At 38.7% G+C, this 232246-nt stretch overlaps 4 protein-coding genes, 1 long non-coding RNA gene and 2 pseudogenes across 15 annotated transcripts; 4 read left to right on the plus strand and 3 right to left on the minus strand.

Moving 5' to 3' along the window:
• The first annotated feature begins 50940 nt into the window (after positions 1-50940).
• Positions 50941-51058, plus strand: LOC114466291 (uncharacterized; annotated as a pseudogene).
• A 16234-nt stretch (positions 51059-67292) lies between these two features.
• On the minus strand, positions 67293-79113 carry pfkfb3 (6-phosphofructo-2-kinase/fructose-2,6-biphosphatase 3). The gene is made up of 15 exons (XM_028451337.1): positions 78862-79113; positions 76675-76800; positions 76487-76580; positions 75033-75099; positions 74867-74941; positions 74498-74554; positions 73573-73697; positions 73268-73475; positions 72345-72491; positions 72169-72273; positions 70863-70992; positions 70652-70779; positions 70388-70570; positions 69528-69550; positions 67293-67825 (listed from the first exon to the last, which is right to left on the minus strand). The coding sequence occupies exons 1-15, from the start codon at positions 78929-78931 to the stop codon at positions 67819-67821; spliced, it is 1545 nt and encodes a 514-aa protein (XP_028307138.1). The 5' UTR covers positions 78932-79113; the 3' UTR covers positions 67293-67818.
• An 8628-nt stretch (positions 79114-87741) lies between these two features.
• rbm17 (RNA binding motif protein 17) lies at positions 87742-108123 on the minus strand. The gene is made up of 13 exons (XM_028451347.1): positions 108058-108123; positions 104935-105069; positions 104229-104345; positions 103989-104155; positions 102636-102748; positions 102333-102384; positions 98480-98620; positions 98239-98390; positions 98018-98068; positions 96355-96428; positions 95003-95101; positions 94855-94927; positions 87742-88012 (listed from the first exon to the last, which is right to left on the minus strand). The coding sequence occupies exons 2-13, from the start codon at positions 105055-105057 to the stop codon at positions 87909-87911; spliced, it is 1266 nt and encodes a 421-aa protein (XP_028307148.1). The 5' UTR covers positions 105058-105069; positions 108058-108123; the 3' UTR covers positions 87742-87908.
• Positions 108124-112002: 3879 nt separating this feature from the next.
• Positions 112003-125289, plus strand: il15ra (interleukin 15 receptor subunit alpha). Of its 6 annotated transcripts, none has more exons than XM_028451351.1 (8): positions 112003-112193; positions 114768-114974; positions 120878-120928; positions 121113-121160; positions 122571-122660; positions 123843-123938; positions 124885-124969; positions 125058-125289. In XM_028451351.1, the coding sequence occupies exons 1-8, from the start codon at positions 112085-112087 to the stop codon at positions 125128-125130; spliced, it is 759 nt and encodes a 252-aa protein (XP_028307152.1). In that variant the 5' UTR covers positions 112003-112084; the 3' UTR covers positions 125131-125289. The 6 variants fall into 6 exon arrangements, with proteins under 6 accessions (XP_028307152.1, XP_028307155.1, XP_028307157.1 ...); XM_028451354.1 differs by having other exon boundaries at positions 125061-125289; XM_028451356.1 differs by having other exon boundaries at positions 124885-124965.
• A 931-nt stretch (positions 125290-126220) lies between these two features.
• On the minus strand, positions 126221-175366 carry LOC114465942 (anoctamin-4). 6 transcript variants are annotated; one of them, XM_028451327.1, is made up of 27 exons: positions 174470-174859; positions 169628-169828; positions 169377-169522; positions 168473-168622; positions 165239-165339; positions 164830-164874; positions 157793-157924; positions 157446-157552; positions 155034-155089; positions 154780-154901; positions 154561-154695; positions 153135-153231; positions 152854-152914; positions 145723-145805; positions 144564-144704; positions 144308-144472; positions 141498-141534; positions 141309-141420; positions 140270-140327; positions 137996-138093; positions 135729-135871; positions 130412-130564; positions 130106-130253; positions 129883-130002; positions 129324-129429; positions 127440-127647; positions 126221-126608 (listed from the first exon to the last, which is right to left on the minus strand). In XM_028451327.1, the coding sequence occupies exons 2-26, from the start codon at positions 169686-169688 to the stop codon at positions 127456-127458; spliced, it is 2769 nt and encodes a 922-aa protein (XP_028307128.1). In that variant the 5' UTR covers positions 169689-169828; positions 174470-174859; the 3' UTR covers positions 126221-126608; positions 127440-127455. The 6 variants fall into 6 exon arrangements, with proteins under 6 accessions (XP_028307128.1, XP_028307125.1, XP_028307131.1 ...); XM_028451324.1 differs by having other exon boundaries at positions 126221-126611; XM_028451326.1 differs by lacking the exons at positions 126221-126608; positions 174470-174859 and adding an exon at positions 175313-175366 and having other exon boundaries at positions 127456-127647.
• On the plus strand, positions 147405-151532 carry LOC114465959 (uncharacterized). The gene is made up of 4 exons (XR_003674367.1): positions 147405-147724; positions 149026-149119; positions 150029-150172; positions 150272-151532. It is a non-coding gene; the product is annotated as an uncharacterized LOC114465959 (long non-coding RNA).
• A 10448-nt stretch (positions 175367-185814) lies between the features above and the next one.
• On the plus strand, positions 185815-218690 carry LOC114465945 (NXPE family member 3-like; annotated as a pseudogene).
• The last annotated feature ends 13556 nt before the right edge of the window (positions 218691-232246 follow it).

Here is a 232246-nt window from a genome sequence, read left to right on the forward strand (position 1 = left end):
GGCCACAGGCCATTTGTCCCTCAATTTAGCCAAGAATGCCCCCAAAAAAACCATGTTCACATAAAAGTTGAAGTTTAACTAAATTCCACTCATTGTTTTGAATTTGAAGATTAAGCCTTCGGGAACCAACATTTGAGACACATTTAGGGGTTTAAGAAAGCCTGCTGTTCTACAAATCAAGCAATAAGCATATGAAATTATTGAGAGGGTGCTAATGATATGAAGAGGGGGTACAAATTATTTAACAAAAATGCAAAGGGGGGTACACGAGACAAAAAAGATTGGGAACCACTGTTCTAGAGTCTCATGTTTTCAGTGATCACAGAAAACGAAATTCAGGTTTAAAAGCAACCTGATACTTTACACTCTCTCTCTCGCTTTTTATTTAAAACCGGCCCCAGCATGTCACAGAAATGTCTCTCATGTATGTTTTGGGACAATATCACTCATTTACATGCGTAAATTACAGGAAAATGGGCAATTGAATGTCTAGAAAATTGAAAAATATGAACAATTTTGCCTATAATTCCATCAAAAATCTTGCACTATGTATTATGGTTTGAATAGTGCCCATGCAATCCTGTGACCGAAAATGAATGCAGAGCTTCATCTGAAGGGTGTTTTTAATGTGTTGTGATGAACAAGAGGTTGAGATTATTATGACTGCATTCAAATCTGGTACAAAGACAGGTTTAGCTGTTGGTGTATTAGCTGAACTGGTGATCATTTTACCTGGTGACATGTCACGGCTGAAGCATTACGACTCCAAACACACGCATGCATGGGGTTTAGTGCAAAACGTGAGGGTGATTGGCCAGTTGGCTGTAATTAAAGGTTTCACACCTAATGATTTTGGATTATGTCAAGCATTTCCATGGTATTTTTCCAGAAAAACGCGTGGCTGATGATCTAGAAGTGTGGCTAACAGACATCTTAGGTTTGGTACAATTTTTTTGAAGTTTTATAGCTAGTGAAGTCATTTTAAAGAGGGATGGATGATGAAATGGAAACAAAAGAGAAAAGTGTATTGTGACGAGAAAATGGGTAAATTGATTTGGGAAATTTTGAAACGGAAAATCGGAGCCTCTAATCGTCTTTTGTGACATTGTGTGAATACTGATCCCAGACAGTTCTTAAACCTTCCAGGTATGGATTAATTCATATTTGAGGAAGCTCCACCTTCATATTTGTTAGCTTGACAAATATTTGTTCATGATATTCAACTTGTTTAAATCAGTGATCTGAAGAAACCTGATCACAAACAAGGCACATCATGTCCTTTTCTCTTTTCACTGAGGTAGATAATCAGCAAACAGAGACTAATTGCTTGCGCGGAACATACTATGTTCATTGGAAAATTAAACAATCATGTACAAGAGATGAATGAGATCACCTGAAGGCTTATTTAAACTCCTATTCAAGACAAACACCAAATTATGACTCACACAAAGCAAGCACAACATGAGAACAAAAGCAGGAGCGAGTACAGCACACAGGTGGAGGTTTATTAAGAGAAGGAGGAGAGTAGATAGAGCAAATAGTATGTATACCAGTTCAACCCTTTTCCTATTCAAAGTGCAGAAGTACGCACGTTACTGAAATTGAGTTGTTTTTATGGGTAATTGTACTTTTTTGAGTATATTTCTAAATCAGTAGTTTTACTCATACTTAAAAAGAAGTAAGGTAATTTGTTTCATTTCAACACCCAACCGTTACAGAGTAATTTGTAATTTTTTTTGTTTTAAAATGATGATCGGACATTGTGAAACTAAAAAAAAAATGAAATCACCAGACAACAATCAAATGCTTCACATCATAGCCAACCAATCAGATTAAACTTAATGCACCGTGACAAAACAGCATTGAATGCTGGGTATTTTCTCATTTTTAGTTTGTAAATTTAGCTATACTTAGAGCCTGATCATTTTATAATTTTCAATTGAATTCAATGGTGTCATTTTATTTTTCAAAAGAATTGTACATTTTTAAGTTCATACATGAGATGTTTACTGTATGCAAGGGAACCGTGGCAAGATATATTAACAAAAAATAAACATGGAGGGTGTAACTTGTAACCTTTACTTTGAGTACTATTTCATTGAGCTACTTTTTACTTGTACTTGAGTATTTTATGTATGACTTACTCGTACTTGTACTTGAGTACAATTTCAATCAAATAACAGGACTTCTACTTGAGTAGGGATATATTAGTACTCTTTACTTCTCTGCCGAAGTGGTCAAACACAAAATAAGAAAAGAAGGATTGCAAACACACACACCTTAAGCTTAAATGTGCTTCAAAGTGAGGGTGGAAAATGCACAACATGTAGGTAAAACACACAGCACTCATTCATGTGTTTGCAATGGACACAACCATTTGTGAACCAAAGGAGTTTATGTGCAATGTGTAAGAGATAGTATGTGTGCCTTTACTTCTGTTGTAAAGAAGTGCACGGTGTCAAAGGAAAACGTATATTTTCTTATTTCAGTTTGTCTAACAAGGTATAGAAAAATGATAAAGCAAAAAAAACAACTTTTTAAGTCATCCAGAGAATCCAAAGGTCCGACTCTGTATAGCCTGAAGCATTTCTTTGCAGGGCGTGCTTGTTAAGGCCTCTGACAGTGCAAACATGTCTCTAACAAATATCCCACCTAAGGTTCTAAAGATGGATATTGAATAATTCACTTTGTAAAGTAGAGTTATGCTTCAGAAATATGTGTGGCCAAGTGAAAACACAGACCTGTAAAAAAAAAGTGGACCAATGAGGAAAGTTGATTATCATGGTCATGAGAGCAGAACACTGCATAATTCATGCTGGTCTCGGAGGGAAAAGGAGGAAGCACGAGCCGTGATAACATAAGAGAAGGTGAAAAAAGTAGGTGTATGGAGGGAAAAAAGGATGGATGAGCAGAGAACATGAGAAAAGTGAGGTGGATGATGGCATGTGGGGGGGAGGGGGGAGCCTGATGAAGGTCACTTAAGGACAGAAACAGAAGGATAGAGCTATAGATAGTGGACGGATGGGGAAAATACATTATTATAGAAGTCAGCATTGGTCATTTTTAAGGTATTAATGACATTTTTTTTTTCTTACAGATCACATCACTCCGCTGTAAAGCTGATCTAAATACCATTAATTATCGTTACATCTTGGGTTACACTCCACAATACACTGTCACTACATTCACACTGCAGGTCTTAATGCACAATTCAGATGTTTTTTAAAACTCAGATTTTTTTTACGCACAGATAGGTTCTAAGGTGACCAATGGTGTTTACGGAAGTAAATACGGAGGCGTCCAGTGTAGGACTGTGTGTCGTGCTGTGAAATGTTCTTTTCAACAGAAGTCAGCACTACATAACTTTAAGGAGAGTGAAAAAGAAGAGAGCCAGGTTTATCACTCTAGCCGTTTGCATGTGATGGCTGCTCCATCTGTTTGGGGGCGGAGTCAGTGTCAACAGTGGTGGGATAGGGCTGTCAGCGGCTTCAATGATGCAGAGTTCATTAAAATTGGAATTGTGTTATTCAGACTGTCTTAAACAGATCAGATTCAGGTCGCATATGGGCAAAAAGATCGGATTTGGGTCACATTTGCCTGCAGTGTGAACGTAACGTGTGTGCTCTCCACTTGTGGAACTATCTTTGTTGGCGGAGCCAAACGATTAAATAATTAAACAAATCATAATCTCTTGTCACTTATTACTGTTAACTAATAAAATACGCTTGTAGAACTATTGTATAAAAGCAATATCACACTCAAGGCCGTGCTGTTGTGTGAAATATCAGCACTTGTGTGATTATCTACGACTGAATCACACTTTCTAAATTTTAACACCTGCTTTACACCATTGATAGTGAAGACCTTTGATGGCACTTAAGATAATTAATGAACTTTTAATTTGATTTGATTTTACATATAATGCGTAAAGCAGGCAGTGGAAATGTCTGACACCTACTGTCTAAAAACACACATGAAACACAAAGGAGACCAGAACGGGTTGCTGCTGTGTGTATCTTGCACAAACTGGGAAGTTACACATTTGGATTATTAATAAATTGGTCATCACTTCATGTTCGGCTGTCAAAGGAGTGGTTGCAATGCCCAATCCAAGGATTTTAGAGAAGACTATAAAAAAACATTATATTTCAGTTATAGGTCACTGAAGGACACATTAGAACAGAATCAAAGATAATGTGTTTGGTAGTATTTATTAGGCGTGACACAGGCTTGCTAATCCGTAGGTGGAGAATATAAATATAGGTCGTTTGACACATTAAACAACTGTCAAACAGGTTTGGAGGAACACATAATTGCCTTTACTACCATGTGCAACAAGCCTCACTCCTGGCATTACAGTGAGATCAGGTGCCAAAAATTATATTGAGCGGAAAGAACAGTGAGACATTGAGTTTGTGTAGTTTTTCTTCTGTCGTCAACACAAACAGTGTTGATATGACACACTTAGCTTAAGTCGGCAAAGAGCGCAGGTTATATATGGAGCGACATTTGTCCTTAAAAACCTGGCAGAGGGTTAATATTTACAACTATGTGTACACTGGAGGGCAGCCAACTATTCCCACTGTTACACTATGTAAATACTCAATTGAAAAAAGAAAAGAAAACGGATTGGACAAAGGTACGTTCATCACACAGGTCCTTTTCAAAGTGTTTCCTTTCACCTGCTTTCCTCTGGGCGAGGCTCTACTCAGCACAAGTTCAGGTTGGAAAACAGTTCAAATGCATTGTAAATTAGCTTTAGTTTGTCAGATAATGTTGAAATGTATTCAACAGGAAACCCATGTTTACAAAAGAAGTCAATTTTACAAGATAAGTCCATTAACAAGCTTGGATGATTTCAGTAGCTACAGTATCTCCCATAGAAAAGCACTCATGGGCTGTTTTAGACGTCCATCATATCTGCCACAGAAAGCAGGGAAGAGCTGTAGGTTTTGCAAATTATGTAATTGGGGGGAACCAGTCACCATTATTCCTGAAAAAGCGATCTGTAGCTGCGTTTCCATTACCCTTGGAAATGTGCAAAATCTAAATATCGCAATAAAAACTGGCAATGGAAACACCTGAATTAAAAAAAAAAACACACTATTAGATATTGAAATGTGTCGCAAAAGCATTATGGAAACAGTTTTTCCGCAAATACATATCAGAGCGTGACGTACTTGGTCACATGACCACTTCTCTCCGAGAAAACATGGCGCAGTACGTGTAAACAAAAGAGGAGACCAGGACATTTCTTAGCATTATACTTAAACAGTATTACTGCCACATTAGTCGTGAAACAACAAAAGAATACGGATTGTTAAAAGGAGGTTCTGAGCATCCATCTTTCTACAGCGAAGTCACGTGCAATGAGATTTCACGAGGCTCCTGCCCAAAACACGTTCAAAGCGAAATTATACTATTACGTTGTTTTATTTTGCAAAAATCTGTAATGGCAACCCATAGACTCGTCTTCCCATTATTCAGGCTACACCTATAGCCTAGTGGGGTCGGTGAGCAAAAGGGTATAACAAACCCCGAAAACATTGACTGCTTTTATCTTTGAAGTCTCTGTTCTCATTCACTGATCTGACTTTTCTATAGGTTATAAATTTCCATGCATGCTTGGTCACTTCCTGATCTTTAGCTTTAAGCTGGAAGGTGCTGTGGTAAGCATGTGCACCAAGTGTGCTGTGAATCTGAGGATCCATATGTAACAGATCTGTTCTGAATCAGAAACCAGGACAAGTTCAGCTGGAAGAGATCACGTGAATCGGGTCACAATATTCTATTCTTTCCTTTGCACTCTGAGGGCAAAGGTTTTTCAAATGTTATGGGCCAGACTTTTTCATCACCACATTTCCTACACCTGTCCAAGTTATTTGGTAATAGTATTATTGAGACAAATATTTACTTAAATACCAATTGGGCTTCCTGTTGGGGTTAGGCATGCCTTGCTATTTATGTATGCATACATGTTTTTGTTAATCCAAACCTCAACAGTCATTGGTCCTCTGTCAGCCTAATTGTGTTCTTTGAGCATGTGTTTTCCCTCGCCTGCCATGGAAAACATCTCCTGCTTTCAGAGATAGGGTCTGAGTTGCGTGTCCATTGGCATCTGCAGCCGATTAGCAGCAAGAACACGGAGATCTCACATCTCAGCTGTAGAACTTCAAGGTGGTTGGTGGACATCAAATACAGTAAAAAGGAAACAACACAGATGTGTTAGCTTTGAGAGGAAACTGAGTGGCACCGCAGGAGTGAACATGACTTTTCAACTCTTGATAGTAGAAAATATTGTGGTCATCTTAATGTTTTGGATCTAATTGTATTTTCTCGTGTCATGACTACATGTTTTCACAAGTGATGGGTATATCAAGATGCGTTAATATATATTGAAGGCCAACATATTTCTTTTGAGACAGGCACATCTGGCACAACCACATCATCACACCAGATGTACTGACATGTGAAAATAGGAAACAGCTTCAAAACCAGCCTGTCTCATACAGAGGTACCAATTCCTCTGAATATTTTCAGATAATGGCTTTCATTTTGTAAAACTATGATAAACATATGATAATCAAACAAGTGGGAGTGGTGGCCTAGTGGTTACAGAAGCAGACTTGTAACCAGAGGGTCACTGATTCAAAATTTCCTTAGACCTGGGTGCTTCCTAATCTCAATGACTTTCCCGTGTCAATAAAGGTTGAAAACAAAAGAGATATTTTTTGGTGCAGTTCAGTTCCTAAGAGCCAATCCTTGTTTACACAGGGTTTGTATAAGGTGCCTTCAGAATGCGACTGTAGTCTGTGTGTGTGTGAGTGTGTCTGGCTACGGTTTCAGTTTGGACCGCGGAGCTGAAGGGAGATAGGAGCTAATCACCAGAAAAAAGCCCAATAAAACTCCGGAAAACAATCACCAGAATAAATATTTCGGCTGGAGTCTGTGCCGCTGCCATCTTGGATTATGTCGTTCAGTTTTACAGTTACAGTTGGAGACCTTTGTAATTGAATATCCTAGTTACAGTACAGCAACCAAATTAAACGGTATCAACTAAGTGAATTAATGAAAATAGCCCGTGTACAGGCTTTTTCAAATGAAAAAAATCTCCTGTGAAATCTGATCTGTTTACCTGCACAACTCAAGAATCAGAATCGAGAATCGTTTAGAACAGGAATCGAAATCGGAATCAGAATAATTAAAATCCAAACAATGTCCAACCCTAGTGACGTGTTTTTCCCATAAAGTCTAACCGCTCTCCGTCCACAGGTGTTGTGAGTTGCTTGTCAGTTGTCAGTCTCCTTTGGACAACAGGACAAAATAGTAGTCAGTCAGAGTCCATATTCCAACATATGGGAGCCTCTGCTTATCTCCAAACAATCATTCTACAACTGGTTCATTCTGTTGACAAATTATCCACCAATTACATTTTTTTGCAATACTTCTAAAACTACATTTAACATTACCTTACAGTAATGTTCTTATTTCTAATCTGAAGCTTTTCTGCTTTTTACAGTGATCACTGCCTCTTTGCAAATGACCTTCGTTTCTAAAACCAAAAGATTTTCAAATTCCACTGGCTATGTTTTCTTTCCTTTTTTACCCTAACTGTGTCTTATAGAAAGCTAAATCCAAGCAATGTTGTTTTTGTTTTTTTTATTATTATTTAACCATTCATTAAATCTGTCTTCCACCATGGCAACCAGTGACCTTCTTCTTTCACCCAGCTTTGTCTTCTAAAGAGCACAGTGCAGCAAAATATTCTGTGTTAAACTGAACTTGCCCCTCATGTCTGAAAATGAGCTAACAGATCAATAACATTAAACTCTGATTGATGAAAATTCCATTACCTGAAATGCCGGTTCTTTACAGCGCTCAAGGACCTCCTCAGATGGACCAGCAGTCTCCTAAACCCCTCCCTCTCCTCCGTCTCCGGACATCACCCAGACCTTGACCTTTCTTGACCCAGCGATGTTTCAGGTCTCCTTTCCTTGAGTAGAATTGATTTGTATTAAAAACACATTTCAATCCATCCATTATTTTAGTGTTAGGTGAAAACACTTTGTTTATATAATTATGTATTTTCCTTTTCTTATTAATGAATTCAACTTCCTTTTTTCCTTCTGAAGTGATTTCCAACATGCGGAGAGGGTAGCGTTTAGGAATGGAAGCGGGGCCTCTATGAGTTGAGAAAACTCAGAAACAGAAAAAACAAATAAAATGTTAGTTATTGGCTCAAAATATTTCCTCAAGTGTATTTATTCTTGCTTGCCGTATTCTTTCTATTTCCCTTATAGGGGACATATTATGCAATTTTTCACCATTCTCCATTTGTTCTAAAAACCCTAAAAACACAGTATTTGAGGTTTATTTTCCCAAACTCGCCTCTGAAAAGTCACTTTCTGAGCAGTTCTGCGTATTCATGAGTGGGCGTGTCTTGAGACACGGACTCACTTCATGTCTCGCTCTTTAACAGGGAGATCAGTGATCACCAAAGCAAGTTTATTTTTGCTATCCACACACTGTTGTTATTGTTTTCAGCATAAAACTGCACATTACTGTAAAACACTGTAAGTGAGTCTGTCTCAGCGATTAGGGTCTCAGGGAGATACCTGCGGAGAGGAGGGTATTTTCTTTCTCGATTTCATTTGTGACATCATAACTGTGTAAAATTTGAAACGGAGCAATTTTCACTGAGTTGTAGGACCACAGACCACAAACAAATGACTGGATGGATTTTTTTCATATTTCGTGTGCCGTGTGGACACTAAAGTTACCATTTGTGTTCAAAAAGACTGCAAAAGTGGACTTTTCATAATATGTCCCCTTTAATTTACCTTAAAAGCATGGCCTCCGAAGAAAGAGATGGTCTGAAATTACAACTCACACAGTATGTTAGTTTCAAAAGCTCATCTGCTGTATTTTAAATAAAAAATCTGAAAATGTCAGGTCTGATTTTTCATATACTTATCTTTACCCTCCTAAAATGATATGATCTAACTGTATAGTTTTATTCAATGGTAGCACTTTTAACCTTTGATCTTTTAGCATCTGGACCAATGATCCAAAAAAAAAACGTTTTTTTTTTATCACGGATTACTAGAGAAACACTTTTCACCTCTGTGAGAGCGTTTGGTTTTGATCCTGATAACAACCCCATAACACCAGGCCTTCAGACCTACAGCTGCTTGAGTCCTTGCACGCTCGTGTGCGTTCGTGCATGTGTTTAAACAGCAAAAATGGGTCTTTGTCTTTCTAATTAATAAAGCAATAGTAAAGGTTGTTAGTCAGATCCCAACCGTTAACTTCAGATGAATAATCTTACTTTTAATGATGTTCTGTGTTCAGATGGTCATCTTCTCCCATATAGTATTTCAATTATAGTATTTTCTCATCAAAAAAACTGGAATGCCCATTGTTTCAATTAAATGTCACAACAATTTAAAGGTTCGGTATTATGCTTTTTTTCTCCATTTGTTCTAAGAACAACAACAACATAGTGTTTGAGGTTTATTTTCCCAAACTTGGCTGTTTTCTGGAGTTTTCAAAAGCCACTTTCAGAGCAATTGTAAAAACAGGCTGATATATGGCCTACTTATGCATTCATGAGTTGGCGTGTAGACGCTGACTCTGCACACATACAGCTCATCACTATCTTTTGCTATGCACACACTCTGGTTATTGTTTTCAGCCAAATAACGGCACATTACAGTAAAACACATGGCTATTTAAGCGGCTCTTGTGATTTTGAGTTAGACAAACAGTTTTATGATGTTAAGGTGGACCTTCATCCTCTCAATGGCTGAACATCCTCTTCCTCCTCTTCCTCCACAGCATTCCAGTCAAGTATCCCTTTTTGGCCGGGAAACTCCCGTATTTTACCCCTCTTTCCCGCCATCTTCCCGTATTAGTATTTTCCCGTAAATATCCCGTATTTTACTGTGGTAATATTTAAAAGATGCCTTATTAAACTGAAATCTATCACTAGCCTCGCGAGAACTGCAACCTGAAATAGCCTGGGTGACAGTTTTCGCGAGATTAGTGCCGACAGCGGCAACAAACCCGGAAATATCTCAGAAGAGAGATGAATGAATGAAGACTTTCCGGCGAAAAAAACAAAGAACTCGTTTAAATACGTTGTAAAATGTGACAGAGAGTTTACCTTCATAAAAACCATCAGGATGTGACACAGTTACACGTTCTGTTAGATTAATAACTGAGATTTTAACGTCTACCACAGCGGAATCACAAGCTCCACAAATATACACTGCTTTAAAAAGTGTTAAATGTCTGTAATAAATGTGTCTAATAAGTCATTAGTGAATACCAGAGAACCACATGAGTGAGCATGAGAAATTACAAGAAAATATATAATGAAAATGAAATGTTAATGTCTAACTTAAAGACAAACAATGTGAAATAAACAGTAAATATGCAACGTGTTGATTTGTATATAAACTGTAAGTATATTAAATAAACACATGTGCTTCATATACACATTTATGTTTTACTGTATAATTTAGGAATTAGAGCTGGGCGATATATCGAGATTCAAGATGTATCGAGTTTTCTATTTTGGCGAAAACTATAATATTTCATATATCATATGAAACAAAATACTAGTTTTAGGAGTTGCTGCTTTTATTTCACAGAACAACATGTAAAGCTCAGTTAGATGATTAATGAGTGCACATAATGATCAGCTGTTTGTTAATAAATGTTCCCCAGTGTTTGCTTCTGCACTTACCTCATTATCTGATCTATTTAGATCTTGAGACGAGAAACTGTTGTGGCAGTTTTGAATGAATTGAGATGAAGTGAAGTTGAAGGGTTTCAGGTCAGATGCAGACACAGGGTTTATTTGGTCAAAGGGTTTTTGGGGGAGACCGGTCTGGGATTCAAAGGTTTCAGTGTGTGTGTGTGTCCAATGAATCTGTAGTTTCTCTGTGCTCTCAGGGTTTTGTATGCTGCAGATAGCACTAAGCATAACAATGACAGAGTCTCTGAGAAGAGACCTTGGTAAATGTTATCAGTATGATAGTATTTGGCCTGCTTAGGGCAGTTTGACCAGAACTGACCGGGAGATATTCTGTAATCACATATCAGTTATTATTATTTATTGTTAATTTACATTTTAACTTATTGCCACACCTTTGGAGTGAGACTGGGTTGCTGGATAACACTGGAACTGTAAGCATATTCTGTACAAATACATGCAGTAGTAGGTAAAGCAAAACTTCTACATACTTTGGAGCATTTTGGGCATAAGACAATAAAATCACATGACACCAGGCAGATCTGTAAAAGTTAAATACTGGTAAAGGCTGCAAGGAAACCCAATAATACAAGCTGAATATTAGAGAAGGCCACAGTTGTCTTTCACGTTGGTTCCAGGATTTTTTTCCTTTTACAAACAAGCAAAACAAGCCACACAATCATGTTTATCTCTAATTAAATGTACATCCTCTTTCTAGAAAAAAAAAAAAAAAAAAACAAACAGCTTTCAGACTAATGTTGGTCTCCTGTTACTGCATTCCTGTGTGTGTGACAGTGATCCCTGGCCTGGAGCTGAGTCAGACACTGGGAACGCAGAAGGAGGTGATGTGCTGGAGGAAAACAGAACAAGCTGGAAGTAAAGAAAAGTGGCTTAAAAAAGGAAAAAGAAAAAAAAAAAGTGAAACTGAGTGAAAACAAATGCCTTACAAGAAAACAATAAAAGACATCCAGATGGAAAAAACTGGTAAGGTGAGGGCAGAGAGAGCAGGGGGTAGAAGATGAACAGCTTTTACTGCTGTCTGGATCAGATTTCTGACCAACCTCATCGCTAAGCTTTTCATCCCACTCTCACACACGTACATGGTCCTGAAATGCACAAATGTTGGGGTTCACTTGTCTGATACAAATGAGAAACAGGTGAAACAGGTAACTCTTATTTAATAGACACACAGAGCCAGTGAGAACAGCGTTCCAGACTTATAAGCAATGTAGGCACAAAAAACATCTAAAAAAAAATAAAAGAAGCCTACACATGAAAGCTGCTGGAGACAATGTTTTTTATTAGATCAAGACTGAAAGATCAATAAGTCAAAGATCTGTTAAAAAAATTTAAAAAAAAAAGATGAAAAAGGGATCCTTGGGTCCTTTCTGTGTGGAGTTTGCATGTTCTTCCCATGATACATTGGGTTTTCACTGGGTACTCTGCTTCTTCCCACAATCCAAAAACATGACTATTAGGTTGATTGAAGTTTCTAAATTGCCCAAGTGAGTGTAAGTGGTTGTCTGTGTGTTGCCCTGTGATAGACTGGCGCCCTGTCCAGGGTGTACCCCAGCCTAGCACCCAATGAGAGCTGGAGATAGGCACCAAAAAAGGAGCAAGTGAGTCAGAAAATGGATTGATGGATGTTTCATTTTGGTAATAAAACATCCATAGCTGTCACAAAACAATTGCACTATACATGTAGTGTTGACCTTCAAAAATAAATGAACAAATCTTTCACATATTGTTTTTTAAAGCCAATGATCTATGAGGCCTACACTATTCTGGGTCTGTTGGTAAACTGATTGTTTGACTTCCTGGTTGGAGATTGTGTTCTTATGTTATGTTTCTAAATAATAAAACCATGTTGCCATGTAAATATAATTTACTCAATAAACGTAATTTTGAAGTGTTGTGAAATGTACTGTGTTCATGTGCTCAAATTTCCTTCCTTATGTATACAAAAATGTCTTATGAAATTATGATTGGTGATAACTCAATAAAATGATTGTGGTCATCACAAATTAATTCATTGCCCTCGAAAAACCCTATATTTGATATGTTACACAACAAAACTGGTTTAGAATGAACCAAATTAGGGCCAATTATATATTTGGGTGTTTCCGGCGGCCATCTTGGACACCATCTTTAATTTCTCAAAACCCTCAATGATGCCAACTTTGTGGAACTTCCTCTAACGGAATCAGTCAAAACCTGCTTGGGGTTATTTTTGCAAGGTTCATACTGTGGCTGCTGGACTATATGTCTTTATCTGATTAAAAAAAATGTCTCCAGCAGCTTAAAAGTAAAGAAACGCACAGTGTTGAATTTAAAATTTGAAATCCAAGTTAACATCAGTTAGCAGGAAAAAAAAGACATCACTGGCATACAATGTGGACGTTTTTTAAAAGTAGGTTGTAGACTGTTGCTCTCTCCCACACACACCTGGGTCGGCTACATTGAAATAAAAGAAAACATCATGAACATCTTTTCACAGGTTGAAAGCGTTCACAATATGCATTTTGCAGGTTTTACTAAGTACTAAGTATTACACAGTCACGGGAGGGTATTATCAATGGCTGTTGCCCATTCCAGACAAATGGTATGTACACCCTAGCCATATGAACATGTTGGGACTCAACCAGCGAGACTGAAACCCAAAAACCTCTATACTAAGGGCGAGTCATGCTAACATTCACATCAGTCTGCCATTGAGTGAGGGAGGATAGGAAAGGTGGAGAAGGAAGACGGGGAGTAATTCAAAGCTGCAGGTTTAGTTTACCTGTCGTGGCAGCCAGACAGCACAAAGCTGCTGCATTAGATCACACCAGTAGATAAAAAGAGGAGAGAAAGGGGTTTTTACCGTACCCCTCTATGTGTGTGTGTGTGTGTGTGTGTGTGTGCACGAGTGCACAGGAGAGTTGTTGGGTTAGATTGCCCAGGCTGATTGCTCAGTAGTTCCTTGTGGGAGTAAAAAGGTAACAAGTAACACTAGAATAAGTGGTCCTCCAGGAATTATAGAGTCTCTCCTCAATGAAAAGGGAAGGAAGACTGAAAAAAACCAATGGAAACATTTACAGAGATGAGGGGACCTGGGAAGTGAGCGTCTAGTTTCAAGGGCCCAAGCACAGTAAAGAAGAAAAGTGAAAGGGGTCAGGGCAAAGCTGGATTTGGGGGAAATTTACTAAATGCTGGATAAGGCTCCAGGGACTGATGTGAACTCCAGCTCAATCCAGAAAGACTCAGCTTGGTAATATTCTTGTATAATATCATATTCATCAAGGGTGGCAATACCATACCCACTGTTAGATGATCCAGGGTTTGATCATTCTTGATGAAAACACAGTTGATATACTCCGTTCAATTATTGATTACAGCTATTTCACTTCACATACAGCTCATTACTGTATCTCTATTCTTAGTGCTGTCCTTATTGATTTTTGGAATATTTCAAATGAATTTTACCATTTTCATATTCAATACCTCTGCCAAGAGGTAATATTTTAAAAAGCATTTATTTGTTTGTTTGTTTGTCTGTAGGCCATGGAAGATACCATTACATTTTGGAGGGGATCTGGAGTAATATACTAATTCTGGATCAGTTTGAATAATCAAAAATCTCATCACTGGTGAAATTTCAAAAATGCATATCTCGATTCATAATGGACCAATCTTTATTAAATTAGACTCAGTTATATCAGGTTGGTTTCTCAATTACCCCTCCCAGTTTCATCCAGAGTGAATTCATATTGTCCATCACATTAGAACTTTCCATACATTACAACCTGCTGTATTGTTATTGATGGGATGGAAATGTCTTACAAGTGTGAATGATCACGGTACCATGCTAAGGACCACTGATCCAGATACCTGCCAATATCTGGCAAAGAGAATATTTGGTGCTTGGCGGAGATTTGCAATCTCTGAGTGCTCTTGTATTCTTGTATATTGTCATATACATCAAGTTTGGCAATGCTATACGTAAATGATCCAGGGTTTGATCTGATTTCAAACATTGGTCAAAGGTATTTAATGACTTTAAATCCATCATTGTTGTCGTCTTCCTTATTGATTTTAGGCACTTTCAAATTTAACTTTTCCCTGTTTCATACTCGGCATTTTTGAGAAAGGTTTTTTGATTTAACATAATCTATCTATAAAAGCAAAAAAGGTCTGTGTGAGTGTGGTGTGAATATCTCCCCAACGTGGTGCCTGTTTGACCTGAAACTTCATCAACGGCTTCCAAATACCCCGAGTGTGTGCATCTGTTATTTTGGAGTAATTTGGTCTTTTCCAAATGTTTATTTTCATTTTATTTCATTTCTGGACGGCACAGAAGTGAAACCTATTCAGCTTTTGACCTCAGAGTGTGAGGGGGCGCGAGCGCACCATCTATATCTATTTCACTACACAGCTCACTTTCGGTGTGTGCCAGAGCTCCTGTGGACTTCTCTTTTGAGGAAACATACTCTTTTACTGTTCCTTATTTGGTGACGACGTTTAAAAACGTTTATTTTCATCTTAGTTTGACCGTTCGCTATTTAGACCGGACTGACCTCACCCGGAAGTTATTGACAGCAATGGCTGTTGTGTTGAAAGCTGCACATTTCTTCGCGGTGCGTGTGTGTGAGAACCAACGGAGGAGATTTGTGTCCCAGGTAGAGAGTCTCTCGCACACACGTTGATCAGGTTCGCTTCACTATCGATCACCGTCTACGTGACATGCGTGCAGATATGTGAGTGTTGAGTGTATAATGGACCACCATTTAGTCTGATTACAGTCTGTGTCACGACACCCGTCCATTGGGTGGTAGTGACTGTAGTGTTACGCTCTGAGTCAGATCTAAGTGTTTACATGTTACGTAGATGGTGCTACATAGTGAAGGTCACCTGATTACTGCAGCTTCACTCACGTCACACCTGCCACTACATCTAACTACTGAAAATAGATACGTTTAGTGAAAGTTAGGCAGGCAAGGACACGTGGATGGACTGGTGCACATACATTTAGAATGGATTCACCCCATCTCACCCCCCCCCCCCCCGCCCCACCCCCACCCCCAAACACACGCACACCAAACGACAACAACAATATGAAAATGATTCAAAATACACAAAACTAAATATTTATACAAAAATACACAAAAGACCACAGAAATGCGAAAAACTACACTTAAAAAAAGATACAAAATGACTCTAGAATCACTACAAATGTAACAAAAAACAATAATTATACAAGAAATGCACAAATGACGTAAAACATAAAATCAAACAATATTTATACAGGAAGTACATAAAACGACAACAGAAATGCACAAAAATATACAAAAAAGCTCCAAAAACACACAAAATGACTCAAAAAAACACATATTACAGAAAAATACACCAAACAACAAAAATATGAAAATGACTCAATATACACTAAACTAAATATTTATACAAAAAATACACTAAAATGACAACAGAAATGCATAAAACTACACAAAAAAATACACAAAATGACTCCAGAATCAATCAATCAATGGCAACAAAAACAATAATTATACAAAAAATGCACAAAAAGACAACAGAAAGATACAAAAATACACATAATGACTACAAAAAACATACATTACAGAAAAATACACCAAAGGAAAAAAATATAAAAATTGGTAAAAAAAACCAACACATTCATCATGTCTCATAGAATTAAACCAGGGAAATTGCACATGCTATTTTACTTTGCACCTGCAAATATACCCCTTTGTCATATTCCAGAGTATGTTGTTATTATTATGCCCATCATTTACAACTCTACTTAAGCTCCCACTATATGAATGCATATTTCCGACAGGCACTGTACTAGTCTTTTAAAAGACATACATATGGATTTGTAAAGAAGCTGTGTAATAATACTTTATTTAAAGAAAAACAAAGTATAAATATAACTTGTGCTTGACCACTGTGGTCCAGCCTAAGATAGTAGTTTGCCAAGTGAGTTTAAATTGTAATATCTTAACAGCTGAGAGGAAAAAAACGAGTATAAATCTTCATAGCAAGATTGATGTTTTCCAGATGGATGCTGCTTTGAGGTTTGGAGTGAAATTTCTTCTTGACTATTTAAGAAATTTCTCGGAAAGTAATCTCAAGGGTTAATTTTATGGACACACTTCTATCACTGACAGATAATTACAGACGCACAAATACTCCTTCAGCAAAATGAGCAAAATAAACTTTTAGGAATTTTGAACTAAGTGCGATAAAGCTCTGGAAACATGTTAACGGAAAGCTGTGATCAGGAATCAAAGCTCAGTCTTTTAGCTTAGCCCCTTGTATTGTTTTATAGTTCTTTATTCATCAATCATTAAACCATGTTTTCTCCTTACTTTGTTTCTTTATTCATCATTATCACATTGGCCAGGGTTACATGATGTCTTTTGTATTGAAATAAATTATTAATCTGCATCATATTTACATGGAAATAGTAATTCCGAATTGAGGTTTACATGGAAAGCAGGTTTATTTGGCTTCATTCAATTCCGCTTTAGGTCTGGGGGATGGGAAGGGTCTATCAAGAAAAAACACACAACAAACCTTTTCTTTTTGGCTACAACATAGAAGACCACGTAATAAGAACTGTTTTCACTTTTATTCGCTTTGGTCCGCGGAGCAGGAGAAGGGAGATGGAGAAGCGAGAAGGAAGTTAGAAGACCGTACTTTGGTCAATCAAAGCCAGTGGTTAATGCAACAGCTGCTCTACCTTCATTATACAGGACGTTGAGTGAAAAAGTAACTTTATGATAATCTGCGTGTTATTAGTAAAGCTGTGTGAGTCTGTTGCTTCATGTCCCAATGAAGCCTTTTCCGTTTGCCGATGTCCGTGTGGGTGTAATAAGTCCGTGTGTCCGTATGAATGTGAATGTCGTCGCGAGACGTCGAGCATGAGCAGAATGACTGGAATTAACTTAAAGCGGAATTAAGTGTTTACAAGATTATTTAATTCCGAATTGAAAGCCACCTAATTCGGATTTAAGTTTAATTCTGAATTACATTTGCATTAGGAATTAAGTGTTTACAAGGTCAGATTAAAGAGAATTTCACTTTTATTCTGAATTAAAAAGGAAAAAAAGCTCCTATGTAAACGTGGCCATTGTCACTTATTTAAATACTACACCCTTTAAAATTCAAATATTTCAAGTAAAGTACACTAACAATGTCACACTAACCCCTTGACGTGAATACACAACTTTGTCCAATATTTTACATCAGACATTAATTTCCTTCGGTGTGCGTTCTTACAAAGACATGGGGTTGGGTTTTGCAGTGGGTCAAATAGTGATGGCTGTGATTTGGGAAAACAAGCACCATAGGGAGGAAATGGGTGGGCGATCAATGGAGGTGAATGCAGACAGGAAGGGTGTGGAAAACTGTGAAGACAAGCTTTGTAGTGTAGCTCCAGTCCTTAAGGAGAGACAAGGAGGGGGTTTTTAAGTTTCCCCCACCAACACCAACAATGCGGGCGGTTGGTTTTCAAACTAAATCAGACAAAAATAATAAGAATCTAAAACGGACTCACGATTTATGATCCAAGCTAAGCAATAGGTCCATACTTTATAAGGAGGCGATTGTAAGTGAAAAAGTAAAGCAGCACCTAAACACACACCTGTCCCATAGCGATGTGTCACCCCAGGGTGACGGATGCTGGCCATTAGCGCTCTGTTTCAGGGTGTGGCTGGGTGGGTCGTCACCCTGGGGGCAGCCTGACAACTTGATGTGTGACTTCCAAAGGATCTTTGCATCTATTTAGTTTCGTATAAAATAACTGATATTATGAATTGTATAGTTTAGGGTTTAATCTTGACGTCTGAGCAATTCTTTTTACAAACTACAGGTTTGTATTGACATTGGTCAGGCTGTGCCAAGTTAAAATGTAGTTTTAATAACTGAAGGTAGAACACAGCTCTGCATATTCCCAATGAAAACAAGGTAAAGTGATACAGCAGACCAACTGGGGGGGGGTTACCTACGACCTCGAGGTAAAAGGGAAGAGACGTGAACAGTCGCTCATTGTCACTGGACTCTGCATCAGTTTCTCTGGGCAGTTTACACCTGCTGCAGGGTCAACATGCCTTCTCTCAGTGAGCAGGGGGTCACACAGGTTGGGGGAGACCCAAGAGGTCAATTTTTCCTTTTAGTGGATTTATTAGATGTAACGGCTCATTTAGACCAAACATGCTTCAAGCAGCTCATTCTTAATTAGGAGCCAGGCAGCATAAACCTATTGTTATCCTGTGTGTTCGTCTTCTTCTTTCTTCTTCTTCTGAGGAAATCATACCTACCATGTGTGAAAAATTTGTCATTCATGGCACACTCTAAACATGTAGCAGCTAGCACTGTCCGAGTGTCCGCGCTAGCTGTCCGTGCTAGCTGTCTGTGTTAGCCGCTACATGTTTAGCATTGAGGTGGTAGCGGGGGCTACAAAAGCTCCGGTGATAAAGCAAACTCTTTCTTGCACAATTTGCACACAAGGCTTTAGGCTTTAGTTTTCCATCGGGTGTTTTTAAAAATTAACACAAACGAAGCTAAGAAGCTCGACATTCTCCCGTCTTACATTGTAGCCTGTGCATCAGTATTATGGGTATACTGGGAACTCTTGAAAAAAGAAAGGTTCATGCGTTCTTTTTTTTTTTAGTCTTTTCTTGGTACTTTTTTCAGACATTAATTTTAAGAGTAGATGTTGCTTTTTACCTTTATTGCAGTTTCAGAAGCTTCTCACTGACAGCGTGTGACGCGTCAGCCAGCAGATATTAACATTCGGCGCGTGCCACGCCCACACCAATCGACATGTCGCGGCAGGACCAATGAATTCGACCGCCCCGCCGCGCACGACGCGACCCTCGCCGTCTATTTTTTCTGTAATAGGGTGTCCCAGGCGTGTGAGAGGATATAGCCCCCCTCGTCTCTGTTCATGGCCTTCTTCGCACGCTTCCTGATTTCTATGGCCTCCTTGATCCAACTTTGGCTTTTGTTTTGTTCTGCCCCAATGATTCTCGCCCCGTTCCAATCCAAAACGTGTATGTTTTTTTTGCAGTGGTCTGATATTGCAGATTTGGGGTTTTCCTGTAAGGTAAAGAGCAACATCTACTTTTACATTTAATGTCTCGAAAAAGAACCAAAAAACGTCTATAGTAATAAGAAGACATGATGAACGTTTTTGAGCTGTTTTTTTTTTTTTTAGCGCATTATTTTTTCCTGTAATTAATGAATCGCAATTAACGCGTTAAAGTGACAGCCCTACATAATAGCACTATGAAATCAAGTCCTTTAGCTCAAAAGTGCCAAAAATTGCCAGGCCGTGACCATTGTTGTGCATCAGCTATAAATCTTTACTATATATCTGTAGAAAAAGCATTTTAATTAGCATTTTTTCTAAGCATAAATAAACATTATTTGTATATTTATTTGTTAAGATGTATAATAGTTTTTATTACTCATAATAGACCAGACATGGGCAACTGGTGGTCCAGGAGCCATATGCAGACCTCAGTATAATTTGTGTGGCCCTTAAGATAAGCGCTAAAAATTACAAAAAACAACAAAAATACATTAAAATGGCTACTACAACACACAAACAATTAAAAATTAGCAATATTACACAAAATGTCACAAAAGAACCATGACTCAAAAACGACTCCAACAGCACATAAAACAACAACACAAATGACTCAACAACAGAAAACAAATAAAATGGGGAAACAAATAGACAAGATGACAACAAAAACACACAAAATGACAAAACTATACAATGATTACATGAAAATACACAAAAACGACAACAAAAACACACTAAAACCCTTTTTCTCTCCCAGGTTAATACTCAGATCGGTCACCATTCTAAAAGCTAACATGATTGTTGATAATGTGGCCCTCAGATCAAACAAACACATTTTTTTGTGGCCCCTGCTGTGTTGAAAGTTGCTCATCTCTGTAACAGGCCGTATGGTGGTTCACAAAGCAGCTTTGATAGTGTAAGTGTTGAGCGGCTGATTACATTCACGTTAACTGTTTTGCTGTGAATCAATGACCTGTGAAAAAAAAACCAGCGTCTTCAATCATCTGCAGGCCTCGTAAAAGCCAAGCCTTAGAATGGGAGCATGTGAGCGAGGGAGAGGAATTCTCTTCACACATAATGCACCAGATGACTAAGTCAACAAGCATTTCTCTTCATGTTTTTAGAAAGGCTGCTTGTTATCTTTATGCCTCATTATCCTGCACCTTGTGTTATCTTTGGTGCTTGAGCTGCAGATAATGTTGTGTGAATGTATTCTGTGAGTTCTTTGTGATGCTCTGCTCGGTTTATTCCATGATTGGCATAGAGACGGCTTTTTCCACTGCCAAGGAGAGCAGCTGTTTGATTCTCTGCTGTTGTCTTTACCTGCACTGAGAGGATTATTGTGTCATGTTTTGTGGTCACTTTTTAAGTAGTATTAATTCTGTGGTTAAACACTATCACCTCCCACATGCTTTAAATGTTCAGTTCTACCTGGGTGTGAACAGAATGAAAAACATTCAGTGTTGATGTCTGTCCTGTTCTGTGGGAATTTGACTACATCAAAGGAGTAAAGCATAATCGTTATCCAAAGAAAAAAATCTAAACCTATTTTTTTATTTTATTTTTTTTAAATGTGAGAAATAGAAAAAATAATAAAACTAAATACCAATATTAAGTTGAAGCTGAGAGCAGCAGCGGTTTAATAGTCAGGACTTTAAACCGACGTTGGGTCGGACACATCTGGGATCAACCAGTGTGAAGTTTGCATGTTCTCGCTATGTGTGCGAGTATAGTGTGAGATTCCCTTAATATTTCACTTGATCAAACAATAGATTTTTTTTTAAATACTGTAGTTGGACAACAGTTTGAATGAATGAGCTGCTGGATCTGAAATCACATACTAACGTACTATACATTACACTCTCAAAGAATAGATACTGTCTACTATATACTATTAGTACAATTAGTATGGTGAAGCCTGTTCGGTTTACCGAGGTCCGTGTGTGTTTAATAAGTCCGTGTGTGTTTAATAAGTTTGTGTGTGTTCATGTGAAAGTCTGCATGTTTATGCCTCTGTCCATCCACTCTTTTCATTATATCCATGTCTTTTAAGGTTTTTATTACATAATGTCGGCTGTAGTCCGGGCCGCCGCCATCTTGGATTATGTCGTCACCAGCGCGTCATCACCACAAGTTGCACATGCCAGAATGACTCAAATAACTGTAAAGAGGTCTTATATTAGTCTATTTTCTTTTTAAAGTGGTGTTTTTTTAGTGGCTTTAGACTCCAATTATGTATATAATATGTTCCCCACAATATAAACAGGTTCACAACATAATAATTTTTTATAGTTTCTGTTTCCACTGTATCCAGAATAATAATAATAATTCTCAACAAGAACTATTGATTGATTTGTCACATGACTGTTCCAGGGTTTGAGTTTGTTTTATTTAGTTTCACATCTACCTGTAGCTCTATGTTTTTTTACACTGATGACAACTTGTTTGTAGTTTTATTTCAGAAAGTTTCACTTTTACAGTTACAGTTGGAAACCTTTGTTAATTGAATATCCTAGTTACATTACAGCAACCAGATTAAACTATATCAACTAAGTGAATTAATAAAAATAACCTGTGTAAAGGCTTTTTCAAACTAAAAAAATATCTTGTGAACTCTGTGACCTGTTGACCTGCACAACTCAGAGAATCAGAATCAAGAATCATTATTTCTTGGCAGAAATGCTTTTAAACACTTGCTGTACATTCAGCTGACATAAAAATCTAGTTTTCAAATATGTAGAATTATTGTGAATTTATCAGTAGTTTTAATATTTTAGTTATTTTTTTGCAGGCACCTTTTTTGTCCGTCAAATGTATTTATAAGAAACTAAAATTAAAGAGAGAATGTTATTTAACTGTCGAACCTTGTCATATTTTTATTTTTTTAAATTGAAAAAAAAAAAATGTATATGGTCTCGGTCTCAGCTTATCTCGGTATTGGTCTTGACTCGGTCTCGGCTCCCAAAAGTCTTGGTCTTGTCTTGGTCTCGGTGCATTCTGGTCTTGGGCAAGTCTTGGTCTTGGATAGTGTGGTCTTGAACACAACACTACTTCCAAGTTTCCCAAAATGCATTTCAAATCTACAACGACAAAAACCTAAAGCACAATGAGGCTAAATAACTCCATTAATTCTCCACTTTTGAAAGATATGAAAACATTTCAAGCGAGAAAGTGACCAAGTAGAATATCAACATGTGGTCATTTGAGCCATAAAACTTCCGGAAACACATTTCATGTCTACATTTTGGAGATTTTCGGAGACCCGCCATTGTTCTACTGACTAAACTTCCAGTTAACTTCAAAACAAGAGCCCTATTTACAGAAGGATTAAAAAAAGGGGATTTTTAGCTTGAAGCTGGTCCCAAAACGATTTTACATTCTGCTCGCAATGCATCATGGGGCAGTTGAGTATGAGTTGTGTGCCCTGCCTACGTGCTTACTAAGGAAATGTCCCGATATACTGTATATATATATCCGGGTATTTCTTGCGTACTCAATCTTTGCATACTATCTAATGTGAATGTACTATATAGTAATTTTGATGTCAGACTTATGAGTAATACTTTAGTATGACATTTCAAACACAGTCCAGGTCTTCCCACTGACGCGGCACTAACAACCTTCCCAGGAACAGGAATCCCCATAAATTATGATGAAAGCTATATAATGAAATATAATATATTCAGTTTTCTTCCATCTTAAACTGATACATTTGTAAAAGGTAAACAAATGAACATGTTAGAAATGTGGGTGGTCAATCCTTTAGCGTACTGCCCTCTCCATAGGTTCTCATTAATGTTTCCCGGTGTCTACAAATGAAGCGATTACATAACTGATTGATAATCATCATTAAACCATTTGTGTTCATTTCAGATCAATGAATGGTGCAGTGCAAAGAGAGGGTAAATGTTACAGGTTTAAAATATTTCCATGAAGGGGATCCTCCACAGTTTTTACAAATGTGGCCTAAAATCTTTTAAATGTCCTTATTAGAAGATTTATGCTTAACAAAACACATTGATTGATTGAAGACGTCACATGGCCCCATTTGCCTTTAAGCATCCCATTGTTTCCTATTGGAGTGAAGCATTCAGACTGCTTTTTAGATCATTTAGCAGATTATTCGCTCAAAATGACAACTTATGCTGCTTTTGGTTGCTCTAAATGATCAGTAAAAGTTAAAGACGCAGATGTAACTCTCTTTTGTTTAACGAAAGAGGATAAAAACAGACCCAAAAAATAAACTATTACCATAGGGGGCGACAGTTCCAACTCTGTGATTTTGTAGTTGACAATGAAGCAGAAAAGAAGAGCTCTCCTAAAGGACATTTACTCACCCTTAAACAGTGCACAGCTGATGCTCTGGTGGCTGAATTTAGTTCATAAATCACTGACTGTTGAAGATGCACAAACCCTGAGGATAGAAGTCCTTTTGGGTGGGAGAATGAATTTAAAAAAAACATGTTACAGTAGCAGGTTTAATAGATTCTTTCTGGGAGTCTCTTTTGCAATATGATTAGTCTGTGTGGCGTAAAATTGCAACTGTGGCCAAACCTCAAGTACAATATAATGTTTCACCTTCCAGGGGCTCTTAAGTCAGAATACGCGTAAGGGCGCTTAGGGCCACATTTGAGTTGGAACTCCCACATTTCAGGGCCGCTCCACCCAGAGTGCGTAACTAGGATGAAGAGTCGCAGTGACAGACTTAAGTGGAGTGCAAGAATAGCATGCAGCATGGGAGAATCAGGCCTCGTGTGAATATCTTGCTCCTCTCATGTGTCTCTTTCTGCTGTTTGGACGCAGATGGAGCGATACACATGAAAACTGAAACTAAAACAACTCACTTAAGTCGTTCACTTCTATCAATCCCAAATATTAGGTGTGTAACATTTGATCTAATGGGTATTGACTTGGTCATGCATGTGCACTTTATTTCTACTTAAGTACACAAACCCTGTTTGCATCACTTTATGCTCTCATAATAAAGGCAAAAGAGTGTGTGATCTTTTATATGAATAATTTAACTTGTATGTACAGTAAACCATGTCTTAGTATAAACAGCTGCAGATGTTTTATTTATTTTACATTGTAAACAAAGATCTTTCAGATGAGGGGTTCTTTACTGTCTCACTCTGGGACTCACATTTGCCACGGTCATGAACTCGCGACCCAAACACACATATAATCTTTTTTCTAAAAATTGATGTAAATAAAAAAATTGATGTAAATTTTCTGTGTTCAAAACAGGGGACGGGACTTGGATGAGCAAACTGCTTCTCTCATCTCCTTTTTCAGCATGGACAAAACAAAAACAAAAAAAAAAGGAATAACAAAACTTCTGTGAATGCAACCATGTCGGAAATAAACTGAATAAATAAATAAAAAAACATAAATCTTTATATTTTCCTGTGCAACATGCATTTAACAGCATGCCTGTGAAAAAGAAAAAGCCTCTTTCAAAATAAAATACAAGTCCAACACGAAAGACATTCATTATTTATTTATTCTTGACCAGCTGTACGTGACCCACTTTTGGGTCCCAATCCACCAGTTAAGAGTCACTGTTTTAGAGTTTGTTGTAGGTAAATAAAGCATGTACCGTATTTTTCAGACTATAAGGCGCAGCGGATTATAAGGCGCACTATCAATGAATGGGTCTGACCGGCTATATTTTCATACATAAGGCGTACTGGACTATAAGGCGCACAGGTTTGTTACTCTTCTTCTTATTATTATTATTAAGACTCATTAAGCGAAACAAAATAGTCTGATTAGTCAAACTTTATTCAACTCATTAACAATAACTCTCAACATTGTTCAGGTTTAACACAAAATACAGAACAATACACTCACTTTTTCAGTTCAGTATACGGTACACAGACACAGATCTCTGCAGACATGTGGATTTAATACCCATTTATTCCAAGCTCACTAATCACATGCTGCTTGATACGATCACTTTCACTTTCCATCTATAAAACAGGATAACATTGCTGCGCATGATTCACGGCGCCACAATTTACCCGCTTTCTCGATGATGCAGAAATGTCTTTAACCACTAAATAAAAACAGCCCACCTTCTGCAAAGAAACAGGTTTTTCTTACACATTCATGGACTAGACGGTCGCCACCTTAGACGTGATATCATAAATGCATCCTATATATTTTTTTAGCTACTTCATCACATTCATTTAGATCTGGTTGTAAATCTCAGGATGACTTATGATTATAGGTGTTTCGTTCCTTTAGGCAGAACATTAATCTATAGTATAAAAAAGATTGATGGTAAAAATCATGCATACAGTACGTTTATGTAAAAAGGTAAGAATAATTTTCTTGACTGGCTTCAACGGTGGTGAAATCTATTCCAATAGAATAGTGTAAATGATTTAAATTCTATTAAATCCCAATAAATATGACATAAATCATACCCTGTGGTGAAACCATACATTAAAAAGCAAGGGATAAGGGTCTGTTGTAAATTATTTTTAATGAGCAACCACTACTGGGCTTTAAAAGACCTGCACATGTTGAGCTGTACTTGGCAGTGAACATTAGCACAATCAGCAGAAAATGGCAGCACAGTGTGTGCGTTCAGACAGGTTACTCTGGGATGCTCTATTTTCCTCTTGTGTTGTTTTCTACCATTCAACAGTGAATTTTAAACTATTTGAGGGACGTGTTAATTTAATCATCAAATATGCTTGACAATTAAGAACGAAATAAAAGAATGGCAGAATGAATAAGGGAAGATGATCTTTTTATTGGAATGTGAAGACTTATTATAAGTTCCAATTTAATTAAAATTTTTGCCAGTTAAAATAGATTAATAAATCAAAGATCATTTGTTTCTTTTTATTGTTTTAAAGGTTTAAGAAAGAACAACACCTTGTAATACATACACAAGTACACAAAAACAACAACAAAAAAGATATCAGACAGGGTCATGAGGCAAACTATAGGTTATTTGCATAACCCTGGTTCTCTGAGTAATCTGAGTGAGATGTCTCACTATGGGATATACGCCTCAGCGTAATATCTCAGAAGTCCTATCTCATTACACCAATCCTAATTGGCTGGTGAAATGTATTCCTTTGCCGCAGGCAGTCCTGCCTACTATAAGTAGAGTGGACGGGGAATACAGCACCATTCAAATAAGCAAACCTCTTCTAACTCATTCAGCAAGAAGGGCTGTCTGGTGAGACATATCTATTCCACCCGTGCAGCCAAAAGGCACGCAGTGAACGGCACCGAATACAGGGATAGACCCAGAAACCGGTACCAACATGCTCTTTTCCCAGTTTATCACAAAACCTAGGTTGCCTAGGTGATGGAACAGAATACGTGTGTGCGCCCTGGCCTCCGTCTCCGACTGTGCCAAAAGCAGCCAGTTGCCCAGATATGTGGCCAAGCGGAAGCTCTGCCGTTTCAGCGGGCCACCGCCGCTTCCATACACCGTACAAACACCCCCGGGCTCAGTGAGAGGCCGAAGGGGAAGATCCGGTACTCGTATCATATCCTCTGGAAAGCGAACCGCAGGTACTTTCTGTTAGGAGGATATATCGGAATGTGGAAATAGGCATTTTTCAGGTCGACAAACGTAAACCAATCGTTGTGACGCACCATGCGCAGCAGGGAGGCATGCGAAAGCATCCTGAACTTGTATTTCCCTGAGATATCTGTTGAGAGCATGTAAATCCAGGACAGGGCGAATCCCGGACCCCCCCGTTTGGGGACCAGAAAATGCCTGGAGTAAAAGCCGCTCTGACACAGTGCGGGAGAAACGACAGAAATCACCCCTTTATTTAACAGTGGCTACGTTTAAATGGGAGCAAAAATTCCTCTTTAGAGCAGAATAAAAATTCATTCCTCTTTAACTTGACCTTGTGAACACTTAATTCCTCATGCTAATTTTATTCCAAATTAAAGTTAATTCCGTATTAGGTGACTGGTTTATTCCGTTTTTAATTCCAAATTAAATAATTCCTCTTTCTTGTAAACAGTTAACAACACTTAAATCTGCTTTAAGTTAATTCCGGTCGTTTTGCGCATACGCGACTTGCGGCGTTGACGCGTTTGGTGACGACATAATCCAACATGGCCGCCCGGACTATAGCTGACATAATAATAATAATAAGAGCCTTAAAAGACATGGATCTATTGAAAAGAGTGGATGACGGAGGCATAAACGTGCAGAAATTAACACGGACACATGGACTTATTAAACACAAATGGAGATCAGCAAATGGGACGGGCATCACCGGACGGGTTTTACTGGGCTTTATTTACCGGTGATTAGTTCAAATCTCTCTTCCGCTCCGTGGACCAAAGTGTGTTATTGTTGAACTGCTGCCTCAAAACTACAATCAAAATAAAGGTGAAAACAGTTCTCGTGTATGGTGTTCTGTGTTATAGCTGACAATAAAAAGTTTGTTGTGTGTTTTTCCCAATAGACGTGATATGTCACGTTCCCCCCCCTGTCAAATCAGAGCCTTCCCAACCCACACACCTAAAGGACCTAAAGGTACATAGACTAAAGTGGAAACCTGATAAGGGTGGAAGTCAATCTTTCCAAGCTATGAATTTCTTCAACAATTCCTACCCAGTCTGAAAATGTTAGACACTCCATATTCTCAGCTATTTCATGCCTTTGGAAACAGCTTCCTGCGTTCACGGACACCGGGACAAACTCACACAGCTGCTGCATCAAGGAGCAACAGAGAGCATGGAGGGCACGACGAGTGGACATGGGACGGGCTGGCAGGCGATCAGGGTGGTGGTAGGGTGGGAGAGCGAGCTGAGCTCACCGGGCGTAGTGACGGAGGTCATGTCGGGCGGAGAGCGTACACGCTCTATAGCTTTAAAAAAAACCTATCAAAATAAACATTTTTTTTTTTTTTTACAGAGGCCATTAATGATTAATGACAAATAAAATCAAGATGTAACAATTTATTTCTTGATGTCAATTTATTTAATTTTATTTTAAACTGTTTTTAAGTTTCCATTTACGTACATGATCAATATAAATCAAATTAAATCAAACATTATTCTATATAATTTTACCTGTATATAATTTAATACACTGTATTGTGCTCATTGAGAAGGTTTTTTTTGGCTCCAGGAGGACTTTAATCCAGGTGAGATGAGGCAAAATGGCTCCTGTGAGAGTAAAGGTTGCAGACCCCTGACCAGGGGAAGAAGGTTAGGAGACCCCACTGTAAGAGCTGGACCCTCTGAATTGAATTCCATGAGGTGAAGCAATGCAGATGCTAAGTTGGTTATGCTACTGTTAACTTAATTCAAGTACAGCCAGTTAAGTCAGCTATTCATCAGCATGCATGGCTTGAAAAAAAAAAAAAGGATGCGACCAAATTCTGTGCTGGTGCGACCAACTGAGAAAGTTAGTCTCATCAGTGCCACCACTGGAAATGTTAGTGTAGAACCCTGAATCTTTACTTGTCATTGCAGATGTTACAGAGCAACACAGCAACAAAATTTCAGTTTCATCCCATCCAAAAAACATGAAAAGACAATCACATTTAATATGGGAGGATAGCAGCGGGAGAACTGTGGGTCACCACAAGGGCAGTGCCCCGTATTTAGATGAAAAGTAGGAAAACAGGAGGAAAGGGAGAGGTGAAAAGGCAGGTCCTAAACTGAGTTGTCTATTGAGGAGCACAGTGTAAAACTAGGAAAAAACGATAACAGGCGTAGTCCAGACAGACACAGTTGTGACGGGGTTGTAGTTAATCCCCCACCTCTGACCTCTATGTTGTATACCCACCACACTGCTTAGACACCACTTACTGATGTCCACGCAACCCCATACTCATTTTCATTCCACTCACACATAGTCTAGCACCAGGTGTTTCCATGCAGGCAGACCTGCTAATACTGTATAATGTTTTTCTGCAGTCTGTGCCTTCTCCTCGCCCTTCTCTCTCTTTTCCGTTTCAGGTGTCTTGATGCTGGAGATGGCAGTTCCTGATCCATGGTTCATGGCTCAACTAGTCTGGGACACTATCTCTCTATCCTGTCCACTAACTCCAACCAGTCAAAGCAGATGGCTGACACCTTTGAGCCTGGTTCTGCTGGAGATTTCTTCCCATTAAACAGGAGTTTTTCCTCCCCACAGTAGCTAACGCATATTTATGTGGATTTGTTGGGTTTTTTCTTAAGAATTATATATTTTGACAAGCACTTAGAGATGATTATTGCTGTAATTTGCACTATATAAATAAAGTTGAACTGAACTGGTATACCGCACTAAACTAAGCTTTGTGAGAAAAGACTAGAAATGTACCATCTGTTTGCTTTAGTGCTTTACAAAGATTTATAATAGTAAAGAGTCAAGTTAATAACTAATGCTCTCTTGCCTGATTTCCATCAATTTAGTTGCTTCTGAATACAGTAACATTAATGGGGTTTAAATCAGAAACACACCCAAAGGCTCTCAAAGAAGATTAGATGCTGAAACCAAATGTGTGCTTGTGACAACTTCATTTCTTGTCTCACAAATGCTAACAGAGCTGAACAGAAACAATGTCATAACCCAATCAGAGAGTAATTACAAACACGTTGCTGCTCTGCATCGTGTGCTGTTTGAACCTCTAACCCACACTGGGTGAGGCCCGACCTTTCTTGTCTGACTTGGTGCGCTAACCCAACCACTACTCGTGTGAAGTCATATCCCCTGCAGTTTTATGATGGTCTCACTCTACATTGGGCCTGTTACTTATGACAACTCTAGGCTAGTCTCAGTGGGATTTTGTTGCTGATGATTTGAGCATCTGCTGCTTTCTGCTGACATTTTACCCCCCACAATTAAACCAAGTATGAATATAATGCAGTTCAAAAAATTTTACAAAAGATATGTCTTTGAAAAAAACAGAAATGTAGAATCAGAATGTAAATCTCGCAGATGTTAATAGAGCCAGTACATTTTGTTTGTTTTTCTTAATAGCTTGATTGGAGTATTTGTTTTTATTGTCAATTTAGATTATTTCATTGGATTTTGCATTTGTTAGTGGTGAAGAATGGGTGTAGAACTTGACAAGCCTAGGCTTCTTCCGATCCTTGTTGAACGAATGAATCAAATTAAAGTTAAATTGAAATTGACTTTTTCATATTTTTTTTCATAGAGACTTCTGTGGAGATTTGTTTATTTGTCTTCTTCCATTTTTTATTTGTTCATTCAAAATAAACTAATCAAACCAAACCAAAGTCCTATATATTGAGTATATAACAGCTAACCCTCACTTCTGTTTACTCTTATACATAAAGACGTTAGAAAAAACCTGTTTTCTTTTAAGAAAAAAACTGCAGTTGTTTTAATAAGCAAAACACCAACTGCCACTGTCCAATAAACAGGAAGCTGTGCCCCTGTATCTAGTAGTAGTAGTTGAAGGAATAAAAAAAAAAAACTCCTTTACTCTTCAATATGATTGTCTGGCAATTTTCTAGGTCTTTAAATGGGAAGAGAAAAGTACCAACCAAAGGCCGCAATTTAGTCCATTAGAGTCTTTGTTACAAACATTACGTGCATTAAAATCTGTATTTTATTTTTGTGTTTACTGAAACGACTTCATTGCTCTTTTTGGGGCAATAACGCCCTATGAGTCATTAAACCACTCAAGTCCAGTTTGTCATTGCACTTGTTGAAGCGTGCATGTTGCTGGCCATGTTGTTATGATTGTTTACAGAGCGATGTCGGCTTGAACCAGTGACGTCACACACAAGAAATGAAGAAAATGACAGATGAGAATGCTCAAAAACAGCTATTTTCAAAAGCTTTTCATTATATTAGGAAAAGAAAGAAAGAAAAGCCCAAACTAACAATGCGAAATGCTTAATCACCCAAATGAATCAGAATAGATCCATTTGTTATTAATATATCCAATGCAGGACTTAGTGTAAGCATTCTGTAAGACGAGGCTCTGGTAGTTACGACCTAAAGTCTGCTCTGTAATTTGATGTGTGTGGAGGTGAGAGAAAATGTGACATTTTCTTGCTGACCTTTCCTTTTTTTTTGTCCCTGCAGGTGATCGGAAATTTGCACTACCTCAGCCTGAGCCGAGGCAGCAACCTGACCCTGACAGCTGACTCCACCCCCTCCTCCTGGGTCACTGGCTGCTTTAACCCCGGGATCAAACCTCTGCATTAGATTGGTTTTCATGCACATTTTTGTATTTAAGAAAGGAACTATGTGAAAACTTAAAAAAAAACTGTTGCTTTTAACTCATTCACTGCCAGCCCTTTTCAGAGCAGCCAACCCCATATTGCCAGGCGTTTTAGATGATTCCCTCTGAGCTCTGCCCAACGTGGGTGATTTCTCATCCAAAGGTGCCCTGCTGCCACCTACATGGCACCAGTTGGTCACTACATCATGGTACAAGATAGATATTCACAGTAGAGCTTCGTCTCTTAGCAACCCCAGCCGAAAAACATAGTTAACGTCTTTAGACGTATTTGGCAGTCAATGTTACTGAATCAAAAAACGTCTTTCGACGTTTTTGGCATACAATGAGTTAATAGTCATATCATCAGGGGTGGAAAGTAACAAATTATATTTACTCTCGTCACTGTAATTGAGTAGCACTTTTGTGTACTTTTACTTTTTAAAATCTGTAATTTTACTTAAGCCAATTTTGTTTCAAGTAACAGTACTTTGCTACATTGAAAATAGATTCCGTTGCCGAGTAAAATAAATCCCACTCCTGTTTGCATTACATAAATTACAATATTTAATTTCAAGTAAAACCATATTTTTCATCAGTCCCAGGGTGTTTACTGGTCACCTCATTCTCCCTTCCTCGTCCTAACGGGGTGATCCTGTCAATAGTCTTCCGTGCACCTCATCCTCCAGCAGTGCCAGATAAGCCACTGTGCGTCTCTACGCATTGTGTGCGCATTTTTTTTTTTATAGCAGACACAGGTGTTGTATCCAATTGATCAGCAGTTTTGTGCAATGATCATGTGATTTTAATTACAATTATTATTATTAATATAAAACTGTAATTGTAGGCACGTGCATGTCACCCTGGGGCGTCAGTATGTTTTTTCCTCCTTCGTTTTTGAAAATATATCCTTCATATATGATTTGTGTTGTGAAATGTGCAATGTTTGATTATTTCACACAAATATTTCACAGAGCTGTCATTAATTTCATCCTTCTCCTGTTGGGGGCGGAGTTTCCCATTTCTCATGATTTTGTGCGTACGGCAGGGTCAGAGTTGCCGTGGAGATGCGCACATTATCTCGCCAGGTTTTTTTTTTTTAGTATAAGTCCCAAACGCTGTTTATAAATGAGACCCCTGAAGAATGGTTCTGTTTCTTGAAAATGTCGGCACTGACAACTTTTAATCTGAGTACATTTTGCAAAATTGAAGTGATCTACTTTTTACTTTTACTAGAGTATATTTTTAAACCACTAACTTTACTTCTACTTAAGTAAAATTTCATCAAAGTAACAGTTTTTCTACTTAAGTTGTTTTTTTTTTTACTCTTTCCATCCATGCATATCATGAATATTGCTAAATATTTAGTCACCCCTTGATGTTTTTAAGGGAAGAGATCAAAACACAGTGTTTTCAGCCAAACCCCTTAACTTAAAAACATTATTTCACATGTATTTTGCGAGTTCACAATAATTTAGCTGACTGATTCTACACATTAAACTTAAAAAAAATAAATAATAATAATATACTGTTGTTTAAATGTAACTATACAAAAATGATCACAATTGTTTGTTACAAATTCAAACATTTTTTACAATGTATTTATAATAACACAAACTGTCTTTTGTGAATTAGTTTAATTAAATGATTTCTTAAGAAAGACTTAAAGTGATGTATAGCAGTGCTTGAAAGAGGATTTTCTGCCCATCTTTTCTCAATGCTTTATTTTCATATACAAAAGAACCGTCTGGAGTTTAACAAGTTCCCTTAATGCATCACACACACACGCACATGCCTTTCCCCCTCATCTACCTACAGACGTCACAAACTCCTGTCATCCTTCATCTTTTTGTGCTCATTTTCACTCCTCCTCTCTAAACACAGACACACCATGCATTATTAGCACAGCCCCCTCCCGTTTGAAGCGCAGGGAAGGAGTTGGGAATCACTTGACATCATCCTTTCCTTCTCACTGCAGGAAACATGTTCATCATGTCCTTCTTCAAGCCTTCATCTCACCCTGTAGTCCATGTTTTTCCTGCTGTGTGCATTTATCTTCTTAAAGCTTTACAATCAGTAGCAATGTACAAATTAAACTATTATATAGATGCAAAGGGCACCAAAAATAGATATTGTATACATGTATTTATAAAATTTTGAGTTGGTGTAATTTTATCTATTTACTTGTTTTATTTTTATGTTTTGGTGTAAATTTTTTCAACTTTTCTGTTAAATCTATGGCAATCCAAAGTTGAATAATTTGGATACAGAAAGAGATGAGTCAGCGTCAGTGGAAAGTAGATGTCAGGGTGACATGAAGAGTTACGTTTTGTTTTGTTTTTTTGCCTTCATTCATCTTTTACTGACCCTGCTTTAGGTCGCCATAGTGTGAGAAAATAATTCACTCCTCTCAATGTTTGTTTTTACTCTGATTCATTTCCATGATTCCCTGAAGTGTCTGCTGCAAGTTGCTGTGAGTGTGATGAAGCTGTTTGTTTTGACGGCGTGCGGCTACAGGCCGAGTGACAAAGGTCAACAATTTCCAGACGTGTTGATGCATGAGCATGGAAATGTGCTGGATTCATTGATGTAAGCCTTTGTGATAATCTGTCGACCACGCACGTGGCTCTACGGTTGGGAATGATTGTACAACATAACTTGCTCTGACGTTTGCATATTAGACGTGGATTCATAACATTAAGCTTTAATATGCTGTCACGGGTCTGCTTGTCTTAATGGAAATGATGTCATAACTTTTTTTTTAATTCACACAAGCTTGTGTTTTAGGATTTTATTTCTTCCAATGTCTCAACATGTAGCCATGCAACTGAATGAGATAGTCTTGCAAAGAATTCAGAATCATTTGTGTCACATGAGGTTTACCATGAGAGTGACTTGGGAGCTATGTCTCAGATATGGGAAGGATGTAAATTTGGGACGCATCATCAGCAGTGTTCCTTCGAATCAGGGGGTGTTTTGGGCTTTCAAACACTGGACACCCCCATCAAAGGTGGCCAGCTACAGGGTGATCAAGCCTGAGCTTGAGTCCCATAACTGTTTAAACTCTCTCCTATCTGCAGCTTTGGGCCACCTCCCACTCGGTGTGTGCCCTGTGTTCTTCTTTCTCCCGAGGAAGGGTCTGCTCTTTGAGCTCTTTGATGTTCTCTGTGGCTGGGTAGAGTCCTCCACTGGCATTTCAGTGGCTGCACCAACCCCTTCAGTGACATGGGTGCCGATGCACTGCGAACTGTGGTTTTGTTCCCGTTGCTGTGCTTCAATCAACTGATTTGACCAGTTGCTTTGTAAGAAGTACTGGTCAATACGATTCCCTTGCCTCTGCTCTTTCAAACATCCTCCCTTTCCCTGGTGGATTCTCAGCCTCCTAAGTTATGTTATTTTTCCCAGCCACTGGTGCACACCTGTCCCATGCTCAATCACGAGAACCCTGGTTGTTTCATTGGCGTAGCCCACGGGACTATGCAAGACATGGGCATCCGATTCCCTTAGTACACAACTTAAAAACAATGTTTGGGTACTTAATCCACATTTATCAGGAAACTCCCTCACTTTAATTTGGGTCCTGTCCTCCTGATTTACTCTTCCCAGTTGTGAGTGAATACTAAAGTTTGACATATGTGAAAATAACATGGCTGGGAATAGCTCCTAAATTCTTTCCCATGAAGACTGCCACCATGAACTTGCTCTGCTTTTTCTTAGCGTTCCAGCCTTATGTTAGTAAAGTGTGTCCCAGTGATTGGTGTGCAGGACATTTGTCGAGATGCCAGGGGTTGAAACTGTGCGAGTGCGCGACTGTGTGTGAAAGAGAGGCATGCAATGTCATATTTCCAAACAAAAAGTAATTTGGCAAGTTTAGTTACTCTTTAGGCGTGTACAATGTAGTGTTTGATGTCAATCAAAGTACAATCAAATCCAAATACTGTATTTAGCATGAAATCTTTGTTTTTTTTCCTATTCCTAATAAGGGTTTTTCTCTTGAGACTGACTTCAGCCACATACCATATGTTTTTGTCACTTTTTAAATAAATCTATCATCCCTAAGTAATTCCCTGATACAAGAACGCAAAGGCTGTTTGAAATTGCATACTAACGTACTACTCATACAAGGTCTGACATTAAAATGAGTATGTAGTGCGTTCCAATTCGATAGTATAGAAAGACTGGGTAGGCAGGAAATACTCAGATATATACTATATTGAGACATTTTTGAAGTATGCACACTAGTCATACTTAATCGCCCCATGATGCATTGCAAACGGAGCATTCATCCTGGGACCAGCCTAAAGCTAAAAGGTAAACATCCCCTTTTCAAAGCAAAAGCATCTCTTCATGTCTTTCATTAGTTTTTAAAGTTTTTGTAAATAGGGCTCTTGTTTTGAAATTAACTCAACTCAACTCAACTTTATTTATAGCGCAAATTACAACAAAGTCATCTCAGAGCGCTTAACAAAATACAAAGTCCGTAATTTTAGGAAGAAATCTCCAGCGGAACCAGGTTCAGAGGTGGCAGCCATCCGCTTTGACTGGTTGGGGTTAGTGAACAAAAGGGTGAACAGAATAGGATAGAACGATAGTCCATCCAAGTGTCCTAGACTAGTTGAGCTGCAAACCATCGATCAGGAACTGCCAGCTCCAACTAAAGTTTAGATTCTTGCTCTGAGCCAGAGCCTGACCCAAGTTCGGGCCAGGCTCTGGCTTCATTTTTTCATTTTTTTTTAATTAAATCTCTATTACATGAATGTTATTTTTTAACAAACACAAAAACACTTCTATATTGTTGTGGCATTATTGTTGAGATTTCCCATGGCCGAGAAGGCATCATGGTTACGTGCAGCTTTTTCAATGTGTGTCTTTGTTTACATGTGTTCTGAGTGTTGATTGGCTGGGAGGCTGGTGAAAGGGCGGGTGTAAGCGGGGAAAAGATCGAACAATTCTGTTCCCACGGTAGTGTGAGTGTATGACTGTGTAAGACGGTTGTTTGTGTGTTTGATTGTTTATTTTTGGCGTGTTACTACGACCTCCATTAAAGCCTGTAAAACTGTGATAACGACTCGAGTCACGTCAATAAAATACCTTTTGGGCTGTGGTGCGTGTGTGCGCACCCCCCCCCCCACCCCCTCCTCCCTCTCTGCGCGAGGCACCGCACTATTAATCTACCGGCTGCAATACGTTCAATAAGATAATAATTTACGTCAGGTTTGCTTCGGGCTCGGGCCTACAATTTAACTTAACGTGTCGGTCTCGGGTCGGGTCGGGCTTTATGCCCGCGGGCCCGGGTCGGGTCGGGCTGGATTTTTTGGGCCCAATCTAAACTCTAGCTCCAACATCAAAACACCTGAAAAGAAAAAAGAGCGGAGGGCGAGGAGAAGGCACAGACTGCAGGACAAACATGATGACACTATGATACACTATGCTCTAGTGGTTGGGCTAATATTAATAATAAAGGTTAACCGGAAGTTTAGTCAGTTAGCCACATTGTTAGGCACATTGGCAGTGCTCCGGAAATCTCAGAAATGTCGGCATGAAATGTGTTTCCGTGAGTTCTATAAATCAAATGACCACATGTTGATGTTCTACTTGGTCACATTTTTGCTTAAAATGCTTTCAGAACTTTCAAAGGTGGAGAATCAACGGAGATATTTAGCCTCAGAGTGCTTCTGGTTTTTGCTGTTGTAGATTCAAAATGCATCTTGGGAAACTTGGAAGTTTACTTCAGTGGGAATGGTCCACCATAATCACACTTAATATATATCATAGTATGTAGTAGACATTATATACTCATTGAGTTTGTTAGTATGCAATTTCAAACACAGCCTAACACATTCAAAACAGCATTCTGCATCGCATCCTTCTTCTTGTGTAGCAGATCGAGCTGCTGGGAATTAGACAACAAACAAATCACAAGTGGGATTTAGTCCCAGGCTATTGTGAGAACATGTGTCCATGATCAAACACTGCAACAGTGAGGATGTTTTCATCAGACTCCAGACGTGCTCCATGTGTGAGCAGCTTGAACCTCTTCATTTGACTCAGAACACAGTGTAACCATCCTAGCAATAACCATGTATTTTACTAAAACACAGTAAATTCCTCTTAAACCCAGCACAGACTTTGTGAATAAAATGACAGTTTGTCACGGGAAGAAATGCGGTGACGTCAAAGGTTCTGAAAATTCATTTAAACCACTTAATGGCTCATCTAAGGAATACTTGTGAATCATTTGGGTTGTGTCAGAGTTAATATCACTTTAATCTGCTGATGCCAAACAACTTTTTGTTCTGCAAATAAAAGAGGCCAAAGACGTGAATTTTGCTGAGCCTCAGGCCTGTTGAGTTTCTGTTATGAAACCTTTCATGCAGTGAGAGAGCAAAGCAGTGTGTTTGACTGAAGAAAGATCCCGATTGTCAACATTAACTGCCAGTCCACTGAGTGGAACGGATTATTTTCTTTTTGTTATTTATGATGGTGATAATTACTTAAAGTGATGCCGTAAGTAAGTAACTAAATGAAAAACAAATTTTCAAATTTTATGAAAACATTAACATTTGTTTATTTTGACATTAGTTTATTAGGGGTCAGGCAGTTTAAGCTACTGGGAACCTATTGTTTTCCTGCATGACCTTCTTTCTTTCTTCTTCCTATTCTTCTTATGAGGAAATCATACTTATATGGCCTTTTTTAAAATGGCTTTGGCCTGTTTTAACGTTTTAACTGATGTACTCACCTCCATGCCAGCGGCTCTTCCTGCACTGTGGCCTCCTAATGCTAGTCTTAATTAACCAGAAATTTGAAATGAAAATTAACAAGAATTTTGACAAAATACATACATTTGTTAATATTTCATTTCAACCAACTCTCCATCATTTAGCTGGGGACATATCTCATGTTGTAGGTGTTTGTCTCAGATTTTGATGCCTTGATGACAGAGGCAGGGGGCTCCCACTTAAAACACTGTGGCCCAAGGCAGTGCTACCTTTACCTCAGCTCTCTTTGTCTGCAACAGCAATGAGGTCATTAAAAAGCTAATCATGTAAAAAACATTAAAACATCAATTGAATTTTGATGGAATGAATGTCTTAGCAGCAGACTCAACTCCCATAGAAATACACTATTAGACACAAAAAAAATTAAATAAGAACAGTTCAAATGAACATTAGATTAGACAAGGCATTTGTTTCATTTACTATGTATTTATGCTGATATAACCGACAAGTGCAATTCAGCTACTAGCAGTGTTCATAACACTGCTAGTAGCTGAATAAGAGTTTTAATTAATTTAAGTTAATGTCTAGCACAGACACACACACACAATGGGCAATATGGGGAAAAAAATATATCATATCATGATTTATTCTTTGTAAAATCACGATCACATTAGGATTTTTTCATTCAAAATCATTTAGACTATTTTAAAGTTATTTACCAATAAAACAAATCAATTCACCTGCTTAAAATAATCGGCCTAAATGGAAAAAATGAATAAAAGATCATTTAAGACAAGGTCGTTTTCAAATATATTTTTTAAATTGTATGTAAGCAATTTATCAAACTGGTTCCAAGAGCAATTAACATCAAACAAAAGGGCTGACATGTTCTTATAGTCACACAGTCTTTTTACTTTGTTGAACTAAAGTGGCTAAGCATTAGCAACACTTGCTACATAACAAGGCAGCAGATCAGTCTAGTGATTTCCATTTTTTTTTAGGTAAAACACTCATGTTAAAAAAATCCTACTTTAAACAGTGTTTGAACGCCTCATCTATATATACATCTATATATATATATACGTATATATAGTATATATAGTATACTGTATATATATATATATTCTGTTTTCTTAGAGATTGTCCATACAGCTAATGTGGATTCCCTCATGGGATGATAAACTTGGCAACAAACAAAGTCCTTAGTGGTAATTCTCCTGTGTCACTGGTCCCAATCCATCCCACAGTTCATTCCTTCACTGTGAGCAGATGCTAAGTTGGATGAGGCCATGACATTAAAAAGACATCCGGGTCTAAGATCCAAGAGAAGTTTTTTCACGGTGAAAGAAAAAATCTCCAAAATATTAAATCTAAACTGAGACTAAACAGATCCAATTTTAATGCCATTTCAAACTATAATTCTTGCACTTTCAACTGCTGAACCTAAATATGTTGCTCCAAGATAAAGCAGTTACATTTAGTCAGAAAGTATCCAACATGATAACCACGACGATAACCATTCAAAATCAGTACTAATCATTATGTTGAGTCCTACTTGTAAAACACTACATGTCATCCTTTCAAAAAGCTCCAAATCAAACTGCTGTCAACAGCAGAAACATCCACATTCCACAACCAGAGGACAAGTGATGGGACACCGTCCTCACAGTGGGTCACGTCCTCCTGCCGTTGCCGTGACGATACACATGATGCTGCAGACTAATCCATCAGGAAGTAGAGATGAGCATTAATCACTGTTCCACTGATGGCACGCACAGATTACACACACATTCTCACTCAAATGCAGACATACAAATGCACTCACTTCCAACTGAAGTTTGAAATAACGTTTATGTTATTGAAAATGCACACAAACAATTGATGTTTTTTTTTTTATTCATAGCCACAGCCTGAATTGGAGCTCATGGTCCCAATAAATAAATATGACACTGTGATCCCAACCAGAGCATTTACAGTATCTGGAGTTACTCACATTTATTCTTTGATTTGAATAACAGAACCTCTGGTACACGCTCCACTACATCCACAAATTTCAAACATGCAACTAAGCAAAGCAGTTTAGTCAACACTTTAGTCACAGCTGTGCTGCAAAAGTGTCAAAGTCAAGTCATTTTTCCCCTCTGCCTTTGGGTAAACTCAGACATAATCCAAAGGTCATAATCTATCAGAGAGGTGGCAAAGTCGCCAAGTAATCCAACTACATCATCAGGGAGGCCCTCGCCGTCACTGCCCACCAGGCGCCATCCTCTTATTCCTTCCGAAGTAAACACATCCGCTTGCCCTTAACGCTGACTTTCAATATGAGGAAGCGGGACTGTTGGGGAGCAAAGTGAAAGAATCAGGCATGATTAGTGCTTGATCTGGCTAAAATTGAGTGTGGATTAGCCAGCATTTTCATCTGCTTAACATCAGACGACTATTCATGAGGAGCTTTGCACATCAGAGCCATATCCGCTATTACTTATTTCTGCGACATGACGTCAAAGCATTGTCTGTGTCCGTGCGAGAAGCAACTTTAGCGCAAGTGTACAGAACCCGGAAGTGAGTAGCGTAGCAACAGAGACGCTACAAACACAGCACGAGGGCAGCGCTGCTGCGGGTGGAGGAGGTGGACAGCAAACTATATTGCAGAAGGAGCTTCACTTGGTGCTAGTAACTCAATATACAGGACCTGGAGGAGTTTATCATCATCTATATAGGCCGAATTGACAGGCAAGCAAACAAACTAATCCTAGGAGTTGGATTACTGGGAACCGGTTCTCAGAAAGAACTGTTTTTTGATTCCCATCCCTTTGCACGCCACCTTGTAAATCTAACTATGGATAACTCAACAAAGTCGGTTGCTCAGTATTTGGCCTGTCGTTCTAAGGTTACTCAACAAAGATTGACTTTTTTTTAAGTTGTGGCGATTGCAGAGTGATGCTTGGTGGTTAAACCACCTGATAAACAGTAGTTCTCTATCTCGGTGAGGCCTTTTTAGTGAAGCACATTCTACGATTTTTTTATGGTCTTTGCATTCTTCTTTGGGACTCCAAATCTCACAATGCAATGCGCAAAACTTGCAAGTGGCAATTTCAATCTTCAACATTTGTTCGTGAGTAAATTCCTATCAGAAAATTTATGAGAGCAACTTTTGGATGACATACGGGTGTATTAAAAAAAAAAAAAAAAAAATGATAGTTATGGGGTTTAGAAGATTTAAAATGGTTGTAAATCTCCCTGTTAAACGACTACACTTGATCTTTGTGATTTAACCAATTACAGATCAGTGATGTGCAGTCAGGAATTTATATTTTGATTATTTGTTTTAATTATAATATAATTATAATTTTTCAATTTTCGGTGTCAGCATTTTGTGCTTTTCATAGCCCAAATGATGGAACATCGCTTTTTCCTGGTACGCAGAGATGCTGCACAGTCTCACTCCGCTGTAAGGCAGGAGGAGGCCACACCCCCTCCCAAAAGCACTTTGCTTTTCTGCCACTGTTCCCATAGCATGTGTCTATATGGTTTGCACATACACAGTCAGTTCCCCAATATGAAAACCATTTACGCAAAAAGGCAGCTCTCTACGCTGCCTTTGGACGTAACCATGCTATGCTAAATGCTATACGTACGTTCAGAGTATGGGGAGAGATTTGTCTCAAAAATATTCACAAATAGATCCCCAATTTTCACGTGTTTTTCAAATCCACAAATATATTTACAATTTTCACATGTACTTCTTAGATTTTCACACGTTTTTCAGATCCACAAATACATCCATGATTTACACGTGTGTTTTCTCGTTTATGTGTGTATTCATCATGAATTATCATGTGTAAATCTTCAATTGTGCTTGTGGATTGAGCAAAGTGTGTTTGTGGATCGGCCCGCATGTGAATGTATTTTTGAGAAAAACGCAATGCAGCTTCGCTCAAACTCACACCCACACAGAACCACGTGTGTAGAGCACCACCATCCACTAGGGGGAGTAATTCTATTTGAGTTAATTCCATTTACCGACACAAGAATATCTAATAACGTCACAACCATTGCAGTCTTCACTTGTCTCTTGATGATCTTAGTTCAACACTCGGTGTAACAAAAATATTGTATCATAATTTTAATGGATTTTTATTAGTAAAAATGTTTTTGATGACACTTCTCTTGATGTATGTGATGATTTTATATAACATTGATAAGAATTTAGCGATTCCGATTCCATTGTCGATACTGCTTATCGATTCGATTCCTTACCGCTTCTGTTATCGATTCTCATTGGGTGAGGGAATTAAATAATACAAATGGATCTGTTTGCTTTAACTCTTTATTTTATTATCGTTGTCTCTTTAATTTCCTGCAGGGATATCAGCTCTCTTTTAATCCACCAGGTATAGATTGTTTTCACTGGATAATAATTAATACAAAAGCGCTATATAAAATGTATGAATTATTATTATTATTATTATTATTATTATTATTATTATTATTATTATTTCAACATATGACATATTTTGGCTACAAACATTTGAGAATATTACAGTGCTCCTTTTGAACTTGAACAACTTGATCCAAAACAAATTCAGACATAAAACAAATATATCTTTTGTAAAAAAAAAAAAAAGAACATATGAACCAAAAGTACAGCTGCACTTGTTATGTATTTAAACGGTAAAGCTTTAGTTTAGCCTTTGTTTACATTTCTATAAATGGACCTTCAGAGACGCCGTCCCTGTTGTTACATGTGACATCATCAGCCGTGTGTGTGCTTGTAAAACAGTATGAAAGAGCAAACTAAAGACGTCCATCAGTACCAGTCCGCCTCCCAAGTCTGTTACTTGTTATGAGGACATTAACTGGCGCCGAGGTGTGTTCTTGCTGAAGTTTGTTGTTTTTGGAAGAAAAGTCCACGCAAGAAGCTGCAGCGGGTGGAGGAGGTGGATTCTCCGCAGTGGACAGCAAACAACTTTATGGTGGAAGGAGCTTCACTTGGTGCTAGCATAAACACAATATACAGAACCTGGAGGACGTAAGAGAAACCGATAGGCGGAATTGACAGGCAAGCAAACAAACTAATCCTAGGAGTTGGATTACTGGGAACCGGTTCTCAGAAAGAACTGTTTTTTGATTCCCATCCCTTTGCACGCCACCTTGTAAATCTAGCTATGGATAACTCAACAAAGTTGGTTGCTCAGTATTTGGCCTGTCGTTCTAAGGTTACTCAACAAAGATTGACTTTTTTTTAAGTTGTGGCGATTGCAGAGTGATGCTTGGTGGTTAAACCACCTGATAAACAGTAGTTCTTTATCTTGGTGAGGCCTTTTTTAGTGAAGCACATTCTACGATGAAAGTCTTCAGGAAAAAAGATAGAAATTGAGTGTATAGTTTATACTTTACCTGTATGTCATCCAAAAGTTATTCTCATCCCCTACTGATGCCAGTGTGCCCCAAAATACTGCCAAAGTCACATTTCTGTTTTTATTCTTTTTTTTTTTTTTTTTTTTAAATGGTCTTTGCATTCTTGCATTCTTCTATGGGACTCCAAATCTCACAATGCAATGCGCAAAACTTGCAAGCGACAATTTCAATCTTCAACATTTGTTAGTGAATAAATTCCTATCAGAAAATTTATGAGAGCAACTTTTGGATGACATACAGGTATATTAAAAAAAAAAAAAAAAAAAAACTATAGTTATGTGGTTAAGAAGATTTAAAATGTAAACCTCGTTAAACGACTACACTTGATCTTTGTGATTTAACCAATTACGGATCAGTGATGTGCAATCAGGATAGGCAAGGTAGGCAGTGCCTACCCAAGGGTGAATTTATATTTTGATTATTTGTTTTAATTATAATATAATTATAATTTTTTAATTTTTCAATTTTCGATAGCCTACAGTACCTATAAGTTTGAAAGAGTCAGCATTTTGTGCTTTTCATAGCCCAAAGGACTAAACATTGCTATTTCCTGGTACGACAGAGATGCTGCACAGTCTCACTCTACTGTAAGGCAGGAGGAGGCCACACCCCCTCCCAAAAGTACGTTGCTTTTCTGCCACTGTTCCCATAGCATGTGTCTATATGGTTTGCACATGCACAATCCCAATATGAAAACCATTTACGTAAAAAGGCAGCTCTCTACGCTGCCTTTGGACATAACCATGCTATGCTAAATGCTATATGTATGTGTTTTTGAAATCCACAAATATATTTTCACATGTACTTTTTAAAATTTCCCGTGTTTTTCAGATTTTCACATGTTTTTCAGATTTTCACGTTTTTCAGATCCACAAATACATCCACGATTTACACGTGTGTTTTCTCATTTATGTGTGTATTCATCATTAATTATCATGTGTAAATCTTCAATTGTGCTTGTGGATTGAGCAAAGTGAATGCATTTTTGAGAAAAACGTAATGCAGCTTCGCTCAAATCGACACCCACACAGAACCACGTGTGTAGAGCACCACCATCTACTAGAGGGAGTAATTCTATTTGAATTAATTCCATTTACCGACACAAGAATATCTAATAACGTCACAATCACTGCAGTCTTCACTTGTCTGCTGATGATCATAGTTCAACACTTGGTTTAACAAAAAATATTGTATCATAATTTTAGTGGATTTTTTTTAAGTAAAAATGTTTTTGATGACATTTCTCTTGATGTATGTGATGATTTTATATAACACAGAGTAAAAATGGCATAGGTCCACATTGCAGTTAGGCCAAATAAATTATAGTGTATACTAATTAAACTTATAATCCTCACCACACAGTGTCAGACACCACACCAATAAACTATTCAGGCTGCACCTTAAGTATGACAATTAGGAGGAAATAAAAATAACATACCTTCTAAAAACATTTTAGTGTTAAATAATTACTTAAACCAGAATGTTTTCATTTTTTAATAAAAACCCATTAAAATTATTAAAAAGTATTTTTTGACAAATCAAGTGTTGTAGTGTGATCAACAGAACTCCTTTGATGGTTGGATGAAGTTATATCATTAGTATACAGTACATTAGAGTGAAATTATTCAATTTTATTACAAATAAAAATCCATACACATTGATAAAAATGTATTTTTGTCAAACCAAGTATTGTACTATGATCAGCAGGAGGCATCCCCTAGTGGATGGTGGTGCTCTAGACACATGTGAATCAGCAGCTCTGTGTGTGTGGATTTCAGCGAAGCTGCGCTACATTTGTCTCAAAAACACATTCACACGCAGGCCGATCCACAAATGAACTTTGCTCAATTGAAGATTTACACATGATAATTCATGATAAATACACTCAAATAAATGAGAAAACACATGTAAATTGTGGATATAACACATGTGAAAATCTGAAAAACATGTGAAAATCGTGGATCTATTTGTGAATATTTTTAGTGAATTGATACAGCGCTTCTCTAGCTAGTGGGCGGGATAACAGCGCTAGAGACGATAACTCCCCGACAACTTTTAAAAGATGGGAGACCAACACCTGAACTACCAGACCTTCAGAAAAGGTAAGGTCAGAACATTGTTCGTATTTTTCACAGTGAATGGTACAAAAGGAAGGATTGGCTTTGTGGATGCACCTCACGAAACTAGTTGTTGTTGTTGTTGTTGTTGTTGTTGTTGTTGTTGTTGTTGTTGTTGTCGTCGTCATTTTCTCTGTGTTTCCAACACAAAGAACAGATGCTCTGCCGTGTCATGAGATATATCTTGTTGGGAGAGTATGGAGGCTATATTAAATAATTGTTTATGTTTCTTTAATGGTGTTTCACGATGCTGATTTTGTTTGATTAACACTTATCATGTTATTAACATATGAAATTGTCATTGGTGTCGACATTGGTGGTCTTGATTTGCAATGCCCTATACCTACCCAACCATATTGCTCACGGCACGTCACTGTTACAGACGAATATCCAACTTTTCCTTTGTTGTAAACAGTCTTGATAAAACCATCGCAAGTCAGGAATTTGACCTTCTTCACTAGACCAATTTATATGAGAGCTTTGAGTCTGGTTTTAGAGCCTATCATAGCACAGACGGCCTAAGAAAAAGTAATCAAGGAACCTCAAACAAAGGATGGGTCTGAGTTCTGCTCCTCTTAGATCTCCGATAGCCTTTGACTGAGATGATCATGATGCAAAATTTGGAAAGTGTCATTGTGGCGTTGGAGCTGACAGTTCCTGGTTTGTGGTTCTGTGATCCTCTGATGTTCTTTCTCTCGATCCTGTTCTCTTCTCCTCTTCCTGTCCACCAACCCCAACCAGTCCTGCAGATGGCTGCCACCCCTGAGTCTGGTTCTGCTGGAGGTTCTCACTGGTCCAAAGGGAGTTTTCTCATCATCTCATCATCGCTGATGTTTCCTAATATGGACGTGTTGGGTTTTTAACTCTATACATCATCTTCGTAATAAGCACCATGGGAAGACTTGTTGTATTTAGCACTGTGGATGAATCGCAGGGCAACTAAACAACACATTTCTACATGATGTGAAAACAACAGCCTTTGACCTGTCTGATAAGGCAATGTTAACTAATCATAGGGCTGATGAGCCCTTTTTTAAATTTAGCTACTTCTTTCTACATTTGATTTCTGCCAAATTCATATTTCAAAGCATTGTCAATCAGGGAAAATGTTTTTTTCATTTGGTCCTTGAACTATTTCTGCTGGATATGGCTCAACTATTTGTGAGTGATTACTACCAAACCCTGTCGGAAGCTGTCGGCTTAGAGCCAAAGGCTAGACATCTGTCATCGTCATAAGCTCATTCCGCCACTTGTTCCATATGTATAGTAGATAAAGAGAAATGCTCTTCTGGGTCATGCTGCATTTCACTTGAAGAAAACCAGACACCTGTGATGAGCTCTCAATCACAAACTTGCAAAACAACCTAGATACAGAGTGGAAACACTGTAGGAGGACTGTGGTCTGTCTTTAGTTGTCAATGCAAAGATTTTTTATTCTTCAATCATAACAACTTTTTGAGCTTTTAACCTTGCTACAATGTTAATTCCTTGTCACAAACACCCCCAAAGTATTATTGGGCTTCCTTCTTCACTAATCCTGTTCTCTGAGCTGCTGCTCTGCCCTCCTTTGAGAAACGAGCGGTCAGACTTTTGTGACATCACAAATATCTGAACCACCCCCTCCTCTTTATCTACATATACCAAAAACAGTGGTTCTTAGCTAATGACAGGACCTATCCCAGTATTTTTTAGACACACCATTGATATGTTGCCAGTCCTATCCAGAGATAAGGCTCAAACATATTCAGGTGGACATCCGGAGCAGAATCCACCAAGCTAATGAAGTGTAATTAAGTGCAAAACTAAGATTTTACGATGTAGGATGTAGGATTTTACTGGAAACTACTACGCAGCAGCGTGCTTGAGTATGTAAGCTCTGAGAAGTGTGGCCAGGAGTCCACTCTGCAAATGTCCACCCGAGTATGTTTAAGCCTATATAAAACAAAATAAGACTGGGAAGAGTATGCAAATGCTTCACAGAAGGTTCCTAAATACAAACCTGAGGTCTTCTTGCTGTGAGATAAAAGTGCTTAATATTACAAGATGTGTAAGACCTAAACTAAAAAGTATTAAAATAAACCAACAGTGTGTTAGTTCAATGATTAGAACTTCTGCCTCACAAGTTCTAACAGAGTCATCTAAAATATATTCTTAATGACCTTTAAAAGTAGGGTAGGCGATTTTCAAAAGCTAGCATGATTTTGAAAGTAACCTCCCCGATGGCTCCGCCTTTACCTCATCGTTTGTATTGTGTAGAAACGTTGTTGTCTCATGTCTCATTTAGCAGTAAGTAAACAATAAACTTTACAATTATATATGTAAAAAAAACGTGACCAAAAACTCTGTTTTAACTCTGTCAGCTGTGACGCGCTTTCAGTGTGAGCTTGTGCATGTGAGGGGTCGAGAACAAGCAGGGAGATAGGGAGACGTGATTGGTTAAAACAAAATCAGTTTGTTTTTTTCCATTGGTCGAAATTATTACAGATTTACAGCTGCTACAGTTGACAAATTTTCTTTGTTTCTTTTTCAGAACACATAAGATCTTGATTTCTGTCAGGACATGAAGACAATTTTAACTAAAAACTTAAAAAGTGTATGTAGAGAAAATCACCTACCCTAGCTTTAAGAGTAACTAAACCCTGAGGTTTTGGCTGATTATAGGCGGGGCTATTGTAGCAGTTAAGACACGCCCAGTCTATACTATAAAATCTCCAAATAACAATCCATGCTATGCTAGTTATCAAAAGTTTTCATTTAAAGCCACAACGCGGACTTTGTGACCTAAAGAGTTGTCCCATATGAGTTATTTTAATGATTCCTCTTGAAATACCACCCATGTAAGTAGAGAAGACGGACCGTCGTTGGCCAGGTCATATGACCTGGAGAATACCTGGAGCACGTTTCACTTTATGGCAGTCAAGTGACCACAGGCTTTGATATACTCATGGAGCTAAGGCTTTAGCTACTATTTTTCACTAAGTAGTGCTTTTTGGTCACTCCATCACTTTATCGCTCTACTGACACGATGACCAGGAAACAGTGTGTGGGTGTGTGTGTAGAAGTGGTGACAGAGGAGACAGAGAGGTCTGATCACTTCTTTTCTTTCTTCTCCAGCCATACGTTTACAGCACTTATCATAGACGGCTCCGCTTGTACGGTTTAAATTATCAACTTACAAAGTTACTGAAGGATGAGTTCACTCAGAATGTAGGCTTATTCAAGAAGTTACCTGCTTTATTTTGCCCCGATAAATTGAGGAAGTGCAGTACAGCCCTCCGCTGCAGCCGTCAGCACTGTAGCGGGAGGGAGCAGGGAAGGACCGCTGCCGCGGCTCAACAGTGAAGGATGGGTGAGTTGACGCTTTAAGTCGCTTAAAAAGTTCAAATTTTTCAACTTTGAGCGACGAGGTCGGGCTTCACCTAGTTGCTCAAATCTCGTAAGTGACGTAGATTGAGGGGGGAAAACTTTAGGTCATGTAATTTACATTGATTTGAATGTAATTTAATCGCGTCAGTCACTTCAGTCGCATTTGGTGTGAACACACCTTCAGGCATTTCGCGCAAGTGACAGATTCCTACTTACATGAAACTAACTTCACTTTTCTTTAATATTGAGTTGATGATCCCTCTTCAACCAACAGGTCAACTACTGTCTACATTCACAATCAAAAGACAAGGGAGGCTGGCCCGTCTGACCGTTTTTTGCGACAGTGCTGCAGCGCTTGTGGCCACTATGGGCGCTTGACGTGAAAGTAACAGGTCTAGGGCCCCTAGTGGCCAAAAGTTACACGGTGTTGTTTTCCCAAATTCATTCAAAAAAATTAAATTCTTAATATAATGTACATGATATACAAATATTTTAATTGCCAAAAACACAGTGACTAGGAAATTATAAAAACAGTGAAATAAAATTAAAAGGTTCACAAAATAAAATCTAGTAAACAAGTTTTACAGGACCAGCAGTCCATGGCATTTGTTTGACCCTCCTACTGCCCGTAGCAGCTCAGAGCTTTGTTTACAACATAGTTGTTCATCGTCATTGTTGTGGCGGTTTTGAATGAAATGAGACGGAGTCAAGTTGAAGGGTTACAGGTCAGATGCGGACACAGGATTAATTTGGTCAAAGGGTTTTTGGAGCAGACTGGTCTGGGATTTAAAGGTTTCTGTGTGTGTGTGTCCAATGAATCTGTAGCTGTTCTGTGCTTTCAGGGTTTTGTATGCTGCTGATAGCGCTAAGCATAACAATGACAGCGTCTCTGAGAGGAGACCTTGGCAAAAATTATCAGTACAATAGTATCTGGCCTGCTTAGGGCAGTTTGACCAGATGCACCGAGAAAAAGAGTGGCTGGAACAGCGAACGAGCAAACCCTGCGATCAGTGTGCGCTTGTCTGGATACAAAGCGGTGGATTGAGCGGTGCTGTGTCAATCTACTGCGGGAGCACAGAGACATTCAGCGAAGGTGGAGTTACATTGTTAGATACTCTTTATGCCATAATTGTTGGACTTTTAAATGCTTTTAATCCTTTTCTTTTATCCTGTTGTTTAACTTAGTGATTTACAATTGTCTTGTATGTGGTGTATCCCTCCAATGTTAAAGCGTATCTCCCATAAAGCACATGTATTATAGTGTTATAACATATCATGTAGAACATCATAATGTGGCCATACCAGCCTGTCATTGCCCGATCCCGTTAGATCTCGGAAGCTAAGCAGGTCTGGGCCTGGTTAGTAGCTGGATGGGAGACCACTGAGAATTCCAGGTGCCACAGTGGGGTGGCAGTCACCCAGTGGTATCTGTCATTGTGCCCTTGGGCAAGGCACTTCACCTACATTGCCTAGTATGAATGTAGTGAGCGTTGGTGGTGGTCGGAGGGGCCGATGGCGCACTATGGCAGCCTCGCTTCCGTCAGTCTGCCCCAGGGCAGCTGTGGCTACAATAGTAGTTTACCACCACTAAGTGTGGAGTGAAAGAATAATGCCTTAATTCTGTAAAGCGACTTTGAGTGTCTATGATAAAGCGCTATATAAAACTGATGCATTATTATTATTATTAACACTGCTTTATTTGAGCAACAGGGGTGCTGAGCATTTCATTCTGCATTTTGGATTTATGTTGCAGTTCCATAATGCAGCTTTCAAAACTTGTTACAGTTAGATTAGTACATGTGTTTTTATTTCTTTTTTGCCCCCTGGCAAGAATGTGTGTGAACATGTTGGTTTGGTTTGTTGCTTTTTTTTGTCACCACCTTTTGTTCTATTATTATTATTATTATTATTATTATTATTATTATTATTATTATTATTATTATTATTATTATTATTATTATTATATAAAATGTATGCAGTATATTTCCTACTTTATTACTGGTCCACTGATGGGTAAAGATCAGACCTGGATTAGTTGTGCCTCTTTGAGCCAGGTACAGAGTGCGGAACATTCCTTTCCCAAAGAGGGACAGAAAAGAGAAGCCATAAAAAGAGCTCAGTATACCTGGGAACCAAGCATCGGGTACTTCTGAAGATGTGTGATGGACATATTTATTGTAAGAAAAAAAGGTAAAATCTTGCGAAACATTAATTAAAATTATTAATTTGTCACAATTTCATAGAGAATCAAAAATATTACAATGAGAGGCAAGAGTTCAATTGAATAACAGGGCTAAAAAAAAAAAAACAATGCAAAATCATTGGGTGGAAACTTAAACTCGTACAAACCCTTTTTAAAATGTTCTCTTACATTTTATAGCCCATATACTAAACAAGCCTTGAATGTATGATGCATAATGTCACTTACAGTAATGTGAGCCAATACAATTTGTAAGGCAAATAGCACCATCAAGTGGACAAAAGAGTCAATCAACGATTGTAATGCAGCAGCTCAGCCAGGTTCATCATGCTACTGCTCAGGGCTGTAAAGAGAACTTTGAAGGGGCTGGGGCTCAAGTTAAAAAGGTGCACATAGATTGCCAACAAATGTTTTTGTTTTTTCAACCCCCTCTCCTAACTAGGCATCTCTGGAGAATGAAATATGATCAACTACAGTCTGATGCACATAAAACACACACAAAGTAACATTTTACAACTTTTCATGAAATACTGTTGTAACCAGGCAGTTAACGTGTTGTCATTTCCCACCGACATACACCACGTGAACGCATCATCCCCGTCTTCAGGTGTCATACAATCTCAGTACGATGCACACTCAGTACATGACACCGGATTCTTTCTTAGCCACGCCCTCCAATTACCAGGATAACAAGCAGGTGTGCACGCCATAGCATTTGCAAGTTTGGGGCTCCTAGGCTGCACTGTCAGGTGCTAAATGTGAGTAATATTCTCTTTAAACTTTCAAACCCAAAGGTATTAATGTACTTGTTAACTCATTGTTGCCCTATCACTGGCTTAGGGTATCTACGGAATTTGCATTGAGGGGGAAATGCTGCTCTCGTGATGCACCCTGAGCCCTTGTGGGAACCAGGTTTTTAAGTGTGAAAGGTACATATTGTAGACGTAGTGTAGATGTCCAGAAGGCTAACTGGTATGTTGTTTTTTCAATACAGTTGGCCGCTGCTGCTTAATAAGCTCTCAAATTGCCCGATCATGTCTAAAATAAGTTCTCATTTCGCACCGATCATGTCCAAAATAGCTCTCAGTTTACCCTAAATGTAGCACCATGCACTTTAACTGAATAAAATGAGGTTTAGCTTATTAGTTAGCTTCAGCTTGTTTTTGGTTGATTTACTAACCTTAACTTTAAGTTTGTTAGTGTTTTTGTGTTTCGAAACTTCACATTGTTTGGCAAAGTTTTGTTGGTGTTTAAAGTTTTATTATATTTCAAGAAGATTTCTGCTTCCCTGTGGGGTCCTGTGGTAGAATAGGTCCTCCCAACTGTTAGTAAAGGGACTTACTTGCTCTAATGTATCAGACTCAGGTGTCTTACTGCTTCATTAACTGTCTCGTCTGGTGTTTGTTTTCTGGCTCTGAATTTCACTGGCTCATCTGCCATTTTGTATTTGTTACGTTCCCTAACTCCTCGGGCGTATGTTTTTCTTGTATACTGAACCTTGTGCTAAATAAATAAATAACTACAGATACAGTATATGCCATTAATAAAAATTATATAAAACATCACTTAATGCCTTACTATGTTATTAATGCTATTTTTTTCTACTATTTTATTTATGCACACACAATGAAATATTATGCAGATGAGGGGGCTGTCCACACTGGATGAACTTTTTGCCTATTGGTTGATCGGCAATCTGATGGTGAACTGCTCAATTTTTGGCCCATTTCGAGCCAATTTTTCACTCGTGCATCTATTTTTGTGATCGGGCCAAGTCTCAGCTAAATTGTGTGTCGTATACATGGGGTCACGAGAAGCGATTAACACCTCAAGACCAATTCCCAATCAGCAATCGTATGTTTGAAATCCTGGTCGCCCCCCGTGAGGGTTTAGGGTTATGGGGTTATGGTTAGGTGCGCATGCGCGAACATGGTAGGACCGCTGTAGAACTGACGGACCGTACTGTCCACGTGTGTCCAGCCACTTCCTGGTCCATCACACATTGCCACCTTTTATTTCCGGAAACAAGAACCCAACGTGTTGTGTATGGGCGTACAGTGTGAGCAGTCGGGTCGCGTCAGAGTGTCGGTCCGTGCAGTGTGAGGATATGAATCGTGAGCTGCAAATATTTGAACTTGCAATTGAGTCGCACAATTTGAGCTGGAGCTGAGCACAATGATTGAAGACCACCTTGAGCCCCACTCATTGAACGTTGAAGCGGATTGCTGTACACCTTCACTCTTCAGCCAGCAGTGTGTAGTCTTAGCATGGGACACACACACACACAGCAAACTCTCCTCTCTCTGAAGTAGGTAGAGTAGAAGTAATAAATAAACACAATGCAGACACGTGAGCTTTTGGCTTCTCATCTTTTGACTTTCACACCTCCATCCATCCATCCATTTTCATACCCGCTTATTCCCGTTTAACAGGGTCGCGGGGGTCTGCCGGTGCCAATCTCCGGCTCTCATAGGGCGCTGGGCGGGGTTACACCCTGGACAGGGCGCCAGTCCATCACAGGGCAACACAGACACAGACAACCATTCACTCTCTCATTCACTCCTATGGGCAATTTGGAGACTCCAATCAACCTTACAGTCATGTTCTTGGATTGTGGGAGGAAGCTGGAGGACCCGGAGGAAACCCACGCAGCACGGGGAGAACATGCAAACTTTCACACAACTATAATGAAATAACCACTCACATGCCTTGCTGTTCAAGCCTTGTAGTAGTGACGTCATACCCGGTTTATGTGGTTTTAAAACGATGTCTGGTTGTTTTTTAGCTACTTCTCCACAAGGGGGCGTGCGTTCCTTTCATATGTAGCATATCTGAGCTGAGGAGGTTTTCCATGAAGGCCACTATAATATCTGATTCAACAGAGCAAACTGTTCTCACACAGACGCTCAGACACAGATTAAACTGCTCCTCGTCACTCATTATCCAATTTTACTTTGACTTTTTTCCACTTTGATCTCATTTCAGTACAGGAGGACCAAACATTACCAACATGTTGTAGGTTTTACGTCACTTTGGTCAGACAAGGGTTCTGTCATTTATTGGCATATTCTTTTTTTTGAAAATATTATTGGCAAAACAGACATTTTCTTATTCAACATAGAGCTGGGCAATATATCGATATTCAAGATATATCAAGTTTTCTATTTTGGTGATATAGAAAATTACAATATTACCTATATCGATATACAGAAAACACTTTTTGTAGCTTATTTTGTATCAAAATACTCTGCTTTCATGACTTGTCAGAACAGTATTATAAAGCACAGTGAGATGGATTTCTCAGCGCGTCCTAACACAGACCTTCCCCTAAACAACACACTACAGAACTCACTCACACGTGCTGTCCCTCATAGGAGAAAAAGTCAAAAAATGGCTCATATTGTACAGCTGTCGGTTAATTAAAAAAAATAAAAAATAAATGTGCCTGTGTGGCATTTTGCATCAGCAAATTTAACCCAGAATTGTCTTTCTGGTTGGACCTAATTTAATTTTAAATGATCAAAATTTATATCATATATCCCTATATCGAGATGTAAGTTTTGGTTCATATCGCCCAGCCCTAATTTAACGTATTAATTAATTCACTCATCATTCTTACCATAATATATAGAATTTATAATATAGCATATTCTCAACTTAAGAAATAATTACAATTCTGTACTGCTAATAGGAGAAAAAACAGTGTTTTAAATATATTTGTGCTTTTTGTCCAGAGGAACAAAACAGCCAAGGTGACTGCTCGTAACAGCTGCCAGTTTTCTAAGATCCATCCTCATCATCACATTTGCTGATCAGAAAATGTCCTTCAAGTAACTTGTCCTGTGTCCACTGATCAGACAGGATGCTGCATTGGCTGTGTGAGGGGCTTTTATCTTATGTAACCACATGCACATGTTTAAAGACTTGCAGTAGAACATCTCTCTCACCTCCTTGTGCTGTTAGAGCATCAGAGGGAGAGAAAGACGAGATGGAATGTTTGTTAGAACCTAAAGTTTACGTGCTTTCATAGCAGAGGTTCTCAACTGGTGGGTCAAGACCCAATAGTGATGCACAGACTGACATTTTCTAACTGGGTCTTAATCCGAGGAAAGATATTGTGCTTTTATTTTGAATCACAATCATCAGAATCAGAATTCCTTTATTCATCCCAGGGGGGAAATTGCTTTTGTTACAGCCACAGACCAAAAAAAAAATCACAAATAAAAGAATAAAAACATTAACAAAGACAAAAGAAAGAATAAACAATAAATAAGTGTATGATTAAGTAAAATACTGTTAAAAATAGGGATCAGAAACACACACATTACAGTAGTAGAAAATAAAGTAGGAAAGATAATACTACAAATATACAAATATATACCAATATGATTCAGATATTTACAAAAATAATGCAAATATACAAATATGATTTAGGTACAACAATCGAGCTGTGAGATTATAGTGATGAAGGGTATTTATTTACACATGCAGAGTGCCATCTATGCACACCTAAAAAGGACAAAGGTGGGCATAGATCAAAATCTGATCATAATCTTCCAAATGTATTACCTATTTAAAAAAAATGTTTACTGAAGCATTGCCCTACAGCAGACATGGGCAACTGGCGTAAAGTAAATGTACAAAATGACAAAAAATGATAAAATAACAGAAGCAAAAATCCATTAAAAAATACAAACCATTTTTTGAAAGTTCCGTTTTCAAGCAACAAAACTTTAGCGCATTCACTTGAAATTGTTCGTGTGTAAACAGAGCCTATGATAGTAAGAAATGCAAATAGAAATGAAGTGTAGGCTATAGAGGATTTCAGATCAAATCTTTAAAGCTGCCCTACAGTGGAGAGGGCAGACGATCATTGAGGTTAGCGGTTTCCTAGCAATGATCCACTTGTAATAATTATAGAGTCTGTCATCAGGAAGGCTTCTTAACCACTGGAGGAAATGGTACATTAAATGGTTGAGTTGATTTAAACAGTGCAGATGTACAAAAGGGAACAACACATTAGAATATTTTCCTTTTTTTTAATACAAGCTACTGTCTTTCATGTATAAAAACTACATTACCTTCATAATTTGCAATGAGAATCACCAAAACAGGAACTGAAAACAGATAAATTGAGGAAAATTGGCAATAGGGTTCAAAATGTCTCCAAATGTGAGGACATTACCTGACCTTATTGCTCAAAAACTGCCCTCGAACTGAACCCATAAGCACAATTGTTGTCTAAATATTTCTGATGAAGTAAATGTTGGCAATGTTTGACCGTAAAGTTCATGACCATGACTATGCAGAAGGATGGTGTTGAAACACTGAGAGCTCACATGTTGCACCAACATATCAGCCCCGTCAAAGAAATCAAGTGTGGTTTTGTCCAGTGTGACTTTTTTGTGTCAGTGAGAAATATTGTTACACTGCAGAAAAGAAAAATGTGTACCGCACACAACGACAGGAAGACAATAGCGCTGACGGAGGAACGGCGTGTGTGAACAGGAGGTCAGGATGAGTATCAGCCCTCGTAACGTCACAGATGGGAAATCTAATTCCACCACAGTGTGTGGAACCTGTTATGAGCAGTTCTGAGGGGAAATTCAATTGTTAATAAAGTTTTAAGATCACTCAAAGGTCATGTCTTCCTATAGAATGATCTAGCATTTTTACCCGTTGACTGGTTAAAGCTGCTGCTGATGAACCCTATCACCTCTTCAAACAAATATAGACACAGTAGTGTAGTCCTCATAGAACAATGAATTCAAGATATTTCCTCCGTAATCGGGGATAATTTTCCACAAACAAATGTAAAGGTTGAAATTGCTTCTCGCTAAATGGTTTTGACACAAACAACAAGGATGTGTGCTAAGACACAAATTGAATCCATTCTTTCACATTCTTTTTCCGCAGCTTATATAAAATGTCTCAACGCTACTGACCTATTGGCCGCTAGGTGTTCAGTCCTCATGTTACATCTAGTATCTTGATGTTTTAAGTGCACCAGTTGGAGATGAATAGTTTATAGTTGTATTCTGTTCCATTTGGACTCTTAAAAAGGGGTGTGCATTGAACACTGAGTAATTTGTTTCTTTTTTATCAATTGTTTTTTACACAAAATAACGTTTTGTTCACTAACTGTTTACAAATGACATCGCTTCCAGCCTTTGTTTGGTTAGAAATGGCCGCCTGAAGGCATCGACTGTTGTCCGGCAACACAGGTGATTTTTTTTTTCTTCTGTACTTCATTTAAAAAATCAGTGTACATCAATCAATAATGTTGCAATGTGTTCATTAAACGCATATAGCAAGTTTGACACAAACAAATCGGACAGATTTAGTTTGACTTTACCTTGCACTTAATGTTGGAGGTCATTTTATTTTCATACCTTTTTTGTTTTTCCTTGAGATGATAAAATACAAATATTTTAGTCACGGATTGTTTTAAAAAAATAAAAATAAAAAAAGGAAGATGATTAGCATAATTTGTGACTTTGTTACAAACACATGAACAGTTCCTTATGGCTACATGTTGCCTCAAGCATAGAATGTGTTTCCGACCATCCTCTGAGAATCCTTGCCAAAACTCTCCAATATGCAAGATCCATTGGGATTTTGGCTCCCAAACCAAAACATTGTAAGGTCCACTTGAAATTGGCTGTCAGCATCTCTTTGGACTCCCATATTTTCATTTATGGTACATTTTTAGAATACAACTCAAGACTTATCACTTTAGACTTGCTGATACATGAGAAATCGGAGAACTACTGGACTCAGCACTTTGGGGTTATCAAGTTGGCACTACGCTTCGTTGAATCAAATCCAAGTCCTTTCCAAGTGGCTCAGCAAGGAATGAATCTGTGTGATCCTATTTGTGAGGTAGAAGAGAATGTTTTTCCCCCTTTTTTAAGACAAGGCCGGTAAAACCGAATAATGTGTCTTTGTCTGTAAGGTTTCCAATCAAAATGAGCTGTTTCTGTAACACTTGGCTGTCCTATAGTCTTAATTGTAGCACACTAATGGGAGAATAAAGTGACCCAGTGTTTAGCTTCTGGTGTGCAGCTCTTGCATAAGATCATTAACCAAAAGCCTGAGATGTAAACAGAGACCTATTGTTGGGCCACGGAACCGGGGGGGGGGGGGGGGGGGGGGGATTTGACCTGGTGCGATATAAGCAGAAGCAAGTACACTCCCTTAACATGAAGAGAAATAAGGTCTATATAGTTTTAATAAAGTACTTAATTTACTCTAAACAAAATACTCTAATAACAGTTCACTTAAAAAAAAAAAAATCTATTTAGCATTTTTGTTAGATTTTGTCATGTGTAATATAAATTAATATAAAAGGTATACTCGACTCCTTCTGGGCCTAATTTATTCATTTCAGTTTCTTTCCTCTCACAAGTATGCACACAGTGACGCCCAGGAATTTTTACCAACGATGCAACAATCCGATGAATAGGGCTAATGTTCCCAACTTGTGGGTTGTCGTGCAAAAATGGGTCACAGATCTGCTTTTTGTGTCACCAAAAACAAGTGATAGATCTTCGGTTTTTCTTTTTAGGGTAATTCCTTCATGTAGTGTTAACATTTTGTAATCAGAAGACAACTTTGACATGTTTTTAAATTGTGTCTCTTGACAATTGTTCTACTTGACGATAAAAAGGTTGATGCATTTTAACTCATTCATTCATCATCTGTAATTTCTGTTAGCATTTACAGAGGATGCTGTATAAGGGCAATAGAGGGGGGTTGAGAAATGTTGCCCTTTTATCAAGATGACCCATTCTTTCTGAAAAGAGGTTGCATGTTCTCCTCCAAGCGGACACTTATATCTGAACATTTTGAAAGAGGTTAGTCAATTTACGGTTGTGTTAAATATTTCTTTACTTCTGCTGTGAGTTGCACATCTTCGTCTATTTCTCACAGCATCTTATGAAATGGAAAACATTCTCCTGCTGGCGTTCGAGGTGGACGTGACTTTCCTCACGACAGAGTGCTTCTTTTTTTCCACCCGTTCATCCTCTCAACATTTTTGACACTCCTTTTCGTGTCTGCTGCAAACTATGATCCTATTAGTCAGCGATCTAGAACCTATTTACTAGGTGAGGATTTAGGATGAGTGAGGACAGCGATATAACAGAAGTAAGCTGCTGTTGGCTAATGGCATCAGGAGCACTCTGTAGAAACATCCTGGCACCGTGTCCTGTGGACATTTAGCTCCCTTACAGTCACATCACTAATCTTGTGCCTATTTTTGTAGAGCAGATGATGTTGATGCATTACCTGCAAAGGTATTACCGAAAGAGGAACAAATCGGTTTGATTTGAAAAGTTTCTATTACTGTGACTATGGTTGTCTTTCTAAGTTCCATGATTGCAGACACATATGAACTTTGCAATGAAACTTGATGGCAACAGTTTGAAAGCATACGTCATTGTAAGCTTGCATAAGGCAGAGCTTATGGCCCACGTTTTGCTTCTGTTTCCATTTTTGTTTCCAAAAAGTTCCGCTTTCACACGGCAACGTTTTCAAAACGATCTCTGTTTACATGAGACCCTGGGAAGCGTAAAAAACGATGTTGTATACATGCTAGGCCAATAGATGGCAGTATGATTTTGCAATGAACCAAAATAGGCGCATTTGCAGAGACACTTCCTCTGAACACAAGTAAGATTAGCGCTTTAAGGCAGGCATACACTGTGCGATTTTTGGCCCACGTTGAGCCGATTTTTGACTTGTGCGTCTATTTTGTGGGATCAGGACGAGTCTCTGCTAGATCGCATGTCGTGCATCGTGTAGTACACATGAGGTCACAAGAAGCGATTAACAGTCGGTTCGTATAGTGTGAGAACATGCATCGTGAGCTGCGCACATTCAGGCTCTGCACTTGAGTGGCACAGTTTGAGCTGAAGCTGAGTACAACGATTGAAAAAAGGCCGGCAGAATACAGGCGGAACCCAAATAAAGCAGAGGGAGAAGCGTTTTCAAGAATTTCCACTCTGGAGGCCCATTTTTAAAACGTTCAGTTTTCAAGCACCAAAACGCCATTTAAAACGGACAGCCACAACGCAACAAAAGTTTGGCATTTTTACTAGAAAACATTCTCATGGAAATAAGGGGTATGTCTGGGTTTACAGGAGGTCTTGTGTGCTTTATCAGCAGGGGTGCTAAGGCAAGTCAGATAATCTGGGGGTCTCTTTTAATGTAGATCCAAATGTGTATTGAAAGATTTGCTATCCTTTTAATATGGAAAGAGAGAAGGGGGTAGCTGGCAGTTTTAAGGGATGCCTTTGTCTCCAGGAATCTGGGGAAAGTTTAGTTGATTCCATCTGTGGGGGAGGGAGGGCACCAATTGTCCTTTTTGAAGGCCTTCTATCAAAGTTAGGGGTGCCATGACATCCGTAGTGGAAATTAGGAGAAATCACATGGTCTGTACCCGCTACAAGGCCTATACTATTGCTTTATCTGATCAAAAAAATGATTTTCTCCAGCAGTTTTCTATGGCTACGGTACATGATGTTTTTTAATTCAGAATAACTCATTTTTTAATTCAGAATAACTCATTTTGTGGTCTGCTTCGTGTTTACATGGAAATAGTAATTTCCGAATTGAGATTTATATGGCAAACCGGTTTAGTCGGCTTTATTTAATTCCACTTTAGGTCTGGGGTTTGGGAAGGGTTCTGATTGGACGAGAACGAGACGTGTCATATTTATTGGGATAAAACACACTACAAAATTCCGGTTTTCGACTACAACGCAGAAGACCACATGAGAACTGTTTTCTCTTTTATTTTTATTGTAGTTTTGAAGCATCATTGCGGCAAGACGTGTATGCGCGGAACGACCGGAATTCATTTAATGTGTAATGAAGTGTTTACAAGAATGAGGAATTATTTAATTTGGAATTAAAATCGGAATATACCAGCCACCTGATTTGGATTTAAGTTTAATTTGGAATTAAATTTTCATTAAGAATTAAGTGTTTGCAAGGTCAGTTTAAAGAGGATTTAAATGTGGCCAATGTGTATCGGTTTTAAAAGCTTAATCTATTTTCATTGCTTTGATATGAAAGTAAATATAGCTTTGGATCTGTTTTTTAAAAGAATTAGTAAAAGAAGTATATTTTAGTAGTATATAGGTTGAACTCACGGTCGGTGTGTGCAATCTACTGATAATGAAAAATGGACTTGATTTATATAGCGCTTCATCCCCACGGAGGTAGTTTCAAAGTGCTTTACAATATCATGATTAGTTAACACACCAATGGGACAGAGCTGCCAGGCAAAGCACTTGTCAACTATTGAGAGCAACTTTTCAGAATCAGAATCAGAATTAGAAAAAGTTTTATAACCAAGTAGTTTACAATACAAGGAATTTGTGCAAAAACAGAAACGATAGAAAAATAATTATAATAATAATGATTGAGGCTGGTGGCAGATGGGAAAAAACAGTTTTTGTGTCGTGAGGTTCTGGTCCTGATAGACTGAAACCTCCTGCCAGAGGGGAGAGTCTGGAGCAGTTTGTGTCCAGGGTGGAATGGGTCGTCGTCGGCTACAATCTTCCCTGCACACTTCGTACAGGTCCTGGCGGGAGGGCAGATTGCAGCCAATGACTTTCTCTACAGAGCAGATGATACGCTGCAGTCTGACCTTGTCCTTGACCGTAGCTACAGTGTACCAGGTGGTGATGGAGAAGGAAAGGATGGAGCTGTAGAAGTTCACCATCATCAGTCGCCTCCGGTAGACTAAACTTGCTCAGCTGCTTCAGGAATTACATACTCGGCTGAGATTTTTTTATATCAGGTCCTGCAGGGAGGTGATGGTATACTTAGGGTTCAGTGTATTACACAAGGACACATGGACACAGACAGGTACAGCCCTGGGATCAGAGAACGACTCTACCACCTGAGCCACAGTCGCCCATATCAATAGATGTTGTTGTGATGTTGGAAAACAATGTTATTCCACCCAACAAAGCACTTAGTCTGATCACAACTTGGTACATTATTTCCTTTGTACTCTGCTCTTTGACCTCTAGTTTTAAAATAGGGCCATGCGTTACTTACTACAATTCAACACTCGTGAAATGCTCAGCCTCGGTCACAGGAGGCGTTTACTGACCCTGAGAATACAATGAGAATTATTACCATACCTATTGATGAGTGCCATAGGGCAACAGATCACCTCAAAAGGCTTTCATGTCACTGTAACCGTAATCACAGAGAACACACGCTCCTTTTAATTTGCTCTGCTTCATTCAAGGCCTGCCAGGAGGACTTATCCTCTCCATTCAGTTCAGGATCTCCACGTCAATGGCTTCCGCACAAAGAGAGTGGGATCAGCTTTCCATCCTGTTGAGGAATGATGCAGGCAGCGCATTCTTTACAAAACAGAAGTGGCTCAAACACAAATGTTAATGCTTCAATTGTTGTACACTGATGGGAAATAGCTTTGTTTGATGGAAACACAGTGCAGTCATTTGGGGAGTTCCACCAAAGCCATCAGATCAGATTTATATTCACATTTCCTGGCATGGGTGTTTTTTATTTTAGGTTGAAAGACAGCTGGGTCAGTGGAGGAAGGATTGCCAGGTCTGGCTGTAAATGGTGGGACAACTATTCTGTGCCACTCTCGTAAAGACATAAAGATGTATTTAGTGATGTTGCAATGCTGACACAAAGGATTGGGATTGGCCTGAAGAGGAATTATGTAAGGCAAGGCAAGGCAAGGCAAATTTATTTGTATAGCGCATTTCATACTCAAGGCAACTCAATGTGCTTTACATGATAAAACATTAAATTGTTTAAAATCAATAAGAACATTTAAAATCATCAGTAAAATCAATTAAAATCATCAATTAAAATCATCAGTAAAATCATCAGTAAAATCAATTAAAATCATCAGTAAAATCATCATTACATCAACAACATGACAAAAAATCTCTCTCAATCATATGCAGTAGAGAAAAAAAGTGCCTTTAACTTTGATTTAAAAATGTTCACATTAGATGCTGACTTCAGCTCTGCTGGCAGTTTGTTCCACTTCTTTGCAGCATAACAACTAAAAGCAGCATCACCATGTTTACTGTGAGCTCTGGGCTCCATTATCAGACCTGTGTTTATAGATCTGAGAGACCTGCTGGGTTCATACCTGACTATCATGTCACTGTAATCCTTTCAGAAATCATGTCATAAATTATAATATGGATATCATTTTAGCCAGATGTTTCTCTCAGCAAATTATTTACAATTACATCCACTTTCAATGAAATAACTATTTCAGTCCCCTACAATTGAAGAGTGGGAGATTATAGTTAATGACCTTTATATCATGGAAAAAATCACATTCTCCATCGGAGGTTGCTGACATTTTTTTTTGTTGAACTGTCTCTGTGTCTATTTGTATATTACATGTGTACACACTTCTTGGTTATGGTTGTAAATAGTAACTGAAGTAAAAGACTCCAAAATGGAAAAACAAGGGAAAGGGGTATAAAAGTGTTTTAATCAAGTCATGTCAGAGACATCTTTTTTTACTAAGTTTCTTTTTTTCTGATGTGTGTAAACATGACTGTTAATGTGTAAAATGCCCTTGAACCTTTTATAAATAAAGATTATTCTTTTTAAAGAAAAAACTATTTCAGGAGAGGCACAGATTGTGGCGTTATATTTCTGTGCAAGGGTCATAGAGTTTGTGTGTTGTCTACGTGCTATCATGAGAAGAGATTACTCTGAGTTTAAGTGGGACAAGGACACATTGCAAGGTAATTGTAGAGGGTGGCTCAGGGCAAGGAGGAGGTGCTGAGTCATTGGAAAGGCATGCAGTCACCTGCAGATGATGAGTCAGGCTGTGAAATATGTGCAGAAAGTGTTTTGTTCCCTTAAAAGTCCATCCAGACCAAAATGGGTTACGCCGAGCTGCACTTTATGTCATGGGTAACCAGAGTGAATTGGATTGCACTCAGTGCTCCATCAGTGCAGCATTAGTCGGCTATTTGTGGAGCTGTGGGCTGGCCTGTTAGCGCTGAGCCTATACTACCATTCAGAAGCCTGACACAGCAACTCCTCACACACACACACACACACACACACAGCGTATCTCTGTCAACAGCTAGCTACATAGTTATCAGTCTGTATCTGCCAAGTATTAGATTATTGCAGATAAAGTTTTACTTAAAGTAAAAATGGTGAATATTACGGAAGCCCTAAAGGGCCATGCTTTCACACATTTTATTTCCTCCATTTTCCCATGATAACGACTTTGATTTCTCAATATCTCGAGATAACAAGACTTTGTTTTTCCATAATAACGAGTTAATTTCATTTGTTTTCCCCGAGATAACAGGATCATTTATACAATAGTGTAGTATTTTAAATCATTGCAGGAAACATCATTCAGTGTAACAATGTCAGAGGAGCAGGAGCATATAGATCACTGCATCAGGTATATTTTCATTCAACAATGAAATAGCATTATGCCTTGCTATTACAGATAATATACACATTAGTGTGCGTACTGTAAAAAGACGGTTAGCAAGGTAACTGCGGTAACGCCATCCGAGCGTCAGGAAAGCTTGGTCGCGCTATCCTGGCTTCAAAATATAGTGGCGCTTCTACACTGAGTTCAATGGTAAAGATTGTTGGGGCCGGTGGTGTGTAAAGGACAGCTCGTAAATATGTAAATAGCAGACCATCATATTTTTGTGTTGTTTTTAATGAAAGTTTTGCTGTTATAAAGAACTTTTTCTTTAAGTGTCTTGTTTCTTTATTTAAAGAACACAATTCATACAGACGTATGAAAAGCTAAATTTATATTTAGACAAAAACGCAATCAAACAATTAAATCATTTTTTGAATTGATGAGATAAAAATAAGTAAATTAAAAATGTTGCCTGTTTTTATTGGAAATATTTTTCTGTATTTTCTATAAATATATATACAGAATTTTTCTCATCAACAAAAAACAAAACTGAAAAATATTTCCTATGAAGAATATCTCCTGACTGCTGGTTGATTTATGTTCTAGTTTACAATGCTTTTTAAACATTCTAATCATGTACCTCCTTAGACAATTCACGTACCCACTTTTGGGAACCTTGGAGTAAAATTTTGGTTTTTCCCGTAATAAATACAGTCCTTGCTCTGTCCTGCATGCTTCTTTCTGTAGATATGCTGCCATAGGTTTGTGGTGTAGATGAATCTCTTGTTTCACTAAACACTCCAACTGTGAAAAAGTTATTTTATCTTTTGCTGTTTTTCACCCATTTTCATTTGTTCTAACCCCAACAACATAGTAGTTGAGGTTTATTTTCCTAAAGTCGCCTGTTGTCTGGAGTTTTAACCCTCTGAAAAGTCACTTTTTGAGCGCTCCTAGTCTTAAAAACAGGCTGTTTTTTGGGCCTTCATGTATATGCATGAGTAGCTGCTCCAGCGTGTGTTTATCACAGCAGCAGTAAATCATTACCATCTTTCTTCTCCTCCTCACCCTCTTATGACCACAGAAATAGTCAATTTAAGACAATGGTCCATTATTTTGGTCCAACCGCTGCTTTGTATTGGGTCACAAACCTGTCAGATCATCCCATAAGGGTGGTATAACAAACTGTTGTGACCGTGCTTTGATTTATCTATATACTGGACGTAAAGATATTAACTGTAATATCAACCTGCCTTTGCTATGTTTGTTTTACCTGTGAGGTAGTTTGAGAGAGGGTCGGAGCAGCCAGGATTGACTGGAGCTACGCTGTCACATCTGAAGAACGCGAGAAAAATACAACTCATTGTTTGGAGCTGACTTTTTACGAAATGTGGACTAAACAAGGTAGGGAAGAAACATAATGTTGGCCCTCTGAATGAGGCTAAAGGAATTTATATCACTGTAGAAAAACCATTATAAAGTGATTCATTCATATTACTGCCCCTTAAATTAAACGCTACTTCTGGTATTTTTTTCCATGTTAAAAACCACTTCACCTCATTACTGCCTCACAGATTAGGAGTTAAGAATTGAACTTAAACACTATTCCTCCTTTCACAGTCATTTCCTGAACACGACACATGACTGACCGATAAGTCCTCTCACTGTGACTCAGCCTTCCGTGTCTGCAGACACCCCCCTGCTCACTGTGTACTCTTCAGATTAGGACCATATAAGGCAGCACAATGGATGACTGCCAATACTCGTGTTGAGATTTCAGAAGGGATGAAGGAAGACCTGCCCCAATGTTCCCAGCAGTGAATTTATTGGTCCACGAGATAGGGAAAAAAAAATAAACAATTATACAACATACTGCATAGATATGCCTCCAGGCATTCAATACCAGGTAAAAATAAATATGGGATTAAATATGTCAGTTTTTCTTTGTTAACCCAAAAAACAGGTTGAAGTAATTAAGACATGTACTAAGAGAAGAAACAAACTTTTGAGGTTTACACATTTGCATCCCCTAGTTTAGTTTTGTTTCTTATTTACAAAGATATTTCCAGCACAAATTGGTCTAGATCATTGATGTTTGTGAACACAACAGTAAAATACAAACCAATGTGAACATTCACTTTCTGTGGCACAGATACTAAAAAAATATTAACAACAAATGTGCCTATAACACGCAGCGACACGGAGGGCCTTTCCTCAGAGAGGCAGCGTCACATGTGCAAAACAAGCAGCACAGGCACTCGATGGTGAAACATCACCTCCAACACTGAAGTGAAGAGCATTGTGAAACAAACACCTACAAAGAAACAAAAAGCCAAAAACATACCACCGCTGTGCAAAATATCGCTTTGATTCCTTTAGGGAGCTGAGGCAGCCATACTTCCTACAGGGGGAAATGTCTTACTGATGATGAATAAATATTACAGTGTCTTTGATGAAGTCCTTCTTCAGCCATCTGTTTGCTGAATGTTATCATGTATTTCACTGGCAGGACTGAAGGACATCATGGAGACAAGATGAGCTTCTCAAGTTCTGTAAACAAAACAAAACACAAATCACTTTAGATGCTTCTTTTCCCACCACCATTTAGCAAACATGTTCACAACAGCTCTACAGTCGAAACAACCCTGAATACTGTCAAGCAAAGTAATCCCTGAACCACAAGTTGCATCATCTGAAGTTTGTCAAGTGCTGGTTTGCTCTGATATCTTTAGAGGGCGGGAAAATGATATGTGTGTGAGTTGCTGTGGTTACACTTTAGTAATCCTGTGATGGTGATGAGCACACGCCCAACAGGGCTGATCACACACTGCAAAGGACAAAACAGCAGGTTGGGCTGCAGTCCAATGCATTGTTGGAATTGTTTCATAGCAAACCTGCTCCTATAAACATAACGTTCCCTCAATATTTCTACTGCTGACTTTAAATGTTCTTGTTGATTTTGAAGCTGTTGAATGTTTTCTGTTGCACTTTTTTAAATCATGTAAAGCACATTGAATTGCCTTGTGAATGAAAAAAAATAAGATTTACATGTCCACCGACGACATTTGTTTTAAAGTGTGTGAAAAAAAGAAATGTATTAAAAAATGAAAAATTCTAACCTGAACTTTTTTTTTTTTTTAAATCACTCATTTTACACTGTAAAATATAGCAGTCTCAAATATTTTTCTCATCAACTAAACATGCATGAAAGTGCTTGAGATAGTGGCGAATTAATATGTTATAATAGTAATAATGGCAGGTCTTTTGGAACCTACTTAGAGGTTTTGCTCATTTTATTCATTTTTTTTTTTTTTTTTTTACCTTGTCTGCACATGCTGTCGAAGGTTAACACTACAAGAAGTGCAATCTTTTGACAGCAATGCATATTTTATTATTGCAATTAAATAAATTTATTTATTTCATTGCATAATTGTGACCGTCACCAGCCCTCCCTAGGGAAGGGTAAGAAATACTTTATTAAAGGGAGGATGTAAAAGAGAGAGGGCAGTGTTACACCAAGGTGAGGGGTTGGAGGGGGGTGGGGAAGTTAACAGGGAAGAGGGATACAAGATAGGATATAGAATGGGTGGGGAATAGTTGTTAGGTTTTAAGTGATGCGATGTGAAATTGTGGTTGTGTATATTGTGCTTATTGTTGCTCGTTTTATTCAAACTTTCTTTTCCAAAAAAAATGGCAATTTTTAGATATTTTACCATAAAAAAAAAATTAAATGTAAACAACTGTTGGCTATAGACTATCCAGACTCTTGTTGTGAAAAGGCTGGTTTTAAGAGTCTGTGTTCTCCAAATGTCATTTTAACCTAACAAGACTGATTGTTTGTACGTCTTCATACTGGAAGTTGGCAGCTACAGAAATATGTCAAATGTCTTGTAATTAAATCTATTTATATCTTGGGAATTTTGGTTCTCGTAGACTTAATCTGTGACTCATTTGCTTTCTACAAATGTTGTATCTGGCAGATCTCCAAGCAAGCGCTTTGTTTACGTTTGAGATGCTATGAGCCACACCACCTTTAGGTATTAAAACAAGCCAAACACACACAGGATGCGTCAGCAATGATGGAAAGAATGAAGTGACGTGTGCTGGAGGAGCATCAGGCTAAATCAGACTCAATTACAGCACGTCTAGTCCTGTAACCCATTTGAGTGATCCTGATAGACTGATTGTTTACCACTGTAGAGTCTTAGATTATGAAACACAGCAGAAGGAAAAGTGAACAGCTGATACTTACAGACAAACTTTTCCCAGCCAGTGCTGCACGGGGCAAAGGAGAGGAAGGCAGGGAAAGAGGAAAAAATAAATAAAGACAGAAATCATATGAGTGACAGAGTTGGGGTCAATTATAATTGTGTAATTGATAGTAAATTACATTTATGGTGTTAATATAATTGTAACTTTAAAAACCAGTTGCTGTCGTAATCATAACTAAATAATAATTGAGTTTAGATAATGACTTCGTAATTGGCATGAAAATGTCAATTATAATTTTACACAAAACTGGGGAACCATGTTACAGTTCTACACATATGTAGTTAATTATTAAAATATGTTTCATATCAAGCTTTCACACATTTTTCCATTTAAGAAAATAAGAAATTGAAGGTACACAGACACAAAAAAGGCTCAGGCTTCCTAATCAATGAAAATATAGGTTTCAATATTTTTGGTGTGGGTGTCTACCAAGGTAACCAATAGATTAAATGATAGATATTTGTTTTTATTTTATTTTACAGCTGATTTAAGACCCGTTATCATAAGAGATGCTAACAGAAAGCTAACACGAGAGGAAAGTTAACTTATATTAGAATATTTATTTCGGGCTCAGTAGTTGTGATTAATTGTAATTGAAGATCAGTAAGTGAGAACGTACTTGTAATTGACTTTCTGAGGATAAAAAAAATTATTGTAGTTTTATTGTAATTGGAAAAAATGCAGGTCACTGTATTTGAAAATGTACAATGTAATTGACCCCAACCCTGATGAGTGGACACACAGAGAGGAAACTGATTCAGGAGAAGCTTGAAAAGGTTTCCTATGGAAGCTGAGCATGGCTGAATCCTGGTATGTATTGATCATGTGTGGTAGACCCACCTGGCCAGTCAGGCTGAGATGTGAGGGACTGCACAGGGCCAGAGCAGTCACAGAGGGAGGCAGCTCCTGTAGGGGAGCTTCATCCAGGTCATGGATGCGAGGCTTCTTGATGTTGGTCTCTGGACTGGTCAGAGGAGTCACACTGTTCCTCCTGATCAACGTACCAGGGCCACGTTTCACCTCCTGCAGAACCACAGACGGGATGGTTGTCAGAGGTCAAATGTCAAAAAAGTTTTTGCAGACTTCACTTTCTGATGCCACTACCTCTGGCCTGTCTCTGTGGGTGTTTACGGCCTCCACATTCAGAGAGATGGACTCCACTTTGCAGCCATAGGCGACTGGGGTGAGCTTCAGCACGGTGTGGAGGGGACACTTCAAGTACGGCATCTCATCTGGAATCATAGAAACACTGTATATAAGAGAAGGTACTGGATTTGGCTTGTAGTAAATTATTTGTGGACCAAATGGTGCCAACCTGCACTTTTATCCAGGAAGTAAGCCAGCAGGCAACGCATGACGGCCTGATGGCAGATCACCAAAACATCCCCCTGCCTCTCCAGCTCCATGATCACCGGCTCCACTCGTTGCACCAGATCCTGGTAGGACTGCAAACCAAAGGATCACATTCAGTCACTTTCTAGACCAAATTTATACAGAGAACATGCAAACTCCACAAAGACAAAAAGCTCCCATGTTTACCACGAGTCAAACCCAGTGCCTTCTGTGGAGCAGAGGTCCTACCCACAACAACAAAGTCACATGGCATCTTTGGTTATGTTTATCACATGAAAACAGCATTCAGCATGTTGTTTAGAATACTTTAGTCAAGCTGTCTATGTCATAACAAAAAACAGGAGTCAAATTATTTGTTGATTACAAATAATCAACAACTATTTACCTCTGCCTGTAAATAGTGTTTTTTTTGTTTTGTGTCTTTCCTTAATGTGTCAACTTATCGTTACTGTTGTCTTGATATGTTTTTTCGATCATGTATTTTTGTCATGTTATTGTATTTTATTTGCTTTTTTAACATCATGGCCAGGGGAATACAGATGAAAAACAGCCTCCTTGGCTAATTCTGTTTTTATTTTTTTTTAAACTCATGTTTTATTAAATTGCACTGTCCCCTAGTGAAATAAACTAAACTGAATATTGGCAGTTATCTGAGTTAGTGATCCTGATCGTGGTACCATGATTATTCTCACTATAAAGGCTTGGAAGACATTTCATCTCCATTAATAATGATACATTAGGTCCAACCTGACATAACAGTCAAATTTCATTATGATGGGTTAATTACTAAACAAGATAGGAATTTATGAAATTTTATGAATGATGAGATTGGGATCCAGAATGAGTAGATTGATCCAGATCCCCTCCAACATGTAACAGAACCTTCCAGGACGTAAGGTCCATCTTTGGTAAAAATTTTGTCAAAATAGGTTTTGTGCTTTTGGCACAAACCGCCTCATTTTGTATGATGACAAAAATACTGGTGAAAATGACAAGACAGTAGCAGCTCCAGGGAGGTGGAAAAAAAAGGTAGATCAGGGATCTGAAACTTTTATCACAGTGGGGGCCACAAAAATGTGATTGACTGTTCCTAGGGCCACATCATCTAAAATCATTTCAGCATTAAGAAAAATGATTAATCTGAACAGTAAAACTAGAAAGTACAAAAGTCTCTGAATTTCTGGCATTTTGTGTGTTTGTTTTGGGGACCACATAACATTATACAACACATAGCATGTCTGAGGTAGATAATGTGGTTGTGTGAATACCTCTCCGGCTGGGTAACGGTAGTAATATTTATCTTCATCTCTCAGAGCAAACTCCTCTGGAAACTTCTCCTTCACCTCCTCATATGTCATCTCCTCACACACTCCCTGAGAGGAACATAAACAAATTAGCAGTGCTAACACTACAGACTACCAGTGTGTCTCAGAGCTACACTCACAGCGTCTATCTCATTCAGAGCCTTCCACTGCTCGTAGGGCACTCCCAGGTGCTCAGCGGTCTGGATGCTGCGGCACAGCTGGCTGGTCCAGACCTTCAGGTCCTTCAGCTGCTGCTCCTCCAGGAAGTCAGCAAGAGCAGCTGAAAACTACAGCACACACAAATACAGGGTATTTAAGAAACTCTCACTCAAGAAGTAGCTCAAAATGTAAAACCATGATTCAGTTTCAAAATCATCCAAATCCGGCTGCAGGGGAAAGTAAAAATGGCTGAAAAAACATGAATCATTGTGTAAATGACCAAAATCTCAGTAGAATGGCACAAGGATGTAAAATATCTGGCAAATTTCCACAGGAACTTAAGCACAGGAATTTAGGCAATATTAAATAAAAAATGAAACTTTTCATGAGAATTTTTTATTGAAATTAATCAGAAGTTGGGAATAATTTTAAATCACTGCATCTTATCAAAACATAAATATTAGCATCCATGCAAAATAATACACTTTAAAAAAAGAAACATGTAGAGCTTTACAATTATTCAAGCGGAGCTTTTTCATTGCATTTGTGACTAATCAAATGAAACTCTGTTTTCCCATGCTTAAATGACATGAGGGAAGTCATGTTTATTCTCAAATGTTAAAAGAAAGCTATTTTTTCCAAAATCCTGCTCAATCCTCAAATTATGTAATAAAAGTGCTTATATACTCTACATACATACTTTCCTTTATACATGGAAATTCAAAGTAACACAAATGTTCAATTCCCCACCTCTGCGGCCCACTAAACGCAAACTTATCTGTATTAAGCCCCTGAACTAAAATGAGTTCAACACTCCTGATTTAGAACTAGCTACACTCACAAATCTCAGGTAAATAACAAGCTGTCACCAAACCAAATGAAAACATTCAAACTCCATTCCTACCTTTCTGCCTTGGAGCGACAGTCCAGCATCTCCACCCAACCGTCCCTCCTGGTTGTCCAGGCTCTCCCCATGCCGACACAGGTAAATGGTCCGAGGCTGGACGTGGATGTTCATCAGGTAGTAGACAATCTTACTCTGAACGTGATCCTGGATGCGGTTGACCAGGAAGCGGCGACCCACATCTATGATCTTGATGAATGAGAGATCCCTGAGAAGACAGAGCACACAGGAGGAGGGTTTGTGATTGAAACCATAAATCAGAGAAGCTACAGCAAACCAATGAGAGCGCTGCACTGATCATTTACCTGTCGTGATGGTCGGGGTCCAGGGGTTGGTAGCTGACCTTGTAACACTCAATCCTCCTCTTGAAATCCAGCATGGCCTCCGTTTTGTTGCAGTCCCGGTAGTCAGGGCAAGACACCTTAACTTCCTGTGTGTAGGAGGATTAGTGTCAGACAATGAGCTGCTGAACTCACCCTAAAGCAGGGGTCACCAACATGGTCCCAGTGGGCACCAGGTAGCCCACACGGACCATAAGAGGTTCCCTCAGCAGCACTAGTAAACAATGTGCTTTGTCCAAAAATCTGATTTATTTGCCAGGTTTCAAACTCACAGATAAATATACAGGTAGACCTGGAAACAAAAACTTAACCTTGTTCTTGTTTTAGCTCATTTATTTTTAACTATCTGGTGGCTGTAATAGTTTTACAGTTTTTATGTAATATCTTTCATAAGCTCTTACGCTGAGACAGTACTTTATTGTTTTTATGTACTTGTCTTCTGTGCTATTAATTTGTTTTAAGAAATGTTTTGTATTATTTTGACACTGTAAACTTTTTTTATTTACTGCTGCCAGGGCTCACTTGTAAAAGACAATATTAATCTCAATATGGTTCTCCTATAATGAAAAGATGTAGTCAGAGCCTTAGTAGAGTTACATACTGCTGCATTTGAAAAGTTTTTGTATTAAATTAACCTTCCTTAAATGTTTATTTTCATTGAAACATAAGGACAATTTTATGTGAAGCTGCAGATTGTGATAAGATGTGTACAAATGTTACATGTTATACAATTATTTATGTTGAAAATTAAACAATTGCATCAATTAAGAATGAAAAAAAAAAACATTGCATGTTGAAACATTTCTTATCTTTTTAAGTGATTGCTAGTTTTCCTTATTATCTTACCCTTTAATTAAAAAAAAAAGAAAATCAAACCAGTATTACTCACAATGATGTTTGATGCAATGACATTGGGATCGTCGCATACAGACTCAATGAAGAAGATCTGCAGGAGAAAAACAGATTGTTTGAAATTTTGCCTTCAATTTTTCACCTTTGCTCAGACTATCAGCAAAGCATCAGGTACTTTTATTTATTTATTTGTTTTTTTTTTTTGTTTTTTCGATAAGGGACAAAAAACAAAAGAAACGGAAAAACTGTGTGTACAAGGAAACCCAACAGAGAAAAAACACTCAGATGTTCAAAATAAAAAATAAGATCAGTCTATTAATATGTATGCTCATATTGCTTCTGTCTGTTTGGACTTCTAGAAATACACACTAAACACAATAGGAGGAAAAAAAAAAAACTGACTAACCTTAAAATTATTCTCGCTTCCAAACTTGAGAATCAAATCTCTCCTCTCTCTAGTCGTGTTTGTGGCATCAAAGACCTAAAAAAAACAGCAGATAGCTCATTAGGTCAATGTTAACCGTCAAACACACTGAAGGGGAAATTAAAGAGGTGCATCATGGGAAGCTCACCGCAACTTGTCCTCCCTCATCCGTCAGATAGGACTTAACATCTCTCAAGGCTGCTAAGGCACACTGCCTGAGAGAAAAGAAGAAAAAAAAAAAGAGCTAGTTAGCATCAGTGGTATTAAAAACTAATGGAATATTTCCATTTCCTGAAGAAAATGCAAGTGAGCAATAGCCCCATTTAGTGTGATGTATGCATACTAAATTAGGTGCATGCGCGCGCAGGCTCCGTGCAAAACAACCGGAGAACTGCTTTGTACTAGCATCTGCATTGAAACACTTGTTTTTGTATAAAAACAACACAATGCCATTGTGTTGCGTTGTTGATTGCACAAATAGGACTTAAATTTTACAACACACCGGCTGGTGGGCACCCTTTTCAGAAGAATAGACGAGACTAATGGTTGCGTGCTATCAAACACAGGGCAACGGCTGACACACACGGAGAGAGAGAGCGTTGGAACATTCTGGATAAAGTACAAATCAGCTGGTTTATGATAGAAATAAACAGTATAAAGTTGCCAAATAACCACGTTACATTTGTTCAGAAGCGATCATGTCAACGTAATGGCTGCTGAGGCGATGGTGCACGAGAGCGGACGGAGCGCTATATCAGTCTGGATCCAGTAAAAAGTGACCATAAAAAGCTGTAAATGGACTGATATGCAGACGTGGGACGGTGAGGAGGAGACTTAATGTAGAGATGGAAATTAATCCGTTGAAACTGATCAGAATACGCAGAAATACACAGAAACCTTTGGTAACAGGAGTACAGCAGCCCGTCCACAACAAGTAGTTATAAACATCTAGAGACCTAATGCTTTTAGGTTTTTCTATAAGACATGTATAAATGTCTGGCCATTGAACATCGGGCCAGGAACGCACATAGGATGACCACTCTTTTCACCTGTACTTAAAGAGTTTCCTATAATAAGCGGCCACGTCCTCAGGTGACAAGCTTTCTACATACTACGAACTTTTTTCCAGCTTTAACAGCGGTTCATTCATTGCCATTTTTCGAGCATCACATATGTAAACAACATGGTTTATGCACCGAGTATGCGTGCGCACGTCAGACACGTGTCTCATGTTTGTCGACATTGAAATGGGTCTATAGCATAAACGCTGACCTAGCATTAGCTGAACATAAACAATAAGGTTGAAAAAGCTTTAAATTTGTTGAAAAAGTCAAAAAAGTGAAAAAAGTTGAAATAGGTTGAAGGTAGTAGCTGAACATGGTTGAATGGTCAAAATCAGTTAAAAATGGCTGGGGATGAAGGTCTTGAAAGTTAAAAAAGCTGAAATTTCTAATAGGGACAGAAAAAATTAAACGAGTTACAAATGATAAAAGCAATAGCGTAAATCTCAGGAATTTTCAGAATTTTTTGCCTCCTGCATCCCCACCAATAAAAAATAAATACATAAAAATATCACACGTGTGTTTTTGCGAGTGCACTCACTGTCTGATTTTCACCGCATACTCATTGTCCGGCTTGAAGAAGTCATAGGAGCTGTAGTTGATTGCCTCCCTGCGGTACTCCCCCACATTAAAGACTACACATACAGAACAAGAGAAACCATGTTTTCTTTTTGAAGTTTTAATTAAAAACTGAACTTGAGGGATGAGCGTTGAAAATGATGAGCTCACCTTTCGTAGGCAGGCCGATCCAGTTGAGGTAGCGAGTGAGTTTCTTGGACATGTACGTCTTGCCTCGAGCCGGCAGACCCACCATCACAATGACGGTGGGTGCTTTGGTGAAGTCAGGGGTGCCAGCTGTGGAAAAAGAAAAGGGGAACATGCCAGTCAATAATGTCATTAGCCGTGTTTCTATTACAGATTTTCGCAAAATAAAAGCAACATTTCTAAATGTCAACAAAGTATAATTGTGCTCTGAACGTGTTTTCATTGGACATTGTTTTGCAAACACCGAAGGCATGAAAAAAGTTAACCAAAAAAAAAAAAATCCATCATGGGGGGGGTCTGGGGGGGATCCTCCCCAAGATATTTTTTTTGATTTTAACACATAAAATAAGTAATCACTTTGATTAAACTGAAATATTGCTTCATCCAGTGAAGCATAAGCTGCTTTTCTCTGCAGTCTGACACACAATCAGGAAGCACGTGTCTGTCTGTGACCCCCCCCTCCTCACATTTTCCTCCCACACGTCGGTCAATCTGACCCACTTCTGTCCCTGCATGATTCAGGATGAGTCTTTCCCTCCACCACACACGTACAGTAGCCCAACACCCCGGGGCTCATCGTGAGATATACAACCACTGCAGACCGTCTCATGTTACCCAGAGGTGCGAGAGGAATGTGGTGCACTGATTACACACCTGTGGAAGGCTTTCTGTTGGTTAATCGATAACCTGCTGGGAATCATATGACCTAACCAGTGAATTTCCCATAGTTGAATAATGATCACTTGTGATGACTCATTGACCGGTTAACATTAACTTAGACCAACTGTACTTTCTCCAGGTGCTATTCTGGTTTACAAAACCACAAATGTATTAAAATAGACCAACGCTCCAACAACTGGAAAATAAAAAAAGGTTGGGAATATAATATAAAGCAGTAGATTTGGCTGTTTGAGATTTTCCTGAAACTGGAGCCAATTGTAAAGAGAAGTAAAACCTAGGGCTGGGCAATATGGACTTAAATTAATGTATCGATATTTTTTCTCAAAATAGAGATACGATATAAATCAATATATATATATATATATATATATATTTTTTTTTTTTTTTTAACTCAAAGCCTTGACAGAAAAAAAAAAACATATCTGGGTTGAATTTGCTGATGTATGCCACAATTATTAATAAACAGCTGCACAATATGTGCCACTTTTGTCTTTTTCTCCTCTAAGGGACAGCACGTGTGAGTGAGTTCTGTAGTGTGGCTTGTTTGGGAGAAGGTCTGGGTTAGAATGCAATCAGTGATCCATCTAACTGAGCTTATCATGCTGTTCTGAGAAGTATCAAAATCAGAGACTATTTTATTAAATTAAAAAAAAAGCTATAAACTAAATATGTATTGTTATATATTATATTGTAATTTCCTATATCACCAAAACAAAAATCTCGATATATTGCCCAGGCCTAGTAAAAACATTGAAGCACCAAATAATAATTGGCTTTTCTAAAAGTGATTAAGGCCTAAAAGCTTTGTCTGCAATTCAAAGAGGACAAATATTTTAATATATAAGAGATGGTTTTCTGTACACAACTCCTTTTGAATAAAGTCTCCATCAGCCACATTTCTTTTCTCTAATATAGTACTAAAAGGCTCCTGCGGACAGGTGTTGAAAATTAGCATTAACATGAGCTAATACACTTAAATCAATACATCTGGTTCGTATTTTTTTTTTTTTTTTTTTTTTTAATTCCTTAAAATTCTACAAAGAGAAAAACTAAAAAAAGATTTTGTAAGTCTTACAAGTGTGTGAAGACCAGGTTATATTTATTTATTTCACTCTTTTTGTTACCAATAGTTGTTACAGCTTTTTTTTTTTTTTTTTTTTTTTAAATTGAAGCCGGAAAAATAATGATCCCCAAGCACGTGGCGTACCGGTCGGGTAACCATGGCGACGGAGACCAGGTGTCGCGCATTGATCACCGGGGTGAATATAATTCATTTTAGATTGCGTTTCCATAGAAACGTGATGCTTCATACGGCGATGATGTGATGAAGACTCGAGCAGCATGGAGCGTGACACGCGGCTGAAACCGTGCGTTTAAAGTCATTCATATCATTAGCGGAGGTGTTAGCGGAGTTAGCTTCTTTAAGCTAGCTGTATAACGATGGTTAGAATGCGGGTTAAACATGCTCACCCCTCCGCTGTCCATCCTTGCTGGGAACCCAGGTCTTTTGGATCCTGTTCTGGGTGAGCTCTCTGGGCATTCCTTTAAAGCCTAAAACAAGCGCTCAGAGTCGCTTAAATCCCGGTGTAAAAATAAAATGTTAGTTTAAAATAAATATTTCTTTCTTTCTTTCTTCTATCTATCTAAGTCCGTGTGTTCAGCTCTGAGGCTCAGCGGGAAGGTCCGTCTAGTTCAGGATAATCTGCGGCTCTGTAGCTCACATCCGCTATTTAACCCCGACCGGCAGGAACGCAACGTGACAGTGATGACGAAATACACCGGTAAGAACACACACACACACACGCACACACACACACACACACACACACACACGCACGCACGCACGCACGCGCACACACACACACACACACACACACACACACACACACACACACACGCACGCTGAAACAGCGCCACCCAGCTGCACATTACACACAACGAAAGCCGCCACATCTAAATCAGACATAGGCCGCATGCGGCCCTCGGTCAAATTTTGTGCGGCCCCCAAAGTTAAACACACAAAATGACAAAAAAAAAAAAAAAAAAAACACTAAACAATAACACATGACAATATACCAAAAAATACAACATTATAGAAAACAAAATAAAATACAAGAGAATAACTACAAAAATGAACAAAACGACAACAGTAACACACAAAATGACTCCAAATAACACAAAACAACAACAAAAATACAAAAAAAAAACCCCTTACAAATTTACAGAAAATGGCAACAAAAGTACACTAAAAGACAAGAAAAACACAATTACTCGGCAAACCCACGCTACTACAAATAAACAAAACAACAACACATATACACAAAATTGACTGCAAAAATGATAACACAAATACACAATATCACTCCAAAAGTCATACATTTTACAAAATACAGAAAAAGGACAACAGAAATGCACAAAATGACTTAAAACAAGCAAAACAACAACAAACATACACAGAATGAAAGAAAAAACACAAAGTTTCTCTAAAAACTCTTTGTTCTTTCCTGTGTTAATGCTCAGATCGGTCATGATTCTGAATGCTGACATGAATGTACATAATGCGGCCCCCGCTGTGATAATAAGTTGCCCACCTCTGATCTAAATAGTGCAATAAAAACTGGTAATGGAAACACCATTTTGGGGAAAAAAACACTTTCATGAGGAGATATTTCAAAGATTTCAATTTTGGAATGTGTCGCAAAAGCGCCATGGAAACTCTTTTTCTGCAATTAATTCCGCTATTTCTTAAAAATTGGTTAATCATGGAATAATTTTGGGTTAATCAATGCACAGGGACAACTTCTACTGTATAATGACTTCATTACTAACTTTACTAACTACCAGATTCCAATCCTACAATCAGACTGTGTCAAGGTATGTAAAGCAATACCAAATGGATTACTACATGTGTTAAAGGGTTCTCTATTTCATCCTCAAAGACAGAAATTAAATGGAAATCTTTTTGTTGGATAAATAGATATCACAAACAAATCATGCCCAAATAAATACATCAGGAATATTATTTATTCAACCTCCAAGTAGACCAGTTACAACATCACACTGGAACTCACTCCATGGGGAAATAAACTGGGGCAAGGCATGGCAGGATGGCATACATACATCTTCAATCAAATCAAAGAAGTCAACTTCAAAATTCTTGACAATATGTATCCAACAAAAAAAAAACCTTAGATATTAATTATAATTGCAAATTCTGCCAAAAAGAGAAACAATTAGTCACCTGTTTTACAACTGCACTGATGGTAAAAACCTCTGGATCCACTTACAGCAATGTATTTAGAATAAAACAGGATATATATATATATATATATATATATATATATATATATATATATATATATATATATATATATATATATAGAGAGAGAGAGACTCATTTACTTTGACAACCCACCTTTCCCAAATACCTCTCACGTCTGATTCAAACCATAATATTCCTTGCTAAATACCACCTACACATAGCCAAATGGAGCCAAACATCACTTTCAAAACAATATTTCCACACGATTGAACCCACTGCAAACAATTAGGCCATAAACATTTACAAAACATTCAAGAATTATATCGACACAGACACCTAAGCCATCCCCTATGATTATTTCGTTTGTTATTCTTTGTTGTCTGATCCTTTTATTGTCTTCCTATTCCTTTGTAGTTGTATGTTCATCTCTGTATTACATTGTGTTGTATTGCATTTAAATTAGTTTAAATAAAGTACAAAAAACAAAAAACAAACACTTTTTCCGTACGTCAAAGGACGTGACGTACGTGGTCACATGACCACTTCTCTCCGAGTGAACATGACGCGGTACTTGTGGACGGAAGAGGAGATGGGGACATTTTTTATACAATTATTACTGCCACATTAGACGTGAAACAACAAAGGAATACGGAGTGTTATAAGGAGGTTCTGAGCGTCATTCTTTCTAAAGCGAAGTCTCGCGAGATGAGATTTCACGGGAGTTGGGAGGCTCCAGCCCAAAACAACGTTCAATGGAAACACGTTCAAAGCGCAAATATACTTTATCGACATTTAGAAATATCGCTTTTATTTTGCGAAAATATGCAATGGAAACCCAACTATTGTCTTGAATCAACGTCATCAATTAATTATTTTCTGGTTTTATTGTGTGGTTTTGTCATAATTTGAAAGCTACAGTAAATTTGACAGCAAAATATATATTTTTGCTATACGATAACAAAAACTACAACAAACAATTAAACTGATGATTTCAATTGGTAAATTCCACATCCATAAGTCTTAAATTCCAGAAAACTAACCCACACATTGAGTGTAAATATTACATAGAATCCATCAAATTAATCAATAATAGTCTATCCACACATTCGATTTGATATTTATTTGGAGATTAGAATTCTGACTGCTTTGTAACCTCTTTAACCTGGACCAGTGTTTCTCAAATGGGGGCATGTGTACCTCTAGGGGTACGCAATGGCAATAAATGGGGTACTTGAGAGATGGGGGGAAATTAACAAATGAAAGCAATACAAATATGATATACTGAATAATAAAAAGATGAATGAACAAACAACAAGAAAATAAACAAAATGACACCAAAAACACACTACGTGAGAGAAAAATACACAAGATCACTACAAAATACATGAAAATTACAGAGAAACATACAAAACGCCATAAGAAACTTCCCCAAAAACCTTCACACGGAGATAGAATAATTGAAATACCATCAACACACAAAAACAACATCAAAAACATAGAAAATAAGAGAAAATATACTAAACAATAAAAAGATGAAGACAAACAACAACAAAATAAAAAAAATGACACAAAAAACACAAAAAGAAGATAGAAATGATCTTGATTAGAACATGAACTGAAAATATAAGGGTCAGTCTTGGTCCCACGTCAGGAGGGAGATTACTGTAAATGATAAAAAACTAGAAATAAATCTATTCAGGAGCCACTAAATACTGTTTAATTCACTTATTTATAAAGTTAGATTCTTTAAAATGTGTGTTATCATTATCATTATGTTCAATAGTTGTTTTTTCACCGAATTCAGACCAAAATGTTGTAGTCAGACATAAGGGGGGCTTGGATTTAAAAGTCAGAGAAAGGGGTACTTGAGCCAATCAAGTTTGAGAACCACTGATCAAGACTGATCTACCTTAATGCTTCTTTATTCCTTTATTTTTATTTTTTTCCTTTCTATAATGCAGTCATTTATAATGTCATGTCCTATGCACTTGGTTGTTTATTACTGGGGAACAAATGTGCTGTGCATAACATTCAAAAAAGAAAAGAAAAAAATGTAATTGAAAGAAAAAAAAAATCATTTAAAAAAGTTGGTATAATTATTTTTTAAGTTACCTTTTTTTTTTTTTTAAATCTGAAAGGTATTTTCTTTCCTCGTTTAAATATGTGATCATTTTCTGATCAAAACCTCCCAATACATAACATTTAAATGCTAACAGAATTAACTTTTTCTTTTTTTTTTTTCTTTTACAATAATGGGGAAAACGCGTTTTCTTTTTTATTATCAGGCAGTAAAGTGACACCTGTTTACTGGTTGCTTAAGCAGAAACTGTAAGCAGTTTGTTCCCTTTGAATGTGAAACCAAAGCTGAGGGAAATGTGCAGAGCCTCACCTCGGCACGCACGCACACACACACACGCGCACACACACACGCACGTACTGGGAGTTATTGTAACTGTGTAATCCCCACTTGTGCAAAAAACAAAATTCAACCATTATGTATTTGAGACTGCCACAGAGGAAGGTTGTGTGAAAGATCACATCTATTTATTATGATACATATTTTTTGACTTGATGCTAAAACAACATTCATCAATAACTTTGCAAATATGGCATTATTATTTATTTAGTTAATAAATTCTGAAAGTTTTTTGTGTGTGTGTGTATGCAACTTCATCCAATAACAAATATGCGGTTTGTCTTTTCGTAACTCGCTATCAGCTATGTATTCTATTACACAGGAAATTGCTAATATCTACAGTCGCACCTCCAGGAATAAGGTGGACCACACAGCAGTGCAACTGACTGATTTATCTGGGAGCTTGTGCTTCTTTTGCCACTTTACGGGATTTCCAAACTCTATGGTTTGAAAGCAAAGCAGCTTAATTTATTGTGTTTCGACACACAGAAAGTGTTCACATTGAGAAACTGTACATGTGAAACAAAAACTAACAAATCTCTTTGGAAAAAAAAAACAAAAAAAAAAGGATAAAGGAAGATAAAGTGTGCTCCACAGATAACATTATCCTATTTTTTAAAATCCCTGCAACACTCCACTGCAGAGGTCTGTTGGAATCCACACAGTCCAGTGAAGCCCAATCAGAATAGCAACCAATCGGTTCCCATATAAAAGTCCTGGATATAGAAGATTCCCTCTGTAACCAAGTGAAGAACCACCATTAATAGGGATTAACAATTACTAATGGCTAATTCTATGCCAAAGGACTAAATGAAAATGTTTGTTTCTTTTATAGATATTTATTATTTTTTAGACCTTGCTGTACTTCGTACTATGCTTCGACTGTAAAGTGTACTTTGTTGTTGTGCTGAGATATGAATAACATAGGATTACAAACAGCACATACGTCAAACCTTTTGGAAATGAAACCCTCATAAACAGGTCAGCCTGACGTCTGATACTAATATGAACTCAAACCAACTACTTTCAGCTACCGGCGTCTTGATCGCTCTCAACCTTTGCTGCGTGTCACGTCTGCTGCTATTTAGGTCGAGGCTTATTGGGTTGACTGATGGGCAACCAGTGGCGTGCACACGGACGACATGCTCTGACCATCAGCCGGATACCTTACAGCAGTGGCTCCCAAACTTTTCACAGTCCCACGCCCCTTCATACATTTAACCAGAAGCCATGCACCCCCTACTTCTGCACACTTAAAAAACATAGTAATGTAATGCAGGTTTTTCAACCTTGGGGTCGTGACCATTATGGGGTCCCCTGAAATGTCTAGTAATTGATAATAATAATACAAAAAATTCTGATTAAAAATGTATTTTTATGATGATTTAATTATTACTATTTTTTCAAATTATAACTGTATTCTATACTTTCACTTTCTTAAATATCAATCCAGTTCGAATAAAATGCAGTAAAAAAATATCTGAGCTGGCGCATCTTGTCACTTTGTCACTAATCTTGGCAACAACATCATTAAAAAGCTAATTCTAGAAAGAAAGAAAAAGTCTATGGAGATGCCAAACATTTATGATATTAAAATGGAACCACTGATGTAATGTCACATACAATGTAGCCCTACAGTAAAATTTGTCTCTGAATTTTACCTATCCTGTTGCAGAGTAATGTATAAAAAAAGAATAATAATCTGAATGTGAATTGGTAAAACAATGTAGCTCTTGTCATATTTGCGCTTTTTTGATGAGATTGTTTCTCTGTTACTCTTACATCAGCTAATGTGTAATTTGTGGCAATGCATAGAGGCTCCTGACTGCTGGTTGATTTATATACTAGTTTCCAATCTTTATTTTTCATTCATGTACCCTCATGAGTTACCTGTACAGCACTTTGGGAACCTAGGCCTCACAGGACTCATATGGACTAATAGTCGTCATAGTGAAGCATCAGGTTATTAATCTTCATGTTCCAAACAGCCTTTAATTGAGAACCCTTGTATAGAACGTTATATTTAAATTCATTCAAAGCAGAGATGGGAAACTTTTATCACAGTGGTGGTCACAAAAATGTGATCGTTTGATCAGAGAGCCACATTATAAACATTCATGTTTGCCTTTAGAACAGGGTGTCAAACTTAAGGCTCGCTGGCCAAATCTGGCCAATTGGAGCATCCGCTTTGGATTTTGGTCTTGAAAATGACAGAGAAAACATTATGATGTAAATAACCCTAAAATTCAGTTGGAGATACAGTATTCCAATCGCTTCAAATGCCCAAATTCACTCTCCAGTACACAGTTATTCTATGCTCATTGATACATGATTGCAGTCATTTTTAATCAAGTTGTCACAAAAACTCAAAAAAAGAAAGTAAAACTTACCATATCTGGCAAATCGTTCCATGTGCTCCCACAGATTACATACATTTCCATTTTTGGTGAAGATCCTGGGGTAACCTGTAACTTTGGGTTGTTGGCATCAAATTGGGTCATGTATGGCCCATGAACCAAAATTAATTTGCACACCTCTGATTCAGAATAATGGCTAATCTGAGCATTAATACAGGAAGAACAAAGAGTTTTGTAGGACCTGGCTGACAAAATATTCCACATTGTGGAGGAAGAGTACCCAAATGTGAAGAATGTTCTGACTCTAATTTTGGAGTAAAAAATATAGCCAACAAGGAGTTTGTTTAAAACTGTGAGCTGTTTGCAGCCTAAAGTGTTCATCAGTGGCCTGATTCCTCCAAGGGTTTACTCTCTTATTACATTTTTGTCGTTGGCTTGTGCTGCCCTTTCAATACATTTTATAGATCTTTTTGGGAATGTAGGCATCTTTTTAGGGTAGACGGACTGTGAGTTAAAAAGGCTGGAGTGAAAATGTTCACATCCAACCTATTTTACTTCACCAGTCACTATGTTATCAGTCGTCATCAGTCAAAGGACAACATGTACCATGGGAGAACAAAACAACAAGGAAAGAACACGGTGTTGAGGAACCACCATCAAGAAGGGAGAATGACTCACAACCCAAAGAGGATTGTCAACAGGAAGAACTCAACCCACCCCCCCCACCTCTAAGAGAGATCCACCTGCTTCACCCCAATAATCCCCTACTTCCCCCTCATCCAGCTTCTCTCCTACCCCTGCCTTCTTGGATTTAACTGCCTAGATGAACAAACTGGTTCTTGCTGGCATAAGACCAACACCCCACCCTTTTCCCCACCATGCTCCCATCTTCTCTCCCCCAAAGAAGCAACAAGCACCACCCCTCCATCCTCAACGATACCAGGCCCAAGACCCTCTTTTCCTCTTACTGATAAGAGCATGATCCAAACAGCCAGCTGTGTTAAAGGTACAGCGACCTGTGTCTGATGTGTGCTAAGTCTGAACTGTAATACGTCTACCACCAGAAAAAGTCAGGGCCTTAGTTAATGCAGCTTTTTTAATTCCTGTGGTGACAGGTAATGAGAAACAAAAAGCTTAATACAGAGACAATAATTTGGTTGATATAGCATGTCATCCAAACAGTTCCCCAGTGTCTCCAGAAATGTTAGAGCTCATTAACAAATCACTGTTACTTTATATTATCCTGATACATCACTTGGACTTAATACTTCTTAATGAAACATGGTTAAATGATATAGTATCAGTAATACTATCTATTGTCAACAAAAGTGCGCCACAAGACTTAAATTATTTCCAAGAGTGATATACCTGCAGGAAAAGTGGTGGAGTTGTGGCCATCTTTAAATCAATGTTTCACTGCAAAGAAATAATGCGATTTTATCTTGAATATCTGCCGTTCGTATTTCTTCTTTCAATCATTTCTTAATAAATGTCAGAAAGATGGTAACAACAGGTGAACAGAGAATGTAACTGCACATTACTCGTAATATGAACTCTTACATGTCAAATTCACTTTTGAATCACAACTTTTTGGGGGCTGCAAAGTTAGACAGAGGGCCACCAGTGGCCCATGTCTGCTTCATTACAAACTACAGCATTTCAGCTGTAGTTTGTAGTGATGTACTGATGTATCAGCTTTAGTAACCAACAGTGGTAGACCTACTGTATCTAAGCCTTCCATTTTTAATCTCCTTATGGTTCCCATCTCTGCAACCTGCTTTCCTGCTCCCATTTACACTTCCAGTGGGACCCTCACTGACGTTTCCTCCCTTGGGGGGCCAAGCCAGGGCACTTATGTAAGTTTTGAATGAGGCTGAATTATCCCTTCCTCCATCTCTCTCCTTAACTCCAGTAAAATAAGATAGTCATCACACTCGCCTATTACCTGGACGAGTATGATGATTTAACAATACCTTGTGTTTTTATCGGGTCAAATTGCACTGCTAAATATTTTTATTATGCACTCTTGCGTTTTATTGTGGCTTGTATGTCTTTTATGATCCCCATATCTTTGCACTCTGTATCACCCCTATTGGGGACAAATAAAGTCGATTGATTGATTCACTCTTGCTAAAACACAGCACCATCAATGTCATGGACCCATTGTTCTGTTAGAAAGGGGAATCCACTCAATATCAATTACTCTACATCTGAATGTCACATCCACATACATCAGGGGAAACAAGACATTTCAGAATAAACATCAGCTGTGTTTTCATTGAAAACCTAAATAAATCCACAACACAAAATAGAAGTTAGTGTGGACATAAAGATATTTTAATCAGAATTCCACAACAGCAAAAAAAAAGAGAAAAAAAACCATACATGAACAGATTTGATCTCTACAAACGCTGATGTTGAGGGATTATAAAAAAAAAAGGTGTATATACAAGAAGGCGTGTCAGCAGTCTCTTCAAGGACATCAAACTTGCTCGCCAAGGTCTAGAACCCGAAACTTGTCAAGGTTGTAGAAGCACGCCTTGACGATTCGGCCGCCAAAATACCGTCCGTTCAGATCCACCACGGCTGCAGAAACAGAGATAAAGGAGTGAGGTCACACTGCTCCTCTGTGGAGATAATACTGATGAGACTGAACCCAGCTCTATCACATGGCAGTAAAACTAGTGTTTTACCACCCACGTGTCAGATAAATGTCAGTTCAACACTGGGATTTTAACCTTCCTTGAATGGGTAAAAGGGAATGTAGAGTGTATGGAGAAATAAACAAAAAATGTTATATCAGATAAAGACATAGTGTAGACCTTATATTAAATTATACTGTTTTATGTCAAACAAATGCAATAACACAAGAAACAATATTACAATAAACAAAACACTTGATGCAGATGGCTTCCCTCCAGAAAAAAAGAAAAACAATAATTACATATATTACTGCATACACATACTTTTTGAGTTTGAAAGGGAGTGAGTGGAAGTATAAACTTATTAGTCCTCTTTTCCTACATTACAGTATCAAATAATCACATTTTCCGCATCCTTTCAGTGTTTTTTTAACCATTTCTGCTGTTCATAAATTCATTTTGTCTCATCTTTATATGATTTTCATTATAAAACACAGGAAAAACCATATTACACACTTTCAAAATTGTCAAACATAAGGATCTTTTCTTTATATTTTTCTTTTAAATTGCTTGATATTTGAACATTTTAATTTCTATTGGCAAACTGTTCCAGAATCTTATTCCACATACAGTATACTGATACACAAAAGCTTTTCCTAGTTGTCCGCACACTCAGACCTAAAATTAATTTTACATCTCAGCTTGTAAGCCCATTCCCTCTCAATAAAGAGCTTCTGAATGCTTTCTAATCATTTATTCTTGGCCTTAAATGTCCCATGTTAAGGTAAATGGACTTTTCTGTGCTTTAAACATCATAAAGTGCTATTAGGGCTGCATACACATGCCCAAAGTATTTTTTTCACCGATTCCCTCAATCATTAGTTAGATGATGATTTGCTCCTTTTTTTTACTGTAGGGCGAGCCCAAACACCTCACTCCAATTTGATGATGTGTCCCACTTTGATGACGAATTTGACTCGGCACTGAGCTGGAGAAGCCGCGCCTCCAGGAAGCTCAGCCCCCACGCTCCGCCTCGTGTTTATAAAGCAGCATGAGCTCGGCTACTGAGTGGGTGGGGGGAGGGCGGGTCGTCCTCTGGCCCTACGTCACCGTGCGGGCAAGAGGATGTCAGTGTCTTGTCTATTGACATGCCCACTCATGAATATGCATAAGTAGGCTGCAAATCAGCCTGTTTGTGTAGAGTTACTCAGAAAGACACTTTTCAGAGGATGAAACTCTGGAAAACAGATGAGTTTGAGAAAATAAACTTCAAATACTATGTTTTTGGGGTTCTTAGAACAAATGGAAATGGATGAAAATACAACTTGAATGGTTTGAAAAACAACTAAATCTGCAAATTTAAGTAACTTTGACTTGAGGAACAATGACTTGGTGTGAATCAAATATCTTTATATATATATATATATATATATATATATATATATATAGCTTTTGCCCACTTCTGAAGTTTAACTATTGATTGTAAATTTGTTTTGTAATAGATTAGAAAAATGAAAATCTTTGCTTAAAAAAAATGTAAACGGTGGAAATTGCCACTCAAAAGATTGTTTTGATCCCCAATATAAACACTCAATGACTTTGTTGGAAGGGTTTTGCACAGAGCATTGTGGGATATAGAGTCCTGTAGTGTTTTACTTTGTTCTTACTGTGATTTCTTGAGTTAGCCACTCAAAACACTGCCTAAGTGACTTCCCAACACATTTCTGGTGTAAGAATGGTCAGAATTAAGTAAAAACATTATGTCTTTTTCTTATTTAAAAAAAAAAAAAAAACATTGTCTCAAGCCGCTTTATATTCAAATAAAATTTACGGTAATAATCCATTTTTTTTTAACTGTATCAATTCCACCTTGGCATTATCAGCAGGACCAGTCTTTATGAAGCTTTTGTTTTTCTGTTTTGTCCCAGAATGCTCTTGGATAAGTTCAAGCCAATGAGGGTGGCCTGTTCCAGCTGTGAAACCTAACGCATCTACTTCTTAGTCTTTAGAAAACACATTCTATATTTAAACTGCACTGAACACACCACGGTGTCCATGTCATTACATGAGTTCACACCACACATAGAGCTGTATTCATCAACAACACGACTCCAAGGAGGCTGTAGCTTCTTGGAAAGAGTAACCATAATGATACAAGTACCTCACATGAGTCATGACAACAATGGCTGTTTCTTCTTCATCTTGTTTTTGTGAGTTTAATCTGTCTGCTTAGGTTTGTTTACAAGAACAGAAGGAGAGCATCATGTTTAATCTTTGGGTTTAAAGCTGACTTTACTTCATAAAATCTTTATAAAACAGTGCTAAATGTAACCACTGAGTTGACAGAAAGTTATGCAGCCTGTGCATAAAATCCTTCACAGCCCGTGCGAATAAACACAAATGAACACCACACCAGGCATCATAAACTTGTTAGAGCTGGTGAGCAGAAACACGTGAAAACACACGTTCTCTGAACACAAATGACATGGTTATGCTGCACACCCAAGCCATTTATTATTGATTATCACAGCCAGTGCTGGCCTGAGGCAAAATTTGAGGTGTTGCCCCTTTGGCTCACAGTAAATTCCTCTGCCCATCTAGATATCCTCACACAAGTACCTGAATATCTTTTTAGAAAACAAGTCCAATCAAAATAGTTGCCTAAAAAAATACGTAAGAAATCCCCCACCAAAAATACATGAAATGATTTATATATATATATATATATGTATATATATATATATATATATATATATATATATAGAGAGAGAGAGAGAGCGAGAGAGAAAGAGAGAGAGAGAAAAAATAGTCTGAACAAAATGTAAAGAACTGTCAGTGACATGAAATAAATTATATATACTGTATATATATAAAATGAACAAGGTACTGCACAAAGTAAGATAATATAGGAACTGGTGTTAACACAACAAAACAACTATTAAAATTCCTCTTGTGGTGCATTCAAACTACTTTTAATATACATACAGTAAGTATAAATAAAGAAAAAACAAGTACATACTTTTCTCTTCCTCCAGGTGTGGCGCCCCCTGGATGTTTGACGCCCTATAGCCTACTGCCTATGCCACTGGCCGGCTCATATCATCACCCTGTTGGCTGTCACTTTGTCATACATCATCCTATTGATTGATTAGCTTTATTTGAGCTATTTTTAATTAAAATTATCAATGGGCAATAATTAATTAAGAAATTAATCAGAAAGTAGGGTTAAAAGGAAGATTACATTTTCAATGTAAAGCAATTTATCTAGATCAGATATGGGCAACTTCTATCACAGCAAATCATAAAGATGTGATGGTCTGATCTGAGGGCCACATTAACAACACAGCATTTAAAATATTAACCAATCTGAGCATTAACACAAGGAACAACAATTCTGTCTGTCTGCAAGACCCTTAAGGTGGATGTTTTTTAGCAGGATATCTCAAAAAGTTCTGAACAGATTTAAATGAAATTTGGTGATCTTATAGACAATGTTAAAAGGAAGGAGAAATTTGAATTTGGAGATAATCTGGAGGGTACTGTAGATACAGTACCACTAAACTTGGCAAAGGTTTGCTCTTTCTGAGTGCTCTTGTTATTTTTCTGTTTAACTTTGTTCATTTTTGAGACATTTTGTGTATTTTAATGTAATTACCTCCGCCAAGGAGGTAATGTTTTCACCGCCATTTGTCTGTCTATCCGTCAGTCTGCTAATGTGGATGTTTGTTTGCAGGATATCTCATAAAGCTCAGAATGGAATTAAATGATATTTGGTGAGCTGATACAATTGCAAAAGGTTTTTGGAGATGTTCCTGCAGGTACTGTGGATACAATATCCCGAACAAGTTTTGGAGCGTAATGAGGATGTTTTGCCAGTTCTACAACACCAAATGCTGTTGACTTTGCACCTCTAAACTTGGCGGAGGTTTGCGCTCTGAGTACTCTTGTTTTGTATGTTTTTGGAGTGTTTTGGTAATTGTTTTGTATATTGTTGTAGTCATTTTGTGTATTTTGGATGTTGTTTTGTGAAATGTTGTCATTTAGTACTTTATTTTTGGGACTGCATAATATTAAACCCTACTGATGATGTGTTGTTGTAATAGTAATCCTACAAAAGGGTGTGGCCTTTGGTCTAATTGTCCATGTCAGTTATCTATCTATCCAATTGTGCAAGAACTCCCACTTAAAAGATGACAGAGGTCTGTAATTTTCATCATAGATATATCTCAACTATGACAGACAAAATTAAAAAAAAAATCCAGAAAATCACATTGCAGGATTTTTAATGAATTAATTGGTAAATCCCTCGGTAAAACAAGTATTTGGTCACCTACAAACAAGCAAGATTTCTGGCTCTCACAGACCTGTAACATATTCTGTAACTCACTCAGTGCCATCGATGAGATAACTTGTCATTTCAAATCCAAACGCTCAGTGCCATTGACGAGATAACTCGTCAATTTTTTTTCACTGGGATTACTAGAAAACCCCCTGGTGAAGGTTTCTGATCAATATCTAAGCTGTGGGGTGTTGTAGTGACCAACTGTGCCCTGAAGATGGCAGCAGTACACCTTTAGATGAGAGATTAGCCACTGATGATACCCAGCAAAGGAGGAAGAAGCACGAACAAGTGAGATTATGGCGCTACGGAGTGATATTGTGATGTATCCAGCATCTCACAGCTCCACATACTAACTCAGAACATGTGTGGACATGAGTAGATTATTGATAATGTTGCGATGGTGAGATAAAACCATCAACTAACCGGGCCAAACGGGTCATCGCTAGTGGCCTAGCCAGTCTCCAGATCTCAACCCCATAGAAAATCTTCGGAGGGAGTTGAAAGTTTGTGTTGCCCAGTGACAGCCCCAAAACATCACTGCTCTAGGAGGAGATCTGCATGGAGGAATGGGCCAGAATACCAGCAACAGTGTGTGAAGACTTACAGAAAATATTTTACCTCTGTCATTGCCAACAAAGGGTACATTACAAAGTATTGAGATGAACTTTTGTTATTGACTAAACACTTGTTTTCCACCATAATTTGCAAATAAATAAATTAAAAATCCTACAATGTGATTTTCTGGATTTTTTTCACCATTTTGTCTCTCATAGTTGAGTTATACCTATGATGAAAATTACAGGCCTTTCTCATTTTTGTAAGAGGGAGAACTTGCACAATTGGTGGCTGACTAATTACTTTTTTTGCCCCACTGTATATTCTAGTTTCCAATGTTGTCAAGCTTTTTAAAATTTCTATTCATGTACCTCCTTAGACAATTTCATCCATGTAGATTTTGACGGAGATGCAGACAGCCAAAATGTATTTCCTTGCAGTTTGGTTGGCTGAATTGTGAATGAGAGAGAGCAGAGTTTGTCCTTGAAGGAGGAGCTCAGAGTAGAGCCACCACTCTCAGCATGTATTGCGTATTCTTTCCTTTGAAGGTGAACCTGTAACTGCAGGGTTTTGCTGAGTGTCACAAAGAACTCTGAAGATTTTACTAGTCCACAACTTCATCCATCAAAATCAACAAACATCTCTGGATCTTTTCAGGTCAATACATCATTTTTTTTGATTACTTTTAATAAAACTTTGCTCTATGCGGAGGATGCATGAGCTGAATAGTCAAGAAAGAATTTTCAACACATAGTGAATCTAATTCAACAAAATTTCAGCCTCTTGCAGTCACCCTGCACCACATACCAAGGTGGCCTCAACCTGATACTGAGTCAACCTGCTCTCTGAAACCATCAAAGCCTTCGTTCTGCCTCTGCAACAAAACATTGCGTATCAAAGACAAGTATAAACGGCGTGTGTGTGTGTGTGTGACCTGTGATGTAAGCCAGGATCTGCTGTGTGTGATGTAACGCCGCTCGGGAGCAGCGTCTCACCTCATTTATGATGTGGGCCGACTTATTAACAAGAGTTCACATTTTCACCCACATTATTAGAGAAATTACACAATCGGGCAAGAAAGGAGAATGATCTAAGAAAAGGCCTCGCACACACACACACACACACAAGGGTGCAAACTGCGTTAAAAAAAAAGCAATCCTTTTTGAAGATACAGCTTTCCATGATTTGGTGTTCTGTTAGATCAGTGGTTCCCAAACAGGGGTACAGGAGAACATTGCAGGTGGTACTCTGAAAGATTTAACAATTAATTTAAAAATAATAAGTTAATGTTCCTAGTTCCTTTTTAGGTTTTTTTTTCTTTTCCAAACTAACAGTAAAATTGCTCAATAAAATACTATGTTTTCTTGTAATTCATTGAAACAGGATTATTTTATGCTGTCGAGGCCAGTTTTTTCACACTTCTGACAATAAGAGGCAATAATTAGCAACATTTTACAAAATAGACTGTATTTACTTACTATTGAAGTAATCACATTAAAGTAGTAGTTTAACTAAACTCCACTTTAAATTCCACTCATTGTTTTTAATTTGTAGATTAAGCCTTAGGGAACCAATGTTGGAGACACATTTAATTCTAAAGTAAAATCGGAATAAACCAGATACTTAATTCGGAATTAAGTGTTCACAAGAAAAAGTTTAAAGAGGATTTAAGTTTTATTCTGAAATAAAGAGGAATTAAAGCTCTCATGTAACATTGCCATTTATGGGTTTAGGAGAGGCCACTGTTCAACAAAGGAAAACGCATATGAAATTATGGAGAGGGTACTGATATGAAGAGGGGGTACACATAATTTGGCAAAAATGCCAAGGAGGTTCATGAGACAAAAATGATTGGGAACCACTGTGTTAGATGACCTCTTAATACTGACCTTTAATGGCCGATTCCACCCTCTCGAACTCCAGAAATATCCTGACGGCTTCATCATCGAGCACTTCAGCAATCTGAGAGAAGAACACGCCATTCTGAACGATCTAATCACTTCAGTCATATCAAGCTTGGTTATTTCTGTTGCTTACCTCAAAAATCACACATTTAGTCACTTTGCCATATTTCTCGCACTCTTCTTTGGTCTCTCCCTCCAAATCTTCATCCACCTCTCCTCTGCCCACCATGTTCTACAAGCAAATTAATAAACATGACAAAATTAACAATTAAGTAAAGTTTCCTCATCTCCACAGGCAAATGTGTCGCCTCCATAATTTCAGTGGGTGACCAAAATAAGTTATTGCTCTCAGACAAACAGATATTGTCAGAGACCAGAGATAGGCAACTTTTATCACAGCGGGGCCACAAAAAGGTGATCGTCTGATCTGGGGTCACGTTATTAACAGTTGTGTCAGCATTTGACATTGTCACCAATCAGAGCATTAATAAAGGAAAGATGATTGATCAAAGATGACAGGTTTGTGTGTTTTTTTGTCGTTTTGGATGTTTTTTTGTTGTTGTTTTGTGTGTTTTTGGAGTCATTAAGGATATTTGGGGTTTTTTGTGCTTGTTATTTTATGTTTTCTGCGATGGACTGACACCCTGTCCAGGGTGTACCCCCGACTACCACCTAAGGCCGCATATGGCCCCGGGGCTGCAGGTTGCCAATGTCCATCTTATGCTGCGTTTACACCGAATGCGTCACAAAATGTCCAGATTACCTACTAAGTCAATGGATAGATGTGCCCCAGATGCAAAATCGTTCCTGTGTGGCGGTGCGGACCGCACGTCAAGTGCATTGGCCGTGCGAGCGCACTCCCGATTTTACGCACACCCACAAATTCGCAAGAGTTGAAAATACTGAACTCATGTGGATGTTTCGCATGACGAAAGCCAATCAGTCTTTGTGGACAATGACATCAGGCCGTCAACACGGACACCGGTCTGGTCAACTATTCAACCATGGAGTAGAAGCTGTGTGTGACCACCTGGAGCTGTATGGCACGGCCTTTATAACCGGGACAGGACTAGGAAGGATTTGGCATGGAGGAGAATCAGCAAGGAGGTGGTAGTAGTAGGTAAAAGTTATCTCTGTAGCTTTCATCTTTGAAAGTCGGCACTGAGCTAGGATAGCATTAGCTGCTAATCATATCGGCTTTTTTCACTGGTGGTTTATGTTTATGAGAGGAGAAAAAAGAGTGCAGCTCCTCGCTTAAGCAGGCAGTGAAGCTCACCCAGTTGGATGAGTCAATGGTGGGCGGGGCTTCGCTTCAGAAGTGCGTATGAAGCGAACGGGGACATTTTTTGATCTTGCCGACCCTGCGGTACGTTTCGTACGGCAGATGCCACTGATGCCGCAGAAGATGCATTCGGTGTGAACGCAGCATTAGACCTTCAAACACACACACGCTTTTTACAATGATATCTAAGAACAAACACATACCCTTAGCAAGACCACTTTGGTTGGGTTTTTGAGGATCTCTGTGAGTGGGTTCATCTCAGACTTTTTGGAGTCCGCTGTGAGAAGGAAAAAAATATAAAAGTCAACAAGTGTGTGTTTCATTATGTTACTCTGCAGCCTCACAGTTGTGGAACACCTGTATCCATTTTGTATTTTTTTTCTTGACCAAAAAGTCTTCTGACATTCTGACAGGATCGTAGGCCCGTGATGATGGTTCTAATGCTACAGCCCTGTTTAGCATCACATCCAGTTCCTGACTGTTAGGTTTACACTTATTAAAACTTCAGTTTGTATGATTACAAATACTAATACTAATATTTGCTTAATGAAAGCAATAATGTTCAATCATAATCCTTATTCCTGGAGGTGCTACAGCAGATTGGATTATGGGCACAACTTTTTGTGACAGTAAGGCCTTAAAGAATAAAAAAAAAAGAAAAGTTAATAGGTATTTAACTTGTCTGTTGCTTATATGAGAGTTGAGCATTCTTTTTAAATTTTAATCAATAAACTGTTTTTTTTCCTGCCACTCAAACCAGTAAGTAGAAGCCACAGGAATAAGGTGGATAGCAAAAACACTTGCACTAATAAATACAAAAAAATAAATAAATTAGTCAGATTGGATAGTTTTACTCAGCTCATTTAATGACCTTGCATGACACACTAATGTGAATCAGCACAGGCATTGAAAACCACAGTTAAAAACACACACAGGATGCCTCACTGCTTCAAACCAAATGAAAACATGGCTTAAAGAACCAGTGAGTAGCGTTGGGGTCAATTATAAATGTAATCACGTAATTGATAATTAATTACAATTATGGCATAATTATAATTGTAATTTTTAAAATCTATTGCTGACATAATCATAATGAAATCTTAATTGAGTTATATAATTTACTTTATAATTGTAATTGCCATGAAAATGCCATTAAAATGGTCAATTACATTTTAACTCAACACAGGGCAACCATGTTACAGGTCTATGTACAGTTCTACAAATATGTAGTTAATAATTATTAACATATGTTTCATGTCAAGCTTTCACACATTTTACCTTTAAAAAAAAAATTAAAAAAAATCGAGGAGTGTACTGACGAAAAAACGGCTCAGATGCCAACACCAAAAATATTAAATCCCATTGATTAGGGAGCCTAAAAAGGTAACCAATGGATAAGAAATACATTAGATGATAGATATTTGTTTGTAATGTATTTTACAGATGATTTAAGACCCGTTATCAATAGATAACGGGTCTTAACACAAACACAAACGGAAGGTTAACTTGTACTTGGTTATTTTTCAGGCTCAGTAATTGTGATTATTTGTAATTGAACTTTAGTAATTGAGAACGTAATTTTAATTGACTTTCTAAGAATACAAAATACTTGTAATTCAACTGTAACTACAAAAAATGCTGGTCACTGTAATCGTAAGTTAAGTGTAATTGAAAATGTAATTGAAGCCAACCATGCCAGTGAGTAGCCCATAATACACTGCGTTTGACAACAATTACTGCTCAGATAAAATAAGGATTTACTGCAGTTTTACAAGATTTAGGCAATCACTCAGTTATAATCTTAATCGTAACTGAATAACTGAAGTGAAAACAAGTCACAAAAAGGAATTGAAAGTGAGAGCTGACCTGCAGAGGCTCCGGCTGAAGTCTCAGCAGTAGCTGACTGGATGGAGCCAGCTGCACACGCACACACAGAAACAAATGCACACAAGTTCACTATGAGAAAGAATTGATACTGGGATGACATTTAGTGATCACTGGCTGCGCTGCTATGCACATGTGTACACATTTAAGAAAGGTTTGACATGTGTTCTACACCAACATGATCTCTGATGCATTGCACGTACGTTTTTCTGCTGCATCGCCCACGATGATCTTCCCGCCCCTCTTGCTGGTCTTTTCCACAGACAGAGCTGTGCTTAGACCCTGCTCGTGCTTCCCCAGGCCCTGGCCTTCTCTGAAACCATACTTCTGCATGATCTTGTGGGCCACTGTTCCTCTGAGGGGCAACGCAGACAAGGTTATGGAAGTCAAAGGTACCAGTGAGTGAACTGTAATCAGTGAAGATGAAACCAAGGTCTCACTCACCCCATGTTGGCCAAAAAGGAGCTGGTTGGTGCAGGTGGAGAGCGAGGCCGGTCTGAGTCGTCATACATGGGTGGAGGGATGGCAGCCTTAGACCCTCGAGCAGGACGGCTCTCATCATCATAGGAGAAGGATGATGATGATGATCCTACAGAGGGAAATCCAACACTGGTTTTCTTTCTTTTTTTTCCTAGTATTTTTATTGGGTTTCATATATATTTTTACATATATTCTTCTCAAGGTACATACAACCCAAACACAAAAACACACAGAAATACACAGAAACTATATGTAAATTAGGTATACAAAAAAATTACAATGTGTTTCAAGTTGGTCGGTACAACCAATTAATATCCTTTTACACAAAACTGACAAACTTTAGTCTTCCAAAGATTACATATTATTGACTAAGGACAGAAAAGGGCCCCAAGTCTCATTAAAATTGTCTTGTACTTAACTTCATTATCTCTAAGTGATTGAAGAACATTAGATCTTTCAACCAAGACAAAGAAGGTGGAGGTTTTCAATCCTTCCAATGAATTACGCAAAAGCATTAACATTCCTCTCCCTGGTAGAAAAACAAACATCGTCTTCAGGTACACCAGACACAGAGATTAGAGAGCTGGGAACCAACACTTGTTTTCTGTTGGAAATTCAATTTAAAACCAACCAATAAACCAAGGAGCTGTTAGTGTGCAGAAACCTGTTGTTAGTGCTTTGCTGCCCTCTGCTGGACTATCACTGCACATGAAATACTTTCCTATTGCCACTGTACAGGTGCTGGTCATAAAATTAGAATATCATGAAAAAGTTGATTTATTTGAGTAATTCCATTCAAAAAGAGAAACATGTATACTATAGTCATTCATTACACACAGACTGATATATTTCAAATGCTTATTTCTTTTAATGTTGATTATAACTGACAACTAATGAAAATCCCAAATTCAGTATCTCAGAAAATTAGAATATTACTTAAGACAGATACAAAAAAGAAAAAAATTCTAGAAATGTTGGCCAACTGAAAAATATGAACATGAAAAGTATGAGCAATACTTAGTTGGGGCTCCTTTTGCCTGAATTACTGCAGCAATGCAGCGTGGCATGGAGTCCATCAGTCTGTGGCACTGCTCAGGTGTTATGAGGGCCCAGGTTGCTCTGATAGTGGCCTTCAGCTCTTCTGCATTGTTGGGTCTGGCGTCTCACATCTTCCTCTTCATAATACCCCAAATATTTTCTATGGGGTTATGGTCAGGCGAGTTTGCTGGCCAATCAAGAACAAGGATACCATGGTCCTTAAACCAGGTACTGGAAGCTTTGGCACTGTGTGCAGGTGCCAAATCCTGTTAGAAAATGAAATCTGCATCTCCATAAAGTTGGTCAGCAGCAGGAAGCATGAAGTGCTCTAAAACTTCCTGGTAGATGGCTGCGTTGACCTTGGACCTAAGAAAACACACTGGCACATAACATGGCACCTCAAACCATCACTGATTGTGGAAACTTTACACTCGATCTCAAGCAATGCAGATTCTGTGCCTCTCCTCTCTTCCTCCAGACTCTGGTACCTTGATTTCCAAAGGACATGAAAAATTTACTTTCATCAGAAAACATAACTTTGGACCACTCAAGCAGCAGTCCAGTCCTTTTTGTCTTTAGCCCAGGCGAGACGCTTCTGATGCTGTCTCTTGTTCAAGAGTGGCTTGACACTGGGGCGGTGTTTAGCTCAGTGGGTAGAGCGCCCGCCTCATGTACAGAGGCTATAGTTCCTCACCTGCAGCGGGTCCAGGTTCGATTCCCGGCCTGGGACCCTTTCCTGCGTGTCATTCCCTGCTCTCTCTGACCCCTTTCCTGTCAAGCAACTGTCATATAAAGGCCACTAGAGCCAAAAAAATCCTTTAAAAAAAAAAAAAAAAAAAAGAAAAAAGAGTGGCTTGACACAAGGAATGCGGCAGCTAAAACCCATGTCTTGCATACGTCTGTGGGTGGTGGTTCTTGAAGCTCTGACTCCAGCTGCAGTCCACTCTTTGAAAATCTCCCCCTCATTTTTGAATGGGTTTTGTTTCACAATCCTCTCCAGGGCGCGGTTATCCCTATTGCTTGTACACTTTTTTCTACCACATCTATTCCTTCCCTTTGCCTCTCTAGTAATGGGCTTGGACACAAATCTCTGTGGGCGCTGACAAATGGCTGCTCTGGTGTGTTGATGTGTATCTTTCGCTGCAACTACCAAGTCAAATTCCTGGTATTGTTCTAAACTGTACCTGGCCAATAAAGCTGATTCTGATTCTGACCAGCCAGCCTTTTTAGCGATGACCTTTTGGGTCTTGCCCTCCTCGTGCAATGAGGAGGACAACTGTCAGGTCAGCAGTCTTACCCATGATTGTGTAGCCTACAGAACTAGACTGGAGACCATTTAAAGGCCTTTGCAGGGCACCAGGTGTGTTCAATATTGAACCTCTCCACAATATTCTATTTTTCTGAGATACTCAATTTGGGGTTTTCATTAGTTGTCAGTTATAATCATCAACATTAAAATAAATAAACGCTTCAAATATGTCGGCCCATGTGAAATGAATGTATATATTATACAAGTTTCACTTTTTGAATGGAAATACTGAAATAAATCAACTTTTTCATGATATTCTAATTTCATGACCAGCACCTGCAGTATTCCTTCAGAATCCGAAATCAACATACAGTATTTGAGTTTTTTTAAAGTAACCATAACACAATGGCTATCTAAACTCGTACCTTGTGCCAAAACTAAAAAATGTTTTACAACATGTAACAGATCTTCAACCAAATTAAAAAAATATTTTCAAATAAAAATTTTAGCGGTTTATACTGTCAAACTTTGCTTATGGGTGTCATTAATCAATTTTTTTCAGGATTCTGCTAAGTTGTCTAAAATGCTGGTCTGATGCCGATGGTGCTTTGATGTAATTTACTGACTGTTTGGCTGACCATTGCTTCCATTGCTGCCAGTGCAGCACATCTTTGATATATGCGTCTGGGAGAACTTTTGCTGATGCAGCATTTCTCCCTTGTCCTTGTGTCTTGTTGCTGAGCTCAGGCTTGTAATGGTGTATGAACTGTAACATCAAACAGTCTTCACAACCTCAACTTGGCATCCAAAACTGGCCTGTTACTACATTGCCTTGAAGCATCACATACAGTTGTGTGTCTTAGTCAATGACTTTTCCAACCTACATGTGGAAGTGATGATCATTAGCCCAGTTTTAATCAATCAACATAATAAATGTTTTAAAATATGGATGTAATTAATCCAGATTTGGAAATCCAATTTTCCACCATCCAGGATGGCGCCGCATACAACATAATACTTGGCTACCAACTCTGGCTACAAGGCACAATGTTGTATTTTTTTTTAAAATATATATCAATATACAGTGAATGACTGGGGAAAAACAGTTTTGTTTAGTTTGTTATTATAGAATGTTTTTTTGAGGTCAAAAACATTTATATTTGATTCTTTCTTTATTATAATACATCCCTGTAATGGGTAAACAAGTCTAGTGCAAAATAGGGATAAGTGTATTTACACTGATTGATGCAAATGTTTTGTTTCACAAAGCTTTACAACATTTTTCTACTGAATGCAATAAAATTCTATCCTAAAAGTTATCAGTTTTGACTAAAGAGATTTAAATCCTAATGAAAAGTTTTAAATACAAAATTAAGTTTTCATTTAGATTTAAAAAATGCATTAGATTATGTGACCTGATCCAAATCTAAATCCAGATTGGATCCAAGAACCAAATGAAATCTGATCAGATTACTTTTGAAAAAGTGGCCCTAAGAGCACCAAGTGTGATCTGCTGTATAATCAGACCTACCGTCTTTGTCCATAAGAGATGAAGGAGGAGCGATGGCGGCTCCGCCCAAACCTGCCACAGAAGCAGGAGAAACATGAGGTCAGAAGAACGCAACGTGGAAAATCACATTTATTTGGGAGGGGTTGACCTTTAAAGTGTGAGTTCAGGCTTGTAAAAAGTGCTTTGTGTTTATATACATCCTTAATGCTTGAAGTGACTATGGTTATTAGGTCACCAGTCCATTATTAGTTATACTGAGATATGCATGTAGCATCATTTCCTCTGTGATTCAAGGGTTAAACGTGTCTTTGAGTGGCACTCACTTCGTTTTCTTCGCTCTTTCTCGTACTCCTCATCTTCATCGGAGTCGCCCTCGGCTGCTGGAAACCGGGAGAAGCCACTTGGAGCTCCGCCTTCATGCCTGTCTTTCCTCTTCCTGCAATGACACAGACGTAAGAACTAGAGCTGGAACAACGCGTTGACGACGTCAAAATTCTTAGTTTAATTTTTTGCGTTTATTCGCCATCCCAAACATATACTATAGGTTGTCCCACGCCAGTCCAGTGGAAGCGGTAATTCCCCGGAAATCTAACCACTAAGTTGCCCAATGTTTAGGATGAAGAAGCAGTCCAATCAACAATAATTGCGTCTACACCAGCATTGAGAGCAGCGCGAGTACCAAGGAGCAACACATTGCAAAGAAATCCGGAAAACGGTCTTCAAAAATGTGGGAGTTTTTCATTCTTCAACCTTCTAGTGATGTTGTAATTTGCAGACTATGCAAAAACTGTTTAACTTAGAGGTTGTTCCGTGGGTCCACGTGTTGTGTCGCACTTGTATTTAACGAGCAGCTGGCTAGAGGTTTGGTGTGTGTGTGTGTCTGTCTCTGTCTCTCTCTCTCTGCTGCGCTGAGAAGAAGTTTTTAACTTTGAGAAGCAGTTTACTACATGTTTGAATATTTACTCTTGTTAATGTTGATGCAATTTAGAACAGAAACTTGAACAGTTTGTTGCTTAATGTGCCTCTGAAATTTTCCTCTGCTAATTTATGTTATGGGGTTGTGTTGGAATGGCCTATTATTCATGGTTTCTTTTTGTGTTTAATACTAAAATTATATATATTTATACTCAATAATCCTGTTAATAAAATATATCTTCAACTTATTTGTCAAAGCTATTTTCAGGACAAGGACAAACAGTTCTCTTTCATATTATTTCATGAGATGTCTCACTCTATTTTTTTTACTTATTCTTGTTCTACATCCCCTGTTTTTATTATTTGTTAAATATTTTTTACTTGATGTTGTTCTACCTCACCTTTGTTAATTTCAATAAATGTTCCTTTTTTTAATTGAGACTTGTACCATTTGTTATCATTATTGTGTAATCTTCATGATTTAATTGAGGGAGAAAAAGTAGTATCGGCTCCAAATATCGGCTCAAGTAAATCGTCAGTCCGTGTCGGTCATCGGCTAAGGCTGAGCATTGATCAAGTATTGTTAAATAATCGTTACCTGAAACATTAATTGTTAAATTAATAAAAAATAATAATCGTTAATTAGTCGATTCATCAGGAAAAAATAATTGCTAGATTAATTGTTTGAAAAAACAATCATTTGGGACAGCTCTAGTATGAACCTAGTGAGGTGAACAGGTTTCACGTAGGTGTTGCCTTACTTTTCCCTCTCCTCGATCTCTTTCTGCCGCTCCTGCTCCCTCTGACGCTGCCGCTCCTCTCTGTGGCGCTTCATCACCTTCTCGTAATCATTTGGGAACATGGGGTCGTACTCGTCTGCCAGAGGAATCAGCACATCACTGGAGGAGTAACCGCTGGGCACTGGGTCCTGTAGCCGACAGTAGCACAGGAAGATATTTACAGCATCCCAATATTTGCACCAGAATGACATCGCCACAGACCTTTAGTCCTGCTGCAGCGTGTGGGGGCGTGTCAATGATCTGCCGCTCATCTGCTGAACCGCCTCTTTTCAGATCAATGACAGGTGCCAGGACAGTGGTCTGCTTCATGCGCTGGGTCTAAGTGGCATCAGTAGTGAATGAAAACAACTTTTGGACAAAATACACATATAGTTTCAAGAAATGTTAGCTATGTAGTTAAACCACTAAAAATTGAACCGTTTTAAAAAAAAAAATCTTGTGTAATGGACTAGTCAATAAGAAAATATTAGTGTAGTCAACAAGAATACTAATCAGTTGGAGACATCCCTTATGGTTATTGTCCAATGATGATTTCAGTAGTGTACAATACTTTTAGGAAGGATTAGATTTATCCACCCAATAAAGAGAACACAAAGGATCCACACACTTAAAATTTAAGTGGGATTAGCTCAGTGAGTTTCTACCAGAAGCCTTAGAAAATATCTTACTTTATTTAAAAAAATATTCTATCTGGAGTTGTAGGCTGCTTTACTTTGACTGATGAGTCTTTATTCATCATACCACCATAACAAATGATCCAGGTTACAACACAACCTCAGAGAGCGGTTGGATTGTGTGTGTGTTTTTTTTGTTATCATTTTATTTCTACTTTTTTAAATTTTCTTTTGTTTTCCTTTATTTCCTCTTTGTTTGACCATGTTCTGGTTATTGGATGGTGTGTGTTTACCTTTGCCTGTGTCAGAGCTGCCTTCTTCACCTTCAGCTGGGACTGCAGAAGCTTGAAGTTCTTTGACCAGCCTTCGGTCTTGGTGTCACTGGCACCGACACCCAGGTCATCGTACAACGACATTCTTAACGATTCCTTCGTTTACACACAAACACAAACACGAGTTTATAGTTTATTCATCCACAGTGAATGCTGAGCCTTTGTTCTATTTTAACATTGAATGCCTTACGATCCTTGATCTAGGATAGATTACCAAAAAACAAAGAGCTTCAACTCTCCTTTGAAGACTTCCCACAAGAGAAAATTTGTGATTCTTGTACTGGTATTTCAGCCAACCACATGGTGTCAACTCTGAAAATTCTTCAAAGCGTGGAGTTGTTCAATCAACTAACCCAAGTGCAATATTACAGCTAATCACAGGCAGCATTTTTACATTTTGAGGATCCTACTGTATAGGGATGTAAAGATTAATCGTGAGGCAGTTAAATATCGATTCAAAGGTTCACATCGATACTTTTTTTTTACAGCAAAGGGCGCTATCTATTTAAAATTTGAAATTCTGGACACACCACCGTGTTTTAAGTCAGAAGTGTGGAAGCATTTTGGCTTCCGCAAGACAAAATGAAAGAGATGAGAAAGAAGGAACATGTGAAATAGTGGTAATAATGGTGAGAGGGGCACAGAGAGGAAAGGGAGAAACAAGAGAGAGAGAATGAAAACCATAGTTTGTTTATTTATATTATTTCTTTGAAAAGTTATTTGTTTTAAAGTCCAATTGTTAAGGCACAAAATACATTTTCAGCTGCACTTTTAGAAAGAAAAGGAACTATTATGCAGTTTTGCATAGTTTACTGTAGAGCCAGAATTTAAATGAATAGGCTTCTTCTTCATTTGTATTATTTATTTATTTATTTCATTCAGGATTTATTTTTAATTAAATTGCATTGTTTTGCATAGTTTATCAGGGGATTCTTTAAAATATTTTTCAGTCATCATTTGTCTACGGTCTCATTTTGTAAAATAATTCGTGAGAGAATCGTATCGTGAACCCAGTACAGTGAATCGAATCGTATCGGGAGTTCAGTGAATCGTTACATCCCTACTACCGTAGCAGGTACCAAAAACTGGAACTAAAGGAAGGGGCATCTTTTGATACTGAGTAGTACCGAAGCATAATCCATCCATCCATGTATCCACTTTTACATGCTTGTAAATGCAGTCTGCATACTTTATACCAGTGGTTCTCAAACATGTTTGGCTCAAGTACCCCCTTTTTCTTATTTCTGAATCCAAGTACCCTCTTTGTCTGACTACGACATTTTGCTTAGAAAACTATTTAAAAACAACTATAGAGCATAATGATGGAATGAATGAGTGATACACTTTTTAAAGAATCTCATTTTGTAAATAAGTGGAAAGAAACAGTACTTGGTACAATAGTCCCCATCCTTTTTTGGATCTTGACCCCATTTTGCTATCAATATTTTTTTTCCTATGATTAGTTTTTGATCATGTTTGAGAGCATATATATATATATATATATATATATATATTTTTTTTTTTTTTTTTTTCTCCATTAATTAATTTTTTTTAACTGCATTTTATTTGAACTAGATGTTATATGTTACTAGATGTTTACTAGATATTTCACAAAGTTAAAGTATACAAACAAAGTTGTTTAAGATTGTGTGTTTTATCTATTTATTTAAAAAATAAAATAAAATAAATAATATTTCAAAAATTGCAAAAAATCTATTTTAATTTTTCAGAAATTTCAGGCGACCCCACATGGGGTGCCGACCCCAAGGTTAAAAAAAAAAATAGTTTTAGTGGCTCCGAAAAAGATTGATTAATATAGTTTTTTTTTTTTATCATTTCCGGTCGTCTCACACCTGGGGTGGGACCAAGACACTTTATTTGTTAATTTTCCTCACTCTCTCTCAAGTACACCTGTTGTGTCATCACGTTCCCCCATTTGAGAAACATTACCTTATACAATATGCCCTTACAGCTACATACATTAGGGTAGAGGATTTTGCTCACCTATTTATGACATGCAAGTTTGTTAATAGGTTTTAAGTGAACATGCAAAGCTCTAGTCGAAGTGCATCAAAATTTTCTCAGTTATGGATGAAGTTTTGGTTTTTAATGCAAATTAAACGTTTACATTTTCAAGTGCAACAACTAATTACTATGAGCATTTTTTCCCCCATTCACAAAATGTAAGTTATTTAGCTTCAGTCTAATATCCACTCAATAAATACTACTGATACTAAATACATAACTACAGGATTTTAATTTAAACGCTAATCTATTGTACTATGTCTGAACAATACATTAATAATTTACTTGTATCATTACTATCCTTTCTATCATTTCTCCAAACAGACCTTTTGTACAAGAAGACAGTCCACAATGATTGTAATTTAAGTTATCTTGTACTAAATAAAGTCAAAAGCCTTATTCATTAGTCTGTCCTCATATATATATATATATATATATATATATATATATATATATATATATATATATATATATATATTATTATTATTATTATTATTATTATTTTCACAACATAGTTTACTTGAAACGTGGAAGACACCAGAAAAAGGCAGAGATATAAAAACTTCTGAACATTTGAAATGCATACAGAGTCTGAAATGTGTGTGATACGCCAAGTTTTGAATCATCTCCCTTTATATCATATGAGGAATATTACACAGGATAATGTAGACACAGGCTCTCTGTTGTGGACAAATAGGACAGTATGTTTATGCTACATGAATGCATGGTCACTATTAGTTACTAGCCTACGCAGGAAAGACGAATAATTATGGAAAACTTGAGACAGAAAACCAACGGCTTATAGTGTAGGCTCACATAAATCTATATAATGGATAAATGCTGTTTAAGAAGGTTAAACAGCTTCAGAGTTAGCAGCTAACCAATGTGAGCTAAAGCTAAAGGTAGCCAGCAGAGAAGGTTTAGCTTTAAATTTTAAATTGAAAAAAAACTCTTGAGTCATACCAGCTTCTAAATATAATATAAACAGAGCATACATCTGGTCAGTGGATCTAAATAAATGCGTAGAACACATGACATAAATTAAACAATTAATCGTACCTCCTCGCCGTGGGTGACGGAAGGCAGCAGCACAACAAACCGATTCACGACAGTGAAAGACAGTTTACGTCATATGACGCACTCTCGCCATCTAGCGGTTGGATGACTTTCCTTACTTTTAGCTACAGTTTTCTCATTTAAGGTAGAACTTCGTCATAAAATAAATATTTCTAGGAACAAGGTTATTGCTAAAACAAAAACAAGAAAAAAACTGTGAAGTCAAGATTGTTAAAACACACCATGATTCCATAAATTGAAATTAACAACAATATACAGAAATGTAAGTATATGAAATTGGATCCGAACAGGTCTATAAAAAAAAGTCCTCATTATAAACTCAATTTTACGGAATAACTTGTTTGTTTTAATACATTCCATTCATTTTTTTTATTTATTTTTTTTTATTTTGTAATTTTATTCGAGGGAGTTACTTGTGTTTTCTAGTTAGAGCTTTAGGGGTGTCAAACAAATATTGATATGTTATTAAGATACTAAAATGTATTTGACTATCCTTTCAGAACACATATTAATAAAATAGAATTAATAAAATAACATGATCAACAATAATATGATTCTTTGGTTTACATTACAAGTGACAGAACAGAGAGGATTGTTACTTTATTCATTTAACCAGGTAAAAAAAGATTAGCAAAAAGATCTTTTTAAGACAAAAACATTGTGTTGTACATACAGCTACTCTATCAGTGTGCTCCAGAATGGTTAAATTAAGACATTATAGTTTAACACTTTCTCATATCTGGAAAATTTACCTGGTGGGACGGCTTGACCTTAAGGCAGGCCGATTCTGGCCCACGGGCCACATGTTTGGCACCAGTGCTCTCTACCATTGAAATGGACATGACCCTAAAGTGAACACCACTATTTAGACAAGGGCACCCGGTACACCCTTGTCAGGGGGCAACACACACAGATAACCACTCACTCGTAAAGGTGTGACGGAATATTCTACTCAAGTAGAAGTACTATTACTTGATTGAAATTGTACTCAAATACAAGTAAGTCATAAATAAAATATTTAAGTATAAGTAAAAAGTAACTCAATTGAATAGTACTCAAAGTCAAATTAGTTACTTTCACCACCCACATTTATTTTTGGTAATAAATCTTGCCACAGTTCCCTTGTATAGAGCAAACATCTCATGTAAAGGAAGAGATGAAATCTTGCACAATTTGAACTTAATTTTTTTTCGACAAAGGCATCTGTATAAGGAAAAAGGTTTGTCAAAAATGCACAATTTTTTAAACAAAATAACACCAATTAATTCAATTCCCAACAAAAAAGATTTTCAGTCTTTAATTATTGATACATTTATAAACCCTAAAACTGAAAAAAAAAATAACTTCCATTCAACGCTGTTTGGCGCCGTACATTATGTTTAATCTGGTTGGTTGGCCATGATGTGATTCATTTGATTGTTGTCTGGTCATTTTTTATTTTTTTTTTTAGTTTCCCAATGACAGTTGATCATTTTAAAACAATAAATAATAATTTACCTAGTAACGGTTGGGTGTAGAAATTAAATGAATTCCTTTACTTTTACTCTTTTAAAACATACCTAAGTACAAGTAAAATGACTGATTTAGAAATATACTCAAAAAAGTACAAGTACCCATAAAAGCAACTCAATTACAGAACCACCTACAGGGAAATTAGAGACTGCCATCAACCAAACACATGTTTTTGGATTATTGTGGGAGGAAGCTGTAGTATCCCTAGAAAACCCACACAAGCACTTGGAGAACATGCAAGCTACACACAGAGAGGGCTCAAGAGTCCACCCCAGGGCTTGATAACCTTCTTGCTGTGAGGTAGCTGTGCTAACCACTACACCATCATGCACCCACCATTAAAAATAATTGGTGACTATAAACAAAAAGTTTGTGTAACAGTTGCAGAAAAGAAGTGGGTAAAAAGACCCAAACCAGGCATGGTGACCATTGTGATAAATAGCTGACTCAGGGGTTCCCAAAATCTATCCTATCTGACATAATAAATATAAAACACAAACAAAAAAATAAAAGCACTTTGTTAGGTTAAACAAAAGGTTGAGATGTAGGTTATACAGTAGCTATCAACAGTTAGTTATAATAATATAGTAATTATATAATAATTATTAAGTGTTGTTTGCTAAATTATGACACCTTTGGAGCTATGTTGGCATTTTTTGGGTCAGGGATAGGGCTTAGGGTAATGAAGGGTTCGGGTTAGGGTAATGAGCAACACTTCCTTCATGACATCTTATTCATGCTAATGACAGATGCCATGTCATAATAATGACAGCGTAATGTCAGCCTTATGTATACCCCTTCAAATAAAGTGTTACAGTTAACAATAGTAGCAGTAATTTTGTAAATATTGTGATATACATATACAGTATGTATAACGTTGATATATCTAAATCCATATGAGACCAACTTTTGGCACAATTAATACAATTAAATACTCTTAAGACATCCTGGCTTATTCATCTGAAACGTTTTCTCACTTTTTCCTGTCTAAGAATGTTTGCTTAAAGGTATTTTATTACCGATAACAGTTATTGTAAAACTTAATGTTGCAAGAGAAAATAAGAGAGATTAGGTTGTGAGGGCCGAGTAAGTTAGCTAGTCGAGGACACTGTGAGGTAAAATCTTTACATTCCCTCAAGGAAAGGGTGAAGAAGTTGCTATCACCACTACTTCCACAAACATTTAGTGAATGGGGAGAAAATCAAAAGAACACTGTCTTGACATTTTAAATAAACAAGAAGACATAGTCATCAACATCTCCCGCCAGATTGGTTCTCATTATAACTCATAACCTTTTCCTAAATGTCCTAAATCTAAGAACTTAGATGTATACATAAGAAAATATCGTATTATCAAATCAGAATATAAAATTACTAACTATCTTAAATGGTTTCTAAGAAAAGCTGTCCCCTTTGAAGATAGCTCAAACAGAGTAAAAAACGGGAACAAGGGCAATAACTCTGGAAAAAATGATTGCATGCTTCTCATTCTCAAACTTCATCAAGGTATTGATACCCTGATGCTACACACCAAATTTGGTTATCCTATCTTAAACAATTTCTGAGAAAAACTGTCCTGTTTTGAAGATGCCTCGAACAGAGTAAAAAAACCGGAACAAGGGCAATAACTCCGGAAAAAATAATTGTGTGCTTCTCATTTTCAAACTCCATCAAGTTATTAATTCCCTGAAGCCACACCCCAAATTTGGTTATCCTTTCTTATGTAATTTCTAAGAAAAGCTGTCCCCTTTGAAGATACCTTGAACGGAGTAAAAAAATGAAACAAGGGCAATAACTCTGGAAAAAATAATTGTGCGCTTCTTATTTTCAAACTCCATCGAGGTATTGATGCCCTGAAGCCATACACCAAATTTGGTTATCCTGTCTTAAACAATTTCTGAGAAAAGCTGTCCCCTTTGAAGATACCTTGAACAGAGTTAAAAAAAACAAAACAAAACAAGGGCAATAACTCTGGAAAAAATATTTGCGCACTTCTCATTTTCGAACTCAATCAAGGTATTGATACCCTAAAACCACACATCAAATTTGGTTATCTATCTTAAACAGTTTCTGAGAAAAGCTGTCCCCTTTGACGGACGCACGGATGGAGCTCAAACCTACTGTTTATCCCCCTTCCACACTTTGTGGCGGGGATAATAATACATTTGTACACGCTGTGTATAGATTTTTCTTTCTCTTATCTCGCCTTGGGCACCAAATGACCTGGTCAGATACACACAGGATTTTGTTTTATTTCTTTTTAAACAAAAGGGAAAGTAGGGTAGTAACCAGCAGGGGATGTTCCTATAAATGGAAAATAAAATACAACTGTATTACGAGTACTTTCCATATTGTGCAATCCCTTATGAAATCCATCTGCACTACAGACCATGTGATCCACGAAAGTCAGCTTGCGAAAGTGAAAGTGATTGTGTGGGAGAGACAAGAGGGAAGCTGCGGTGCACAGGGACCATGGTCCCAGCCGGTGTGTTCTCACTATGTTCTCATGCTTTAGCAGTAGGAGAACAGGGAGCTGTCGGATGGATCCTGGGTTCTTTGTCAGTCTGCTGACGGTGTGTCTCCTCGGAGCTGTACGGTGCAGCGGAGGTAACACACACACACACACACACACACACACACACACACACACACACACACACACACACACACACACACACACACACACACACACACACACACACACACACAGACACACACGCACACAAAAAAATATGACTTCCCAAAAAAACACAAAATGACAGAACCTAGCCCTTGACCCAGAGGTGAAAGTAATGGATTAGTATTTACGTATATATATATATATATATATATATATATATATATATATATATATATATATATATATATATATATATATATATATATATTTATATATATATATATATATATTATTAAAACTATTATATATTATATATTAAAACTAAGTGTTGTAGTATAATCATGAAGGGTTCAACTATGTGTGCTGTAAGTTTTATGACACTACCACTTTCCTATATGAATATATTGGTTTTTATTTTTTGTATCTTTTTCCGGTGTTGCAATTTGCTGACGCATTCCAGCCCCCTCGTCTGGGGCCCCTACGCTCAACAGCGCTGGCGAGAATCCTGATAATGTTAGCCTTCTGTATAAAACTTCAAATAAAGTGTCACTGAACAAATATAATAATGTACTCCAAAAAAAAACATACAAAATAACAATTTAGATTTTGAAAATTAAAGAACAATATACAAAATGACAACAAAAACACACTTTCCTTGTTAGTGCTCAGATTGCTCATTTGGTTCAGGTTCAGGTGACTTTCTTTGTACCCGTAGGTAGATCAGTGAAAACAAAGAATGGCATCTGTATTGACAGTGAATTCAACAGAGTGGTATTCCATGAAGAATATTCAAATTCTGAGTATGTTTGGGCTCAGATGAGGGAAGCTCTCAGTATCCCATTCCTGAAAGCGAGGTATGCGCCCCTCATTGGCCAGTTTAGGTCACGTGATAGGTGCACTACGTAATTTAAAGTTCCATCAGTTGTATTTTAGCTACCCCGCTAACCCTTTTATTTTAGCCCTAACCCTATCCCTAACACTAACCCAGAAAATACCGTAAAATGTTTATTTTTGTCGGATCTGTATATTTTAAGGTTGAATTTGCCATGTTAAATATGTTAAAATGACAAAATGTTTATGTCTAAAGTGGGATTTGAACCCAAGTTAGCGGAAGGAAGAAAAATTGAGTGTATCACCTTACACCACTCAACCACCCTGGCACAGTGAAAACACAGACACATTGCGCTTATGTAGAAAAGGTCCAGAAATGTACCCATCGTCCTGGGGGCTATGGCCACATTTAATGTATCTCTAGACACTTTCTATAAACAACAACAGTCATGGAGTGACGGAGTCATGGTTAGCTTAGCCTGTCCGCAGTTTGGCAGTCGTACACAAAAATAGAGAGCAAAGGATCGCAATTTGTAATTCCTGTAACTCGGAAAGAAGTCCTGGTGGAGCTGCAAACAAAACGCTACCTCATTCACTATAAGACACCACCACACCGCAGAGTGTGGAGCATTTGAATCTAGAAATCAAGCTAATGCTAAAGCTAAAGCTAACGTAGCAAACAGCCATTGGAGTGCTCTTAGTGCTTATGAACAGTGAAACTAGCAAAGCGACTACAAAGAAAATGGTGGAGTTCATGGCATTGTACATGAATAAAAAGCTTCCACTAAAGAACAAGTGACTGTAATAAGTGTGAGAACAACTAACCAGTGTTATTTTCATTCTGTCATTACACGTTGACTTGTTACACATGATACACTTTATTATTTCTGTAAAATATTTGACTTTTAGGAGCTTTTGTCCTGTCATCCCATTTTTAAAATAATATTTTTACATTTAAATATTCACAAAGCTGCTGCATTTGGACCTTTTTTTTTTGGACTAGAAGGAAACCTAAAACTCAAGACACTTTATTGGTAGTTTAAGATGTTTTTTAGTTTGTCTTAAATATCATTATTTTATAATCTACTCCAAACCCTGTGATTTTCCTTTCTTTGTTAAACCAAAATACTGCAGTACACTCTTTTGGGCAAAGAGCGGAAAACAGGTAACCTGTTGAATATGTTTAGTTTGTTATTAAAATGTGAAAAATGAAAGACTAAAGGAAGTGATATAATTTAGTATTTTGGACAGCAGTGTTCTAAACTTTTAATTTATATTTGAGATAACAACCTCATGTGCAGTTAAAACAACATGTTTGTATTTTTTTGTGGATATTGTTCAGTGTTTTACAATAAAATAAGATTGGAATATTCAAGGTGTTGGCACCTAAAAAAAAAAAAAATCGGGATTGGATAAAATCGGGATCGGCAGGTCAGGCATTTAAAAAAATTGGTGATCGTTCAGAAAATTGCAATTGGTGCACCCCTATTTACAATGATTTATTAACTAACATTGCTATTCATTACTACCGGTACTTATTACTCGTTATTTGTTAAAATTATGCGTCATCTGTATATTTTTGTTACCTGTTTGAAATAAATCAGTTTGAACAAAGCAGTTTGTGAGCAGCATGAGGAGACACAGAGAGAAATGAGACTAACATGACAGAAACCTACTGTACAGTTATTTGGACAACATATGACTGTGTCTCATGTTGATTTCACTTTTAGACAACATTGGATGTCCGTGTCCAGACATTCCTAGTCGGGATTTGACAACCCCTCCATCCAGGGAATGCCGGCAGATCAACAGCACTTTCCGCTACAGCTGTGTGGATGGTTACGTGAGGAAAGCTGGGACCTCAAACCGTGTCAAATGTGAGCTAAAGAACGGAAAAGTACGCTGGGAATTCCACACTACAGCCCTGAACTGCATCGGTAAAAAAAATCCTATCTTTTTATTCCCAAAATGTGAATAAAACCTGCAAATTTTTGTGTCTAAAAAAAATTGGCTGTTATTTTTCTTCATTCACACCAAAATGCAGAAATGAAAGAAAAAGCTATCTTTGCCACAGCTGCTGGTTAACAACAATGAGATGAAAGAATAGATACTATTCTGCTCCAACTCAAACCTGAGAAACCAGTCACAGGAAAACAAAGCATTCCCGTCAGCAGGGCCATCTATGATGGGAAAAAGCCGCCCTCAGGCAACAGAGTGCATGCTGATGCATGCACGGAGAGGTTAGAATAGAGGAAAATAAACTCCTGACCTAGGAAGCATTCATTTGATACAGACACCTGGATCCGTTTGATGCTGCTTCATTGTCTTTTTAAAGAGTAACTAAACCCCAAAAGCACTTTTTTTCTGCTGATTACAAATGTATTTGGGTATGAAGTAGTGCTGTTGACTGATCCTGGTCCAACGCTCAACATTTTAGTCAAAGTATTTCAATTTGGCACATTCAGTTGAAAAATGTCAGAGTGACTGTTAGAGGTGAGTATTGGCAAGGATGTTGCAATACGATACGTATCGCGATACTTGGGTCACAATACGATATAATCACGATATATCTATATTATTCTACCCAGTTAATATCAAAATTCAACTTAGAGATGAAAAATGAAGTTGCTGTATATGTTCATCAGAAGATATTGATCATTCAGAGGACAAATTGATTTCAAACATCCTATTTATTATTTATTATTAGTGTTTTTGCACATTTTCACTGAAAAAAAGAAAATGCAGTGTTACACACTGCCATCATAACATAAAGTGCAACAAGTTTCTTTTCACTGAAACTACTGTGTAGAAGTCTCAAAGTAACCATGACAACATAATGACGGTACTGTAACAACTGTAAGAGAGATCATTAAGGATAAATCACCCTAAGTTACTGATAATGCACAACAATAAGAAGAAAAAAATTCTATTGTGTCAGTTTAAACACTTTTTCACACACCTAGTGCCCTCTATGGGTTGAAACCCGGCTATTACAAATGTATTTTTGCTATTGGCTGAGAACAAGATCATGTGACGTTTTGGGACCATCTTGCTAGAGCCGTTTAGAGAGAGAATTGGGACAACGGAAGTTCAAAATGCTTGACCGTCACATGATTCATGTAGATTCAAATAGTTCCCGAAAGTTATTGGCGGACAATTTTAATCCATTGATTCCGAGTGACTTAACTGGGATTTTTGGTAATTTGTCGCTAATAATTGCATTGATTTACAATATTTATGCAGTACACATATATGTGTATATACAATATATGTTTATGTAGTTCCATAAATAGTTTTTTTTTTACTAACGTAAATTTGTAAACAGCTAGCTTACCTGCTTTTTTTGACCAAGTTAGGCCAACATTAATTTGGTTAAAAACCGTGTTGATATCTATGTATTGTATACAGAATGTATTGCTTTGAATTTTTTTTAATGTTCTTAAACTTGTGTGGTGTTAAGAGCAATCACATCCCAATGTTTATTGACATACTAATAGCCATACAACCTTTATGCATACAACCAACTTCTATTTAGAAGGAGGTGTGTTTAAAAATTCATACTAGTTTATTTTATGTCCATTTCAGTAATCCCATGGTAATTAAGGGCCTATGTAATCTTAACGGTTTAATGTAATTTTTGACATTCCGATAGGACAGATCAAAACCCATGAAAGAGCTCTGGGACAGACTAGGACAAAAGGAGTCTGACAGGTGACTATCAATGATTGTCAACTGACAGCACAACGGGTCAGAGGAGGATTAGCATTAGCGGCATGATGCTGTTGTGTTGTCCAGGAAATCCATTTCACATACATTGAATTAAATATTTCTGTTTACAATTTGTATGCAACCCTGCTTTTCTTAACACTATATATACTGCACATGAATACATAATATTTACAAATTCAGAATAACTTCACTGTCTACTTTTTGTTTGACAAAAGGCAGAAATATATATTTGTCTTGCATGTGCAAATCTGAAAAAAAAGGGTCATTAAAAACACATCACATCCAGACAGGACACATACAAACATAAAAACATATGTTTATACATATATAAAAATAGACATTATATTTTTACTATACACTTATGTACCAAGATGAATTCATGAAATGAATGTTTAACAAAATCAGAAACATTAATAACTTGTCATGCAGTTTGTCTGTGCCTTTCATACGTTGTGTCCTTGCATGTAGTCGTCATCATGGTTTGCTGTGCTGCTTGGGGATGCTCCAATCGCTCCGAAAAAGGAGTGAAAATGTATGGCTATTGGGTTTGGATACGTTGATAATAATAATAATGACAATAATAATAATAATAATAATAATAATAATAATAATAATAATAATAATAATATCCAAAATGAGTATTTAAACGTCTTTCCGTTCAAAAGAGCATCACAAACTGTCTACTCTGCTCAAGCTCCATTGCGCTGCAATAGTCAACTGCTCACTTCCGGGAACTATTGTGAGGCTCCATGAACCGCCAATGCTGTAAAAACAAAAACGGTTCATTGGTGTGAACGGAATTGTTGCAACTCTCTCTCTAAACGGCTCTGTACCTTGCGTCACACTCAATCACTGTTAGCCCCGCCCCTTTTAGAAAAACTAGTACCTGTGACCTCTACAACATGTAGTGAGTAGGTTGGATTGAGAGAAGAGTGAATAAACAGGTATATTCAGTATTGAGTAGGTAGTTAGCATAGATTGTTCTTTGGAAATTTTGTCGTATCGACTGGGCGTGTCAACTACTCCAGGAGCCCTGCCCATAATCATGGCATTTTTTGATTTTCCCTCCTAGTAGCAGGTCAGTAAAAAAGCAGGGGTTTAGTTACTCTTTAAAAAGTCATTAGTAAGGCAGTGCTCAGGCTTCTGTTTCACTCATACATTCTGACTGATGTATATTCCAGAGCACAGGTGTGATTTCCAGCCACTCGCTGTAAATATGAGACAGAAGCTTGATTACAGTCATTAAGTGGCCACACCTGAACTAATAAACCTACTTTCCCCGATTACCCCTGCCTGCCAACACAAACACCACAGACTCACACTAATACACACACTTATTGATCACAGTGGCTGTGTTGACAGTAGGATACTGGATTTGAGCAAATATTGTTTCTATGGCAAATAAACGAGTGGTGTATGAGTTCTGTTTGAACTTGAAATCCATTTTCCTAACAAAGTGGAGTTTGCATGTTCTCTTCCTGATATGCCTGTTTATTTATTGTTCTCATTAAGAATTATCACCCATGTGTGCCACAGATAGGCTAGGTTACTATCAGGGTTAGGGTCAATTATAATTGTAATCGCATACTACTTGTAACCTACTACAATGACACGCTCTCCACCTGTCTTAATGAACTGGCACCCATAAAAACCAAAATAGTCTCTTACTCGTTCAGCGCCCAGGTTCACTCCTGAACTTCATAAAATGAAATCCTGCAAACACCGGCTTGAGAGACTATATAGAAAAAATGGTTTAACGGTCCATCTTCAAATGTATACTGAACACATCCAGCAATACAAAGACGCTCTCAACACTGCCCGATCCAACTTCTACTCAAATCTCATACGCACTGGCTCCAAAAACCCTAAAACTCTTTTTTCCACAATCAACAACCTCCGAAAACCCAGTGATAATACATCAGCATACTTCATAGTCTCCAAATACAACTCATTCCTTGCTTACTTTCAATCCAAAGTTAACACCATCTACAGCATCCTCACTCCCCCCACAGGTCACTCAGTGCCTCCAACTGATCCACCTTCTCCTCACCTTCCCTAGCCTCTCTTTCAGTTCTCCCCTCTCTCTTCAAGCGAACTCTTGAAAATTCTTTCTGGCAATGAAACTCCTACCTGCTCCTTGGACCCTGTTCCCTCTGGTTTCATTAGAAGTAGCTTCCCAACATTTCCCCTCTGATTTCCAGAATCATTAACTTATCACTCTCCACTGGTTCTGTTCCTCAGTCTCTCAAGCTGGCCGCTTTCACCCCCCTTCTTAAAAAACCTGGTCTTGATCCGGACAAACTTGCTGACTTCCGGCCCATATCCAATCTCCCCTTTCTGTCTAAAATCCTGGAACGTGTTGTAGCCAGCCAGCTAAAATCCCACCTCAACTCCAACAGTCTCTTCGAACCCTTCCAGTCTTGATTCCGTTCCCAACACAGTATAGAAACAGCCCTACTGAAAGTCACCAACGATCTCCTGCTCTCCTCTGACTCTGGCCATCTCAATATACTCATCCTCCTCGACCTCAGTGCAGCCTTTGACACCATCAATCATTCCATTCTCATCTCCCGCCTGAAAACCTTGCTCAACATCAGTGACTCTGCTTTGGCCTGGCTCCAGTCCTACCTCACCACCTGACAACAGTTCATCCGGATCAATAACTGCTCCTCCATTACTGCTCCCATGTCTCAAGGCGTCCCCCAAGGTTTGCTGCTTGGTCCTCTCCTCTTCATCCTCTATCTTCTCCCCCTTGGCTCCATCATCCGTCGCCAGTCTCCATTTCCACTGCTACGCCGACGACATTCAGTTATACATCTCCAATAAATATATCACTCCCACCACCCTCTCCACCCTCACCCACTGTCTATCAGAAATAAATGTCTGGATGAAACACAATTTCCTCAATCTCAACTCTGAAAAATCTGATATCATCATTATTGGCCCCAAAAACCTCATAAACTCCTCTCAGAATTTCTCCCTTCATCTTGACGAGACCACTCTATCACCATCCCCTCTCATCCGTAACTAGTGTTGGGAACGTTACTCTAAAAAAGTAATTAGTTATAGTTACTCACTACTTGTTAAAAAAAGTAACTGCGTTAGTAACTAAATTACTCTATAATAAAAGTAACTCATTACCAAGGAAGGTAACTATTTGCGTTACTATTAAAAAAAAAGTTGCTCTATGTCAAATAATTCACATTTTTTAGATGCGTGTGTCGTTGTGAGGTGCTTCATTAATTTTGAGTTGCTTACAACGGATGTTGACAAAGTCTTCTCTCCTGGATATAATGAACACTTCTCATACACGTTGAAAATATTGAATATTGAGTTGAAAATATTGAACTCCTGTGGCTGTTTCGCATTACGAAAGCCAGTCATAGTCTTAATTGATGATGACGTCAGGCTGTCAACACGAACACCGGTCTGTTCACCCATTCAACCATGGAGTAGAAGCTGTGTGTGACCACCTGGAGCTGTGTGACACGGCCTTTATAACTGGGACCGGACGAGGAAGGATTTGGCGTGGAGGAGAACCAGCGAGGAGGTGGTAGTAGCAGGTAAAAGTTCTCTCTGTAGCACTGAGCTGGCATAGCATTAGCCGCTAATCATACCGGCTTTTTTCACTGGTGGTTTATGTTTATAAGAGGAGAAAAAGGAGCGCAGCTCCTCGCTTCAGCAGACAGTGAAACTCACTGGGTGTGTCGCTGGTGGGCGGGGCTTCGCTTCAGATGCGTGTATGATGCGAATGGGGAAATTTTTTGATCTAGCGGACCCTGCGGTACGTTTTGTACAGCAGATGCATCCGGTGCCGCAGAAGACGCATTCGGTGTGAACGCAGCATAACATTTACATCATTGATTACATTATTATGTTGAACTCGGTCCGTTGGCGATCCACAATGACTTCTGTCATTTGTTGTTGGTTGGAGGAAGAGGATGTTTTAGTTCAAAGTCACCATCCTTTTATCAGAGGTCCAACATTCTAAAGATGTTCTCACAGACGTGTCCATCTGCTACAGCGAGAACATGCATACTCCACCCAGAAAGGTCGAAGGTATCCTCTTCAGATTCTTCAATATTAAATGTTGTTTTACATTTTGTTTCAGAGGACCCGAAACGTCCCAAAACACAATCACCAAATAGCACAATAAGTACCGGTAAGTATCTGCCTCTGAGAAGCAAATTTAATACCATGTAATTAATATACTGATATAAATGGCAAGACCTGCGAACTGTATTGTATTGTTTACCTAGTGTGGAGTTTTTTTGTTTAGTTTTTTTCCGCAGAAATTGTAATCATAATTAGTCATCAGAATGCCATGTGTTTGTTTTGTTTTGCAGAGAGTCACAATGAATCTTCTGGAAATGTCTTTATCACCACGAGAGCCAGTGAGTTCTTCTTGTACCATAGCATATAGAGATGCAGCGATACCACTTTTTCACAAACCGATACAATACCAATACTTGGATTCATGCGCTTGCCGATCCTGAGTACGGATTCTGATATTTCTACCACACACAAATAAAAAGGGGAAAAATGCAGTAAATTGAAAGAAAGTACTTTCTACTCTGCTTGTTACAAAAATAATGATATAGATATTAGAACAATAAAAAAACACTAGAAAAATCATTTCAAGTCAAAAAAGAACATTTTCTGTAAAAATAGGTCCCCCTGGTGGCCAATCCCAAAACATACAACAGAATTTACAGGCCACCATTTAAAGCAATGGGATATCGGTTCCCAGCAGGGTTGGGGTCAATCTTAATTATAATTGTGTAATTGATAATTAATTACAATTATGGCATGATTGTAATTGTAATTTTGAAAATCTGTTGCTGTTGTAATAAATTGTGATTGAGTTCAAATAATTGCTATGAACGTTCTATACAAATTGTCAATTATAATTTAACGCAAAACTGGGGAACCATGTTACAGTTCTTTGTACAGTTCTACACATATGTAGTTAACAATTATTAAAATATGTTTCATATCAAGCTTTAACACATTTTACCATACCATACCATACCATACCAAAGAATTGAAATCGACACAAAAAAAGCTCAGACCCCACACGAAAAATGATTAGAACCTATATTTTCATTGATTAGGAAGCCTAACAAGGTAACTAATAGATAGCTAAATAAATTAGATATTTGCTTTTGGTGTGTTTTACAGCTGATTTAAAATCCGTTATCATTAGAGATGCTAACAGAAAGCTAACACAAGAGGAAGGTTAACTTTTATTAGGTTATTTATTTCAGGCTCAGTAATTGTGATTAATTGTAATTGAACTTTATTAATTGACAATGTAATTGTAAGTTACTTTCTGAGGATAAAAAAATAAATAAATAAATAATTAATTGTAATTGAAAAAAATGCTGGTCACTGTAATTGTAATTTATATGTAATTGAACATGGGTAATTGTAACTGTAATTGTAACTGAAAAATGTAATTGACCCCAACCCTGTTTCCTGATATCGGTGAACTTTACTGAGTATGACTTGAGTAAAAGTATATTAGCACAGTAGCTCGATACTAGTATCGGTATCGATCCATCCCTAATAACATATTGTGAAAAAGCAAAAACATGTAAACACAGACCATTTGGTATCAAAGTATGCAGCTGTGAATGTATCATTCCTGGTTTAAAATGGGAGCAAAAAAAAGACTACATCAGCCAATGAAGAAGGGTTGTACTTGTGTGCACATGTGATGATGTCATCATTTTCTGTTCTTGTTTACATACAGTAAAACACATCTTATCGGTCTTGTTGTTTAACTTTGGTGTTGTAATCAGCAGCCACTCCCAGCAGCCCAAAGATGAAGCAGGATATGAGCTCATCACCCTCAGAGGCTGGAGGAGCAAGAGTGCAGACACTGTCATACGGTAAAGAGATTTCACTAACTCACGCCCATCCCAGTTCATCTTCCAGCTCACACTGCTTGCTTGGTAATGCAATAGAGCAGATGGGTTTTTTCAACTTTTATCACAGCGGAGGCCACAAAAATGTGATGGTTTGATCCAAGGACCATATTATCAACATTCATATCAGGGTCTAGAAACAGGACTGTTTTGAGCATTAATACTGCAAAGATTAAAGGTTTTTGTGTATTTTTGTTGGAGTTTTGTGTATTTTTTTAAAGACATTTTGTGTATTTTTATTGTTGTTTTGTATGTTCAGAGTCATTTCTGTGTCCTATTATTGTTTTGTACATTTTTCCCACATTTTTCTAGTTGCTCTGTGTTTTTTTCCCACTGTATTTTATTGTCAATTTGTGTAAATTTTTTTTTGATGTTTTGTGTATTTTTTTTGTCATTTTCTGTCATTTTATTGTCCTTTTGCTTGTTTTTTAAATTGTCTATGTTTTTTGAGTCATTTTGTGTATTAAGTAGCTTTTTTTGTAATCTTATTGTCCTTTTGCATATCCTTTTGTAATTTTGTATGTTTTTTGGAGTCATTTTGTGTGTGTTTTTGGAGTCATTTTGTATATTTTTGTGAATTTTTGTCGTCATCATTTTGTGTATTTTATTTTATTTTTTTAATATAGTTTGTGTAATTGTATTATCCTTTTGCCTGTTCTTTTGTAATGGTGTATGTTTTTTTGTATTCATTTTGTGTATTTTTGCTGTTGGTTTTTGTGTTATTATGTGTATTTACAAATTAGACCATGGAAACAAATGAAACGTGCACGAATGTGCACAATGATTATTAAAAATAAAACCTACAATGGCAGAGGATGCAGATTTTTCTACACCTAAATGGAAATTAGATGGTATTTTAAATTGAAAAAGATTAAACAGTTGGAAGAATATGACTAAAACCTTTGTAAAATCTGAAGTAGAGAAAGGGCGACTGAGTATTGCACGAAGCTCCGTGAGATGTTCGATCATGTTTGAGCTCAGATATTTAATTTGTTTACTGCATTTTAGTTGAACTAGATTCACAAAGTGAAAATATAGAAATACAATTGTTTAAGATTGTGTGTTGTTTTCCTTTCAAAAAGATTCATAATTAAAAATCATTCAAAAATCTATTTTAATTTGTCTTTGTTATTCATTTCTATAAAGTAGATCCTGTGATCGAGACCAAACTGAAGTCCACAACACTAGAGACGACCACGGTTTTAAAGGACTACACTAACTCCCCTCCAGAGGCCCTAACTGGTGAGTTACCATGGTTACCCAAAAATCATATAGAGATGGGCAACTTCTATAGTAGTGACCACAAAAATGTGATTGTCTGATCTGAGGGCCATGTAATAAACGTTAATGTCAGCGTTTAGAAATCTGTCTAATCTGAGCTTGAATACAGGAAATCACAAAGGGTTTTAGATGTTGTTTGTTGTGGGGTTTTTTTTGTGTAGTTTTGTTATTTTGTCTATTTTTCTGCTATTACGCATAGTTGTTTTTTTTGTGTGTCATGAGTCTTTCTATGTATTTTTGTTGTTGTTTTAATACATCAGTGACATGTTAGTCAGGTATGAACCCAGCAGGTCTCTCAGATCTATGGACACAGGTCAGATAGTGGAGCCCAGAGCTCACAGTAAACATGGTGATGCTGCTTTTAGTTGTTTTGCTGCAAAGAAGTGGAACAAACTGCCAGCAGAGCTGAGTCAGCATCTAATGTGAACATTTTTAAATCAAAGTTAAAGGCACTTTTTTTCTCTACTGCGTATGATTGAGCGGGAACATGTTTGGTCATGTTGTTGATGTCATGTGTTTGATGATTTTAATTGATTTTACTGATGATTTTAAATGTTCTTATTGATTTTAAGCTGTTGAATGTTTTGTCATGTAAAGCACATTGAGTTGCCTTGTGTATGAAATGCACCATACAAATAAATTTGCCTTGCCTTGCCTTTCACTTTTTTTCTAGTTATTTATTTGTAGTTGTCTTGTGTTTTTAGTGTAACTTTGTGTATTTTTGCTAGTTTTTTTTTGTATTTTTCTGTTGTTTTTGGAGTCATTTTGTACATTTACATTTATATATATACTGTATATATATACTGTATATACAGTATACATATAAAACTAAAATAGTAAATAATTTTTTTTGCATAATTCCTGTGTCTACAGCAGATAACATTTAAACAATTTATCTTCTGTCCAGGACCTGCTAAAGCAGCGATCATCTCCGTAGGTTCAATGGTGATCATCATTGCTTCGATTGCCATCAGCTTTATATTGTATCGTAGGTAAAGCCCAGCACTTCATGGTGATAAACTTGTTTTCATCTGTCCTTCTGCTTGGTATTATAGCCTTTTTATCCTCCATTTTTTTCAGTAGGTGTAGGACAACTTCTCAGCAGCCAACAGAAGAACAAGTCCCTATGAATCGTGCTCCAGCAGACCACTGAGTGTCCACAGTGAGCCTTTACTGCCTCTAAGGAGCTGCAGTGTGTTTATAAAACCTTTTTTTTTTTACATACTAAATGAATGGATAGAAAGGGTGGGAAGAAAACTGTACAATGTGTATTTTTATATATTGACAATAAAATATTTACCATCACAAAGGAGTTCATATTTTCACCAGTGTTTGATTTTTTTGTCTGTTAACAAGATTACGTCAAAAGTACTTAATGGATAGACAAATAGACCTTACGTCACACGTGTCAGACCCTTTGGAGATTGGAATTCGGCCCCCAGGACAAAAGTAAAAATGACAGAGAAAACACCAATTACTGTGTAAATGAAACCCAACAATATTTACAGGGGCTCCAAGTTTTTCCGGTGCTTATATCACGATTGCAGTCATTTTTTTATGTTAAACAGTTGAAAAAACTTTGATTTTCCTCAAATTCTTAGATTTCTCTTAATTTATTAGAAATTGGTCAGAAAATCTAGGAACTTTAAAGTGAAGATCCTGTAGACATTTAGTATTTTTAGACCACTGGATATTAAACCATAAACCTTTCAATATAAATTAACTATTGGGCCTTGCAAGTAAGCTGGATACAGACTTGTGTTGTATGTATCCAGATTTGTATGGACGTATGGGGCGTTTCCAGGTTCATTTTAAATGGGTGGTCAAGGTGGGCCAGAGAGTGAGTGTAGGGTGGCCACGGACCAACGGTGGATATTGTTTATAATGAAATTGCGTAAACATCATCAGTTTTTTTATGTCAAACTTCTGATACTGAAATATACAAAAACACAGTCAAAAGAATAACGCTGCAAATCTCCAATAGCAAGTGCTAGATTCTCAAATTAAACAATACTAACAATAATTAAATAAATAAACATACAGTAAATAGATTTTTTTTTTTTTAAAAAAAAAGCACTATTACGGCATTTCAAATCCCAGCTGGTGCCTTTTTATATTTATTTTCTGTGATTGTGAGGTGAACTTTTCTATGTTGAATAAATTACAACATTAACAAATAATGTTAAATACAACTTTGACCAGTCAATGCACAGTAACATAAATGAATGTGAACAAAGCGGGAGCTAGTTTAGAGTTGATGCTTTATTGTAGTACAGTACAGCAGAGCAAACCTCCTGACATTCTATCTTCACCAAAGCAAATTGTCCTCCTGTCGGGGAGGAACGTAAACAGGGTTTGTCATTCAGTGGTCACAGGAGATTAGATCACTTAACCGGAATAAACCAAAGCTATAAACACTCAGTCAGATATTCACATTCAACATCTGAAGATGTACACAGCTGAGGGTTCGAGGTCAAGACAGAAAATTGCAAAAGAAATGCAATAAAATTGTCCAGAGTGACTTGACCAGTGTACGCAGTTCTACAACTGTCCAATAGGAGGCGCTGGTGTGAAAAGGCTGATGAAAAGGCTTTGTTCTTCCTCTGCGCTGTATCAATCACTGCAGATGACCTGCTGATAGAGAAACTGATTATAAGCAGTGGCAGAACTACACCTCACAAAGGGGTGACTGAAGCCTTATTGAGGCAAGTGGTTTTACTATTTTTAAATACATGAAACATTATGTTTGAAATCAAATCTATATTCTGCACGTGCATCCAAAATGTCATCATTTTGGAACTTGTTGAAACTCTGGCTACTCTGTATTTTTAATACAGTATAACAAACTTGATCAAAAACTGTTTCTATAGGGTCACCAGAAAGCCAGAAAGTGAAAATGGGGACATGATGCAAAAAAATGTTGGGAACCACTACTGTAATGGAACTGTGGCAAAATTTATTACCACAAATAAATGTGGGTGGTGAAAGTAACTAGTTACTTTTACTTTGAGTACTATTTAATTGAGCGTTTTACTTGAGTATTTTATGTATGACTTACTTGTACTTGAGTACAATTTCAATCAAGTAACAGTACTTTTACTTCAGTAGGAAATATCAGTACTTTCCACTTCTGACTGTCAGTCATCTGGGTTGGCTCCTCAGATGTCCAATCAGGTTAAAAGGGCCCTGACCACAACTTTAGCTCCACCCCTAGATGGAAAATGCAAAGGTGCCAAATAGGAACATGAACATCCCTCTATTAGGCCATTTTTAAAAATTACTACTGGTTATGTTTTAGGACATCCCAAAATAAACCATGTATTGTAAACAACCTTTGTGTCATTAATGTACACTTGACCGACTATTTTTTCACTTACGTGTGTGCAAATTTGTTTGTTTTCCCCAGATTCTTCAAAATACAAATTTATAAAATGGAATTAAAAAACAACCACCAATAATAACCTTGCGATGGCTGTGTTCAGGGCCACTCATTGTAATGAGCCCTGTTTTTCTTCATCTTCTCATTTTTCTCCTTCTGCAGCCTCTCCAGCTCAGCCTCATACATCATTTCCTGAATCAGGTATTTCTCTCTACGCATTCTGTCCCGCAGGTCCTTTGGAAGGTCCGGGATCAGGTAAGCAATCAGGGTCTTGATGGCAAAGACCATATGCTGCAAAAATACGATCATGTTAATCTGAAGACAAGTTTTTTTTTTTTTCATATTTTAGTGCACATTTCTTTAGACAACATTTTCAACTAAACTTGGCAAGATCTCTGGGAATCTCCCATAGACACTTGTTACTGGGTGACTATGCACAAGACAACCAACAGAGGCCATTATAGTTAAAGCAACTTAAGTAATTACTCTTGCTCCTGATGTGAGTCTTGCAATAGTTCCAAGTCCTACTTGGGAAGAGTGGTGTTATTTTGTAAATATTAGAATTTTGGAATCAGACAGATTAAAGTTGCCGATAATGATCCGTAACATTTTTTTAAAACTGTACCTGTATTTCATCCAAAAGTTGTTCTCCTCTACTACTAAGCACACTGCCAAAGTGACTTCCCAACACATTTCTGGTATTTTCACAGATTAAAAGTTGTGCAAAAACAATGGCGGATATTGATTTTGTAGCTTTCCAGAGAAATAGCGCAATATGGCCAAAATTCAATGTCTGGTAAAGCGTCATCATATCCCGGGGATCACCATAAACAAATGACATGAAGTAAGAACACTTCTTAAAGATCAGAAATGTAACTTCAGACATCACATTTTAACCTTGAATTGTAAATTTTGCGTGATGACGTCAGGCATTTCATTCAAGTTGCAGTGAAACCACTAAGAATATTCTACTAGATTCTACTTCCTCTGTGTCAGCACAGATTTAGTCTATCCTTGTGGAATCTGTAATATGATTTTTATGCCTCTATGGGATTCCCAATCCCACAATGCAATGCGTGAAACTTTTCCGATGTTCAAGTCCTATGACCATTTATTAACAAATATAATATTTGTGACGGAGTCAAAAACAATCTTCTGACCGGCAATTTCCACCTTTGATCTTTGTGAGTGAATTCTCCCATTTAGGAAAAAATACCTTTGATTCATTGATCAATGAGGCCTACACCAGTTTTATCTGTGTTATAAAAATGTTAGACATCATCACTGGCAGCTTTAACAATGACCTGTGGGGTTCCCCAAGGCTCTGTTCAGGGACTTTTTTTGTTCAACCTTTATTTGCGTCCTTTGGGTCTAATTTAGCAGAGCAGTAATGTTGACAATCAGAGTTACACAGATAACATGCAAGTCAGCACTAGATGTGTACATCTTTGAATCCAGATGGCTGAGCTTTTTACTGCTTTTACAATTTCACTGATGCATTCTACAAATTGTCTGACATATTGTTTTTATTTAATTTTATTATTTCATGTCTAATGCTGCAATTTTATTATTTTACTTTGCTACACAAATAAATTATCCTTGCCTTTATAATATGTTACAGTAGTCAAATAATGACAATTTGTGTAATGTTAGCAGTGGCTGAATATTAAATATTGAAGCTTTGAATATTGATGTTCCCTCTTGCGATATGAGTAGCTACTGTATATTTACAGGTACAGATCATTTTGTGATTTCTTTGAAAATACCCAGCCTTAGTAAATTGATATATTCAAGGTTATATATTGTTGGTATTTGTATAATTTTAATATGCATTGTTATGCAAAGAAATATTTCCATTTTATGTTGGTTGAATAAAGTTAAGCATTGATCTCATGGTTTTTTTTTCAACTTTACTTTCTGAATCAATCTCCTTATGTCATTTATGAGACTTTATTAAAAACACTGACCTCAAAGACAATAATGAATGCCAGCCGGGCTGCCAGAACGTGCCAGAACTGCAGCGTGTAAGCATAAGGTTCAGCTGAGTCAGGAGGTTCTCTGTAATCTCGATACCTGGAAGAGTGCAATACATTTTAAATATATAAATAAAGTTTAATTAAAAAAATATATAAATAGTCACTGAAGATTTGAATATGTATGATTACATTCTAACGATTTTTTCTTCATATTTTGTTACACTTTGTTTATTATTATTATTATTACGTACCTAACTAAAATTCTTAATTTATGCAGTGAAGCATTTTATTCCACAATTAGTCTGTCAATGTTTTTATTTTATTTATTAGCAATATGAATCAAGGTAAGCAAAAATTAAAATTTGCCCGATAATATAACAACAAATTTGCCACTATATTAACAATTTATTTTAAAGATGAAAATCCTGCAGTTATTTTTCTGCTCATAAATAGTGTTAGAATACCGTTAGGTAAGCAGCACATGACCAGACTGTCTTAAAGATGTCATCATATTACCATTAGTAGTTTACCATAATGTCATACTTAATACCTGCAATATTTCACAGCTTCTCCAAACAGCTCTGACCCGTTAGTCCTGGGCTCAGATCTATTCTCAAAGTCAGACACAAGGAAAATAGAGAGACTGGCGTTGACATAGCCCATTAAACACCTGAAAAGCACACAGGAAGTGGGTTTTGCTTTAATCATTTTGAATGGATTGATAAAAATGTTATGTCAGTTTTATACATTTAATGGACTTCAACTGTACTCACCCTTGCCCTGCTCTTCCCTGACCAGCACAAGGTCCGTATTTATAAGCGTAAACAAGGCGAGGGATGAAGTCTGAGGTAACTGCGATGACAAAGGCATTGGTGATGACGGACAGGATGCCGATGCCCTCCAAAATACCATACCAGATTCCTGCAATATCACATGTGAACCATATGTGTTAGGCACCCTACTTACACATTCCCGGGACAAGGAGTTCAAAAATAAGAGTTCAAACCATTCACATCGGTGAGGTGTCGGGGGACATGTAAAAGCCAATATTTTTCCATGAGACCCATTAAATGAATTACCTATGTCTTTGGCTTGGGATGGCAAAGGTCTTCGCCACTGCGTGACAAACTTGTAGGCATCCAAACGGATCTCAATGACATTGTTGAGAAGCGCCAAGAGTGGAGCGAGAGGGAACGCTGCCACAAAGATGGTCGTAAAGCCAAACTGTAAAACTGAAAAACACACACATGTGACATGATGTGAAATGATGTCAACATAGATTTAATTCGCTGGGAAATTGATATAAATGTATACTTCTAATATATACCAGTGTCCAGCACGTAAATGCACTACCTGAGTGTATAAAATGAGAGCATGTGAAATATTAACTTTACGTTAAGTTTTACATGTAAAGGTTTAACAGGGAGCATCTGACACATATACATATTTACAGTATATACAACCCCTAGCAAAAATGATGGAATCACCAGTCTTAGAGAATGTTCATTCAGTTGTTTAATTTTGTAGAAAGAAAATTAGATCATAGACATGCTACAAAACAGAAGTAATTTAAAATGGCAACTTTGAGGCTTTAAGAAACACTAAAAGAAATCAAGAAGAAAAAAATGGTGGTAGTCAATAACAATTGCTTTCTTAGATAAAGCAGAGGGAATACATTATGGAATCACTCAATTCTGAGGAACAGAATTTGCAATCACGAAAAACAAACAGACAAAGAAACACTACAACGCACCAGTAGTACTTTGTTGCACCACCTCTGGCTTTTATAACAGTTTGCAGTCTCTGAGGCATGGACTTAATGAGTGACAAACAGTATTCTTCATCAATCCAGCTCCAACTTTCTCTGATTGCTGTTGCCAGATCAGCTTTGCAGGATGGAGCCTTGTCATGGACCGTCTTTTTTCCATTTCCACCACAGATTTTCAATTGGATTGAGATCCGGACTATTTGCAGGCCATGACATTGACTCTATGTGTCTTTCTTCCAAGGAAAGTTTTCACAGTTTTTGCTTTAAGATAAATTATCATCTTGATAAATGATGTCATCATCCCCAAACATCCTTTCGATTGAGGGAATAAGAAAAGTGTCCAAAATGTTAACACAAACTTGTGCATTTAGTGAAGATGTAATGACTGCCATTACCTGACATGCAGCCCCATATCATCAATGACTGTGGACATTTACATGTTTTCTTCAGGCAGTCATCTTTATAAATCTCATTGGAAGAGCACCAAACAAAAGTTCCAGCGTCATCACCTTGCCCAATGTAGACTCGCAATTCATCACTGAATATGACTTTCCTCCAGTCATCCACAGTCCACAATTACTTTTCCTAAGCCCATTGTAACCTTGTTCTTTTCTGTTTAGGTGTTAACAGGGCTTTAACTTAACACCCGCCAACCCGCTATCATTGTAGCATTACTAGCCATTTTGGCTGGTGAAGAACGAAACAAATATCACTGCATCTGTTTGAATCGGCAGGCTGCAGAAAAGATGCAACAAGTCATTGTTGCCAGATTGGGCTTTTTCTGCCAAGAAATTTGAGGGTTTTTGTGTGCGTTTAGATTTTAAAAAGTTATATATATCTGGCAACACTGCTGGTTGTACTAATCCTACATTTCCCATGAACACTATGCCGTGACGTGTCATACAACAATTGGCTATGTGCTTATGTTAGTGAGATTGTTATAGTTTGATATCGGAGAAGACAAACAGAACGGCACAAAACAAACAATAGGAGCTGAAATTAAGTTGTAAAATTAGTTTGGAAAAAACAAACAAAAATAACAAAGATATTTATCGGGTGTTGAAAAACCTGAACTGCAAAAAAGGAAGGCTGCTGCCGACACAGGGTAAAATGAAGATGAAAGAGGATCTGACAAGAAGAAGAAATTGAGGAGTTTTAATACTAAATGGATGTCATGTCATGAGTGGCTGGTATTCAATCATTTGTTCACCTTTAAAATATGCACGATGCAGTTTGTGGGGAGTGGGATTTGTTTACATTTGAAGAGCATGCATGTCAGTAAATCCTTTTTTCTCTACAGCACATGTAATTCTTAGTACTGGTTAGTAATTACTTCTATTCTTTTTAACTTCAAACAGTGTTCCAGGGATTCAACTTTCAGCAGAGTTAAGTTTGTTTATTAAGTTAGGAGAATATACTTTATGAAAGGTTCACTTCTCTGAAGTTTAATATTGCACCTTTTTAGGCATTGTTACAACATTGTTTTTAAATTAAATGTTTATATTTTTACCATTTTAATGTATTTCTGAAATCAATTAAATCAAAGCTATTTAAAGACACATGAATGCTTAAATCTATTCTGTGGCTCTCATAATGTAGTTTATTTTTGCTGGAAAATAATTTGGCTGGTGGAAAATCTGGTTGGCTGGTAAATCTACTAGCCATGCTGGCTGGTGATCTATAATAGTTAATGTAAAGCCCTGGGTGTTAATGATGGCTTTTGTTTAGCTTTTTTTTGTATGTGAATCCCATTCCCTTCAGGCGGTTTCTTACAGTTCGGTCACAGAGGTTGACTCCAGTTTCTGCCCATTTGTTCCTCATTTGTTTTGCTGTGTGTTTTCTGTTTTCAAGACATATTGCTTTAAAGGGGAGGTATGATGAAAAAATCATATTGAATTGAATTGAATTAACACTTGCCAGCAGAAACATATGAAATTGTCATTGGTGGTCTGGATTTGCAATGAACTGCCACTACATCTAACTACTGAAAATAGATGTTTAGTGAAAGTTAGGCAGGCAGGAACACGTAGATGGACTGGTGCGCATAAATTTAGAATGGATTTACCCCCCCCAACACACACACACACACACCAAACGACAACAAAATTATGAAAATGACTCAAAACATACAAAACTAAATATTTATACACAAAAGACAACAGCAATGCAAAAAAACTACAATAAAAAGAGATACAAAATGACTCCAGAATCACACGACAAATGCAACAAAAAACAATAACACAAATGACGTAAAACAAAAAAATGAAACAATATTTATACAGGAAGTACACAAAACGACAACAGAAATGCACAAAAATATACAAAAAGGCTCCAAAAACACACAAAATGACTCCAAAAACATATATTACAGAAATATACACCAAACAACAACAAAAAGATGAAAATGACTCAAAATACACAAAACTAAATATTTATACAAAAAATACACTAAAATGACAACAGAAATGCACAAAACAAAACTACATACAAAAAAAATGCACAAAATGACTCCAGAATCACACTACAATGGCAACAAAAAACAATAATTATACAAAAAATGCACAAAAATACAACAGAAAGATACAAAAATAGACTTAATGACTCCAAAAAACATGCATTACAGAAAAATACACAAAAAAAACTAATATAAAAATGAGACACATTCATCATGCACGTCTCATAGAATTAAACCAGGGAAATTGCATACGCTATTTTACTTTGTACCTGCAAATATACCCCTTTATAATGCTACAGTGTGTGAGGTTCTGCATATTTTTGCAGGTTATAAATATTTTTGTGCTCCCAAATATTCTACTTTAGGAGCACATGGGAAAAAACGTCAGCATAGAGCCCGTATATAAAATAAAAGACATATGTATTCCCCTTTAAGGACTCTGTATGTTTCAGAATCACAATCAATTGAGTGCGTGTCAGCATGCTGACTGCATAACATGGCGTGCAACATCTGGGTCACTATGTACAAAAACATGCACTCTTGATCTGTTGTAGAGGATTAAACTGCTATGTACATGTTGGCCAGCCTCATCAAAGCTGGCCAAATATCCAAGTTTACCCTGTCTGTAAGGGCCTATGCTACGAATCTAGATAATTATAGCCTGGATTAACCTACGTTAGCGGGCTTCAACTAACCAAACATTCCCTGTCAGAGAGAAGCTGTCGTACAACGGTCGATCACAACACGCTAATTTAAAGGTGCAGTCCACGACTTTCAGATCCCTCTCTCCCCCTCTCTCCCTGCTGCTCCTGCCTCCAAACTTTTCCAAGTCCCTCCCTCAGAGGAGCTAACAAGCAAACGTTAGTCTGACAGCAACATCATAGTAATATAACATGCTCTGTTAAAAGCATATTACTGCAGCGCTTCTCTCTCTCAATGTGCACACACCACAGCAGCAGGCTGCTGCGCGCACATGAACAACATATGCACTACAGAGTTCTAGTGTAACAATTACAAATCAAACATAATGTAAATCAAGCAGCAGTAATTACCTTTCAAGTAGAAAAGTTGCTTATTCCATCTTCTACTCCTCCAGACCATACACTGTAAAAAAGACGGCTCGACAGCCCGGAGAAAGGGGCGGGGCCTGTGAGCAATAGCTGTCAGACAGCCCATCAAAGACAACACTCAATGAGCCTGTTTTTTCGCACAAACTACTAGTTTGATGTAAAACTGTTGCAGATCGCACCTTCAAGACCAATCAATGGAGAACCTGTCAGAGCGAATGTTTTTACAATGGTGGAACAGCTCATGACCTTAAACAAATATAATGAATTTAAATCCATGATGACAGTGAAGAGCAACAGTTTTAGTGCAGCACACCAGGAGGCGGAGCTTTTATACTCGCTCAGATCTGATCCACTTCACCACTTGGTCCCGACCAGATTAGGTGTTACTTAAGTTTAAAATTATGAATAGTTAAAATCCATAATTCAGACTAAAAACAACAGTTGTTACAGAAAAGGCAGGAATGAGAGAACCCAGGCAGGAAGCTGCTGACACTGTTAATGCGTAAAAGCGTGAGATTATTTATGATATTAATCCATTGGATGATAAACAGACAGAGCTCAGTTTCACACGTTGTTTCACCGTCTGTAGTATGTTCCTGCTGATGCCGTCAGCCTCACTAGCGCATGAATGAATTATTGAATGAATTAATCAAAGACTTCAACTGTCGCGCATACAAAGACACAGGCTTCATCAGCTGACTGTAGATCAGTCCATCAGATATAAATCTATGTCTTTCCTACAGGATGTCATCTGTAAATGAAAGGATTGCATTGATGTCTAAATATTCTCTCTCCTGTCAGATCAGATCCACGCTGTGACGTGTTCACACATCACCTTTTATTGGACAGCTCGCTTTCTAAGAGATCTGACTGGTCAGGAAGCGGGACTTTATCACTCGCTAAGATCCTAGCCAGAGAAAAACCTGCTCCCGACCAGGCTAGTCGTTCAGCCTAAGTTGCCATGGTGATTTAGCTCCGTAAGATGTTAGTCAGCTTCGTAGTCCAGCACACACTGATTAAATCCTGGAAGTTAGCGTGAAAAGTGGTAATCTCGCTTCGTAACGTAGGCCCTAAATGTCAAGAAAATGTGAAGTGTGACATACTCATCTCCAGGTATTCGTCGAAGAGTCCGTAGGCATTCATAGGCTGCAGGTTGTAATCTCTCTCCCACTGTGGGAAGCTGCTTTTAGCGTTTTGACCGTGCTCTCTTCTTAGTCTCCGCTGAGTCCACCAGTTCTGGATCAGCCTACATAACAACAACAACATGAGGACAGTATCATCTGTGCAAGACGGTGATTTGTCCCTCCTATTATTCTCAAATATAAATATCAAACACATTCTACCCTTGGGTTAATCTGACCCCAAGCATATTTTCCTCCAGACAACAACATTTTTGACCAAGTTTTTGTGTCAGGCTGAATACATAAATAACCCCTTTATAATGAAACCTTGACATGTTCTCTAGCGCCACCATCAGGTCAAATTTTTAAATTAGAATGAATTTTCTTGAATAGTTTTCATCCAAATCTTCTCAAATTTATTGACAACATTAATGACCACAAGAGTATGAACACTATTGGTTGTGGTGATGATGTGGCCATTCCTGCAGCGCCACTGACCCTGACAAGGAGGAAAATGGATGGATGGATGAGTGAGTCAACAATTAAAGGAAGTGCCTTGTAGTGGAAGCAGGTGATTTTTACCCTGCATACATCAGTAACCACAGAAGCAGTATTGCACACATGTTGTACTTGTACATGTGGACTGTTATAATTGATTTGTTTGAAGCAGTTATCAGTCTTTTGAATGCATTTTCTTAAATGGTATCTTTTCTTTTCTATATGCTCTGACGATTTTGAGTATTGCATCTGACTAATACCCTGATTTACAAAAAAAAAAACTAGCAAATCTCCTCTAAAAACTAATGTGAACTAATAAAAAAAGTCTAAACAAAAACAAATTAACCTAATGGAAGAATTCCAAACTATTATAACCTTGTAACTAAGCAGTGATTGTGATTTTTCCCAATTAACTAATACAGTAAGGGATTATAATTGAATAAAAAATAATTAGATTACAGTTATTTTTCCACTAGCAGGCTGCATTACTTTGTTATTAAATCAAACCGTCTCGCTACTGTTTGTTGGGTGTCTCACATTTTATAGCGCATTATAACCCAGTCGGCCAACGTAGTCTCAAGCCAATGATGTAAGCAGTGCGACATCATTGGTAAACATCACACACGGTGATGGAGTGAGAGAGAGAGAGAGCATGTCCAAGCAGCTTGAAAGAACCGACATTACATTGAGTTTGAATCCGTAAAAGACGACAAAAACATTAGCGTCCTTTCTGCACTCTGCATAGGAAGAAAACTTGTATCTACATCGAAGAATTCCACTTCAAATCGGAGTAAGCGCCTAGCAAGTCAGCACAGGAATGTAAAGGTCATTGAGAAAGCCCCAGATTCCACTGCTGCCACTACATCCACTTCCACAGCAAAACTCTGAGGGCCCATCTCCTGCTAAACAGGTGAAAATAGATTTAAGAGCGACAGGAGTTGAGGCCGCTGAACTGATAAAGTTTGTCGCTGGCTATATTATCGTGGACGTGTTGCCAATTTTCACCGTAGACTCTGAATCATTCTAACGCGTCGTAGAAAAAATACCGGCTAAAAACTGTGTCAAGCTGCCACAGAGAAAGTCAGAAATATAAGTTCATAGAAGGTAGAGTTGTTTTATTTTATTAAAATTTGGTGGGATATGCAGTAAATAAGTTTAAATGCTCAGCAATTTTCTTCAAGTCAGAAACTGTTCCATTTAATTTCATTTGTGTTTGATATAATGTGCATAGTGTTAAAAAAATAAATAAAACAAGATTTAAAAATTTTATTCAATTTTTAATGTGGAGCATGCCAAAAGAATGGAATAAGGCTGAAAGGTCTACTGCTTAATATTTTTGAAAAGTGACTTATTCATATGAAATAAAGTGATAAAAGTACCTAGTTACATTTGAAAATAAGGAATCAGTAAAGTAACTGGATTATTTCCCAGGAGGAGTAATCACTAATCACTAACTAATTACTATTTCCAAGTAATTTGACCAACACTGCTTGTAAGTAATCCAGTCGCACAGCTCGATACTTGTGCCGTTGGTACTTGCCTGGCATTTACTAAACCTTGGCCATGAACCATGGAGTGGTCACAATCCATGGTGTAAAGGTACTTTGTGTTTCCTTCAGTGAGACCACACCTTCTGTCAACACTTTGAATAACTGAATAACTCAGTTTCGAGGTGCGCTGTGCTGCACTGCCCAACACAGGGGACTTAACCATTGCAGGTGCTCCCTACTGATCAACTGCGTTGTACTCACGGGTATCCAAGCTCCACGAAATTGTTCCATGTCTGTTTGAGCACCATGATAATTCCCATTTGCATACAGAGGTCAATGAGACAACCACTGGGATGACACTGCAGAAAGAAACAGGAAATGCAGTCAAATGCAACATAACATAACAGTAACAGTGGCCACAATTACGTAGTGTTTTTCATTTGGAATTCATTTTTCCAAATTCCTTTATTTGGAATTAAAGTGTTCTGCTTTGTGTTTAAAGGAAATTTGTAATTCCAAATATAGGTTTACATGGAAAACAGGTTTATTTCACTTTATTCAATTCAGCTTTAGGTCTGGGGGTTGGGAAGGGTTCTGATTGGACAGGAGGTGAACTTGACTTATTCACGTCGAGCATAAAAAATAAACCTTTCCTTTTTGGCTACTAGATAGAAAACCACATAATAAGAACTGTTTTCACTTTTATTTTGATTGTAGGTTTGAAGCAGTAGCTCGACAATAACATACAGTTTCACTTTTGTCCGCGGAGCAGGAAAAGAGAGATAGAGCAGTGGAGAAGGAAGATAGAAGACCGTACTTTGGTGAATCAAAGCCAGCGGTTAATGCAACAGCTGTTCTACCTCCACCCTACTGGACGTTGAGTGAAAAAATAACTTTATAATAATCCACGTGTCATTAGGGAAGCTCTGTGTGTCTGTTGCTTCATGTCCTAATGAAACCTGTTCCGTTTGCCAATGTCTCTGTGTGTGTGTGTGTGTAATAAGTCAGTGTGTCTGTGTGAATGTCCTCATGTTCATCCTTCCGTCCATCCACTCTTTTAATTATATCCATGTCTTCTAAGGCTCTTATTAAATAAATAGTCTCGGCTCCAGTCCGGGAGGCCAGCTTGGTATTAGAGTTTAGATTCTTGGCCCGAGCCTCATTTTCCCGCTCAGCTGTCGGGCCGGGCCGAGCTCGAGGTTCAATTTTTTTTAATTTTTTTTTTTATCTCTATTACATTAATTATATTTTTTTAATGAACACAAAAACACTTCTATATTGTTGTGGCATTATTTCTAAAGTGATTTCTGCTAGTAGTGGGACGGGATACTGACGGCGTTGCGTTGTGTTTAGTTGTTCAGCGTTCACATTCACTGAATATTATTTGCTGATTTTGCTCATTCCTCACTTGCTGCTGGAGCACTGGGAACAAATATGGTTGCGTGCTTCAGTCAGGTCTGCGCTCCACGCACGGGTCGCCCGGTCTGGTCTGCAATGCTGTAACGGACTGGGTTCTATGTTCTAGGTATGTTCCACTTGTGTGTATTCAGTGGTTAACTGATGCTGAGATTTCCCATGGCCGAGAAGGCATCATGGTGACGTGCAGCTTTTTCAATGTGTGTCTTTGTTTGCATGTGTTCTGAGTGTTGATTGGCTGGGAGGCTGGTGAAAGGGCGGGTGTAAGCGGGGAAAAGATCGAACAATTGTGTTCCCACGGTAGTGTGAGTGTATGACTGTGTATGACGGTTGTTTGTGTGTTTGATTGTTTATTTTTGGCGTGTTACTACGACCTCCATTAAAGCCTGTAAAACTGTGATAACGGCTCGAGTCACGTCATTAAAATACATTTTGGGCTGTGGTGAGTGTGTGCGCGACCCTCCTCTCTCCCCCCTCGCCGCACTACTAATCTACCGGCAGCAATACGTTCAATAAAATAATAATTTACGTCAGATTTGCTTCGGGCTCAGGCCTACAATTTAAGTTAATGGGTCGAGCTCGGGTCGGGCTTCATGCCCACAGGCATCGTTTGGTTCGGGGCTGGATTTTTTGGGCCCGATCCAACCTCTACTTGGAATTATGTCGTCACCATAATTTAATTCGGAATTAAAATCGGAATTTGGAATTAAAATCGGAATTTGGAATTAAAATCCTAATTGGGGAATTAAAGCTCACATGTAAACATGGCCACTGAATCACTTCTCATTTAACATTCCCTGCGGCTTTCAGTGAGTTCGGGTTGAGTTTTTCTTTACAGATATCGATCGCTGCACAGAACCAGTCGCACTCCGGGGATTTTTCCACGTCTGCAGCACTAAAAGTTATTGAGCTCAGCAACCTTAGGAGAGTTGGCTCAGGTCTTTAGTTACCTCAGCATGTTATACTCCTCATGTTCCCAGAAGTACCACTTATTGCTGATGGGGTTAAATACCTGGTGCTTGGGCATCCATTAATAGGTATAATGTCCCATTTAAAATGAACTGGATCCACGATGCTTTGCTGTTATTCCTTTGTGAGTAAAGCTATATCATTACTTACTTCTTCCAGTTTCCAACGATTGATGAAGCGCAGATACGCACCAGGCCGGCCAGTAAATCTGTCAACCAAACCAAGGACACGAGACATTACTGCTGCTGTAAAGGTGCAAAGGATTACAACCTCTTTGTGTCCAGCTTTGTTGTCCTCTAAGAAATGTCCTGAACAGTCAAAGCTGATAATGTCTACAAAATGTTGTGAATTAAGAAATGTTGAAGTTTGATGTATGGAACCTGATCTTCCTGTATTGGTTTTTGGTTTTAATAAATATAGAGTGAATGTTCCTCAGGTTTAACAGTCATCAATGTGGTAAATCTTTCTGTAAAATAACTTTGTTAAAGAATGTTGTATGAGAGCCAATTTTGGCTGGTGTGTCAATTTTCTTGTTACCTCCATTTGAAGTTTTATTTTTCCATAAGAAAGACTGTGTAGAGCAGTGGTCACCAACCTTTCTGAAAATGTGAGCTACTTCATAGGTGCTGCATAGTCTAAAGGGCAACCAGTTCAAAAGTACTTGTTAAATACGACATTTTTTTTTGCTTCACTTTAATTAGAGGCTAAGATAATAGGGAATGCTAACAATAACTGAAAAAGCTAGGAAATGTTGAGGTTTCAATATGAAAACCTTTATTGATCCTAATTCATTAATCGTATAACATGTAAAATTTGTAAAATGTATCAATTATGTCATATTTTTACAAAAATCCACCTTGCGCTTTTAAAAACATATTTAATATATATCATATTATATATAACATACCACAACCCTCACACCAAATCTGCAACACTTAAAACATTTGTCACAACATTTCTGGGAAAATAAATATTTAAAGATGGTTAATTTAATACTAGAACTTTAATAGCATCCGTCATTTGTATTTATCTAATAAATAAATCAGATTTTAGATGGAGCTCATTGGTAACTAGAGACCCTGTGGGCACCTCACATGGTCCATGAGGGCTACCTGGTGCCTGCGGTCATCGTGTTGGTGACCCCTAGTGTAGAGCAAAACAAACGTATTGTATTATCAGTGTTTCTCACCTTCCCAAGAAAAATGCAATGTAGAAAGTTGAACTGTTGAGATTTACAAACTGGAAGAGGAACATCTTGAGTGTGAAGCTGTTCTCCCATTCTGACTCTGTCCTCGGCTGCTCTGTGGGACGCAGGACAAAAAGCAGTTACTGAGGGAGGACAATGACCTTGTCTTGGTTGGTATCAGCAACAACTTACCCAAGTTTGTAAGGAGGAGGGCAACTTTCTCATAGAGCTGGAAGAAAAAGAAATATGGGAACACCAATATAAAGAAGCATGATCTGCACATAATTTCCAGGTGAATGGTAGTGTTGTGTTCAAGACCGCACTATCCGAGACCAAGACTTGCCCGAGACCAGAATGCACCGAGACCAAGACAAGACCAAGACTTTCGGGAGCCGAGACCGAGTCAAGACCAAGACCGAGACAAGCCGAGACCAAGACCAAGACCAAGACCAAGACCATAAACATTTTTTTTTCAATTTAAAAAAATATATAAATAAATAAAATTATGGCAAGGTTCAACAGTTAAATAACATCTCTCTTTAATTTTAGTTTATTTTAAATACATTTGACGGACAAAAAAGGTGCCTGCAAAAAATTAACTAAAATATTAAAACTACTACTGCTACTGATAAATTCACAATTATTCTACATATTTGAAAACAAGATTTTTATGTCAGCTGAATGTACAGCAAGTGTTTAAAAGCATTTCTGCCAAGAAATAATGATTCTTGATTCTGATTCTTTCAGTTGTTCAGGTTTAACAGGTCACAGATTTCATAAGATAATTTTTTAGTTTGAAAAAGCCTTTACACAGGTTATTTTTATTAATTCACTTAGTTGATATAGTTTAATTTGGTTGCTGTAATGTAACTAGGATATTCAATTAACAAAGGTTTCCAACTGTAACTGTAAAAGTGAAACTTTCTGAAATAAAACTAAAAACAAGTTGTCATCAGTGTAAAAAACATAGAGCTACAGGTAGATGTGAAACTAAATAAAACAAACTCAACCCCTGGAAAAGTCATGTGACAAATTAATCAATAGTTCTTGTTGAGAATTATTATTATTATTCTGGAAACAGAAACTATAAAAATTAATTATATTGTGAACCTGTTTATATTGTGGGGAACATATTGTATACATACATGTAATTGGAGTCTAAAGACACAAAAAAAAAAACACCACTTTAAAAGATAATAGACTAATATAAGACCTCTTTACAGTTATTTGACTCACTCTGTGATGCGCGGCGATGACGCGCTGGTGACGACATAATCCAAGATGGCGGCGGCCCGGACTACAGCCGATATTATGTAATAAAGCCTTAAAAGACATGGATATAATGAAAAGAGTGGATGGACAGATGCATAAACATGCAGACTTTCACACGGACACACAACGACTTATTAAACACACACGGACCTCAGTAAACACGGTAAAAGGAACAGGCTTTACCGCTCGGCTGGCATTAGGACCCAGAAGCAGAGTAAGTGCGTCACCTATCCAGCCTTCACAGGCTGTAATATCATCAGTTTATCATTTTACCAGTTGTTAAAGCTACTGTATTTACCAGGGAGATAATATTTATTACTGGTGATTGTTTTCTGGAGTTTTACTGGGATTTTTACCGGTGATTAGTTCATATCTACCTTCTGCTCCGCGTTCCAAACTGACACCGCAGCCAGCCACACACACACACACACACACACACACACACACACACACACACACACACACACACACACACACACACACACACACACACACACACACACACACACACACACACACACACACACACACACACACACACACACACACACACACACACACACACACACACACACACACACACACACACATTAAGGAAGGTTGCGGTCATTATACGGGGTGGATTAAATAATGACTAAAGGATTGTTTTATCCCGTTCTTCTCCGTGTTATTATCACATTATAAAAAAGGTTAAAAATAGCAGGAATTAGTGCTGGTCTCGAACGGTCTTGACGGAAAATCCCGAGTCCGGGCAGCCCGAGTCCAAGACAAGACCGAGTCAAAATGCTTCAGAGACCGAGACAAGACCAAGACCTTTAAAATTTGGTCTCGAGACCAAGACCGGTCTTGACCACCCCAACACTAGTGAATGGTATTTGCCAAACACCGAGTTTGGTAAATTTGCTGCCTTCTACCATTGCTCCATGTTCACTCACATTATCTTCTGAACAATTGTAGCTAGCTGGTTGGGTTTGACTAAAGCAGGAGCCTTTATCCATCACCGAGCCTTGATTTTTGTAGGACCATACAAAGGATTAACACTTTAACACTACTTAGCCAGCGCTACCACATGCTAAGCTAACAGACCCATGTGAGTTTCATCTGTGGTTTGGACTTCCTTACAATCTAAAAGTATGACTGTAAAACACCTTCCACTATATATTAAAAAAGACAGCACTTGGAATATGAAACAGCCACTGCACAGGCCACCATAAGCATTGTGAAATATGTGCAGGGGTCGCTTTTTACTTTTAGTAAAGTCAATGGATGCATTTAATTAGCTGCATGTGAAATGTGCTTTTATGTCTTAATTTGATATAGTTTTTGATTTATTTGACATGAACAGATCTTCCCTCTGTCTGTATTGTAAAGAAAACACATGTTAATAACTAATACAATTTGTTTAGTTTGACATTGACCGTTGGAATGCTTCATGCAAAAATGTTACTGACCCCTTGTCTTGCTAAATCACACTTTAAAGGGATATATGTTTATCTGTTTATAGGTTAGAGTAGATTTAATCTATCTCGTTTAGCAAACCCTTTTCTTGTATTTGTTTAAAAGTCAATATAAATAATATAATGTTTGTGACTACATTAATTTGTGGTTAATTGACTACAAAATGGAGCCTCTTTGTATGAAAAAAGCAATACACCGAAATAAAGCAGTTGGGTCAGTATATTGCTGAATCAGCATGACTAGGTCTCAGCTAACAAAGAGCAGTTTCGTACCACGTTGAGAAGCATGATAACGCAGAAGTTGATGCAAACTGCCGTGCCTGTGGTTGCCACCTGGGAGTTGTTCCTGATCAGAGCCCAGCCAAAAGCAGCAAAGGTGCTGACGGTGATCACACGATAGATGACGATGCCGGATACGGCAGCGATTACCACCAATATCTGTGACATCACAGGAAAAAAAGGAAGGCAATCAGGAACCAGTTTGAATATGTTCAATGAATAGAATACATCTAGTGAGAGGGTTGGTCACCATGAAGAAGATTCCAGATGTTGAGACTATTAGTCGACTGTATTTGTCACTGAAGGCTTGGTAAGGCTCTGGCTTTCCAGATATGGGGTTTGCCCGCTCCTTTTTGGAGTATTTGACCTCAAATTGAGGTCGAATTTCATCCTGAAAAACAAAAACAGGAAAAAAAGGTTGAACTCTTGACCTGGAAGTTTTTTGTTTTTGGGTTTATTTTTAAGACTAGCTCTGCTTGAATCAAATTGAAATTCTTGAGTTACTTTCATCCCCACAGTAAGCAGCTTTTTAAAGAACACACTCAACAGCTTCTTCGTGATTGTCAAACAGAGGTAGAAAGAAGAAAAATAATGATAGAAACCTACTATAATATCAACCACAATACAATTCTGAGATCTGTGTATGGGTTGCTTTGAGAATTAACTGAGGAGACATGTGCTTACAGTACAACAATAATGCAAACACAATCTAATCATAAATCCTGATACATGGGTCAGAGAAATGCATTACTGGGGATTAGAAAAGACAAACCCAGTCAGGAGTGCTTGAAGACTGGCTTAGCATTATTCCAGCGACATCGGCATGCTTCGCATGACGTGGTATCTGACAGAAGTTCATGTGCTTGATTCCTAATCAAAACAAATGGTGCTGCACTGGGACATGGTACTTTCTAGTGCATGATCATTTTTTCTATTGCATCTACTTAAGGTCTGCTGCATAAGTCTCTAAGGGCTTTAGGTGAAAATTACACAGGCGCGTAAACCAGCTTTTACTATGCCAAATTATTTGTTATAGCTTGAAGTAATCTAGCAAAACTGTGGGCAGGTAGGCCTACATTAGGGAGGTATTTTTTTATTTTCAAATTCAAATTCACCTTGAAATAACTAAAAATTTGTGTTCACTGACATCTGAGAGTAGCACTGTGTATTTCTGTATAGCTGTAGTAAACCAAAGAGTAAATAACGCTAAATATAATGATCAGTGCTTTTATCATTAGTGAAACTAAATGTTTGTATCAACCCATTACAACAAACTACAACAACAAAAGAAGTAGAAATCAGAAATACTTTGTGTTGTTTCTGCTGGAGCCGTTGTAGAGTGTTCATAAGCTGCATCTATGCACCAAATGTAAATATGAATGAATAAATAATATAAACCCATCTTTCACCTCTTCTTCTTCCCAGTCAACGAGATCCCAGTCATAAGCAAGGACAGCTCGCCGTCTTTTCCAGAACTCCAAGAAGACAGTTGCTGATAAATAAAACATTAAAAATTGTTTTATTTATCATACTAATGGTAAATTAGTTTAATCATATAAAATGTGTCAAGGAAATTAAAGGTTGATAGATTATTTATCTGTTGTAACAAGGCTTATTGGCAATATATTTTACCAGTAAAAAGCCAGATTATTTAAATGGGTGTAGGAAAATGCATTTTACAGCAATGACACATTTAATGCACTTAAAGTGATCAAAGTCTTGTGTAAATCCATTTGACTGTAAAGGGACAAATATAATTCATCAGGCTGGAGTATATACAGTACATGCATACATATATCAATATTATTTAATTTGATTTTGATTATATTTTGTTAATCCCCGAGGGGAAATTCTGTTTCAGAAGACAATCACATATAACATGGGAGGACAGGAACGGGAGAACTGTGGGGCAGCCAGCAGCAGGGTGGCGCTCCGTTTCTAAGATGAGAAAAATAAAACAATGGGTGAGAAGAAGAGGTAAAAAAAGACAAAACCAAACTAGGCCCTTGTAGAGAGGGGAGGAGTTTGGGATCATGAACAAATTCCTCAGCAAACATTGCAACAAAAACCAACAAACACAACATTCAATTCAATACAACAGCTCGTGAGGACCAGGAGGATGGGTCTTTAGGATGGGTAGTTTGCAGGTCTACGGCCTTGCCTCCAGCTGCCATCTGCAGGGAAGGAGGAGGGGTTGGGGCCGGAGGAGACTGCCCTGGGTCAGACTGACACAATATTGTGGCCACAAAAGTAGCTTACCACCACTGCGTGTGGAGTGAAAGAATGATGCACATCAGTTAAAAGCGCTTTGAGTGTCTATGAAAAGTACTAAATAAAATCCAATGCATTATTATTACTATTATTATTATCCACCGGTATCCGTGAAGTTACTCGTAGTATTGTAGTTGGTTGCTAATGAATTCATCCAGGACTCCAAGCTCCGAGTATGCTTTACGACAACTGTGAGCCTTGAACTAATGTATCCTCTTTACCTGTTCATCACTAATGTTAAAGTTGTGCCGACGAGCAAGCCAATCCTTAATATCTTTATATTTTAACTCGATTTCAAAGTAAAAACCAATAAACGGATGAATATCCTAAGCACTTTAGATGACACCATTGTGATGAACTCTGACGAGGAACCAGTCTCTGTATCTCCCAATGCGAGATAATTAAGTTGCAGTGCGAGAAAAAAAAACACATCAAAAAACAAAAACAAAACAAAAAACATCCATGTCACCTCCAGGGCTCCGTAGCTTAGCTATTGTGAGCCCATTATCGTCCACCATATTGTAAACTAACCCTAAGCCGAACCCCAACCCTAATATTAACTGTATTAAACACAATTTTAAAGGATGAAGCTTGAACATTAAACATGATTCACATAAGCAAAAGTTTTCTCATCACCTTATTTACTATTCAACTAATTGATATTGTCATAAACAAATCAATCAAATTTTATGTTGCCCTCTGTTTGTCTAAGCAAAATAAGTCTGCAAAGTGTAAGGCAGTGATTACTGATTAATGGCTCCTTTACAGCTTGTGTGAGTAAAACTGGGTGTTTACAATGTCTGCTGAGATTAGTCCTGCTCAAAGAGACAGTGTTGAGGAATGAGGGCATACACTGCTGTACAAAGTCCTGCAGATGGATCACTTATTGCACACGCTAACTATAGTAATTTGCTGCAGGACCCCTCTTCATCACACTCAGCTTTTAAAAAATAGTCTTTCACATTTTCTCCAAGTTGAATATATGGAGACAGTGTGTTATGAGTGTGAATGCGCCGCTGTGTCAGGACGCCACCTTCCTACAGGAGCCAGCAGGGGAGCAAACTTCTGAGAAATCCTAGTGGAGGGATTTACTGCAGCTGAACGCAACGATACATTCGTTTAGACAGCGGCAACTGCAAGGTTAGTGCAGTAAAACAGATCATAGCAGACTTTGACAATGCTAAATCTGTAAGCTTCAGACAGTGCTTTGACATGTTTTTAAAGCTGAGAAAACACGTCACACATCTGCACCGTGTTTACAGCTATCTCTGTTGTCAGCCTGCTCTCACATTCTTATACAATATCTTAAACACAAACTAGACTTTAAACACTATTTTCCTTTTGCCAAATGCATGAGACGCTGATAGAATATCTTTCTTTTTTTAACCACTGTTTGCTGATGTGTTTGGGATTTAGCTTTGATGTTTTAATATAAAATGCACCGTTTTACTAATTCACTGGCAACCTGTAGCTTTGCAGCAGATTTCTATTGATGCGTCACTTTCAACCTTTGCTCGATCTTTTAGATAACTGATAATTAGGCTTTTGTACAGTCTCTGTAATGGTTTCAACAATTTCAACATACAAAGACCCACAAACAAAACAAAATTCCTCACATATCCACCTCATTCCTGGAAGCCCAACTGTGGATATAGTTGTTTGTACATTTTTCTGTCTTTTTAAACAGGTAGTTTTAGGGGTGGGGGAAAAAATCGATTCACATAAGAATCGCGATTCTAATCGTCAACAATTCTGAATCGATACATAAACTTAAAAAATCGATTTAAAAAAATAAATAAAATACATATATATATATATATAGAGAGAGAGAGAGAGAGAGAGAGAGAGAGAGAGAGAGAGAGAGAGAGAGAGAGAGAGAGAGAGGCTAAGAGGGGCCCAACTAAGAGGCTGAGGGGGCCAACTCAGCAGACACGAGGGGGCCACGGTACCCACCTCCCCCCCAGGCCCCCTCCACATCTTTTTTTTTTCCGTATACCTTGAACATATTCTTGTAGTCACTGAGAGTGAGACTTACGTCTGGAAGAAAGGGACAGCTGGCCTTGGCTTTTATTTAGGCAATTTTATTTCTGCAGGTTATTTCTTGTACAGTAAGTAAGTTTTTATTTGTTTAGCATGAAGAAATGTTACCTTATATCTTAAGTTTGCCTTTGTGTGATTACATCATTGGAATCAGTGTATTTAAAATGATCTTATACAAACTGTATTGTTTTGATGCCATAATTTGCCTTAACACACTATGCATTGTGTCATTTTTTGAAATGAGAATCGGTTGAATCGAGAATCGATTTTGAATCGAATCGTGACCCTAAGAATCGGAATCCAATCGAGATTCACATCCCTAGTTAGTTCTAGTTGACCCTCCAGTCACAAGTTAAAAAATCCACTCTTGTATTAACTAATGTGTGCCCTTGTCTCCTCAGGGAGAGTTTGGCCTGATGGAGCCCCTCAGGAACCAGAACCTGGCTCACGCTCAGGTCACCTATTGGGAGTCACCCCCACAGATGTCAGCAACTGGTACTCCAACATCTTCACTGAAAATGAATTTTTTTTAAAATAGATTTATACTGTATATGTTCAAAACTTCACTTGACCTTAGAGTCAATCTCACTATAATACAGTAGATGGTTCCCAGTTAAAGTGATCCACTGTTTTGTCTTTATTAGAAGATCGATGCCTAACAAAACTAATTATTCTGCACCATATTTGTTTTAGTAACTTTTAAAACTGGGACTACTTTACCCTGTGCGCCAGCATGTTGAAATGACGTCATCGGTGACGTGATTAGCTGCTAAATGGTCCTGAATGCTTCAACTCCTATAGAACTCAATGAACTGACAGTTCCAACTCTGCTGTTTCGTATACGCCATTAAGGAGAGAAGAAGTGCTCCGAGTGCATGTAAATAAAGCCAAACAGGATTCACTGCTGCTCATTAGAATCAGCAGTGAATCCACTGCTGCGTTGAGCACACGGAGCTCTTCTTCTCTTCTTAATGGTGTCTACGAAACAGCAGAGTGGGAACTTTTATTAATTGTTAGAGCAACCCAAAGCAGCCAAGTTGTCATTTTGACTGAAAAAGCTGCTAAATGGCCCAATGATTACCAATAACGTCACTCCAACATGGCGGCGTACAGGGTAAAGTAGTCCCAGTTTTAAAAGTTAATGAAACAAATATGGTGCAAAATAATGTGTTTTGTGAGGCATAGATCTTCTAATAAGGACATTTCAAAGGTTTTAGGCCACATTTGTAAAAACAGTGGAGGATCCTTTTATATCATCTTCTGAAAATGTCTGTGTGTGAATTATTAACACGCTGCCTGTGCAGCATTCATTACAGGCCAAAAGTTACATTTTGCATGTTCCCTCTTTGTTTACTGCTCTTCAACTAGAGGTTGATTCTTATCTCCTCTCTGTTTACCCTCCAGTTACTGATGTAATCATCGTGCTGGGCACACTGACCTTTGCCCTCCAGCTGTGTTTAGTTCTGTTCCTCATGCTGAGATGTTGGAGACTCGACAGAAGAATCAAAGAGGCCTTAAAGGACCCAGAAACGGCTAAAACATTTCTAGGTGAGACCTCAAAAATAAGAGTCATCTTAATGACTATTGTGTATGTTCAGGTTTTTCACTCCAGCAGATAATCATTATTATAACTTTGTGTTTCTTCAGCTGCTAAAGTCCATCAACCAGACCGATACAAGCAAACCATGTGTTGTCCACATGCTGACTCAGCTGTCCTGTCACCACATAACAAAAAGGACGACACCACTGACTATTTCTATAAAACTTCAATACATTGGGACCTTGTTCAGAGCTCCTGATACTTCTTTATTATTTGTACTTTTTATTAATCAATGTGATTAGAGCTTTTAGAAAAAATATTTTTAATGTTTTAAATGTTAAGCTACTGGGGATGAAAATTTTTATTATCAGATAAAGACATATTGTAGGCCTCATAAAGCAAGTTAAAATGGCAACGTAAACGCTCTCATATTATACATAGAAAAGTTTTTGTGTTTTCCCCCAAAAACTCTGCCAAAGTGTCTTCGCGACACATTTCTGGTGTGTCATGGACTGCAGCAAATCAATGGAGGATGTTTATTTTGAGGCTTACACAGAAAGGTCAGTTACCGGACGAAATTAAATGTCTTGCGGAGTGATATCAAAGGAAATACCGGGAACAAACTACAAGAAAAATGGAGTCTAGTGAATCACTGTCCTCTATGCCTGGTGAAGGCACACAAGAAATCACAGTGAGAATGCAGGAAAAACACTTCTATGCGTCTGTCTACGGCAGCGTTCAGCAGCCTTTACTCTCAAAGCTGAAAAATACCTTCTCATTGAAGACAATATATTCCATACAGTTAAAATTGTATTGAATAATGTTATGCAACTAATATAATGTTTATGTGTGCACATTGGCAATTAAATTAATCGGTCCCCCACACAATTAAAATCTTTATCTTCTTCCAGAATAGTCTTTTATTTGATTTAGTTATCTTACCAGTAAAACTTAAGGGTAACCACAGGGGCAATGAAAGCTGATTTATTTTTAGGTTGACAAATTGTTTTTTCATGATTTTATTTGGTGTCAATGTCAATAATCATTAATACCCTCTGTAAAAAAATAAAAGAGCCATATGACGGACTCAAGTTAGAAAATGGAAAGGGTGGAGAAGAGTCGATTATTTTAAGGTGAGAGTGTGATGTGAAGTTGTGGTTGTGCATATTGTGCTGAGTAATCAAGCCAGTCTGGTGACAAGGGTGAAGCTATAGGTATAATGGTGGTGGCTGTGGACAGAGGGAAGGAGTGAGTGGTTATACCTAAAACAGGTATCAACGTGTCTAAGGTTAAGCCCAATTCAAATTTTATCCCACAGCCCAAAGCATGCCATTGCATTGTAGACCAATGTACGTGCAAAAACTGCTACTGCAGACCTAAGCGCTGCAGATGGCCAGAGCTGCACCGAACGGGCAGCCGGCGGGCACAGAGCTAGCAGGGACTGGACCCCAGGCCAGAAGGACCCGGAATAGAAGCAGCACCGGGAGCAGCCCGCCCAGGGACGACGACCACATCCCCAGACGCCTAGGGCACAAAGGGGACGCTGCAAGTCACCCCGCTGGCCCCCAGGCGCACCAACCGAGCCAGCAGAGCCGCAGACCCTGGCCTCGGAGGGCATCACCCAAGCATGGGCCACCCTGCACCGCACCCACAGGCACGGCTCGCGCTACCCGCCCCGGAAGACCCCACCAGGACCTGCCCAGCCAGCTGGCCAAGCCCGCCGGACCCCAAGAGCACCCCTCCGGGACCGATAACCCCCAATTGCATTTCCCCATTTCAGCCCACAAAGCGGCCACGGTCCAGCAGGACTGCACAGCCCCAGATGGCGCAAACACAGCAGCCCAGGCCCACTGAATAGAGCAAGCCACAAGGCAATGCCCTCCACCCGCGCGCAAACAACCACCACTGCATCGGCACACACCCAGTGCTGAACAGCAGCCGCCAGCCAAGGGTGCCCCGGACCCATCTACCGGTGCGCAGATAGAAGGACAGACCTACCAGGTGGCCAACAGCGACCTCAACCACCGGAACAGCTAGCACCGCCCCCCAGCAAACAGCATCATCCCAAAGTGCCAAGCAACCCCGCTCCAACCCCCGGTACAGCAAAACCCCCCATGCCCCCCGAGACCCAGCGTCCCGGCATGCCTGACAGCACCATCCTGAGGTATTTGCACTCTACACGGTGACCCAGCCATCAACAGACAGGCCCAAATGTGTGAGCCTACCCACCACCCTGTTATGGTGCAAAACACACTTTCAAGTGAAAATTTTAATTTTTTTCAAGCAAATGATTTTTGATTTATGACCTATGAAGCTTATACAATGTTTTCATCTGATGACAAGTTATCGTCTCCAGCTGCTCTAAAGAAGACATGAACATGTTCACGTTAAGCCTCTCATGTTTCATTTTTTTTACATAATGTCCAAAGCATGATTTTAGCTGCTCCCTTATATTGTTATGCCATCTTTTCCTCTGATCTGTCAACACATAATACTACAGCGGGACTTCCTCTCAAAACAAATCAGCAAGCACACTTATCATCAAATAAATAAAGCCAAATTATAAAAGCATGTTTGTACTGTATTATAGAAGATTTTAAAAATACATTAATATTTTGTTATAAACATGACATTTTTCAACTACTTTAATGTGTTGTCAGAGTAGAAACACAAACATAGAGTTGCTTACCCCATACAGCCATAAATACGGCAAAGAAAACAGTCGCTCCATTGTCAAACAAATGGGTGACCTACGAGAATACATAACATATATACACATTTAACAGGATATCAAACAGCACTAAAATAATTGATGATAGTTGTGTTCAAATTTAAAATGCTGAATAGGTGAAAATAAACATTAACTTCTGTATCCAAACCGAAGCATATTCACACATTTTTCTCAGTCAAGTTGTAAAGATCTGGCTTTCAATGCAGATCATCCTCTAAGCACATGAAGTCCAAGCGTACCTTGGCATAGATGCAGCTGTCCGACAGTCTCAGGTAGGGACAGTACTGGTCACAGATGGGACACATGATGATGTCTGAGGCCTGGCAGATTTCGTTGCTGGAGAGTAAAAACAGTGATTGCTTGTAAAGTCAGAGGCATTGATGCTAGATTAGAGAGTAAAGTAAACTCTCAACACAATGTACAAACACATCTACAGTATGAGTAGTAGTAATTGGTAGCACTTTACTTGAAGTTTTATACAAAAGGCTGACATTTTGCTGTCATTATTATGACATGACACCTGTCATTAGCATGAATAAGGTGTCATGAAGGCCGTCATTTAGTGTTGTTTGCTAAAATGCAAACGACAATAAAAATTACAGCGTAATGTCAGTCTTAGGTATGCCCCATCAAAGAAAGTGTTACCTAGAAATGAGAGGTGATATAGGAGCTGCATTAGCAATAAAAAGCCCCAGAAAACGACTAAAACAAAATAAGAGGAAGCAGAAGCAGACACTCATGAAGTCAAAAAAAGATGGACCAAAGTGAAAAATAGTTCATAAGAAATGATGACTCAAACAGGAAGGAGTTCTCCTTTTTGTTGCCTTTTTTTGCCTTCCTCCACATTTGCGCCTGCAGTCGTTCTACGTAATAAAATATAAATTTAATTACTCTGTGTTACACTTAATACAATAATTTGGGATATATTATTTTGAACCTTTGAACATCAGCTGAGAGGTCAGGCTTTGCTTGGAAACTGTCGACCGATGCCGACACCTGTCGCTGAGCCAGGGGTGCAATTACTGAGCCACTGACTGCTGCCAGCCCTCAAATACAGTTGTTCAAAAACTTCTTTGTCCCAGTGACGTGCGGTCAGGTTGATGGCTGATGAGGCACTGACTCAGTCATAAACATTTATGAACCCAAAAACAAAAGCTTATATTTACATTTTGATCTCACTTAAAGCAATTATTTGTTTTAAAAGCTTTAATCAATTCCATACAGTTCAACAGTTTCTGACGGGTAGCAGTGGGCTGCCATTTTGATGGCGTCTGGTGGTTGAGGGGCTTAGGAACCATAGTGGTGGTGGCCATGTTCACTCGCTGCTGGATTTGAACGTGCTCTTCTCTGACCACTACTGCTGCCCTGAAGAAAAACACCTTCTTCCCTGGAGCAAAGTCTGTTTTCAAACCTCTTACAGGGCATAGTGCACCATGGTTTTGTCTGCCGCTAATGTTTGGGTCCTGGCCCACAATTTAAGAACCACTGCATCCTGTATTTCTATAAGCTTATCGTCATTTCAAGCTAGAATTGTCACATTATATTTAGGTTTAAGGGCTGTTATTATTAAGAGCTGTGAGTAGAATCTTATGACTTGAGATGATACTGATTATTATCTGCACAGCATCAGAAAAGCAACACTAGGAGACAGAAGGTGTTGTTTACCTGACTTGGCACTGCTCCAATGTGAAAACACCATAAAGGAACACCAGGAGACCCACCAGAGCAGCAGGAAACAGCATCCCTGTGTACCATCCGAGCCAGGCAAAATACAGGCCAATCATCTCCCCAAAATACCTCCTAAAACACCCACAGCACAACATTGGTCTTTTACATTTGATAGTATTTTCATGTTCTTCACACATATGTAAACCTTTTCCACACCTGATGAGGTCCAGCGGTTGGTACTTGTACCAAACCCCCCACCAGGCCCAACACTCATAGAGCAGGTGTCGATGGTTCTCCGCTCCATGTGTTCTGATGGGATTTCTGCCGTGGTAGCTACCCTGGGTTAGTAGGCACACATACAGCATTTCCACATACACAGCATGTGCATAGCAATGTTTTGAATCTAAACCTGTTTTGAGTTCAATACTATACCCTGAAGTCCTGGAGAAATTTCAAAGAATTATATTTACCTCATGAAGGGGAAAAGCAGCCTCATATGAACTGTTGTTTATAAGACGATTGAGCCCTGCAATGAAAGAGGAAACATTTTTAAAAAGTGTCAAAAACAACTGATGCAACAAAAAGAGATGGTAGAGGAAACATCAGAAATACACGTAGTAACTACAAACAAAAAAGAACAACAGGGGCATCGAACATCAGTAATGATTGAGTTATAGGTTTATAGCAATTCAAAATATGAAGGACTGAGTGATATATGACCGTATTTCTCTTCTCTATATAAAGAGCGTCACTATGCAGAGGTCTGCATAACAGGAATATTGGTATAATACTGTAATTATCAATAACGATAATAGTAGTTGATCAGAATTAAAACTGCAAGCAGTAATAACAGGCGCTCGCACTTGCCACGCCTGTTATTACTGCCGCACAAGGCAACTCCTTCCTACAGCCACGTTCAAAGTCAAATTTCATACCGTACAGCACAAGGTCTGGTTGCGGAGTGAGGCATCTGTTTCCCATGAGCGTCTGTGTGGTGCCGATGTAAATGATTGTTTCATAAAATGTCCTTATGCACTAGAAGAGGGGTTTTCAATGTGTGGGTCATGCCTCCGCTGGGGGGTGCCAGAGTTATTCAAGGGAAGACGTAAAAAAACAAAAAACTAAAAGAAATTGTGGTAATCTTTCTCAGAAAAAGCAGAAGAAAAAAGGGGGCGTGACAGCCCGTATCCAGGTATTTCTGGGGCTTTTTGTCTCTTTCTCCTCAGCTCAGCTGGTTAAGGTGTTGTGTCTATGGTGGGTTTCTCAAGCATCTGACCACAGATCTAAGTGTGCATAGGTGTGTTGTGGGAGTGTGATCATTATGGTGATCCGCTCGGTCTCAAATAAATAAAAAAAAAAGCTTTATAGGCATGACAAACATATTTACATTGCCAATACAAGTGTGAAATGTAATAATGTACACACAAAAACACATTAAACATACATATTTATATAACACAATAATAATAAATGTTAAAAAATAGCAACATTCATGTGGTAACATTTACAGTATGTCTCCTTGTCTGTCTTCATCCCTCTGTGTGTCTCCATGTTTGTGTGCCCCTGTTCTCTGTCTGTCTTAAAAAGTGTGTGTGTGTGTGTATAATCTAACAAACAGGACCAGGGTGAGCAGGGGAGAAAGATCAGTCACATGCATTAATGTGTAGTTTTTTGATGCAATTTCAGGACTTGTTTGCGCCACCTATAGTTTTTAACTATTCAATGGTTTTAACTAGCTGGTAGGTATATTCAGTAGACTGTGACTAGCAAAAATGTAATTTGGACCTATGACCTAAATTCAACAGGAGGTCTGCAATTTTGAATTTAGCGGGCCAAATTTTGCACTTTTTCTCAATTTATGGCCAAACCACACCGTCTTTCAAAGCAAACTGCTCCCAGAGTGTTCATAATCTGACATCAAATTTCGGATTTTTGTTCATGACAAGTTGGAGACAAATCAGTTAAAAGGGGAGTTTTATCACATTGTCAGGCCTACAGGGGGTGCTAATTTTCAACAATTTTAAAACTGGACATTTTTGAATAACTCATACAAAACTCACTCAATCAAATCCCAAAGTCATGTGCAGAACGGGAAATGCGTTCCGCACACAATTACATGACAAAACTGCCCCTGGTGGTGATATACAAGCACTTTTTTTCATTCTATTTATGCATTGTGTGGACAGTTTTGAACACATAATGATAATAACAAATGGATGATCATTTGTCAGGAAGATGATGAGTTTTTACGGAACAGACTTCCTGTGGTAGAGCGCCATTTGCCAAAAAATGGAGTGTCTCAATTGGAGTAGTTAGAAATTTTTGCAAGTGACAAAACCTGCCATGTATATTATGGGTACCAAAATCTCAAATTTCACAAGATTTTTGTAATTATTTTTTCAAAATTGGCTCTGTAGTGACTCCTTGAACTTTTTAAATGAGCAGCCCCTCGTCGCACTGGACATCCCATAATTTACAGACTTGTAGGACGCACAATAAAAGTCTCTTGAAGCCATGTTCTAAAATCCACAGGAAGCTATTTTTCATCAAAATTGTTTTTTCATCCAATTTAAGGGACTTATGTTTTAGTCTCTACACTGACACTTTACACTGTTACACTTTTGACTCCATTGTCTGCTTTTTTTTTCTCACAATTAAAGCTTCAGAAAAAACTTAACAAAACAACAACAAAAACAAAAAAACAGATGCACTCGGTGCATTTCCCATTGCAAACTCTGAGTCACATCAACCTGATTTTCTTAATTTACTTTCTTCTACGCATCTTTGAGTGATGAAAATCAATTAAATGCAAACATAATACTCAGTTTCATAATACATTGCCTTTTAGGCATATTGACAGCACCCTCAAACAATAAACTCACCCATCTTATGTTGCCCCTCCTCATATTTGACCCATTGCAGGATGTGGTGGACGATGCGGCTTCTGGTTGCATTGTTGAAAAATGTGTCTTTGTTGTGAATGATGAAACTGCAGGAAACAAAACAGAGAAATCAAATCTGTAGGCTAGGTGAATTATGTGAATTATAATATTTTAGAAATACGTTTAATGCACTAGAGGTTGAAATGCTAAATTCTTTACATAATTAAAAAGATGTATGGTGAACAAATGCTGACATACCGCAGAAAGCTAATTCTGTGGCGAAAGAGAAAATGTATTTACCAGTTATCATACATTATGAAAGTGTCTGTGCTTTGACAAAAACTCACTGATGGATTCTTGATTGACTGAAGGGGGCGGTAAAACTCTCGTTCTCCTTCAGGTCAGGTAATGCGTCACGGTTGAATTTCACTGACTTCCCGGGGAACCAATCACGGAATCTGTTGATGCGTTTTTCCATCCTGTAAAAAGTAGCAAGTTTTAATATCACCAAGAATTCTTAGTTTGTTTGAAACAAGTGGTGCACACCAACATGTTATTAGCTAGTTCATTTTTACCTTTATCGCGCAACAGTCACGCGTCTGTCAGCCATTACAGAAGGAGCTGCTGCTTACCTGTTGCCTTTGTTTTTATTAAGTAGCATTGTAAATATGAAGAAAAGCTGTTGTGTGAATTAAGTGTTTAAATATTTCAATTTAAATAACTTTTTTGTTTATAAGACACATTTAAGTTAATATTTTAGGGTTTAAAGTTGCATTAATACGTAAAAGTTATCAGTCGTAATTTCCAGTTTACGTTGATTTGCACATTTTTCTATACATCTGGTTTTGAGAGTGAAAAACAGCATTTAAGCATTGCAGTTATTTATATTTAATTTAAACATTTTAAATACTTTGTTTCAAAGGTTAAAAGAGATATTTCATTATCTATTTACAAAAGCTGGTTAAAGAGATCTAAAATGTCTAAGACTAGAAAGTCTGTAGACCAGGGGTTCCCAAACTCAGCAGTGCCAGGGCCCACTTAAAAATTTCACAGTTATTCGGGGCCCACCCAATAGTGACACTCATTTTTTTAGCAACAAGACCAGACGTGGGCAACTGGCGGCCCGGGGGCCACATGCGGCCCTCTGCCTAATTTTGTGTGGCCCCCAAGACAAATCCACCAAAATTGGTAATTCAAGAAATTAGAAGTAATATAAAGCCCATCATAACTCCAAAACCAGACAAAAAAAATGGCAAAATATACAGAATGTCAATAAAAAATACACAAAGACTTGATACACACAAAACGACAGACACAACAAAAACTCAAAAAATGTGCAAAATGCAAACATAACACACAGGCAAAAAACAAATAACAAAAACACACACTGACTCGTAAAATACACAAAATGCCAACAGAAATTCCCAAAATGACAGATAAATGACTAAAAACTACACAAAAACAATGCAAACAACCACAAAACCCTTTATTTCCTGTGTTAATGCTCAGATTGTTTTTTATTTTTAATACTGGCATACATGTTGATATCGTGGCCCTCAGATCAGACAATCCCATTTTTGTGGCCCTGCTGTGATAATAGTTGCCTACCCCTGAACAAGACTAAAGCGGTTTATTTTTCTGTGGATATTTAGTTAGGAGAAAATCCAAATGCATATTTTTTATTTAAAAAAAAGTTTAATCTACAGAAAACAATATTAAGTCTTAAAGCTTGCAAAAGCACCTAGTGTTATTTAAGGTTCAACTTATTCATTCTTACAATAAAAATATGAACAAAATTCCAGAAGATATTGTAGTGAGGATGAGATGTGAAATAAGGATTACTGAAGGTTTGTCAAAAGTAATTTTAATTGCTGGATTCAGAGCAGCAGGACAATCATACACGGATGTCACACAAGCATCCCCACTGCAGAACTCACTAAACTCTCGTTTAACTCCCGCAAAAACGAACTAACGCGGGATTTCAAGGCGGAAACATCCCAACATGGCAACCCACAGAAAATAAACACGCAGATCCACTATGAACATTTAAGCTTTAAAGAAAATTAATTATCTTGCTTTCACACAAGTCCTAAAGCAAACGCTGTGTAAGAACAATTATTTTAGTCTTGGATTGCGTGGTGTCATTAAATGTGCTCACCTAATGAGAGGGATGGTGCTGCATTGCTGCTGTCAATGTCCCAATGTCCGGCTGGATTGAGGTCAGTTTTAGGCGAAGATCTGACCCCACGTCCAGTCTGTTTCTGTATTTTGTTTTTAATCCCACGAGCGCTGAAAAGCCAGTTTCACACAGATATGTGGTTGTAAACGGCATGAGAAGCCTGAGGGCTTTGTTGGCAAGCTCTGGGTATTCCGCGTAAATGCGCATCCAAAAAGATGCCAGGTGTGTCTCTGCAAAGATCAGTTTCAATGAGCTATCACACGATAATTCCACAAGGTTGTCCTGCTCTCTACATGCAAGTCCTGCGATGGTCTCCTGGTCGTGGGTAACAAACGGGTTCTGAATCCAGTTGAATTGAATTAGCAGTAGACTTCTTTTTGCCGAGCAGCCATCGGTCCATGACTGCTACTTATTTCCCGCCGTTCATGCGTCCCCTCACCTTTAATTCCTCCCCTTTATTTTATTATTTATAGTTCCGACCTATTTTTAGCGACTTGTAAATTTACTTACAATAGTTTAACTGTCAGTATATAATTCCGAATAATGTCCTGCATTGAAAAATGTATAACTTTAAATAATTAATTTAAAATAATATTTTTCTATGAAATTCATATATTTTGTGGATCACACTTTGCGGCCCCCCTGCAATGCGATCGCTTTGGGAGAGACTGCTGTAGACAATGAGAGGGATAGTGCAGAAAGAAGTCAGGCTAGTGATGTTGAAGACCAAGAAGAAGAAAAGCAGCAGTTAAGAAGAAGTCAAAGACCCAACACTAACAGAGACGGACAAAGGAAAAATTAGGGCACTGCAACAAAGGTTAAACTACATTTATGATAAGTGGAAAATTCAAGCCAGGTCTTCAAAGCAGTCATTATCCAAATCCATAGAGCCTTTATCTGAAGATTTGCTGACAGATGTCATAGGTGATGTTACCAGCCTTTCTGCAGATATTCAATGTGTTCATGGTGAACTACGTACAATCTCAACTCCAGACCAAGACTTTTGTAGTAAAGTGGATCAGTGTGTACAAATTTCTAAGTTCATTCTATTCAAAGCCTCAAGTCAGTTGGGAGGAAAGTCTCCAGAGGAAGAAGAAAAGCATGGTTGGCCTGAAGCAGGTTCTCTCTTCTATCCAAGCTCCTCCAAGTCAGGTTTGATTGCTTCTGTAATGAAAAGTGCTACAGAGCATTCAAAGATCTTCTGTAAAGTGACAAGAAGCTGTTGATGAGGCTGCAGCAAGCCAAGCTGTTCTAAAAGTGCTAAAAGAACAAGAAAAAGAGCAAATAGAATTAGAATATCTTGAGCAGAGGCTAAAAGAAAGTTAGCTGATCAAAAAGCAGCTGCAGTAAAGCGTAGTTTAGAGCAAGAAGCAGAAAAACTAAACCAAAGGCTTGAGAGAGGAAGAAGAGGCTGAAACTAGAGCTCAAATAAAAAATGAGTTTATGAAGTTAGAGACAACTCTTGAGGAAAAGAAAAGGAAAATACAGCAACTGGAAGCAATAAAGAGTCTCCAAGCAACACAAGCAAGAATGCAAGTGTATGATCAAGTCAAAGCAAATGAAGAATAACAAAACGAGATTGTGGAGCAGGAAGTATTTGCTGACAAAGAAGTGCCAGTCTTCACAAGTCCCCTACTCCTTCAAAAGCCTCTCATCCTAAAAGCTGTGACTTCTTCAGAAAGTACTGCAGGACTTGTTAAGGTGCTTGCAGGAGCTTTAAGTGACAACCAAATTCCAGTTCCTGAACCCTGCAGTGAGGATCCATTAAAATACAAAGACTGGAAACTCTCCTTTGAGACTATAATTGATCAGAAAAACATTAAAGAAAAAGAGACGATATAGTATCTTCGAAGATACTGTATGTCAGTGGACAAGCTCAGAAGGCACTCGAGGGCTATTTGATACTTGGAACAGTGTCTTCCTATGCGGCTGCCTATGAGCTTCTGGAAGAGAGACATGGAAACCCATTTGAGACTGCAAAATCATACAGAGACAAACTCCAAGCATGGCCCAAGATAGGACCTAAAGATACAGTAGCTTTGAACTAATCTTTGAACATAATTTGTTGATTTTCTTTGAGGCTGTGAAGCTGCTATGGTAGATATCAAAATATTGGACATTTTCAATGACTGTAATGAAAACAAGAGAATTCTTTCAAAGCTACTAGATTGGTTAACGGCAAGCTAGAACAGAAAAGTTACAGAAGAAGAAGAAGAAAGAAACCACTTCCCCTCATTCAGCCAGTTTGTGAAGTTCCTGGCCAAGGAAGCAAAAACACCATATAATCCAGTTACATTACTGCAGTCATTGAAATAAAGTGAAGCCGAAATACCGAAATTTCAAAGACAAATAAATATTGGAGCAAAGACATTAACAAGTGCAAATACATTTATAACATGCATCTCCTATAAGAATAATAGCCATACACTGCACAAATGCAGAAAGTTAATGGAAAATGCAGTGCCCGACAGAGTCCAATTCATACAAGCTGAAAAGATCTGCTTTGGCTGTTTAAAGTCTGGTCACTATTCAAAAAACTGCAACAACAGCAGTGTGTATGACATGTGCCAAAATCGTCATCCTATGTGTCTTCATGAGGAAAGAGGACAAAACCCACATGATGAACAAGGCGAAAGTCAAGAAAAGTTGAGTACAAATCAAGACAGGTGCAACAAAGGATCTCAACTAAGAAGAAACAACTAAGACTGTTACTTTAAATAGAGTAACAGTAGATGAAATAAATACACGTACAGCTGCAATAATACCTGTTAGGCTTTCCTCCAAAGTTCAGCCACAACAAGAAGTTGTTGTGTATGGCTTGCTAGCTTATCAAAGTGATACAACATTTATTCTAAGTGAATTAGCTGAAGATTTAGATGCAAAGAAAAAAAGGATTAAGCTCAAGCTCTCTACCATTGCTTCTAGAGCTAAAGTAGGAAGCTCCCAAAGACTGAATAACCTACAAATCAGAAGCTTTTATTCAGGTAAACAAATCTCCTTGCCACCAGTGTATACACATGACTTTATTCCAGCCAGGCAAAAAGAACTACCCGGCAGAGAGTGCAAGGTGGGAGAAGTAAGAGAAGGTGATCCTGAACTTTGCAAGGCTTTTGTATGCAACACTAAAGCAAAAGAAGAAAGATCATTAATGGATTGGCTACAGAAATTTTCTGATTTGTCAAGAGCTGTACAAGCAGTTGCAAGATTGAAAAGATATGTCAAATAATTCAAAGGTGCAAACCAAAGTACCAGTGAAAGTACAAGCTTAGAATAAATGAAAAAATCAGAACTTACCATATTAAGTTAGTTCAGAAAGAAACGTTTGCAGATGAGATTTTGAGTCTAAAAAGTAAGACACGACGTACTAAGAATAAAGACAAAGTGGCAGAAAAACAAAAGGAATGCAAAAGTCAACGACATTGTTCCTCTCCAAGAAGATTTGGCCCCATGCTGCGAATGGAGGTTAGCCAGAACCAACAATGTATTTAACATTATACAGAATATGAAAATAAAGTTTTTTTAAAAAAAACTTTACTGTTGTAAAGTGCTGCCTGGTTGTTACGACTGTTGTCGCATGTCAGTTTTGTTTTTGTGCTACCTGTGTTTCTGTGTTGTGCGCTGGGGGGAGTGTGTCTCTCTATCAACAGCCCAACCTACGTGGTCTGTGAATAACGGGTCCACTTCGGATTGGCTGAGCTTCGGTGGAGGGAGGCAACAAAAAGACCCGGATGACGTATGGTGTCGCCAGAGGTGGTTCAGAGGACGGGTCATCCTATACCCACGCTCCAACCAGCACGCAGCACGTCCTTCTGCCTTTTTGACAGCTGACAGCTTGACAGCGAGACCGACGCGGTGATACTTTTTCTTTAGTTTGGCCCAGTTGGCTAGGAAACTTATGTTCTTTTATTTTTGGGTTCTGCGTAACCCAGTTATGTACCTATTATTTTTTCGTATGTGGCTCAAATAAATAGCCCAGCTTTTGGTAAAGATGTGTCTGGTGTGCTGCTTGAGGCTGGTAAAGGATGACGTGTTCATGTGCCATTCACTGGCTCCTAGGCTGAGCGTAACACTGGTAATAATAATATTCTCAAACAAAAAATATATAAAATATTACAAAAAAAATAAGCTCCTCACAGCTTAACAGCTTTTATCTGCTGCTATAAAGACTCAGATGGCAGATGTTAAAGCTTTGGCCAGATCTGAATTGCTTGGCAGAGGCTGCTTGAATGCCGAAGTCAGCTTTGTTTGCACTAAGGACGTTTATTGGAGATTTTATGGTATAGACTGGGCGTGTCTTAACTGCTCCAGGAGCCCTGCCCATAATCAAGATATTTTTTGAATTTCCTTTCTAGTGGCAGGTCAGGAGAAAGCAGGGGTTTAGTTACTCTTGAATCCGATGCGGTGCTGTAGAGGGTGAGTCCCAGTCTGTGAATCTGGTTTTATATTTGTGTGGTACTTCTAAAGGATAACATGAGTGCCAGTGATAAGGTTTGACATATTGTATAATCCGTCTGTATCGGTTTTAGGGTGCAAGGCGCTGGAAACTTTCTTGTGCTAATTTTCTAAAATAATAACTTTTTGTCCTAGTTTTTGTCAACAGGACAAAGACTAGTCTAAAACTTAATGCAAAGAAAGGCAAGATAACTAAAATGTTTACAAATGTTTAATTACATAAATAAATCACAAAAAAAAGAACCAAAATTAATTTTGTCCAGTGAATTGCTGATAGATGTCAGACAGGAGGACAGGACATAAAGTTGAATAATTGACTTACACATGGACTGAAAAAACTGGGAAAAAAAAAAAAACATTTCTTGTAAAATCTAAACTTACATTTAAAAAAAATATCTATTTTGTTTTTGTTTCCAAAGATTTAAGTACATATTCAGTGATGTTTATTACATGAGCACAGAGAAAGAGTCAATTACATTGTTTTAAAGTAAATATTAGTTATATATTTCCGAAAAAATTCAAAACATTTTTTTCCCTAAAAACAACATTTAAGAAGTCAGTTTGTGTGCTTGTACTATTAGTATACCAATAATCAAGAAAAACTATGCATTCCCAGACACTTTAAAGACAACATGTAAACCCACAGCCTTCTAGCTATCAACTCTTCCAACCTATGACCACTGATGTACTAGAACATTGTAGAGAAGTTCCATTCAAGATTTGATATTATCTGCTACTGCTTCCATTACTCACCTGCTCATGAACTTGTGTCGTCGGTGCATGTAAAAAAATTTCCTCCTGCATTTGGAAAAGGTGACAAATAAAGGTAGTGACCGGGAAAAAAATTACATGTTTAGCATAGTGGCTGCAGGATGTACTAACTACTTTCTTGTTACTGCTGCCTTTCATGGCAATAAAAAAACATATTTCTTTGGCATTTCTTATCTTTGATTTCTATAGCTTAACGGCTGGCAACGTAAGAATGTAAGAAATAGATACAGATCAAGAAGAGCATGCATAGTTAGCAGGAAAAATAATGTGAATTTGAACCTGTTCTTAAAACATTGCACACATTTCCTGTGGAGAGGAAGTCATTTTACTAGAGGTTTCCAAAAACAAAGGTATTTTAGTTCATCTATACATGTTACAAACCCTGTCGTACCGGAAAGGCATGCGAATGTTCATCAGCTCAGCATAGCGACAGAGAACATCCCAGGGAGCATGAACTTTCAAGAAGATGACATCACTGTTGGTTAGAGAGGCCTATAAGAAGAAGAACCACAGAACAATGTCATATAAGCAAAATGGCAAATGTAGAAAGAATGATTTATTAAAGACTAAAAATGTTGGTAATAAAAGATAGACATTTTTTTTGTTACAGATGCTTCATTGCACCAAGCACCACACAGTTGATTTGCTAGTAATAAGGAATGGAGTTATAGCCAACCAGCTTGTGGTCAAACTGGTCAGGAAATCTCCTGTGTAGAAGTGACAGTGATTGGCTAAAAACAGTGTTAAATCAGCTTGGTGTCGATTTTTATTCATCCATACCCATTTCAATCCTTTACACCAGAGATGTCAAACATATTTTGGTTCAGGAGCCACATTCTACCTAGTTTGCACTAGGGTGGGCGATATGGGAAAAATATCACGGTCACAATTTTATCATGATTTTTTTCATTGAAATCATTTAGACTATTTTAAAGTTATTTACCAATAAAACAAACCAAATCACCTACTTAAAATAATCGCCCTAAATGGAAAAAAGGAATAAAAGGACATTTAGGACAAGGTAATTATTATTATTTTTTTAAATTGTATGTAACAAATTTATCAGACTGGTTCCAAGTACAATTAACATTAAACAAAAGGGCTGACATGTTCTTATAGTCACACAGTCTTTTTACTTTGTTTAACTAAAGTAGTGTAGCATTAGCATTAGCAACACTTGCTACATAACAAGGCAGCATATCAGTCTAGTGATTTCTATTTGTTATTGAGGTAACACACTCATATTAATAAAATCCTACTTTAAGCAGTGTTTGAACGCCAATCATATCCTTTACAAGATAAAACGGTACTGCTTTGGTTACATTAGGCCTGAGTGATATGTACCAATATTCATAACTATATTTTTCCTCAAAATGGCAATAGGTGATATAAGCTCCATTTATTTATTTTATTTTATTTTTTCAATAGTTTTACAAGAAAAACAATAATGGGTCAAAGTCAGTGGAGAAAAATGCCACAAAGACCCTTTTATTAATCACTAGCAGCACAATATCAACATTTTGTATCACCTTTGACTTTTTCCTTCCTTAAGGCTGAAATGTGATTAAATTATGTAGTGTTGCTTTTTTCAGGGCAGCTCTGAGTTGCTGAAAGTAGTTTTTAAAGTAAATCACATTCAGGACACTGTCTCTTTAAGAATGTGGAAACAGCCCCGTTAGCTTCAGCAGCAGCAGAAGCTATTTGCTACAGCGCAGCGATAGAGCTTAGTTATAGAAGAGAAACACATGCAGTGTTTTCTCAAACATATTTCATTGCTTCAACACTCAGAACTGATGGAGTTTAACAGACAGACACACATCTGCACTGAGCCTCTGACAGACAGTCGCTAACACGGAGGAAGCAGCACAGCTAACTCTGTGTGTCCGTGCACTGGGGAGGAGGGGTAGCGGAACGTACTTCTGCCCTGTTTAAGCGCTTAATAATCTGTAATGTTGACATGCTGACTAGAAAATGGTGTGATTTGGCAGAGAAAAAAACCATTGGATGTTCTGTGTATGAACCACAGACATATGGCACAGACACGGCACCGCAAGGGTTACAATGTGAACTGCAGACGGTTCTACGATCTCCGTGATTTGGGAGGTCGTCGTCACGTTGTAATCCTTAACGATCTAATATCGTCAGATCGCACACCCTTAGTTTGTACTAAAGCTGGTCAGACCAGAAAAATCCTGATTTTATTGATTAAAAATGTGCAATTTCAACATTATTGTGGGACTATAAACAAACCAATCAAAACTAAAATTGTGGCTCAGGTGGTCGTGGGGTAGTCTTTCGATCCAGAGGTTGGGGGTGTGTCGAAGTATCTGTCAGTGCCCAATCCTTTAGCGGGCTTGATTCTTTATTTTGAAATTCACATAGCACGTTTGTACGTCCATGCCACCATTACCTGCGCGGGGATGGTAGCATAATGTAACAAAAGCCATGCGACAACAAAGCCATGCAACCCCAATTTGTACACTGTACACTGCAGCCGCCGACCAGTAATGCCCCGCTGCAGCTTCCTGAATGTGGAGCCAACCGCTATAAAACACCAACGAGGTAACCTGAGAGCGGCACGGAACCTGCATTGTTTACATTGTTGGTCGGCAAAGCGAGGAGTCAAGGAGAATAAGCCACGCAAGGAAAGAGGTAAAAATGATGAACTATATATCAGGAAGTGAAATAAGAATGAAAGTGCAGCGCTATAGTAGTGATGCTGATTTTAAGACGATAAGAATTGGGTTGAAGAAGGTTGTTTTGCTAGGAATTTAACACGTATGTGAGTGCACAGACACTCAAACTGAGATCTGATACCTTCAGTATTCGGTCCGTGGTCGTAAATGGGTTGATTTATACTAACTCCCCACAACAAACAGCGTCTGTTCATGTAAATAAACAGGACTACTGAAAAACAAGTGTCTGGAAGTCCACTTGAAATATTTATTTAATAAAAAAGAAGAAAAAATTGTATCAAAACCATATATGTACCATTATTATCCGTGTACCCTTCATTGTTTGGTGATTCCATTTTGAAACCAAATCAAAACAAATAAATCATGTGGTTTTTTTTTTTGTTTTACACAAATTCATCATATGCCCCTTAAAATGTTATTATACTTAGTTATATAACAATGTGGCATCATTAACATGTCAATGTTAAAATAATAATAATATTTATAATAATAACATGCCAGTGACACTTTTCCCCATCTGGTTACAGTTTGTTACAGTGAAATGAACTGTTTTTAAAGTCATATTTTTGTATTATTAAAAACATACTGCACTGTAATAATTTAAATAAAACTACTAGATACTTTTTTGGACACTTTGTTAAATGTTACAGAATGGTGTTTATACTGTTTATATAATGCCTGATACCTGAAAGACTTTAGAAAAAAAATGGTCAAATCATTTTTTAGTTGTTTTTTGGGAGTTGATATACATGTAAATGATTGTATGAGATCATATCGATCACAGGCTTGTGAATCGAATCAAAATCGTATTGTGAGAGACTTTGTGATATCGGCAAACATCGTATATCTTCATCCAAAGATATCGACATCGTATCGTGAAGCTGGTGATTTACACCCCTATTTCTAACATGTCTGAAAGGTTAATTGACCTCTTTTTCCATATGCAGACCCTCTGCACGGATATTTCGCTCAAAGATCTCCCTCTTCTCTGACTGGGAACTGGACTTTCTGTAAACCAGGATGTAGTCGATGCGGCTCTTTCCATCGCTGAAGTGCAGACAAGTGGACTTACACATCCCCTGAGAACAGGCAGACATAAAGTTGGTCAGGGAAAGACAGTATGAGTCACATACTGTAAATAAAATGCACTGTTTATCAGGGTTGGGGTCAATTATAATTGTAACAACGTAATTGATAATTAATTACAATTATGACGTAATTATGATTGTATTGAAAAAAACCTGTCGTTGTAATCATAATTGGAGTTCAATTTTGAATTTTTTCCCCTGAGATCACCCTGAGACCCTAAGACAAGTTCAAATATGATGAGCAAACTTAAACCACACTAAAACTCAGGTAAAATGCAGTAAGGCATGAAAAATAAGAAAAAAATGTGAAAAACATTTCGGAGGCAAGGCAAAACATTTTTTTTTTTTTTTAATTTGTGATTTTTTTTTTCTTAGATAAGGCTAGTATGAGACCCTAAAACGTTTTATGGGGTTATTTCTTCCAGGCTCAGTAATTGTGATGAGGAATTGAATTTTAGTAATTGAGACCGTAATTGTAATTGACTTTCAGGGGATGAATAATAATTGTAAATTTAATTGTAATTGAAAAAAATGCAGGTCACAATAATAATAACTGAGTTGTAGATGAACATAGACAATTGAAGATGTAATTATAATTTAAAAATGTAACTGACCCCAACCCTGCTGTTTTCCAATATTTCAGAGTTAACAACTAATATGTGTCACTCAGGCATCCTAAAAAGTGCTAAGCCATGAACAATAAATTTGTACTTAGAGTTAAATAAATTATTACTCCATCATTAACCTCAGCGAGGCCTGAATAAGACTTGTGGTCATCAGTGGAACTGCCGTGGGTCACTGGGTTCTGAAGGGTGGAATCATCATCTTTGGACAGACTGCTAATGCTCTCTGACCTTTCAGTTTCAAGCAACATGTTAATATCTTTCACACCTGAAGGACAAAATGAGAAGGATATTCTGATATCAACTTAACAAAATTTCACTGTCCTTTACTGTACAAAAATTGATTTAGGGGGGTTTGGTCCATGGTCCTCACCCAGAGCAGGTATGTTATCATTGGACATGGGGTCCGGGGCCTCAGTCAAGGACTCTTCCATGATGTCTGTTGTCTCTCTGAAGGGAAGGACAAGGGGTAGGTCTGCTGCCTGGGAGCCAAAGGCTATGTTTGCAGCAGGACTTTATGATGGTGAGGGGCTCTGCTGCTGGGACTCAGACCCATGTAGGATTAAATTCACACCTGGAGGTCAAAGTAATGTATTGTAATGTGTTTGTCATACATATTGCAATAAACACTTATAAAACAGCACAAAGTCACCATCACAAATTTGCAGGTGCAATAATAACTAGAATATTTGCATTTCCTGAAGAAAATGTAAGTGAAGATGCAGGTGCTGGCCCACGTCGCACGGCCTTAGCTTAGCATTAGCCTACTGTTAGAAATAGCCTACCGTTAGCATTAGTCTAGCATTAGGAGAAGGGTCTACCTGCAGCCGCAGCACACCACGCTCCGTACAAACCACGCCCCCAACAAAATATGCCCTATCGATCTCCCTGGTCCAATACCGGGACATGAACCTTTCCACTAACCTCAACCGCTACCGTCTCCACTGTTCTGGCAAGTTTGGAACTTTCCAATACTTACCTTTCTTTTTTACTATACCTGGACATGAACATTTCCACTAAGCTCAACCACTATCGCCCCCACTTTTCTGGCAAATTTGGAAAACTTTGCAATACTTAACTTCCTTTTTTACTATACCTGGACATAAACTTTTACACTAACCTCAATCGCTACCGCCTACACTTCCTGGCTAAATTTGAGGTTACATTGAAAAATTGCTTGCGTGGGCGTGGTTTGTAGGGGGCGTCGCTTGTACTGTACCCGCGGCTGCAGGTGGGTATTATTGAGCATTAGCATTAGCCTAGCATCAGCATTAACCTAGCATTAACATTTGCTCAGCGTTAGCATTAACATAGCGTTAGCAATAGCCTATCATTAGAAGGTATTAGCCTTATATAAGCATTAACCTAACATTTGCAATAGCATTTACCTAGCATTAGCAATAGCCAAGCATAACTATTAGCTTAGCATTAACCAAACATTAACCTAACAATACCATTATCCTAGCAATAGCGTTAGTCTAGCATTAGCATTAACCTAGCATTGGCTGAACAAAAGAAGATTAAAAAAGTAGATCAAATTGTTCAATATTGTTTTGGGTAAATGTACAAAGTAGCATCCAAACATGTGTAGTTTATGCTAGCAGCATTATTTAGAGCTTAAGTCTTAGCATTAACATCTTATCAACAGTGCAGGTATGTAGTCTGAATAACCTACTTGAGTTTGTCTTAATTTTTTTACATCATATTTCCTAAAGTAAATAAATTTGTATCTAAAAACTGTCAAAAATATAAAATATAAAAACGTGTGATTGAAAAGATGCATTAGCATTGGAGTTGATTGAACACCAGGTGAAATAAAGGACAGATATTCATGTTTATGATTTTTCTTTTATTTATGATTTTCTACATATCCACAGTCACAATTACACCTGCACACATACCAATCCTGACATTGTGTTGTTGTGACATTGAGATAGTAAGCGGAATCCAACATTGGTTTGGTTCCTTAAGTTCCTAACCCGTCAATGTATGAGGGGTCCATGCATCAAAATTTGAGAACCATTGTCTTGTACGTGTATCCAAATAAAAGGGTGAATAGTGGAATCATAAAATGGTGTCTCAATGAAAGAAGGGAACATTTCGTACTAGAAATATGACATTACTTACTACCCAGCATCCTGATGGTGTGTCAACAAAGCGGTTGGTTTATGAGGTCCCCATCAAACTTTAGTCGCAATGTCACACCAGTAACCAGTAAGCTTCAAGGCTGGTGTATAGGTACTGATGCTTAAACTAAACAAACAACTACAGTGTTCTCCTCAGAACTCACACCACAACGGAATGGTCAGCATGTAGGCAAGACAAAGGAGTTTACCAATGCACGGACTAGGGCATTGGTGAAATGCATATATGGATCCACAATTCTGAAAAAAGAATTGCATGAATATACCAAGTCACGTAAAAGAACCATGGTATGTAAATTGTGCATTTATGATGATCAGTGACAGTTTTTAACAGGAGTATCACTTTGTTGTGGGCCAGATAAGAAATGAATAATAATATACTTGGTCTCCGAGGAACAGCAAGCAGCTCAATGTTGATGAATGAAGATCTCTTGTATTTGGAGCGAGAGGCTTAATAAAATTCACAAGAGCAGTCATTTCAAAGAGCTAGATAAATCTTTAAGCCACATTTGTTCATATACTGCTTGTTATACTGGATCGTTGCAGAAGCCATTGAAGAGTAGATAATTCAATAAATTGTAGGTATAAAGCCACATACTGGAGTTCATGATTGGTAGTCTATTTCAATTTATTATTCAAAAAACCCATTGTCTTCTGGACCCAATGCTCGTTATAATCAGACAAGCTTAGTTTCCTCTCAGTTTACGTTTTGGTTAAAAATCTTAAATTAAAAAATAGGTTTAGCATCAATCCTAAACCACTTAAACTAGACTTCACCTGTTCCATACCATCCTAGGGTGCACTCATGTTAGAGAAAGGCATTCTGTTCCTTAATTCCCTTCCCTCGCTGGCCCACACTCACACTACCTTCGTGTTCCTGCTCGTGTCTCCACCTCCCAGTGATGTCAGTGCGTTTGAGTTGTGAGTGATTAGTTGCCTTATTTTTTGCCCCCAAGTCTGGCCCATTCCTAATCAGGCCAGACTTGAGGGCCTAATCCTGCACTATTTAGCTGAGTGCTTGGACACAGAATGGTTGCTGGTTTGTCATCAACGTTACCCTTGTCACCCTCTTTGTGTCCTGCTGCATTTTGTTCCCTGCTCCCTGGTTTCCTTGTGCCTTTTTGGATTTAGTTTTTTTGTTGTCTAAGAATTAAATACGGACTGGAATTACCAAGGTTATCCCTGCCTGCTGCCACCACCTGTCTCTGCATTTGAGTCCACATCCCCACACACTGACAGTTGTGGCATATTACCGTGCTAGAAAGGTGTTCCAAACTCAAGAAGGTACAGTTTCACTCACACATGACATAGCTAAGCATTCTGGAATTTGGGTGACAAGCTTCCTTTGGGTTCTCAATTTTTTTACCATTGTAATTGGAATGTCAAGGACTTTTCACGATGTGGGTGCCACAGCTAGCGGCTTTACCTGCCAGCACTCTTAACTTAATTTTCTACATGAACTTCTTCAGAATCACCTGGAATGCTCAATAGAAATTTGGCACTCTGCTAAGCAAAGTTTAGCGTCATTCACAAAGGACAAAAAAAAAAACATTCGTCAGGCAGAATTAGTGTACGTACAGTTTACGTTTGGCCAAAATATGAACTGGTTCATGAACGATCTTTCATTGAATGCATTTAGGTGCAACACTGCCTGCCAGCGGCTTTACGGTGAAGCTACGAGGAAGTTATGAGATGGTGCTCATGCGACTTCACGCCGCAGTTGGCCACGTAAGCTACATGCAGCTGAGCACACCTCACTATTCTCTCACTCACTGACTGTGCATCGCGTTACCTTGCGGCCCTGCGTTCCCCAACAAAGAAAATGAGACCAATGCAAAGAGTGAACCCTAGACTTGTCGTTCAGCCAGTTTGGAGGCGGGACACAAGGAAAACAAACATGCATGCACATGGCAATATATCAATAATTGAGTCAATTTCTTGTGCAATTAATTGATTATCCTGCCAGGTCTATGTGAAGCAAAACTCCAAAAGATGTTGGCCTGCCTCCTCAGACAATATGGAATGACGTTCTATTGAAGCAGAACTCCTTACATAAATTTTAGGTTTCAAAACAAAATGTAACATCATTTATTACTCGATACAGCTTTATTCCTCAGGCCATAAGAGTGGCCTTAACTGCAATAAATCTAACACAAATACAGTGCAATAATCTATGACTCTATGACTCTATGGCACAAACCTAGTGCAATAACTAACACTAATCATGTGCAATAACGTTTCGGAAAATCATCAGCACTTTATCAATAAATGTGTGTTTTTTATACTTGTATTGTTCTAAAGCAATGCCACTTTCATGACTACATGAATCAATGGCAGAATCTCTTTGTAGTATTGATGTTGTGGGTAGACATAGAACCTTCAATTTATTTTTAACCATAGCTTTCAGTAATCATTGATTACATTTGAAGTACTTATTGTTGATAAATCACTCAAGATATCAATCAACATGAAAAAAATAAATAAATAAAAATCTTTTTTTTTAAACTGAACCTGCAGATGTGGGCTCACATCAGAAGAAGGGACAATGAATAGGAGATGGTGGGGGTATGTGATTGGTTGCCATGGAAATGCATTGTCAGTCAATTCTGAGGTAGAAACATGATTTTTTTTTCTGAATGCACCAATCACACCCTGGGGTGCATGCTCTACTCTGACAGCAAGCAGTGGAGATTTCTGCCAACCCACCTGCTCGTGCTGGCAGCACACATATGCTCTCTCACGCACACGCGCGCAGACACACAAAAAAAACAGTTGTTTTTAAAAAAAAAAACCCAATAGAACTAATGCATGATTGAAGACAAATAAGTTGATTGTATGCAAGAAAATGTAGAACGGCAATCAAAAAAGGGAGGCTGCTTGGAGAGTATGTGAAGGTCAAATGTTTGCATGGTCACAAGGGAGTGCACGTGAGAGATGAAGGGTAGTTTGAGCAGGATGAGTGATACAGAGAGAGGGCACTGCAGTAACAACACACACACACACACACACACACACACACCAACTCTGCACAGCAAGCTGCCTTTTGTTCAAGACAACTTGACAACACTCACCGTGTGAATGTGGACAGAAGAAAGGAGGCTGCTTCACCCCTCAGAGGGAAAAGAAAGTGGGAGAGAAGGAGAGTGGCTTCCTAGCCAAGCTGCAGCAAATTCCAAGACGCACACACTCACACACTCTCAACTGAAATCGCCCCCTCTGCCCCTCCAGCAAAAGCACTTACTGAGAATAAATAAAGGAGCACAATGTCCCATGATAAAAACCATGATAGCTACTCTTTACTCCTCTCTCCTGTTCACTGCAACCAGCATGTCCACACACACATACATATACATATATGCAAACATATACAGTATACGGTGTCAGTGTAAAGGATGCTAAACCCCTCAAATATCCACTATGAAGACAAAAACCACACACAAGCATGAGCAGGATGTTTACAGTGTGAGTGAAAGACAGAGAGAGAGAGAGAGAGAGAGAGAGAGAGAGAGATGGATGGAGGAGGAGAGTGCCACTCAGAGGCTTCCATGGCAGCCAATGAGAGGTTAAGCTGGTGCCCCTGTGGCCAATCAGAGGACAGGGTTGGATGTGTCAGTGTTGCTGCAGCTCAAAACAATCACAGTTGGCACTGATGTGTGTCGGTGTGTACCCCTGATGGTGGCTCAAGGGCACAGAAACGTGTATGCACACAAATCTACACGTGGAAGTTTGTGTTTTTAAAAACAATAACTTTATTGTTGTCTAAATCAGAGCTGAATCATTTATTTCAATCATTCAAATTATTCTAATTGTTATATTCAGCATCAATTCACAGTAAATGATAAAAAACAGGAGTATAAACTGCCACCTGACAAGCACATCTCTAAAAAGCTACATATTTACACTGGTTCACCTACTTGTGCTGCTGTCACACAGTGTTTCTCGGCGGGCACTGAAGGTTGGTCATGGTGTGATGGACAGAGATGCTGGGTCGGACACTGGCTTGAGATGTTCACTGATGGGCAGGACGGGGGACGTCTCAGGGTGAACACTCTCGGGTCGATAGGGGTTCGATAGACATGTGACCTCCAAACTCTGAACGAGATGAAAACAAAAAAAGATGAAAAAAAAAAAAAAATGAAAGTGATGTCTGAATCATTATGATGTTTCAACTTGCAACAGGGTTGGGGTCAATTATAACTGTAATTGCGTAATTTATAATTAATTCCAATTATGGCATAAATATAATCGTAATGTAATTGTAATTGCCATAAAAATTCTATAAAAATATTAATATATGTTTCATATCAAGCTTTCCCACATTTGACCATTTAAATAAAATACACAAAAAAGTCCAGACGCCCACATCAAAAACATCAAATCCTATATTTTTATTGATTAGGAAGTCTAACAATGCAACCAAACGATAAGAAAGAAATTAGATGATAGATATGTTTTTAGTGTATTTTACAGCTGATTAGGAACTCATTATCATAAGAGATGCTAACAGAAAGCTAACACAAGAGGAAGGTTAACTTTTATTAGATTAGTCATTTCCGGCTCAGTAAATGTGATTAATTGTAATTGATTTTCTGAGGATAAAAAATTATTATAAAAAAATGCTGGTCACTGTCATCATAATTTATTTGAAATATAACACGTGTAATTGAACACGTCATTGTAAGTGAAAAATGTTAACCCCAACCCTGACCTGCAGCATACATGACAAATCAGGCGAGGCAAATGAACATACACCAAGAATATGTGAAAGCAATGCATTCACAATATTACCAAATAAACAATGTTAGCTCTTTTCTGAGAGGTCAGAGAACTAATTTTACAGCCCAGAACATAAACACATGCAACTTCTAATTCAATTTGAAATTTTAAACATGAAAAATTGATGAAAAAAGCATTCTTCTCTTTGGGTCACTGGTTTCCTTTCACAGTCTGAAGCACACATGTTATAATTCATGTTCTACAGCAGTGATTTTCAACCATGGGTACGCGTACCCCTAGGGGTAAAGGAGCATATTGCTGGGGGTCCTCACAAACATTTATATATTAATACAGTATATATTCCAAAATGAGGCAGTTTCTTTTTGGACAAATTTAGCGCAAAATAGTAGTAATTTTGTCTGGTAATTTATTGAAATAGGTAAAATTCATGCTGTAGAGGCCATTTAATCACACTCCTGACAAAGGGAGAAAATAATTAGTTAGCTATATCTTAATTAATTTACCATCTATTGAAGTAATCACATTAGATTAAATGTTTTTGTGTTTATTTTGAGTTTGTGGATTAAGCCCTAGAAAACCAATGTTCAAGACACAGGAACTTTAGGAGAACCCGCTGATACACAAATGAAACAGCATATGAAATTTGGAAGGGAAACCTGAATAAACAAACATGCAAAGTGGGTAAACGGGACAAAAAAAGGTTGGGAACCACTGTTCTAGACTCTCTAATCTGACTGTAATGCATGCAGTGAATTTGTTACGTTCTGTCTCTTTGTATTATTTCTGTGTAGTAATGGCAGCTTTGAGGGTTCTGAATCTGCAGTATACCTTACGACTCTGAACAGGATAAGTGGATATAGAAAATAAATGGATGACATACACTGAATATTATGTTTTTGAACCAAAGATGTTTAGCTTTGTGGTGGTAATACAATAATTCTATTGTTTTTTATCATTTCAAAGTTTTCAATTTATTCATCAAACTAATTAGTGAGGATGCCTCCTGCAGCCTCACTAATTAGTCTAACTTTTTTCAACTTTATTGCCAATGTTCAGCTATTGCTTAGCTAATCCTAGGTTGATGCCAATGCTAGTTTAATGGTATTGCAAGGTGAATGCTAATGCTAGGTTAGTGGTAGTGCAAGGTTAATGCTAATGCCAGGTTAGTGCCAATGCTAGTTTAACGCTATTGCAAGGTGAATGCTAATGCTAGGTTAGTGGTAATGCAAGGTCAATGCTAATGCTATACTAATGCTAGGCTAATGCCATTTCTAGGTTAATGCGAACACTAGGCTAATGCTCGGTCAATGCTATTTTTAGGTTTAATGCTAATGCTATGCTAATGTTAATGCTAGCTAGTGTGAATGCTAGCTAGTGTGAATGCTAGCCAATGAAAGCTAATTCTAATGTTAGCTAATGCTAATGCTACCTAATAGTAATGCTAATACAAATCCATGCTAATGCAAATTCATGCTCATGCTAACTAATGCTAATGCTAAGCTAATGCAATGCGACGCGGGCCAGCACCTGCATCCTCACTTGCACTTTCTTCAGGAAATGCAAATATTCTATCTATTCAATTCAGTTCAATTCAACTTTATTTGTATAGTGCAATTACAACAAGTCATCTCAATGCGCTTATCAAAATATAAAATTCATAATAAGAAAGAAAAACCCAACAAGATCCACATGAACAAGCATTTAGCGACAGTGGGAAGAAACAACTCCCTTTTAACAGGAAGAAATCTCCAGCAGAACCAGGATCAGAGGTGGCAGCCATCTGCCTCGACTGGTTGGGGTTAGTGGACAGAAGGACCAACAGAACAGAATAGAGAGATAGAACATCAGAGTGTTCCAGACTAGTTGAACCGTGAACCACAGATCAGGAACTGCCATCATCAGCTTCACGACACCTGAAACAGAAAAAATAGAGAGAAGGGCGAGGAGAAGGCACTGACAGAAAAACATGATACATTATTATTAAGTCAGCCTGCCTTGGCCTTGGGTCTCACTCCAGCGGCCTAGTCAACACATATTATAAAGGTGACAAAAATCTTCCCTTTTATTGGTAAGCTAACAGTGACTCCAAGAGCTGTGAATGTGGCCGTTTATAGACGAGCCTATGTCCGCTATAGCGATTAGATTATGTTTTGATTCAGTCATGTTTATGCGGACTGTAAATCATAACCAGCTACATCAGAATTTGATTCTCTTCCGATTTATTGAACCAGTAAATGCGACCGTTTATAGACGATTATTATGTTATATGATTCCGTTAACATAAGTTATCTTAGTTTCATCGTTTACAATAATCTATGAATATGTGGTGCTAATCTATTTCTCAACAATTAGAAATATGTAGATGTGTTGACCTGAATTAATTTTGCTGTCAGTAAAGGAGAAAACAGAGAAAAGTGTAGTTTTGTTTAAATTTACTATATCCTGATATTTCCCAGTTTGATGTTTGTTAGGACACAAAGGAGCAAATGGACTGGCCACTAATACCAGCATCTCCTGTTAGAGACAAAGCCCAGCACATTTTAGAGGTGCATCAGCAATAACAAATCCTAATCAATAAATGGGTGCAATTTCACGCTCATATAAAAAAATGACTTCAACCGTATTGAACTCAGATAGAGTTGAAAGAAGCTCTTAATTTGCGCTAAAATTTGACTACAATTTGGCACGAATATTTTACTCTCTCCCGAAGAGGCTAATAGGCAGGTTTCCTTTGTTTAAAGAGTTTAAACATAGACACAACCAGGAAAAAGGCACAGCAGAGGATAATCAGGTATGCAGAAAAGATCATTGGTGTCGATCTTCCCTCCATCCAAGACTTATACCTGTCCAGGGTCAGGAAACGGGCAGGTAGCATCACTGCAGACCCCTCACACCCTGCACACAATCTGTTTAAACTCCTCCCCTCTGGCAGACGCTACAGATCACTGTACGCCAAAACTATCCACCATAAAAACAGTTTCTTACCCCCCAGGCTGTCACTCTGATCAACACTAAACAGTCAAAGAGTGTCAGACCTGCTGCTGTGAAATAACCCTGGAACTAAACACGTAATAACCCTGGATCAATCTGTCACTGAGAATATTCATGTACATAAACGTATACTATTTAATTTAAATGTTCACCTGCACTACTCATCACTGCACTATTATCCTATTATTATTATTATTATTATTATTATTATTATTATTATTATTATCTTATGTTATTGTTCTCTTGTTATATTATTTTATTTAGTTTTGCACATATTAGTCTAACTACTGTTTATATTATTTCTAGTTGATTGTTATTATTTAATGTTTACATTGTCAGAGAGAGCACAGTTCACCAAGTCAATTCCTCGTGTGTATAACATACATTACATGGCCAATAAAGTTGATTCTGATTCTATTTCTGAAACCAAACTCTAAAAAAACAAAAAAAAAAAAACGTTTCCACACAACCTCTCCTTATCCAGATTAGATTACAGGGTTGTCGGATCCTTTCTTGCCTACAGAGGGTGGCACCACAATGACATAAAAGAAAATGGATTCACCTTATATCTTTGCAAAGTACAGAGAGAAATACCAGGCTGTGTATATTGTGATAAACTCCAAATGTCCCATTATATTTGTACCATATATCCAAATCAAATGATTACAACTATAAAAAAACAACAAAAAACACAGCTTTTCTGACAAGGGAGGATGTATGGGGCCCAATGACAATAAAATAATTCTAATGAAAAAAAAAAAAAAACACAGAACAGACAACAGAAATACAAAAATACACAAAACAACAAAAACACAAAAATGAGGGAAAAATGTACAAAGTGACAACAAAAATACACTAATAATAATAATAATAATAATATAATAATAATAATAATAATAATAATAATAATTCTAAAACAGACAAACCCTTTGGTCTTTCCTGTGCTGATGCTCAGATTAACTCTTTTCTGGTCAGTTCTGGTCTGCCCTAAGCAGGCCAGATATCATCCTTCACTGATAGCAGACACCAATGGCCTCTAGTCTGAAGAGGCTCTTCTATGTTTTTGACTACCCGCTATCACACAACATACATAACACTGAGAGTACTGAGCAGTAGCAGATTCACAGAGTCAGACACGCTGAAAGCTGGTTAACCTCTGAATCTCAGATGGGTCTGTTCCCCGAAACCCTTTGACATAATAAACCCTGTGTCCACATCTGGACAGAAACCCTAAAGCTTGAACTCCGTCTCATTTATCAAAACTGCCAGTCATTATTATAAATGCTGACATGAATGTTGATAATGTGGCCCTCAGATCAGATACAATCACAGTTTTGTATCATCCAGTGTTATTAAAGTTTGCCCACCTCTGATCTATAAGTTGTACCATTGCAGTAAATTGCAACTAGATTGGCGAGGGGGTTGAATTCATGTAAAGTTAAAATCAATTGGATGTTTTAACAACCTGACATGATGCTGACTTGTATTTTCCTTTCGGATAAAGCCAAAGACTTTTAAGTCACAGGCGCTGCACTTGCTATTTTTAAATGTCAGAGGGCAAAATGGGTAAAAGGTCCAAAGCTCTCCCTTAGCACTTCATCTTCTATATTCCTCAGCACAGGCAGAGGAAAGGAGCACCTGCATGGCAGAAATGCAGCTTCAGCTGAACTCCTCACTGTCACATCCTTTAGCTTCCAGCGTCAGACAGAAACCACACATACACAATGTATGCAATAAAAAATATGTCACCAATATTACAAAGGCCACATTAACAGAACAACATTTGCAGCCAACAGCAAACATAAGCCAACAATGAGGAAATACTAAACATTTCCTGCTACACTTGCTTAACCTAAGAGCTTGTTTTCCAGGTTCTCGTGATTGGCAGAGCATACGGTTACCTGATACACTGATTGTCATGAAAACATTCTTTCAGCCAGCATGTTTCAAACCAGCACAACTTGTTTTTACTTTACTCGGGTGCCCGAAAAAAGTGAGTTTCCTTAAATAAGCAGCCGCATCCTCAGGTGACAAGCTTTCTACATACTACGAACTAATACTCACACTGCACCATACGCTCCTCTACAAAGTGTGCACTTGTTAGAAGTGCACAAAGGGTTTGAGTGCGCAGGTTACAAGTGTGCAAAAATTGCAGAATTGGGACAATGCGGTTTACGTCATCGACTTGCGTAGCTGCGTCATATCAGAATCAGAATCAGAATCAACTTTATTTACCAAGTAATGTATTGAATACACACGAGGAATTTGTCTTGGTGAACTGTGACATTCTGTGACATTCTGCCCAGCTGATTTCTGCTCCACTACTTTACAAGCACATCTCTCTGAACATGATTACATTTAGTTTTATGATTAGAATTTATTTGTTATGCAGTTCGAGTATGAAATTTTAATATTGTTACAACTCCTAGATCGATTTCAAGAGTAAAATATAAATTAGGGATCCATATTCTGTTCAGTTCCTTTATTTTATTAAATGGTGATCATACTGAACAATTATCAATAAAGAAGTGGTTCACAGTTTATCTCATTGTACAAATAATTTTATAATAAGTTTATACAGGTAGCAGCAAGCCAGATTTAAGGTTTTAATGCCCAATTGTTGTATTATTAATGCCACAAATAAAGACAAATTTGCATATTTCATTTAAGATTTGTAAACATTCCATCAAGCAGAGGAATGAGGAAAATTTCAATATTCAAAAGAAAATTGTACACAACAGAAAACTTTGGAGCAAAAAAAAGTGGAAAATTTCAGACAAAAACTCCAGCTTAAACGTTAAAAAGATACAGTCCATGCACTCATCACTTGGAAAAATAGAAAAACCCTTTATTACGGGGTCAGAAATATTTAAAAGGAAAAAAAAAAAAGTAAAAGTAAAATTGAAGGTCACTTTGTCAGGCCCTGTGGGGAAAAAAAGCAGTAGTTGATATGAGTTGATCCACAAATGTTAAAAGAAATGTTTATTGGTTATTAGTAAATTATTTGAAGTAGCTACATCATTTTAATTTCAAATGTAAAATGCGTAACTAAGTGGTATCTGGTAAGTTTTATGTTTTTATAGTTTTGTTTGTATACATCCTTTATTTATATGTTTATTGTACAAGTGTAAAGTTTAAATTGAATGTTACATGAATAATTGCACAAAAAAAAGTAATGAAATGGTTAACAGAATGTGAGTAAATACCGGTGCATAAATCACCGTAATGCTTTATCAGATATTTATATATAGATATTCTTTCCAAGTAACATAGCAAACCTTGATTGTATTTATACTAACATTACAGCATAAGAAAAGTAAAAATATTTCAATACTAATTCTGGAGAATTAGGACACCCTACACACTCGCACCCTCATCGGGAATGCGCAAATGAGGAGTGCGAGGGTGCAAGTGCGAGTATTGGGACGGGGCCACACTCTCGCTCTGGTTCAGTTCTTCCGCATTAGGTCAAAGGTCAAGAGGGGTATACTCGCCATGGCTGACAGTGTAGGAAGCGAGTCTGACAGAGATATTGATTATTTTTGAAAGGTGCCACACTTACCGTTAACGTGGGTTTTGCTAACGTGGGTTCAGATTCCACATTTGACAAATCATTTTTTTCATTTTAACATATTTAACACGGCAAATTCCACCTTTGAAAATACATATCCAATAAAAATAAACATTTTAGGGTTAGGAATAGAGTTACAGTTAGGGTGAGGGATAGACTTACAGTTAGCGATAAAATAAAAGGGTTAGCAGAAGACCCTTCAGAAGTGTGGAAAGGCCTGCGTGAGTTTACTAACTACAGGAAACCCTCCCCCACCCTGTAGGTAACAATAGACTGGCTGAAGACCTGAATAGCTTCTACTGCAGGTTTTCACATCCACCACCCAGCTCATTAGCATCAGCCCATCACCTGGACTCTGCCCTTCCTGCTCCCCCTACCTCACCCTCTGACCCCCCACCTGCCCTGAAGATAGGACTCAATGACTATCGATCCATTGCTCTGACATCCGTAGTCATGAAGTCCTTTGAGAGGCTGATACTGAGCCACCTGAAGGACATCACAGGACCCCTGCTGGACCCCTGCAGTTTGCCAATTGGGCAAACAGGTCGGTAGAGGATGCAGTCAACATGGGACTGAACTCCATCCTGCATCACCTCGACTCCCCAGGGACCTACGCTAGGATCCTGTTTTGGATTTCAGCTCTGCATTCAACACCATCATCCCGGACATCCTTCACCAGAAACTCACCCAGCTCACAGTGCCGGCCTCCACCTGTCAGTGGATCACCAACTTCCTGACTGACAGGAAGCAGCAAGTAAGGCTGGGAAGCATCACATCCAGCACCCGGTCACTCAGCACTGGCGCCCCTCAGGGGTGTGTTCTCTCCCCACTGCTATTCTCCCTCTACACCAATGACTGCACCTCAGGGGACCCCTCTGTGAAACTCCTGAAGTTTGCAGACGACACCACCGTCATCGTCTCATCAGGGATGGGGACGAGTCTGCCTTCAGACGGGAGGTGGAACAGCTGGCTCTCTGGTGCAGTCAGAACCATCTGGAACTGAACCCGCTCAAGACTGTGGAGATGACAGTGGACTTCAGGAGAATGCCCCCCCCCCCCCACACACACACACACTCCCCCCCTTACCATTCTGAATAGCAACCGTGGACTCTTTCAGGTTCTGGGTTCCACAATCTCACAGGACCTGAAGTGGACCTCCCACATAGACACAACCAGGAAAAAGGCACAGCAGAGGATGTACTTCCTGCGTCAGCTGAGGAAGTTCAACCTGCCCCAGGAGCTGCTGATAATGTTCTACACCTCCATCATTCAGTTTGTTCTGTGCACCTCCATCACTGTCTGGTTTGGATCTACAACCAAACTAGACAGACACAGACTACAACGGATAATCAGGTATGCAGAAAAGATCATTGGTGTCGAACTGCCCTCCATCCAAGACTTATACCTGTCCAGGGTCAGGAAACGGGCAGGTAACATCACTGCAGACCCCTCTCACCCTGCACACAATCTGTTTAAACTCCTCCCCTCTGGCAGACGCTACAGATCACTGTACGCCAAAACTACCCACCATAAAAACAGTTTCTTCCCCCCAGGCTGTCACTCTGATCAACACTAAACAGTCAAAGAGTGTCAGACCTGTTTCTGTAAATAACCCTGGAACTAAACACGTAATAACCCTGGATCAATCTGTCACTGAGAAGTTGATGTACATAAACGTATACTATTTAATTTAAATGTTCACCTGCACTACTCATCACTGCACTACTATCTTGTTATTATTATATTTATTTTACTATTATTATTATTATTATTATTATTATTATTATTATTATTATTATTATTATTATTATTATTTTCTTGTCATTGTTATCGGTTATTTTATTTAGTTTTGCACATATTAGTCTAACTACTGTTTATATTTATGTTTATATATGTATATATGTATATATATATATTTTCTTTTTTTCAGTTGATTGTTATTATTTAATGTTTACACTATTAGAGAGAGCACAGTTCACCAAGTCACCATTATTTTTACAGTTGAAGCGTTGATTCCTCAAAAGATTTTTTGTGCAAACATGGCATCAGTGTCCAAGGCAGAAAGACGGAGTTAGCTGCTAAAGCTTATGCTGCACACGAGCCGAAAACTCCGGTTTTGCCTGACGTTTCAACAGTGACCCAGGTTATAGTCAAATTTTGTAAACATGAATCAGCTGATCAGTGCTGTTTCACTTAATCAGAATCAGAAAATACTTTATTAAACACCGAGAGGTTTAATAAAGTATAATGTAAGTATACTATAAGCATAGCGATGTATTAAAAAACAACACTAATAATGATAATTATACACATTCAGAAAAACAGGAGCAGAAAATGTGCTAATGAAATGATCTGTCCACTTCCTTCAAATATGTAAATTTAAATAATAGCTTAATAAAAAAAAACAATCATATGGACCTGGTTAATGAATGTTGTACCTCATAAATGTACCTTTTCAAAGTGAGAACTCATACTGTAATACCTGCCTGGTCCACATCCCTGGTGTCATATATGGGCTAGTTTATATACATGTACAGTACAGGTCTGTGATATGGAGCAATTGTTAGTCATGAACACAAAAATTAGACCAAGTCAAGAAATAGGTGATACAGTATATTCTATTATTCTCTGTGTATTTTAACCATCTCACACCACTACCATTAATATATGTTTAGTTATAATTTATAATATTAAACAATATAATATATAAACATAATGTGGCTAAAGATGTATCTTGATCCCTTTTTCTTGAACCACAGAGTGTCTGTTTCATGTCAGTTATAATCTGATAATATGTCTTACATACAATAAGACTTGTGTTTTAGATCATTTATTTAAAGTTTTTCAAGGCACATTATTGCATTGGTACGGTTATGGTGAGTTTCCGTGAGTGCATTTCCTTTTAAATGTCACCGCAAAGAATTGTGGGTCAGCATTACCTCGTCTCCTTTGGTAAAGGATGCATCAGTGTTTCCTAGGCTAAAGGAGTTAAAAAAAACATGAAGCATTGAGCCTCTTTTCCTCAGCTTAAAGAGAACGTGGACGCCCTTTATCACTGCCGCCACTTAAACACTTCCGGGGGTGAAGGAACAGTGGATAGTAAAGGATAGGAGGGACTATACAGGTGGAGGAAGTAAACTGTGCCGACCTGTCCGCATCTTCCTGAAAGATAATCAAACCGGGGGTTTTCCTTAATGATTCCAGCAGGGAACGAGGCACCGATGGTCTTTTTTTAGTATAAAAGGATCGTTTACAGCCCACGGTTCGCGTCTCTGGTGAGTTTACTTTAATTTCCCGTTAAATGAATTCTGTAGGAGTAAATGTACTGGAAAGTCAGGCTTCAGCGCTTTCACTCTCCGTAAGGACTGTTTAGATTTCAGCTGCTATTCCCTATGGTTTCTACCAGCAGTTTTTCCGCTACCGCTCCTATTTTTCGGAAACATGCAGGATCCGGGACTTGACCCGGTGTAGTGTAGAATAAACCTACCGTGAATGTTTCCTACGGTAGACATTGGGCATGCGCGTCTGTCATTTAAAAAAAAAAAAAAAAAGGTCTAATTTTTCCTTTAATTATTAGGTTTCGGGTTAGGGTTAGAATTGGGGTTCATCAAAGTAGGAAAAATTAAGGTTGCAAAATATTGTACGTATACGCTTACATTGCAATTTAAAATCCGTCCTGGTCCTGTCTGTGTGCAGCTTTATCACTTGAAATAAAGGTTGATGATAACGTTGACTTGAGTTTCAAACTTTTGTAAGTTTTTTTCGCGATTATATTTCGATTATTATTTTATGATTTATTATGTTAATGAAGGAGCTGTATAGGTTTTGTCAGGCATGGTGTTAAGACTGTTCGGCTGAACTGAAGTTTCTGTTTAATTTAAGTAATTTATTGTAGCTGTAGGGCCATATCAAATTTTTATTTCATTTCCCCCCCCCCCCCCCGCCGCCCCCATCATCCACCCCCCCCCAAAAACCCCCCCCCCCCCCCAAAAAAATCCGTGTTCTCCAAATATAAATATTTTTTAATTTGGTCTTTTTGTTGTTGACATAGCCCCCCACCCCCACCCCCCCGCAAAATGTTAGTGTTTAACTCTTGTTAGGAAACTAATTAAAAAAAAAAAAAATCTAAAAAAAAAAAAATCTAAATATACCTTAAAACCATGTGTAAGATCCAAATAAAAGGTAGATATAAGTTAAACTGACATGGTTTATTCTGACTGTTCCTTTTTAATTATTTATAAAATGTCATATAAAGATGTATGAGAGCAGCATTAATGTCACCCAATTTCCCCTCAGGTATCAATGGTTTACTGAATCTGAGCAGGTTTATTGTTTTGATCAATTTAAATTAACCTTTAAATTTTCTTGGTGACATCATGCCAGACTGTAATGATTAGACAAAAACAAATTAACGCAATGATGCATCAGTTATTTCACCACTAGGGGCCATAATTTTTTTTTTTTACAGTTTTAGAAGCTATGAAGTTATCATTAGCCTACGATGTTTCAGACTACAATCCCTGGCATCGGTGCTCTCGTCCACAACTAGGGATGTCCCGATAAAACTTTTTCACTTCCGATACAATACCGATTTTGCAGCCTTGGGTATTGGCCGTCGGCCGATATTGATATCGAGACGATCCTATATCATACATACTTTCATTACTTATTTCATAGTGTGGAATGTTAGAAAATGCTTGATCAAGTGATGTTACTCAAACAGAGAACAATAGTCAGCAACAGTAGGTATGAGAAAAACTGACCCAATTACAATACATAGCCATGCATGCTGATGAATAGTTGACTTAACCAGCGTACCGTAGTTTTGTAAGATTGACAATGACTCAAGATATAATATTTGCAAAATATTTTAGTGTCAATATTAAGTTGTTCTGCAACAAGTAGGGATGGGCGATATGGCCTAAAAAAATATCCCGATAATTTCTGGTATTTATCACGATAAATAAAACACTTTAAATAAATAAAACAATTCCCAACTTAAAGTGTAAACAGGTTCCTTGCAAACACAAATACAGTAAATCTGAATACATCAACACATTAAAAAAGACTCTATGTCCATATTAGTCAAGTTGACGACTAGTCGATGACATCACCAAAAGCCCAAGCCGAGCCAAGTGGCAGCTGAGTGCAAAAAAAAGGCAGCAGAGTGCCGGTGTTGTAACATTATACAGAACTAGTACAGTGCCCGTCGGAAGTATGTATTCATGTGGGAGCATAAGGGATATATTTGCGGGTGCAAAATGTGGGGGCAATTTTCCTGGTTTAATTCTATAGAACATGTGCATGACTTCATCACTTTTATATTTTTTTGTATGGTGTATTTTTCTGTAACCTATGTTTTTGGAGTCATGTGTATTTGTGTATCTTTCTGTTGTCTTTTTGTGCATAAGTGTTTGCTGTTTTTTGTAATGTATGTTTTTTTTTGTCGTGTATTTTTGTATAATTATTGTTTTTGTTGCTATTGTAGTGTGATTCAGGAGTCATTTGTGTATTTTTTGTATGAATATTTAGTTTTGTGTATTTTGAGCCATTTTCATATTTTTGTTGTATTTTTCTGTAAATGTATTTTCTGTAAATTTTTTTGAAGTCGAGTACAGTGCCGGTCATTAGCATGTATTCATATAGTGGGAGCTTAAGAAGAGTTGTCAATTATGGGCATAATAATAACAACATACTCTGTAGCATTATAAAGGGGTATATTTGCAGGTGCAAAGTAAAATAGCATGTGCAATTTCCCTGGTTTAATTCTATGAGACATGCGCATGATAAATGTGTTTTTTAACTCATTTTTATATATTTTTTCGTTTGGTGTTTTTTCTGTAATGTACAGTGCCCGTCGGAAGTATGCATTCATGTGGGATTATAAGTATTTAGTTTAGTGTATTTTGAATCATTTTCATGTTTTTGTTGTCGTTTGGTGTATTTTTCTGTGTTGTCTTTTGTGTAATTTTTGTATAAATATTTAGTTTTGTGTATTTTGAGTCATTTTCATATTTTTTTGTTGTTTGTGTGGTGTGCCTGCCTAACTTTCACTAAACTTATTATTTTCAGTAGTTAGGTTCAGTGGCAGGTGTGTCGTGAGTGAAGCTGCAGTAATCATCAGGCGGCTTCACTAAGTAGCAACGTTTACTGATCTGACTCAACACTACAGTCACTACCACCCAATGGACAGGTGTCATGGCACAGACTGTAACCGGACTAAATGGTGGTCCGTTACACACATAAACACGTAGACGGTGATCGATAATGAAGCGCACCTGATCGGTGTGTGTGCGAGAGACTCTCTACCATGGACACAAATCTCCTCCGTTGGTTCTCTCTCACACATGCGCGCTGCTGAGAATTGTGCAGCTTTCAACACAGCAGCCATTGCCGTCAATAACTTCTGGGTGAGGTCAGTCTGGTCTAAATAGCGAACGGTCAAACTTACATGAAAATAAACGTTTCGAAATGTCATCACCAAATAAAGAACAGTAAAAAAGTATTTTTCCTCAAAAGAGAAAAGAGAAGTCCACGGGAGCTCACGCACGCACCGGAAGTGAGCTGTGCAGTGAAATAGATATAGATGGTGCGCTAGCGCCCCCTCACACCCTGAGGTCAAAAGTTGAATAGGTTTCATTTCGGGGCCGTCCAGAAGTGAAATAAAATTAAAATAAACATTTTGAAATGACCAAATTACTCCAAAATAACAGATACACACACTCGGGGTATTTTGAACCCGTTGACCGAGTTTCAGGTCGAACTCGCACCGCGTCGGGGAGATATTTGCTCCATACACACACGCACAGACACATCCATCCACACATTCACACAGACCTCCCTTGCTTTTATAGGTAGATATGAAAATAAAGTTAAAAAAAAAATACAATACTTGTAAAGTGCTGCCTGGTAATAATATTCTAAAACAAACAAACAAAAACATTAAATATTATAGAAATAAGCTCACAGCTTGTTAACAGCTTTTAAAAAACAAAAAGTACAGCACAGTTCCAGCATGTAGCTCTTGGTTTAGACCTTCATACTTTTGGCGAGAAAAAAATACTGAGATATGCTGGCAGTTACAAATGCAAAACAAAAATGTGCTTGTTCATTCAAAACTTGTCGCTAGCGTTAGCCATGACGTACAGGCTTGCACATGTAGCTGCAGGCGGAAGTAAACACACGCAACTTTCGTTCCATTCTGGGAACTCACCCGTGCACGACCCTGTACCAAACCAAACGTCCTGTACCCAAACGGTTCAATACAAATACATGTATTGTTACATCCTTAAAAAATACACATAATGACTCCAAAAAACATAAATTACAGAAAAATACACCAAAAGAAAAAAAAAATACAACACATTTATCATGCGCATGTCCCATAGAATTAAACCAGGGAAATCACACACACACACACACACACACACACACACACACACACACACACACACACACACACACACACACACACACACGCACACTCTTTGACAGCAAATGTATTGACATTCTTCAACTCTTGCACTCCCTCACAGTCACAAGGCTGTCCCGAAAAATAGTCCCATTTGATTTTTCCGTGAATCTGTATCAGGTAGTACCGAAGGAATTTGAACCTGAATTCATATGATTAGATCGGTTGGGGTTGAACGACTACATAATTTTAAAGGTCGACTCTATATCCATATTAGTCAAGTTGACGAAGACTAGTCGATGACGTCACCAAAAGCCCAAGCCAAGCCAAGTGGCAGGCGAGTGCAAAAAAAAGGCAGCAGAGTGCCGGTGTTGTGCCAAAATCTGTGATCCGAAAAAATCTGTGACCGCAGGTGGCAACAGTTCCAACCCCTGCGGCTTCTCGGTGGACATTTACTCCCCCTTATCACAGATTTTTTCGGGTAATAGACTTTGGCACAATACCACCACCAGCCCCTGGGACACGGGACATGCTATAGAAGCTAAGTAAACCCAGGAACACTGCTGCTTCGCCTACCGTGAGTCTACGGTAACTGTTAAGCCCCGAGGCTTCCTCAGAGCCGGGCGTTTAGACTTTGTTTGGGCTGTTTTTACGGTAGCTTTGGCTTCCATCACTGAAGTCGGTGGAGAAGAATTACAAACGTGTTTAAGGGGGAGTAAATATCCGCCGAGAAGCAATTGGAATTGTCGCCACCTACGGTCGCAAATTTTTTGGGTCACAGATTCTGGCACAACAGCGGTCTTCCCCCACTAATGGAGCCTCAGTCCTGCTCTGCTGATGTTTTCCAGATCTGCTTAATACACAAACATGTTACCACTACAGCTAACATTAGCATGTACAGTATATTAGCCGTAGTATCTGCCTACCAGCTACAGTTTGAGGAGAAACACTTGATGTTGTGCTGCCTTGCCGTGCAGGGGTACTAGGACCCTCGTTTTCTGTGTTGCAGGTACTGCGACTAGTCAACGTCACGTAGACAGAGTCGCGAGACAACAATAAAGTCGACTTGTTGACTAGTCTGTTCAACCCCTGCTGATTATTTATTGTTTTTTTTAACTCACTAATCGGTGATTGGCCCAAAAATCCTGATCGTGCAAAGCCTAGCACAGAGCATAAAAAAGCAATAAATTAAGATACATCTTTTCCTTTTTTTATGTCGTTCAGCAGCGCTGGACGTCACTCACACACGTCTTTAACTAGTTATATGCCATGTGAGAAACAAAGGCATTTTACTGAGTAAATAGCAGAGGTGAAAGTAATGGATTACAAGTACTTGTGTTACTGTAATTGAGTTGCGTTTATGGGTACTTGTATATTTCTAAATGAGTGGTTTTCCTTGTACTTAAGTATGTTTTAAAAGAAGTAAAGTTATTTGTTACATTTTTACACCCAACCTAGCAACCGAGAGTAAATTCTGATTTTTTTTTGTTTAAAAATGATCAATGAAAAATGATCAATGAGAAATGAAATGACCAGACAACAATCAAATGTATCACATCATAGCCAACCAATCAGATAAAACGTAATGCACAGAATTGAATGCTGGTATTTTTGAGTTAATAAATTTAGCTATACTTAGTCTGTTTTTTATTTTGAATTGAATTTATTGGTGTTATTTTATTTAAATTTAAACAGCTATTTTTGAAAAACTAAATTTTGTTGGTTAAAAAGAAAAGTGTCATTTAGATCATCTCTGCTCTTTGTGTGTGTATGTGTGCGTGCGTGTTCATGTGTGTTTTTCCAAAGGGAGATGCTAATAAGATGAGACACACCATTTCAAACATTTTATGTGAGGAGGTTCCTGTATTAAATGTTGCCACTACGCTCTGATTCATTCCCTGTAGATCAGCAGGAGGATGCCATAGTTCACTCTGTGTTCCCGATGGCTTCTACAAAGGAACCGTTGCTAAGGTAAGAATCCCTATTAGCTGTTTATTTGAGCTGTCCATCCTTTTCTTTTCACATTGTGGGCATTTTACATGATCCACTCTGCACTGTTTGTACAATATTTGGCACCATAGCAGTAGTTTGATAGGAGACCACTGAGAATTCCAGGTGCCACAGTGGGGGACAGTCACTCCAGTGGTATCTGTCATTGTGTCCTTGGGCAAGGCACTTCACCCACATTGCCTTCAGGGCTCTACACTAACTTTTCCAGTGGTGGCACTGATGCGACTAACTTTCTCAGTTTGTTGCACCAGCACAGAATTTGGTCCTTCTTTTTCAAGCCATGCAGCACTAGTTGACTTAACTGGCGTACCGTAGTTGAAGTAAAGATTGACAGTGACTCGACATATGATATTTGTAAAATGTTTTAGTGTCAATATTAAGTTTTCAAGCAGTGGCTGAAATTATTGTATATAATTTTAAATGACGTAACAAAAATGTTTTAAATAACAGCAAAGCATAACAACAGGTTACATGAATTCTGTTTTTTTATTTTTGCAGAATGCTGTCTTTGAATTAAGTGAACAGTAGCATAACCAACTTAGCATCTGCATTGCTTCACCCCATGGAATTCAATTCAGTGGGCCCAGCTCTTATAGCGGGGTCTCCTAACCCTATTCCTCAGTCTGGGAGAACCACAGCTGAACATCTGGCCTGACATCATAATTTATCAGTTCTGACCCCTCGATGCTGATTCTGATGAGGTCCTCCTCTTTGGTGTGGAATCGTGTATGCGCTGTGCATGTACGCTCTCCGCTCGACACGCTCTTCGCTCGTCGCGCCTCCCATACTCTCTGTTGCTCCGCTTGCCCGGAGTGTGTTTGTCCCAATGTCTGTGAAGAGACATGATCTAGCACGGACCACGTCTCTCCCCAGTGTTGGTGACGCAGCAGCTGTTGTTTGGTAGTGTTGTGTTCAAGACCACACTATCCGAGACCAGAATACACTGAGACCAAGACAAGACCAAGACTTTCGGGAGCCGAGACCGAGTCAAGACCAATACCGAGACAAGCTGAGACCGACACCAAGACCATAAACATTTTTTTTTCAATTTAAAAAATATATAAATAAATAAAATTATGACAAGGTTCGACAGTGAAATAACATCTCTCTTTAATTTGAGTTTATTTTAAATACAATTGATGGACAAAAAAGGTGCCTGCAAAAAATTAGCTAAAATATTAAAACTACTACTGATAAATTCACAATTATTCTACATATTTGAAAACTAGATTTTTATGTCAGCTGAATGTACAGCAAGTGTTTAAAAGCATTTCTGCCCAGAAATAATGATTATTGATTCTGATTCTCTGAGTTGTGCAGGTCAACAGGTCACAGATTTCATTTTTTTTGGTTGGAAAAAGCCTTTACACAGGCCATTTTTATTAATTCACTTAGTTGATATAGTTTAATCTGGTTGCTGTAATGTAACTAGAATATTCAATTAACAAAGGTTTCCAACTGTAACTGTAAAAGTGAAACTTTCTGAAATAAAACTACAAACAAGTTGTCATCAGTGTAAAAAACATAGAGCTACAGGTAGATGTGAAACTAAATAAAACAAACTCAAACCCTGGAAAAGTCATGTAACAAACTAATCAATAGTTCTTGTTGAGAATTATTATTATTATTCTGGATACAGTGGAAACAGAAACTATAAAAAATTATTATATTGTGAACCTGTTTATATTGTGGGGAACATATTATATACATACATGTAATTGGAGTCTAAAGACACAAAAAACACCACTTTAAAAAGATAACTAATATAAGACCTTTTTACAGTTATTTGAGTCATTCTGGCTTGTGCAACTTGTTGTGATGACGCGCTGGTGACGACATAATCCAAGATGGCGGCGGCCCGGACTACAGCCGAGGCTATGTAATAAAAACCTTAAAAGACATGGATATAATGAAAAGAGTGGATGGACAGATGCATAAAAATGCGGACTTCACACGGACACACACAACTTATTAAACACACGGACTTATTAAACACACACGGACCTCGGTAAACGGAACAGGCTTCACCAGACGCTGGCACTAGGACCCAGAGGCAGAGTAAGTGCGTCCCCTGTACTGCATTCACAGGCTGTAATATCACCAGTTTATCATTTTACCAGTTGTTAGAGTTACTATCTTTACCACTGAGATACTATTTATTACTGGTGATTGTTTTCTGGAGTTTTACTGGGATTAGTTCATATCTCCCTTGCGCTCCGCGGTCCAAACTGACACCGTAGCCAGACGCGCACTCACGAGTGCGTCACACACGTCACTCAGTCACATTAAGGAAGGTTGCGGTCATTATACGGGGTGGATTAAAGAATGAATAAAAGATTGTTTTATCCTGTTCTTCTCCGTGTTATCACATTATAAAAAAGGAATTATACCAGGAATACCAGGAATTAGTGCTGGTCTCGAACGGTCTTGAGATTAAATCCCGAGTCCGGGCAGCCCGAGTCCAAGACAAGACCAAGTCAAAATGCTTCAGAGTCCGAGACGAGACGAGACCTTTAAAATTTGGTCTCGAGACCGGTCTCGACTACCACAACACTAAGTGTTTGGGGACATGGCAGCGTGTGTAGTGTCCATGTCGGACACTGATTCATAGGAGGAAGACTCAGACGACAAGGAAGACTGCAGTCAACCAGCCGTGGTTTGCGTTTGCCTGGTCAAATCAGCCGCACGTTGTTTTCTTGTGTGCGAATATACTAACACTTACGGTAATCACAATGAGACCGCCCTGCAGAGCTGCTGGAAGAGAGAAAAAAACATTAAGTATATTTCACCCACTTTGACATAAATAAAAAACTTTTTTCCCATAAGTAATTCATGATTCATGTTTTGATTAACTGAGGCACTTCATAGACTAATTGCATGAAAATATTGAGTACTTTTACTGTGTACTTTTTGAGTAATCATTTGTCAAAATCATATACAGATCACAAATGTAAGGATTTTCATTTAACTTTGACATGGAATAAAAGATAATTTTCCTTAAGTAGTCCATGATTCATATTTCACTGAACTTAGTACGTCCGAGACTACTTTTGTTTTAAGTGACAGTACTTCGCTATATTTGAAATAGATTCCGTTACAGAGTAAAATAAATCCCGCACGCGGACGGGAGTCTGCTACATTTGTGCTTTTGAACGTACCCTAGAGCTGTTGTTAGGATCAGCTAATAGAATGTGTATATGTCTATTGCCTGCTTTGTTGATTCATGTGACGTCATTCACATTGCTGCATTGCGACAAAGCGAGAGCACTAAATTCTGATGGAGAGCAGGAAACTTGAGATTCTGCCTTCTGAAATCATCAAAATGCCCATGTTTTGTGGAGTTTACGACTGCTCCAATCGTTCTAATCGAGAAAAGGAAAGGGGGGGTGTTGTGTGCGGCTCAGAGCAGAGTGTTTTTATGCCCCCCGAAGTTTTCTTAATGCCCCCCCATTTAGTGCTTCCTGGCGCCGACCCTGGTCTCCCGTGCACCTTGTCCTTCAGCAGTGCCAGATAAGCCACTGTGCGTCTTAACGCATTGAATTTACTTCATCGAATTGACAACCTTGACATTTATTTTATTTTATTTATCCAGGTTAGACACACCATGTCTTGTTCTCATGCACATTATTTTGAAATGGTGTTCTCTAATAAATTTTAATAATAATAATAAAAAAGAACCTAGTTTTATCTGTATACACGTCTTTTGATTTTTTTTATTGCATGGGAGAGATGCCCCCCCCCTAAAAAAAAGAAGAAAAAAAAAAGTAAAATTTAATCAAAGTCACAGTACTTTTACTTAAGTAGATTTTTTTCTGTACTCTTTCCACCTCTGGCGCAAAGTCGCAAAAACTGCAAAACCTACTTTTTCTACTCCTCCTTGGGTTTTGGTCCAATCAGCGTGAAACTTGGCACGTAGAGTCCTCAGTTGGAACTGATTTGAAGTTGAGGAAAGAATTTTGTTCGGATCAAAAAATTATTATATACGAGTAAAGTTTCTAGCTAGCTATAAAAATGCTGTTACATATCTTGATCAAAATAAATGCTAACAACACCAAATCTGAGATCCTTGATTGGAATGTGACTGTGGGGGTATGAGACAAATTTGAATAATTTAGGCCTCTGGGGGGCACTGCAAATATGGGAAATGTATATCTCTTAAATGGCAAGACTGATTTTTACCGAATTTGGTAGGTATGACCTTGGGTTGCTCCTGTGGCCATATCGCGGAGTTAATTGAGATTGGTCAAAGTGGGTGTGGCTTATTACAACATAAACAACAAACATTTATTTCAGAATTCCTATTATTAATCAGAGGGGGGAAATTGCTTATTTCAACTCAAGTATGATGTTGAGAGCTGTGAAATTTACAAGGTATGTATAGAAGAGCACACAGACCACCCATACCAAAAAAGTGTGCCACTAGGTGGCACTATAATGGGTTCAAACACATTCTGGCCTGTAACTTTCACATTTGAAATCACAAACTTCATTAACTTTATATCCACATGTTCACTGCAAATGGCACATTGGCCTGTGTCCTGACGCTCGCCACAAGCCCGTCATCCTTCGTGATGTAATTCCATGGCCTCTGCAAAACCTGGGGGGCTGAGTCGCGCGGGAAGGCTTGGCCCCCTTTCATAACTGCTTGCAGTTATTATTATTATTCCCCACGACAAGTGGAAAGGGGATATAGGTTTGAGCTCCATCCGTCTGTTTAAGATAGTAAGATAGTTAGTAATTTGATATTCTGATGTGCTATTTTTTTATGTATACTGCTAAATTCTTAGATTTTGGACATTTAGGAAAGAGAGTTTTTAATACCAACCAATTTGGCAGGGGATGTTTGAAGACTGTCTTTTTGTTATTATTATTATTATTATTATTATTATTATTATTATTATTAATAATCTGATTAACGACTATCACTGAAGGCAGGCCTTTGCTGTAATTGGCGATGAGTGTTGACATTGCTGTGATTTTCATCCAGTTTGTAGAATTATCTTTAGTTAAGCCACACAAGTGTTATCGTTATCAACATACTTAAGCATGTGCTACACCATCTAAGGCTATGTTCACACTGCAGGCAAAAGTGGCCCACATTTAATTTTTTGGGGCTCAAGTGACCAGATCTGAGTGTGACCAGATCTGAGTGTGACCAGATCTGAGTGTGAAAACTCAAATCCTGCCCATATCTGATTTTTTTTTTTTTTCTCAGATCAGAGCACAGACTTGAAGCCATCCATTGTTGATACAATCCCTTTTTTGGCACAATAACATGGATTATCCTTAGCTTTGATACATGAGTCATGTAAATAGTTTCACTACCAAAGCTGGAGGTTGATGGTGTCTCCACTGAAGTGACCAGAATCACCATTTAGTCGGGTCAAGGATTGTGTTACAAAATATAATACAATTGACGCTGCCAACAAAACTTCAAGTAAAGTGTTACCAGATAAACACACCTGCCTCATCTTGTACCACATGTTGATTTCTTAAATGACACAAAAGTGACCGAATCATCAAGTTATTGCACAGAAGTTGTCAGCGAAATTGGACATATTTGGCCGTTCGTCACACATTCTCGACATTCAATCACCTTTGTGCATTAGGTCTACTTTGCAAGGTTGAAGAAAGACTGGATCATATGGGTTTTTGTGAAAGGCGTAACATTTGAATGTATATCGGTTTTTTTTTTAAATCCAAGTGTTGACATGTGTTAGTCAGCCCTTCTTGTTTTGCTTGTATCTCTTAGTTCATCACCTGCTGAAGTGGTTGAAGTGTTGCACCACAGTCAGAGCCCACCCACCATGCATGTCAGACCTTGTGTCAGTCCCTGGGCCGGAACATTCTTCGTTCCGAAGCTTGGCTGCCTTTTCCTGTGTTTATCTGCTTGTGTTGTGACCTCCATACTGTGGGGGATGGACGTCATGGAGGTAAGATCCTGTTTTTTGTAGATACTGTATTTTTTGGGAGAAATATTGGTAGCTGACAACATTGAGTTGCTTGAGTTCCATGTAAACTTGGCTATATAAATACAACAAAAATGTTTGCATTGAATCCAAATAAAAGGTTGTGGTTTTTCTTGGTTTTTTCATACTGGGAAACTATCACATTGTTTATTTAAAACTATTCTGCAGAGAAGAATAAACCAAAACTTCTTCATTCCAGAAATTTGCTAGTTATGTGTAAATACTTGGTTTAAGTTGTTGTCATCAGGTTGTTGTTGTTAGGTTTATGGGTCACTTACTTTTTTACAGAGTAAAAAGTTTTTACAGTGCAAGATTTAGCTGCTCAGTTTAGTATAGTCAAAGATTAAAATTCTAAACTATTTAATTAAACTTAATGACTGGCAAATGCTTGATACAACACAAAAAAGTGGAAGCTTGCATTAGCTTCCCTTGTTGGTATGTATTTACCATCACCTCTCTATCTCCCTCCTGCCAGATTAAGAGGAAAGATCAAACCCTCATCCAACAGGTTCGGACCGGCCACCGAGGCTTCTGTGCACTAAGACCAATCTCTTATGAAGAAATTCTTGAAGAGGAATTCATACTCTACACAATTGCTTGGCCAGAAACTCCACTTGTGCCTTTTAATTATTATTTTGAAAAGACAAGTGGTCCGGCATGTAGTGAATTAGCATTATCCCAAGGAGAATAGGAGGCCGTTGGCTCATAGGGGATCAACTGGAGGTCAGAGTAGAAATGAAGGATCACTACTGCAGACCTAAGACGACAGGAGGAGATGTCTTACTGGCTCGTTTATCAAACATGGCATTGAATGCAAGTGTGGCTGGGCAGGTGGTGGACCATGTCAACGGCACCTACACTGCTGTGTTCCCTTTACTCTGGAAAGGAGGAGTGGATGTTGAGGTAATTTTAAATTTTGTCTTCGTTTGTTAAAATCTTGTAAGCTTCTTGCTGAGGTTACACATAGCCTTTATTTTGAATGTACTGATAACATCGCATATTTTCTTCTTTATTAATAATTGTACTCAGTAGATGGTCCTGTGTATTTATTTAATACATTAAATATAATTATGAAGACCGACTTCTGTGTTTGAAGAAAAGTTCACAAACAGGTTAGGTTACATTAAAGGTTGACACACGCCAAACAACGTAAGTATGTTTATGAATCAGCTCACCAGAGTCCTTAGCTAGTGTTACGTCACTTGATGCAGACAATACCTTTGAGAAAGTGATCCTTCATCTCTGTATTTACTCAATATTTGGCTCTGGGCTTTCATTTGTTTTTTTGAGTCTGTCCTAACTAAGACGATGGTAATTTGGCAAATGGGATTACAGTTGCAAAATAAGTAGGGCCATTTTGAGCCCTTTGCACAAAATTGCACAACAATATGTAATTCCAGACAAACCAGGAATCAAAAGATAAGTCGCTGGTTTGATTGACACAGTACAGGTTTTTTTGTCACGGTTGCAGAGAGACAAACAGGCCCAGAGGTCTGTAACTTCACCAGGTGATTAAAAGTAAAAGCATATCCTCAACGTGGTCTAGATTCATGGTATCTGTTGGTGGCGCAGCCATCCTCACAGCAAGAGCAGGAAATACCGGACAACAGAGGACAAAACTCACAGAGCCATTGAATCACTTTGGGCTGCACGCATTCATCATTGTCAATGAGTGGAAGGCTTTTATTTAATTGCACACTGGTATGTAGCCACATCCACACTAGGGATCGACCAATATGGGTTTTTTAGGGCCGATGCCGATACCAACTTTCTTCCATCAACCTTAGCCGATGACCGGACTGTCAATTTCTTGAGCCGATACTACTATTGCTCCCTCAATTTACATTATCAAAACTAGGTAAAGATGATAACAAAACAAACAAAAAAAACATTTATGGAAATTAACAAAGGTGAGGTAGAACAACACCAAGTAAAAAATATTTAACAAATAATAAAAACAGGGATGTAGAACAAGAACATGTAAAAAAAAAAAATAGTGAGATATCTCATGAAATATTATGAAAGAGAACTGTTTGTCCTCGTCCTGAAAATAGCTTTTACAAACGTTAGCCTGACTGAAGATATATTATATTAACAGGATTATTGAGTATAAATATATATAATTATAGTATCGCCACAAGCCAGTCATCCTTCGTGACGTAATTCCATGGGCTCCTCAAAACCTGGGGCCGAGTCAGGGATATAGGGATAGGAAAAGGGGGATATAGGTTTGAGCTCCGTCCGTCCATTTAAGATAGTAGATAGTTAGTAATTTGATATTCTGATGTGATATTTTTTTATGTATCCATCTAAATTCTTAGATTTAGGAAATTTAGGCTCCTCCATGAACCGCCACCTTAACGTGGTGGAGGGGTTGAGTTACCCGAATGATCCTGGGAGCTATGTTGTCGGGGGCTTAATGTCCCTGGTAGGGTCTCCCAGGCAAACAGGTCCCAGGTGACGGGTCCGACTAAGAGCGGTTCAATAGCCATATATGGACATAAAACAACAAAGGCAGTTCACGTTGCCCGGATTGGCGCTACCGGGGCCCCACCTTGGAGCCAGGCCCGGGGTTGGGGCTCGAGTGCGAGCGCCTGGTGCCGGGGCTTTGCCCACGGGCCCCCGGCCGGGAAGAGCCCCGAACGGACGACGTGGGCCCGCCCTCCCGTAGGCCCACCACCCGCAGGAGGGATCATATGAGGCCGGTGCAATGTGGATCGGGCAGTCGTCCAGGGCGGGGGCCTTGGCGATCTGATCCCCGGCTACAGAAGCTAGCGTTAGGGACGTGGAAATGTCACCTCTCTGGCGGGGAAGGAACCTGAGCTTGTGTGCGAGGTGGAGAAGTTCGGACTAGATATAGTCGGTCTCACCTCGACACATAACAAGGGCTTCTGGAACCAGCCTTCTCGACAGGGGGTTGGACTCTCTTCTACTCTGGAGTCGCCAATGGTGAGAGGCGCCGGGCCGGGTGGCTATACTTCTTGCCCCCCGACTTAGTGCCTGTACGGTTGGAGTTTACCCCGGTAGACGAGAGGGTAGCCTCCCTCCGCCTTCGGGTGGGGGGACGGATCATGACTGTTGTTTGTGCCTATGGGCCAAACCGCAGCTCGGAGTATCCACCCTTCTTGGATTCCTTAGAGGGAGTACTGGAGAGTGCTCCTTCTGGGGATTCCCTCGTTCTGCTGGGGGACTTTCAACGCTCACGTTGGCAGCAACCAGTGAGACCTGGAGGGGCGTGATTGGTGAGGAACGGCCCCCCTGATCGGAAACCGAGCGGTGTTTTGTTTGTTGGAACATCTGTGCTCGTCACAGATTGTCCATAACAAACACTATGTTCAAGCATAAGGGTGTCCATATGTGCACTTGGCACCAGGACACCCTAGGCCGCAGGTTCGATGATCGACTTCATAGTCGTGTCATCGGACTTGCGGCCGCATGTCTTGGACACTCGGGGTAAAGAGAGGGGCGGAGCTGTCAACTGATCACCACCTGGTGGTGAGTTGGCTCCGATGGCGGTTAGACCTGGAAGACCCAAACGTATAGTGAGGGTCTGCTGGGAACGCCTGGCAGAGTCTCCCGTCAGAAGGAGCTTCAACTCCCACCTCCGGGAAAACTTCAACCATGTCTCGGAGGAGGCGGGGGGACATTGAGTCCGAGTGGGCCATGTTTCGTACCTCTGTTGCTGAGGCGGCTGATTGGTGCTGTGGCCGCAAGGTAGTCGGTGCCTGTTTGTGGCGGCAATACCCGAACCCGTTGGTGGACACCGGGAGTGAGGGATGCCGTCAAGCTGAAGAAGGAGTCCTACCGGGCCTTTTTTGGCCTGTGGGACTCCGGAGGCAGCAGACAGGTATCCCGACGACCAAGCGGAGTGCAAGCCACGGCGGTCCGCCGAGGCAAAAGCCCGGACATGGAGGAGTTGGTGAGGCCATGGAGAACCGACTTCCGGACGGCTTCGAAGAGATTCTGGACCACTATCCGGCGTCTCAGGAGGGGGAAGCAGTGCACCGTCAACACTATGTATGGTGCGGATGGTGCGCTGCTGACCTCGACTCGAGACGTTGTGGATCGGTGGGGGGAATAACTTCGAAGACCTCCTCAGTCCCACCGACACGCCTTCCATCAGGAGCAGGGCCCAGGGACCCGAGAGTGGGCTCTCCTATCTCTGGGGCTGAGGTTGCCGAGGTGGTTAAAAAGCTCCTCGGTGGCAGGGCTTCCGGGGTGGATGAGATCCGCCCGAGTTCCTCAAGGCCCTGGATGTTTGTGGGGCTTGTCATGGCTGACACGACTCTGCACATCGCATGGACATTGGAGGCAGTGCCTCTGGATTGGCAGACCGGGGTGGTGGTCCCCCTTTTTAAGAAGGGGGACCAGAGGATGTGTTTCCAATTATAGAGGGATCACACTCCTCAGCCTCAGGAGGGTCCGCCGGATAGTTGAACCTCGGATTCAGGAGGAGCAATGTGGTTTTCGTCCTGGCCGTGGAACTGTGGACCAGCTCTACACCCTCAGCAGGGTCCTTGAGGGGTCATGGGAATTTGCCCAACCAGTCCACATGTGTTTTGTGGACCTGGAAAGGCATTGACCGTGTCCCTCGGGGATTCCTGTGGGGGGTCCTCCGGGAGTATGGGGTATCGAATCTCCTGATAGGAGCTGTTCATTCCCTGTATGACCGGAGTCAGAGTCTGGTCCGCATTGCCGGCAGTAAGTTGAAATCGTTTCCGGTGAGGGTTGGACTCCGCCAGGGCTGCCCTTTGTCACCGATTCTGTTCATAACTTTTATGGACAGAATTTCTAGGCGCAGTCAGGACGTTGAGGGGGTCCGGTTCGGGGGCCTCAGTATTGCATCACTGCTTTTTGCAGATGATGTGGTCCTGTTGGCTCCAACATACCGTGACCTTCAACTCTAACTGGATCGGTTCGCAGCCGAGTGTGAAGCGGCCGGAATGAGAATCAGCACCTCCAAATCCGAGTCCATGGTTCTCGACCGGAAAAAGGTGGAGTGCCTTCTCCGGGTTGGAGATGAGGTTCTGCCCCAGGTGGAGGAGTTCAAGTACCTCGGGGTCTTGTTCACGAATGAGGGAAGGATGGAGCGAGAGATCGACAGGCGGATTGGTGCGGCGTCTGCAGTGATGCGGAGTCTGCACCAGTCCGTCATTGTAAAAAGGGAGCTGAGCCAAAAAGCGAAGCTCTCGATTTACAGGTCGGTCTACGTTCCAACCCTCACCTATGGTCATGAACTTTGGGTCATGACCGAAAGAACAAGATCACGGGTACAAGCGGCCGAAATGAGTTTCCTCCGTAGGGTGGCTGGGCTCTCCCTTAGAGATAGGGTGAGAAGCTCAGTCATTCGGGAGGGGCTCAAAGTAGAGTCGCTGCTCCTCCGCATCGAGAAGAGCCAGATGAGGTGGCTCGGGCACCTAATTAGGATGCCCCCTGAACGCCTCCCTAGTGAGGCGTTCAGGGCACGTCCCTCCGGAAGGAGGGCCCGGGGAAGACCCAGGACATGCTGGAGAGACTATGTCTCTCGGCTGGCCTGGGAACGTCTCGGGGTCCCCCCGGAAGAGCTGGAGGAAGTGGCCGGGGAGAGGGAAGTCTGGGCCTCCCTACTGAGGATGCTGCCCCCACGACCCGGAAACGGCTAAGCGGGAGAAGATGGATGGATGGATGGAGTTCATCTCGTCAAAAATGGGAACAAAAACAAAAGTTTATGTTTTTGTTCAGTGTACAGTATACATGGCCTGAAATGATATGTTGCTTACACAGACTAAACCAATTGAGAAAATGACTTGAGTTGACTCAAATTCTGAGTCGATTCATCGTTTAATTAGTGTTATAGGAGCCAATGGGTCTTATTTTCCATCTTGGGCATGCTTTGTCCACATTGATTTTAATGAAGCACCCACTGCCCTTACTTCTGACATTGAACTGTTGCCATGTCACCCAAAGGAGCATGGAAAAGTAAATTGAGTGCTAGCTAACTAGCGCTAACTAACTAGCATCAAAAGTTTGCAAAAAAAATGTGGTGTGAAGAACAAGTGTATAAGTGGTACCACTGCATGCTTCTGTAGGACTTAGTTTATGTTTCTCAGGAGGAAAGAAACATAGGAAGGATGTCTTTTTTTTTTATACTAGAACTAAAGGACAACCACAGGCTGGAAGCACTTTACATGAGGGTGTGTTACTTCAACTGGTCATCGTATCAACTCTTAATGGTTTAATGTTTTAACTTAATGATTTCATTTGATTTCCTGGTTTTGTTCATTTATTGGATAAATATTGATAAAACTAAATTTGATAACTTTACTTAAAAATAATGTTAATTTGCTTAATGTTTGAAGGAAGCTGTAGTTGTTATTGAATTACAAGCCCATAAAAGATATGTTGTGTTACAACATAGCAACAAGCCATTGCCCATTGTCAAAGCTAAACATTGTGAAATCATAATTGCTGTTTTACTGTTGTTAAATGTCTAATTTTATTTTTTATTGTTGAACTTGGAAAAACTTCTGTTTTATTTCAATTTTGCACTGTGGTTGTTTATTTAGGCAATGTTGCTTGTTAGGCTTTTAATTAAGTAAGACTTAAAAAGTCATTTTTTTTTTGCGTGGTGGAAAGCTTTGGACATTACAAATATTCAATTAAAAACTAGCATATTGTCTCCAATCTGGCACAACCCCGACTTTAGAATTAAAAAAAACACTGCTCTATCTGAAGACATGGGAAGAAAATGGAATCACTCATCTCCAAGACCTCTTTGAAAATAACAAGCTCATGACATATAACAATCTAACCCAAACATTCAATATGAATAAAAGTAATTTTTTTACAGTAATTACAAGTAACAGAAACAATCAAGAAAAACACTTCTGTAGATCCAATTGCCTTACAACCTCCAGAACTGGCTATATATATGAAGAAAATCTCAACAAAATCAAAAAAAAAAAAAAAAACTCTCAAAAATATACAGAGCACTCTCGAACACTAACTCTAATCGCTTACCAATCGCTAAATGGGAGGCTGAACTTTCAATCACCGCGAACACCGATTTCTGGACAGAAATTTGTTGTAATACTTTTAAGATGACAAAAAACACAAACCTACAGCTAATTCAATACAAAGTCCTCCACAGATCTCACAATACCCAACAGAAAATTTATAAAATGGGCTTCTCCCCAACAGACATCTGCTCTCAGTGCACCCAGGGAACTACTGATTCTCATTTACATGCCTTCTGGCTCTGTTCCCCAGTTCAACAGTTCTGTTCTCTAATTACTAAAAAACTGTCCTCCAGGATTCCTCTCCGTCTTCAGATCTATGTCTGATAGGTAGTGTTGGGGTGGTCAAGACCGGTCTTGGTCTCGAGACCGGTCTCGAGACCAAATTTTAAAGGTCTTGGTCTTGTCTCGGTCTCTGAAGCATTTTGACTCGGTCTTGTCTTGGACTCGGGCTGCCCGGACTCGGGATTTTCCGTCAAGACCGTTCGAGACCAGCACTAATTCCTGCTATTTTTAAACTTTTTTATAATGTGATAATAACAAGGAGAAGAACGGGATAAAACAATCCTTTAGTCATTATTTAATCCACCCTGTATAATGACCGCAACCTTCCTTAATGTGACTGTGTGGTGTGTGTGTGTGTGTGTGTGGTGTGTGTGTGTGTGTGTGTGGCTGCGGTGTCAGTTTGGACCGCGGAGCAGAAGGGAGAAATGAACTAATCACCGGTAAAAATCCCATTAAAACTCTGTAAAACAATCACCAGTAATAAATATTATCTCCCTGGTAAAGACAGTAGCTCTAATAACTGGTAAAATGATAAACTGATGATATTACAGTCTGTGAAGGCTGGATAGGTGACGCACTTACTCTGCTTCTGGGTCCTAGTGCCAGCCGAGCGGTAAAGCCTGTCCCTTTTACCGTGTTTACTGAGGTCCGTGTGTGTTTAATAAGTCCGTGTGTGTTTAATAAGTCCTTGTGTGTCCGTGTGAAAGTCTGCATGTTTATGTCTCTGTCCATCCACTCTTTTCATTATATCCATGTCTTTTAAGGCTTTATTACATAATATCGGCTGTAGTCCGGGCCGCCGCCATCTTGGATTATGTCGTCACCATCGCGTCATCGCCGCGCATCACAGAATGAGTCAAATAACTGTAAAGAGGTCTTATATTAGTTTATTATCTTCATAAAGTGGTGTTTTTTGTGTCTTTAGACTCCAATTACATGTATGTATACAATATGTTCCCCACAATATAAACAGGTTCACAATATAATTATTTTTTATAGTTTCTGTTTCCAGAATAATAATAATAATTCTCAACAAGAACAATTGATTAATTTGTCACATGACTGTTCCAGGGGTTGAGTTTGTTTTATTTAGTTTCACATCTACCTGTAGATCTATGTTTTTTACACTGATGACAACTTGTTTGTAGTTTTATTTCAGAAAGTTTCACTTTTACAGTTACAGTTGGAAACCTTTGTTAATTGAATATCCTAGTTATATTACAGTAACCAAATTAAACTATATCAACAAAGTGAATTAATAAAAATGGCCTGTGTAAAGGCTTTTTCAAACTAAAATCTTATCTTGTGAAATCTGTGACCTGTTAAACCTGAACAACTGAAAGAATCAGAATCAAGAATCATTATTTCTTGGCAGAAATGCTATTAAACACTTGTTGTACATTCAGCTGACATAAAAATCTTGTTTTCAAATATGTAGAATAATTGTGAATTTATCAGTAGCAGTAGTAGTTTTAATATTTTAGTTAATTTTTTGCAGGCACCTTTTTTGTCCGTCAAATGTATTTAAAATAAACTAAAATTAAAGAGAAAATGTTATTTAACTGTTGAACCTTGTCATAATTTTATTTATTTTATTTTTTTTTAAATTGAAAAAAAAATGTTTTTGGTCTTGGTCTTGGTCTTGGTCTCGGCTTGTCTCGGTCTTGGTCTTGACTCGGTCTCGGCTCCCGAAAGTCTTGGTCTTGTCTTGGTCTCGGTGCATTCTGGTCTCGGGCAAGTCTTGGTCTCGGATAGTGCGGTCTTGAACACAACACTACTGATAGGAGACCTGACGAAGCTTGATCTTCCAGTAAACCAATCACAATCCATCCTCGCGACACTCACCATAACAAAAAAAACAATATTAGTGAATTGGAAAGATAAAAAATCCTTAAACATAATCAATGGCAAAATCTCCTCATAGAATATATTTCCATGGAAAAGATGTCAGCTCTCAGAAAAAATAAAATAACCTGCTTTGAGGAGCACTGGACTCCTTTTTTAACTGCATTTAATCTCGATTTCTTAGCCTAATGATCTAGCCTGCAAGCGAACTGCCAGCACCACTGTTTACTAACACACTAATCAAACTGTAGACCTGGATGTCCCTGGGCTTGTGGGGTGGCCTGGGTGGGTTGCCTGGGTGTCTGGGTGCCTCTTCGCGGGCGTGCGTTCCTTCTGGATGTCCTCCGGACCCTGGGCTGTTTGATTTTGCTCTCCTGCCCCCTCGTACACGTCTGGGAGGTCCGTGGGGCTGGGGGCCTGCATGTTTTTCTGCCACTCTTTCCCCTTGCTCTCTGTCTCCCTGTCCGGTTCTCCCCTCCTGCTTTTCCTTTGAGCTGGCGCCTGCTCTCCTGCTGGGTTGGACGTTGGGGGGTGCCTGTTGGCCCTGGGGGACTGGTGGGGGGAGCTGTGGCTTTCGCCTGGGGGGCGGGCAGGGCTGCGTCGGATGGGTTAGCTTGGGGGTGGACCCGTCGGGGGGCCTGGGGTGGTGGGGTTTGTGGCTCCTGGCCAGGGGGGTCTGGGGTGGGGGTGGCTCTGGGGGTGGCTACTGCTCGGGGGCGGCGCCTGCATCCTGGGTCGCTGGGTGGTGTGGTGCTGCCGTGGGTTGCTCCGCCTGCCTGTCTGGGCGCATCGGCTTTGTTCCCTTGGGCGCACTGTCGCCGTGGATATTGCTAGCGCGGTGCCCGCCCCCCCCCCCCACCCCCTCTTCCCCCTTTGGCTCACTTGTGGGACCGGCGTGGGCCGGTGTGCATGCCCGGTGGGCGTGCCAGTCTGCGCCATCTACTTCTCCGGTGGCCCGCCATGTGGACGGGCCGGGCTCGCACCAGACATGCCTCCTAAAATGAACACCTCACTTCACTCCCAGCTGGTCTGGCTCACTCACTTGGTGCACCACCACCCATACCCCACCCTTGGGGGCTGGATGGTGGGGCTGAAGGCGGAGGGTGCCGCCGCCTCTGCTACTGAGTAGTGGCGCGAGGGCTGCATTCCCACCTCAAAATGCCCTACCAATCCCTGTAATTTAAATCGCATCTCAACACACCACCACCCGGAGGGTGCGACTACCGCTTCCACCCTCCGGATCTATTTGCACCACATACACTTATATTGCACCTCATACATTCACTAAACAAACACATTCACACAGGGGATAGGTAAGTGCCTGTCCATTGGGGAATGGAGAGGCACCATAACAGGAAGGTGGGTAGGATCACATATTTGGGCCCGTCGGGTGGGGGCCTGACCCCTCTGTTGACCCCTCCCGGCTTGGTGTCTTGGGGGCGTCTGGGGGGCTGCTGCCTGGGCTTCCTGGCCCCCGCTCTTTCTGCTATTCTGGCTGCGTCCTCGAGTCCGGGGCAGCGCTTGGGTTTACAGTGGTAGTATCTTGCATATACATCGGTCTATGATGCACTAGCATGCCTTGGACTGTGGGATAAAACTTGTAGTGGGCTTAACTTTGGACACGTTGATCCCAAATACCTGTTTCAGGTATTACCACTCACTCCTTCCCTTTGCCCACAGCCACCACCATTATAGTTAAGCCTCATGCCTACAACTTCACATCTCACTCTCACTTTACAGTAATCAACTCTTTCCCACCCTTCCATTTCTCTACCTTGAATCGCTTGAATCGCTTGCAATTTATTTAATTGCAATAACAAACAAAAAAAAAAATGCATTGCTGTCTAAAAAAGATTGCACTTCTTGTAGTGTTGACCTTTGACAGCATGTGCAGACAAAAAAAAAAAAAAAGTCATGCTTTTTAATCCTGTGATGTTTGTTTTGTGCAATCAGAAGAGCTAAAAATGATTTAAATAAGATTGCAAAACATGGGATTTCACTTATATAGAGCAGTCAATCCGTTAAAAAATGAATTACTTAAATTATTGTTTACCGCAGCTGAAATTTGTATATTTTATCCGTTAATATTGGAAAAAAAGAAGTTAAGTGTTTGACAAATTTTGCATACATAGGATTTTTGGCAAAAAGCTTGTATCAAACAAATCTAATGAAAAGTAATTTGTCATTAGCAATGAAGTCTCCTGGTATATATGATAATTCGTTTTCAATAAAGTCTGAACCAGGATGCTGATTAAAGTAACCCCCAATAGGACTTGACTCATATCATTTAATGTTATATCTGTTTTCAGATAACTCTGGTTCACCCCAGCGAGGCTGTGACCGTGCTACGCAGGCTGACCCGTGACAATCCTGACAGAATTTACTTCAAAAGCGTTTTTCAGTCAGGGTTGTCAAAGGAAGTTGCTATGTGTAACATATGCCTGCAGTCAACAAAAAGGGAATTGTGCGACTACACCGATGTCCACACAGGTGAACCGTGGTTCTGCCTGAAGCCCAAGAGCCTGAGCTGTGATACAAGAATCAACCACTCTAAGGGTGGATTTCTGCAAACCCTCAGACCCTTGGAGGACAGGCTTTTTCAAAAGTGAGTGTCGTTGATTCTATCTTTTAATATTTTTTTCTGTTTGTGTGCATATGTGTGTATATGTTAAGAATGTGCAATATGTTATCGTTTGCGATATATTGTCAAAAACAGAATGTCTCTAAAATTTCCCCCAAGTTTTTTTTTGTCAAGAACTTATTATTCTCTGGAGCGGAGCGCTGTTCACGGGAGCGCTGCCTTGGAGCCCCCGCGGTGTGTGCCGCCGCTGCCCCTCACGCACACACCGACGGCTTACGTTAAGCTGCCGAGCAGCGGTACATCATGGACCACTACTTGGTTAAAGACCAGACAACCATCCAACAAAGTGAACCAGTCCAAGTTCCTCTGCCAGATCCACACAAAGTTCCGGCAAACACGGTGACAGAGATGAACCTGCCAGCAACAATTATGAACTCGAAACTCAACTAAAGCTAACTAAGCTATGCTAACTCACTGAAACACAGATTGGGTTAAGAGCTAACGCCAAAGACTTCATTAAAAGGTATAGACCAAGTAAAAGGTACGCTTTTCTGCACCATGCTTCGCTTCCTCGGATACTCCGGTCTTTTTGTGATATGTGAAAGGTCACTGAAACTCTGGTGCAGAGCAAACAAGCAAACACTGGTGCTCTGAAAAATTTATGTCTCGGTTCAGCTCAAGCGAAGCATGGTGCGGTCTTTAACCATGTGAGAAAGCAACCAGGACCAAACATTGGACTTTACATTGAAGCACAATTGTAACAGAGCAACTCCATCAGTGACAGCAGCAGCGGCACAGCTGCTGCTGCGTGCCTGCTGTCACAGTAGACACGAGCACACATTCACAACCCAGTGCTCCAGCAGCAACACATACTGTACATCCATCCATCCATCCATCCATTTTCAGATGTCGCTTTGTCAGCACAAACAAAAACAATTCCTCACTCCCTTCCGTATTTCTCCAACATCATTCATTTATTTCACTTAAGACCGAGTGCTGTAATAAAAGCCAAAGGGTGTGTATATTTACAGTATGCAACCAGGTTATCTTAAGTTTTTTTATTTTTCCCCTTTAAAGGTTTCAGTTTGTTTTTCAATTGCATTTTACAGGTTATAGGTCACATTAAGAAAAAGTTGTGAATTTTTTTTATCTTGGTCTCATTTTTTTACATTTGAACAGGGGTGTGTAGACTTTTATATCCACTGTAGCTTTAATCAGTTTTACCCGCTCAGAGCGTTTAAACAACATATCATCAGCGCTACAGAAGATCTGTGAAAGTTGTCTGCTGTTGTGGACAAGACCATCGATGCCAGGGGTTGTAGAGTCCTAAACATAGATTAATGATAACTTCTAATACTTAAAAATATCATCTAGTGGTGAAATAACTAATGCATCCTCGTATCCATTTATTTTTTGTTTAATCATTACGGTCTGGAATTATGTCATCAGGATCATTTAAATTAGGTTAATTTAAATTAAGTTGATTAAAACTTAATCAATAAACCTGCTCAGATTCAGTCAACCATTGATCCCTGAGGGGAAATTGGGTGACATTATTGCTGCTCTCATACATCTTTATATGACATGAATAATTAAAAATGAGCAGTCAGAATAATCCGTCAGTACATTTTATATTTACCTTTTAATTCGCAATATGTTTTTTTGTCAAAATTGTGCAGCCCTCGGTCAGACACTCATCAAGCCATGTTTTTGGAGGCATGGTTAAAAAGAAAGATGCTTTAACAAACTACGTACTGTAGTTGCAGTTACCTGACGCAGTCTGATTGTGGAATATGAAAGTATTTCGTTTGGTGTTCAAACAAGATAAATGTGTTATTCTTAAAGAGATCCTCAGTGCATCTTTCTTGTGCCATAAACTGTGACCATATTTTTAAATATTTTTAAAGCACCCTGTACAACCGCATTGCTTGTCCACAGGTGTTTAGTAGTGGACCACACAAAAGAGACCCAAGTGAGACCGGATTACTAGAATGTTGTTCAAGGTGGACCCAAGATGGAGACTCAGCAGTGCACTCAACACCCCTGCAGCCTAAAACAGTAACTTATTGATATTTGTTGCCCAGTAGTAATAAAGGAAGTTCGGTAAGGATAGACCTCCATCCTCCTTGTGTCTTTCCAAAAATTCCCTTTTGATTTGAGGAATGTTCTTATTCCAGATGAACATGGACATGTGTCTATTCAATTCCTTTAAAAATGTCTTAGGTATAAAGACTGGCACAGTCTGAAACAGGTATAGAAATCTAGGCATGATGATCATTTTTACCGAGTTGACTCTTCCAACAAGTGATAGGGGATGGCTCGATCACCTGTCCATATTCTGTTTAACTTTATCTAAAGCCCTCTTGAATTTGCTTTTAAACAGTCATAGTTGTAAGTTACACATACACCCGTGTATGTAAAATTGTCCCTGTGAATTGCAAAGGGGAAACCTCGGAGATCCAATTGCTGAGTTTTCTTGTTTTTTGGAAAAATAATACTTTCGGATGGATTTAGTTTGTACCCAGACACCTGTCCAAATGTTTTTACAAGGTTAAGGGCAACAGGAATGGTGGTTTGTGGATCAGAAAGAAAAACAAGAAGGTCATCCGCATAGAGGGACAATTTATGAGTTAGTCCTCTTCATATTCCCAAAAGTTGAGCAGATTCCCTCATCATTATTGCCATGGGCAATAAAAAGGGGCTCAACGGGCAACCCTGCCTTGTTCCACAGGAAAGAGCAAAAACGCTAGACATAACCTTATTTGTTTTGATTGAGGCTCAAGGTGCTGCATACAAAATACTAATCCAAAAACAGAAGATAGGGCGAAATTGCATTTTTTTTGAGCGTAGTAAACAAAAAATTGTATTCTATTCTATCAAACGCTTTCTGCGCATCAGGAGAGATCACTACTTCTGGCTCAATATCATTACGTTGGTAAATAACATTCAACAGCGAAGATTGCTGGAAATTTGTCTTCCCACAACAAACACTGTTTGGTCTGTGTGCACAACATAGAGTGACGTACATGCACTAATATATTCCATAAAATATCAGCCCATCAGCTCATTGAGTCAGCAGCTATTGTAGGTTTTTTTTTTTTTTTTTAAATGTGTCTAGTGTTGATGTATTAAAATTTATTTGTGTTTATGTTACTCATAATTATATATTTTCCTGCAGGAAGCCTATGATAATGATTATTTCATCCTGTTTTAAATTATACTATTGTGTCTAACAATTATTTATAATGTGCTTTTTTCAGTAATTTCAACATGAAAGTCCCTATTCTGTCTTCAGGAACACTTGATGTTACTGTGTATCCAAATTATGAAGGTAAAGTCTAGCATCTGCCATCTTTTGTACCTTGTATAATGGAGTCTTGCAAATGTTAAACTAAAACCTACGTTTTAGGTAACTACTTTGAGGTTATGAAAATTGCAGTTCCTGTTTGCAGTGGATGATGACATTGAGGCTAAGCTAATAGCCTAGAATTAAAACACAGCAGATAGTTTTGGCCTTTTGGAAAACCTGCTCTTAACTCACTCAGTGCCATTGATGAAAAAACTCGTCATTTGCTTTTAGCATGGAGATTACTAAGAATACACCCTGGCAGAGGTCCCTCATCACTATCTATGCTGTAGTGTGATGTAGTGACCACCTGGTGCCCTAAAGGTGGCAGCAGCGCACCTTTGGATGATAGATTAGCTAAGGGACGAGGGAGATTATGGAACTATGAAGTGATGTTGTGAAGTATCCAGCAGCTCACAGCACCACATACTAACACAGAACATGTGTGGACCTGAGTGGATTATTGATAATGTTGCAATCGTGAGATAAAACCATCAACTAACTGGGCCAAACCGGTCATCTCTGCGTGTCGGGAGGAAGAGGAAGTGATGACTATGTGATTGATGGGGGGAGCAGATACAAAATACAGTAAGCAAAACATTCAACTGTGAGCCAGATAGCTAAACAATAATAATTTTGCCATCAAAAGCCTTGTCTCAGTAGTGTTTTTTTTTTTTTTTTTTTTTTAGAAGGAAACCAACGTTCAGATGTTATAGTTTTCAATAAAGCAAAAAAAAATAATATAAAGATTTTTTTTTTTACAAAATGCCTATTTTCTCAGCTTTTTGCTCTAAAACTGAAGATTTGTGTAAAACTTTCTCTATTCAAATGCTGATTATGAAAGAAATAAACAAGCTAGAAACAAAAAAAAAAAAAGATTGTCATAGTACAAAGTATTCTGTGGGTCTTTAAAAATCAGTCAAAATGCTCTAAAACGGCAGGCACTGAGTAGGGTAGAAATTCTGAAAATGGCTGGCCCTGAATGAGTTCAAGTAACATAGATGTCAATTTTTACAGCTTTCTACCAACTTTATTTCAAATTGATCATTTCTGTTAATTGTCTGTAATGCTAGCATTCACTACATGTGCAAAACCGTGGAAATAACTACCGTTACATAGAGAAAAACAGGAAAAAAGACTACCTATTCCTGTACTTTAATATTCCTACAATTAGTTAATAATGTTCAGCATCAAGGGTCCCTCTGTTGAGGAGTTTTGATTGAGTCTACACTGCGTCACACCTTCACAGTTGAAACTCATATTTTAGGGAAAGTTGTAGGGCCGCACGAGCATGCTATTCTGCACTGAGCGGGTTGGTGAAGCCGGTCAAACTGCTTTCCACACTGCAGTCTGTTACAGATGAGGATACTTGGATCATGTGTTGATGCCACCATGCAGCAAGTTTGTCCAATTTATGCTTCACATACAAATACATCTATTCATTTTCAGTCACATTCTTAAAGGTCCAGTATCATGCTATTTTTCACTCATCTCAATTTGTTCTAAGAACCCCAAAAACATAGTATTTGAGGTTTATTCTCCCAAACAATGCACGGCCTTCATGCATATGTATGAGTGGGCATGTCTATAGACGCTAACTTCACACAACAGCTTTATTGCCATAGCGATTTTCTTTTGCTACGCACACACTCTTGTTATTGTTTTCAGCCAAAAAACTGCACACTATAGTAAAACACATGGATATTTAGGAGGCTATTGTGATTGTGAGTCCGACAAAAGCTGCTCCACGGTGTGTTTATCGCAGCAGCACCAGAGTTAGTCAGCTGTTTCAGCTGTTTCAAACACTCATCAGAGCTGCTATATCGCTTTCTTGTCATCCTCTCCTCTACTGATTACAGGAATAGTCTATTCAAGATGATAGTCCACTGTTTTGTCCAACCTCTGCGTTGCATTGGGTCACAATATAACGGGCACTAAAAATTAAACTGATTGTAACTGCTCCCTGGTTTCAACACTTTTTCTTTATCATCCTCCTCTGCAACTCATTCATTCATTCTCTGGTTCCGCTGCACAAAAACGACAATGCACATGCGGGTCAGATTGGAGTCGCAATTCGTTCACATTGGAGTGTGATATAAGTCACATTTTAAATGGTAATGTGAACGGACAGACAAAAAATTGGATTTGAGCAAAAATCCGGAATTGAGCATTAAGGCTTACGGTGTGAACATAGCCATTGTGTGCCGATTGATCGGCGCCAATTTCTCGCGCTGACAAGACTGTAAACCGATTCTGCTGCTGATGTGCAGATGTGTGCCAGGCTGCCATGTGGTCCGTGTTAACGGAGGGATAAAAGTGATGCAACTACAGTGTTGACGTGACACAGAAACATAAAACACTTACGTGCCTGCACAAAAAACACTTCATTGATCAGATGTATTAAAATACAGCTGCTCCGCGAGTCCGCGGACAAGTTGTGGTGACCACGCTGTTTGCTCGCTACTCTACAACCTGTTTTGTTTGTGCTTTTTTCGGTGAGAAAATTTTTGGTGGCTGAAATTTAGGTGCATCACTGCATACAATATACAGAGCAATAAATCGGTCCTATATAACAGCATATCCAATACTTAATTTTAAAGCTGATATCGGCCAATACAGATACGGGCTGATATTATCGTGGGGATTAACTCCCTCGCGTCACAACAAACTGCATACAGCTTCTCTAAACGATCATTCCGCACACTGGTAGAGCTACCTGTGCATTCATCAGTAGTTAAAGGGCCACACACACACACACTGACATTACTTCAAGTGTGACTTCGTGAAAGACGACAAAAAAGATTAGCGTCCGCTGTGCACTGTGTGAAAAAAACTTGAGCAAGCATCCAGCAAGCAGGCACAGGAATGTAAGATCCTGCTGCTGCTACAACATCCACTTCCACTGAGCCAAACACAGAGGGCTCATCTCCTTCTAAATAGGTGAAAATAGATTTAAGAGCGACAGGAGTTGAGGCTGCTGAACCAACGAAGCTTGTCACTGGCTGTGTATAGCGTTAAAAAATGTAATAATACTGTACAAGATTTAAAAAGAGACGGTTTCATTTAATGAAATTTTTAATGTGGAACATGCCTAAAGCATACAATTAGGCTGAAAGGTCTACTGTTTAACATCTTGTGCGTCACATTGTTGAAAAGTAACTTTTTAAGACATCCTAGACTGTTAAGACTTAAGGCTTCAGCGTTGTTTGCCTTTCTGTGCTGTCTCAGGAAGTCAAGTTTTGTTTAATCGCGTCAGCAAAATGGTAATATCATGTTTGGTGTTGGCTGTAGAAATTGTCAGAAGGATAAAAAAAACTTTCTGTTTCACCATATATCAATTGCAGCCATCAGGAGAGAAAATAGGGAGCCAAGTGAAACAGGCTTGCATTTGCAGAGGAGATTTCTTTAGATGTAAGTATGACTAAAATAATTGATTTAGGGCCCTACATTTTTTTGAGATAATGTATTTTTTTGCATGAATAGATATGGTGAGATTTTTCTTTTGGGGCTGGAGGAGGGTTTTTGTGATGTGGCTCAGGCAACAGGTTTCCATTTAGCTATCTTTGTACAGAAACATTGTGCTTGCTTGAAAGATTTTAACAAATATGAAATGTAATCAATGTTGGGTACTTTTGAAACTGTTAGATATGTTACCCATTCTTGGGATAGTTGATTGTAAGCTTCCAAGCTTTTGTAAGCTTTCAGTTCCTCTCCAGTACAGTAAGACTGTTTATGAATTAAATGATTGTAAAAATCAGGGGTTGCAAAGTCCAGAAAATCATCTGTCTTCAAACCGTATACAATTTTATGCAGCACAAAATTTTGTACCAACTCTTTAAAAACATTTGGAGGCATATTGAACAGATCCTGACACCTCAACACTGAACATGTAACAATGTTGCAGTCCCTTCTAAAAGTTTGGTGATCTTTAGTCCAAACATCACTATGCCATCGCAAAAGGCTCAAAAGCTATCTTCCTCCACACATTTCTAACCGTGTTCTCCAATATGTCGGAATACACACAAACTATGACGTCACTGCACATCATCTATAGACAAGATGAGCACCCACTCTGCCGTAACTCAACAATCCTTTGTAACTTGTCACTCTAGTGAAATTATTATTGTCTTTAAACTCAAAGGCATGACACTGTTTATTACTGGTATACATAATATAATTCTAAATAAGTCATAAATTACTGAAAGGCTCTCATGGGGGAAATATCCCTTCTTCCCCTTTTTTGATGCAACCAAAAGGGGAAAATAGATTTACCTATTGCCATCCCTGAGTACAAGACTGAAACATTCCATAGTGTCATACAAAGTTAAGATGGTACTTTTACATTTTTATGAGCTAAAATAGACTTCTTTTTTCTTTTGACCCTTCTCTAGGTCGGCTAACTGTGAAGAGTCAAATTGCCAAGTCCAAACCCTCTGGCTATTATTATAATGGAGTGTGGCGATCACTTAGCCATACTGAAGTTCACCAGTTTGATGTTTCATCCACCATTCAATGTTTAAGAGGAAAAGTGGTCCATATGTATGGAGATTCTACCATCAGACAGTGGTTTGAATACCTTAATACAACATTACCAGGTAGGTGTCTAAATAATAATTTGTATTATGAATTCTAAATAGCAGATTGTTTGGTTGGTTAATTGACTTTCAGACTGCAGTTGTTTTTTTTGTTTTTATTCTGCTTCTAGGTCTCCGGGAATTTGACATGCACAGTTGGAAAAAAATTGGTCCGTATATGGCCCTGGACCATGAAAACAACATCCTGGTGACGTACCGCTGTCATGGTCCACCCATTCGCTTTGGCAATGTCAAAGTAAATGAGTTGTATTACATTGCCAATGAAGTTGATAGAATTGCCGGAGGAGCCAACATTGTCGTAGTTGTTGGTATCTGGTCGCACTTCAGCACTTTCCCAATGGAAATCTACATCCGGCGGCTAATGAGCATCCGCAGCGCAGTGTCGAGACTGTTAGCAAGAGCTCCTGATACTATGGTGGTGATAAGAACTGCAAACCTTAAAGCTCTAAAATCATTATATGAGACTCTGACCAACAGCGACTGGTACTCACTGCAGCATGATAAGGCACTCAGGGAGGTGTTCAAAGGTATGAATGTTCATCTGGTGGATGCCTGGGAGATGGTTTTGGCTCACCACTTTCCACACAACCTCCACCCAGAACCTCCAATCATCAAGAATATGATTAATGTTCTATTATCTTACATATGCCCTTCAAAGGGGAGCTTGATAGTTGATGAAGATGGGAACCTAAAATGAATGAGTTTGTGTACTACTACAGTATCTATCTGTTAGGGTAGGACAGAGATGCACAATGCGCCGATCACGATCTACCGGTCGATCGCGATCTACCTGTAGATCGTGGAGGCATTTTGTGTTGATCGTGGGCGTGGGCTTCAAGACCTCATAAATGAAATGAAACCTAACTAGGGATGTAACGATTCACTCAACTCCCAATACGATTCAATTCACGATACTGGGTTCACGATACGATTCTCTCACAATTTATTTTACAAAGTGGGGCTGTAGACAAATGATGACTGAAAAATATTCCTTTGTTTTTTTTTTTTGGGAAAAAAACTATAAAAAACTGTACCGTTTTCCTTTTATTTTTCATTGTCAAAAGATTCCCTTGATAAACTATTCAAAACAATGCAATTTAACTAAAAATAAATCTTGAATGAAATAAATAAAGGAATAATACAAATAAAGAAGAAGCCTATTAATTTAAATTCTGGTTCTATAGTAAACAATGCAAAATTGCATAATAGTTTTTTTCTTTTCATAAGTGCAACTGAAAATTTATTTTGTGCCTTAACAATTGGACTTAAAAAAAAAAAACCAGTGCTAGTGCACTAATCTGTTCATTTACAACCTCTAATAATAAGTAGAAGATGATCCTCCACCAGCCCAGAGATGCTTATACCGACCCGACCACGTACATTTATCAGCAACATCTTAAGACAACCTACGTGTGTGGAGGCAATGGAAGTTCTTCTAAAGAACAAAGTTAGAAATACTGAAATGCTCTGTGTGCTACTGACTGGCCCCACTACATGTGCTTTTTATTGCTAGTCTTGGATGAAGTGAGCAGCAGCATTTGGTGCTTTACATTTGCAAAGTATTTTTCTTCATTGTATTTTTTTAAAAACGTATTTTAATCAAATTCAGTTTTTAAGTGTTATTATTTTTGTATTTTAATACAAAGAAGTGGAACAAACTGCCTGCAGAGCGGAAGTCAGCATCCAATGTAAACAGTTTTCAATCCAAGTTAAAGGCACTCTTTTTCTCTACGTATGACTGAGAGGGAGACTTTTAATGTTTTTACTGCTGATTTTAAATGTTTGTGCTGGTGATTTCATGTTCTTATTGATTTTTAAACTGTTAAATATTTTCTGTTGCACTTTTTAATCATGTAAAGTACATTGAATTGCCCTGTGTATGAACTGTGCTTTACAAATACTTTTGTCTTGCCTGTTATTGCCACAGTTATAACCCCCCAACACAGTAGATCATGAAAAGCTGTCCGAGGTAGAAGTAGCTTGTGAGCCAAAAAAGTGTGTGCACCCCTGGGGTACACTCGATCTCAAGCAACGTGGATTCTGTACCTCTCCTCTCTTCCTCCAGACTCTGGGACCTTGATTTCCAAAGGACATGCAAAATTTACTTTCATCAGAAAACATAACTTTGGACCACTCGGCAGCAGTCCAGTCCTTTTTGTCTTTAGCCCAGGCGAGATGCTTCTGACGCTGTCTCTTGTTCAAGAGTGGCTTGACACAAGGAATGCGACAGCTAAAACCCACGTCTTGCATACGTCTGTTGGTGGTGGCTCTTGAAGCTCTGACTCCAGCCGCAGTCCACTCTTTGTGAATCTCACCCTCATTTTTGAATGGGTTTTGTTTCACAATCCTGTCCATGGCGCGGTTATCCCTATTGCTTGTACACTTTTTTTGACCACATCTTTTCCTTCCCTTTGCCTCTTTATTAATGGGCTTGGACACAAAGCTCGGAATAGCCAATCTCTTGTGCAAGGTGCCATTGGTCGTCTTTTGGACAACTGTCAGGTCAGCAGTCTTCCCCATGATTGTGTAGCCTACAGAGCTAGACTGGAGACCATTTAAAGGCCTTTGCAGGGCACCAGGTGTGTTCAATATTGAACCTCTCCACAATATTCTAATTTTCTGAGATACTCAATTTGTTGTCAGTTATAATCATCAACAATAAAATAAACACTTGAAATATGTCAGTCTGTGTGGAATGTATACATTATACAAGTTTCACATTTTGAATGGAATTACTGAAATAAACAACTTTTTCATGATATTCTAATTTCATGACCAAATTTAGCATAAAAGTTTTAGCTAACATATTTTCATTATTTATCTCACTTTTGTCATATTTAGCACATTTTCCTAGATTAACACAACATTTAACCACATATATAGAGTTTAAAAAAATCATTAAATCTAAATCTAAATGGTATATGTTATATCTAAATGATAAAACTATATCTAAATTTTAAATCTAAATGTTATATCTAAATGTTAAATCTAAGTCTAAATGTTAAATCTTACATATTAATGTTAAATCTAAATGTTTAAATCTAAATCTAAATGTTATATGTCATATCTAAATGCTTAATCTTATATCTAAATGTTAAATCTAAATCTAAATGTTGAACTTGTAACCTTAACAAATACACACACAGAGACGCACAAAATCGCTCCCACCCACCTCTTCAACGATTCTGGCCTGGGTGATATGGTTGGTTCTCTCCGTGCGGCGAAGATTGAACGCGCGGTCATGGCAGGTGGACGAGCTGCCCTTCGCATTCAACTCCGAACACAACAGTGCAACACACTTATTAAAATGTATTTTAATGCTGTAGTTTGTCGATGTGTGTTAATTTGATGTGACATGCTGAGATCTCCTGGTTCACATGTGGTTACGGTAGGTGAAAAGATAAGGAGGTAAGCTTAACAGCCTAAGGTCCCTGGATCGAGCCCAGCATGGCCCACCTTTCTAATTTTGCCTTTTTGGGGATGTCTAGAAAGTTGTAAAAATTTTCATTCTGCACCCGCCAGAGACGTCGTCTCAACATCAGGCCATCACGTCATTGTTTTATTACAGTGTAGGGAGTACGAAGAGCAGAGAAGGGTGATGAGAGAGAAAATGTGGGGAATGGGGGTCCATAGATTTGAGTTAAAGGATGTATTGGGTGAATGATGAGGAGTAAAAGTGGTAATAGAATTTTTGAAGAGTGGAGGATTATATGAAAGCCCTTTCTAATAGAAAACCCAGAATCCCTTTTAAAGTAAATGTTCATATATATTCAGTAGGGATGTAACGATTAATCATAAGGCAGTTAAAAATCGATTCATATGTATCACGATTCACATCGATGCTGTAAAAATTGAATCACAGTCCTTTTTTTAAACAGCAGAGGGCGCTATCCAGAAGTGTTGGCGGCGGACGGAATGTGCTACTACTTTCTTTCTGGCCGCCTGATACTCTTAAACAAGTTCATAAATGATTCCTTACCCCTTTGGCACTGAAAGAATATCTGTAATATTACGTGAATATCTGTAAAAGTCACGTTGTTCTATTAGCTCTGTCTGCTAGCATAGCATCTCTTCTTCACTTCAAGATATATGCATGCCAACCGACCACTGAGCTACCAGCGCCCTCTGCTGGTTAAAACAAATATCTGACGCAAATACAGTGCAATGACTGTTTTGTTTTTTTTAGTCCAATTGTTAAGGCACAAAATACATTTTCAGTTGCACTTTTAAAAAGAAAAATAACTATTATGCAGTTTTGTATTGTTTACTATAGAACCAGAATTTAAATTAATAGGCTTCTTTATTTGTATTATTCCTTTATTTATTTCATTCAGGATTTATTTTGAGTTAAATTGTATTGTTTTGAATAGCTTATCAAGGAATTCTTTTGACAATGAAAAATAAAAGGAAAATAGTACAGTATTTTACCAAAAAAAATAAAGGAATATTTTCAGTTATTTATGTACAGTCCCATTTTGTAAAATAAATCGTGAGAGAATCGTATCGTGAACCCAGCATCGTGAATCGAATCGTATCGGGAGTTGAGTGAATCGTTACAACCCTAATATTCAGTCTGTTTGTATCTATTTTTACTTTGTGTAAATTGTTACTTATTCTGTATTCTATAAGGACTTTGTTCATTGTTTAATGCCTACTTGTAAGCACACACATTTATTTTCAACAGATAAATTAGTTGCTGTTCACAACCCACACATTTGAGTTTCAAACATCAGCATTTGTTTGGTTCTTTTTTTTTTACACCGAAATAGAAACAATCTGCCCTGCTGTAGCGCACACTATTAGGTTTGTTTGTATTTTTTATTTTTTATTTTGATACAATTATAGAATTGAAAAGTTTATGCAGTACTTCCTCAAATCAATATTTATTGAAACAAATCAAACAGCAGCAAATGGAGTCAATAAGGAGTCATGTGTAGTTGATTATTCATTTTTTTTTTTTTTTTCATCTTGTCTGCACATGCTGTCAAAGGTCAACACTACAAGAAGTACAATCATTTTGAGACAGCAATGCATGTTTTGTTATTGCAATAAAATAAATTGATTTATTTTATTGCTTAATTATGACCATCACCAGCCCTCCCTAAGGAAGGGTAAGAAATCTTTTATTAGAGGGAGGATATAAAAAGGGAGAGCAGTGTTACACCTAAGTGGAGAGGGAGGGGGAGGGGAAAGGGAGCAGGGAGGAGAGATTGTTTTACAGTGAAGGTGAGATGTGAAGTTGTAGAATATATTGTGCTTATTATGTTGTGTAATCAAGCCAGTATAGTGACAGGTGTGAAGCGTAGCTATAATGGTGGTGGCTGTGAACAGGGGGAATGAGTGAGTGGTAGTACCTAAAGCAGGTATTTAGGATTAACGTGTCTAAAGTTAAGCCCAGTATGAGTTTTATCCCACATCCCAAGGCGTGCCAGTGCATCGTATACCAGTATATGTGCAAAAAACCGCTACCGCAAACCCAGGAACTGCCCCGGGCCCGCAGATGCAGCCAGGCCAGCAGAAAGCGTGGGGGCCAGGGAGCCCCAGGCCACCCCCCACAGCTGAGTAACCCCCCAGACGCCCCCAAGATCCCAGGCTGAAAGGCAGCCACCGCCCCCCCACACACACAACCGAGGAAGCCCCAAGCAGCCGAGCACCCAACGCATCCCGTCACCGACCCCAACCCCCAACCCCAAGGCCCCCCGCCCCCCCCACCCACCCACACCCAAGCACCCAACCCCCGAGGGGAGGGCCCAGAGAGCCCCCCGCCCGAGACCCCAGCAGTGGAGCCAAGGCCCACGCCCAGCAGACGGCCAGAGCCGCGCCAAACGGGCACTCGCAGGCGGGCCCAGAGCCAGCAGCGATCAGACCTCAGGCCAGAAGGACCCGGAACAGAAGCAGCACCAAGAGCAGCATCCCCAGGGACAGCGACCACAACTATAGTCGCCGAGGGCATTAAGGGGATGCTGCAAGTTGCCCCGCCGGCCCCTAGGCACACCAACCAGGCACCCCAGAGCGCGCCAGATCGCCTTTCCTTGATGCCGCCCGCGCGATGAGCCCTAGAAAGCCCCCCCCCACCAAAGGGCCCAGTAACACCGCAGAGCCCGGCTCGCAGGGCGCCGCCCAAGCCGGGGCCACCCAGCGCCGCACCCACAGGCATGGTAGGACACGGCCCGCACCACCAGCCCCAGAAGACCCCCGCCAAGACCGGCCCGGCCAGGCCCGCCGGACCCCAAGGGCACCACCGCAGGACAGGGAACCCCCAAGGGCGAGCCCCCGGGCCGAGCCCCCGGGCCGAGCCCCCGGGCCAAACCCCCGTGGGGCGCGCCCCCCCCCCCACCCCACCCCAGCCCACGAACAGGCCACAACCCAGCAAGACCGCACAGCCTCAGGCGGTGCAAGAACAGCAGCCCAGTCCCCGCCCCCCACCGGACAGCGCAAGCCACGGGGCAATGCCCCCCCCGGCGCAAGGGCGACCGGCGGCCACCACCGCGGGAGCGAGGCACTTCAACGGCACACAACCGATGCGGAGCAGCAGCCCCCCGCCAAAGGCGCAGAACCCACCCACCTGCCAGCCCGCAGATAGCAGGACAGACCTACCAAGCGGCCGATACCGACCTCAACCACCGGAACAGCTAGAGCCGCCCCCCAGCAAAGAGCACCATCCCGTAGTGCCAAGCAACCCCGCCAGCAGACCAACCACTCCCAACGCGGATCCACCAGGACAGGAGCCACCGGCCGCGCCTCCCACACACACCCACCCAGCACGACCCAGGGGAGGCCCCAGCGCGGACCGTTGATTAGTTGATTATTAATAACACAAGTTAAACAGCATAATGAAGACACAAACATATTCAAATAGAACAGTATCCCTTCAGTCCCACACTAAGTCCTCGGTCCAAACGCAGATGGATGGACTGACATGACACGTTAGTTTGACACAAACTTACGCTGATTCTGGTCGTATTGAGTCCCAGCAGCAGCAGTGCGATCACGGACGTGCAGACAGTCAGCATTATGAGCATCTCTAATGGTAAACACACATGTCAAAATCAACTTATTGCCTTTATCTACTGTAGTTATGCAGGCATAGTTGAAGCTAAGTAGCTTAGCAAAGGCTAACACTAACACGGTCATTGTTAAGAAATAACACGTCTTCGATAATTATCTGTGTTTCTCAACGTTGTTGCAGATTCCTGTGACTCCAATGAAGACTGGTAGAGTTGTTCGGCTGAATAATTATGTAGGCTAAATAGTATTCATACGATGTCAACAAAAACGTTAAAGCATGGGCTTCATAATGGCGCAAGTGCTCATGGGTAAACTGCCACTTAATCAGTGACGTACTGACGTTTTGTGGTGACGCAAGGATGTGGCTCCAACTTGCCGCTTTTGCAGTGGAAAACCAAACCGGTTCTTCAGCTAAACAGGAGTAGCTCTGTAGTAGCTCTAGCTCCAACTATAGCTCCAAAACAAAAACCCCATGCTCTTGGTGCAAAAGCCCTATCAGACCTCTCTGAAGTGGCATTTGAGGAAGCATTCATAGTTAATTGAATTGCTTTGCCTGAAACACCACTCATGTCATTGAATTATGCTTTTAAAAATACTACTGCTCCAAAATGCAGCAAGTTTACATTACTTCCAAAGGAGGGAAGGGGACAGTGGTACTTGGGATCAGTTGGAGGTATAATTAAGGGACTACTACTCTCATCCAAAGACGTCAAACTTGCTTCTCTCAAGAACCGAGATCCGCAAGCAGGTGTGAGCGGGCAGGCGGTGAATCATTTCGATGGCAGCTACACTGCTGTGTTCCCTTTAGTCTGGGAAGGAATATCAAAGGTTGAGGTAATTCTAAAATTCTTGTCTGTTTTTTCATTTTTTGTTTTTTCTTTGTTTTGTTTTTTAAAAAACCTCCAAATCACCCCCTTAACAGCAGGTTTGTTCTGAATTTGTGTTCACACTTCTGTCCAGCTGTCATTGCAGGGATGCATTGGCTGGTTGGAAATGTGCAATCCCCTGCATGAAAAACCAAACAAATGTGTACTCAAATAGATGGCTCAATGATCAAACGTTGCACACAGACACATTTCACATCTAGTTATTTCAAACTAATCCCCTGGATTTTTTAAATGTCTTCTTACACTAACACCTTGGTTCCCAAAGGCTTGAATTAGACTGCCCTCTAGTGGTGACAGAGAAACAATCACATTAGGCATTAGCCAAACATGCTGCCCTTTGCCACCACGTACTTTGACAAACATGAAAAGAAATACCGAATACAACCTTGCATGGAGAACCATTTAAGACTTGTTTAGACTCAACTTGTTTCTCGCCAAAAATGCAAGTAGGCTAATTATTTGAATAAATCTGATGATTCTGAAAAGAATGTTTTGTTGTGTACTTACAGAATATTATTATTTTCTTTTTATTATATATTAATCCTCAACAGGATAGGTAAAAATTTAAATCTTCTTTGAAAGGTATTGTCTTTACCGTTTTGGTTATTGTCTGGTTTGCTTGTGGACAATTTAGTTACCTAAGCTATGAAGGTAATGTTTTCATCGATGTTTGTTGTCCATCTGTTAATGTGGATGTTTGTTAGCAGGATATCTAAAAAAATGATTTAAATGAAATTTGGTGAGCTGATGGACATTGTCAAAAGAAGTGTTTGATTTTGGAGATGAGCCAGAAAGTACTGTAGATATAGTATCCAGAAGATGTTTTAGGTAAAGATATTTTAAAAAATTGCAAACAGATTTAAATGAAATTTGGTGAGCTTTGGTGCTTTTGGAGATAATCCGGCAGGAAGTGGGCACAGTATTGGAGCTTAATGTGTATGTTTGGCTTGTTTTATAGCACCACTGTAGGTCTCTAAACTTGGCGAAGGTTTGCTGGTTTTTGCTGTTTTTGTCTCTTGAAAGAGTGGGAAATGTAAGCACCGCTGTCCTGCTCAGGCCTTTTCCAGTCAGCCAACAATTATTATTTATATGATCAATTTGAATGCTTCTGTATTTTTGTTGTAAATTACATGGGTCTACTATATGGTAATGACATTCAGAAATTGCTACTACTGACGGAAAGAAAACTGTAATCATGTTAGTTGATTTAAATTTTGTCGTTCTGCTTTGGTGATTTGATTTAGCTGGACAGGCTATTTTGACAAATTTAGCGTCTTCAGTTTTAATAGAAGAAGCTCAACTTTTGGCTGACCTAATATTGCATCTGCCTTTTTCCTGAATAATCCAAAGACCTAACAATGTATAGTGATTAATGATCCAACATACACATCTAAATCTCCACGGTTTGCAATCTGAAAACTGAATCTCTGTCTTATCAGGTGATTCTGGTTCACCCTAGCGAGTCCGTGACAGTGCTGCACAGGCTGGCTACTGAGCACCCTGACAGGATTTACTTCAAAAGTGTATTTCAATCGGGCTCAATCAAAAAATTTACTAAGTGCAATGTTTGCCTGCGTCCAACAACACAGCCACTGTGCAACTTCACTGATGGCCCCACAAGAGAACCGTGGTTCTGCCTGAAGCCAAAAAAGCTGAGCTGTGACACAAGGCTCATACACACTAATGGTGGGTATTTTAATAAACTCTGGCATATGGAAGACAAGCTTTTGAAGAAGTAAGTGTGACATTGAATTACATTTTTAAAGTTCCCCAAATGTAGCATTAAAACCTCTGCAGCCCCATACCGGCTAAAGGTTTTAGGACAAAAAAAAGAGAAATAAAAAATCTTTGGTAACAAACCTGTGGAACTTAATACAAAAGTATTTTTTGCAAGAGCTGATTCACTGCTCTTTTGATGAAACTGGTACCCTTTCTAGCTATTAACCCTCAGGCTGGTTTCATATCGCCCTGGTTCTAGTCCAGGACCTGGTGCACCATAGAAGTGTCATAACACGAGTCACTTTCAGTGGAGATGCGGGATCTGTTCAACATTGTGTTCGGCAACTTGCGCAACACTCAGTCATGTTATCTGGATAGGTGGGGGTAAAGTTTGTTTCAGGAACAACATACAGTACATTCTAGCTATCATGGTTAAACAGCTGCTTTCCAAATAAGCCATAATGTCTTACATATTGCCTACTTTGTTCATTTAGTCATTTAACTATATCTGAGTGAAAGTATTTTTTTTTTTTTTTTATGGTAGTCTTTTTTGTTTGTCTTTTATTATCGTCATGTTTTATGTAAAACAATTTACCAACATATTGTCTGCTAAACCTTTGTTGATATTAAAATGAGTAGTTCATGGGAAAAAAATCATGTATTTGCATGATTGGATATAATTTATTTTGTTTCACTCTGTTTCAGTAACATCAATATTGAAGTTCTTATTGTGGCTTCTGGGTTGGCTAATGTCACTGGGTTTCAAATTACACTTAAATTACAATTAAAGTAGTTTAGATGTTAGATGATTTATGGTGATAGTAGGTAATGTTGATTGCTAATCCAAAGAAGAAGGTGGGAGCTCGTGTCCCAAACGCCGGTATAGCACCCAAGCCAGAGAAAACATCAAAAAATGCCTCGACCTTGGAGGATAGCAGAGGAAACGTGTGATCAAACCCACTCATCACACAATCACTCACTGACACAGTCGCACTCAACGCGTTTCTTCCCAGGCATACATCATCCCCATCCATTCATACATCACACACATACATTCCTCCGCTCTCAATATCACTCTGTCTAACCATACTAATGCTCACATCACAGCTGTGGAAAAAAGAAGTGGTGACGTTAGTCAACGCATGCGCGGTGCTTTTTGGCCGAGTGCATTGTGCCGGCTTGGACAAAGGTTCGCAAAAGGTGGACGCAATGGCACACAATGAAAAAATGAAGGTTGTATTCGTTCAGAAGATTTGATCACAGAATTGATCACAGAATTGGTTGCGCTGGTATCGACCGAAAATTCAATTTTAGTCTCATTAACAATGATGTTACCGGTAACCGTCTGTAGGCGTCAGCCTTCATGAACAGCTCATCAAGGGAGGCCCCAGAATTCAAAACCAAATGTTGGTCTAACAATTCCATTTGGACTTTCCACTGAGCCTTCACTTCCTCAGCATAATCTGGAAATAGCTTAAACAATTGAGCAACAGAAAATAATTCTGGGTGTTGTAATGCGTATTTCTTTGCGTTAATCAAATCTGGCAAATGTATTTCAGGCGTTTGGGTGGATGTGTCCGGTGCATGGTTAGTCGGTGGATTAAGCATAGTACCCATCGGTTGGACATTCGCTGTTCCCACTTGACCTGAGTTTGCCAGTCAGTTCGCCTGAAGGGGGCGGCGGTTTCTGAGCACGCCGGCCGCTACCTAGCCCAAAATCATGTCTATTCTGGTTACGTTTAAGGCCTATTATTATTATCTACGGCCTAGTGATTTAGTGCACCGCAGATGAAGCACTCATCCATTTTTGGTTGGCCTCAGGAAGGGCGGTCAGATAGGGGTCTGTTATAGTCAGCGTGTTGGGCATATGTTGATGATCAATAGATCCCTTTAATAACTCAACAGAGCAGGTTTGTCAGATAAAGAAGCATGCCTGTGTATCCTTATCCTTTATCTAAGTAGTACTATTTTGATACCCAGTTATAATGTGTTGGTTAAAATGGCATCATAGAAAATAGATGAATAATCTGACATCATAGTTTTATTTTGTCAGTTGCTATGAACAATTGGAAGGTTAGTCTTGGGCTTAAGAATACCAATGATTTTTTTTTTATTAATGGATAAACTTAAACTTCATCCTATCATTATACCTGGTGGGGTCTGTTTGGATCCGTTAAGTTTGGCTACTTTTAAGACTTGTTACATAGAAAAGTCAGTACTTCTCTTTTCAAAAAGATTTATTTGGACAACACAAAAACATATTTTGAAAAAATATTATTTTCTTGAATTTAAGGACAGGCCTTGGTAACATTCATGAAATTAATATTTTTGAAGATGTATAAATCCATTCTTGGAATAAAAAGGAATTTATAACAACCTAAAAAAGAATCAACCAAGAAAGCAATCTGGCAAACAGGTTACACAAATCATTTTGAACATCATACTAATACCAAAAAGTCAAAAGTCAGATATTAGAGACATTGTTTACAGACTATTTGTTGAACAGTGTGCTGAGGACACACACGTTGCTTGTACAAAATGTAACTGAGAAGAACTTTATCTGTTTGACACGGGCAGAGACTGCATCGTTTCTTTTGGTGTCAGGCTGATGTTTGTCATCTTGTTGTGGACCTGGAAGTTTAGTTTAATCCCAGCCTTCTTCCTGGCTGTGTCAATAGGAACCAGCAACCTGGGATTTGCTACCCTTACCCGAATGTGAGGAATCACCAGGGTCCCTCCAACATCAGTCAGAAAGATGTGGCTTATGCCTTGAATGAGAGACAAGTAGCATTTACAGTAAGGGACCTTTGCATGATGTGAATACACACAATAAGTAACTTGCTCAGGTGATGTCTATGTTCCTCTATGCTATAGTTGTGACTGTTGTGTAATAATTTACACGTGTGGCTTATCCTCCTCTGTCATCATCTTTGAAATCTTGCGCGTGTTCGAAGTGCATGCTGGGAAACACTGTATAGCTGGATGAGTATGCACAAGTATCCTCTGATGCATGCTCGGTAAAACTGACGGAGCAAGTTCTCACCCGGGTATTTACAGTGGACTTGCTGAGAAGTGGACTTTGAATTGGAACAGGATTTGTGCCGCGTGTGATGATGTTTCATGAGTCCACGAGGACACAAGTCCACACAAGTCCACAGATTTAGAAATGGCTATTGTGATAGAGAAGACATATTTTCACCGCTGTTGCGCACCACTCGTGAAATAAGTGGCCTACTTCTAATCAACAATACTGTCTGATAAAAAGTTGAAAATGGCACAAGTGTTGTCATCCCGTGGTATTTCATTAGTGAAAAGAAGAATAGAAGAGACACTTCCGAATTTTTTCTCGTGCACTCGATCTCTTGTTCTGCTTAGCTGAGCAGCCCCTCAAAGAGATTCCTACCCACAACCACGACGGCTCACGTCGATACAACATGTGGAATCGGCCAAATAAAGCAAGTATACCCAATTGTGGCCAACGGGTAGCAACGAAAGTGGACACAGTGCAAAAACGAGGGAGTTATGGAAAAAGCTGTTGTAAATTTTTAACTTGGATTTTCTCATCAATGTCCTGGCTCAGTTGTATAACAGACAAAAGTCTGTCAACATAAATGGTATGAGTCAGGGTGCTATGATACACTGTGGGGTACCACATGGGTCCATTTTAGGATCATTATTGTGTTTTATCTACAATAGAAATCTGTCAAAGTCATCAGTCATGTCAGACACAATGGGCCTCATTCATTAACAGTGCATACACACAATCTGTTCTTAAACCGTGCATACAAACATTTAAAGCACAAATCTGAAATTACTCAATGTATTCTTGTTTGAATTTATTCATACTAACACTACCATGAAATACATATGTCACGAAAACCAGCTGATTTATAGTAGCCTATTGAAGCGTATGAGGGGAACATATACATGATTGTGTATTACGTCTCAGGAAGTGTAAAGATCCAGCCTTGCTGAAAGAAATTACAGCCGATGCCTTCAGAAGAGAGCGCATCAGACCATCACAACGTGCAAAGAGTTTGAGGAATGACTGATCAGCTGATTCGGGATACAAATGCACGTACAGAATTGCTGCAATGTGGACACAGCTCTTTTTTACCTTTTAGGGACATCTCTTGCGTGTCTCCACATCACCACTCTCATCCTGATATGGGTTCATAAAAGTGCGTGTTTGAATAAACATGTAATGTAAGTAAACACTGCGAGCCATAAAAAGTTAATCTTGGTCTGATCATATTTCAGGAGGGATTTGGTGTCTCATATTGTTTGTTGGGACGTGGGGACCTCTGGTGGTCATTTTGGATTATGTTTTTCAAACACGACAGGCCGGCTAAGTGATTTCATGTCAAAATTAAAAAAACACCAAAACTTGATCTTTATGTAGCTTTTGTAAAGCTTTTAATGATGTATCACTCTCTGTGATAGTTCCTGTGCCTGCTTTATATTCTCTCTCCCCGTATGCTTTTATTCTGACACCATCACTTCCGCATGTCGGCTGAAAAAAAAGCCAGACCACGTGACCTCGTGTCACGTGACTTCGTTTTTCGTTTCAGAGTTCAGACCGGAAAAAGGAGAATGGAAAAGGGAAACTGCTGTTTTTCAATGTTCAATTGTAAAAGGGAAAAGGAGAAAGGGACACGGGAAAATCGAAAATCGGGCCAATTTGGATTTGTTTTATGGTTTTTTGATGAAAATGATAAAACGGTTTTCTTGTTTTTTGTTTGAAAAGGACTGGCGCCCTGTCCAGGGTGTACCCCCGCCCAGCGCCCTATGAGAGCCGGAGATTGGCACCGGCAGACCCGCGGAGATTGGCACCGGCAGACCCCCGCGACCCTGATAAACGGGAATAAGCGGGTATGAAAATGGATGGATGGATGTTT

This window comes from Gouania willdenowi, chromosome 6, assembly GCF_900634775.1.
Source record: "Gouania willdenowi chromosome 6, fGouWil2.1, whole genome shotgun sequence".
NCBI classification, from domain to species: domain Eukaryota; kingdom Metazoa; phylum Chordata; class Actinopteri; order Blenniiformes; family Gobiesocidae; genus Gouania; species Gouania willdenowi.

Coding starts and splice junctions, on each gene's coding strand:
- pfkfb3 (XM_028451337.1), bottom strand. CDS start 78,931: ATGCCCAGAGAGCTCACCCAGAACAGGATCCAAAAGACCTGGGTTCCC. Junction 75,100..76,486: donor TATGCGGTGAAAATCAGACA/GTGAGTGCACTC, acceptor CTTTTCTCTCAG/GCAGTGTGCCTTAGCAGCCT. Junction 73,476..73,572: donor GACCCCGACCATCACGACAG/GTAAATGATCAG, acceptor CTGTCTTCTCAG/GGATCTCTCATTCATCAAGA.
- rbm17 (XM_028451347.1), bottom strand. CDS start 105,057: ATGTCGTTGTACGATGACCTGGGTGTCGGTGCCAGTGACACCAAGACC. Junction 104,346..104,934: donor CAGCTCTGACACAGGCAAAG/GTAAACACACAC, acceptor GATGCCACTTAG/ACCCAGCGCATGAAGCAGAC. Junction 94,928..95,002: donor CTAAATGTGTGATTTTTGAG/GTAAGCAACAGA, acceptor TTCTTCTCTCAG/ATTGCTGAAGTGCTCGATGA.
- il15ra (XM_028451351.1), top strand. CDS start 112,085: ATGTTCTCATGCTTTAGCAGTAGGAGAACAGGGAGCTGTCGGATGGAT. Junction 114,975..120,877: donor TACAGCCCTGAACTGCATCG/GTAAAAAAAATC, acceptor ATTTTGTTTCAG/AGGACCCGAAACGTCCCAAA. Junction 120,929..121,112: donor AAATAGCACAATAAGTACCG/GTAAGTATCTGC, acceptor TTTGTTTTGCAG/AGAGTCACAATGAATCTTCT.
- LOC114465942 (XM_028451327.1), bottom strand. CDS start 169,688: ATGGAAGAGTCCTTGACTGAGGCCCCGGACCCCATGTCCAATGATAAC. Junction 155,090..157,445: donor GGAGGGGCAACATAAGATGG/GTGAGTTTATTG, acceptor CTTTCATTGCAG/GGCTCAATCGTCTTATAAAC. Junction 138,094..140,269: donor ATCGTTGGAAACTGGAAGAA/GTAAGTAATGAT, acceptor TTCTTTCTGCAG/TGTCATCCCAGTGGTTGTCT.